At 52.8% G+C, this 284,696-nt stretch overlaps 3 protein-coding genes and 1 long non-coding RNA gene across 12 annotated transcripts; 3 read left to right on the top strand and 1 right to left on the bottom strand.

The window, feature by feature from the left end:
* Positions 1–16,370: 16,370 nt before the first annotated feature.
* On the top strand, positions 16,371–48,686 carry GOLGA5 (golgin A5). Of its 2 annotated transcripts, XM_082733341.1 has the most exons (13): positions 16,371–16,642; positions 18,579–19,152; positions 25,361–25,588; positions 26,940–27,159; positions 27,830–27,953; positions 30,737–30,940; positions 34,637–34,807; positions 37,439–37,567; positions 40,219–40,317; positions 42,069–42,294; positions 45,171–45,276; positions 46,852–46,915; positions 48,208–48,686. In XM_082733341.1, exons 2-13 carry the CDS (start codon positions 18,609–18,611, stop codon positions 48,286–48,288), a joined length of 2,196 nt encoding a protein of 731 aa, XP_082589467.1. In that variant the 5' UTR covers positions 16,371–16,642; positions 18,579–18,608; the 3' UTR covers positions 48,289–48,686. The 2 variants fall into 2 exon arrangements, with proteins under 2 accessions (XP_082589467.1, XP_082589468.1); XM_082733342.1 differs by lacking the exon at positions 18,579–19,152 and having other exon boundaries at positions 16,402–16,642.
* A 51,546-nt stretch (positions 48,687–100,232) lies between these two features.
* Positions 100,233–112,785, top strand: CHGA (chromogranin A). 2 transcript variants are annotated; one of them, XM_082736428.1, is made up of 8 exons: positions 100,233–100,469; positions 101,282–101,328; positions 103,690–103,783; positions 104,627–104,695; positions 106,897–106,992; positions 108,540–108,965; positions 109,663–110,147; positions 112,272–112,785. In XM_082736428.1, the coding sequence occupies exons 1-8, from the start codon at positions 100,424–100,426 to the stop codon at positions 112,353–112,355; spliced, it is 1,347 nt and encodes a 448-aa protein (XP_082592554.1). In that variant the 5' UTR covers positions 100,233–100,423; the 3' UTR covers positions 112,356–112,785. The 2 variants fall into 2 exon arrangements, with proteins under 2 accessions (XP_082592554.1, XP_082592553.1); XM_082736427.1 differs by having other exon boundaries at positions 108,537–108,965.
* Positions 112,786–115,845: 3,060 nt separating this feature from the next.
* ITPK1 (inositol-tetrakisphosphate 1-kinase) lies at positions 115,846–283,651 on the bottom strand. 7 transcript variants are annotated; one of them, XM_082733333.1, is made up of 12 exons: positions 283,494–283,651; positions 282,814–283,044; positions 244,375–244,399; positions 183,695–183,820; positions 160,749–160,866; positions 134,388–134,486; positions 133,987–134,027; positions 130,366–130,531; positions 126,015–126,140; positions 124,700–124,767; positions 120,363–120,525; positions 115,846–118,070 (listed from the first exon to the last, which is right to left on the bottom strand). In XM_082733333.1, exons 2-12 carry the CDS (start codon positions 282,906–282,908, stop codon positions 117,712–117,714), a joined length of 1,386 nt encoding a protein of 461 aa, XP_082589459.1. In that variant the 5' UTR covers positions 282,909–283,044; positions 283,494–283,651; the 3' UTR covers positions 115,846–117,711. The 7 variants fall into 7 exon arrangements, with proteins under 7 accessions (XP_082589459.1, XP_082589458.1, XP_082589461.1 ...); XM_082733332.1 differs by lacking the exons at positions 282,814–283,044; positions 283,494–283,651 and adding exons at positions 245,790–245,848; positions 245,957–246,016; XM_082733335.1 differs by lacking the exon at positions 126,015–126,140.
* Positions 191,603–192,434, top strand: LOC309867409. Its single transcript, XR_014313157.1, has 2 exons — positions 191,603–192,059; positions 192,373–192,434. It is a non-coding gene; the product is annotated as an uncharacterized lncRNA (long non-coding RNA).
* Positions 283,652–284,696: the final 1,045 nt, after the last annotated feature.

Genomic DNA, 284,696 nt, shown 5'->3' with positions numbered 1-284,696 from the left:
CCACCCCCAGGAACAAAAAGACCTACCACGAAGGGTCTGCTCAGGCCAATTTGCATTTCTGGAGATCCTCTGGAGCTAGAAGGCCCCCAGTGCCCCCGGGGGTCATGGGTCAGGCAGAGCTCACACCCTGAGGCTGCCCTGTTGGAGCCTTTGACCAGCCTCTTCCTCCACGAGACACTCCCTACCCCCTCACGACTCCAGCCTGCTTCTTGGAACTCCCAATCCCTTTCGGACCCCATTGTTCCCTTTTCCCATCCCTGCCGTCAGAGTACGTTGAACTACTTACTGTTCTGTCATTTACATGTTTTTTGTCATGTTTGCTCTGAAACGATATCTTGCATCATCTACCCTGATGTAGAATCCCTTGTCGCATTGCTTGACTTCTCTGTGCCCTCACAGTGTCATGGGGCTAGAGTCCTGGGCAAGGTCCTCACTAAGCCAGCTCAGCAGGTGCAGTGAAGACCTGCCCCAGGCACTGCTATTTTTGTGCAAGTCAGGCAGCACAGCCAAAACCTTGGTTTGGGTTCAGGATGGCTCATGTGCCCCTCAGCCACATCAGATGGTCTGGGGGCACACCCTGAAGTCACGGGCTAGTCCATTGTTGCCCTGGGGAATCTCCGTGGAAGAGCCTTTGTGTCCTATGGGGGACCCCATAGGAGCCGGTCAATGGGAGTCTGAACTCCTGAGATAGAATCCATCCCGGAGACTGCCCGGAACTTTCCAGGACTTCATTCCACCGTCTTGCGAGAATCAATTCAGCCGAAACCATTTCCTCCCCTTAGAAAGCATGAGTCTTAAGCTCCAATGAAGGGACTCTCCTAGGTCATCTTGGAAATCAGCGGAAGAGCCAGACAGAGATGGGAGATGGCCTCCAGCAGGGTATCCCAGAGTGGCTTCATCTAGAGCCGAAACCACCCATGGATTTTTCCTGGGCTCCCAGACTCTCCTGAGACACTACCTGGGGCATATTCTGGGAACAAAAGGTCACGGCAGGGCCCCAGAAACCTCTGACACTGGTTATAATGAGACTCTGGGATGTCAGTGGAGTCCCAAGGCATGGGCCGTCTCAGAGTTTGTCTGCAAAGTCATGGTTGGTGGGAAACCCAAATGCTGACAGAAGGTAGAGGAAGATGGAAAAAGCTAGGCTTCTCCATCATGACGGCACAAGTGGCCTAGGCCAGGCCCAGGCCAGTGCCACACAGGGTCCAGGGAGCCAGGTGCTGCATAACATTGCTGAGGGCTGAATCAGACTCATCTGGAATTGATGTCGATTTGGGCAGAAAGCTCGTGAGAACTGGCCAGAAAGCCCAGATGAACTCGCTTCCGGCAGCAGAGGCCTTCAGGGGAGTCTCCTGTGCCCAGGCCGGGGCAGGTGGGGCCTGCCATGCCCCTAGGCCAGAACCCTAACACAGGGTTCGAGCCCCGCATCAGGCTCTCTGCTCAGCAGGGAATCTGCTTCTCCCTCTCATTTTCCCTCTATGTTCTCTCTCTCTCTCTCTCTAATAAATAAAATCTAAAAAAAAAAAAAAAAATAGATGTCAAGATACAGAACTATCTCATCAACACAAAAAAAATCTTTTGAAAACTTAATCTTCAGGCGCCAAGGTGGCTTAGTCGGTTGAGTATTAATTCTTGGTTTTGGCTCAGGTCCTGATCTCAGGGCTGTGGGATCCAGCCCCACGTCAGGCTCCACACAGAGGGCTGAGTGTGCAGCCTGCTGAAGGTTGGCTCTCTCTTCTCCTTTCCTTAGCTGCCCCTCCCCGACCCCCACTCACACTCTCTCTCTCTCTAAAGAAAAAATTGAAAGCATAATCTGAGTACTATTCTCACCCTAAATAAATCATTCCTCACTATCACCAAATCCAGCCATTGTTCAAATTTCCAATTATTTCTTTTTGTTTACATTTGTTTGAAACAATATCCAGTGGGTACCTGGGTGGCTCAGACGGTTAAGCGTCTGCCTTGGGCTCAGGTCACAAACCCCGGGTCCTGGGGTTAAGTCCTGCATCAGGCTCTCCACTAGTGGGGAGCCTGTGTCTTCCTCTCCCTCTGCCTGCTGCTTTGCCTGCTTTGCCTGCTTGTGCTTGCGCGCTCTCTCTCTCTGTCAAATAAATAAAATCTTAAAAAAGAAATATCCAAGTAAGATCTATACATAGACCCATATGAATCTATAGGTCTCTCTGTCTCTTTTCTCTTTCTCTAGCTTCTGGCTTTTATTTTCAAATGTGTTCATTGAGGAAAGCAATTTGCCCTGTAGAGTTTCTCTCATTTTGGATTTTCTGATAATATCTTCATGGTGTTGACATGTTCCTCCCTGAAGGCTTAATAACATTCAGATTCTAATTTTTGATGAGAATGTTTCTTCAGGAAGCACCCCGTGCCTAGTTACCTCTCTCTCTCTCTTTTTTAAGTAACAGCTTTACTGAAATACAATTCACATACAATAAATTCACTCTTTGAAATGTAACAATTCATATTCACAGAGTTGTGTGGCCAACACTCCACTATTTAATTCTGGAATTAGATAAAATTCCATCACCCCAGAAAGAAATCCCAGACCCCTTGGCAGTCACTCCCCATCCCTCCACCTCCACCCCTGCTAACACTAATCTACTTCCTGTCACTATGTTTGCCTACTCTGTGTGTTTCAAATATGGGTGACCCTTGAATAATGCAGAGTTTAGCAGTGCTGACCCCCCCATGCAGTAGAAACTCCGTGTATAAGTTGTAACTCCCCCCAAACATAACTACTAATAGCCTTCTATGGACTGGAATTCCTCACTGATAACAGAGTCAAATCAATATTTTGTATGTTACATGTATTATGTGTTATAGTCTTATAATAAAGCTAGAAAAAAAAGAAAATGTTATTAAGAAAATACAGGGCAGAGAAAATATATTTATAGGAATATATATGTATATATCTGTATCAGTGGACCTTCGCCAGTCAAACCTGTGGGGATCAAGGCTCAGCTCTAAGGGAATCATGTAGTATGTGTTCCTTTGTGTCTGGATTTTTAAAAAAATTACTGATTTATTTGAGAGAGAGAGAGTGACAGCAGGAGGAGGAACAGAAAGAGAGGGAGAAGCAGACTTCATGCTGAGCGTGGAGCCCAACACAAGGCTCAATCCCACAACCCCAAGATCACGATCTGCGCTGAAACCAAGAGTCAGATGCCCAACCAACTAAGCCACCAGGTGCCCCTTGTGTCTGGATTTTTTAAGTACTTAGCGGAATGTTTTCAAGGTTCATCTGCATTGTAGCTGGTATCAATACTTCTTTCCTTGTTATCGCTGAATAATATTCCATTGTATGGGTAGGCCACATTTTAAAAGTCTGTTTATTTATTTATTTATTTATTTGGCACAGAGAAACAGGGGGAGAGAGCACAAGCAGGAGGAGCAGGAGAGGGAGCGCAGGCTCCCCAATGAGCCAAGAACCCAACCCGGGACTCAATCCCAGGACCCTGGGATCATGACCTGAGCCAAAGGCAGATACTTAACCAACCAAGCCACCCAGATGCCCCGATATGCCACATTTTTAATCCATTCAAAAGTCGATGGATATTCTGGTTGTTTCTCCTTGTTTTTTATGAAGTGCTGCCGTAAACAGTTGTGTACAAATTCTTGTGTGGACATATTTTTTCAGAATTCTTGTGTATGCACTAAGGAGTAGAATTTCTGGGTCATTACTTAAATCTGTTTAAGTTTTCTTGCAGCTCTTTTTGTTCTTAGGATACATATCTATGAGAAGGTGCAGTCAAATTGTCTTGTTTTAAAGTCACTTGAAATAGTTTCTGTTTCTGTGGTCATGCCACAGCTCAATACACAGATGTTATTTTATTTTTTATTTTGACTTGAAGGATTTCTTTTTTAAATTTAATTTGTCTTATGTTTATGTGAGATATTTGCACGGGCTCTCCGTGTTCCTTCTCTGCTCCATTCCCTAATAATCCAGCTGAAAAGTGATTGGGCAGGTCCAGACAAGGAAGACAAACCGATCTGGAGGTACCCAGCAAGTCAGCGACCTGGCAGTTGGGGCCTCAGAAAGGAAGGTGGCCAAGTTGGCCAGCGACACAGCCGAGCTGGGAGGTTAGTTACATGAAGGCGGATTGAGCAAATACAAAACTATTTTGAGGATAATGGGTAATGGGAGGCAGGTTTCTCAATGTCAGGAGGGAGAGTTCCAAATCTTTTATTTTTTAAGATTTTATTTATTTATTAGACAGACAGAGAGAGAGAGAGAGAGAGAGAGAGAGAGAGATTGAGCACAAGCAGGGGGAGCAGTGGGCAGAGGGAGAGGGAAAAGCAAGCTCCCTGAGGAGCGGGGATCGTGACCTGAGCAGAAAGCAGACACTTAACCAGCAGAGCCACCCAGGTGCCTGAGAGCTCCAGATCTTATAAAGGAGAAATCTAGAACAAACCTTTGGTGTTGGATTGGCGTTGGAGGTATTGCTGAACTCAGTTCCTCAAAATAAAAGATAGCTATGGAAATAGACGGCAAGGAACAATGACAGCACTCAGATCTTGGATTCTAAATGCCATTTTTTTCCCCTAGCCAAATGAACAAGGGACACTTAGAGAAGTTACTGATTCTGGGAGTGGGGCACAGGAAGTATACAATAAACCTGAAACATGCTGGTATCAGAAAGCAAGGAGGTGCTCTCATGAAAGCGACCTGCCAACAGGACAAAGAAGCCAGATTCTAGGACACTTTGAACATCACCACAGCGGGAGAGACAGGTGGTGCTCCATTGAATGACACAGGAATCCATGAATCTATACACTGATGTCCGCAAATGAACGGATGAGTGAAGAGAAGGAAAAGCACTTCCTAGGGCGCCTGGGTGGCTCAGTGGGTTAAAACCTCTGTCTTCAGCTCAGGTCATGATCTCAGGGTCCTGGGATCGAGTCCCGCATCAGGCTCATTGCTCAACGGGGAGCCTGCTTCTCCCCCTCTCTCTCTGCCTGCCTCTCTGCCTACTTGTGATCTCTCTCTCTCTCTGTCCAATAAACAAATAAAATTAAAAAAAAAAAAAGAGAGAGAGAGAGAGAAGAGAAGAGAAGCACTTCCTGCAGTGGAGTGTTACCTAATAAGTGTGGGAGGAGTGGTGGGACCGTAAAACCATCATTTGGCAGTCATTGATTCGGGCACAAAACATCAATGGATGCTAAATTCAGAGGGTGAACCTTGGAAGAGAAAGAAGGATGGCGGGCTTCTCATTGTGTTCCCACCCGGCGGGGAGGGGAGAGCTCTCTGGAAACTTTTCCTAAAAGGGGACTAATCCTATTTAACAGGGCCCCACTCTTATGACTTCACTTAACTACCTTCCTCCAGGTTCTGTCGGTCTCCAAATACGGTCACATCGGAGGTCGGGGCTGCAATATATGAACTCATGGGGGGCACACGATTCCGTCCTGTCGGGGAGCAAGAATTCTTGCCTCCTACAGGGTCCTTCTAACTAGGCTAAGAATCCACTGGACATGAGAAATTGACCAGAGAAACCAAATTTAATTTCATATGTATGGGGAAAGCCACACAGACGTGGGAATTCCAAAGATGGTCAGGCAAAATGAGGTACCTACGTCCAGCCTGAAGGAGGGAGAAGAGGCAGGGGTCTGGGGCTTCAAGGGAAGGAACGCACCTCACGAGGCAGTAAAAAAGCAGATGTTAGGTAACTAGATGTTTGCCCTACTATAGGTCACCCCAAGAACATATATTTCTGGCAATCACCCTTATTCTTGCAAAGGCCTTTAATTTAGATTCTTCTACTTAACTGAGTGGGGGGGAGAAAGTTTCTCCTGAGCGCACCGAATCCCAGCGTCTCAGAGCTGGAAGGGACCAAGGACACATTTAACACATTTAATTCCTTCGGGATTCCTCTGAGCTCTCTCTTGATGGGGCATGGGGAATGACTGGGTGAGGCTCTGCTTACCCTCTTCACACTCCTCAATCAGGACTGCTCCACTGTGACACATTTTATATATGGGGCATAGACCTAGGATTTCCTTTAAAAAGTTTTATGCATAACGATCACTGCAGATGAGGAAACTGAGGAAGTCCTGAGAGTTCAAGGGAGCTGTCCACAATGCCAAAGCACGGCACAAAACACTGCTTGTTGATGCCCAGGCATGGGCTGTTCCCAGGACAACACATAGCCTCTTCTCCACCCAGCCTTGCTGCTAATATAGGACATTATGGGGGTTGGGGACCTCTCAGCAGGAACAAAGGCAGTCTAAGAAGTGGCATAGATGGGGGCCTAGGAGGTTTCATCAGGGGCTCAGGGCAGCTAAGCATTCGGATGACATGGAAAACACAGAATTGGCCTGCCCCATCTGGAGGAACTTCCAGACAAGTACGGGATTATGAAGTTTCTATTCATCATTCAGGGTCAGCTCATGGAAAGATTACATGCTGTGCTCTATAAATGAAAGGATACAGCAGCACCTCTTTTGCCTGTCAAGCCAGATAGAATATACACACAGACAAACATACATATGTATATTGTAAGTACTCAGTGCCTCCTAATGCTGGAAGATAAAAATGCACAAGTTTCATTCTTCAGATCTGTTTAACCAGGAAGTATAACCACAGAACCCAGGAGCTGAAGGAACATGGAATCTTCAAATGAGGGTCACAAAATCCCTAAGGGATGCCTGCACCCGCGGGACAGGTAATGGAAATGAGGAATATCATTTGATCCCAAGAGGCAAGACCACAGGACATGGGGAATACATTTAGCTTCCTTGGGTTTTCAAAGTTAAAAAATAATGAATGTTATTTATTATCGAAATAGAATAGATTCTCATGGTACAGAGGGCAAAGGGCACAGCAGAAGAGAATTCATTGAAGAATAAACCTTCCTCTCATCCCTGACATCCAGTCAACTTTCCTCCCAGGAGACAAAGAAAGTGCTCCTCAAGAGATAAACCCCACCCATAAAAGATGTTTTACACATATGATAGCATATATGAACACAATTTTTTCCCCTTTTTATTTATTTAATTTTTTAGCCTAACATACATTGTTCAGATCTTGGAGCTCATTTCCTATCTCTACGTTAGCGCTTCTGTGGTGTTTTTAAACAACTGTATAACATTCCATTGGTTGACTATACCCGGATTTTTCTTTCTTTCTTAATTTCAATTTATTTTTTTTTATTTTTTATGTTTCATAAACATATATTTTTATCCCCAGGGGTACAGGTCTGTGAATCACCAGGTTTACACACTTCACAGCACTCACCAAAGCACATACCCTTCCCAATGTCCATAACCCCACCCCCTCCCCCCAATTTATTTTTAAAAGATTTTTATTGTGTTATGTTAGTCACCATAAAATACATCATTAATTTTTTGTTGGTTTTTTGTTTGTTTGTTTGTTTGTTTGTATTAGACAGAGCTCACTAGTAGAGAGGCAGACAGAGAGGAAGGGAAGCAGGCTCCCTGCTGAGCAGAGAGCCCGATGTGGGACTCAGCCCCAGGGCCCTGGGATCATGACCTGGGCTGAAGGTAGAGGCTTTAACCCAGTGAGCCACCCAGGCTCCCCACATCATTAGTTTTTGATGCAGTGTTCCAAGATTCATTGTTTATGTACAACACCCAGTGCTCCATGCAATCCGTGCCCTCCTTAATACTCACCACCAGGTTCACCCATCCCTGCACCCTCTCCCTTCCAGAACCCTCAGTTTGTTTCTCAGAGTCCACAGTCTCTCATGGTTTATCTCCCCCTCTCTGAAATCCCCCAATTCACTCTTCCTTTCCTTCTCCTAATGTCCTCCATGTTATTCCTTATGTTCTGCAAGTTAGTGAAACCATATGAAAATTGACTTCCTTTCCTTGGCTTATTTTACTCAGCATAATCTCTTCCAGTCTCATCCACGTTGATGCAAAAATTGGGTGTTCATCCTTTCTGATGGCTGAGTAATAGTCCATTGTATATATGGACCACATCTTTATCCATTCGTCTGTTGAAGGGCATCTCAGCTCTTTCTGCTGTTTGGCTATTGTGGACATTGCTGCTATGAACATTGGGGTCCATATAGCCCTTCTTTTCACTGCATCTGTATCTTTGGGGTAAATACCCAGTAGTGCAATTGCCAGGTCATAGGGTAGCTCTATTTTTAATATTTTGAGGAATCTCCAAACTGTTTTCCAAAGTGGCTACACCAACTTGCATTCCCACCAACAGCAGAAGAGAGTTCCCCTTTCTCCACATCCTCTCTAACACTTGTTGTTTCCTGTCTTGTTTATCTCTGCAATTCTAACTGGTGTAAGGTGGTATCTCAATGTGGTTTTGATTTGAATCTCCCTGATGGATAACGATGATGAACATTTTTTCATGTGTCTGCTAGTTATTTGTAGGTCTTCTTTGGAGAACACCATACACAAAGATAAACTCAAAATGGATGAAAGACCTCAATGTGAGACAAGAATCCATCAACATCCTAGAGGAAAACATAGACAGTAACCTCTTGGACATCGGCCACAGCTACTTCTTTCAAAACACATTTCCAAAGGCAAAGGAAACAAGAGCGAAAATGAACTTTTGGGACTTCAACAAGATAAAAAGCTTCTGCACAGCAAAGGAAACAGTCAACAAAACAAAGAGGCAACCCGTGGAATGGGAGAAGATATTGGCAAATGACACTACAGACAAAGGGCTGATATCTAAGATCTATAAAGAACTCCTCAAATTCAACACCCAAAAAAAACAGATAATCATGTCAAAAAATGGGCAGAAGACATGAATGTGCCAAGATTTTTCAAATAAAGTAACATTGAACTCATTTCCAGTATTTGTTATTATATAGACAATGTTGTAGTTAATAACTTTGTATATGTCATTTTGCCTATGTGTAAGCAAGTCTGTAGTATAACTTCCCGAATGTGTAATTGCCTTCTAAAAGAGAGTGTGTGTTAGGGGTGCCTGGGTGGCTCAATGAGTGAAATCTGCCTTCAGCTCAGGTCATGATCCCAGAGTCCTGGGATCGAGCCCCACATCAGGCTCCCTGCTCAGCAGAGAGCCTGCTTCTCCTTCTCCCTCTGCCTACTGCTCTATTTGTGCTATCTCTGTGTCAAATAAATAAATAAAATCTAAAAAAAAAAAAAAAAAGGAGAGAGAGAGAGAGAGTGTGTGTGTATTCTTAATTGTTTTAATTGAGATGTAACATAGATAAAAAAAAAACTAACCAATGTTAAATATAGCACTTAAGGAACTTTTACATATGTATCCACACCTCCTATCAACAGCAAAGTCAAGATGTAGAACATTATGAGCACCGTAGAAGCCTCCATTGTGACCACTTCCAGTGAACCACTAGACTTCTAGTCAATATCTGCTCCCCTCCTCTAAGGTAACTACGATTACTTAACTTCTATAATCATAGGGTAGCTTGGCCTGCCCTTCATCTTCATGTAAATGGGATGATCAGTCTGCTTTTGAACCGGCTTCTTTGAACTGGACACTCTACATTTAACCCCACTGGGTCTGACTCATCCATGTTGTTACAAGGAGTTACAGTCTCTTCGTTTTCATTGCATGTGCTTTTTGCCCAGTTACAGACCAGACCTGGAACCGAACCAAAGTGAGTTTGTTTCTTGGAGAGTTCCAGATACACCAGGTGGACTTGTCGCACAAAGGGAACTTTATTTGCAGCAAATAAGGAGATCCCAGGCAGTAGCTTCCAAAGTCATGACTCCCATGGAGAAGGTGAATGGATACCTTTTGTTTACGATTAGGATGAATTTTTAGATAGGGAAGCCTTATCATCATATTTAGAGCTGAGCTTAAGGTTGTATGCATGGGCCTTAAGAAAACCTGCCTATATAGGCATTGCATGTAAATGGGCCCAAGGCTCCTCCTTGGATAGAGATTTTGGTTCTATAATGAGGTAAAGGTAATTGTAGGTCATTCCAGGGGGTCACACCATGGTCCATCCACATAGGTGTGAGTGAGTCAGTGGTTTAGCTCGAAAGCTCTGGGTCGTCTGGGCCAGCTGGAGGTCTTGTCAAATAATCTCTATCACTGACGAGTGTGTTTCAGGTTTCACTGCCCATTTAGAGGTAAGCTGGAAAGAAGAGCTTAAGGAAAAATCTAAGACAAAAGGAAGTGAGTACAAGCAGGCGGGCAGTAGAGCTCAGGTCTCGAGGGCTAGCTGATGTTTAGTATTAATAGACAGAGCCCGATTTTCCAAAGTGGTTCTACCACTTACACTCTTGTTAGAAATGCCTGCATGTTCTAGAAGGTCCATGAATTCATCAGTACTTGGTATTTTCTTTTTCCTTTTTTTTTTTTTAAGATTTTATTTATTTATTTGAGATAAAGCAAGAGAGAGCGAGCATGGGTGGTGGAGGGCGGGGGAAGGTTGGGGGGAAGAAAGAAGCAGACTCCCCGCTGAGCAGAGTCTAAAGCTGAGAATGTGGAACTTGATCCCAGGACCCTTGGATCATGATCTGAACCCAAGGCAGACACTTAACTTACTGAGCCACCCAGGTGCCTAACCATCCTTTTACACTTCAACCATTCTGGCGGATGTACAAAGATATTTCATTGTGATTTTAATTTGCGTTTCTCTGATGACTATTAGCTTTTTCCTGTACCTTTGGCCAATTATGTATTTTCACTTGCGGAGTGCTTATTTATTAGTCCATTTTTGTTAGGCTGATTGCCCTTCCTCATTGATTTGTCAAAGTGCTTTACCTACCTTGGGTACAAATCCTTTTCAAATATATGTATTGTAAATATCTCCTCCCAAGCTTTGGCTATTTTTTCACTCTCAGCTTGTTTGCTTTTTTTTTTTTTTAATGGAAAGCAGTCCTTAATTTTAACAAAGTCCAAATTATTAATCTTTCCTTTCATAGTTAATATTTTGTGTGTGTCTTTTAAAAGAGTTTTTTTTTTTTTTTTGGTCTACCTCAAGCTCATAAAGATGTTCTCATTTACTTGTAGAAGCCTTATTTTCCATTTTACACTTTGATCTGTAATCCTTTAGGAACTGACTTTATGTACAGTGTAAAGTAGGAGTATTTTAGTCCATTTGGGCTGCTATAACAAAAATACTATAGATTGGGTGGTTTATAAATAACAGAAATTGGGGTGCCTGGGTGGTTCAGTCTGTTAAGCATCTGCCTTTGGCTCTGTTTGTGATCTCAGGGTCCTAGTTTTGAGCCCTACACCGAGCTCCCTGCTCAGTGGGGATTCTGCTTCTCCCTTACCCCCAAATAACAGAAATTTATTCCTGATGGTACTGAAGGCTGGGAAGTCTAAGATCAGGGCACTAGCAGATTCAAAATCTGGTGAGAACCTGCTCCTGCTTCATAGACAGCTATCTTCTCATTATAACCTTAGTGGTGGGAAGCGCAAGGGAGCTCTCTGGGAACTGTTTTATAAGGTTAATAATCCCATTTATGTGGGCTCTGCTCTCAAGGTCATAATCGCTTCTCAAATACTCCATCTTTAAATACCATCACATTAGGGATTAGAATTTCAACATATGAATTTTAGGGGTGCCCCTTCAGTCTATAGCAAAGGGATAAGATTCATTTTTATCACATGTGGATATCGAACTCAGCAAGGAGCTTGTACATTTTAAAATTTTGATGTACATTACTACATTTTAAAGATTTTATTTACTTGAGGTAGAAAGAGAGAGAGAGAGAGAGAACATGAGATGGGGAGGGTGAGAGGGAGAAGCAGACTCCCCGCTGAGCGGGGAGACTATTGTGGGACTCCATCCTGGGATTACAGGATCATGACCTGAGCTGAAGGCAAACAGACACATAACAAGCTGAGATACCCAGGCGCCCTGATTTCTCTCCACTCTTGCCAACACAATATGAGTGTATGCTTGTGGGTTTTTAAAATTAAACATTTGGCTGTGGCCAAAACAAAACAAAAGCAACTAATTGAGATTGCAAATTTAACAACCACTAAATCTGGTTCAATTATTCATGGAAAGTGGGGCATTTTGCTCAAGTTCACACAGCTAGGAACTAGAACTATGATCAGAACCAAGGTTTTCTTACTTTCAGCCTAAATATATTCTAGTTCATTATAATCTTTTTTTTTTTTTTTGGTCTGATAAAATTGAGGGCCAGAGAGATTAAGGCACTTGAAACTAACTGGCAGCCAAATAAGAATCCCAATTTCTGCCTTCTTACCATGCTGTCTCAGTTCATTGTACATTATTAGTCATTCATTATGCAATATGTCAGAGCATCTACCCGTGCCTTGTACTTTCCTAAGCCCTGTTAATAGAGCCACAGACAACAACCATAGTCCCCGCCCTTCTTCACATAATCACACTTGTGTAAATGCTATGAAGAAGAAGCATAAGCTGGAAGAAAGAGTATAGCAGCTGTGTGATGCCGGTCAACTGGGAGTCACTCCCTACATCGATCTTATATTTTTACTGCTGGTGGAGGCAAACACTCTGAGTTGTTAACGTAACCGGTTTATTAGGAAGTCCCAACTCACTGGGGACACCGGCAGGAAGTAATTCCATTTCTTCCATTCCTTCTCTTCGACTATACTTTTGATTTGTAGGAGATCCCATTTTTTCCTCTGAACGATAGCTTCCTTGAGATGATCTTGCCAGATTCTATAACTTTCCGCTACTTTCAGTCATTAGAACAGACTTGCCCTGGTATTTAACATACAGTTCTGTTTACTTCTTCACTATGATTCGAGTTACCACCTGGTATCATTCCCTTCGGGTTGCAAGATTTCCTTTAGTATTTATTATACATTACGGTTATTTAATTATATATTATTTACTTATTATATATTATTCATACAATTATATTACTATTACTATTTATTTCTCATAAGGCAGATCTTTTAGCCACAAATTCTCTCAGTGTTTGTTTGTGTGGGAGTGTCTTTATCTTGACTTTGTTTTTGAAGGATCATTCTATTAGAGAATTCTTGTCTGACAGCTTTTTTCTCCCTCAGTGCTTTCAACATGCCATTCCACTGCCTTCTCTCTTCCACTGACTTCTCCATTGCTCCTGATGTGACATCAGCTTTTATTCTTGTGCTGTGTATGTGATGAGTCATTTGAAAGTCAGGCTGTTTACAAGACTGCCCTGCCTTTTATTCTGCTGGGTTTTCTAGTGTCTCCTCCATATCTATGTAAGGCTTCATGCTGAGGAAGGGTGAGTAGAAAACTAGGGCCATCTCAAGAGTCTTCAGAGCTTACACAGCCTTGCACACAGCCTCCCAGACCGCCAGTGCATGTGGGAGCTTATAAAGTCCATTATAACCATCTCTGGTTATACTAAACTGCTAAACTTCTAGGAAGCCTTCTTGTTGGTTGTTGGACCAAACAATATGGCAACGGCAGGCAGTTGCAATGCTGGCATTCCAAACGAGGCTTCCCCTTTGTCATGAGGCTTTTCTGGCTCCACTCCAAATCAAGCTGCCTTCTTTGGCTGCAAAGCTGCTCGTTTCCCTAGTTTCCCAGCCTTTGAAGGACAATCTCGATCGAACTGGAGGGCAAGACTGGGAATTGCTCTGGGCTAAAATGTCATACACTCTCACTCTTCCTACCCAAAGCTTAGCAGCTTTACTTGAATAAATGTTCCTTAATTTGTGCTATGCCTGGGATTGATTTTCAGGGAGTTGAAAAAAAATTTTTTTTTAATCGCAGTTTTGTCCAGTCCCATCATTGCTATTTGGAGAGAGAATTTGGTGAGTTCTTCACTCCACCATTCCAAAAGTCACAATATAATTTGTTTATAATTTTATTCTTTTTTTAAAAAAGATTTTATTTATTTGTCAGATTGAGAGAGAGAGAGAGAGCACACAAGCATGGGGAGTGGCAAGCAGAGGGAAGAAGCAGGCTCCCTGGGTTCATTACCTGAGCCGGAAGCAGATGCTTAACTGACTGAATCACTCAGGCATCCCTAAAACTTTATTCTTAAGCTCTATTCAAATTTATCCTCCCTGGTCCCTGGAGCAGACCAGCTTGACTGCACTAGAGATTTAGAGCAGAAGCTGGGGTCTCCATCTGGTCTTCACATGCCTTGTCACCTCTCTTTTTCAAGGAGTAAGCTCCTCTGGTCCATGAGGACAGGGAGGGCGGGAAAAGAAAAAAGCAAATTTTCTTACCTACTGGAAAAAGTTGTAACCTCTTTCTCTTAGTTGTGCTGTTTCTGTGGCTAAGCTAGCCTGGCCCCAATGACTTCAGAGTGGCAGATTTCTATATGCTGACTGTCTTAGGAAGTACATGTAAAAATTCTGGAAACATTCTTTCGGAGTTTTCCAGAATGGTGGAATATGCTAATTCCTGCCAATTATATTTGACTGCTGATATATTTACCACTTCTAATACATTTGACATGGAGATTTGGCTCTGCTTCAACTTCTTTCATCCTCACCTTTTCAATGGTAAGAGCATCATCTGCAGCCATACTAAGCTGGTTTGAATCCCAGATGCACGACTCACATGCTGCATGCCTGAGCAGCTGCACCCTAGCTTAGAGTCAGCGAGGGTGGCTGATAGTCTGGTGAGGTCAAAGAGCCAGAGACAGTGATTGAGACGTAGGTTTACTGGGGTAACTCACGGGGAGTCCAGGAGCAGCCAACTGGACAAACTATCCGCTGCTGGGATCTACATGCAGCAAGTTTTATATTAAAGCAACTTAACTTAGCAATTATCAGGGGCCTTCCCTTGTTTGCATGGCCAGCGTTTCTGAGGTGATCAAGGCCTGCTAGCTGGACACTCTTCGTTGCAAGGGAGACACTCTGGGTTGGCCACCCCAGAGCCCCGACCTTGACATTCTGCTGCACATTTTCCTTGACAGGAATATAGACAGAGGACAAGATCTCCACATTTTCAAGATAGTGATTAACATGGACATTCAGAGTATGTTTGCACCACCTAGCTATCCCACATGTACCATACAGTGACCATGGGAAAGGAACTAAACCTCTCTGAATCTCAGCGTCTTCATCTGTGAAATGGGACTATGTATTAATCATATTTCATTCGGTAAGTCTGTGTAGGATACAGCCCCAAATTCCAGTGGCATCTAAAAAGCAAAGGTTTATTTTTCACTCCTATGACCTGTTAGAAGTGGGCTGCTTTAGCGTGTCTTTTTCCTTCCAGGACCCAGTGGGTGGTAGCAGCTCTATCTGAACTAGCCATTCTCATGAGAGAGGAAGAAAGTCAAGAGAGCTGATGGAAATACAGAACGGCTCTTAACACTTTGGCTCAGATGTGGCAGAAGGCCTTCCGTTCCCATTCCACTGGCCAAAGCAAGTCACATGATCAAGCTTGACATCAGTGAGGCTGGTGAGGTCACTCTAATAGGAGGCATTGCGATCCTCTGGCAACAAGTAGTGATGTATAATCCTTAATAGGAAGAGCTATTTAATAGTTGGGGGGAAAGGCCACCTATCACAGGATAATAACAGCATCTCCTTTATAGTGGTTGTGAGAATGAAATGAGCTGAAGCACGTCCAGTGTGGGACAGTGTTCTGCACTTAATAAGAGCTCAAGAACTGTTATATAGTATTATTATTCCTGCTGCTGCTAAGTTTTCCCATTCACTAGACGGGGCTAAGCCGAACTGAGAAGAGAAAAGGGAGTTGTAATCACTCCCAATATTCAACTGGAGAAAATAAAACACTGAGTCTAAAGGCACAGGCTTTGGAGTAATGTGGACTCCTCATGATCTTAGACAAGTTACTTTACTCTCCCCGAGCTTTAATTTCATCAATCTGAACATGGGGATCCCTGGGACTATATTGTGGGCTAGTCATTAGGGGCAAATTAGCCTAAGCCTGAGCACTATAGTGGGAGCTGAGTATTTAATTATTGAATGTGGATTTTAGGCTAATTTCAAATGCTCAATCAACTGTATGCATAACATAACTACAACATGGCTAGACAGAAAGACCCTTTGCAGGTCTTTTCCATCTTTTGGGTCTTGGCTCAAATGTCACCTCTTCGGAGAGACTTGCTCTGATCACACCATTTAAAGTGTTTCCCGACCGCTTAAAATCGTCCCGTTCCATCATTGGTTTATTTAATATCTGTCTCTGCCACTAAAAAGGAAGCTCCGTGAAACCAGGGAAACTGTTCTGTATTCTCATCTCCTCCCCTGGGTCCTCAGCATCCTCCTCCGTAAAACCCGCAGGCAAAGGAGGAAGAGGAAAAGGAGAAGGCTGTCTCGCCCACCTGGGTCTCACGGCCCGCCCAACTCAGGCCTCAAATTCTTTGCGGGCGGGGCACCGCGTGGGTCACCCCCGCGCGCGGCAGCGGTCCCGCCCCCATGGTGGGCGTGGCCGACAATGTTCTGCCAGCCGCGAGCGGGCCTCTCCACGAGAAGAGAGCTACGTCACACCCTCCAGGCGGAAGAAGGGCGTGGCCAGGAGCGAGGACCCCGCAGCCGCCGGCGCCGCCGCCTGAGTCGCTTTCAGGTGGCTGCTGTCGGCCCGGGCCGCTCAGGCAGCTCGGAAGTCACTCTGTTTTGGGGTCCTCGCCGCCCTTCCACGTCTCCCGGAAGAGTAGCCGGGCCGCCGCTTGGCCGGGACCAGGTTTACTCTGCCGGGCCCTCTTGCCGCCCGCTCCTGAGTTGGGGGGCGGCCCGGGAGGGCGACGAGGCAGCGTGCACCCCCTCCGCGGTACTGAGGTGAGGCGGCAGCGTGAGCCCTGCTGGCCGGACGGGTCCGCCTGAGGCGTTAACGGCCTTAGGCGCGGGGCTGGCCTCCCCTCAGCGGAGACTCTGGTCTCTCCGCTTTGAGGGGGGTTAAGAGAGGGGACAGGAGAACCCCCTGGGCCCCAGCTGGGGTGGTTTAGTGCCCTCCCCTCTTCTTCCTCTCCCGCCCCAGCCTGGTTGGACCGCTGCTCTCGCTCCAGGGGCTCTGCGAGCGGGGTGGGGAGCGAAGTGGGGGTCTGTAACTCCTCTAGGGTCCACTGATGACAAATCCCTAGGACGCACCGGCTGACCCCAGCCTCCCTTCCTCTGTGTTGACATCTGGCCTTCGAAGCAAGTCCTGCCACTGCTGTCCGTGGACCCCTCCCCATGCCACCACTGTCACCCGCTCTTCGCCTCCGTGTGGACCATTTCTTGGGGGCAGTGTTGAGAAATTACTTGAGGGCACTGCACCTCTAAAGTCCGCTGTGGTTTGTTTGTCACTGGGGCAAGCGCCTGGGGCCCATGTTTGTATTTAAGTTGGGTAATCAATATTAAGCCACGGGTTTTTGTTTTAAAACCCTATTAACTATAAAATGGGAGGCGACATATTAATAAGAATTAATAATAAGAGTGTTTAATTGCCTCATTAGTAAGGACCGCTTGTTGCCCAGTCACCACCACTGTCTACTTGAGAGTAATACTTTACATCTGTAGGGAGTTTTACATACCTCCATTTGATGACACATAAAGGGAAATACTCAAGCATGTAATCGTCCCCTTTTGTACAGAGCAGGTTTAGAAAGTTAATTTCTTCTTGAGGTTATTCAGATCCTGAGAGGCAGGAGTTCAAAAAAAGTGGTTTTGGCTGACTTAGATTTGAGTACCCCAGGTGCCATCTACTCCCCATTTGTGGAAAAAAGGATGTTGTTACCGACCACATAATGTGGTTGTGAAAATGATGTGTGATGAAGATAATGTGACAAGAGAATATCAATAAACCGTGAAGGGCTGTGAGGGAAAAGCATAGCATATGAACAGAGAATGATACGACCTAATCTAGATGGAAGGAAAGAAAAGAGCTGTGTTTTGGAGCCAAAGACTTTCAAGTGGAGACTAAGAACAAGAAAGAGTTAACAATCAAAAAGCATTCCAGGCAAAAGAAACAATGTGCACATTCAAGAAATGGATGTTGATTTTTTTATATAGTACACTTCTGTGTCTACAGGACTAATTACTTTATCATTCTGATTCATTCTGGCACACTATAAGCTCTCAGGTCTATTTATCAAATAAATGGCTATGCAGCCTTTTTTTTTTTTTAACTTCTGAACTTAGCCAGTGTGTACATAGTGGGTACTGAGTATTTAAATTATTGTAGGTGCAGTTTACACAGGTTATGTAAACCTAAATTATCCGTAATAGTGCTGCATTTTAACATGAAGACGGATTTAGTATCAGGAGTTTCTTCAGGTTTTAGCACCTTAAAGCAAACTAAAGAGAATTGTTTTTATTTGGCTGTACTGCCATTTTGCCATATTCATGATTTTCTATTTGAATGCTTTTTGCTATATTAACATTTGCCTTTTGTTGAAATAGGAGTTGTAATGGTAGTGATAGGTGTAATGATTATGATAGAAGAGCAACTTCTAAAATGATGTCTGCCATGTGTCAGGCGTTTTGCAAAGTTGTTTTTGTTTGTTTTTTTTTTTTTTACATAATTTCATCTTAAAACTGTCCTATAATGTAAGTACATTTAGTTTCCTCGTTTTCTATATAAAGCAGCTCACTTTCAGTGAAGTCATTTGCTCAAGGTTACATAGTAAGAGGCAAGGTTCGCCTTTCCGTCCACGACTGTGTGACTCGAGAGTCTGGTCTTAACTGCTGTGCTCTGCTCTTAGGCCATACTGATGCCATTATGTCCTCTTTATAGGTTCACCAGTAGGATTTTTCTGCTCCCATCATGTCTTGGTTTGCGGATCTTGCTGGAAAGGCAGAAGATCTTTTAAATCGGGTTGACCAGGGGGCCGCCACAGCTCTCAGCAGAAAAGAGAACAGTGGCAACAGCACCTACAACAAAAATGCTGACTATCCTGAACTTCCGCAGAATACGGATTTGACTTACCAGACTGGACCCAAAGCTGCATATATTTCCTCAGCAGCTGATAACATTAGAAATCAGAAAGCCACTCTCTTAGCTGGCACTGCGAATGTAAAAGTCGGATCGAGGACATCCACGGAGGCTTCCCATCCTGTTGAAAACACATCTCTTCCTAGGCCTTCATCCCAGTTCGTTCGAAGAAAAAAGTCAGAACCCGATGATGAGCTGCTGTTTGACTTTCTTAATAGTTCACAGAAGGAGCCTGCTGGGAGGGTGGAAATCAAAAAAGAAAGGAGCCGGACACCTGTTCCTCCGAGTTCTCGGACAGCGAGCGCCAGCTCTGTGACCACCAGCATAACCGCCGTTAAAGCCACGGAGGAAAATCCTTCTGGGAGCCAAAGCGATGGTAGTTAATTGGCCCTCTGTTTCTTTTAGAGTTAAGCAAATTGGATGTGTCACCCTAGTCTAAGACGTTTTGGTAGTGTTTCTCATCCTCTGTTTTGTTACCTTTCCCCACTGGTGTAAAGGCAGTCTCTGAAGCATGCTATAAACTAGGGAGACCACTTGGCGTGCTACTAGTCAGCACAGGTCAGGTCACGACCTGTATAATAGGGACCTTTAAATGCTGTTGGGTAACTTTACAAGAATTTTTGTCCAGAATGATTTTACAAGATATTTTGAAACACAGAAAGAACAGTTTTAAAATGTGAAAGAAAACATCATTTTGGATTTGGGACGGTCTCATATCATTTCTTTCTGGGATTATAAAAGAGGAGGCTGTACTTCACATATATTCTGGATTGTGAGAATTTTTTGTGTGTGTTTTTCTTTCCCCCTTGCATCCCTGAGATGTAAAGCTGAGAGGCTGAACTTCAAGTTGAAGGGTTGAAGGCATTGACCTGGTAGTGAAGTAACAGTTTAGACTTCTGGTATTCAGTTGTTTAATTTGCTGTGAAATTACTCTACGCGTGTATCTTCTCACCTGCAGAAATGGGGTTAACATGGTAATGTGGCTAATTCATAATTCAAGTACCTACTAACCATTTTAAAGGTTTTATTTATTTGTTGGTCAGAGAGAGAGAGAGAGAGAGCATGAGCAGGGGGAGCCGCAGGCAGATGAAGAAGCAGGCTCCCTGCTGAGTAAGGAGCCTGATGCGGGACTTGATCCCAGGACCCTAGGATCATGACCAGGGCTGAAGGCAGACACTTAACCAACTGAGCCACCTAGGCATCCCCTTCCCATTTTAAAATAGCCATGTACATGACCGGTTTTTGCAGAGATTCTTTGTATAAAGTGGATGAATGGAAGCTTGCTATTTTCTTAAATGTTACAATGTCTCCCACAGTCTAGGCTGCTGGTGAATAAAAATTGGTCTTGTATCTTTGAGGTTAAAGTGGTGAAGAGGCAAGTGTTCAAGGCATTCAAGACCAGATCATGCAGTAGCTGTTGACTAATTATGTACACCCACACGGCTAAATTTCTCCCAGCAGGGTCTGATGGGTTGGACAGACATGTAAACAGATAATTTACATATATATTAGTATATAGGATAGTAAGTATAGCGGTTGTGATATGGTTAGAGTATTGTGGAGGCACTAAGGAAAGTAGCTAATTGTCTGAGGTATTTAGGGAAGGATTCACAGAGGTCTATAATTTGAGCTGGGTCTTGAAGAATGAGTAGAAATTTTTCAGCTGAAAAGAAGAGGGGTTGGAAATCTGTTATCTCGGCATCTAGCATCATTCATTGAAAATATTTCCTTTCCCTTTCAATCTGCAATATCACCCCAGGCATATTATCAAGCATCCATCTATACATCACTCTGTTTCTGGGCACTTAATTCTGTTTCATTGGGTTGTCTGTTTTTGTGCCAATGCCACGCTATCTTTTTTTTTTAAGAGTTTATTTATTTATTTGACACAGAGAAAGAGACAGCGAGAGAGAGAACACAAGCGGGCCATGAGCGGGCGGAGTAGAAGAGGAAGAAGCAGGCTTCCTGCTAAGCAGGGAGCCCGATGTAGGGTTCAGTCCTAGGACCCTGGGATCATGACCTGAGCCGAAGGCAGCCAGACGTCAACTGAGCCACCGAGGCGCCCCGACCCATGCCACACTTTCTTAATTAATGCAGTTTTATAGTGTTTTGATACCTCCTAGAGGAATTTCTCCCACCGGGTCCTTCAAGAATGTTTTGGCTATTCTTGGATTTTTTTTTGTACATCCATATTCATTTTCGAATTTGCCAAGTTTCACAAAACTTCTGTTGGTCTTTTTATTGGGAGTCCATTGCTTCTATGTGGACGGTTAGTTGAGGGAGAATCAGTGTCTTTACAGTACTGAGGTTTTTCACCCATTATAACGTGATATAATCTCAATTCTGTTCTTAAGTGTCTTTCACTAAGATTTTATTGTTTTCTCCATGAGGGTCTTGCAATACTTTTTGTCGAATTTAGTCTTTGAAACTTTTAGGTGATATCTTTTTAAAATTTTTGCTTTTTGTGTGCCTTTGACACACAGTAACCTACACAGCTCTTAATCTTCATATTTTTCTGTACATTCATTTAGATTTTCAGCAGTACAGTATCTGAATAATGACAGTTTGGTTTCTTAACCTGTTTATCTTAAAAATCTTTTCCTTGCCTCACTGCATTGGCTTATGAAAACCAGTTTTTTATCTTTGTCGTCAACAGAAGGCTTTGGCTGTTTCACCAAATATAATGTTTGTGTAAGGTTTTTCATAGGTACTTTTTATCAGTGAAGAATGTTTCTATATATCTAGTTTGAGTTTTTCTGTTAAATTTTAGTAACTTTTTTTTCCTGGATATAATGAGGTAACTATGATTTTTTAAAAACTTTTGTTCTTTAATATTGATACGGTATACAAATCAATTGATTTTTTATAACTTAAAACCAAACTTAACTTTCAGTTTGCTAATACTGTGGTTAGGATTTCTGCATTTATTTCATAAGCAAAATTGACTGGTAGTATTGTTAGGTTTTGGTATTCTGCTTATGTTAGCCCTATAAAATGATTTGCAAAGTGCTCTCTCCTTTTCTGTTGTCCTAATTATTTGATGTAAGATTATTTATTCCCTGATTGTTTGCTAGAACTCAGTGGTAAAACCATCAGGGCCTGGGCTATTCTTTTTTTTTTTTTTTTAAGATTTTATTTATTTATTTGAGAGAGCATGAGCAAGAGAGAGCACCAACGGGGACGAGGGTGAGGAGAAGGGGAGAGGCAGAGGGAAAGGGACAGGCAGAATCCCCGCTGAGCAGGGAGTCCAAAGTGGGGCTAGATGCCAGGACTCTGGGATCATGAGCTGAGCTGAAGGCAAATGCCCGACTGACTGAGCCACCCCAGGGCCCCTGGGGTATTTTTAATGGAAGATTTTAACTACTGATTGCATTGGCTTTCCATTTCCTCTGTTTTTGGTGAGTTACATCTTTTCCTAAGAATTTGTCTATTTTATATACATTTAGGGGGATTATATTTATTTTAATTTCAGGAAAATAAAGTATCACAGCCAAAAAAAAACCCATTTGTACATTAATTATTCATATTAACCCTGCAGAAACCAAAGCTTGATCACAGATACTCACAGAAAAATAATAGCTGGCACTGTGCTAAATGCCTTTTTTTCAAATAGTGTTAATGAAGTGTAACTGACAGATAATAAATTATACATACTTAAGTATATAATTTATAATTTATAGTATATAATTTATAATTTATATAATTTGGTAGGTTTCAACATAGTATACATTTAAAAATTTATTGGCATATTGTTTATGATATATCCCTCAGAAGACCATTTTAATTCTCTCTAGCAAGTTTCTTTTCTATTTTATTAGTTTCTGGTCTTTATTGTTAATTTCTGCTTTGAGGTTTATTCTGCTGTTATTATAGCCTTTAAGGTGGATAGAAAACTCATTGATTTTCTTTCTTTTCATTTTTAATGTAAATATTAAAAACTATAGATGTCCTTTTATTTTTTTTATTTTTATTTTTTTTTAAAGATTTTATTTATTTATTTGACAGACAGAGATCACAAGTAGGCAGAGAGGCAGGCAGAGAGAGAGAGAGGAGGAAGCAGGCTCTCTGCAGAGCAGACAGCCCGATGTAGAGCTCGATCCCAGGACACTGGGATCATGACCCGAGCCGAAGGCAGAGGCTTTAAACCCACTGAGCCACCCAGGCGCCCCTAGATGTCCTTTTAAATACTAGTTTGGATGTATCCCATAAGTTCGGATATACAACTTTATTTCTTTCGAAAAATTTTTATTTTGGAAATTTCAAACATACCAAAGTAGATTTTGATGACTCCCTCCAATATTACGTATTGTCTGGCTATATTAATCAACATGGCCATTCTTTTTCTATTTATACCTCCCACTTTCCATCGCTTTTTTACCTCTACTGTCCACAGAATTATTTTGCAGCAAATTACAGATCTCATATCATTTCATCTAGAAATAATTCGTTTTATTACCCTAAAAAAATGCTAACTTTATTTTTTTTTTAAGATTTTACTTATTTGAGAGAGAGACAGGGAGCGTACAAGCAAGGGAAGGAGTAGAGGGAGAGGGACTGGCAGACCCCCCGCTAAGCAGGGAGTCCAAGCTTGATCCCAGGAGCCTGAGACCATGACCTGAGCCAAAGTCAGATGCTTAACCCACTAAGCCACCCAGGTGACCCAGAATGCAAACTTTAGAAACAAACATCCACACCATCATCACCCTGAAAATGTAATAATTCCTTGATATGATCTAGTGCCTAGTCATTATTCAAATTTCCATTCCTCATAATTTTTTCTGTATGTTGAAATGCACAGATCTTAGCTATACAGATAAACGGCTATACCTATGTAACCCACACTTTTGTGATAACGCTTTGCTCCCTTCCCTCATGTCCCTTTCAGTGAATCTTTCCATCCCACTTCCCCAACTACCACTGATCTGATTTTTTTAACCTTAGTTTTTGTCCTAAAGTTTCATATAAATGGAATCATGTAGGATATACACCCTCTTCTCTGACTTCTTTTGCTCATCATGTTAGTAAGATTCATCCGTGTTATTGGGTATATCAATAGTTTGTTCTTTTTTATTTTGTAGTATTCTACTGGAGATATACCATAGTTTATCTCTTTTATGTACAATGGATTGTTTCCAGTTTGGGGTTATTGTGAATAAAACTGCTATGAACATTTTTGTATTTGTCTATTTGTGGGAAAATGTTTTCATTTTCAAGCCTGGCAGGGGAGTCACTGGGCAAAATGTCACCGGGAGTATTTAATTTCATAAGAAACTGCAAAACCTTTTCCCACAGTGGTTTATACCATTTCGTACTCCCACCAATAATCTGAGTTCTGACTGCTCCACGTCTTTGTCAACATTTGGTGTTGTCTTTTTAATTTTAGCCCTTCTAGCAGATGTGTACTGGTTCTCACTGTGGTTTTAATTTGCATTTCCTTGATCACTGAAGATGTTGAGAGCTTTTTCATAAGATTATTGATCATTTGTTTATCTTCCTTTGTGAAGTGTCACCTCTTTTGTCCATAGTTATTTAGTCCATTTTATCGAGATACAGTTCACTTTTTAGCACAAATATAATTTTTTTTAGAGTGAGTAAAAATGCATTTGGACAGGCACCTGGGTGGCTCAGTTGGTTAAGTGTCTGCCTTCAGCTCATCAGGTCATCAGGTCGGGCTCTCTGCTCAGCAGGAGCCTGCTTTTCCCCCCTTCCCTCTGCCTGCTGCTCCCCCTGCTTGTGCGCTCTCGGGTGCTCGCTCTCTGCCAAATGGATAAATAAAATCTTCTTAAAAATGCATTTGGGGGGCGCCTGGGTGGCTCAGTGGTTAAGCCGCTGCCTTCGGCTCAGGTCATGATCTCAGAGTCCTGGGATCGAGTCCCGCATCGGGCTCTCTGCTCGGCAGAGAGCCTGCTTCCCTCTCTCTCTCTCTGGCTGCCTCTCTGTCTACTTGTGATTTCTCTCTGTCAAATTAATAAATAAAATCTTTTAAAAAAAATGCATTTGGATCACGTTTAGTCCAAAACAAGATGAATCTGAATTTATGAGTCTCTGTCTCTTTGTATAAGGCCTTTTAGATTCCAGTTTGGTATGTAACAAATTGGCTCTGACCTATGATTACTGTCTTTTGCCTTGAAACCCACAGCTCTTCTTTTGTGCTTTTCTAGTATTTTCACTATTGAGACCTTCCTCTTGTTTTAGAAAATGCTTTAGAGATGGAGACTGAAACCCTTTTTTCCTAATCCCAACCGTTTAGATGATCTCTTGATTTTCTTCTTTCCGGAACTATATTCTTGTGTCTGTTGTTTATCACCATTTATTCAGTATATCCAAAATTTGAGATCCTTAGAGATCTATAGCCTCCATGGAGGTGAATAAAATTTCATCAGAAGGAAATCTTTTAAGAAAATAAGTTTGGAAAAAAAAAAAGAATATTTTTTCTTTTTTCTTTTTTCTTTTTTTTTAATTTTAGCTACAGCAGTCAGCTTGAGCCAAAAGGCATTCTACCAAAGTAAGCTACTAATGTGTATGTGGTGAGTGTTCCAATATAATAAAAGTGGATTCTTTTTTTCTTTTTTTTTTTTTTTCAGTAACCTCTAATAATTCAGAGTCTGGCCATGAAGTTCAAGAGGATTCTTCAAAGGAAAATGTATCATCAGGTGCTGTCCCTGCTGACCACAGCCCAGCAACTAGTCACGATGGCAAATCACATGAACTGTCTAATCTTCGATTGGAGAATCAGCTGTTGAGGAATGAAGTTCAGTCTTTAAATCAAGAAATGGCCTCATTACTTCAAAGATCCAAGGAAACTCAAGAAGGTAGAGCCTTAATTAAATTGTGGAGGGTTAGGAATTTAACATTTCAAAAATAAACTGAAAACCTGATTACATCGAAACTCAGCAATATTTCACATTAGACTTACAAAACCCAGTTTTCATAGAAATATAGGGCCCAGATTTAGAAATAGAACCAGTCATCCTCCTCCTAATCTGAAACAGAATGTTGCCTTTGTGTGGCCATTCCTTAGGAGTCATGAAATTTAAGAACTGGGGCGGTTAATAATTATCTGGTTCATTTGATCTCTTCTGAACCTTTAGGGGAGCCGTTGTTGAACCAGAGGTGGGATTAAACACAGGAGTGGATACTAGTAGACAAGGTCACAGTATTGTACTGCTCCGGGGGATGTAAAGTGGGCATGGAATTCAGTTTGAATGATACCCTCTGGAAATACGCAATGAAGTGGCCCTAGAGTAGAAAACTCTTGGATTCCTCAGAAATGGGTAATTTAAAAGTAAATAATCTCATGAATGAGGTGACGGGGGTGGACTGTGTTAGTCTTAATACAAGTGTGGCTGAGGGAAAACAAAAGGAAGAAGCGAAGAGGTCTCTGCCTTTGTTCCTGGCAGCAATTAGAAAGGAGTGTGGGGACAGTAGGAAAAGTTTTGCCAAGACATGCATGGAGGCCCGGAAAGTTTAGGGCTTGTTGGACTGACTTCAGAAAAAGCTTCACTTTACCAGACTAATAAAAACCTAGAAATAGAGCTTTTCCTGAGACCCTGTAGAGTTTGCTTCAATATAAAAAAATTTTTTTTTTGCTTGCAAACTGGTATTATAAATGTGTGAGTGTGGAAATCTGCACCACATTGCTCTTCTGGCACCAGTGACCTAGATATTTTTTTTTAAATACAGTCTTTTTGCTACAGTAATCAAGAGAAACACATTCTCTCCTGTCTTTTATCTTCAGGTTTTGATTTTGTTTGTTTTGGTCTTACTGTGGGGTTCGCTCTGTGCCCTTGATTTGTATTTGCATTCTTCCTGTCACTAGCAGAACTCAGCAAATTCACCGACTGGGCTGCTCTTCTGAATGCTGCCGTATACTGGTTTGGATTCCCAAATGCTTTAGGATATGTCTCAGAAAGATTGGTTTTGTAGAAAAGCAGCTACTGTTGTGCCCTTTCCAACCTATTAACTGTGATACAGGTGGGAACATTGGCCTTGAGAAGTGGGTATCCCATTTGAAGCAAATAATTTGAAGATACTTGTAAGCTCTTGATTTTGGTAGTAAGCACTACAGGGACACAGAGGAGAGTCTGTGTGCTCTGAGAAAAGTGTGTCTGCTTGAAGAGAGAAATCTCTTTCATTATTATTACTATTTTTTTTTTTTTAAAGAATTAACCAAAGCAAGAGCAAGAGTTGAGAAGTGGAATGATGACCATTCAAAGAGTGATCGAATAACCCGAGAGCTCCGCGCCCAGGTCGATGACCTGACTGAAGCCGTGGCTGCCAAGGACTCGCAGCTGGCCGTGCTGAAAGTGAGGCTGCAGGAGGCCGACCAGCTCCTGGCCACGCGCTCGGAAGCCCTGGAAGCCTTGCAGATGGAGAAATCACGGTAGCTCATCCTGGTGATAGTGACAAAGGGACTAGAAAGATTTTTCCCCATGCAAGTAATGATGAACACTGTAGTGTAGATTGTTTTATGAAAACTTAGCTTTCGAAATTTAGGGAGGGATAATTTAGCTTTTGGTAATGTTGTAAATGTGCATGATTACAAGTTGATTTATTACTTTATTACTTGCAATTGAGATGCATTGTTAGCAAATTCTGAATTTAAAAATATTTGAAGAATATAGTGTGCTTAACTTTTTTTGGCACATAATGATATGTGGTCTGTGCTTCTATTTGGATGCCTAAAAATATAGGTTACATTTCATTAAAAGGCAAAAAGATTTCTTTAAGAATATTTTAGCCAAATGATCTTTTTTTTAATTTTTTTTTTTTTTTAATTTTAGGGAGAGAGGGGTGGGGGAAGGGGCAGCAGAGGGAGATGGGGAGAGAGATTCTCAAGCAGACTCCATGCTGAACATGGAGCCCAACACGAGGCTCAGTATCATGACCCTGAGATCGTCACCAGGAGTCAGATGCCCAGCCCACCACGCCACCTCGGCGCCCCAGTCAAATCATCTCTTTTGTGCCATCAAGGTGATGCCTTGAAAGTTATTGCACCTTCTCACTTGGGCACAGTGGCAATAAGTCCTTTCAAGTGATGCCTTTTCTTGTAGAATAATGCAGGATCACAGCGAAGGCAGCAGCTTGCAGAACCAAGCCCTGCAGACCCTTCAGGAGAGACTGCACGAGGCAGACGCCGCCCGGAAGAGAGAGCAGGAGAGCTGCAAACAGATGCAGGTTAGAAAGGAGCGATGCCTTTCTGCTGTCTTAGGACACAGGCTGTGATAAAATCCTGCGGCGCGTTCTCAGAAAAATCTGTTTCTGTGACAACAACTAAGTATTTGAAAAGTTAGCCTAATAATTTGCTAAATTTACTTAACCTTATGTATTGGATTACAGTGAAAATAAATTTCGACATCCTCTATGATCCATCAACAAGGCATTGACAGGAAGCGTGGGCACTTTTCTTCTGAGACGGTCTTTGACGGGGTGGTGCACAGGTTGGGCAGTGGTCCTAGAGCAGCCCCTCAGCACCCCTTTAAGAAAGGAATACACTTAAAATAGTTTATATTCAGTAGAGATAGATTTTTTTTTTCACTTTATTTTGTTGTGCAGCCAACATTACCATTATTTGATGAAAAACTGATTTGGGGGGCACCTGGGTGGCTCAGTGGGTTAAGCCTCTGCCTTTGGCTCAGGTCATGATCTCAGGGTCCTGGGACGGAGCCCCTCATCGGGCTCTCTGACCAGCAGGGAGCCTGCTTCCTCCTCTCTCTCTGTCTGCCTTTCTATTTGTGATCGCTCTCTTGCTGTCAGATAAAGAAAGAAAATCTTTTAAAAAAAAAAAAAAGCTGATATGGGCCCTCTTTTTTTTTTTTTCAAGATTTTATTTATTTGTTTGACAGAGACAGAGATCACAAGTAGGCAAAGCAGCGATGAGAGGGAACACAGGGGGAGCAGGAGGAGAGGGAGAAGCAGGCTTCCTGTCAAGCAGGGAGCCCAATATGAGCCTCAATCCCAGGACTCTGGGATCATGACCTGTGCCGAAGGCAGCCACTTAACAACTGAGCCACCTAGGCGCCCAGTCATACATTTTCTTACATAATACTTGGTCTATATTTAGATTTCATAAATTTGATAGGTAAAAAAGTAATTCCCATGCCCAGTTGTTCTAAACAGAAGTGTTTTCCACTAACAGTGCCTCAGAATTTAGGCATAGAGTACACCATATGGTGTAGCAGTTCTGTCCTAGGTGTGTACCCAAGAGAATTGAAAATATCTGTCCACACAGAAAATTGTACACAGATATTCACAGCAGCATTATTCACAATAGCCCCAGACTGGAAATATTACACATATCCTTCAGTTGCTGAATGGGTAAACAAAGTGTGCTATATGCATACAAGGAGCCATAAAAAGGAAAGAAGTCCTGATTCATGCTACAACATGGACGAACCTGTAAGTCGTTAAGTGAAAGAAGGCAGACACCGAAGGCCACGTATTAGATGATTTCACTTATATGAAGTGTCCGTAATAGATCTACAGAGAAAATAGATTCATCATTGCCAGGGGCTAGAAGGAACAGAGAAGTGGTTAGAAGATCTCCCTTTGGGGTGAAAATATTAGGTAGTGGTAATGGGTGTATAATTAACTCTGAATACAAGCAAACCACTGAACTGTACACTGTAGAAGGGTGAATTCTATGGGGTGTGAATTATATCCCAATGAACATATTATTAATTGAACTAAGTTTTTATGTTTAATTAAAGTGAATTAACAAAAATTAAAGTTAATAAACAAAAATTCCATTCTTAGTTGCATTAAGCACATTTCACGTGTTTAGTAGAGATTAGCTTAGTCCTCTTGCTCTATTTATTTAAAACAGGAGTTAATATTGGATCAAAGGTTTGTGGCTTTAGCTATTGGTGTGTGAACTGTAAATGCTTTCAGACTTCTGCCTCACCTGAGTGTTCTGGTGATGAGAACTTTGGAGAACAAAAGTAAAATAAAATCTCAGAACTAGATAGGCTAGTAAGTGATGTAAATTTATGAAATCTAAATATAGACCAAGTATTATGTAAGAAAATGTATGACTGGCTAGTAAGTGAGGCATGTGTTTTTCTAGAATGTGCTTTGGAAGTTTCTTAAGCTAAAATAATTATATTTAATAGTTAATTAGAAAATTTGAAATAGAAGGAAAATGTTAACATGCTATTAAAAAAAGATGTAGCTGTTTACTTAACTCTTCGGTTTGCTTTTTTTTTTTTTTTAAGATTTATTCTATTTATTTGAGAGTGAGAGACTTAAGCAGACTGCGAGCTGAGCGCAGTGCCTGATATGGGGCTTGAACTCCTGACCCTGAGATTGTGACCTGAGCTGAAACCACGAGTCAGATGCTTAACCAACTGAGCCATCCAGGTGCCCCTTTATTTGCTTTCTAATAGACTTTCTGTTTTATTGATTGATCAGCTTGTATCAGGCTCACCAGATTCACCTTGGAAATATCTTAAACAGATTTCCATTTCCTAGCATCATCTTGGAAATTCCAAGTCAGTAAGCCTAGGGAAGGCTTTGGGTGGTGGCTATTTGTTTAAAACTCCTTAATTGGGGCATCTGCCTGGCTCAGTCAGTTAATTGTCTGCCTTTGGCTCAGGTCATGCTCCCAGGGTCCTGGGATCGAGCCCTACATTAGGCTCCCTGCTCAGCAGGGAGTCTGCTTTTCCTTATCCGTCTCCCTCTGTGCTGTCACTCAAAATAAATAAATAAAATCTTTTAAAAAAAGAAAAAAATAAATATAACCCTCTAATCGATTCTGATGCATTGCCGTGTTTGGGAGCCAACAGCCTTCGAGTCCCTAGTCTTCAGTTCCTAAAAAATGAGGTGTTTTGTTTTATTTTTTAACCTCCCTGTTATGTTGTTGGGCTGAACTAAAAAAAAATCCTATAAGCCATCTGATTGGATGGTTGGTAAGATGTATTTCAGAGGACATGATCTAAAGATGATATAAAAATTTGTCACAGAGTGAGTTTGCAGCGCGCCTAAATAAGATGGAAGTGGAACGTCAGAATTTGGCCGAAGCAGTCACTCTGGCAGAAAGAAAATGCGCGGAGGAGAAGAAGAGGGTTGAGGAGCTGCAGCAGCAAGTCAAAGTGTGCAAGGCCGGCTTGGAGTCCTCCAAGCAGGAGCTAACTGACTACAAGCAAAAAGCTACTAGAATCCTCCAGGTAGGCAGGAAATGTCTTGGATGTTAAGATCTGCCAAGTTGGTGACGCTTTCGGACTCCGTCTAGGTCTGCGAGAGGATTCATTCATGTTTGCCCGGGTTGGCTCACTTCAGGTGACTTCCTGCACCAAAATGGCCCTTGTTCCTACTGCCTTTCTTTCTTTTTATTCACAATTCATTCTGCCACGGCCTGGCGCAGGTCTTCACCTGTCACCTTAAACATGGCAATATCGACGTTTGTCATTAGGCAGCCATTTTACTCTTCCTGGTGGATCCCCCATTGAGTTTTTCAGAGCTAGTGGTCTTGGCCTCACGCAGCTTCCCCCGTGTCACCTCCTGTAGTCCTTGGCTTCTCCGTCCTTTGCCTCCTGAGGGGAAGGTATCCATTCATCTTTCTCTAGGAGGGTTTTCTAGCCTGTGCGCTGGTTCCTATTCTGCTGTATGGAAGCTCTCCTCCTAAGTCTGTCCTGTCTCCGTTTCTTTTTTTCTGCCACCATTTTCTGGCTCAGCTTACTCAAGAGCATACGGTTGCTTGGTGGAAGATCAAAGACTAGGTCCTGGAACTCCTGCTTAAGGAGAAAACAACCCTTTGTCTTTTTTGACTGCTTGGATCCATTTCCCTGTTGTTTTCTTCAGTATCAGACTTACTAGAATTTCCGTAAATATGCCATCTTTATTTTAGAGCTGTTAACTCTAACTCCTTCGTGTAATTTCTGTCCCTGATACATTTCTGAAACTGTCTTTCCAGATATCTTTAATGACCTGAATACATATTTTCTTTCTTTTCTTAATTTCCATCCACTTTGATTGGGATAGAGCACTGGACACCGTTAGTCCTGCCTTCTTAAACTCCTGCCTCTGGTCCCACTCGAGCTGCCTTCTCTCCCTGCTCCTGAGTCTCCAGAGACCAAAGAGTCCTTTCAATATCAGGCCCCACCCCCCTCACTGCTTCTTAGGTGATGTTATCCTGTACTCACTCTGTTTCTGTCTGTCACCTCGATGTCACTTAAGTGTGTCTCCCAGCCTCACTTCCTGACCCTGGTTTCTGAATGCCTACCAGGCTTCTCTGTGTGGGATGCGCCCCTCTCCCCCCAGCTTCTTGTTCATTCTCCAGTTTCCGTAAATATGACTCCTTCTTCCCAGGCAGTAGAGCTCGAGCCGTGATACCGTTTCGATTCCACATCCATGAGCCAGCACGTCCATTCCTCCAGACTGTTCTTTCCGATTGCTTCTGCCGTGTCACTCTGATTTATCATCGAGCACCTAACTATCCATGAGGCATTATGATGCTGGGGTGTGTTTTCTTTCTGTAAGGAGCGTTCAGTTAGCAGAGGGACACTGAGGTACTCGATGTGACAAAGTTCTTGATGCAGTAAGCCCTTAAAATCTGCAAGGGGACGTCAGAGATGACCGGATGACGCGGTGTCAAAAGGAACTTGAAGCATGGGTGGGAAGGCTCGTGGTAGGGAAGAGACTTCAGACAGAACGGCTGTCCCAGAGCAAGGGGTGTCTGAGGGAGCATGACTTCTTTACTGGACGCCAGCTGGCTCCTCTGCTGGAGCGTGCAGGCTTAGGGATCAAGTGGGGGCCGGGGGGAGGGGGGCGGTGGTGGTAGAAAACGCAGTGAGGGGCAGAAGCCAGACCATGGAGGGCCTCACATCCTGTGCAGAGGAGATTTTTATCTCCTAGGCAGCGGTAGGGGGGAGAGGAGAGAGACTGAGCAGGGGGAGAGTTGGCACAGGGCGGGGCCCTCGGGAGGTGCTGGTAAGTCTCTATGGACATTGTCGGGTGGGGATGGAGTGGTGAGAGGGGCATGGTACAGAGGAGCGTATCGGAATTAATGGTGAGAAGTGACAAAGACAGGGTCTAGTTTGTGGCTGTGAGGGTGGCAGATGGGATAGGTCAGAGGTGGGGTGTGTGCGACTTCGGGATTCACCTGGAGGAAGGGGAACTGCAAGTGGAGGAAGGGAAAGGAGACCTTAGGAGGACTCATTTCCCAAGCACAGGAGCGATAGGCCCCACGTGGTGCAGCAGAGACCAGGAAGATGAACAGGCTCGTGCCGATGAGCGTTAGGACAAGTGACAATGAGTTTGCAGGACTGTGCACTTTGCAGGATGTAACACCGAGGTGGAAGTTTCAGGAAGGCAATCAGAAGTAAAGGCCTGAAGCTCATCACAGGGGTCTGGGCCTTTACTATATTAGGGGGCAGAGAGAGAAAATTATGTGTGTTATAGAAAATAACACACATAATTATAGAATTATGTTATAGAAAATATGAAAAATACAGAGAATTTTGAAGAAGTCACCCACAATTATACCACATGAAAAGAAAAACTATTTTTGATGGAGGAGAGCGCCTCAGGTCGTCATGTTGAAGGCGGAAGAGCTGATGGCCCTTCCTGCTGGCCTAGAATTGTAATTACAGCGCTTCTTAAACTGGTCCTCTACATCGAATCTTTTCTTCTAACTCATCCTTTCTACCAGTGCTCAGCAAACTTTTTCTGTAAAGGGCCAAATAGTATATGTTATAGGCTTTGCAGGTTCTATGTGGTCTTCATCGTATACTCTTTGTCTTTTTTTTTTTTTTTTAATCCTCCTCTAAACATGTAAAAATCATGCTTAGCTGGTGGGCTATACACAGAGAGGCCACAGGCCAGATCTGGCCCATCAGCCATAGTTTGTGAACCTCTGCTTAAAACCACCGCCAAAGTAACCCTCCTAAAATGATCTCTGGTCATGTCACTTCCCTGTCTACTTTTTAGTTGTTTGTTTTAGCCCACCAGATAAACGGCAAACATTTCAGCCTGGCATCTGGAGCCCCCCAGGTTGACCCTAACGTTCTATCCGAGCGCATCTCAACAATACTTTCTTGTACGCCCTAATGCTTTTGCATTATTATGCTTTGTCCTGTTCTCTCCACCCCTGTTAAAATCCTAGCCATTGGGGTGCCTGGGTGGCTCAGTGGGTTAAGGCCTCTGCCTTCAGCTCGGGTCATGATTCCAGGGTCCTGGCATCGAGCCCCGCACCGGGCTCTCTGCTCGGCGGGGAGCCTGCTTCCCCCTCTCTCTGTGCCTGCCTCTGTGCCTATTTGTGATCTCTCTCTGTCAAATAAATAAATAAAATCTTTTTTAAAAAAGGTAATAAAAAAATAAAATCCTAGCCATTTTTCAGGATCAGCGTAACTGCTGCTTTCAAGTAAAGCCTTCTCTTCCCCAGTAAGTGGTTTCTCCTTGGAACCTGCAAGTACTCTTAACAGATACACCTCTCAACTTTTTATTGCCTTCTACTGGACACTTGTAACTTCCTTTTTAGTTTGTAAGGCAGAGGGTACCATCCCAAATGAGAGACCTCTGCATTGCATGGGACTCTGAGCAGAGTGCCAGACCCATTGTAGGTGCTCTGTAAATATTTGCTGAGTAGCATGTGATGGAGATAAAAAGCACAAGAAGGGATGAGAAGAAAGTACGAGGGAAATCTTGTTAATGACAAGTTTTCAACAGTAGCATGGTCCTGGGGACTAAAATCCAAGGACGGTGTACAGCAAGGCCCTGCTGAGTTCTTATCTCAATGTGGGCTTTCTTTGATGGAGAACGTAATTGGACTATTTCCGTAGTGGCTTAGTTGGTGTAATATTGATGGTATTCTGTATACAAGCTAATGTCTGTTTTGCTTAAAGATACTTCTTTTTTTATAATAGTCTAAAGAAAAATTGATTAACAGCTTAAAGGAAGGATCTGGATTTGAAGGCCTCGACAGCAGTACTGCTAACAGCATGGAGCTGGAAGAACTTCGGCACGAAAAGGAGATGCAGAAGGAGGAAATACAGAAGCTGATGGGCCAGATACATCAGCTGAGAGCCGAATTGCAGGTAAGATCGAGTACGGCTCCGCGGCACGGACAGCCGCTGACCCCAGCGATCTGCAGGTGAGCGGCGGTGGTCTGTATTTTGGGAGCAGTGTGTTAGTGAGAGGGTGTGTGGAACTGGTGTGGGAATAGTGGTCGCCGCGTAGTAATGCATCTAAGGCGATCAGTTTCCTGTCCATCGAGGGACAGTGAGGTCTGGGAATAACACACAGAGGTAACGAGATGAGATCGTTAGATTCTAACCTTATGTGCACCGTATGCCAGGCATCTTGTGGGCTCGGGGTTACAACAAGGATCCAGACAGTCTTCAGATTTATCGATCTGACAATCTAGTGGTTAAAAAACAATTGAGATCTGGATTTGTCTATAAAACTGGGACATTTTCTGATACTGGAATGGACACAGGGACAGTCCCTTAATTATAGTTTCATGAGAAATTTTATGATTTGTAGTTTATGGGTAATTGCTGTTTTTAATCCAAAAGTAAGTTGGACCTTTTGTTTAGATTAAACATGGAGCCTCTGACATAAATATTATAGGAGGAGCCTCTGAGAAGGAGCGAGGACAAGGTGTGGGCTGATAAGCCTTCTTCAAAAGAAAAAGATTTTGCGAAGAATATTCATCCACGCATTAACTCAGCAAATTATTGGTTCATAAGATGGGCGGGACCTACAAGAGGAAAGTGTGGACGTTGTAAGGCCAGGGTTTCTTACCTAGAGTGTGGGCTTGAATACCAGATTTGGATAGAGGTGTCCCGTCTTTGGCACTTAGTAGATCTGTTACATGCATGAGACGAGCCTTAGTTTTCTCATCCATAAAGTGGAGATAAACACAGGTTCTCCTGTGGATAAAGGTACGTGTCAGAAGGCCAAGCATTGTTCCTGACACGCATCAGGCCCTCAACAAATAGCAGCTAGTGTCACTTCTGGACTTCTTATTGGCAGAGTACAAGAGCTGATCAAGGCTTATCCTTATAGTCTGTATGTATGGCTGGATTTTTTTTTTCCCTTAATTAATTTTGAATTCCAAAGACTTCAGTCCTGTGAACCTAGAAACTGAGTACATGCTAATCCTGTTTGTATTTTGTCTTATTTATTATATTTGCATTTGGGTGAAATTATAAATATGACTCGTTTTTTTTTTTTTTTTTTTTTTTAGATTTTATTTATTTTTGACAGAAATCACAAGTACACTGAGAGGCAGGTAGAGAGAGAGAGAAGGAAGCAGGCTCCCTCCTGAGCAGAGAGCCCGATGCGGGACTCAATCCCAGGACCCTGAGATCATGACCCGAGCCGAAGGCAGCGGCTTAACCCACTGAGCCACCCAGGCGCCCCATTATGACTCGTTTTATTTAATATCCTTACCCCAGCATCGTTGAGGACATTGAGCATTTCTCAAGAAGTTGATAAAATCTACAGTAAGGATTATGGTATATCTAGCAAAATGGGAGAATTGTTAATGCCTGTAATAGCTAAGAACTTTCTGGACAGGCATTGCACTAACCTCTCAGCGTCCGCCGTCCATTGATTCCGTGCTGTAATCCCCCAAGGGAGATGGTATATTTTCATTTTACAGTTTGAAGAAATTCAGTCACAGAGAAGGAAAGTCGCTTCCTATAACTAGTAAAGTAACAGGATTAGAACCATAGTCTGTCTGATTCCAGAACACCTGTTTTGTTTTGTATTTTCCAGAATATGTGTTACTACCCACTGCTCATACTATCTGCCTCTCAGAGTTCATCTGTTTAAGTCAACTTGATGACAAAGATTAGAGAACCTGCTACTAACCCCAAAAACTCAAGGAGAGGGGGAAATAATTGTACTTCTTGCTGCTTTCCTTTAAATCCACAAGGCTATGTAACTAGAGTAGCACGCTGGTGTTCTTATCTGGGTGTGTCATTAATCCCCTGTTCTTTCAAACAGTACCTGAAGTGCCAGAGTTTGCATAGATGAATATAAAAAGACTGTGCCAAAAGATAACAAGCAAATTAAGATGCTGATTTTAATCTCTTGTAGCACTGTATGGACAGACGCTTGGTTAACCTGTACAGGGGGTAACTATAGAAATCTAGAGTCATGTTCTTTGCCACTAGTAGATTCCACAGGAAATCTAGAAGGTGGTTTTTGAGTTTGAAGAAGAGAGAATAATGACGCTAAGTGAAGAAGTAAGAAATAGAGAAAGATGAAAGAACAGATAATGGTAATAAAGCTAAACCATGAAAAAAGAGGCTAACCTCAGGCGAGATGAGAGAGAAGTTCCATTGCTACTGGACCCCCACGCGTACAAACTATAACCTGCAAGTCCAGGGGCCATCTTACGGATGTTAGGTTTCTGTTCCTTTGGAAATTGTTAGCTTTTGGTGAGAGCTGTACTGTCCAGCGGCTGCTGACATCCTCATCCAGCCCTGGGCTTCCCGCGCTGTGGCGGCTCTAGGGTCCGTCCGTTGCTCTCACTGTGGGCTGTGGCGTACAGTGATGTGTCTGCCTGTGTACCCCCTTCGGGCGGAGACCATGTCTCACTTGTCCCCATCCCTCTAGTGCCTCCTGAGCCCAGTTCATGGCACAGCGGGAGTACTTGAAAGATGTCGAAATGAACAGTTGATTACTGCTCTCACATGTGCGGCTCGTCGTTTCAGGATGTGGAGGCACAGCAGGTTAGCGAAGCAGAATCAGCAAGAGAACAGTTACAGGAGCTGCAAGACCAAATAGCTGGGCAGAAAGCCTCGAAACAGGAGCTGGAGGCCGAACTAGAGCGACAGAAGCAGGTAGCGATACTGTTTGTCTGTTTGTTTGTTTGTTTTTAAAGGTTTTATTTATTTACTTGCGAGAGAGCGAGCATGCACCCCAGTGAGAGAGCGTGAGTGGGGAGAGGGGCCGAGGGAGAAGCAGACTCCCCACTGAGCAGGGAGCCCAGCGTGGGGTTCCATCTCAGGATGCGGGGACCATGATGCTTAACCGACTGAGCCACCCAGGCGCCCTGCAGGTAAGGATTTTAGTTGGACAGTTACCAAGGAAGACGCTTTGCTGGGGGTTCTCTGAGGAGACTCCGGTGAAGCAACTTACTGAAGTTCTTGCAGAACGGGTATGGAGTGGCAATGGTAAAGGGGACCTTCTAGACCTCTACTGTCTTGTTACCACCCACCCCCTCACTGTTTAATTCACAGGAAAGAAAAAGACCCACAGAATGGTTATGGGACTTGCCTAATCTCACACAGTAAACCAGAGAATAGACTAGAACCCAGAAGGCCTGTCCCAGACTTCTTGCTGCTACCTTGTCTGTGTTTTATTATATCTCCTTGTCACAGTGTGTATGTATGGAAAACTTAAAAACATCTGTTGATTTTCACATTTTACTACATTTGTACTTTCTAAGAACAACAGTAATATTATCTAATAGAAATATAAATACAACATTAGTGTGGTAATTTGATCTTTCTATTGAGAAGAAATATTTATAGACTGTTCTCACAAATCATGTTTATTTATTTATTTATTTATTTTTTAAAGATTTTATTTATTTATTTGACAGAGAGAAATCACAAGTAGATGGAGAGGCAGGCAGAGAGAGAGGGAAGCAGGCTCCCCGCTGAGCAGAGAGCCCGATGTGGGACTCGATCTCAGGACCCCGAGATCATGACCTGAGCCGAAGGCAGCGGCTTAACCCACTGAGCCACCCAGGCGCCCCTCACAAATCATGTTTAAAATTACATTTCTTTGTTCAGTTAGCAGTTGTCTGCTCCCCAACTTGTTTTTCTTAGTATACTTACATAATAGTTTCCTTATTAAAACAGTTAAATATGCTTACATCCACATTTTCAGATCAAGATGTTATATCTAATGTTAGTAACATTTATAACTTACTGAATAACCACACTGTAAGACACTTAGTATACATGATCTTATTTTACCCTCACAATAAAATCTGTTTTCTCTTCATTTTGCAGAAAACTATTGTTATAATGATCAGTGCCTCACTTAAACAACATTTTCAGCTTTGTGTGTTTATATTCTTTAGATCTTTTTTATTAGGATTTATCATTTCTGAAACGGGTTCTATTATGAGAAATGTTTGTTTTTATTACAAAGGTCCCACTTGTATCTGTTTCCTGAGTGGTAAGAAAAATGACCGAGTAGCCACCTGCAGAGTACATTATAGGCTGCCCTAGATAATTTAGTTATAAAATTGTCCTTTCAGAAATTGCATTTTAATTTATTCAAGGAGCTATTATATATTGAAAGGCAAAAATTTGATGTTCTTGATGGTTAGTGAGATAATTTTCATTTTATTATGGCAGATGGTCTTCTCACATCCACTGCCGGGGCCTGTTTTTAAAATGATAGAGTCCAGCAGAAGCGAGTGCAGCTGAATGTAGCTCTAGGCTATTTATTTAATCATCAGATGTTCTAGGTGCAAGTGCTTAATCTTGGGATTAAATAGTCCTCTAGCGCTCTTTATTAATTTTAAGTAATTTCAACCTTAAATTTTGTGCTAGCCTAGAGCTTTAAATGAAATCATGCAGACCTTCCTATAAATTGCAGTTCTCATTTCCTAATTACTGCCTCATCTTCTCTGCTCTCACTTATCTCAGTTTCTTTCATCTGGGAAGTGAGCAGGTTGAACTAGATGTTCTCAAGGAGTCTAGCAGTTTGATCCTGTCTTGTCTCTACTTCTTCATATGGCTCCCTTTACTTACTTCGTCTGCAGTTAAGCATAATGCTTTTGAAGATTCTTAGCTAATTGTTCTTTCTTCCCTGACATGCGCTGTGCTCTTAAATTCCAACTGACACCGACTCATCATATCCATTGTACAAACCAGCAGCACATTTGTGTAGTTGTTAGTGAATCAGAGGTCTTTATTTTTTCCTTGTTTATCCATAATAGAACAAAACAGGTTCTAACACTGCGTGATAGAAATAAGCACATGAAGAGCTGCTCAGCACCGTTAAGTGTTAGAGAAATGCACACTGGAACCACAGCACGATACTAGGTTGTCCCTAGTGAATAGTTACACTTAACCAAGACTGACAATACCAAATGTTGGGAAGGATATGGAAGAACTGGGCCTCTCCCATATTGCCGTGAGGCTGCAAAATGCCGCATGGATTTTGAAACCAGTTCAGAAAACAGTTGGGTGAGTTCTTTCCCTGTAAGTTAGACATAACACTTATGTGATCCAGCGGGGCTATCCCTACATATCTACCCAAGAAAAGTGGAGACCTGTGACCATGGAAAGACTTGATACATCCTGCTGGAGTCGTGTTCATCAGACCCTTCCAACGGCCCTCATTTGTTCATTCTGCGTAGACGTGGCACACGTTGGCTGAGTGCCTCCTATGTGTCAGGAATGTTTCAGATACTGGGGATGACATCGGGAGCACTGATTTCGCTTCTGTGTATTCATGTCTCACTTTGTAGGAATTCCACTACATAGAAGAAGATCTGTATCGAACAAAGAACACCTTGCAAAGCAGGATTAAAGATCGAGAAGAAGAAATTCAAAAACTTAGGAATCAGGTATGAATGAGTGTTCACTTCTTGGGAAAAGATAACATCGCAAAACTAATTTTTTTTTTCAAGGGATATAGAGAGACCTTCTTTTTTCATATTTTCAGCGGCATTCTGCTGTTGGAACAATGAGGTGTTATTTTCAGTCTGATACAGAATTTTCATCTAAAGCCATTTTAATCTGTGTTTGCTGTATTCTGTGACTTCTTCATCTGGAAGTGTCTTGTAGCCACAGCCATCCGAGGACACGGGACTTACCCCAAAATTTCGTATCTTGTAACTTCAGTGGTGGTTGTGCTGACTGCCAGTTTAATAATTACTGTTTCTCTTTCCTGCGAAAAATCCAGTGATACCTTCCTGTTAACAACTGATGGGTCTTTTGTAAAGTCACCAAGACCTCTTTTAAACTCTGAAAATGTAAAATTTAGGAAATAACATGTGCCCACCGCCCACATTTACCAGCACTTATCATTAACTGTGACAAAATCATGCATCCACTTATCCTGTAACTCTGCTGTTTCCTTTTCTCCCTTATGTTCATTTTGTTTTTTATCCCTTATATTTATTGACTTAATAAATAATGAAGTCATTGATCATTTAAATAATTTACATAAAGATTGATTCTTCTCTTTTTAGTTAGCTGATGATGTAGTTTGAACATTAAAAAGGCAAATAATTTCAGTTTTTAAGTTGTCAGACTTTGTAACAGTCCATGATTTAAACTATTTTAAAATATTTTAGTTTTTCTAAGAGGAGCATCTGATTTCAGTGTTCCATTCTTCCCTCACCTACTTTTGTGAAGTGCTTACAAGTGGTAACATGACTTGTTAGCAGAAAGTCAAAAGAAAGGACCATAAACCACCAGTTGGTTTAATCCTTAAACATTCCTGTATTTATTAAATGTTTTTTGAGTGCTTCCTAAGCCTAAGATTCTGTCCTGTTTTTGTTAATTAAGAATTAATCTTAGGGGGTTAGCTCGTAAAGTTTTTTTTTTATCTAAGTAGAACAGAGGAAATTCTTTGTCTCATAACAGGAAGTTGATTTTTACAATTTTAAAAAGAGATCAGCATCTTCATATATTGTCCAAACAAACAAACCAACAACCCATAAACGAGTGACCAAATACGCACATAAGTAAGTGCTCAAAACCATCCATCATCAGGGGAGTGCACATTAAAAGTGTAGTGGGTTGTACCACTACACTGATACTCGCTAGAATGACATAGTATCCCTAAATATCATGTACAGAGAGATGTAGCAATTTGTCTAATGTCAGACAGCTAGAAAATTGCAAAGCAGAGGTGAAAACCTAAAACCTCAGTTTGCGGTCTTTGCACTGCACCACAACTGCTGAGTTATGGAGGGTTTTGATTCCCGGCCAAGAAGTTCAGACTGTCCTTTGGATCAATGCTTTCAGATGTCTTTGATCATGACGCCACAGTGAGAAGTAAAGTATACCTTGTGTCCCAATAACTCAGATGTACTTAGAAGTATAATACTAAAACAGAAGTTTCACAAAACAATGCTCTCATATACTATATGCTGTGTACTCTCTGTCCCATTCTTGGCCATTACTATTTTAAAATCTGGTTGTGACCCACCAAATTGGTTTTGTAGCCCATTAATACAATTTGAAAATCTCTTCCATAGATAGTGAGTTTTGAGAAATTGAATAATGCTACACTTTACATGTGGGAATGTAGGTTCTGTGTTGTAAGACTTACTTTATGTACTAATTTTATGAACACTTTGCCTTTCAGCTTACTAATAAAACTTTGAGCAACAGCAGTCAGTCTGAGTTAGAAAACCGACTCCATCAGCTGACAGAGACTCTCATCCAGAAGCAGACGATGCTGGAGAGTCTTAGCACAGAGAAGAACTCTCTGGTCTTCCAGCTGGAGCGCCTTGAGCAGCAGGTGAACTCCGCCAGTGGAAGTAGCAACAGTGGGTCTTCTATTAATATGTCTGGAGTTGACAATGGCGAAGGTAACAAAAAAGGAATTTCAAAAGAACATTGCATTGCCTTTATTTCCAACCTTGCTAATTGAGGCGTGACTTTGAGAAGTTACAGAAAGATCTTTTTTTTTTTTTTATAAGAAGGTCCATCCAGCAAAGCACTGCTTTTCTCCTGATGTGAGGCCTGAGCCGTGCACTGTTTGACATGATCTTTAGCAAACAGGACAGTGGGCTATGAATATGCCGCTCCTTAGTATGGGACTTGGAGAAGGGAGACTTGAGGAACGGTGATCATGTTGAAATACATAGGACATTCTACAAGATATTGATGACAAGGTAGATAATTTGGCAGTAAGGGGTTTTCAGGAAACTTGAAGATTTGCTGTAAAAATCTTCCAGTCTGTAATTATGAATATTAAAGTTAATAGTCCTGTAAGTATATCCATGCTTTATAATTTCAATAGAGAAATCTGTAGATTCCCAAAGTAATAATCAAGAAGAATGTTAAAGATTTCAGTATAAGCTTCAGCAGATCTGGTTTTTAATCTTAGAGCTTCATAAAGCCTACAAAGTAGTCATTCAGTAAATTTCTCAGTTCTTAGGCTATCAACTAAATTTTTTTAAGGGGCGCCTGGGTGGCTCAGTCAGCTAAGCATCTGCCTTTAGCTCAGGTCATGATCCAGAGTCCTGGGATCAAGCCCCACGTTGGGCTCCCTTCTTAGCAGGAAGCCTGCTTCTCCCTCTCCCTCTGCCATTCCCCCTACTTGTGCACTCTCTCTCTGTGTCAGATAAATAAAATCCTTTTAAAAAGTAAATAAAAGTTTTTTTAAGTTTTTTTTTTTTCAGCGTGACAGTATTCATTGTTTTTTCACCACACCCAGTGCTCCATGCAATCTGCCCTCTATAATACCCACCACCTGGTTCCCCCAACCTCCTACCCACCCCCTCTTCGAAACCCTCAGATTGCTTTTCAGAGTCCATAGTCTCTCATGGTTCACCTCCCCTTCCAATTTCCCCCAACTCCCTTCTCCTCTCTAACACCCCTTGTCCTCCATGCTATTTGTTATGCTCCACAAACAAATGAAACCATATGATAATTGACTCTCTCTGCTTGACTTATTTCACTCAGCATAATCTCTTCCAGTCCCGTCCATGTTGCTACAAAAGTTGGGTATTCGTCCTTTCTGATGGAGGCATAATACTCCATAATGTATATGGAACTTGTTTTACATGTTTGTTTTTTAATAACATGGTTGCTATGAAAAGAAATCTCCAAAAAAAGGATATTAAAATCATCCAAATAATCCATTCCCCTCAGATAACATTTTGGAATATCTCCTTCCAGATTTTTTTTGCTGTATATGTTTATATTATCTATTTTATTGGTTTTTAACTTTTCCATATAAATCAATTTATTTTTAAGATTTACTTATTCATTAGAGGGAGAGAGAAAGAGGGAGGGAGGGAAAGAAGGAATTTCCAGCAGGCTCCCTGCTGAGCGCAGAGCCCGATGCACGGCTTGATCTAACCATGAGATCATGACCTGAGCTGAAATCAAGAGTCACACACTTAACTGACTGAGCCACCCAGGGGCCCCTAGAGCTTACTTTAAAAAACAAAAACAAAAAAATTCTAATCTGTGACAAAATAGCCCAGGAGAAGATCCTAATTAATACATAAGAATTAAATATAATCTGTCAGAATTGTGGTTCTAGACTAGCTGGTGAGCTGGGGGGAATTTGTTTAAAGTTAAATCTTCATTTCATTTGCACACAGAATTAATCCCTGTTAGAGTGAAGAATCAAGTATTAAAACCTGGAAAAACTAGAAGAAAATTATGGTATTTTTGGTTAGAAAAGTGTTCAGTCTCACTAGTAATTACACATACCAAAGAAGGCAAATTAAAGCACTTTATTGAAGTCCCAAAGGAGGTAAGGTGATGGTTGACTCGAGGGAGGTCTGCAGGAAGAGTTTCCAGGCAAAGAGAAGAGCAGGTGCAAAGGCCCAGAAGTAGGGGCAGTGCCGGCATGTTGTAGGAACAGAAAGGAGGCCAGTGCAGCTGGAGAAGACTGAGTGAGGGGGGAGAGTAGTCAAAGGGGAATTCAGAGAACTTTGAAGAATCTTGAGAGGGGTGACTGACTGCATTTTGGCAAGATGCCTCTGGCAGCTATGTCCAGAGTAGATTACAGAGAGCTGAGTGGAGGCGGGGGACCAGAGAGGAACCATCACATTAATCTGTGTGAGGGAGGTTGGCAGTTCAAACCAGAGTGAGATCTTGAGGGGGTTATCGTAAAGGTGAGTGGGCAGGTTGGATGTGGAGTTCAAGAGAAGGGAGTCAAGGGTTTTGGCCTGAGATGATGGCACAATGGTGTGATGTACTCAGATGGGGAAAATGGCAGGGTGAGTAGGTTGGCAGGGAGGGCAGAAAGTCAGAATCGTGGTTTTGGCCATGCTGAGCTTGAGATGCTGTTCGACATCCAGATGGAAACAAAACAGATGAGTAGATGAGTCTGGAGTTGGTGGTCCAGGCTGAGGATACCAATCTGGAAGTCATCAGCATTGTAGAAAGGGTGTCTGGCCTCACTCTTGCTAGCGTAGGAAGAAAGTGCTCATTAATATTGACTCCTGGCAACATTTGGTATTTGTAAACTTCAGTTTTTACTAATTTCATGAGGAAATAATTGTTTTAGTTTTTACATTTTTATTTTTATGGATATAGAAATTTAAATATTTTATATGATCAAATTTATCTGTCTTTATGGTTTCACCTTCTTTGTGTAATGCTTAGAAAGTTGGCCTTTGAGAATTTCTTTCATTTCTAATACAGTAATATATTCAACTATAATTTTGTTAGGACATTGCTTTTGGTATTTGTACACTGATTCACTATTTTCTTGCTTAAACAGGCACACGGCTCCGAAATGTTCCTGTTCTTTTTAATGATACAGAAACAAATCTGGCAGGAATGTACGGAAAAGTCCGAAAAGCTGCTAGTTCAATTGACCAGTTTAGGTAAGCAAGGGCAGTAATGATTGAGTGATGGATTGTCAGCTGCTCTTGTATCCTTTTCTGGTGGCTTCAGTCACAGTGAGTCCCCTCAGGCAGAGCTGATAATTTAGAGCAGTATTTCCCTGCTTCCTGTCACGGTATTTTGATCTCATGAGATGGCTTCATGTGGTGGGCCAGTGCCTGTGTTTTACTGAAGATGATTAACCCTGATCATTTCTCTTCTTTCTGTAGTAAACTCATATTAAAGTTCATTGAGAAAATGTTCATGTCATGTAAATGCATCTTTTGAAATGTTTTTTTTCATTACTTTATCATATGATGAGAATAAAAGATGCCACTATGTTTAAGTGAACAGTATTCATGTTAACATATACTTTACATATATTACATCAGCAACATATCATCTGTATACATGTTTTTGTATATTTGTAACTTCTTTATACTAGCAAACATGTACCTTATAAAGAAAATGTTTTAACGGTGTATGTTTGCCTTGATAAATGTCATGTTTAAATAATCCATTAAACTCTTTGGCCTCTTGGTGTTTATAATTAAACACAATTATAATGACTTATTGCAAAATAGAGCAATCTCTTACATTTTTGTGTAAGAATAGAGCTGTGGTGTTTAAAATCAAGAGAATGATTTGCTAAGGTTCTCGAGGCCATGGGGCCAACAATGCCATAGTTGTTACATTCAGATTATTAAGCACATTTATTTCAATTCTTTATTTATTCAACATATGTAATAATTTTTAGACAAATTAGATACGAGGCACCATGCTGATGGCAGTGAAAGAAGCAGAAAGGCCTAGAAGAAAGGTGTATTTGCCTTGTAGGTGTATCCATCTTGACAGGGAAAAATGTTGCAAAGAGGTGGGAGTAGTAAGATCTGGGCTTCATAGTCTTCCCATATTTCCTTTAGTTAATTGGTTAGTTGCCTTTCTGTAGTTCTAAGCCTTTTAGAAGCATGTGTTGGGGGAGGGTATGTGCTATGGTGAGTGCTGTGCAATGTGTAAGCCTGATGATTCACAGATCTGCACCCCTGGGGCAAATAATGCATCATATGCTAATAAAAATAATTTAAATAAATAAGGAAAAAAAAAGAAAAAGGAGAAAAAGAGGAAAGGAAGAAAGAAGTGAGGAAGGAGGGAAGGAAGGAGCATGTGTCCATGCGCCAACTTCGGGTTAGCTGTGCAGGTGTTCGCCGGCCGGACTCTTTCTCCTGTGCATGTGTTGATGCTCGCCTTGTCTCTTCCATGTAACTTCTTTGGTCTCTAAAAGAAGAATTATTTAGAGAGTTTTCCCCTATAGTTGTAGCTGAAGACTTAAGAGAACTAGACTGTATTTAAATCAAGCCACAAAGAATAGAGAAAGTATTTGTTTACTGTGATGATTCTGTATGGTTATTTCAAGTAATCACTTAATAGTCTACCGTAAAATGATTTTTCTTTTCCGGTGGTCACCTTAATAATTTATCCAAGAAATCCTAAAAAACATCATTAGCTGTTGCCCCAGGAATTTGTGCTTTGAGTGTAACTGTGTCCTCTCCCCCCCGCCCCCCCCCCCGTTGGCACAGCATCCGCCTGGGAATTTTTCTCCGAAGATACCCCATAGCACGAGTGTTTGTAATTATATATATGGTAAGTATATTTGAAAAACTTATTTGAAAAAATAACGCTAAACTTGATTTTTAGCAGTTTTTTTTAGTTGCTGATCATTTTGGGTAAAAGTCCAATAATTAGTTTTGAAAGAAAATAGAACTGATTGTTGGCCATGAAAACTTTTTTTCTCAAGGATGCAAGTAGAGTTACAGTTCACTCTGTCTAAAACATAAATTGCTCAAAGCCTTGTCCTACAGTAAAACGACCTATAATGCAGTTCGTTACCTCCACTTCTGAGCCCCTCTAGTGACAAAAATGGGGTGCAAAACAGTTGATTTCATTTTTATGTCGATGTAAAGTTTCTTTGATTATTTTCCTGTGTTTAGCTTTGCATTCTGAAAGGACCTCAAGGTTGATTTTCATCCTTCCATGTTTCTTAGCCCTAATACAATGGTCGCCAGGGTTTGCAATACTGTTTCATGTGTCCTTTGCCCATAAAAAGCCCTCTAACTGTTCCGAGTGAGGACATCTAGTTGAGTTCAATTAAGACAAGCAGTCTTCCTGAAAAAGAAAAAGCTTACGTAGAAATTTCTCTGTGATCCACTAGAGGGAAGAATTACTCCTTTGAATAAAAAGTTTTTAAGAAACTGTGGGATGGAGAGAAGAAAAGAAAAAAATTGAACAGCATCAAGGATTTAGAATAGGAGCACACAGGTGGATTCCGGTGTCGGGGCTGATAAGGAACACCTGCGCCAGGTGTCTGTCCTGCTGTCAGCGCTGCCAGGAGGGAGCTGGGGGAAGTGCTCCCTGTAGGTCCTGTGTTCGACCTTAAATCAGCCTCTGAAGCCTGACCCATCATTCCCATCGGGAATGTCTTCCCGGCTCCTCTTCACCAAATCACGGCTCACCCCTTTTGCAAAACGCCAACCATACAACCATGACTCTGTTCTAAAAAGCCTTTGCAAGCAACTTCATGTGTATCTAGCAGTTTCAATCCTGGCCTCTACTCCGAGTTATAATCCCCTGATGGCTTATTTATGTGTACCCGTATGTGTTATGAAAGCGCTAACAACTCTGATCATTCTCAGCCGAGGATTGTGTAGGTTTCAAAACCGGTCCCCTCCCTTGCACTTCGCCTGTCTGTTTCCATGTTTATTTCTTCATTACTTATTCAGTAAACAGGTAGCCAGGCACTTGCAAGGTTGCAGACCCAGTGCTAGCCTCAGGACTGCAAAGATAAGACGTGGTTCCCGCCCTCAGGGTAGACACAGCGAACCTTTGGTGAAGATTGATGTATTGGTTAATCTATAAATTGTTTGCTCTTTCTTCAGGCTTTGCTTCACCTCTGGGTCATGATCGTTCTGTTGACTTACACACCAGAAATGCACCATGACCAACCCCATGGCAAATGAACTGAGCCCAGTCACCTCAGTGATTGGTTGTCTTTTTTTGGACTTGGGATCTGCAGAAGGACCAGTCGCCTAAAACCGCTGAGAAAGGTGCACAAGGTTATTTCATCACTACAGGCTTTTAACTCGTTAAGTTATTATACAAGTGCTCTGCTACCTAAATCTTCCTCTCATTTCCTTCAAATGGTAAGAGTTTCTAAAACAGGCAGACAGTAATTTAATAAGCTCAGCTCTGCTTTTTCTGAAGTCAGAGGTTCACTGTATAATCATATACACAGAGACCGGCTGGGTTTGTTCGCCTCCGTACGGACCATCCTATTTTAGGTGACACGCATTATGGGTTATAATCAGGGAGACTAATTGTATTTAGTGATACAAATAAAATGTTTTCTTTTTGATAATTCCGTCTGCTTTTGTATTTTCGTATATTTAGCTTTGCAAATATGGATTTACTTCTTACATGCTAAAGACTGGATTGGTGTAAGTTTTTGTATAAACACATAAATAAAATTTACCGTGCGTTTTTCTTTTTTAAAATAATAGTTTTTCATCCCCATTGAATAGGACCTTCCCAAACCAGCCGGCGTGAGGAGAGCAGAAAGCAGCAGTGGTGTCTCCCCGTGGGTGATTCCTGGTGCTTTGCCCCCGCGCCGCCGTGCGCACCTCTCCCTCCTGTCCCCACCGTGCCGGCCGCCTCTGCTTGTCACGCACTCAGTCACTGTCCTCCTCTCTCCCTTTTCTCGAGCCTGGGCCCTGGGTTAGCTCAGGACATCCCTGCTCTTAGCTTTTAGGAATTAAATCTGTTTCGTCAACCTTTGTACTTTTAAAACATTCCAATGCAAAAATGTTACAGCGTTTCTGAAAAGAGACATTTCTTTTACCTTAAGTTCATTGTCTCTCTTGGCTTTCCTTTCCCTCCACATGTCTGAATTCTTAAGTCTTCTGGTCCCTGGTGGTCTGTCTTCACGTGTGATTAATACATGTAGATCTGGGGCAGGATGGGGGGCAGGTCTTCCTGTCAGGAATGTTGTTGAAGACGTCTGCCGGTGCCAACTGAAAACCTGACCGGTTTCTGTTAATGACATCTGTACCATGATTTTAATTGGCTATTAATTCTCCCGAAGTTTTGATACCCTAGGAAATGTTTCTTATTTTTCATGAGAAAATGAAGTTTTGAAGGTTATCTGATGCATGCTTGAGCTTTTTCTCAGCTTAGCGTGAATGAAGAAGGCAGAAGCGCCGCATCAGCTGAAAGCGGAGATGAGAGATGGGGGGTGGAGACTGCGGGTTGGGGGGGCTGTCAGCGTGGAGCTGGGAGGCCGGCTTTGAGCTCACATGGGATAAAGGACAAGTGTGGTTCTTGCTGCTCTCTTCGAAAGGTGGTTTTTCCTCTCTTCTAGTTTGGAAAAATTTCTGAAAAATGATTAAAACCAGGTTACATAACTTAAATGGAAAACAGCACATGCTTCCCTGTCGTGTCCTGCCAGACTTCCCGTCTCCGTGCGTCCTCCTGCCTCTAAATCTTCCTTCAGTCTTTGCACTTTCTTGGCTTTGGAAATAGTTTGACAAAGTGTTTCCAAGATTTTTTTTTTTTTTTTTTTTTTTTTAGTTTTAATTTTAATTGAGTTTCAGTTTCAATATTCTTAGCCACTAACAACTGGGGAATTTTTTTAAAGTGTTCCCTTTCATTTATCCTCAGATAACACGAAACCTTGACCTAATTAAAAGGATTGCATGAGAGCCAGTTGTTTTCCTTTTTTATCCAGTGTATTTATTTAAAGACATTATACATACGTAGAGTCTGTATAATACATATACGTTACAGATATGTATGTATACAGATAATCTCAGAACTCTGTACTGCTTTCTATTTATAGCTATCAATTGGAAAATAAGATTGTTTTACTATTAGAAGATTATTTCTCTTTATGTAAACTTTGTGCATATCAGAGGCTACCATTTCTGTTGCTACAGAACAAAACCATCGAAGGAAAAGCGTGGGTTTGTAAACACATGTTTACCAGCCTGTCTGTCTGGGGAGGAAGGGATTGGCTCTCTGGGCCTGGGCTGTCCAGCCTCAGCTTGAGAAGCCTGAAGAATCCAACTCCCCCTGTGGGGGCAAAAACCCCGACTACTCAGATATGCCTCACTGGGTGCTCACTCTCTATGGCAAGAGGCCATATTGGAAAAGGCCCTGTATTGGAAAAGGCCGTATGGGCATCTTGGTAGGATGGAAGTAGAAGGAAAGAATTGTTAAAGAGCATAGTCAGGGACTGACAGCCTAAGGCAGCTCTTCTGGCTGAGACTGGTCAGAAGAAAGAAATGATTGAGAAAAAAAAAGTCTTAGTGGTCATGCTGAACATGTTTAACTAGTGTTCCTATGAACCCTTTCCTGAGTGAGAAGAACACAGAAGTTCATGCTTCTAAGACTCAAACATACACCTCAAGATAAGATTTTCTCTTTTAAAGGAACATTCGAACCTCAAGTTCAAAGCCTTATTCTTAGAAGATGCCTCAAAGAAAAAAGCGAGTGGTCAAGTTTTATTTCAAGCTCTAATAAGGCTCCAAAGTCATTCAATGTGTGAATGCCCTGCGTGCTGGTACCTTCTACGAACTGGGAGTAGCAGGGAGCGGAAGTCTCTGTGCTGGTGAGGCTTAATGTTTAAGTGGGAGGGCAGACGAAATGTGCAGAACGTGAGCCTTGGTATTAAATGCTGGGAAGATCAATGTGAAGGAAGAGAGAAGTAGGGGGGGGGGGGAGTCCTCTGCAGAAATGACCCTGGCACGGGGCCTGAGCACTGGGGTAGGCCGTGCAAAACCCGGCCGGCTTCCTGGGCAGGAGCTGACAGGAGGCCAAAGCGTCTGGAATAGGCGCAGGCTCCGTGAGGAAAGACAGAGTGGTGGGCAGCGTGGTAGCGACCTCTAGCCCGAGGGGAGGACTTGGAATGTGAAATCCTTTCTTTTCTCCTTAGTAACCTCCTCCGACCTTGAACCACCAATTCCTTTAAATTGCTTTTCTGAATTTTAAAACTTAAAAATCTGTACTTCAGAAACCCCAGGCTACAATGGCTCCAGACGCCAACGATGCATAGTGTCGATTTCTCGTTGTTGCCGTGAAGACAGGCCGAACCCACAGCCGGCGACTTGTGTTTCCCTGTGTAGCTGCAGGGACAGCGCGTCAATGCACTTGCGTGTTCCGCCTTAACTTCTTGGTCTCCACATTCACTGTTAACTCTTCCTGTTTGTTCAAGTGAAGAACAAACAAAAATGAAATGAAATCCAAGAGGACAGCTGAAGACCAACATGTCCCGTGTTTGTCCAAGCATGGCATGACTCACCGCCTACCACCACCGCTGTCGCACACCATGGGACCTCAGAAACCCCAACATATTGGGACATCTCTGATCCCCAGAGGCGAGGACCATCTTTCTTTTTCCACTGTTGTATCCTCGGTGCCCAGACCAATGCCTGGCCCGCGATGGGCCTTCCACTGCTGCTCCCCGAACTTCGCCGGCTGCACCAGGCAGAGTACCAAGCGGCACAGTCCCTCTGTGCTCTGAGTCCGTCGCTCAGCCTCTGTCCGTTCGTGCAGCACGTCTGGTTCCCAAGACCAGGCCAAAGAAGAGCAGCCACCTGGCCAGGTACGTTGACCGTGCTGAGGACTCCGACTGGGCTGCTTGCCAGAATCTCCCCAGAAAGAGAAAGGCCGTAAGTATCTAAAATACAAAACGAAAAGGTGGCCCGAGGATCCTGCCGGTCCTGGCTGCGCACAAACAAGAGCTTTACTCATCGGGGAAGTTCAGTCGTGCTTAATGGACTTTTCCCAAAAGACAGTGGAGAAGATTCCTGAAAGCAGAAAGATACTCAGGTTCAATTTTTAGAAGTTCTGCAAAGCAACGCCTGCATATAATTAGGTTCTTTCCTCATACCAAATTTCCCTCTCTTCCCCGCTGGACCTCCCCCCTCTAGGAGGGCTGCTTAGGCGGAGTTTACATAAAGTGGTAAGATTTGCATGTGCACACTTTTCAGCCACTAGCAATTTGCTTGAACTCACAAATACGCTGTAAGTCAATTGAATTCAAGAATCAATTAAAACCTTAAATGGAATCCTGGCTAGAACATGCTTTCTAATGGGCTGATGTCACAGCAAGGGCGTAAAAATTGGTTTTCGGGAGGACAGAAGTACTGTTTGTCTATATAAAGCCCAGGTGTGCGTGCCATGCGTACCAGGCAACCTGGCACAGATTTCGTGGCAGTGACTGAAAAGGCTGGGCGACACTGGGCTAGAGTGTAAGGCAGAGACCCAGCTCCCGCCCTCATGGAACCTGCACCCCAACAAGGGAAACTGATGCACATCGGAGCCAGGCATGGTCTGGTCCTCACCGCCTCTGAGCTTTCAACCCCCTCACACATCTCAGTCTGCTCTCTGGTCTCTTGAGTCATTCCAGTCCTATCCTCCCCAATTACTCACGGCCTCTTCCTGTGGAAGCATTTCACATCCTGTCCACCTTGGCCTTATAAACTGACTTCTTTGGCTAGTGAAATACGAGTCATCCCCAAGCAGGAGCTTGTTCCTCTGCCGTGAGCCCAGCATGGCCCAGAGAGGCGCTGCTCTTTCAGCCTCGGTCCTGGAAGGCTGACGTGGGACACAGTCAGAACATGGGGCATGTTCGCAGTGGACGTGTAGCTTAAATGAGCAGTTAACTCTTGGCTTCTGTGGGACCCTGAGACTTGGGAGGTTGGTTGCTGGGGAACGTAACCTAGTGATGGCTGACTAATGCGCCCCCCAGTGCCTGATTACTTCCTCTCCGCCTCCAGACCTCCCCTCTGCTTACAACTCTCCCCGCCTGCCATCAGCTTAAATGCCACTTTCTCTACAAAGTCAAAACACCTCCTTCCTTACCCCTCCAAAAAAAGAGAAGAGATGCTAGGCTGGGTGCCGATAGTGGGCGGGCTAATGGCCCTCCAAAGATGTCCATGTGCTAGTCTCCAGAACCTGTGAATACGTTGTGGCAAAAGGGACACCACACACGCAAGCAAGTTAAGGATCGTGACGCAGGGAGGTTATCCTAAATTATCCAGTAGTCCTACATTGGTCCTCAGAAGATGGAAGCAGAAGGCAGAAGAGCCAGAAGGAGATGTGGTGGCAGAAGCGGAAGTCAGAGGGGTTCAGTTGCTGCCTTTGCAGATGGGGAAGGGGCCGTGAGCTGAGGAAGGCAAGTGACCCCTCCAAGCCGGAGACAACAAGGAAAACCGAGTGTCCCCTCGGCCTCCGCAGAGCAACACGGCTCTGCCAAGGCCTTGATACGAGCCCAGTGAGACCCAGTTCAGACTTCTGATCTCCAGAACTGTAAAAAGTCATTTGTATTGTCTTAAGCCACTGTGTGGTAATTTGTTACAGTGGCAGCAGACACCCATAGTGTCCCTCCCTGGTTATGAGCTCCCGACGCACACCACAGCCCCTACGCGTCACAGAGCTGCCTCTTCTCTTTCCATCAGTCCAGCTGGACTCCACGCTTGATGCACCCGTCTCGTCTCCGTGCTGTCCTCGGAGCCGAGGAGGGCGCATGGCCGATTTCCAGAATGGGTGCAACTCCAGAAACTAGGACAAAGGAGGAATAGTGGTGTGTGACAACGAAGAGATATGAAGCTGAGAACTGGCTGCTGCTACTTTCCGGCTGGCTTCCCTAGCTACGGCCAAGCCCCTAAACATCTCTACTTCTCATCTTGAAGAATGGAGAAACGGGAAAGAAAGACAAAGAATTCCCCCATAGGTAAAAAGAGCATTTTCTAAGTTGAAGATGTATTCAAATGTTAGGTTTTGTTGTTGTTGGGTAGTGTGTTTATTTTAACGTTGGAGTGGACCGAGAAAGTGGAAAAGAACCTTACAGACAACCAGTTGTCCATGTTCCCTAGAGCAAGATGGTGACAAGGCCAGCTCAAAAATGACTACACCTCCCCTCCTCTGACAAGCACTGCTGCTCTCTGAGCCATTGCTGCTGTACCTCGGAGGATAAAACCCCATTTTAACTCCCCTTCTAGACACTTACTGCTGAGATACTCAGTCACAGAATTGCCCCTGCTTCTTGAAACCGCCCAACCCAGAACTTCTCCGATTCTTTCATGCCCTCACCATCATCCCACACAAGCCCACGCCCTTGAGAAGCCCCTCTCATCTCCACTATGGACGTGCTCCGGACCCACATTCTCCCTTGCTGCAGCAAGCTTAGCCCGGATGTTGGGTGTTTGTGTTTTATTGGTTTTGACCACAGCAGTGGTCTGGTCAGTGGGCTCTGACAGGAGGTCCTCCATAGTCAGTTTCCTCATTCTGCCTGCAAGCAGATGAGTTCAGAGACCCATCAAGGTCCTCCCAACTGGTTACAAACACGAGCTCAAATAGATCTTTTGCTTGTTTGTTTTCTTATAGTCATGAGGTTAAACTCCTTGGTCGCTGAACATGTCCCCTTACCAAAACTGTCTGGTACCGAGTCTTCCACTTCCCATCTTGACCAGAACCTTCCAGGAGCTTTTAGTCGCTGGAGAAAACCTGCTATATTTTTTCAAATAACACTTAGTCCTGGGGCAAAGCCAGATATGTTCTGATGAGAGTTAATTGTTCTTTATCAGCATGAGAGGAAGCAGGTGTGTGTTCCCTGCTGCCATCTGATTTATTTCTCCGAGCTCTAGGAGCAGACACTCCATCAGCCACCCAAGCAGGAAATTGCCTTTCTGCAGAAGGTAAACAAAGAAGGTTTGCATTATTTTTAACTGTAAAACTGAACCTAAAAAAACATCCAGATCACTTGGGCTTTTTCCCCTGGTTGTTAGAATAATATCCCTTAATTGTAAGAAATAGAGAAGTATAAAGAAGAAAGTATCATTCATGCATCGGCCCACCACTCCAAATTAGTGAGTCTTCACGTTTTGGCCTGTTTTCTACCAATCTTCCCCCCCTCCTTTGTGTATATGCAGAAAGATCTAGAAATGGAGAAAAAGCAGGTATTGTTGAAATCATAGCTTTCAATGAATCCATGCTCATTGCAAAAAATCCAAACACCAATGTATACAGAACATTCTAGTGTCCTTTCAGCACCTCCTCATCCAGCCCCTTTCCAGTGACAACCACCATGGAATTAGGAAGAGATAGGTTAATACACATGATGCTTTAGTGCTCAGAAGTAGTAAATAAGTGTTTAGTGGTGTGTGGCACTTGTTAAGTGAATTGTCCTCATCTCCTTTGGGGCAGACAGACTGTAAGCTGACCTCCAGTGATTTCTCACCTCCTGCCATCTCTGATTTTGGGTAATCCCTTCCTCATGAGTGCAGGTGGGACCCATGACTTGCTTCTAACCAAGAGAATATGGCAAAGGTGATGGGATGTCACTCTCTTGATTTGGTTACATTACATGGCAAAGGACTCTCTTGATTTGGTTACATTACATGGCAAAGGCAGTAGGGCGTCAGCCTTGTGATTACATTACATTATATAAGATGCTGTCATAGCAGACTGGATTCTCCTTGTTGGTGATGGAATGAGTGGCCGTGTTGAGGAAGCCCCCGTGTCAAGGGACTGTGGGCAGTGTCCAGCCAACAGCCAGCAGAAACCCCAGGCCCTCAGTCATACAACCACAAGGAAATGAATTCTGACAACAAGTAAATTCTTCCCCCAGGCAAGCCTCCAGATGAGACCACAGCCCTGGCCAACATCTTCACTGTAACTTTGTAAGACCCAGAACAGAGCACCCCACTAAACTGTACCCAGACTCCTAACCCACAGAAATAATGAGATAATGAGCGTGTGTTGTTTTGAGACACTAGACTTGTGGTAATTGGTTATATTGTGATAGAAAGCTAGTACACTTTTCTATGCATTTCCATACTGTAGTGGTTGGGCGCCTTGGGTACAAGCAACAAACACCAGCTCAAACTGGTAGAAGCAACAAGGAAATTGGCAGGTTCTCCTGACTTCAGGCACATTTAAATCCAGGTACTCAGACACTGTATACTGGTATCTTTTTCCTTCCTTCTTAGTTCTCCTTCAGTGTCAGCTTGATTCATAAGAAGCTATTCCCCAAAGATGACTATACTGCTTCAGTTCATATCCCATCAGCTGGACAGCCTCCATGAAAAAGAGTACTCCTTTTACCCCGTAGGTCCAGCAAAAGCCCTGGGGTTGATATCCATTGGTTCTGGTTGGACTAACTGAAGACATGTGCCCACTGATCCCCAGGGACAGATGGATGTGGTTCATATACCCACATCCAGACCTCATGAACCAAGACAAGGAGTGGGCTCCAAAAGTGAATGAGGTCCAAGCAGGTGGGATAGAAGCTGAATGAGTGAAGTAATGACCAGGGGTGCCTGGGTGGCTCAGTCAGTTGGTCGGCTGCCTTTGGCTCAGGTCATAATCCCGGGATCTTGGAATTGAGCCCCGCATCAGGCTCCTTGTTTGGTAGGAGAGCCTGCTTCTCCCTCACTCTTTGCTGGCTGCTCTGCCTACTTGCGCTCTCTCTCTCTTTATCTTTCTGTCAAATAAATAAATAAAATATTTTAAAAAAAAAAAGTAACGACCATCCAGCATGGGTACCTGCATATTTGTATACGCACGTGTCTATGCAATACTTAGATGACACAACAGGATCTACCAATATTGTCATAAATGCCTCCTGTGCAATTTTTGCCAATGTTGATAAAAAATGAGCACAAAAAATGTTAAATTCATAGGTAAGTTGAAGAAATAACACAATGAAAGCCACATGCCTGTCACGAGATCCCCTCACTGTTAACATTTTGCCCCACCTGTTTTCTGTTTTTGTTCTGAATGACAAAGTAAATTGCAGACCTCATGACTCTTCATTCCGGGATATCTCAGCTGGGATCTGGGAAGAAAGTGTCCTATTTAACAATACCATTAACACATCCAAGAAACTTAACATTGTGCAAGGTCATTCCCTAGTATCCCAAGTTCCTGTTCACATTTTTCTCAGAGTCCAAAAAATGTTCTTTGTATGCTATTTTGTAAGTTTTTTTTGATCTGGGATCTAATCCAAGATCACACTGGATTAACCTCTCTCTTCAATCTCTTTATTCTAAAATAGCTCCCCCTTTCCCTTCATTTGTCCTTTGTGCACTGATGTGTGTGTGTGTGTGTGTGTGTGTGTGTGTGTGTGTGTGTGCGCGTGCGCACCCTGATATTTTGAAGAGTACGGGCCAGCTACCTTTAATATGGATTTGTCTGTCCTCATGATTGGATTCAAGTTTAATATTTTGGGGACGAATACTCTGCAGGTGGTGTTAGGTCATTCAGGAGACATGCAATGTCAGTAATGCTCTATTTTATCACTTGGTTAAAACAGTTTCTCTCCATCATAAAGGCATATTTCCCCCTTTTTTGTGAATAAATGTTCTGTGGGGGGATACCTTGAGACCATGGAAATGTCCTGTTCCCCAACAGTGGTTTTTAAACGCTCTGACAATCCTTGCCTGAATTTTTATATCAATAATTGCAAAATAGTGACGTTTTTCAATCATCCTTTTTTCTACCATTTTCCCCTCTCCACTCCTCTTTTTTAATTTGATCACTAGGTACTTAAATTCTTTTTGTTTTTCATTCAATGTGCTAAAATTCATTCTCATCACTATACCTGTTGATATTTAAATTGTCCCAGATTTGGCTAGTGGGAGCCCCTGTAATTCTGGAGCACTTCTTTGCTTTCTGGCACACCACGATATGCCAGTCTAACCTGGCACTTTCCCTGCCCTGGATCTGGACTCTGCCATTTCTACAAAAAGCCCCTTGGTCTCTTTTCAATAGATAGTATTTAGAAACAACAATCTCCATGTTAGAATATCTCATAACAATTTTTAAAAATTGCTAACCACCATCTTAAATTGCTTCATAATGTGTCCACTGGGTGGTTGGACTACAACTTAACCATTCTATTCATTCTGGGTATTTTGGAGACAATCTTTTCACCATTCAAAATAATGCAGCAATGGAAAGGTGTGTGTGTGTGTGTGTGTGTGTGTGTGTGTATGTGTGTGTGTGCGTGTTCCAACTCAAATGGATAGATATAGATATAGATATAGACATAGATATAGATAGATATAGATATATCTATATCTATATATATGCACAAGAGGAACTAAGGCATCACTGTGGATGTTCCTGTCACAGTGCAAAAGGCAGGGAAGGGAATCACGAATCCCTGCGCCGAGTTTTTACAATCAAAGTGGCTTTGAAGGAAAAGCGACGAGCTAGTGAGGTGTGGCTCTAACAGAAGGCTGAGGACACAGTGACAGCTCCCAGGCAACATGCTCTGTGCTAAGGGATGTATGTGAGTATCATTTGGTCCTTAGAACCACCCAACGGTTAACCTGACCAAGGTCTCAGAGTGCTAGTAACGGAGCTGGGACCAGAACCAGGGCGACCCTGTCACCCACCACTCCATTGCCTTCCTGCTGTGACACTTTCTGTGGGTTTCAGGTGCTTTAGCTTTTTGTTTTGTTTATTTTTTTTATAATTTTTTATTTTTTATAAACATATATTTTTATCCCCAGGGGTACAGGTCTGTGAATCACCAGGTTTACACACTTCACAGCACTCACCAAAGCACATACCCTCCCCAATGTCCATAATCCCACCCCCTTCTCCCAAACCCCCTCCTCCCAGCAACCCTCAGTTTGTTTTGTGAGATTAAGAGTCACTTATGGTTTGTCTCCCTCCCAATCCCATTTTCTTTCATTTATTCTTCTCGTACCCACTTAAGCCCCCATGTTGCATCACCACTTCCTCATATCAGGGAGATCATATGATAGTTGTCTTTCTCTGCTTGACTTATTTAGCTAAGCATGATACGCTCTAGTTCCATCCATGTTTTGTTTATTTTTTAAAAAGATCTTTGAGTATATGAGAAAGAGAGAGACTGTGAGGGAGAGCATACGAACAGAGGGAGGGGAGAGGGAGAGGCAGAAGCAGGCTTCCCACGGAGCAGGGAGCCCTAAGCTGGGCTCGACCCCAGGACCCTGAGATCATGACCTGAGCCAAAGGCAGACTCTTAACCCACTGAGCTGCCCAGGCGCCCCCCACCTTTTGTTTTCTTTCAAATGTGAACTGAGATGAAATCATGCTTGGGATTACTTCGGAGAAAGAAAAAACACGAGACAAGTTCAAGGTTAGAATAAAATATGATCGAGACCATTCCTCCAGCGAGTCGTGGAAATGGATGAGCCTGCAACTCAGACCTGGCTCTGCCAATTGCCCGGCAAGTCCCTGGGCCTCTCTGAACCTCTGTCTCCTCATCCATCAAGTGGAGCCCAGCTTCCACGGTGACAGCAGGGATCAGATGCGATGGGCGCGCATCGGCGTCTGGTTCGGCCTGGCGTGCAGCCAGCACCGGGTAAATGCGAGCTCCCGTTCTTGGTCTCTGCCTGTTCACTGGGAAAATCCCGGAGGTGTGGAAGGAAGACTCGGAGCAGCGTTGCCAGGCCACCTGAGGGGAAGAGGGCATCTCTGCGAGCTCCTTTCCCCGCTCATCCTGTGTGGATCGCTGTTCCCTGCCAAGGCTTAATTAAATCCTGGAGCAGCGAGCACTGATAATTAACGGTGAGGCTCGTTAGGCGTGACTTTGGTTAATGTCTATGACTGTGGAAGATTCTAGTCATGGGCAATTAGTATTAACGTGTAATTAGGATGCTCAGTTGGCAGGAAGTGGGTGAGCGGCTTGCCTGCTTGGGCAGCAGATGGAGGGCTGGAGCTTGCCCGGGCGTCGTGGGCCGGATGTAGGCCAGACAGGGACAAGAGTCCTGCGAGGGGGTGGCCCAGCTGCCCTGGGAGTGTGGAGGCCACTGGGCCGCTCGAGCCCTGAGCAGCTCCGCCTGCAGCCGGCACCTTCCGGCTCAGAGAGTCAACATCTGACGCCTGGATGGGGCATATTTGAACTTCGAATTACAATAAAATGGAAAAGCAGACTATTACAATTTTTACGTTGTATTTATTTAAATTCTAAATAGGGAATACATTCATGTGGTCCTACCAGCAAAATGCATGAAAAGACGAACTGGAAGTCTTCCTTCCCCTGCCTCCCCCTACCTCACTCCCTTCTGCCCGGTCCCCGACCTGTCCCCGCTCCCCCCGCCCCCACCAAGGGTGAGCCAGGGAACTGCTAATACCAGCTTCTGTGGGTCCCTTCCAGAAGCTGTGTTCTGCACATGCAAGCAAATCCAAACACACACTCTGTCTCCCACTTTAAATAAATAAATAAATAAATGACACAATCGTTAGCACATACATGTTGACCTTTGAGCAACATGGGTTCAAACGGGGCGGGGCCACTCATATGTGGCATTTTTTCGGTAAGTACAGCGCTGCGAATGTGTTTTATGATTTTCTAAACATTTTTTCCTCTAGCTTACTTCTTTATAAGAATACAGTAGATGACCCATGGGGCATCCGAAATATGTGTTCATCGACTATTCGTCGTCAGTAAGGCTCTGGTTAACAGTACGCTACCCGTAGTCAGGTGTGGTTTTGTTTGTTTTGTTTTCTTACTTTTTCTTTTTAAATTTTTATTTATTCATTTGGGATCGGAGTCGTCGTGCCCGCTGACTGCGGGAAACGTGTCTAGCAGGAAGCGTACCCAGGAAGAAGAGGGCACGGAAGTGGGAAGACAGCCGGCAGTCGGTTCCCGGGGAAACCTCCAGACCTGGGTAGAGATGAGAAAAGAGTGAACTCTTGGGAAAGTGTGTTTGAGAGACAAACATTTCTTGAATCGTGAGCTCAAATGAAGGTCTGACCTCGGACGTATGGGTGGCTCAGTCGATTAGGCAGCTGCCTGCGGCTCAGGTCATGATCCCAGGGTCCTGGAATCGAGTCCTGTGTTAGGCTCCTTGCTCAGCGGGGAGCCTGCTTCTCCCTCTGCCTGCTGCTCCCCCTGCTTGTGCCTGTGCGCTCTCTCTTTCTCTCTGACAAATAAATAAATAAATAAAATTGGAAAAAAAAAAAAGAAAAAGTTGTGACCTTTGGGAACCACTGACCAGATGATCCCTCTGAGCTTTTAAAAGAAATTTAAGACGAAAACAGAAGAAAGCAAGTGTTGACGAGGATGTGGAGAAATCAGGACAATCAATAACACAGTTCATAGAAATGTCACCGGTGTGAAAACTATGGCAAACGGGATGGAGTTTCCTCCAGAAATTAAAAATATGATCCAGCAGCCCCTCCTCGAGGCATGGTCCCGGAAGAAGTCAAAGCAGGGACTGAGACAGAAATTGTTCACATACTCATTGCTCTATATTCCTAGCAGCGTTATTCACAACAGCTGAAAGGTGGAGGCCACCCAAATGTACATCGTCAAATGAATGGACCAACGAAACACGGTGTCTCCGTACAAGGGAATATCATCCAGCCTTAAAAAGGAACAACATGGGGACGCCTGGGTAGCTCAGTGGTAGCTCTGCTTTCGACTCGGGTCATGATTCCAGGGTCCTGGGCTCGAGCCCCGCATCGGGCTCTCTGCTCAGCACGGAGCCTGCTCCCCTTCCTCTCTCTCTGCCTGCCTCTCTGTCTGCTTGTGATCTCTGTCTGTCAAATAAATAAATAAAATCTTAAAAAAAAAAAAAGGAACAACATGAATGAACCTTGAGGACATGAGGCTTAGCGAAATGAGCCAGGCACAAAATGACAAATACTGTGATTCCACGTCTATGTGGCATCTAAGGTAATCAAACTCGCAGACACGTGGAGTGGGGTGGCAGCTGCGGGGGGTTGGGGGGCAGGAGGAACGGGGAACAGGGAACGGGTTTCAGCGGTAGAATTCTAGATCCGCAAGAGGAAAAGATCTGCAAGAGGAAAATCTGGAGATTTTCTCACAGCATTGAACATATACTTAACATTATCAAGCCGTATGCTTAAAAATCAAGATGATAATTCTTTTTAAGATTTTATTTTTAAGTAATCTCTACACCCAACATGGGGCTCGAACTTTCAACCTCGATTTCAGGAGTCACACGCTCCAGGATGGAGCCAACCAGGTGTCCCCCAATTTTTTAAAAAGATTTTATTTATTTATTTGACAAAGAGAGATAGAAGGAGAGGGAACACAAGCAGGGTCAGTGGGAGAGGGCGAAGCAGGCTTTGCACTGAGCAGGGAGCCCTATGCAGGGCTTGATCCCAGGACCCTGGGATCATGCCCTGAGCCAACTGAGTCACCCAGGCACCCCAGGCGCCCCAAATTTTATGTGTTTTCTAACCCACTGAGCCACCCAGGGGTCCCTTATGTGTTTTTTAATCACAATTAAAATACATTTTAAAAAAGAAGGAAATCAGGACGCCTGGGTAGCTCAGTTAAGCCTTGGGCTCCCTGCTCAGTGGGAAGCCTGCTTCTTCCTCTCCCTCTGCTGCTCTGCCTCCTTGTGCTCTCTCGCTTTCTCTGTCAAATAAATAAATCAAATCTTTAAAAAAATAAAGAAGGAAATCTCTGGGATGTCTTTAAGATATTTGAACTCTCTGACTTAGCAACTCCACTTCTTAGCAAGTGGCAGGGGTACCTATACAATTATTTAAGCACCAACAGCTCAAGATATACTTATTAACATCAGCCTACAGTTGAAAACTCTCCCAGGGTTGAGAAACAGAGGCACGATTAAGAAACTGGGGCATCCCCAGTCGAGGGAAAATACTAGAGTCACTTCAAGCCATGCCCAAGAAAAGACGCTTATAGACAGCTTGCAACATGAAGAGAGCTAAGTTATAAGTAACAGGAAAAGAGAAGAAAAATGCTACGTACCACGCTATCTTAAACCCCAAAGCATGTCCGCACACGCGCGCACACGCACGGGCACGGACAGAGGAATGCGAACAGCGTGGCTTCCAGGCACAGGATGACCTGGGGATCGTGGGTCTTCCTCCTCTCTTGGTTTGTCCCCATTTCTAAAAGTCAGCATACAATTTTTTTTTTTAATCATGAAAAAGTCCTCATTTGGGGATGAACAGACTGGGGCGCATCCAGACAACAGAATAGAATTCGAGGCTGAAGACAAATGAGCTGTCGAGCCAGCAGATCCCTTAAATGCGTGAGCTGAGTGCCGGAAGTCACCCTGGAAAAGTGACGCACTGTGTGATGGTGACTACAGGCTATTCTGGAAAAGGCAAAATTCTAGGGATGGTAAAAAGACCCTCCGTTGCCAGGGATTAGGGGAGATTAGGGGGATGACCAGGTGAGGCCCAGGCGAGGTTTAGGGTGGGGAAACTCTACTCTGTGACGGGTCACGGTGGAGACAGGTCTTTCCACGTTTGTCCAAACGCACGGGATGCGTGTGAACCCCAGGAAGCATTCACCAGCAGACTCGAGCCCTCTGGGGGCCGGGGATGGAGGGAGCGGCCACTGCTCGGTGGGCACAGAGTTTCAGCCTGGGAGATGATGGTGGTGGTCAGGGGCGGGGCAGCAGCGTGAGAAGTCCTTTACGCCCCTTCGCTGCGCATTTAAAAACGGTTAAAATGGTAAATTCTAGGTGACGTGTGTTTTACCACCACGACCAGAGAAGAAACTATAAACTGTGGGCTTCGGGTACAAATAAGGTCACAACAGTGGCTCGTGGACCGTACCAAATGGGCCGCCCTGATGTGAGACGTTACCAGGGGAGGCTCTGGGGGAGGGTGGGAGCCCCTGTTCGGTCTGCTCAGTTCTCTACAAATTAAAACGGCTCTAAAGAATGAAGTGTTAACTCGTTTTTTAAAAAGGCCTCACTTTGCTTTTCATGAAAACCAGAGCCTGGGGTTGATCAACAACCATCTTGAGAGCTGCAAAGTCCACGGGCTGTGTGTCTTCGCAGCAGATCTGGGCAGGCTCTCGCGCTGGGGGAGAGGTCAGCTCTGACTCATGCTTTGGTGCAGAGAGGTGACAAGCCTCGGCCAGTTCAGAGCAGCCGTGTATCCTTCTGCGGGGGGCGGTCGGCTCTCTCTAGGGATGCCCGGGGTCAGGGAACGCTGGAGAGTCTTGCTTTCCCCCCAGGGCAGGTCCAGTAGGCAGGGTGAGAGCAGGGCTCAGGAGCGTTCCTGGCTGTCAGGCACGGTGGGGTAGGTGCAGGTGCAATGAAAGCCAGCCCCCCTGCACCTCGGACTCAAGCTTCTGGACCTCAGGCTCCGCATCTTCAAGGGGGCAATAATCTTCATCTCCCCAGGGTCCACAGCAGACATGGAGGGGCGCTGACCCCATCACTCTGTGCTACACACCACACACACACACCCTCTCCTGCCCCACAGGGGAGGCCTGATCTTTCACAAGCAGACCCTGGCCTGGAAAAGGGGTGACCCGCTGCCTCCTGGCTCCTCCCGGACCCCGTCTCCCCCCTGCCTCCGATCAGCCTTTTGGCCAGGGTTTTGAAATAGTGCAGCTGTCTGATCCGAGCGAGGACACCCATCCATCCTTTCAAAGTCTGGGGAGAACGAACGTGATTCCTGTTTGAGTTTCAGTCTGACATTTCCTGCGGGATCTGACCCCCCGCCAGCTCCGGCTCTGTTTCCGAGAGGCCACCTGCTGAGTGTCAGTGGCCCCACGGGGGCTGTTGACCAGTGCCTGCTGCGGTGGGTTCCTGCCATCCAAGGCCAGTCCTTGTCCCCAGAGAACCCGGGGAGTGGGGGTGGGAGGGGGTTGGCCGCAATGGAAAGCCCCCAGGGCATGCTGCTGGGTCGGACCCACACTGGGCTTCTCCCAGCTAACCTGACGAGCCCCCAGGCCGCAGCCAAGACTGTTTCCACGCTGGAGAGCCAGCAACTAACAAGTCTCAGAGCCGCCGAGGAAACCACAGCCAATGCCCCCGCGGCATTGACCCCTCGTGTCATTTTGTGGATTTTATCCATCAGTCCTCACTCTTCTGTGCACTCATAAAAATGAAACTGTAGGAAAAAGAAATATTCTTCTTCAATATTCAAGGTCTGCCTCTAAATCACATTTTTTTTTCTTCTCTCGGGTCTTAATTTTTCCTAATGAGGGAAAATTGAAATACATAAAGTTAGAGGAAATAGGATAATGAATCCCTGCGTAGTTATTGTCGTGTCTGGGCTCCCCACACCCCTCCCAGATTAGTAGAGACTTCAGGCATCCTACAGCTTCCTCTGTAAACACGTCAGTCTGTGTCTGCAGAAGACGAGGTCCCTTTGTTTTTCACATCGTCTTAATATCACACCTAAAATATAACAATGATCTCGTAATATCATGAAAATGTCTAGCTAATGTTTAAAGGCTCTTTTTTTCTATAGCTGGCTGGTTCACATCAGGACCCAAAGGTCGGCGGGGGACACTTTGCATTTGGTCAATGTATTTGTGGGTTTTTTGTTTTTAAGATTTTATTTATTTGATAGAGAGACAGCAAGAGAGGGAACACAAGCAGGGGGAGGGGGAGAGGGAGAAGCAGGCTTCCCGCCAAGTAAGGAGCCCAGTGCGGGGCTCGATCTCAGGACCCTGAGATCATGACCTGAGCCAAAGGCAGATGCTTAACTACTGAGCCACCCAGGCATCCCAGGTTGTTGTGTCTTTAAATCCCTGTATTAGGTGTCCCTCTTTCTCCCCCTGCAATTCATTTGGGGAAGAAACTGGGTCATGTCCTGCAGAGCTTCCGCGTTATGCATCTATCTGACGGCATTTTTGGTCTGTCTTCTGTGTTCCTCCATCCCCTGTGTTTCCAGCAACCTGATGGTTAGACGGAAAGGTGTTTGACAATCAAAGACAGGCTGTTTCCAAGATGCCTCTCTCAGTCCCTATGAATTGCCCTAAAGAGGGTTTAGAAAGGGTTAGAAATGATGAAAGGGATTGGGACAATACAGCCCCAACTCTGTTCCTGACCGGCTGCCGCCAGGTAAGCAGTCTGGGGTGGAACCCGGACCTCTCTGGGCTTCAGTAGGGGAGCCCGACCTAGGATCTCAGGCCTTCTCTGTGGTGCTGACTTTCTGGAATCAGGCCTCGAGGGGGCATCTCTGGTTGGCAGTGAGGAGCTGGGCCCTTTCTCTGACCTGGGAACTGAAGGCAGCTGGTTCCCCTGGTACTGGGACACCCCTGCTCCCCAAGCAGCGCTGTCAGACCCTGCACGGGACGCCCAGGGGTGGGGGCCGGGCAGCTGGCCGGTTCAGTTTGCAGATTTCCAACAGTGATGAGATCCGCCTGCCTTGGGGTGACCTCAGCTGGAACGTTTGCTCCCAAGGCCCCCCGGGGCACGCTGGCTGCTTGCTTTGATGACTTCAGAGACGATGCCAGCAGATCTCCTCCTGCACGTTCCTGGCTCCTCCTTAGACTGATAATGGTTTTATTCCTTTCTTCTGTCTGCCTGCCTCCTCCCGGCTCTCTTTGTTCTTTGCCCCCTCCTCCTTAATAATCAGCCTAGCGCAATACCCCATCTCAGTGCACTAGAGGGAGCTGCTCTTTAACAGAAGCTGCCAGAGGGCCAGCGCCGGGGAGAGCCGCCCCAGGCCCTTAGGGAAGGGCTGGGTTATGGCAGAGCCTTAAACACAGCTGGGGCTCCAGAGGTCTGGGTTCGAGCCCTGCTCAGCCACCACCGGCTGCAGACCGAGCTCCTTCTCTGCACGTGGTCCTGAATCCCCACCCTGGCTCTTAGTTTTGGGGAAAGGAGCAAATTCCCCTCCCTCTGGGAGCTTCCCTCCCCAGCAGAACAACACAGACAGTCCCTACCTGCAGGCTTAAGTAAGCACTTAGCGCAGAGCCCAGTGCATAGTCAGCACTCGATGGGATTATTATTTATCAATACGAGTTCGGCCCAGGAAACTGCGCTATCCCCTCTCAGGGCTGAGAGGTTGCAGAAGAAACCTTCATCAGATAAATTGGTAAACACGGTCACGTGCAAACAAATAACTCACCCTTGGAAATGACTGTGGAAATTACTGGATTTTGGGGTTTTTTTTTTAAGATTTTATTCCTTTATTTGACAGAGAGAGAGAGATCACAAGTAGGCAGAGAGGCAGGCAGAGAGAGAGGAGGAAGCAGGCTCCCCGCTGAGCAGAGAGCCCGATGCAGGACCCTGAGATCATGACTGAGCTGAAGGCAGAGGCTTTAACCCACTGAGCCACCCAGGCGCCCTGAGAGTACTGGTTTTATGGAAAAATGCATTTTGCGGCTATGATGAAGCTGAAGATTCTGAGATGGGGAGATCAACTGGGGTTATTGGGATGGGCCGAGTGTAATCACCAGGTCCTTAGAAGGGGAAGAAGAAGGCCAGGGAGTCAGGGTGAGAAAAGCAATGTGAACACACCGATGGGAATGATGCGGCCAAGAGCCAAGGAACCCGGGCGGCTTCTGGACGCTGGAAAGGGCAGGAGAGAAACACGAGAACACGGCCCCAGATCAGCAGACGCCTTGATTTTAGCCCAGTGAGACTCCCGAGTACTCCTGACCCCCCAGCTGGTCCGATAATACCTTCTCGTTGACTGGAGCCAGGAAGCTTGTGCCGATCTGTTATAGCCGCAAGAGGAAAATAATACAGACCTAGGATGGAGGGGAAACACGGCGATGGTGGGGGAAAAAGACGAAACTCTGTGCCCTGATGACAAGGGGGTTCCGCTGAATTCCCTATGTCCAGATTTTTATTGCCTAAGAGGGAAATTTCTCTCTCATTTAAGACATTATTTTTCCACCCACTTTAATTCGTAAGCTTCATACTTGATACAGCGACAGAGATCACTTCATTTTAATCTTGATTTTCATGGGAATTCCTTTCGTGTTCCATCATAAAATGTGATACGAGCATAGAAGCTGAGACACCTACTCCTGTCGTGTTAAGGCAATCTCCTTATCGTCCTAAAACAAAGGCTTGAATTTCACTGAAGGCTTTTGGAGTATCTCCTGAGACAATTGTATGCTTTTGCTCACATGATTTATATAATGCTTGCTAACTTTATTGGAACACTTCCATCATTAGGATAAATCCCACTTGGTTATGTCAGATTACTCTCTTAATATTCAGTTGAGTCCTAACTGCTGAGAACGGTAGAGATTTATTCCAGACATGGATGTCTGGAACTCAAAATCAGGTCTCTATTACAAAGGGAGGGACCATGCATGAGTACAGCTCTCTGTATTCATGAGCTGTCTATAGATTTTGCTCTACCTCAGATGTTATCCAGGATTTTGTTGGCTTTGTAAAATAAATTAGGTAGCTTTCTACATTTTTCTATGTCCCCCAGAAGAATATATAGGTTCTTGGGATTATTCGCCCTTTGACAGCTTGAAAGAATTCATCCATAAAAACCTCTGAGATGAAAACCTTTCTGTTATCTTTGCCAGTTCCTTTCTTGGCCATCGGTTCACGCGGTCTTTGATTTCTTGAGTGGAAAGAGTTGGGCTGGGGTGCCTGGGTGGCTCAGTGGGTTGAAGCCTCTGCCTTCGGCTCAGGTCATGATCCCAGGGTCCTGGTATCAGGCCCCGCGTCGGGCTCTCTGCTCAGCAGGGAGCCTGCTTCTCTCTCTCTCTCTCTCTCTCTCTCTCTCTGCCTGCCTCTCTGCCTCCCTTTGATCTCTGTCTGTCAAATAAATAAATAAAATATTCAAAAGAAAGAAAGAAAGAATTGAAAGAAAGGAAGAAAGAAAGGAAGAAAGTTTTGGGCTTAGAGCCCTGAACTTGGGTTTTGTCACTTCCTGGCTGTGTCTGTTCATTCATTCATCCATTACTCATCCATCCACTCCCGAACTGCCTGTTACCACGAACTAATGCCAATCACTGCGCCGAGCCCTGGAGATAAAACGGTGGGCAAATCAGACGGTCCCTGTCTTCCAGGCCCTCCCATCCTCCAGGAGGAGAGAGACTGCAAACGAGCAAAGAAACAAGAAAATGAGACGCAGGCGGTGTTCTGTAGGGAGGAAAGACAGAAGAGCTGAGACTGTGGAGATGGGGAGAGACTCCCTCCGATGGCTGGTTGAGGGTGGCTCCTGGGGCAGACGTTGTGCCCAGATGCCCTCAGCTCCCACTATGTGGTTCTGTGGTCGGTCCTCCAACTCTACTCTCCTTCTCAGACTTCACGCACACAGCCCTTCCCAGAAGTTTCTAGAGAAACTTCCCTTGGGCCACTGCAGTAGGAAGTGTCTGGGTTTTAGACCCCCCCACTCTCCCACCCAGGGGCTGGGGAATCCTGGCCACTGACTGAAGTGCAGGGGTACAAAAGCCAGACCCCTTGCTTGGAGTCAAAGTAAACTCCAAGCTGCGATTTACTCTCCAGGACCCCCGGCTGAGAGGTTAGGGGGATCAGACCAGAGCCCGCCCCCTCGGCCTAGCCTGCTTTCCCGACCCCCTTCAGCCTTGTTTCCCCAGGCCAGCACTTCCTTAATCAATCCCTCACCCGTGTCTCCCCACTCAGGGTTTGGCTTTGCATGAAGCTGACCTAGGACAGCCTCTATGAGGGGATAATCCTGAAGCTGACACCTAAAATGGGAGAAGTGGCCAGTTATGAGAAGAGCTAGAGAGAGGGCCGGGGCAAGGGGCTCAGTTTGGGGGAAGAGGGAAGAAGAGCATAGGCAAAGGCCCTGAGGTAGAAAGACGTTTGAAAGTGCATATTTTGTTTGGGAAATGGTGAGCGGGTCTTTCAGATGGGAAGGAAAACAAGGCAGGATGGAACAGGAAAGGGTTTTGAATGTTCTATCAATGTCCTTCTATCAATGCTGCGGAGAGAGTGTGGCGAGGAAAGACTGTGCAGAGGAGAGGCAGGGTGAGGGCTGTGCGCTAGGCTGTGAACCAAGGAGGTGAGTTCTAGAGTAAATCTGCCAGAAAGACAGATTTGGTGCCTCCCTGGTCCCTGACGCTTCTCCACCATCCGAAGCCCCGGGAAAGGGCTCCAGGACTGCGCTGGCTGATGGGAGCCATTGTGCTTTTCAAGCAGAGAAGAGATTTGGCCAGATGGGTTCTCTAGAAAGACTTCTCGGGCAGTGATGTGACGGTGAAATAGAGGACATCAAGATTGGGGACTGAGCGATCATAGGGGTGGGACGGGGCCACAGTGATCCGGGCACGGACTTATGCGGGCTTGAACTTAGTGGCTGTGGGGTCGGGGGTGGTGGGGGGAGCCAGCGGCAGAGATTAGAAGATAAAATAGAAAAACACTCAGGAGGCTGAGTACTCTAATGGAAAAATTTTTAATTCACCAAAGCAATCTGCGAAGATAACGATTATGAAGAAATGATTCGAGTTTAGGACTTGAACCCCGGTGAGGGAGTCCACCTGTCTGGGCGGTGAGTTCAGTCTGTGGGATGAGGTGTGCCTGGGCCCACGAGACCCTTGGGAGGAAGAGATTAGGAACAAGACTTGCCCAAGTTTCCACTCTCTCTTCTCTTTAAGATGAAAGGGCTGACCCAGGGAGATTCTCAGAGCTGCCTTTCAGAGCCAGGGACATTCTGCAGTTCATGTCACCCTACAGACCCGGGCGCGGAGAGCCGCAAAGCCATGCGTCTGAAGAAGTGTGCTTTCCAAGTAAGCAGAGCGGGTTGCAGGCGAAGGCGTTAAGTGGTTTCTGAATGGCTGCAGCGTGATTAAATCCACCACTTAAGCAAATTGCTTTCTATTGCTTGATTGGATGCAATTGCAGGGAGATAAAGGGGCTTAATGTGAAAAGCTTGGCTGGTCTGTATGACTAATAAATTATCTGTTCCCTCCCTCTGTGGAGCCCCTTGCTTCCTGGCCCCCAGCCTGCTGTCCTGCCCCCTGACTCTTCCTTGGGCGGAGTTACTGGTGTCACAGGTCTCCATGAAGACGGCCAGCGTGATGTCCTCACTGCATGAGGTCTTGGCCCTGGCATTTCCCCCTTGGCATTTTCTCCCTACAGTGAACGATGGTCCGTCTAGTCTCAGGAAAGAGATAGCATTGGGGTCGTGAAAAGAACAGTCACTCAAATCTTGGGTTCTGCGGCCAGCTCCCCCATTTACCAGTGAGAGGGCTCTAGCAAGATATTCATCGACAGAGCTCCAGATCCTACGTACTGATGTGCACCAAGCGCTGCGTGCTTTCCCACACTCTCCCTACCCCCCCCCCCTTCCTCAAGGCTGTCAGCAGCTCCAGGAGAAGAGATGTCTTGTTGATCTCTGGGACCCCAACTGCAAGCCCAGGGCCTAGAATATAGCGGCCCCCAGGAGACGATCTGTGCAGAATGATGGATGTATAGAAGGATGAACAGTTGGGCAACAGTTGGAAAAATGATTTGGGAAGTGGATGAATAAAAGGACGGGGGATAAGTAGATTCAGAGAAGGAGGGAAGAGTTGGCAGATGGAAAGAAGAAAGGACAAACGGATTCAAAATGAAAGGATGGTGGATAATGGTTAGAAAGATGAGTGAAGGTTGGTTGGAAGGAAGAATGGATGGAAGGAAGAATGGATGGATGGATAGAAGGAAGGATAAATGCACAGAAGGATGAGTGATGGTTATGAGGATGGGGGGGTGGATGGATCCATGGAGGAGCGGAAGGATGCAGGGACTGAAAGACGGCTGGATGCCTTGCTGACTGCTCCTTCCAGGGAGGTGCCAGTGTCTGAAAGGTTGGTCCAAACTGTTTTGTCCAAGCCCATCCAGTTTGAGCCTAGAAGTGACTTGGGATTCCAAAACATAAGTATCTCTTATCTTTACCTGTAAAGCAATGAGTTAGACTAGCTGATCTCAGTGATCTTCATTTTAGTTCCTGCCCTTTGGGATATTAATTCTTTTTTTTTTTTTTTTTAAGAAAGAGAGAGCATGTGCAATCATAAAGGGCTGGCGGGTGGTGTGGAAGGGTAGAGCGAGAGGGAGAAAGAATCCTAAGCAGGCTCCACACCCAGAGCCCCACACAGGGCTCAATCTCATGACCCTGAGATCATGACTTGAGCCAAAATCGAGAGTCAGACACTTAAATGACTGAGCCACCCAGGCGCCCCAGGATATTAATTCTTAAGAGAGAGGGGGAAAATGACAATCATCAACATTTATAGTTTAGAGAACATTCACTCACAAACATTATTTCATACGATCATGCCGGACTGGAGTGACCACTGATGAGCTCTTGGTACTTCTGCTTCCTCATCCAAAAGACTATTCATTCAATCACATTTATAAGGAGCCTACTGTGCGCAGAGTCCAGTTCTAGGCACCGAAGATGCAGAAAGGAACAAAAACTCCAAACTTTTATTATCGTGAAGTTAGTACTCTAATAAAGGGAGACAACAATATATCAACAGACGAGTAAGTTATAAAGTGTGACAGCTGTGGTCAGTGCTATTGGGAACAATGATGCAGGGAAGGGGCAGGGAGGGCTGTCAGTGGGTCTGGAGCTTCAGTTTTAAGGGTGACCAGGAAAGACCTCACTAAGAAAGTGACATTTGAGTCAAGACCTAAAGAGGTGAAGGAATGAGCATGGTGGGTATCTAGGAACATGGCATTCCAGGCAGAAGGAACAGTTTAAGTGTAAATTCTGTGATCAGAAGTGAACCTGGCATGTCCCGGGAGTTGTATGGAGGCAGCAAGGAAAATCTAGAAGGATGAGGTCAGAAACGTAATGGGGTGGGGAAGGCACAGATTACACGGGGCCTTGAGGGCCATTGTGAGGACCGCAGTTTTGAACGAGGTAAGAGGTCACTGGAAGGTTTTGTACAGAGAAATGACAGGATCTGATTTAGGCTTTAAGAGAATCACTTGGGCTGTTGGGTTGAGAATAGGCAGGAAGGGTTAAGGTCTAGAGTGCGAGGAACGGTCACAAGGCCAGGGCCAGGGATGGCTTGAGTCAGAGTGGCTGTGGAGAAGGTAAGACATTGTGTCTGGATTCCAAATGCATTCTGAAGGTAGACCCAATGGGTTCTAGCAAGTTGGATGTAGGTGAGAGAAGAGGAGAGAAAGAAATCAAGGTGGATGGGCAGAGGATGGGATTAAGGAGGGTTTTGTCTGGGTTTTTTTTTTTTTTGAGGTTTCATTTTCAAGATGGAAGAAATTACCCAGCCATCCACCACCAACCATCCAGCCACCCACTCATCCATCAGTCCATCCACTGACCTACCCATTCATCCACCCAACCATCCATCCACCCTTAAATCCATTCATCCATCCATCCAACCATCCATCCAACCATCCATCCATCCATCCATCCATCCATCCAACCATCCATCCAACCATCCATCCATCCATCCATCCGTCCGTCCACCCATCCATCCTCCTCTTCACCCTTGCACCAACTTGTCTACCCCACCAACACTTCCTGAGGGTCCCCATAAACTGACCCAGAGCTGAGACCTGGAACAGAAAAGCCATCTGATCTCAAGTGCCCACAAGCTAATAATAGGACCCAGACAAGTCAATATCAGTAATGATGGGGTGGAACGAGTGCTGTGACTGGGAATGTACAAACAAGTATGGGAGCAAACAATATGGAATGCCGACAGAATCTAGGAAGACTTCCTAGGGGACTTCAGTATCTGGGATGGGTCTTAAAGGAAAAATAGGAGTCTGCCTTGTAGACAAAGGAAGAGTGGCACATGGCAAGGGAGGGAGGGATCTCAGGCAAAGGCAAAGATGCATGGGAGTGGGGAGAGCTTGGACTGGAACCAGGTTTATAGGATCTGCATCCCTTCTTTGCAGATGGGAGGAAGCCAGGGAAAGCTTTTGGCAAGAGGGTGACATGATCAAGCATAGCTTTTAGGAAGGGGTGGCCTGGAAGAGGGGTTCAGGTGTGCAAGGAGAGCATGGTCTGTGTCCAGGAGGTGCGGAATCATGGGTATAAATGAGAACATCCAGAAGAGTATAGAGTGTGACGCTAAGAGGGAGCCTGAGAAGACACCAGCCTGGAGGGAGGGTGAAAAAGAGGAGGGGTCCCAGGAGGTGGGTCCTTCTGCTGCCCCTGCCCCTGGTCCAGCTGGTCCCAGCCTGATGTTCCATGCTCTGCCTCTCCCTTCTTCACAGTGAGCTGACACAATCTTCCCCACCTCCCAGAACCTAGAAGTCCCCTTGTCCAGCCACCCCCCCACAGGGGGTCCCCTCCTCAGCATCCAGCATCCGCCTGAACAGCCCCAGAGATCAGAGGGGAGCTCACTACTCGGGAGGACTCTCGTGGCCCCTAGGGAAGTGCAGGTCTCCTTCCTTCCTCCTGCTCTCCTTCTGGGCCCCCGCCTGGCCCCAGATCCCAGACTTGGAATTCTCCATTTGGAAAAGGAAATGATCTCCATGTTTTTGCAAATTGAAAAAGTAACCCACGCTGGTTTTATTTTTTAAATCAAATAATATAGAAAGATAAAAAGAAAATTAAAATGACTTACAATCCCATTCCCCAGAGAAAATCATCCTGTACATTTTGCTCTGCCTCATTCCAGAATGCTTTCGTGGATGGGCACATGTGTGTGCCCACACGCACTTTTTCGTTCAATAAAAATGACAACGCACCACACACTATTCTGGAACCAGCTCACTGTTTCTCCCTTCCATTGTGAGAATGTTTCCCTGTTGGTGCACCAAGAGCCCCGTCACTGTTTTTTATTAGCTGAGGAATATTCTGGGGTGAGAAGGGGCCTTAATTGAATCACACCCTCTGACAGACGTTGAGGTTAACCCCCCCCCAAACGCTTTTCTTATTATAAATGATGCTCTGTGTGCATTCCGTATTCATAAATCTCCAGGCAATAAAATCGGAATGTTTGAACTTGTGGGTTAATATGGCCCTCTGGCTCACGTCATGAAGGAAATTGATTTTTATTTCCAAAGTCAATGGCGATGAAATGAACAATGGTTGCCAGGCAACCTCTGAGCGGGGGAATCAGAGTGGGGGCCAGAGCAGACAGCAGCCTCCACCCCTACCCCAAGAACCCAGAGCCGCTGCTGCTCTGGGTCTAGCTATTGAGCACCACCCCACCCCCACCCGAGCTGCCCCCAAAGACCCTAGCCCAAGCAACAGACCCCATCCTAACCTGTTCTGAGGATAGAGGCTCCCTGGTTTCCTCCAGCCCAGCCTCCTGCCCTGAGTGCCCAAAAAATGGAATCCAAGGACTCAGCCTTTCTAGGATTCCCTTCCAAAGCTACTCCATGTTGTCAGCAAGAATTTGCTGGAAAGGTCCCCTGTGTCAGGCTACAGTGAGCGGGGTAGCAGGGGTGCACAGAGTAGCCCACATCCTGGCCCGAGATGAGTCTTACGCATTCTTGAGCAAGACGCTTAGGAATTTGGGAGTGTTACCCTGTAGAGTGTATCTATAATGTATATGGGACCCGTTCCAACTAGTACTAGTGTATCAAGTCAGAAGGTCGGAATCTCTGAAGGGCCAGTAGGGTTTGAAAAGGGTCCCGCCCTGCCCTCCTCCATCCTGCACCTTGGGAATCTGGTACAGCTTCCCGGGGGAGGGGCTTGCCCTCCACCAGGAGGAGTCATTGAAGGATTTTGAGCTGAAGAAAACAGAAAAAAAAAATCTATAATTTAGCACTTTTCCCTCCACAGAGTGGAAGGACTGTTGATCGGCCAGGAGCCCTGGCACCTGTCACAAAGAGGGACTCAGGGCCTGCATGGGCACTGGAGGGGCGTAGGAAAGAGCAGAGTGAGCCAGGAGCCAGCAGGGATGGAGTGGCCAGCACACGGTGGGATGGGGGCACTGAGGGAAGACACAAGGACCCCCCCAATCCTGCAACCCCTGGGTGTGTGCAGGACAGGAGAGGAAGCCCGTCAGCAGAACCCCCTCACTGAGTTCCCGTCTGCCTCCCTGCTATGCAGGGTTCTAATTCCCTGTCCTGTTCTCATGGACATAAGCTTAACCACCATCTGTCCAAGGAAGTCACCTCGGTGTCAGGTGTGTGCGGGGACTTTCACACTCATCTTCTCATTTAATTACTCTCCCCATTTTACAGATGCAGAAACTGAGGATCCGAATACGCGTTTCGGCTAACCACGCACATCCACTAGTGTCCGAGCCAAGGTGGGAGCCTGTTCGCTCCACAGTCCCCTTTCCCTCCTACACCTCGTTTTTAAAACGAGATTTTAAAAACAGCCCTGGGTCCTGCACCTTTGCTAATTAGGCGTAGCTCTGGGTTAGAAGGAGTAACTTTGGCCCGTGTCCCATCGCATGTGACTCCAACCCCACTCCTCTGGTCTGACACCTGTCATCACTCAGGACACCTCTGCGAGAGAAGAAAAGCGAAGAACTCACCACAGTTACCCCAGCAAGCCTTCTGCTCTCCAGGGAGGCAGAAGAGAAGCAGATGAGCCCATCGCCATGGTGTGGCTTGGGCTGGTGGGCCGAGGGCATCTCCTCTCAGGGTCCTGCTGGCCCCTCACTCGGGGCGAAGAGTTGAGGCAGCCCCGTCATGGCACTGGGAGAGATGGCGTTACCTCCCTCTGAATGAGACTGATTCATGCAGCGTAGCGGGGATGAGCCTTTCTCTCCTGGATGGCAGGCCTGCTAGGAAGAGGCCTTAGGACCAGCCACAGGTGGCCCAGGTGTGCACCCTTCAAGGTAGCCTCCCAAACCCTTGTCCCCCAGCATTCACACCCTTGTGTAGCCCTCCCTGCGCTACATGAGGCTGACATGGGTGGCCTATAGGATATTGCAGAAGTGACAGTGAGTAAATTCTGAGGTCAGATCATAAAAGATATAATTTCGACCTGGCACGGTGTTGGATCGTTCCCTCTGGGGGAAGCCAGCAGCTGTGTCGTGAGGACACTCACACAGCCCTGTGGAGAAGCCCATGGAGTAAGCCCATGGCAAGGCTGAGGCCCCTTGCCAACAGCCAGCACCAATTTTCCACGAGAGTGAGCGAGCCACCTTGGAGGGGAACCATCCATGCCCCTCGAGCCTTTGGAGGAGGCTGTGGCCCCGGTCGCGTCCGGCCTGCCCGCTCCCAAGACCGCCTGAGCCAAAACTATGAAGCTTCCATCCAGACCTCCTCACTCTCAGGAACCGTAAGATAATAAACGTCTGTGGTTGTTTTAAGCCTCTGCGTTTAAGGTAATTCGTTACCCAGTTACAAATAACTAATACTAACAGAATGCCCCCCGGGAAGGCTCGGGTAGCTTGAGGACTATTAGTGCCGGAGTGATTGTGGAAGAATCTTTAAGACCAACAAAGCTCTCACATTATGACTCAAGAACGACACCCCAAGAGACATCAGCCTTAGGGAATGTATTAGTGAGAATTCTGTTATGAAAGACAGAAACTCAACTCGTGAGCTGAAGCCAATGAAAAAAAATCTAAGGGAGGACTTAGTCTATGATTAGGTCATGTGACTTGGAAAGAGGGGGCGGAGTTGGCTGTTGGCATGGGACGGATGATTGGGGTTTGCCTAATCCCAGGCCCCCAAAGTGCAAAATCATGAGTCGGCGGCGGGGGGCAGGGGGGACGGGTGGTGCGCTGGGGAGAGGAGCCGAAGTTCAGCAGGACACGGTTCCTCTGCATCCCCTGGACTCTGCATAGGAAGGGATGATGGTGCCAGAGACGCATCTGTGGGGTCAGGAGAGCAGAGGGGCCCAGCATAGCTGTGGCCCGTCCTCCGCCTGTCCCTCATACCTCAGTGTCCTCCAGCTTCCATCCCTCACCCCCTCACTCGCCTTTAGCATCAACATCTCGTGAGAGCTGGTCCCACCCCCCTGGACAGCTCCACATGGCCCCGGCCGTGACCAGCACTGCCCTCACTGACCCCAAGCCTCGACTGCAGCAATAAGACGGCACCATCCCGTCGGTCTCCTGAGTCTGAATCCTTACTTCATCCCCCAACCCTCCGTACTCCACCCTCCCCCAACAATCCTCTCCACACACTGCCCTCCAGCAAGCTCCCAGATCGGCTACAACTCTCCGTTCCACCACCCCCACCTTGTACCCTCTCCAGATTACGGTAATGGGCTCCCGAGTGATCTGCCTGTTACCAGTTTTCCCTCCTCCGCCTCTCCCCTCTGCCTGGCACCCAGCATTCTGCCACCATCTCCTGCTTCTGCTCTGCTGCTGGGCTGGGGCTGTGCGCTCTGACAGAAGTTGAACTCCCTTGTAGACTTGAGAGTTCTGCAAGCATCACCTCCTCCATGAAGTCCTCCTGGATGCTCCAGAGCTAGTAACTCCCTCCTTGGTGCTTCGCTGAATCGTCCACACACAGATTTGCAGTGCAGCTATAAATACGGTCTCCTGAGTCAGCAATGGGATCCCAGCCCCACCGCTCACCAGCTGTAGGATCTAAGGAAAGCAGAACTTCACTCTATGCATCTACAAAATACAAATAATTCCTACCTCAGTGCTAGTGGGAGGGTCCAATGAGATTAAGCCTGTGGACATAATGAATTCCATCCTGACCCAGGGCCCAGCTTATGGATGGGTCCTTCAAGGCCATTCTGTGGAGGACAGCCCGGGCAGGGGCACAGGTAAGACCAGCAGTCAGGAAAAGCCCTGGAAATGGGGAAAAAAACAGAGCTCCCGCTTCAGGCAAAGCAGAGGGAGAAGTGCAGGCAGGCTGTGGGTGGGGAGTGAGGCTGGCACAGAGTGGTGGGGTTGGCGGGGTTGGGGGGGGGCAACGGACATTTGTGGAGCAAACGCCAGGCACTGGGCTAGACTCTTCATCTGTAGTACCCGCACTTAATCTTTGCAACAAGAGCTAAGTATGACTGGCAGCATTTTCACACATTTCGGAAGTAAAATTCAGGAAATGTCAGTTATGGGGGACAGAGGCGCTATCCGAACACCATGTTTCCCCGACGGCAAAGCCTTTCAGCTCCGCGACACTGATTCTTTGCAGATCCAGCCGGAAGGTCCTGGACTTGGGACCAGATCACCAGTCCCCAAAAGAGGGGAATAAAGCAAGGGCTTGGTCAGCCCGACCCATCATGGACTATCCCCTCCCTGTGTTGCATAATAGACTTCTAGTAATATAACCATCGATGGCTGTGGCTTTGGAGTTTTCTCTTCCCAGTTGTGGAATCAGTCCAGTATTGCTTACCTCCAGGTCAAAGCAGGGAAACCTTCGGCTACCCTGAGAGCACCCTCTGTGTCATACCTTGAATTTATCGACTGCAGCGAGCCCTAATTAGCCCCTCCCTCCTGCTGGTGCGACAGAAGGATTGCCGCAGCCAGCAGCTCAGAGCGCCTCGTGCTGGATGAAGGGAATGGAAGGGGATGGGGGTGTTGTTCCCTTTCTGGGGATGAATTCCTTTTGTTTCTCTGCTCAGCCCAGTTCAGCAACCACCCACTTCCACCTCCCTGGCTAATTAATCACCCACTTTCCGTCAGCCCTGATTAGATGCATCTAAGCTGCCACCCTCAGCAGCAGGAAGTCTGACTTGGACTCCAATTAGAGAGGAAGTGGCTGATTTGGGGCGGTGAAGGGGGTATAGGGCAGAGGAGGGAGGGAGGAACAGAGCTGCTGGCCATGGGGCGGCAGAGAAGAATCAGGGGCCTCCCTAGAGCTTTCAGCCCTTGGAAGCCATACCGGACAAGTTCAGTCATTCGGTAAACGTCAGTCATTCGGTGAACATGAACGTACCACTTCTGCTCTCTCTGTGGCAGTGAACAAGATGGACAATGTATCCACCTGTCCGTACGGGGGTGACATTCTGGATGAGCAGTTAGACAGCACGGTACTGTAACGGTAATGGCCACGGTGGAAACTGACCCTGCCAGAGTCTCACGGAGTTTTGAAGTCAGCTCTGACTTTTTCCCTGCGGGCACAAGCCCCATCCTTCCCTCTTCCACCCTCCCGAGGCACATTCTTGATCTTGGCTTTCCACCTGCTTAGCACAGTGCTGGCCCGGCTCTCAACTGCTGGCTATTTTCTTTTACAGAAAAGGAAACCGAGTCACTCCATGAGAGGGTGATGGAACGGGGGATAGAAACCAGGTCTCCAGACCCCTGGTCCCAGAGCTCTAGACGCTGCAAGTGGTGAGGGGGTGCACTAAGCGCCCAACGCGAGGCTCTATGCTTGGCTCACCCACCAGGAGCCACGCAGGGCTCTGGTCGCTCACACACCCTGAGCACACAGGCTGAGTCCACAGAAACTGTCTTCCTTGTACTGTCTGCACAGGAGAGCTAAGCATTTATGGCATGGCTGGGAATCAGGGATGAGGGCCTTGGGATTTCTCTTTTGGGCAGTTGGGCGGCAATGGACAAATTCAGACGTCTGCAGATGGAATGCCCTCATCTGGAAGTCAAGGGCCATCCAGCCCGGCATTTACCAAATTGCTACCAATGGATCCTTTCTGATGTGAAAACCTCAAGGGCACAACAGATGTGATGGGAGCTGTTCTGTCTAAAGGAGGGAAACAGGGAGCGCCGGCCCCAGCCCCAGCCCCAACTCTCGACATTTCTGCGGGCGCAGGGGCTCGGCGGGGGAGCTCCTGAGCCGCTGACCTCGTCCCACCTCTTCTCAGTATAAACGGGGAACCCCGAGGCCAGGTGGCGGATGAGGGACAGAACCTTTAAGGGGCTCACTTGAGACTGGCCAAGGGGAAGGGAATGGAAATGACCACTGCTTTGGCCGCACCGCCTTGCTTCCTGATGTGAGGGAACGAGCAGAGCCTCTCCTGGGAACAAGAGTTGGCTGCACTGAGAGGGAGTGCCTGTGCTCCAGCCCCCCACCCCCCCACCCATCCCCACCCCCGCCTTCAATGCCCTTGGGGCTTGGCTGTGTCAGTCCGGATGAGCTAGGTCACACTGCAGTAACAAGCATCCTCAAAATCTCTGGCTCAAAACAACCAAAGTTTATTTCACAAACAGAAACACACACACACACACACAGAGTCACCTCCTGAGGGGCAGTGACCCTGGAGGTATCCAGACCGGAAATAGATAGAGAGATAGATAGATAGATAGATAGATGGAGATATCTATAGATATATATAGATATACACAGAAACACACACACACTATATAGACAGATATCTATAGAGATATATGGAGATATCAGTCATCTCCTGAGGGGCAGTGACCCTGTGTGTATCTATCTATATATCTCCATAGAGATATCTCCATATATCTCTATAGAGATGTCCCTATATATCCATCTCCATATATCTCTATAGAGATATCTCTATATCTATATAGATACCTATCTATATAGTGTGTGTGTGTTTCTGTTTGTGGATAGATAGATAGATAGATAGATAGATAGATATCTCTCTCTCTCTATCTATCTATCTATTTCCGATCTGGATACCTCCAGGGTCACTGCCCCTCAGGAGGTGACTGTGTGTGTGTGTGTGTGTGTGTGTGTGTGTGTTTCTGTGTGTGTATATAGATATAGATATAGATATCTATCTATCTATCTATCTATCTATTTCCAATCTGGATACCTCCAGGGTCACTGACCCTCAGGAGGTGACTCCATAGTCAAGTTGCTTGAATCTTCCAGCACCCTCTTCCCAACACATGGCTTCAGGCTCAGCCCGAGCAGGGAAAGAAACAGGGACTCCCTGGCTCTGAGCGGCTTTCATCCAGAGGTGAAACACATCATCTCTGCTCACGTTTCATTGACCAAACAAAGTCACACGGTCCCACTCAATCCAAGAGTGAGGCTAGTGTCATCAGAGGACAACAGTGTATATCCAGACACTGGTGTGCCCTAAAAATGCCAACCATAGTTCCAAATCAGCAAAGTAGTCAGAGTGATACCCTCTTTATTCCTTCACTCCTTCATTTATGTGTTCAACCCACTAGCAGTGATGTAGGATCAGAACTCGGGTCTCCCGGCTCCTAAGCCAAGGCTTGCCCCACTTCTCATGCCCTCCACCAGCCTGGCTTACATTTTGGTCTCAGTTTGGCTTCTCCCTCAAGCAGAGCCAGAGACAAGGACTTGGGTGCAGAAGGTTTACGTGGAGGTGAGACCAAGAGGCCACAGTGAGGGAGCAAGAGAGCAAGACAAGGAAGCCAGGAATGCCAACCAGATGTGCATTAGTGAGTCAGTCACCAACATGAGCAACTGCGGCTCCATATCACCAGGGAACCCCTGAGGAATGGTGTCAAATGCACCCCAGACTGTCCTGCTTGATGGGAGGTTAGAGCATGTAGCCACCAACCACTGTCCCCCGCTGATAGAGAAGTGAGTTTCCCACAGTTCACCAGGGTCAGGGCTGCAGCTGCTGTCTGATAGGGACAGAGGGACTGAGGACACCAGAAGCATCCACCACCGAGCTGAAGGAAGAGCCACGTCCGTCACGCAGCCATATGGAAACCCAGCACAAACAGCCGTGCATTGGCCCAACAACGGAGGCGAGAGCGTCTCGGGACGGCTGCTGAGCTATTTTCTCCTAACCTCCTTTCCCGATCTGGAAGGAGGTAACTCCCCCACAGGGAAACAATGAGGGAAAACAGCAGCACTGTGGTGCCAACTGACACAGGCGCAGGAACAGGGTGGCGGGCAGCCACAGGTGCTGGGAGGTGGGCTCCTCACTGGCAGGGGAAGGCTGGAAAGGGTGACACAGAAACATGTCTGTTAGAGCAGCGCCTGTGGTCAGCCTGTCCAGGCCTTTCAGGAGACAGAAGCACCACCCCTGTCTTTAAAGCCTCTGGTCTCTCCAGGAACATTCCATGGCACAAAGGGTAGGGTCCCAGCCTTGGAAGCAGATGCCCTGAGTTCAAGTCTTGGCACCGCCATTCCTTGTACATCGGCCAAGGCTGATACGGAGACAAGAATGCTGTGGGCACTGTGGCCTGTTCCGAGTGGCCGTGGGGTTATCAGTGACCCTCACCTCGCCAGAGCATCTACGCTGCAACCACTGCATCTAAACTCAGAGGTAAGTTCTTGGTCTTGCCTTGCAAAGCACCAGACCCCAGACTTCGAGCAGGCCTCTCCTAGTCCAAGTTCCTCTGATCCCACATTTCTGGAAGAAAGCTGAAAGCAGCTCTCCAGCTGGGGACCCCCATAGAAAGACCTTTACTCTCTCAGTATGGCCCCATGAGGATATGAAGGGACAGGATAAAGGCAGGCAGGTGGTGTGACCACATGACCAGGCCGTGGCAGTGCAGAAGGCTCACAGGGCATCCGAAGGAGCCAGGGAGTGAAGGTCACGGCCAAAGGGCCCTTGGGCTGATCTTGGTTTTCCCATCAAGGTGATCTGTAGGGCTCCCTTGGTGTCTGTGACATTATGGCCAAGGTCTGAGAGCTCAGTGAAGGCTGGAGAGTCAGGTAAGGCTTTGGAAGGGAGATGACCCCTGGGGCTGGACAGGTGGCAGGGAACCTGCCTGTCCCAGGGCGTAGTGGAACTGGAACAAATGGATCTAGTCCCCCCTTACTCCAGCAGTGAGGACCTTCCTGCTCCAGCCCCGATTCTCCACTACTTCGTGGCTCCCTGTCCTGCTCAAATCCCATGACATGCCCCCATGTGGCCCAGCTCTTACCTTCCATATGCAGGAAGGGGTGTGTTGGGTGTAGGAAGAGTCCAGAGTGGGGGAAAGAGTCCCATGTCCACCTCCGAAGTTTCTCAGAGACCTCCTCCTGTCTGAAGAGCCAGGGGGCAGGGCCCACACACCTCGAATCAGAGTGCTTAGTTCTGCTAGCCTGGGCCTCAGAGGCAGCCTATGGGCTGTGCTCATGTTCATGGAGCCGCATATAAAAGGCACAAGGATGTGAATATTGATGCTAGGATTCAGGACCTCGGGAGAAGAAAGAAGAAGAAGCAGAAGCAGCAGCCTGCCCTGGGGGAGGGTCTTAACTCTCAGATCTGGCCAGAGTCAGCTCCCCCAGAAATCCTACAATGATGTATCTGCCCAGTGCCCTTCTTACTGGGCAAAACCCCTACCCTCTCTGTCTGTCTCCTCATCTTATACAAGGGATTGTAACACTACCTTCCTCATCGGGCTGCTGTGGGGGAAATGAATTAATACATAGGAAGTGCTGAAACTAATATGACACTAACTATAATGGAATTACAATAAAATAAAATACATTATCACGTTCTCATCTCCAATGGAAAAAAATACACATGAAGTACTTAGGATGGTGGCCAGCACGTGATAAAGGCTGAGTGCTAGGGATTCGGGGCGACGGTTGCTGTGATTATCATTAACTCATTCGTTCAGGCATAGAGCCTTACAGGTGTTCGGTTAGTGCTGAATGAATGACTGAAATCAATGCAAGTGGATACAAGGTTGGAAGGGGATGACATCAAAGATTGAAATAGACACTCGATTTGCACTTGATTTGGTCTAATTAGTTATTATGATCCGGTGTCCATGGAAACTGCTGAATGGCAAAGCTCAGACAAGGCAGTTTTCCTCTGCACTGAGTACAGCAAGGTCCACGTGGGGCTTGTGCACTTTGCAACCCACGAAGAGGGCAGGTTCCTCTCCCCGCCCCCCCCCCCGGCTCATCTCCCTCCTCACCAGGCAGTGAGCTCTTCCAAGCAGGGCCCATGACATGCGGGCACTCAGAGACCAACATCAATGCGGTTGCTGGGACATACAAGCTCACGCGTTTGGCTAAAGGAACAGATGAGTGAATGTCATCTGATTGGCTTGGGAAATGGCAGGACTGGGCTTTTATTCAAGGACCTCAGAGCCTCCCAGCAGGGCTGGGGAAAGCAGGGGTTAATAATCCCCTCTGAGGTCAGACTGGATTAGATGCTAGAATGATTAACACCGTCACTGAAACAGAATTGGGCCCTGTTCAAATTCAAGTTCAAAGTGATGAAGAGCTTAGGTCTGCGGGTCCATCAAACCCGGGGGAAGATATCGGCCCAGCCACTCACTAGCTCTATGAACTTAGGCAAGTTATTTAACTTCTTTGGAACTCAGTTTCAGCATCTGTTAATTGAGCCTAATGATACTCACTTTGAAGGGCTGTTGTACAGTAGAAGTGATCCAATATGTATAAAGTCATTTGACCCTAGGAAAGGAGCCACGCCATCTCATCAAAGATGCTAGGGAGTGTGTATGATAGCAGCCCTCTCCTCTCCAGGGGTGTCAGAACCACTAATGATCTAAGTAATGGGAGAGTCTGTAAACTGTAGTGTGCGCTGCCCATACTCCAGGTCATGAAGACAGACAGAGAGCACCAGAACCTGGAACGTTGCCAGGGCCACTCCCCTAGCCTCCTCCGGTCCCAGGAGGGCAGAAGTCAGAAAAGGAAAGACCCCAGAAACCCAGTAAGGGACTTCATCCACGAGGCCCTAAACTTGGGAGTCAGACAGCTCGAGGCCCACAGATGCCCCTTTCTACTTTCTGTGACCTTGGGCAAGGGAGAATCTAGAGAGGCCTGGATGTCCTTGTTGGTGATGTGGTGTGACAGTAAATATTTCACGGCTCATTGTGGGGATTAAATGGGATCAAGCCTGTGAGGTGCTCAGGCCAGGGCCTGGGACACAGTAAGCACTCTGCAAACATGTCCTCTCAAATTTCTCTACAACCTCAGTCTCCCACTCTCAAGGGCCAGCAACTCCTCCTTTCCCGGCTATCATATCTTTGTTGTGCACAGTATGAGGAGAAATAAACCAGAAGGACAGAAGGGGGGTTAAGCAGGGTGACCCAGCCTTATGGACAGGCCGCTACTGCATGAGGCAGGGACCACTGCTACCCCCATTTCCCAGGTGGGATTACTGAGGCTCGGCAGACACCAGGCTTTGCGTCCATGCACAAAGCTGATGCTATTTCAGCTCTTCCAGGATCCCTCTGACCCCAAGTAGTGTGTGGCTCCCCGGGGCCAGGGGAGAAGCCAGGAACAAAAACCAAATGGGTGCTCGGCCCAGCCTGGCACCCCCATCCCAACCTCCACCCCTGATGCCTGCTTAACCCTATCCCTTCCACCCCCTAACTATGACCCCTTGCCCTGGGGCCCTCTCCTGGGCTGGGTGGCCCTGTCAGCCTCTCCAGGATGCTGGAGCAGTGGCAAGAATCACCAACCTGGTCTGTGTCCTTCTCATCCACCGATAACAGCATCATTAACTAACTGCATTTGTCCCTTATCTCACACTCCTCTTTATTACTTCCCTGGGGAGATGCTGTAACCATGGCCTCTCTCTGCAAATTAAGCCAGTTTCCTGGCTACGAGCGCAAGCCAAGCCAAGGGACGGCTATCAGGGGAGGAGTGTGGTGGGGAGGGGAGATTACATCTTCAGGTGGCAGGGACACCCTGTCCCTCGGCTCAGAGCGTGCTAAGCCGGGAGCACAGTCAGTGCCCCGCAGAAAAAGCACTGGATCTGGAAGAGGAAATGTGGGTCTTGCCATGGCCTCCACCCTGGACTGGCCGCACAACCTCAGTCCCAGCATTTAACCTCTCTGTGTCGGAGGCTCTTCATGGGGCTCCTCTGTCCAGTGGGGACAATAATTCCTGCCCCCAGTGAAAATCAAGCTGGCTTGGGACTGGAAGTCATCCGCCACTCCATGCATTCTCTATGGGCTCTGCATTCTCATGCCAGCTTCTTTTTTAAAAACAGCTCTATTGACATACATTTGCACATATTTAGAATGTATGATCTGGTGAGCTTTGACATATACATACACCCATGCATCATCAGCCCCATGAAGACAGTGACCACATCCATCCCCTCCCCAAATTTTCTCTTGGCCCTTTCTGATCCATCCTCCCCTTCATCCCCTTCATGCTCCCTCCTCCCCATCCCAGGCAACCACTAATGTGCCTTCTGTCACTATAGATTCATTTGCATGCCCTAGAATTTTATATAATTGGGATTATATAGCATGTACTCTTTTTGTCTCACTTCTATTTTGAGATTCATCCATCCATATTGTTGGTATGATAATGGTTTATTTCTTTTTATTGCTAGGTCACAGCCCTTTTTGTGGATACAGTACAACTCTTCTATTCATTTATCCGTTGGTAGATATTTGGGTTGTTTCCAGTTTAGGGCTATTACAAATAAAGCTGCCATGAATATTCACGTACAAGTGTTGAATGCTTTCACTTCTCTCGAGTAAATACCTAGAAGTGGATTGACTGGATCATATGGTAAGTTTTATGTTTAATTTTTGAAGAAACTGACAAGTTGTTTCCAAAAGTAATTGTATCATTTTATATTCCTAGCAGCAATGTATGAGTTCGAGTTCCTCCACCTTGTCACAAACACTTGGTATGATTAGTCTTTCTAATTTTAGACATTCTAGTAGGTGTGTGGTGATATCTTGTTGCATAGTGAGCTCTGCTCAGAGAAGTACCCAGCCCCAGGGTTTCTTTCTGAGTTAGGAGGCAAGGCAGGGCTTGGAGACCCCTGAAGTTCTCTGTGTGCAACTTTTGTTCTCCCTTTTTGCTATTAGTGATGTTGTGGGAGACGCAAGGTAACTTCCCCAGGACACTTGCAGCCTGTGGTTCTGAGACAAATACATTTGAGCTTCAGCTATCATCTCTGGCAAACATTCTCTAGCTTCTCAGTATCATTGTTCTGTGTCCACTTTGGCATTTAATATTTATTAGCATTCAATGCCTCAAGAATAAGATCTCTCACTGGGATCCTGGGATTAGGTGGTTGAGTAGTCTAGCGACGGGCCTGACCTGAGAGAGCATCGTGTAACCGCTGTCCTGAACCACTTCTCCTGGAGATGGGAGCCAAGAGGACTAGGGGAAGACGTGCTGTGGCTTCTTCAGAGTGCCCTTACCCAGGGTATGACAGCAGCCAAAGTCCTCTGAGACCCTTGTTCCAAGCTGGGAGCATATCTGGTTCTGAGGCCAAATAAGTAGGCTTTTTTTGTCTCTAAAACCTCCTGTGTAGGCACAGATCTTCTCTGGAAGAGCTGGCAGGCACAGAATAAAGTGCATCATTTACATTAGGGTCCAAATCCTCCTCAACACATGACTTCCACCAGAGGAAGCTGAGACACTGTTAAAGTCACCTCAATATAGAAAAGAAGACTGGGTGTTTTGGATGTCCTTCTAAGATGGCTGTGGGTATCATGGGCAGAGCCCTCATCTTATTCTTAGCAATGGGAAGTGAAGCCACCTACAAAAAACTGTCTTTGGGGTTTGATGTGGGAAATGTACTGGATCTTCTTGTTTATTTTAAAGGGCTTGAGGGGCGCCTGGGGGGCTCAGTTGTTAAGTATCAGCCTTCAGCTCAGGTCATGATCCCAGGATCCTGGGATTGAGCCTCACATCGGGGTGCCTCCTCAACGGGAAGCCTGCTTCTCCCTCTCCCACTCCCCCTGCCTGTGTTCCCTCTCTCACTTTCTGTAAATAAATAAATAAATATCTTTTTAAAAAAATAAATAAATAAATAATAAAGGGCTTGAGAAGGGTTCCTGGAGATGTGAGAGACCAGCCCAGTGACTCAGGAGCCATCATTTCAACAAAGAAAGGTATCTCTCCTATAATCAACTGCAAACCCCTCATCACATCAACTATTTGTAAAGGAAAAAAATTGAGGTCCAGATGGGTGAACTGACTTGCCCAAGATCAGTCAGTATGAAGTAGAGCTGAAACAATGTCTCTAAAAGGAAGCAAAAAGGTGGGAGAGCATTAGTTCCCATGAAGTTATGAGGGTCCTTAATCTTAAAAATATGATTTTGAGGGACTTGGTGGAGTAGACACATGACTCCCTTGCCCTCCATCTTCTTAGACGTAGAAAGCATCTAACCCTTAGAAATAAGGTAAAATGCCATGAGGTAAATCAACTTCATCGACTGATAAACATAACTACTATTCCAATTACTTTTTAGTGATATAAAAAGGTTAAATAAGCTTGAAAAAAAAATAAGATCTTTCAGCTATGACTCCAAGGACATGTTGCACAAGATCCCTCTCGAGCATCCTGGGATTTCTGGTGGGTGATGCTTCAGAACCATGGACAGCGGCACTTGGGCTTCTCGTCTGTGCCTCTGGGCTTGGTTGGCACTGACTCCCGTCCACAGCGGCCAAGTAAACCAGAGACTTTGTGGAGCGTCATTTGAATTCACTTGCCTGTAAGTGAGGATCCAAGGTGAATACTATTCACACACAGACATGGGGTCCAGGAAGCACCTAGCTCCCCAAATATCTCCCCAGCCAGCCTTCTACTTTGTCAGAAATCGTGCCAAATTTCCAGCGCTTAAGTGAAGATATTTTCACCTCCATGAAAAAACATAGATCTTGTTCCTATGAATGCGGGATTGGGGATGGTTTTAAGCAATATTATTCCCCCTCAAAAGCCTTGAAATCTAGTTGAGCAGACAGAATAGTTGCATCAAGGTTAAACCCCAGGATAATAGTCTGATAATGGCCAAACATTGGTGCTGATAGTCTTGGCTAAACGATCTCTGCGGATGGCAATCTGGGCATGTGGGGCTGGTCTAAAACACTTCCTGGGTGAAAGGCATAGAGTGGAGCTGATCTGAGCCTGAAAGGCTGAGGAATACAAAGAGGCAAGAAAAGGCATTCTTGGAAAGGGGATGTATAAAACACGTGTGTTTTATAGGAAGTACTGAGCACGACACCTGCATATGACACAGGGGAGGTGGGGCGAGTGTCAGGACTGGTGTGGCTAAAGCAGTCACCAGTGTGGGGAGGGGAGGGGAATAAGAGAGAAAAATCAAAGAAAAATGAAGGGGCCATTCTGAGAGTATGAATTCCTCACTTTTCTGGAAGGTAAAGCTGTGGCAGAACCTCCATTTTTTTTTCATAGTTCCTTTTCCCCCTGAGAAATACCTCATTTCTGTGCTTGCTTGGTACCTGTCACTCTACTGACATGGATCCTCTCCCCAACTGTACTGCAGAGTAAATGACTAAGAAAGTCCAATGTCTGGCACCTCCTGCTGGGGGTGAAGGTGGGGAAAGCAGGGCTTTGACCACAAGGATGGAATTCAGATGGAGAAGCACGAGGAGTCTCCTTGTGCAGGTGAATGAAGCTGAGGAGACCAGCCAGCACCTGGAGCACCTCAGGTCTTGGTAAGGAGGAAGGTCCATGATTAAGCCCCACATGGCCCAGGATTCCCTGCCAGCTCCCGCAAGGTGGAAAGGCATGAGGAGAAAGAGTTCTGTTCTGTCTCTGAGCTGGGGAAGAGAACAGCCTGTTCTCTAGGGGAGAAGGTTGCTCAGCCAACTGAGCCATGTATTTGGAGAAGGTAAGAAACTCATGTGCTGCCTTGCAGGCCCCACATGCTTTGAAGCTCCCTGTGCATCCCTTTAGGCCAGAGCTCCCCCAAAGACACCTTAGTCTGTGCCCCCGACCATCAGCTGGACTGGCTAGGGAAGGGCAAGGTCGGGGTGCGGGGGGGATCAGCTCACCACCTGCCCCCCCTGCCCCATACAAGCAGAATCAGCATGCCCTCAGGTCTCCAGGGCACCCCCACACGCATCACAATATCCCCTCTCCAGGGTTCAACTTTGTAGGATGCTACACACAGCTGTGGGGAGCTCCACTGTCTAGGACATTAGAGACACACAATCACCTGAAGGAAAATCACATCCTGAATTTTCTTTGATAATGGGTAGGTGTGGACATTGACTTGGCATTTACTTTAGACCAGGCCCCGTGTGAAAATGCCTGACAGAGAAACTCCGTGAACCCTCACAAGAGCCCTAGGAAGTAGCCCAGCTCTCCTCAGTGTGAAGGGGAGCTCCTCTTACCAGCTTAAGCTGCTTCTCCCAGCTGGCGAGGAGCTCTGGGAACAAGGATCACCCAGAAGTTCCCTGAAGACTCTTCCCTGAAAGCCCTCAAATGCCAGGTTTTGGGGGTTGGGAGATTGCCTGGGCAAGGGCTCCTCTCTCCCTCAAGGTCCTGGCTACCTGGTCCCATCCTAGAAGCCCCACTATGTTGCTCTGACCCTGTTCTTAGAACAGGGGCGCCTTCCACCTCCCTGTTTTCCCCAATGTCTTGGCCAGACCAGCCCCTGTCCTTTTCTCTGCCTGGGCCTTACCCTCACCCTTCTATCCCCGCCAGAGCCTAGTGTCCACTGCTCTGGTCTTCTTGGCATGGCTTTGGAGCTTGCACACTGCTAAGTAATTCTTGCCCAGCACCTTCTCCGTGGAGCCCCTGCAGACCCACCCCTTGCTGGTGGTCCCCTTGGATACAGTAGATTCTGACCCTGGGCTATCTCCCTAGAAGACATCCTGCTCGGGATTGAGGCACTCCTGTGAGATTCTTGTGGCAAGATAGCCCCGGGAAGGAGGTGGAGCACAGGGAGGACCTCTTGCATCTGAGTTTGGCCAGGCCTGGTCCTTCTTTCCATCCTGCTGTGCCTTGTGCTCCTAGTGAGCTAGCCTCGACTTCCAGGGCTTGACGCCCACATGCTCTCCCCCACCTCTCCTACCACCTCCCGGGACAGGGCCCACTGAGGCCTTCGTCCACACATTGAGGCCTGTAAACCGCTTTATTAGATTAAAATAAACATCTGCCAAAGAAGAAAAGCAATACCTTAATTGGAGGCTGCTGGGGATGTTTGCAGAGACAGATGGGAGAGGGTCTAATGAAATCACCTCGTACTGGCCTCTGTGCAGACCTTGCAGATAAAACAACATTGCCCAGCAACAGGGCTTTGCCACCTGGAGGCCCGATAAGAGGCTTGGAGGAGCTGTGTGTTTGGAAAATATGATTTTGTAAGCTGGGCCAAGGGTGTGTTGACTCTACTGTCCATTGCCCCAGCGCCCTTCCCCCACCATCAGATAAGCAGCTGCCACTTTCCCTGGGGTACAGACAGAAAGTTGCTCCCAAGGGCCCCCTGCCAGGGACTTCCCAAATAGAGATGGCCTGAGCCCTAGCCAGAGGAGAAACTGGTCCCTCTCGGGGATCTGGAGCTCATCAACAGGGACATCTGGCCACCATGGGCAAGTGATGGCAATGGCTTTGTCTTCCCTCTCCCTGACGCCTGACTCCGAAGCATCTCTGCAGGGCCCCTGGGATGGAGTGGGGCGTTGGGGATGCTGGAAGCTAGCTAGGTCTCATGCACACAACCATATAATGCCCCTGAGCATCCTACCACCTCCTATCCTCTCTCAGAAACTCCTGTTTTCCTCAAAGTCAAGGCTAAAGTCTTCACCAAGGCCCATGAGGCCCTGTATCATCTGGCCCAGTATTGTCTCATTCCCTCATTCCCTCTACCCTCTGCTGACTCACTCTCTTTCAGCAACCTTGGCCTTCTGATCTGCCTCAAACCTGTCAAGTATACTCCTGCCCCAGGGCCTTTGCGCTGGCTCTTCATTCACCTGGAATGTTCTTCTCCCAGATATTCGATGGCTCTCTCCCTCGACTCCTTCAAATCCTGACTCAAGTTACTGTGTCAGTGAGGCCTACCCCAACCATCTGTTCGCTGAGGCCACCCCCTCCCACCCTACTCTTCCCAAGCCCCTGACCCTGCTCTGTTCCTCCTTTTCTCCCACCGCATCAGCACCTCCTAACCTACTATATAATGTACTTGTTGATTATGGCTTATTGTTTGCTGCTCCCGAGCCTAGAGCACAAGCTCCAAGAAGGCAGAGGTCTTGCCTGTTTTCTTCCCTAGCATATTCTGAGCATTGACAACAAACTTGGAATATAGTAGGCACTCAATAATGGAGTTTTATACTCAATAATAATTGAATGGAGGAATGTTTTACCTTCCCAACGCCTCCCCCTGACAAGTGTGGTGGAGCTAATGGGAAAGAGGCTGGGTCCAGAGAGGGCAGATGTGCGTGCATGCGGTAACTGAGCCCCCTGCCCCCGGAAAGCCCCCGGGTAACCATCCCCACAGTCCCACTACAGGGGGACCACCAGAGGAAAGCAGCCTTGTCCAAGAACCCAAGGCTGGGTACCAGGAGAGCTTGGCTCCCATCACAGCCCTCCTGTGCGACTCGGGATGAGCCACTGTTCATCTCAGAGTCTCAAATTACTCTTTGGTCAGCCAATATTAGTATTTACTCTTTTCATCTAAAATCAATAAACTGCCACATTATGGATTTTCACATGATAGCCTGAGGTCAGATTCTGACTCTGCCATTGAACAGGCTGTGTGGTGTTGGGCAGTTTAGGCAGCCTCTCTGAACCTCTGTCTCCTAATCTATGAATGAGGATAATGATAGCAGCCGTGTCACACGTGTGTGAAGAGTAAAACAGTCAACACCTGCCGAAGGGTCAGTTACTCTGGTTCAGAGTTCATTTATATTCTTTGAGCACAGCTGTGTCCTGTGTCCTCAGAGCCAGGTTTCGGGTGGGGACCCTGAGGCCCAGAGTAGGAAAGTGGCTAGTCAGGGTCACTGAGCAAGTCAGTGGTAGCTCCAGGGAGCACCCTATGTCTCCTTGACCCCAGAGCCCAGGGCTCTCTGTACCTCCTCATTCCATTGCTGCAGCGGATTTCCCCAACCCCGTGGATTTGGCCTTGGCCCATCCTCCCCCTTTGGGCCTTGCTTGGTCAGAGACCCTGACGTGGCCTAGCACTTGCCAAGACACTTCCCAACTAGGACAGGGGTCTAAAGAGCCAAACCCCAAATTAATGCAAAGAACGGTCAAGCCCGAGAACCAAGCATGGAGGGAAATCTATCAAGGCCCAGGAAGGGGCAAGGCTTGGAAGACACCGAGCTCCATGCAGCTCAGGACCAAGGCGCGCGATCTGGATGCTGTCAAACCACCCACACCCCAGACAGAGCCGGCAGGGGCCAGGGTCTTGGCTTGGGTTCCCTGAGTCAAGGATGTGAGTATACTTGGTTTATCAGGAATCCCTAGTGGGGGTGGGGATGGGGGGTGGGGAAGGAAGACAGGATGGAAGGAGGGGAGAGGAGAAAAGATGAAGTCAATCAAGTGTGCAATGCAAGATTAAGCCAGACACCGCTATGAGAACGGAGCTGAATTCTCAGGGAGCCACAGGGAAATGATACCAGGATCCTGTCCTTAGGATCCCACCCAGGGATGAGGAAATGGGGGTATTTCTGAATGAACATCTGATGCTGGCTGGCAGAGGGCAAGCCCCTGAGCTTTTGGCTTCTGGTCAATGTGAGCAGAGAAGCCTTCCGGGTTTCTGTTAAAAGGCTTTGGGCACTGAGGGCAGATCCTGGCAGCGAGAGGTGTGGGAGGTGGGCCAGGACCATGAAAGGTCCCTGAGACATCAGCAAAACTCGGGCTGGGCCTCCTAGTTGGAGGCGGCTAGCTTGGGAAGCAGCCAGGGGCTCTGGCCAGCCCTGAGCCTGCAGCTCCCAGTGGGCACAGACGGAGCCTCCTCTGGGGTCTCTCTTGGTAGGAGCAATCTGGGGAGCCACATATCTGTGGGAACCACCTTTAGCATCCTGGGAGACCAGCTCTGTGGGAGGCTCTGGTGTGCCTCCCTGGCATGCACCCCCAGTGGGACACCTACTGTCCCGGCTTCATGCCTGGAGTGCTCCCATGTATGCCAGCTGGGTGGATAGCCTCTGTCCCATAGCAAGACTGGGACACTGTTCTGTCCCTTGGTCTCCACCCTTCGGGCTAGCAGACAGCCTTCTGCAGCCAACACAATCACACATTAGTGGGCAGAGAGTGCTTTTTTAAAAAAATGTACATAACGTAAATTTACCATTTTAAGCATTTTAAGTGTACAGTCCAGAGGCATTAAATACATTGTTGTGCAAAGATCACCACCATCCATCCCTAGAAGCTTTTCATCTTCCCCAGCAGAAATGTTGGTCCCATGAAGCAGTGACTCCCCATCCATCCCTCCCCACTGCTCCTGGAAACCATTCTGTTTTCTGTCTCTATGCATTTGGCTAGAGTGATTTTTTTTTTTAAGCATTGACAAACACCAGGTGTTTTATGCAAGTGATATGTGAGAGAACTCTACATCTGAAACTAATGTTGGCTAGCTGAATTTACATGTAAAAAGTAAAAAAAAAAAAAATTAAGAATCTTGAGCACAGTTCACACTATGTAAGTCTACCTTCTCTTCTCTTCCCTCTCCGCCCCTACCCCCAGGTTGGCCCTCGGACTCTGGAATCTGGGTAATATTTTGGCGGCCGGTCCTATACCTCTGACATCATTTCTTCATTCCTTTGGCATTCACTGCAGCAGTGGAAAGATTCGGTTAGAATCAGAGAACGGATTTTGGCTCTTACAACTTGCTGTGTGGCCTGGGGTAAGTCCCTTGCCATCTCTGAACCTCAGGAATAGGACTAGATTCTTGGCCACACCAATGTCATTCACGGAGTTTAAACAGTTATTCAGACAACTCCCCATTAACCAGGAGATTTTTACCCCCATGATGAAACCCTAAAGGCTGGTATCCTTTATAAAGTCTGTAGTTTGAATGAATTTATAGGGGTTTTGTTTTTTGTTTTTTAAAGATTTAACTAATTTTTATACACACACACACAGAGAGAGAGAGAGAGAAAGAGGGTGCAAGTGGGGGAGGGGCATAGGTATAGAGAATCCCAAGCAGACTCCATGCTGAGTGTGGAGCCTGACCTGGGCTTGATCTCATGACCCCTAGAGCATGACCTGAGTCGAAATCAAGAGTCAGATGCCACCCAAGCATCCCAGTTTGAATGAATCTGAACAGTGCTGTCTAGGGTTTGGAAATAAATATGTGCCTTGCATTGACCAGTCCTTCTCCCTTGACATAGAGAAGAGGGTCTGAAAACACACCCACCCTGGTCACCTGACCACGCTCACCCCGGTGTTGCTGTTTGTTGTCAGAACTGCTCACTGCCCTCACAGGACATTCCTGTTTCAGTTGGGGTTCAGCTGCAGTGAACAGAACGCTAAAATGGCTTACGCAGTGATTGGGAGGACTGGAGAAGTTGATCATACTGTATCAAGTTTTGTCAGCTGTTTCCAGAAAGAGCTTGCAAAGTCACACCTCAGAACTGAGCTGCCACTGGTACTGCAGCCCCTGCTGGGATCAGGGACTGACCTGCCTGCCAAGTAGGGGCGCTGTCACCAGAGCCACCCACCTCTGCCGTGTCCACACTGGCAACATGATTGCTCTGCACCTTCTCTCTCTACACTTGACTCCAACTCCAGTTCCTCTGATTGGTGGAAACAAAATCATTTCCAGGTCCTTAGCTGCAAGACAGTCTGGGAAATGTAGTTTTTCCCCTTCCTACTTTCCCCTTCCTACTTCTTCCCACCAGGGTTGGGAGGGAGGTTGAGCAATCTAATCCACAGTGTCTTCAAAAAGCAAAGACTTCTTGACTCTATTCTGCCCCTCACTTCCTCCTCTCTGAGCTACATCTCCCCCCATCCACAGCACAATGCTGCATCCGACATACAAAACCAAGACAGTACACAGACAATCTTGTTTTATTGTGCTCTGCATTATTGTACTTTTGCAGATACTGCATTTTTTACAAACTGAAGTTTTGTGGCAAATCTACAGTGTCAAACAAGTCTACTGGCACAATTTTTTGACATTTGCTCACCTCATGTCTCAGTGCCGCATTTTGGTAATTCTTGCAATAGTTCAAGTTTTCCTATTACTATTATGTTTGTTATCTGTGATCAGTGACCTTTGGTATTAGCACAGTAATTGTTTTGGGGCACCACAAACCACACCCACATAAGAGTCAACTGGATACATAAATGCTGTGTGTGTTCTGACGGCTCCACTGGCCAGCCATTCCACCATCTCTCTCCCTCTCCTCAGGCCTCCCTATTCTTCATAATGCACAATATTGAAATTAATTACTAACCAATAGTCAGTTACTAACCCTACAATGGCCTCTAAGTGTTCAAGTGAAAGGAAGAGTCGCACGTCACTCACTTTAAATCTAAAGGGAGAAATGATTAAGCTCAGTGAGGAAGTCATATCAAAAGCTGAGATAGACCAAAGCTAGGTCTCTTATGCCAAACAGCCAAGTTAGGAATGCAAAGGAAAAGTTGTTGGAGGAAATTAAACGTGCTACTTGGTGAACACATGAATGATGAGACAGCAAGATCAGTCTATTGTTGATATGGAGAAAGTTTTAGTGGCCTGGACAGAAGATCAAAACAGCCACAACATTCCCCTAAGCCAAAGCCTAATCCAGGGCAAGGCTATAACTTCCTTTGATTCTAGGAAGTCTCAGAGAGGTAAGGAAGCTACAGAAGAAAAGTCTGGAGCTAGCAGAGGTTGGTTCATGAGGTTGAAGGGATGAAGTCATCCCTAAAACATGAAAGTACAAGGTAAGGCAGCCAAGTGCTAATTGAGAAGCTGCAGCAAGTTCTTCAGAAGATCAAGCTGTAATAATTAATGACAGTGGCTACACTAAACGACAGATTTTTCAGTATAGATGAAACAGCCTTTATTGGAAGAAGATGCCATCTGGGGCTTTCATAGCTAGATAAGAGAAGTCAATGGTTGGCTTCAAGGCTTCAAAAGACAGGCTGACTCTTGTTAGGGGCTAATGCAACAGATGACTGTAATTTGAAGCCAATGTGTACTTGCCATTCCAAAAATCATAGGGTCCTTAAAAATCATGCTAAATCTGTCTATGCTTTATAAATGAAACAGCAAAGCCTAGGAGACAGCATATCTCTTTACAACAAGGTGTTACTGAATATTTTGAGCCTATTGTTGAGACGTACTGCTCAAGGAGGAAAAAAAGTTTTGTTTTGTTTCAAAATATTACTGCTCATTGACAATGCATCTGGTCACCCACAGGTCTGATGGAGGTGTGCAATTAGATGAATGCTGTTTTCATGGCTGTTAACATAACATCCATTTTGTAGCCCATGGTTCAAGGAGTAATTTTGATTTTAAGTCTTATTATTTAAGAAATACATGACAGAAATGCTAGAGTTGCCATAGATCGGGGTTCCTCTGATGAATCTGGGAAAATTAACCTGAAAACCTTCCAGATAGGATTTACCATTTGAGATGCCATTAAGAACATTCATGATCAGGGTGGCTGGGTGGCTCAGTAAGTTAAACTTAAGTTAGACTCCTTGCTCAGGCTGCTTCTCCCTCTTCCTCTGTCTCCCACTCCCCAGCTTGTGCTCTGTCTCTCCCTCTCTCTGTCAAATAAATAAATAAATAAATAAATAAATAAATAAAATCTTAAAAAAAAAAAAAGAAGAGCATTCATGATTCACCAGGAAAGGTCAAAATATCAACATTCTCAAGAGTTTGGAAGAAGTGGATTCCAACCCTCATGGATGATTTTGAGGGGTTCAAAATCTCATGAGAGGAAGAAACTGTAGGTGGGGCAGAAAAAGCAAGAGAATTAGAGTTTAAAATGGAGTTTGACTTGTTTCAATCTCATGATAAAACAGAAACAACAAACAAACCAGGAAATCTATCTGTACATTAGTCAAAACAACTGTGGCACACAATAAATTTTGGTGGGCTGCTATGCTCAGGACACAGGTAAGTCTGTAGGCTAGGACTCCGGAGAGGAATCTGCAGCCCAGTCAGGGGGACCCCACATCAGACAGGCTTGGTGCATGTAATCTGTCAGGGCTCAGCTGAGGTCTTTCACTGGAAACTCTGCTTTATGAAAGGAGCTGCCTCAATAAAGACTATAGAATGCTGTATATACTTAAAAATTATTGATGCCTATCTCTGGGTGGTGTCCGTATGGTGTTTTCCTGCATTTCTGTGCATTTTCCAAGTTTTTGAGATGGATTGTGTGTTACTATTCAGCTGTATTTCCCAGGTCACTTTCGCTTTATCTCCTTGTTATTCCTGGAATGTCAGATACATTCCACTAGACATTTGCACTTGCCATTCCTTCTACCTGGAGCCCCCTGTCCCTGGACACATGCAACCTCCTTCCTCCTCACCTTCAGATCTTTGCTGAAACAAACCTCTTGGTCAACCAAGATCTCTCAGACCCACCCCTTTTAAAACATAGCCTCCTCCCCCCACCCAACACACCCATCCCCCTTCCCTGCTTCATTTTTGTCCATAACACTTGTCCCCACCTGACAGCTCTGTATTTCACCTCTTTACTTATTCATTGCCTGTCTTTACCCTTTAGAATGTAAACTTCATAAGAATCAGACCTTTGTCTCTTTGTTCACTGCTGTATCCTCAGCACCTAGAATAGCTGAGTGCCATTCTAGGGTGTTCAAAGCACACAGTAGGTGCTAAACAAATAGTGGTTGAATGAAAGAATAAATTCATGAAAAGGATCATTTCAGTGTCCTTTGGGCTCCTGCCAGGTCTTCCTTCCCAGGAGTGGGCACCAGTGGGGCAGGAAGTAGGGAATAACAGAATCAGATGTGGGGAGAGCCTCGCAAGAAGGAGACTCTAGACAATGCCAACTGATGCCAAACCCTAGCCCAGTTACCAAGTTCACCGTGGCACTGGGCTCAGCTGGCAAAGGGCTTCCAGTGTGTCATCTAGGTTGGGAGTAGCAATGTGGCCCCAGGGCAGAAGGACACAAACCAAGAAACCAACCTAACACACGAAACACCCAGATGTTGAGAACACTCAAAGAGACATGAGACACAGTCGGTTACCAGCAGCAAGAAGGTCATCCTAGGGCTAACGAGTCCATGTTACAGCTCTTTTTTGGTTTGATACCAAGAGCTGTCCCCTGTTCCTGCCCCGCCACCCCACACGAGAGCTATCCAACAACAGCCAGAGCCCAGGATTCACTCATTCATCCCTGGCTTGACCTTTCTTTCCAACGGTAGGTTCAACAATTATCTATTAAATGCATTAACTCTGTGCCAGCTGCCCCCTCAGCGCTGTGGAAGCAATGGTGACCAAACATTTTCAAATTAATACATATATACACTATGACAAATTGTGAAAGCACAAAACTGGGTTGTCAGAGAGAGAGAAGCCTCTCTCTAGGACTCCTGAGATATCTGAGGGAGCCCTGAGTGGTGAGCCAGCCTCCAGACTCTATCAGGGCAGGGGTGTCCCCACAGAGAGAACTCAGGAGCATGGTAGGTGCTCTAGAGCTTGTAGGGACATTGAAGGAACACACGGCCCAGAGACTGGGAGTATCTGCCCACGGACACAGCAACTCGGGGAAACTTCGAAGAGTGCAGGGTTAGCCAAGGCCCCTTGTCACCTCCTGGAAGCCAGATAACCGCCTCGAAGCCAGACCCAAGGCAGGTGAGCGGCTGACACCAGAAGCGAGAGGCCTGAGGCTGAGGGCGGAGCGAGCTGCGGCCGGACCCCCAGAGGGGTGGGAAAAGGGGTTAGGGGCGGTCCCGATGACGTCATTTCCGGGGTCGGGGTATATAAATGCCTGCAGCCCCAGAGCCCAGTGGAGAGAGGCTGGTGGGTGGACCGACCGACCGACAGACAGACACAGACTGGGAAGCTGAGCCCTCTGCCCCCAATCCGCGCCAGCGCCGCCACAACCCGCTCCCAGGTCGCCCGTCCAGCCAGCCCTCGCCAGGGTTCCTGCCGTGCCCAGCCCCAGACCTCCGGCTCCTCGGCGCCTCGGCTTCGCCATGCGCTCCGCTGCTGTCCTGGCGCTTCTGTTCTGCGCCGGGCAAGGTGAGCTAGCGCGGGGTCTCGTGGGAGAGGGTCCTCGGCGCCCCTGCCTGCCCTGAGGTCCAGGCACAGCGCGCCCCTCGTCCCTCCCCTCCGGCGCGGCGAGTGTTCAGCACCGCGGACAGCGCCCCCGGCTCCCAGCTGCCCCGGCATAGTGGCCTCGGCGCCAAACCCGCAGACCGGACAATCTGGGCCTGACTCCTGACCCTGCAGGACAAGACCCCCTGGCGCCCCGACCCCGTATCTGGGCTCGACGTCTCGACTGCACCTGGGCCAGTTCTGGCTCCGTGCCATGGCTGGCCAAGGTCATTAGGGGAGCTGGGAGAGCTGTGGCCGGCTCCCACTCTGGCCTCTTTCTCTTCCTTGCTCCTGCTCCCCCCCTTTTTCTGCCCTTGGCTTCTGTCTCCCTATCATCTCTCACAATCCTCCCTCTCCTCGTCTCTTCCCCCACACCTCTGGGGTCTCTCCTCCTCTCTCCACTTCCTTCTCCACCCCAATCCCACTCAGCTGCTGGCCTTGTTTTCATAGCACTAGCCTTCAGCTCCCCCCATCCCCACCCCACCCCCGGGCCCCAGAGCGGGAGCTTTCCCAAAGGGAAGCGTTAGGGAGCTCAGTGCAGCCTCTGGGGACCATCCCCATGGGGGCAGCAGCCAGGGAAGGGAAACAAAATCAACCCTAGCATCTCACTGGGTAGGGGCAGTTTTGAGAGGGAGCACTGGGGTGAATGGGCCCCCTATAAACCCAGTTAGGAAGGACTGGGCTCTCCCCTCAGAGCAGAAGAGTCACCCCAGCTCTCTCTTTTTTTTCCCCCCCAGTCATTGCCTTTCCTGTGAACAGCCCTATGAATAAAGGGGACACCGAGGTAAGAAGGGGTATGGGGATGCCCTGTGATGGTGGGTAGGAGGCTCCAGTGGACACCTCACAGCCAGGTTTTGGGCAGCTAGCTGCAGGAAGGAGTATGACATAAATCCAAGAGGCAGCACTGCGGCTGCTAAGCCTGGGGACAGCTTGCAAAAGAAGATATCAAAGACTGCTAGATTCCCCTGCCGTCCTGCTGTGGGGACTTCCCCAGCTTCCTCTGAGCTGGGTACACTGCCGATGGGGCCTGTGCCTTAGCTACAGGGCCAAGGTGCCAGACCTATAGCTTTGAACCCTCCAAATCTGGCAATGCCCAGCCTGAGCTGCTGGGGGGCGCTTTTTGTGGTTCTGGGTTGTGGCTGTCCCCAGACCTGCAGGGATGGTCTTCACGTCTCTGCTTCTGGCCTCCCTCTTTGATCTTCCCCTCCTCCCAAGACTCTGCTAGCAACCCCCACCCCCACCGTATAGGCACTCCAGCCCTGGATCTCCCAAAGGGCCCCAATGGAAACACTCTTGATCATGGCTTCTACACTCAGGGTCCTGGCCGTTTGGGGCAGCCGGGGGAGGTCACCCAGGAAAGGGCCTTAGGAGATACTAGCTGGGGGGCTCTGCAGCCTGCGAGACACTCTCTGTTGTGTGGCACAATTGAAATTCATTCATGTCTGGGCTGGGGCTGTTTTTGCAGTCTCTGGTGCTCACAGACACCCCACCTGTGACCCAGGGACATTTCTACCCTTCACTTCTCAGGAGCTGTTTCCTTTCATTCTGGAGAGGCTATGGTTCAACCCAGAACATCAAAGCAATTCCAATCTCTGTTTGCTCAATTATATTTCCTGTGTTTTACTTGCAGACAGGCCTGTATATGCCTCTTCCACTCTTCTACTGTGTGGTCTTGGTAAAATCCCTTAACTTCTCTGAAGAGGATTCCACTTTTCCTATCTATAGTATTTCCCTTGAGGGAAGTTGTGAGCGATGGAATCCTAGATGGGGGGCACCTGGCGAAAAGTAGGCCCTCGGTTAATGGGCACCTGGAGTTTCCCTTCAGAGCTCCTTATTATTCTTGGGAACCATACCCAATTCCTCTTTCCCTAAGTCTGTCCTCGTGGCCTGGTGGTTATCTGACATTCCCAGTGTAAGGTCCCTGGTTGCAGGACGATGCAGGGTACAGGCTGCAAGGTCCTTCCTACCAGATCCTCTATGGGAGACACTTTGGTCCCCATATACTACCCAGCAGCCTGGGGTCAGGAGCACCGTATCCACTGGTGAAGACCTAACTATTCCATCCTACGATGCTATGACTACTCGAGAGACTGTTTGAGGGTTTGCCATCCTGAATTTTTGGATGGGTTGCTTTGGCATCCCATAGACCCAGCCTGCCACCCCCTCACTCCCCACCAGCACCGCCTGATGCATGTCTGACACTTTCTGCTTTCCTGCCCGGCTCTCGGCAGCTGAAGCAGGTTCAACGTTACGAATCCTTCCCTTGGTGTGTGTGGCTCATCACGCCTTGTAGAGTGTTTTCCCTTCTGTTTCTGATCGCCCTGGGAGGGAAGCTGGGAAAGTCTCATCATACAAATGAGAAAATCGAGGCTCGGAGAGGTCAAGTCCTGTGTCCAAGATCACTCAGCTAGGATACCGCACTGCAGTTGGCCCTACATTCAAATAAGCATTTATCAGCTGCCTGGTTAGCCAGCCACAGCACCTTGCTGGCCGCTGCATAGAACCTTCAGAGATCTGGCTGCTGGGATGAGCACCCAGATGTAGCTGCTGTGCCTGGCAGCTGTGCCCTCGTCCAGCCACAGGATTCATCCCATGGGGGAACACAGAGCCAGACCGTGAGGCTGTCACTCGCTGCATGTAACATCATCATGGGTTTTAGGAGACAGGGATCCCAGTCCTGTTTCCAGGCAGGGTAGAGCCAGGGAAGGTCTTTGGTCTCTGGGCAGTCCAGAAATACTCCCTGGAGAGAGTTGACTTTGTCGCCATCTGCAAGACTAAAGTACTTCTACAAGACATACCTTAATGCCCAGCAGCAACTTCCCCATCTAGAGAAACATTTGCTATTGGGTACTGGGTACCCACACCCACCATGTCCCACAGGAGAGGGCCAGCTGCTGGCCAGATGATCAGGTGCCTGGCGCATGGTAAGCACCATATAAAGGGTTTCTATTATTGCTATTATTGTCTGGCTAAAAACACAGATTATCTTGGGCACAGGCATCCATGGACTCCTGAAGACAAAAACAAATGCCCTCATATTCTTATTTAGAAATCTGCCCTCAGGGCACATTGAGCCTCGGGGTGGGGTGGGGGCAGTGAGCCCCATACACAGACCAGTCCCAGCCCGCCCCCACTCTCTTCCTAGGTGATGAAGTGCATCGTTGAGGTCATCTCTGACACGCTCTCCAAGCCCAGCCCCATGCCTGTCAGCCAGGAGTGTTTCGAGACACTCAGAGGAGGTATGGGCAAAGGCTGGGGATGGGAGGGGCTGGGCCCGTGTGGCTGGGGAGTAAGGATATGGGTGTGTGACTTTGGGCAGAACCCAGTGATTTAATTCAGCAGTCACTGATCAAGTGCCTGGCCTGGCCTGTGCTAGTGAGGGAGAGGTCTAGAGAGATGAGAGGGTCACAGCCCAGTGCTCCCGGAGCTTACAGATGAGCAGACAGAACAGAGAGGAGCACAATCAACTAGAATTCCAGGCAGAATGAAACCAGGGTCAGAACAGCAAGTCACCTTGTCCACCCTGTGGACAGAGATGTTGTGTTGCTATGTCCCCAGAGCCCTGAACAGCCACTGGCACCCGGCAGACAATCTGTAGGTTTGTGATGAGTAAAGGACTGTCGTAGGTTGGGCAGGGCAAGTCCAAAGTGTTTCTAGCTGAGCGGTCAAGTTTTACCCAGCTGTTGGAGGGCTCCACCATTCACATTGGGGTTGGACTTTCAGAGAAAGTTAGAAATCAGTAGAAAAATCAAGAAAGGTTAGTCCAGGTGGAGTAAACCCTCGAGCAGACACGGAGATGGGAACACATGGGGCAGGACACCCCTACCTCCCCTGCGGGGCTGGCGTCTCCTGGGTGATGTCTGGGGGCCGGGCCAGCAGCTGACCTTCCTGAGGCCAAAGGATGTGCTGGCTGCTTGGGAAGGAGGCCACCTCCAGTGCTATCTCAAGACCCGATCTTGCGGCCACCACGCAGGTTTGGAGTCTCCAAAATAAATTCCTTGTGCTCAGCTGAAAATGTTGATGGTAATCTCTTTCTCTGCTCTCCTCTGGAGACCACCCATAACGACTCTCCTTCATTGCAGATGAGCGGATCCTCTCAATCCTGCGACATCAGAATTTGCTGAAAGAGCTCCAAGACCTTGCTCTCCAAGGTATTTTCCAGTCCCTGCTTAGGAATCTGGGTAAATTCCAGTAATTGAGAGAAAACCAGGGTGGAAGTTTGAGCGAGGTCCTAGTTCTTTCTGATTCGGTTATTGCCCTGCAATTACAGAAAGGTAATCCTCTCCAATCTGGCATGGATACAGTTAAAGAGATTAAGGCCCAGAGAGGTTGCGTGACTTGTCCAAGGTCACACGGTAAGTAAAGGACATGCCAAGACCAGATGAAGCTCACCTAATACCCCGCCATCTCTGGGGATCAGTCATTTCAGTGGGGGACACATTTAAGACTACGTCGCAGAGAGGACCCCTTTAACTGAAGAGCAAATTGGTTTCCAGGAGAGAAGAGGGACCCCTTTCCCCTAGTGAGCTTCTGCTCAAAGGGTAGATGGGGACAGCAAAGGTCTTGCTTGCCCCCCAAACTCAGACCAGACTTTCAGCATGTTTTAGAGTAAATTATGTCTTTCTCTAAAAGGTTAAGAAAATCCACTGACACTCTTGGGACTGGAGTGACTTTGTGAGGTAGTGAGCTCCCTGTCACTGAGGGTATTTAAGCAGAGCCTAGAGAGTTAGACTGTTGTCAGATGCCCACCCACAGAGTCCTTCGTGGGTTCACGGGAAACACAGACTCCCTGGCAAGCTGGGGAAAAAATGGGTTCTGGCCCTGCCTCTGCCCCACGCTGATACTCTGTGGGGAGCGGCTGCTTATCAGGGGCAGGCCCCTGGCCCCGTACCTCTACCCCAGCATGGGCCCTTGAGGGGAATTTCGCATCAGTTTCCAAAGGAAGTAAGGTTCCATCCTCAGGGCTGGGCTTTGGTCTCGGGTGAGGTGGGAGGCACGAAAGCTGCTCCAGCTCTGGGAAGCCCCCCTCAGAGACCCTTGTGACAGAACAGGCCACCTGTGAGAATGGGTGCCGGGCGTCTGGGTGAGGGCCCAGCATGGAGCAGGTGCTGGCTAGAGCCATGGCTCTTCCTTGCTTCCCACTTCATCTCCATTGACCCTGGTGGGATTTGTTTTTAGCTAAATGTTAAATATTTTATTGCAATATGATAATTTCAAAATTAAATATTGAATGACTAATGTATTACATTTAAATAATTAAAGATAGTGTCAACAGAGACTGTTCTAGGAGGAGGTGTCCTGAAATGTCTATGTACACACAGATGTGTGTGTATCCAATATGAGCCATTTTCAAGACGTGTCCCTATTACTGTTTTCTGTTAAAAGAGTACAGGATGTAGCTAGGTGTCTGCCTGTCCATCCACCTACCCAGCCACCCGTCCACTCCCTCTTCTACACTCTCAAAGCGACTTCCGAGTACCTCTGTCTTAGGGCTTCCCAAGTGGCAGCCCCGTCCTGTAGGTGAGCACCTGCTGCTCGGAAAGCTCCACTTACCCCAGATCACAGAGTGAGGAGTGACTATGCAGAGGTCTGCCCGGGGTCAAATCTAGGCAGACTCCCTGGCCTGCAGCCGCTGTGACAGGTGCATCTGCTCCCATCCCCGCGATTCCCAGCGTGGGGAAATCGCAGCAGCATCTGCAGAGTTGGCCTGGCTGAGAGACCCCATCATCTGGAACTGGGCACAGATGGGGATAGTCAGAGGAAGTAGCAGCAGCAGCCCGGGGCCAACACAGGGAGAGGGATGTGTGGATATCAGCAGGTGGCAGCCCGGGGCTGGAGCTCAGGCACCTGCTTGGCCTTCTCCCAAGGACCTGGATTTACGGGGTACAGGGGAGCAGCGATTGCCTGGTTCAAGATTGTCCATGAGGGGACTAGCAGTCACTGCAACTCCTGCTGCAGGGTCCCCCTAACTACCAGGAGCAGAGGGACCCCCCACTCTTTCTTCCCATCCCTGGGACCCTCTGGTCTGTCTGAGTCTTTATGGTTGTCCAAGGTAGCAGACAATGCTTGTTCTCACTCCCCAGGGGAGAAACGTGAGTGTGGAGAGGTGCTGTGGCAGCCTGATGGTCCCAGCTGGGAAGCTGGGAGAGGGCAGAGGCAGCCAGCACCCCCCGCCCCCAACCTGGAGCTCTTGCCCCCTCAGTGTCCCGTTAGGCAGGCTTGCAACTGACCTGCCGTTTACAGATAAGGAAATGGAAGCCTTCACACTCACAAAAATGCCAAGGCTGGGCGTGGCTAAATGGAACTTTTTTTCTCCTTTTCTTTCTTTCCCCCTCCCCTTTTCTCATACCAGGTGCCAAGGAGAGGGCACATCAGAAGAAACACAGCAGTTTCGAGGATGGACTCTCAGAGGCTCTGGAGAAACAGAATGACCAGGCTGAGCTGAAAGGTCAGAGCCGGCCGGCTGGTCTAGCCAGAGGCTGGAGAGGGAGGAGGGTGGGAGATAAGAACAGTCGTTACAAGATCAAAGATTCCTAGGGGTCAAGGACCTCCTCCTTTAGGCGCTATAAAGTACCTAGCTATCATTTTGATCTTCCCTGTACAAATGGGGAAACTGAGGCCCAGAGAGGTTTCAGTACCTTGTCCAAGGTAAGCAGCGTAACTAGAGATGGGAATCTGGGTCTACTTCACTCCAGAGTCCCAGGTCAGTCCCGTCTGCCTGCCATAGGGGCTCACACTCAGGGCAGGAAGTCTCTGGCCTGGCAGGAGGGCAGGCTCGATGCTGGATTCTCCCAGAGTCCATTGCAGCAGAACCCACTCCCCCACACCCCCCACCACCACGCAGCACCTGTCCACCCGGCACTTGGTCATGCCGAGGGAGAGTACTGTTGTAGGTCTCAAACACTGAATGAAACTGGGTCATTTTTCTTGGAGCCAGAGAGCTTCTAAAGGTCAAAGAGATCACGGGCTAGATCAAGGGGATGCCCCAGTACTCATCCTCCTGCCTGGAAACAGTCATCAACGGCCTCCTCGGGGCCTGCTGTTAGCATGTGGGAGGTGGGTGGATCGGCCAGGTTCTAGAACCAGGGATCTCAGTGGACATCTACTATCCGGGCCACCTGGAAGCTACAAGGTACTGAAACCTCTCTGGGCCTCAGTTTCCCCATTTGTACAGGGAAGATCAAAATGATAGCTAGGTACTTTATAGCGCCTAAAGGAGGGGGTCCTTGACCCCTAGCAATCTTTGATCTTGTAACTACTGTTCTTATCTCCTTATCTTCGTGGGGGAGGCAGCTGTGTGTCGGCGCAAAGAGCACCCTGTAATTGACATTTGGAGACTTGGATCCAAGGCCCTGCTGCTTATGGGGTGTGAGCTTGGAGAAGTCATGTGACTTGTCTGAGAGTCGGGGAGAGAGCTTCTGTAGAAGGGATGGGAACACCATCACCGCAGGTCCCTGGCAAACGGTGGAATGCACTTGGTAGTGTTTGGTCCAACAGTAATTGTTCTAGAGCTGGGAGGGACTTTTACTGGTGAAAAGGCAGCCACCAGAAAAATGCCTTTTAATGAAACTGTACAAATAGGAATGGGGCGCTTCCACAGGACACTCCAGCCTCGCGTGGAAGGGAGAACGAAGTTGCAGTAATGGTGTCTTGTCCACAGAGAGGTTACGATATTTGCCCAAGGTCACACAGCAATTAAGCTGATGTCCTAATTTTCAATTCTGGGGTTATTTTCAAGGTGGTAGTTGTTTTGTTTTGTTTTGTTTTGTTTAATCACTTCCTACTTTAAGAAGTAGAATTCCAAAGAAAGAAGCATCTCCCAATTGTGCTCAGATCAAACCCAGACACGGAGCAGGCAAGGCTAATCTGGCGTGAGTGTCTTGGGCCGCACTTGACGGAAACCAAAAGATACAAGGACTAGGTTGTGAAATCGGGCTCTCGGGAGCCCGCGCGTGCAGCCTGGTCGTCAGGGCCTGACTGTTGTTTCTGCAGAAGCAATGGGAGAAGTGTCCTCCAAGGATGCTACGGAGAAAAGAGAAGATCCTAAAGAGACAGAGAATGGTGGAGACACGGATGGAGCCAGGCCCCAGGCCTCCCCGGAGCCCGGCCAGGGGTCCAAGTTCGAGGAGGACAGTCAGGCCCTGGGGGAGCAGGAGGCCGCCAACCCTGATCCCCGAGACAAACTTCCCAGCCAGAAACACCCAGACCCACTGGCTGAGGAAGACAGCCAGAGCCACCCCCAGGGCCTGGTGGACAGAGAGAAGGTCGTGGATGCAGAGAAAGGGCAGCAGACCAAGCGAGAAGAGGAAGAGGAGGAGGGCGCAGAGGCTGGAGAGAAGGCTGTCCCTGAAGAAGAAGGCCCCACCGAGGCATTTAACCCCCACCCAAGCCTCAGCTACAAGGAGACCCAGAGGGGCGAGAGTATGTATGATGTCTGAGACCGAACAAGTGTGTCAGGGAGAGGGGGAGGGTGGGAAGAAGGACCACATCTACGATCGCATTCCACCTTCACAACAACCCGGAAAGGTAGGTAGTATCTCCATTTCCCAGATGGAAAAGTGAGGCTCAGAGAGGTTAAGTAATTTGCCCAAGGTCACACAGCTAATTTGCAGTAGAAGCTGAGATTCCAACCCAAGTTTGTCTGACTCCAAAACCCTGCATCTCCCACTGTTCCACAAAGCCCCTCCCCTCTGAGCCAGGAGACCAGAGGGGCTCTGCAGGCTGGGTGGGTGGGTGAGCTTCGGGAACAGAGGGACAGCATGACAGGTGAAAACAGGCTGGTCTAGGGACAGTGTCAGCTTCACCCAGGGTTTATGTGAGCTCCTGGCAACTCATGAGGGCCTTCTCAGGGCCTTTCCTCCCTCCACAGCTGGGTGGCCCCGGATCAGGGCTTCCTGGAGGAGAGGGTGCACAGAAGAGGCAGCCTCCTGCCAGCCCACTCCTCAGAGCTTTGAGAGGGTCTTGCAAAGTGCTCTATCAAGATGGTTTTTCCTCCAAGTGGAATCACGGACCCTGAGTGCAGTCTGCAGTCACAGCAATGGCCAGAGAGGCGGCAGGGAGTGGCGGGGACCAGGGGAAGTGGTGGTCCCTCATTCAATCTCCTGCTCTTGTCCACCAGCTGCTCCAGGTTGGTCCGAGGCTCTGGCCATCGATGGAGCCAGGAAGTCTGGGGCTGAGGAGGCTCAGCGCCCCCAGGGGAAGGGGGAACGGGCGCACTCCCGGCAGGAGGAGGAGATGGCAGAGGCACCTCAAGGCCCCTTCCCGGGCGGGAAGAACAGGGAGCTGGAGCGGGAACAGGAGGAGGAGCAGCTCTCCAAGAAGTGGGAGGACGCCAAGGAATGGAGCAAGATGGACCAGCTGGCCAAGGAGCTGACGGCCAAGAAGCGGCTGGAGGGGGAGGACGAGGAGGATGACCCTGACCGCGCCATGAAGCTCTCCTTCCGGGCCCGGGCCTACAACTTCAGGGGCCCTGAGCTGCAGCTGCGTCGAGGCTGGAGGCCGTCCTCCCAGGAGGACAGCGTGGAGGCGGGCCTGCCCCTCCAGGTGCGCAGCTACCCGGAGGAGAAGAAGGAGGAGGAGGGCAGCGCCAACCGCAGACCAGAGGTTGGTACGGGGCGGGTGCCGGCCCCGGGCCAGGCCTCCGGAGTGTGGGCCCAGCTAGACATGCAGCCCCCTGCCCCACGGAGGGAGCACAGTCCCCATGGGTCTGAGAAGAGAGAGGCATGTAGGTGGCAGGGGTGAGGGGGAGGGGGGCTTGAGGGAGCTGGGCAGCGCTGGGGCGGCGCTGGGGGGGGGGGCGGCGAGTGCCGCAGGCAGGAGAGGGAAATGCTCAGATCACGGGGCAGGAGAGGGTGGGGAAGCCCATCCCTGGGGCACTGAGTAGGTCTCAGCTCTGGAGGTCAGTGACAGAGGGGCTCTGCGGGTTTGAGAGTGGAGCTGTCGACACAGGAAGCTTGGAAAGGCCAGGACCTGGCAGGGTCTGGTCTGGGGTGGGGTGGGGGGAGCCCATTGGCCCCAAGAGAGCCAGGGGGCCTGGGAGGAGGGGTCGTGAAAGAACAGGTGGCATCCTGGGAAGCTCCTGAGGGTGGGCTGATCCAGCAACAACCTCTCCTGGCCTCCAGGCAGCCCAGGCACACCCCCTTCCTAGGTTCAGACCCTGCCTCTGTCCCCTGGGGCAGCACCAGGGCCAGTGGGACCTCAGCACCTGGTGGTGAGTGGGGGAGGGGGGCACAGATGCTCCAGAAGGCCCGGGTTCTGCCTCTTCCTAGCTGTGTGACTTTGGGTGGGTTGCTGCCCTTCTCTGAGCCTCTATGGTTCCCCCATTTGAGAAATGAGGGTAAGGAGTCCTTTCTACTTACTTCATTATTATGGTCAGGACACACACGTGCTTTCAAAACCTGGCCGTGTCCAGGGATCCTTGGTTAGCTCACTGGGGTGCTGGGACATAGCCCCCCCCGGAGGTGAGGAGGTGCGAGCTGGGGTCTGTGGTCCAGGCTCAGTGCCCAGGTAGGAATCAGGGCCCCACGGGGTCTGGGACCTCTCTGTGGCCCCAGTGCTCACTGCCCCTCCAGATTAGGGTGCAGTCCCTTCCCCGGGCGCCAACCCTCTCTCTCTGTGGGGACCAGGTTCTTTGCAGCCTGAAAGAACATTCCCGGGCAGCTGGAGCTAGGAGAGGTCATCTGTCAATGTCCTTGGGAGACTGCCCTCCACCCCTAGCTCTGGACCAGGACAAGCGAGGGCACCTCTGACCACCCCCTTCCTCACCCACAGAAGCTGGAGAGAGCAGGGTGCCGTGAAGTGCCTGCTAGCCTGCCTTCTCCACAGGCAGAGGGAGCTTGGACTCAGGGTGGGGAAGTGGGGACCCCAGGGCCATGTGGACAGAACAAAGGCAGGGTCCCCTCCATACCGCCCAAGGGTCTTCCTACAAATGCTCCAGCCATCACCAAATTCATGCCCCCGGGGCTACTCCAAGACAGAAGTCTCCAGGGTCCCTATTTCCATGACAACCACTGTCCATCTGTTCCAAGCGGCCCCAGGGGCTGTCCTCAACAGCCTGGTACCCAGCAGGTCAAGACTGGGTGTGGGGGCATGGCCCTCCGAGACTCCTGCTCCGAGTCCCGGGGTATGGGCTTGTGGGCATCAGTCTGGGCTCAGGGGGTCCTAGAATCTTCCTGAGGCTGAGGCACAGAGCAGGGCTCCCAAAAGTGTCCTCTGCCCTGAACCACCCTGGCAGCCAGAGCTGGGGGCCTCAGTGATGGGGACCAAAGATCCACGCCACCCTCAGCAGGTAGAGGACAGCTCTCATCCCCTCGAGCTTGTGCCAAAGGTCCACGGTCCTTCCCTCAGGGAAGCCTGGCCTTGCCCTTGGGGTCACTGGGCCCTGGGGTGGGGGGCCTGGGAGGAGCACTGGAGGGCAAGGAGGCCTCGTTTTCCACGTCTGCCCAGAGCCATTCAGGAAGAGGCTGGTCTGGATCTGAAGCCACCAGGGACTGTGTGGGGTCAGGGCCCCTGTTCCCTCCCTCTCCATTTCTTGTGCACAGTAACCCTCAGTAATCCCAGCAGGACAGCATCCCCCATCCCCATGGTATGAATGCAGGCCCTAAGGCTCAGAGAGGCAAAGCTGCCTGTCTGAGGTCACACAGCTGGCCAGCGGCACAGCCCATCTGGCAGACTGCGCCACCCACCAGCTGGCCCAGTCCTTGCCGGAGCCGTGGTGTTCTCTCCTAGGACCAGGAGCTGGAGAGCCTGGCAGCCATCGAGGCGGAGCTGGAGAAGGTGACCCACCAGCTGCAGGCGCTGCTGCGGGGCTGACGCCCCACCCGCCACCCCCCGGCCCAGCCAGGGCCCCGAGGCAGCCAGTAGTCCCTGGCTCTGTTGTCCCCTTTGCAGGTCCTGGCCAGACGGCCCGGGTGCTGCTTCTGGTAGAGAGGCTGCTCCCAGCCTGCCCAAGCCCAGGCTACCCCGTTGCCCCCCTCACTCCTTTCTTCCAGCTCTTGACTCCCGCCCCAGTGCGCCCTCTGCAGGGCAGACCCCCTCTCCACCCCCCGACGCCCCCGCCACGACGTTAAATGGTGATCTTTTCTCTCTGGACACAGGCAGCTTTCTAGAAGTTTCCTTTCCACCGTCAGAGCCATTGGGCACAACTGCAATAACTTCTGACCTTTTGGTGAAAGCTGACACCTCCTAACTGTAATATATTCTGTACAAAATTTATCTAAGGAAAAATAAATCTGCTCTGGGCTTTCTGGTTTCTGTGGACGTTTCCCCCGTTGACAGTAACGGGGGTGGGGGTGGGGGGTGGATTTGGGCAAAGGGACAAGTGGAGGTTTACTTCTGCTGGAGCAACTCCTTTCTGGGCTACTTTTTAGCCATGGGACTCTGGGCAAGTGACTTTGTAGCTCTGGACATCGGTTTCTTTGGCTGTAAAATGGAGAGAACACATATAATTTCCTCTTCAGATGTGAGGAGGGTTCCAAGGGCCCGGGCAGCCTGGACCATAAACCCACGATGATGATGAAACAAGGTCTCTGAACAAAGGGTCCTGGCAGGTCTAGGCGTCGCCTGTGAGGCCGGTGAGGGGCTGCCCACTGTTGCCACCGACCATCCCAAGGCAGAGATGGACACCCTCTGAGGCTGGAGCTCTAAGCTGTTTATTTCTTCACACGTTTCAAGGGTGCACTCCACCCCCAACAGTTCGAGAAATAACACACGCAACACCACACTGTATTCCACGAGGCGGTCGGATACCAAAACATCCGTTACCACAACCTATTAGAACACGGGGTCGCCTGGTCCCTGAAATAACCCATCCCAAAGATGGCCACCTGTGTTGTCATCACGTGGACACAGGGGCGCCGGGGGGCTCAGTCGGTTGAGTGTCTGCCTTTGGCTCAGGTCATGATCCCAGTGTCCTGGGATCAGGTCTGGCATCAGGCTCTCAGCTCAGTGGGGAACCCACTTCTCCCTCTCCCTCTGCCTACCTCTCCCCCTGCTTGTGCTGTCTCGCTCTCTCTGACAAATTAAAAAAAAAAAAAAAAAATTCACACAGGACACAGAGCCCCATCAAAAGAGCTGGAGGACCTTTCCTGGCTTTTCCAGAAGCAGCAATCTTATGTACAGTCCATCTATGCACAGAAACAGTGTATGTACACAATCAAGCACAAGGCAGCTTGGGGTTCCGGTCAACGCTGCTGGTTGCTTGTGGGAACAGGATCGGAGCATTAGCGCTGGTGGCAGAGCACAGGGGTCCCTACAACTGGAACCGCCAGATTTGGGGTGAAGCCACTATGGGAGAAGACTTTTGAGAGAAAACAGATGACCCCACAGACAGCCCTGGAGGAAGAGGTCAGCCAGGCTGTGGGGAAGGGACAGCCCCTCCAAGCCACCGGTCATGGATCAGTCTGGAAGTAAAGGAGAAATGCAACCGTTCCTGGAAAAGGCTCCAGGGGGGCGGGGCGGGGCCTGTGGTCGGAACCAGAAGTAGGAGTGCCCAGGTCTGACCACCTGCGAACGGTCTGTGTTGGAGGCTGGGGGTGGAGATCACACGGGCCACGCTGCGCAGTGACAAGGGGCAGAGGCACAGGCCCTTCCTCGCGGAAGGCAGGACCTGCGAGACCATCACGGGTCTGGAGTCTCAGCCACATCACGTCAGGCTGGGGCTCCGGCAGAGAAGGGCGGGGTGGGCGGAGCAGGGCAGGGAAGGGCAGGGCCCAGCCAGGCTGGCTGAGGGAGGGAGCCGCTTCGTCACGGATCAGCGCCCGTGGCCTTCAGGACAGCCAGTGCACAGCTCCAGGTCTCTGCAGCTCCGGGCCAGGCCCGTGGAGGGCGAGGGGCTGTCGGGGACCCCGCCGGGCGAATGATCACTTCTACAGCACAGAGGAAAAGCCTATGCAGACCCCAGGGACGCGAGTGAAGCCATTGGTCTGCTGCATGGCCGATGGCCAGTGGGAGTGCCCGAGCCGACAAGCTTCCAGAATAGGATGAGGACACGGTCTCCTTTGGTCTCAGAGTAGCCACACGGCAGGCAACTGCTGGCTGGAAAGCTCGTTTCTGGCTGTGGGCCTTCCACCTTCCACGAGGCCCATGGGCAGGCTTCTGGGTAGGGAGGAACTCGTTTTCACAGCTGTTCTCTCCAGCACTGACGGAGGGCCACTGAGAGGCTGCACCGTGGGACTCCCCAGGGTTCCAGCTGTGTCCACCTCCATGTTACGCAGAGCGGTTCCGGCCCACATGCCCACCAGGCCCCTCCGTGAATGTAAGGACGCCACACCGGAGACTCCACGCAGCCCTTGGGAAGAGGTTAGATACCAAGAGCCAGCCCTTGGTTGGGGCCTGATGTCTGTGGGGTCACATCATTTTAGAATCAAAGCACCTGTAAGCAGAACTTAACCCCAGACCCTGGCTCCAGGTTGCCCAGGGCAGAGACCTTGCACGTGACCCTCTGGACCTACCCAGGGCCTCAGCCAAAATTCGGCTCTGGCAGTTGCTCCTGGAGCCACTGACATCAGGAGAGCCTCCAGCAGCCCCGGCCACTGAGACCCCCACCACGCCCACCCCCCTGGCACCACCCAGATGCTTGGCAATGAGAGTTGTAACTGCCCTTGGGGTTCTGGCCGGGTGGGCTCCAAGTGATACACACGCACACCACAGCAGACCACTCCCAGCAGCCCTGACTCAGGGGCAGCACCAGCAAGCCTCCGAGAAAAAGGCTGCCAAGGCCAGGTGCATGTCAGTGGCTCCTTCCCTGACGCAGAAACTGCCAGGCCTGAGGGGCAATGAATTCTGTGGAGAGTGTCCCAGGACCCAAAACCATCAGTGCACCTACCTGACACTCCTCCCCACCGCCGGCCCCTCCCCTCGTCTCTGATCGCGAAGCCCTTGATCAGAGACGGTGTTTGCCGGATGGTGGTCACCAGCCCAGGCAGGAGCGGCCCGCTTGCTCTCACAGGGGGCCTTCCCTCTGCCGCCACCTGCTGCTCCCAGGTCTTTATGAAGGGGAACCCCACCCCTCAGTTTCCGCCCCCAGAAGCGGCGGTCACCCTGCTTGCCACGGGCATCGAGGCCAGCGGGTGACGGCTACTGGATCTGTGGGCCCTGGAGCTGAGCGTGCGTGACCCTGGGGTGGGGGGGGGGTAGACCTAAGTTACACAGGAACACGACCTGGCCAGGGGCCCCAACCTGGCATTGGGGGTTACGCCACACCACCCCGCACCTGTTCTTGAGGCAGACAGGGACTGGAATTTCAAGAACAGACCAGGAGAATGGCATAAACTTTCAGCAATATCTGTAAACACGTGTGAAATGCAGTTTGATTTCAGTAGTTTATTTTGGAGACAAAGCAGTGCAAGAGGCCAGTTGCGCTTTCCTGCTTCCCCGGGGCTCAGGGTTGGGCTAGGAAAGGCACCGTACAGACATTATAATCGGGGTTCAACACTCAAGTCGTGTAAACGCAGTTAGTTGGTGGGCCCTCGGGTTCCAAGCCAGCCGGGCAGCTCTGACGGCACCAGCTCTCCCCCTAGGCCCAGCCCCGGCTCGGTGGCGGCCACCACCCAGCCCTTCCTTTCCTGAAGGTGGGTGACTCCCATGCCCCTGCTGAGCCAGGCCTGAAGGTACCTCCAAATGCCCAGGCCAACAGCCTCTCTGAGACCATCCTCATCAGACCATGCAGGACAGCCCAGAGGCTTTCCAACTTGCTCAAAGTGAAGGGACATCTGAAGACATGAGATCATGCTCAGAGGGTCCTATGCATCTCACCCAGGTTCACCCTGATCCAGGCTGACAAAGCCCATGGCTAGCCCTCTTCTCTGTGGAGGGGCGGGTGGCCTGCCCACTGCACCATGGAAGCTGAGCGGCCCACGGGATCTGCTGCCATCGGGGGCCGGGCTGAGGCTCATGGAGGAGGGAGTACCAGTTTCCTACTCTCTGGGGCTGCAGCTCCCTTCACACTCAGCTGGCTTCGTGCTTAGGGCTTACAGTGAGTATGGGAAGGGTGGGCAGGCCCGCTGGGCGGGTGTGAAAAGATGTGATGCATACAGGCAGCTTCCCCCGAACACCTTGAGGCCAAGGGGAGGTGCATCAGGCTGACTTCTCAGAGAAGCAGGCTGCCCCGTCGGGGGCTGGGGCCTCATGCCTGCCCTTCCGAGTTCTCTGGGCTCAAATGCTCATCAGACATAAGGACACAGAGGCCCGGCAACTCCTGGGGTGATCTGTCCAAAGTCACGGCCCAAATCCTTGGCACAGGCAGGATCAGCCCGGGGGCTCCCAACCAGGCAGTCTTGTCCTGGGTCCTGGGGAGCAGTGCCTGGCCAGGGCAGGAGGCCCCCCTGCAGGGCTGCACGGAACCCTGCATGGTCCACCAGGGCCTGGTGGACCCCAGGAAGCTGGACGTGGAGAGAAGCCAACTCAAGGCCTTGGCCTTGCCTGGGAAGCTTCCTTCTCCTTCCCTTTTGGGAGCAAGCAGCAGGCAGACCACAGCCCAGACCCCCTGCATGGAAACCCCCAAGGAAACAGCAGGTGTGCCTCTCACTTGCTCTTGGGAGGGACAGCTGCACACCTGGCCGGGGCTCTAGGCCCTGCTCTTCACAAGGCTGCAGAGGCGGCCAGTCGGAGGGGGACAGCTAGAGGGCCTGGCCTGGGTGCAGAGGGCTTGGAGAAAAGAGAGAGAGAAGGAACCCCTCACTCACTCTGCTCAGCCACTAAAAGCCTGCTCCCCTCCGGGGTCCCCGAGGCCTGATCCACAGCAGCCATCGAGACGAACAGACGTGGATGGACACACACACACACGTTCACACGCACGCGTGCACACGCACACACACAGACACACACACACCCCACCTTACACTCAGACCTAGTGTTGAAGACACAGCAAGTGTAAACCCAGTGAAGACATCTGCACAGCAGGCGTCCGGCGGGACGTCCGTCTCCCCCGAGGCTGGACCACTTGGGGTTCTTTGCCATCTCCCCCCTCCACCACCCCTTATTTCGATCATGACATCAGAAAATCAGGTTAAAAATTTAAAAAAAAAAAAAAAAAAAGGGAAGAAGAAGAGGAAGAGGAAGAAGAATCAGATCGCTGGGAATTCTCAGTCGGAGCATCACCGCCGGGAGCTGCCGGCCCAGCAGGTGCACTCTGCGGCCCGCGCCGCCCTCTGGGTCCTGGGCTCCACGGCTACTGGGAGGAGGCCTTGGTGGCCAGCGAGGCCACGCAGTGCTGCTGGAAGCTGGGGGACACGGCAGCGGTGCAGCCGAGTCTCTGGTGCGGGAGCTTGGCGGTGCCTCCCTGGCCCACGCCGCCCGCGTCGGCCTCTGCCGTCCAGGGAGGGTCCGGGCCCATCAAGTTGCTGCAGCAGCCGGGGCCCGCGCTGCACGTCCGCTCGCCGGCCAGGCCACCCGCCTGCTCCGCTAGGAGCCTGCTGTGCCTCAGCGGGGCCGCGTCCCCCGCCGCCGCCGTGGCTGCGCTCTGGCCCTGCAGGACGGTGGCCACATGGTTCAGGAGGTCTGTGAAGAACTCGCTGACGCCCTCGTAGCCTGCGGGTGGGACAGACGTAACAGGCGCTGGGCCAGGCTGCGGCAGACACAGGTCCGGGCGCAGGGCAGAGCGGGCGCGGGGCGCACAGGGCTCCCAGAACTCAAGGTAGCACGCTCGGGATGTACAGGAAACCAAGGCTCAGTAACTGAGGGGACACATTAGAGCCACCAAGCTGAGACTCGAAGTTGGGTGTGGGCGGCCCCCAAGGGCTAGTCCTTGAATTCAGCTGTCCCCAGGGCATGAGAAGCTGTCACGCTCGAGTGGACAGGCAGGCGCCCTGTGCCTGGCCCCTCTGAAGCACGGTGTCGGGGTCTCGCGGACTCACCCACCCGGTGTGCTAAGACACATGGGCAAGAGGAATGGCGGGACATGGCAGGACCAAAGGCCCGCTCCTCACACTCCATCACCAACCGCCCTCTGCTTCTCACCGTCCAGCCTCAGAGGGCGCCGGGACCCTCGCCCGTCCTCCAGGATGGCCCTCGCAGCCGCCAGCACAGCCCGGACACTCTCCTGTCACAGGAGAGCCCGCCCGGGGCCAGGCAGCAGGGGTGGCCTCCACTGTCCACAATCTCACTTGCCCAGAAAATAACATGCCTCATGTCGTCCAGCCCAAACCGCACAGGCTGGTGGGGCCGGCTCGGGACCTTGCACGGAGCCAAAGCGCACGCAGAGAGCTCCATGCTCTCACCACCTCCCAACTCCACCCTTCTAGAACTTCCACCCTGACAGCCCTGCATCACCCCCCTCCCCTGTCCCACCAATCCATGGCCACCTCTAGCCCTCACGGTCCTCACCCTCATGTCCTTCCTGCTTTAGAGCCTAGATTCCCGTGGTCTCTCTCATTCCATCCCTTACTCATCAAAACCCCACCTCTACCAACACCCAGGCCTCCGTGCAGGGCGCACCCAGTGTGACTGGAGAAACACAGGCCATTGTCCCAACACGGGCCTCGGTGACTCACTCCCACCTACCTCGGAGTGAAACCCTACGCTCTCAACATGCCACAGGGCAGGGCTCATCTCTGGCCTCCGTGTCCCAGGCCCTCCCGGAACCCTTAGGGGATAGCTCCTTCCCTTCCCGCCAGGCTCTGCTCTACCATGTCAAGAAGGAACCCCCGGGTGCCCCTGTCCTCTGACGTCAGGGCTCTAGCAGCCGCGGTCACACTGCACCTGTGCCCAGATCAGCTTGATCTGGGAAAGAGCCAGTGGTGTCCTGCCAGCCTTGGTCTCCTGGGCAGAGACTTGCGATGGTGGCTGGGCCTGGCTGCACGCTGAGTCAGGGGACACACATCAGGCATGCAGCCCAGGAGCCGCTCAGCCTGGGTCATGTGCCACACCCCACGCGAGAGGCCTTACTACCCTGCATACCCCCCCACCCCGAGCACTCCCCACAGGCCACGCTTGGGCTCTCCTCCGAGACACTAACTCCCTGAAGGTAAAGAATCATTCGTGAAAGTTTTCATACGCACTGGGCGGTGACACTGACTTAACCTCCACGCGGCTACTTAATGAAAGGGGACAGTCCGAGCCAGCTGGGAGGGCAGACGGGCCAGCCACGGGTGCGCCCGTGCCAAGAGGGCTCATTCCGGGAACACCAACGAGGGACATCACGGCCATCACCCCTGCAGGCTAACGGTTCGCTGAGGGTTCGCTGGGGGCTCTCCCACTGAGCCCCCTTGCTGCGTCGGGACGAGGGGAGCGCGGCAGAGCCAGGCCACGACAGCAGCCCGTAGGGGCCTGAGACAGGCCTCCCGCTCAGGGCTCTGGCAGGGAGCAGGCGCCGAAGCCACGGGGAGCTGGCCGGCTCCGCATCCCCAGAACCACGGCTCAGGTCCCAGGCAGGCGCACGGCCACACCACCACCGTGTCCTGTGACCTGGGACCAGTCCTCCCTCCCTGGGACACTCGGTTCCCCGCAGGTAAACCGTGGAGAGTCCTCCCTCTGGGACCCTTTCAGCTCATTAAATCTAGAAGTACTCAGCAGATGAGCTGCAGTCCGGCCAACAAAGGCTAATGCCGACAGCACGGCGCCAGGGGAGGAAGGTGAATGGCGTTTGGTGCTGTGCCCAGTAAGTGCCCTGAGCTCCCTCGGCTGGAGGCACCGACCTCGTCTGCCAACTTCACCACATGCTACAAACCCATTCCGCACGTGGGCTGAGGCCTAGCGGGACCGTGCTGACCCCAGGCCCCACTGACGGGGAGGGAGGGACTGGTCAACCTGACCCGCGTGTGCCAGCATCTGAGGACACGGGTCTACAGACTGACGAAGGCGGTTCCTGGCTCCGCCGCTCACCTGGGAAGGCATTGATGTCGATGACCGCGTGCTGCCCCGTCTGGTTGTTGATGATGATGTCAATCCCGAAGAGTGACACACCCAGCGCCTGCCGAAGGGCCCGGGACAGCTCCCGGATGACCTCGTCGCTCGGCCTCTCGAACACGCCCTCGATCTTGTCCAGCTGTGCGCACACACACGCACACAAACACACACACAGAAGTCAAGTCAGGCCACAGGTGGGGTGGTGCAACACCATACCACACACAGAGACCCCACTCAGGTGCCCCAAATCCTGGCCTTCCCCTCTGGAAGGGGGCAGGACAGACCCCTGGTGAGCAGCACTCCCACGGCCACTCCCCGAGTCCCACAGACAACTGGGCAGGTATTAAGTGTCTAGTATGCATTACCCCTTTAGTTACTGTAACAACCCAGACGGACGGCCCCACAAGGCTGGTCTGCTCTAGTTCCAGCCAGCCAGGGACAGACACATGGATTTTCATAGGCTCCAGCTTGGCCCCTGGAAGGGCCACCTTGGAAAGGGTTTGGGATCAGGAGGACAGGGATTTGAAGCCCTAGCCCTGGGGTCCCAGGGAAAAGTACTCGGCCTCACCGTGCCTCAGTTTGCTCATGTGCAAATGGGACCAAAAAGGCCTCTTTCCTCTGCTGGTCGCTGATGTGGTGGGAGCAGTATGGGCCTGGCCATGGGGGGGTGCACACCTGCATTTTAATGGGCAAGTCCGTCAGCGGAAGGTTACAGGAGATGCCCCATAAATACCAGAGTCCTGAGTCCTGGCGGCTGTGGGGCTCAGGGGCCAGAGGGGAAGAAGGGTGGCAGGCTCATCAGACTCAAAGTGAAGCTGGGTCAGACCCTGACACAGAATTACCAGGTGACCAGCAGTGCCTCTCCTGCGTACGCACCCACCAACCTGAGGACGGGCACTCGTGTCTGCCAGCGTCACAGCGCTGTTCACGACAGCTAAAGGTGGAAACCATCCAAGTGTCCATCAACGCAAGGACAGACACACAATCTGGTTTCCACATGACGGAACATTATTCAGCTACACAATGGCACAGCATGGGCGAACCCTGAAAACGTCAGGCCAAGCGGAAAAAGCCAAATACCATCGGTCACACATTGTATGACCCTGTTATGAAAGGTCCGGAATAGGCAAGTTCATTGAGATGAAAAACAGATTCGTGGCTGCCAGGGGTCGGGAGGAAGAGGGAAGGCGGGGTGAGTGCTGAATGGATAGAGAGTTTTCTTCGGAGGTGGTGAAAATGTTTTAGAACACGGTAGAAGGAGAGGACTACACAACACGGTGAATGACTAAATGTCCCTGGACTGTTCCCTTGAAAATGACTACATTGCGGGGTGCCTGGGTGGCTCAGTGGGTTAAGCCTCTGCCTTCGGCTCAGGTCAGAATCCCAGGGTCCTGGGATTGAGCCCCGCATCGGGCTCTCTGCTCAGCAGGGAGCCTGCTTCCTCCTTGCTCTCTCTGCCTGCCTCTCTGCCTACTTGTGATCTCTGTCAAATAAATAAATAAAAATCTTTAGAAAAAAAAAGAGAAAAAAGAAAATGGCTACATTGTATGTTATGTGAATTTCACTCCATTAAAAAATAATAATAATAAGCTGAGTCAGGAGGGCTGAGGACAGACCCTGGCACAGATGGTCCTTCCCCCAGCACAAGTAGCTAGAATGGCTGATAGGGAACTTCCAGACACACACAGAGCAAGGAGCCTACACCAGGGCACCATCAGTGGTCCCCCGTGAAAGCCACAGCCACCAGCTCTGCACAATCTGCAGGGCCCCCGGGCCCATGACCCTGCTGCCTCGGTGTCCTAGCAGAGGAAACACCTCCTAAGGGGCAGTGCCAGCCTGGCTGTGACAAGCCCTTGTCACTGAGCCCCTGCCCAAGCCAGGACCCACCTCGAGGTCACTCCTGCCAGCCAGCGGCTTAGCCCAGTCCTGCAGCTCGGCCACTGGATCAGTGGCACAGGGTCCTCCCCAAGTCAGAGAGAGTCAGACAGACGCCTCAGCACCACCCATATCCCTCTGCAGGCTCTGAGCTGTCCTGTACCCTTCAGAGTCTGGTTTTCTCGCCCCAAGAAATGGGGTAATAGAATCACAGGCACCGGGGACGCGGGAGCCAAGAGCCGGCACCCAGGCGGGCCAGCGAGGGGCTCTGCTGCCCTCTATCACGTCTCCTAACACATTGCTCAGAAAAGCACTTTCTCAGCTCAGCTAAGGCATCTCAGAAATCCTTCCGAGGCTGTTTGATGATCTTAAACTCAACAGCCACCCTAGGACAAGACAAAGGCACAGAGATCCCGGGTTGTCATCGCAAAGGCGACGATGACCCTCTGGGAAATGGGGAGGCGACGGAGGTCACCGTCCTCTGCGTCCACAACTCCCCGCATCCCCTGACCACCCTGCAGGGCAGGAGGGGGAGACAGGCTCAGCAAGGCAACAGGCCTCCCGGGCCACACGTCTGAAACCCCGTGGAGTCCATCTCACCAGGGTCTGCGCTCTTGACCCGTCCCCTAGACGCTGGTGTGTGGGGGCCCGCCTGTTAGGTGTGGGTGGGGTTCAGCTTCAGCAGCCTCCACAGGAGGAGGGAGGCTTCAAGGCTAGGCCACGGCCCCCTGCACGAGGCCCTGATGGGGACTAGAGGGACTCCGGCTGGGAGGGAGGAAGGCAGGAGGGGCTCTCATCTCCCACAGAAAGGGTATAAGTGTGTGCCCTTGTCTTGTTTCATGTGATGTCGGTCCTGGGGGCCTCCCGCAGGGGAAGGAGGAGGTGGGGGCACATCCTATAGGTAGAGAGGAGGCCCCGAAGTCTCCCTAAGCTTTCCCATTTCACAGATGAAGAAACGGGCCGAGCAGCAGGCAGGTAATTATCTAAGAACGTTACCTGGGACCCTTGGGCATCAGTGAGCAGCCCCCGGGGCCGCCAGAGCCACACGGGACAGGTAGGGATCGCGTCCCGGGAAGTCTGTGGAATGCCATCCCCCTCCCCAACCGCGAGTCCCTGGCCACTCAAGGACTGAGAGCCTCTCAGGGAAGAAGCCCCGCGGACTGGGTCAGTCTAGAGTCTCTGAAGGTTAGACGACTGGCAAAGCTTTTCTGGCACAAAACAGCTTCTTACGTCTTACAGTGCACACAGCCAGGCACCAAGAGGTTCTGTTTAAAATCTGACTCTTCTCCAAGCTTCCTTGACCATGGCACTTGTTCCTGGCCCAGGAACATCTATCAACATCTTGAGGGACACTGGTGCTCCCTCCAGGTCCCCGTCCACGCCTGTGCTCCGTCAAACCCTCAGCACACGGCTGGCTCCTCAGAGGAACCAGACACAAACAAGAAATGAACAGGCGGCCTGGGCTGGGGGGAGGGGCTGGGGGGAGGCAAGATGGAATGGGCCCGTGCGCGCCCCCCGCACAGGAAGGAGGGGAGTAGGCCCGGGGCAGGGGCCGACTGTGGATGCTGCTGGTGAGAACAGCCTAGGACAAGGAGGAAGACCCAGGCAAATCCTCCCAGATTAGCCAGCACGCCCATGACTCAGGAGACCCAGCCCAGGGCTCTAAGGTCAGGGGCAAGGGGCAGCGGAGACTGCCAGCCCGCTGGACTTGAGAGGGATGGAAGCAGCTGCCCCAGGACAAATTTCTAACTCTGGCTGCAGGTACAGTGAGGGAATAAGTCCTAAATTCCCAAGACACCCAGCTTCGGAACAGACCACTCTGGGGTCGTAAGCCAGTGTGGCCCCTGAAGGAACAGCCCTCTGAGTTTGGAGAAGCCACTCAACCCTCCTGATCACGAGCCTCCCCACTTCAGAAAACAGAGCTGTCTGCCCGGCTCCCGCGAGGCTGTGGCGAGGCCCGGCTGTGACGCCGTGGGGCACCTCGGACAGTGCCTGACCCGCCACAATGTTCACGGAACTCGCCCAAGTTCTGCCAGGGGGGAACTGCCACCCCCGCCCCCACCGAGGTACTAGCAGGCCCTTAACAAACGCTTACTGGATTCACGTGGACAAGGAAAGAGAAAGGAAAACGGGTGTGATGCTGCCTCCTACCCCCTTTTATAAATCAGGAAAAAAAGATTAGAAAACAAGGCTTCAAATTCCCCGTGACTTGGGAGGTGGGTCGGGAGATCCTCACTCTGGGAGAAAAGTTAGAAAATCTTCCCTCGGGAGTAGCCCAGAAGTCCGCGGGTGTGGCTGTGATGGCCCGCAGCAAGCCAAGAAAGGGGCTCTCTGGTCCCCACTCCCTGCTCTGCTGGAGCTCAGCCCTCAGCCCCACTGCCAGGGGCACCCCCCACCCCATGTTAGGAGGGAAGGCCGCCACAGCGGAAGGAACATACCGCGGTCAGGACCGACGAGGACTCCGGCTTGGACACATTGTGACTGTTGAAGAAGATGGACTCCCGGTCTGAAAAAGCAAAGACAAGAAGGAGCAGGCGTTAGCTCAAGGCGGGGACGTGACTCCAGCACCTGACAGCAGGGGGCAGCACCACCCCAGCCACAGTCTCGGGTGGCCTCAGCAGCAGCCAACCTGGGGCCCCCGTGAGCCGGGCACCCCCATGCCAAGGAGACAGGGCACCATGACCGGAAACACGTCCACGCAGGGCTCCCGTTCCCCATACAAAAATAATTGTCTTAGCGAGCCTACCTCGGCTACCACCTTACTGTATCCTGTCCTCGTTTCCCAACACCTACGGCCCTGCCCATTCCAGAGTGTGTCTAGTGTGTCTTATGGACAGGGCACTAGAAAGGGGGCTTAGGGGATGGTGTGGGGGCTGAGCGAGCGGGAAACGCAGTGTACCGGGAGCATCAAAGGCCTGAAGTCAAGAGGTTCAGTAAATGCCATTTAATCCCGTAGTCCCAGCCCCTCCCGGTATCCGCCCATGGGACTCTTTCTCAGCGCAGCATTTGAGAAATACGCCCACGCAGCCGCTTGCACATGCGTGTTTAGAACATAAAGGTTCTGCTTCCCGACTACACACGGGGCAGCGGGAAATCAGAACATGGGCTTCTGAAGGGTCCATCCAAGGAAAGTACACAGAACGATTACTGTTTGGCTTTGGAAGCTTTGGAAGCTGGCACAGACCCCTGAAATACCCTCCTCCTCCTCCCACACCATACTTCCTGGTCCACCTCTGCCTCCCAGCACACCCTCAGTCCCACCGGGGCACCCAGGTGGGCACACCGATCCCAAGAGTGATGAGTGCAATAAGCAGTTGGTTAGTCTATCCATCCCGTGGAGTGAGGCTGGTCGGTCACACGTTCTCGAGCACTTAGAAGCATGGGCACAGGAATGCAAGAATCACAAAACCGCGAGCTTCACCACCCCATGCCCCCCCACCAAGAATGACATGGGGATGTCCTGGGCCATGAGCCCCTACAGGGCCCCGGCGGCCTCTGCTTCAGTCCCTCCATGATGGGGCGTGGTGACTCCCGTCCCCAGGACACATTGATCACCCCTGGGACCCAGGGCCCTAAGCGCAAGACAGGAAGGGCCTTGGTTGAGCACCACAGTGCGGGGGGACCAGGCCGCAGGGGGCACCTGCTCTGATCGCCAAGGACCCCCCGCCCCAGCTCCAGGATTACGACGCCGTAACAATCATGCATGAGAAAGTGATTCGGGCGGAGGCCAAGCAGGCAGGCGCTGAGATGTACCTGGCATCCTTCCCGCTAGTGAGGCACACAGGCCCCTTGCCGCCCCGGTGTACCCGACAGTCCTCCCGCCGCTCCGACCAGAGCCAGTCCAGACGGGGGGCACGAGAGATGGTCCTGGGGAAGAGCCTGGGGAAAATAAACACCCTGCAGGACTTGCGCCAGGTAACCCCACTGATCTCTACTTCTGGGCGCTGCCAGCCAAGAAGAGTGAGCCCTGAGCGGTGGCAAGGCCTGTGGGCCAGGGGACAGAGTGCGGCTCGGGCAACTGGAGTGGGGGTCCAGGCCTTCTGCAGGCACGGCTCACCTATTTACCCTGCAGCCCAGCGGGCCCAACCCTACAAAACTCAGGGAGCCTCCCACCCACCCCAAGGGCCCCCAGGGGTGGCAGACCAAGCCTGGGTGTGGGGGGCGTGGGAAAGGGTCACACAGAGCAGGCAGACATAGCCAAGTTCAGGGAGGCCAGGAAGCTACCGGAGCCACAAGGGATCACCACGAGTGTTTATGCTGGGAAGGCAAGAAGCTGGACACTCAGAAGGGTGGAGCCAGCAGCTGCTGAACTGGACAGGCCGTGCCACCCAACGGCTCCTTGTGGCAGGAGGACCGACCACACATGTGCATCATTTCACAGGAGACTGCTTCTCCCCTTAGCTACCTCCTACCTGAGGGCTCAGGCCAGACAACTGTTCAGGACTGGTACGGGGGGCATCCTCTGCTCACTTCCTACCTGTGCCCGGCCCAAACAGGGGCCACAGGGCATGTGGGCAGCCTCTGGCCACTCCCTGACCCCGGAGACCAGGAGGCCAAGATGGGTCAGACTGGGTCACACATCCTTTGACGTGGGGAGCTTTAAGAGACCCAGGTCCTTCTAAGGATGAAGCTGCCTAAGCCCAGGCATGCCGGTCACAGGGGCACTCTGCATCTGGGGCCCCAGGCACTGCCTATGTCCACAGCAGTCCTGAGACACACAGGGGTGGAGAGACAGTGAGGGGAAAAGGAGTGCCGTGGCCCCCAATTTACAGATGAGAAGAAAAGGTTCAAAAGAAGAGAGTAAATGGCCAGCTCACTCCCCCAGTGCTCCAGTAACCCGGCCATCGGGGGCAGCGGCCACATGCTCTTCCGCTCTGCCTCATCTTCATGCGTGTCTCTGGGCCGGGGGAACGGGTCACAGCGCTGCAGGGAGGCTGGGGGCGGGGGCAGATGTTCTTCAGGGTCCCATCCACGTTTCCGCTGCACAGAGGGACCCGCCCTGGCTGCCCTGTCCCAGGAGCTCCCCAATCCAGTGGCGGCCCAGGACCCCAGTGCTTCCTCTGGAGCCTTGCATCTGTGCCATGATGACTCTTTTCATTCTTTCTTTCCACATGCGTGTTCTCTCCCGCCAGAATATGAGCCCATCGGGGCAGCACGCTTGGCTGACTGTCTCGGGCTCTCGTGCTCAGCACCTGGCAACGGGGCTGGGCACAAGGCAGATTCAAGGCAATACGGCATCTACGGAGAGGCTCGAGCGGACAGGTCAGTGAACCAGAGCCCGGCAGCCTGCCTCTGTAAGTACAGTTTGTGGGGCCGCAGCCATGCCCAGAGGTTTCTGTCTTGTCTGCAGCCATGTTCCTGCTCCAAGGGCAGCAGGACATAATTACAACAGAGCTGGACGAACTTACTACCTGGCGCTTTGCAGAAAAAGTCTGCTGAGCCCAGCAATACGTGCTAAGCGATGCCATTCTTTTATGGACCCCATGGGGGAAAAGGCCCAGGAAGGACAGCAGAATAAAGGTGCCAGTCCACACACAGTCAAGAAATAGGAGTAAACCTACCACGCAAAAGGGAGAGCAGAGAAACGTGCCCATCTGGATCCGGGCCCTAGATGGAGAGGGGGAGCAACTGCCCCAACGGTGAACCACAGGCAGAGAATGCGTCTGGGGCAGGCCAACATCAACCGTCTCAGCAAGAACCTGACTGCCATTTCAGCCGAGGCAAGTGCCAAGATGCCACCAGCCCTAAGACACACCTGACTTCAGAGAGGTCATCCGGTAAAAACCAAGATCTGAGAATCAACAGAGCACGGTCATTATGGAGGGAAGGCTAGTGTCCCTAGCTCCCTCGGTGTCCTGAAGAATCCCACTCAAGATGTCCCCAGCCCCGTGTGTGGACCGAGGAAGCTGCAGGCCTGATGTACTGGACGAGAACCAGAAAGCCTGGATGGGGGAATGGAAGGAGGCCAGAGCCCCAGAGCCCCCCTGCTCCACTGGTCCAGCCTGAGGGCTCCTGCTGAGTTATGCTTCTGATCCAGGAAGAAAACACGCATCAAGAGGACAAAGCCCACACCAGCTCCCTGGCACAAAGCTGCAAAGGCTGCAGACAGGAGACCCGCTCTGGGCATGGACAGACAGACACGCTGGAAGTTACTCAGCTTGTCTGAGCACAATAATCATTTTGGCATCAGCTCTGTGTGCTTATCTACTCATTGACTTAGCCCCAGCCGACATTTTTGGAAAACTGGCAAGCTGGGAATGGTCAGGAGGAGACTCACAGACTTGGAGCCCGTCGCCTGCTGCTAAGGGCTCCTGGGGCTGAGACAGAAGCTCGCCCAGCACTTTGCAACCAGGAGGAAAGGAGGGAACAAAAGGGATACTTTTTGTCTGCACGGGAAGGGATTTTCGTAAGGAAAAAAATACAAAGAGAAAGAAAGAAAGAAAAAAGAAAGGAAGCTACATAAGGTATACCACTCTAAATTTAATATATTTTCCACAGACTCCAAACACACATTTTTTTTTAAATGAGGAAAATAATAGAGGATTTTTAAAAACTAGTTTCTTGGGGAGTCTGGGTGGCTCAGTTGTTTAAGCATCCGACTCTCGATCTCAAGGTCTTCATCACAAGGTTATGAGTTCAAGGCCCAAGTTGGGCTCCAAGCTGGGCATAGAGCCTACTTAAAAAAAAAGAAGTCTCTTCCAGCCCATAATTTATAAGAATGCCTCTTCCTGGTACATAATCACACGCAAAAAGACGTCCCCAGACCATGGTGCTCTCACCTCCAGGTCATTCTATCATCCCAGTGTGTAGGGACCGGGACCAGCGTGACAATGGGATGTCCCAAACCCGGACAATGCAGCCTTGAGTCCTGGGGCCCCACACCGGAAGGGGAAGCTGCCTGCACTCAGAAGGAAGTGAAAAATCACACATTTACCAAGTATCTGCTCTCTGTGTTGTGTTACTAGGAAGAAAGAAGCTGTCTGGGGAAGAACAGCGGAGAAGGGAAGACGAGCACAGCTGAACTTCACTCAAAAGGAGGGGCTTAAAGCCACCAGGAGAGGGTGGTGACAGGCAGTCCCAGCAGGAGAGACTTTAAGAAGACACAGCTGTTGGCTCAGACGAAGACGGAACAGCCCGGTGTTTCAGCACACCTGGCGATGGCGGGTCTCCCTCGCAAAGACGGATGCACGGCGTGCTGGAGCAAGCCACATGAGGACAGTCAAACGTCCTCCGAGGGGTCCTCTTAGAAGGCTCTGCTTATTTCCAAGACGCTGTCCCTCTGTTCCAAAGCTTTCTACAACTTGCCTTAGAGATGCCTCAGGGCCCCCAGAACATTCTTTTGAGTAGCCCCAGCACCAGCAAATCCCTATCTTAGTGTCTGTTTTTGAAAGGGCCAAAGGTCACCTGGTGTCAGGAGAACAGATAAAAAAAGGCCCAGCTCGTGGCGCCCTCGGCCTGCAGTGATGGCAGCACCCCACGGACACTGCCGCCTTGGGACACCCGAGGGACATCCAGGACCCGGAACCCTCAGACTCGATCCTTACCCCTGCAAGGTGGGGCCCGGTGGGGGTGACTGTGCCCACCCGTGCTCACGGGAGGTCCCACAGTGAGGAGCGCCGCAGGACTCCTTAGGGTGCACGCAGTCACTTCAGCGGCCGCAGAAGCGGCTAGGAGCTCGGTGTTTCCCCACTTGGAGAAAGGGGACCTGATAAAGGAGTCAGCACTCTGGCCCTCAAAATACGAGGGGCCCCTTCCCAAGCCCTCACTTCCCTGAGGGGCCCATCATCCATTCCAGCATGTTCCTCGTGACTCTCCTTACTGCGTGGGGCCCCAGGAAGCACCCTGGGCGCAGGAAGCTTTCAGACGCTTCCGGGAACTGCCTACAGTGGTTCGCATGGGTGGAGCCCCTACAACGACCTGGTAGGATGGGGTTTCACCTGTTCTCCAGGACCTCCTCACCCAATGCACGCGACTCCAACCTTCAGATTGGCCCATCCCCGCCCCCGACCTCCAAAATAACACAGGGTAGCAGAGGGGAGTGCTGTGAGACAGACGGCTGATGCCTGTCCCAGATGGGCCCCGAGACAGCGGGAAGCCTGGTTACCTGACATGCCCGCAGAGAAGTTCTTCAGCGAGGGCCTCTGGACCACGGTGTAGGACTCGCCCACCACAAACACCTTATACAGGACAGCATTGTGGTTGATGAAGTTCTGGACCACACAGGGCGGCTGGATGGCACTCAGGCCCTCCTGGTTGAACACGATGGCCATCTGTGGAGACAGGGGCCAAGGGCTCTGTCAGAGTCCACCACCTATTCAGTCTTAGACACAGGGGCATGTCACCGGTCCAGAGCTCTGCCACCAAGGACCATCCCTGTGAACCGAGGACTCTGGGAAGAATCTCAAGCCAGGACGAATGGAGTGAGAGTCAAGAACACCTGGGAATCAATTCACTCCTACTGTGGCGGTCTGGAAACCCTGCACCATCAGGCTCTCCCTGTACAGCTGAGCGGACAGTGTACTGCACAACTCCACTTTTCACACTGTAATCCAGGGAATGACATCCGAATTGTATATTACTCAATCTTTATGACCTCCTTAGAGGTTCCTCCACAAAGATCCAGGTGAGGCAGGAAGAGGAAGGCCATGGATGGGGAGTTGGGAGGCTCTGAGTCAAAATCTGTACGTCAACAAGGGCTGCCTTTGGTTGAGCACTCACGACACGCCCAGCCCTGTTCTGACTGCTTTGTGTGAGTCACCTGGTGCTGTCCTGACAATGCACCTCTGAGGGGGGTACTATTCTCGTGCACCTTTTACAGATGAGGAAACTGGGGCCCTAAGAAACTCAGTGGCTTGTTGGAAAGCGACAGAGCCCGGTATGGGACAGGGTCTGCCCAGCACGCAGCCTTGGCCTCTGACACCCGGAGTAAGCTACACGGATACTTGAGGAATGAGAATATGCTGCTCCCAGTCCCTGACTCTCTGGGGACAAAGGTGCCGCCCTGGAAGGATCTGGTAGGCCGCTAAAGTAGGGAGAGCAGAGGGGTAGCTGGAGAAAACTCTCTGCGTTGGCTGTCAGCTGCCGGGGCTGGGGCCACGGCTAATCCCTCGCAGCCCACAGGCCCCAGGAAGGAGCCACCAGATGCCCAGGACTCAGGGCAGGAATGACAGAGCCTGGACAGCTGGCTGCCTGCACTGGCTGCTGCCCCTGACGTCCATGGTCCCCGAGCACCACCCCAACATTCCTGGGGCTTAGCTGCATGGGGCAGAAGTAGAGATCCTGGTCACATGGGGAAATGGAACGTGTGCGCACTGTGTGTGTGTGTGTGTGTGTGTGTACGCACATGCGTGCGCCCCAGGGGCCGAGGAAGGGAAAGAACGCAGGGGCTCTGGTGGGGAACCTGCTGCATGCTCCGTCTTCCCCACTTGTAAACCAGCAGCAGTAACTACCACGGGACCGCTTCAGGGGCGCTCTGGCTTCCGGCTCAGTGGTTTAACAGAACAGGGAAGCGGTGGTAATTCTACTCTGAGCACATCAGTGTGCTTGCAGTGGCTTAAAAACGAAACAAAACAGACAGCTCTGTGAATGTACAATGAAAAGAGAGTAGTTTGCCCAAACCAGTTGGTTTTCATTGAGCTTGGGTCTGGGGGACTCAGAGGCAGGGCTCAGGGAGACCATGGTACAGGCAAGGACCTTAATCAGAAAGTCTCACTTTCCTATTTCAAGCCAACCACGTCCACAGAGCTGTCCCCTCCATCCTCGCTGCACTCATCCCCAGGCACCCTTGCAACAGGTGAGGAGCCTTGTCCCCCAGCCTCCGGACTCATGCACCTGAGGGGGCAGCCCTCTGACAGAAAGCCTCCCGAGAGGCGGGCGGCCCGTGGCACATACAAACTCCCTGGGGGCCTCCAGATTCCAATCCCGAAGGCCCCATTCCCAACCCCTCACTCAGGAGAAGAGGAGCCCCCCCGAAGCAGCCCACTGTGGGTCGGGGGAGACAGGGAGGCACACGTGTACATTTTGGAGCCAGACTCTGACAGCTAGACTAACAGAGGAAGGCCTCGCCGGAACGCACTGACCCCATACATGAGGGCTGAGACTTCTGCCACGGAGGGGCTCACTTGGATCTGGATCCCCCATCATTCTGCAGTGACCTGGCGGTCACTCCGGACCTAGTTCCCTCCCAGTGCACCCAAGGCACTCTGCTCCGTGCCAAGGCCCATGGCAGCGCATGCTGCAAGCCTGTCCTCCACAGCCGCCCTCACAAGTGCAGACAGACACGCAGAGAGGCTGGGGATCTGCTTAACATCACACAGCTGGCCATGCGCAGAGCCAGACCTGCTTCCAAGGTCTACATGATTCCAGAACTCTCTCAGGAAGAGAGAAGCGGTTCATCTCCTGCCGGCTGGGCTCTTCTGCATCAGCGCGGTCCGACCACGCTAAGAGGGACGACGGCCACCCTTCCATTCAGAAAACCGCAAGGCGCTGACCCACAGAGGGACCAGCTAGTGACAGGGGCAGGTGGAACGTTGGCTGGTGCCAGCGAAGGAACGTGGGCTCTGGCGACAGGACGCTGGCTGCTCTCGAGCATTCCTGCTCCCTCCCAGCGCTTGGCAGGGAGGACATCGCTGGCCCCGAGCCCAGGCGGGCCCAGACAGAGACGGCTCCGCAACCCCAGGAGACAGCTGGCCTTTGCAGCAGGCCGTGAATCCCAGCCGACGCCCCGCACGCCTGCCCCGAGAGGAGGCGCGCCCCCGCCCCGCAGCTCCCATCACACGGCCGGCTGCTCATGGACGCCTCCCCACAAACGCCGGCTGCGGACAAAGAGCGCCCCGGGAATCTATAGGGCACCGCCATGGAACTGCCCATGTTTTGTCCTAAGGTTTTAGAGACGATGTCTGACTGGGAGGTGGCCCAAGGGCAGGCTTTCCCCACAGGGCCCTCCAGGGGGGTGACGTGTCTGCTGCCCAGAGCACCCTCCCAAGTGCCTAACAAGGAGGCCCCAAGGCCAGGCTGTGTCCATGAGGGCACGAAAAACACATGGCAGGGGTGAGAGCGGGGGTGGGGAGCCCTGAGGGCATGTCCTGGCTGTGGTTCCAAGGACAGCAAGGGCGACCAAGACCCGACGGCATCCTTGCCCGGCCATCTGGTCCTCTTACCCCAGCAGGCTGCCTCTGCTTACGGTTCGGCACATCTCACTGGGGCTGCGCATCTCGGGGACTCGGGCTCTACCACTGAGGCAGAACACCATGTTGTGCATTCGTGCCCTGGCACTGGGGGAGCTGGGAACGTGCCGGGGGCATAAAGAACGCCCGAGAGGGCGGAGGAGTCGCCACATACGAGCATGTGCAGTGCCCGTGCCTCTCCCGCCCTCCTACAGCCGGGCCAGCTGGTCCGTGGGGGCGGTGAGAGCCTCCTTCCAGTTCACAGCACGCAGAGGGGCCTGGCACAGGGCGGGCACCCAGGCAGCGAGTGACACTGACAAGCCAGAGGTCGCAAACCTGGACAGATCCACAAGGGCTCAGGGGTGGCAGGCAGACCCCTGGCACACGCCTTCCACCCTTGGGGACAGGACAGGCACGGGGCAGAAGCTGGTGACAATGTATGAAGCCACAGCAGGACAGGAGCAGCAGGGGTGCAGGCTCCCAGGGAGAGCTGGAAGGAGGAGCGGGGCAGGGGTGGGGAGGGAGAAATGCGGGGAGAGGGCAGTCAGAGCTCCACTTACCTCATGAGAGTTGGTGCCATGCGCCACTCTGGTTTTGCAAACTACAGAGCAGGGAGAGAAAAGCAGAGAGAAATCAGTGAGGTGATTTCTCCACAAAGCCTGACCTGGCAGACACGGGGTGAAATTCTCGAAACCCCTGCAGCCCGTGGGGATAAAGGGCAGGGGGAGCTGGGGAGACACGCCGGCTCAACGGCGGCCAGCATCTGCACTCAGGGTGGCCCAGACAGCCCATGCCGCCTGCGCACCCCTCTCCCCTGTGTAGGCGGGACGCGGGGCTCAGCCCTTCCTGGCAGCCAAGGCCCTCGTGCATCCCGGGGAGCCACGGACAGCCCCCACCCAGTCCACGGCCCACCGAGTCTGCCCAGGGGTGCCCAGGGCAGGGGTTGGGGGGGGACACGCACTGAAGGGGAAGGCCAGGCCGTTCTGCTCCAGGAGCCTCATGGTGTCGTCTCCACTCAGGCTCGTGAGCTCCATGAAGGGCGGCGAGCAGATCCTGTCATCTGCGGACAGAGAAGAAGCCCACGTCAGCAGGCCCCCCACGAGCCCCCCGGCCCGCTCCCTGTGACAGACCCACCTCCCTGGGGACACCCTCTCCCCGTTCTCCCGAGCAGACACCCCCAACTCCGCAGTGAAGGCACGCACACGCGCGTGCGCGCACACACACATGCTGACAGTAACAGCGGCGTGTTAATTAGGTTTTCTGTTAACATTTCCGTACGTACGGTGAGTATCAAACCCGAAGACCAAAGAAAAGAACCACGTGTACCCAGAGACGGGGCTGTTCCCGGGGCCAAGCCTTCACGAGCACAGGACTTCACCACCGGATGCTGTTCGGCTGCCCAAACCCTCACGCAATGAACTATGACCGTTTTCTGGTTTGGTGAAGGCTTCTCCTACCACAGGCCTTCTGGGCTCCACGGTGACCGCAGGAGGGCCGCCGCGGGCTTGGCTCCCACCAGGTCTGGCGCTGTGCTGTTGCCTGGGCGTGCACCTGCTCTCAGGTCTGCAGAACCCTGGGAGGAGCCAGCCGAGGCGTGTGCTCCCGGCTACATGAGCATTCCTGAGCCTGGGGACACAGGACCCTTGCCCTCTGGCTACCTTCAGGGACACTCTCATCCGCCGCTGCCTGCTGGGTCTGGCCGGCAGACTCCTTCCTTCCTTCCCTCCCTTTCTCTCAAGCGCGCTCAGGGCCTTCTCCAGCCTCCTCCAGACACACTCCAGCCCCAGCCCTGCCCCGTTGCCAACACCTTCTCACACCCTGGCTTCCCCGAGGCCCCGGTCTCATGGGGCGCCCCTCCAGTGGGTTCTCAGCACGACTGGTTTTTCTGAAAAGCTCTGGGAGTGGAGTCTGCTCTGGCTATCGGGATGCTCCCGGCGCCACGCACCGAGTTAGGGCCAAAGAGGTGATTTGCGGAATAACCAAATGTATTCTGATGTTCCCTCCCGCCGGCGAGCTCACATTACTGGTTTGTTATCACTGCTCCTTGTTTTGGCCCCTTCTCAGATCAGACCGACAGCTCCTCAGGAGGGGGGACTGCCCTGTACTTCTGAGCACAGGGGCCAGGAAAGGCCGAGGGTTAGTGAGAGGCCCTCCTCCCCTAAACCTTGGAAAACAAACCGTAAGAAGCGCTGTGGCTTGTCTCCAGGAACTTTGAGCTACTTGGCTGGCTTGAAGGTCAGTACATTAAACCAAGGTAAGATCCAGCCTCGTATAGCTCATAAAAACGAATGCCAAGAATTACACAGGGCAGGTTGAAAATGTTTCTCTCTCCCCCCACACCCACCTGTAAAACCCAAACTCCATAATACAGACGCAGAAGGGCTTGCAGACGTCGGGGCTGTGGGGCTTCTGGGAGACTACGGGAGGGTGGTCGGGGGCGGTGTCTGCTGATCCCCAGCAGACCCTCCAACAGAGCCTTCGTTCAATCCTCAAACTGCTGTGCCAGCATCTCTGTGGACAGAGACCTCAACAGGCCCCGACCGGCGGTCTGCCCCAAGTCACAAGGACGGTCAACGACAGAGGCAGGACGAGGGGCCAGGTTGAAGGGCAGGCCAGGAAAAGAGAAGTCAGGGAAATCGGGGTGGGGAGGCAGGGCTGCGTGCCGGCTCTCAGCGGTAGCCACTACCTACCCAAGGCCCATTTCCACACCCCCAGCTGGACGCGGGGCCCGGGTAGGGAAGGTTGCTGCTGCGGACGCTTGGCCCCGACAGAACCTGACAGGCAACGCCTGCACACACTGGAGGCTTCTGCAGCCGACCTGCACTCACCTGGGCCTCATCCACGGCCCATCCCCTCCCGCGGCAAGGCTCAGAGCCCAGTGGAGCCCAGCGAGCCACCTCCGGTGAGAACTTCCAGACTCCCCACCAGCGGACTTGTCAGAGCGCGGGCATCAGTCGGGCCTTAGATTATCAGCCTTGCACTGCCCCCAGCGGTGCCCCCGCCCACCCGAGCCCATCCACACTTTCACACGTCACCCATCACAGCCGCGCGCTCTTCACACGTGCCAGACAAGCCCGTCTACAGAGCAACTCAAGGCCCCTCATAGGAACCCCATGAGAGAACAGCCACCCCCAGTTTACATACCAAGTCCCCCACTCAGAGTTACACGCTGAGTATGCGGTGTACCTGGGGAGGCTCAGACCTGGGCAGCTGCTCCCTGGGAGGTAAAAGGGCCCACTTCGTATTAACACAATAAAGGACAAAGCTTTTACTGAGAGGATCATCTCTACAGACTCAGAAAAAGCATCTGACAAATTCAGTGCCCTTCGGAATAAAAGCACGCCACAAACCAGAAATACAAGGAAATCTCTTCAATCTGATGAAGCAGCATCCACGGAAACATGGTGCAGTGGGGTGAAAGACTGGACGCCTTCCCCCGAGATCGGAACAAGATAAGGATGTCTGTTCTTGCCACTCGTACTCAACACCGCCCCGGAGGTCCTAGCCAGGGTCACTAGGAGGGAGAATGAAATAAAAAGCATTCAGGCTGGAAAGAGAAGTAAAACTGCCTCCACGTGCAGGGACATGGTCCTGCACACAGAAAATCCCAAGGAAGCCACACACCCAAAAACCCAAAACCTATTAAGATGAGTAAGTTCAGTAAGACTGCAAAAGAGAAGATCAATACACACACACACACACACACACACACACACACACACAAAATCATATTTCTATAAGCTAGCCATGAATAATTTGAATATGAAATTAAGAAAATAATTCTATTTACAGTAGTCTTAAAAAAATAAAAACACAAGAAGTAAATTTAACAAAGACCTAAATGTTGAAAACCACAAAAGACTGCTGAAACACATTCAAGAAGATCTCAATAGACAGAAAGACACTCCATGCTCACGAATAAGACAATATAGTTGGCAACATTCCCACACTGATCTTTAGAATCAATGCAATCCCCATAAAATCCCAGCTTTCTTCTAGTGGGAACTGACAAGTTAATCCTTGAATTCATATAAAACTGCAAGGATCCAGGATGGCCAATCTTGAAATACTGAAAAAGAACACAGTTGGAAGACTCACACTTCCCAGTGTGAGCAATCATGCAGTATGGTATTGGTACAGAACAGACGTACAGCTCAGTGGGTTAGAATGGAGGGACCAGAAACAAACCCATCCATCTGGGGTCAACTGACTGTCCCCTATGTGCCAATACAATTTAAGGGGGGAATGACAGTCTTTTCAACAAATGGTTATAGGAAAACTGGATATCCACATGCAAAAGAATGAAGCTGGAACCCTACCTCACACCATACACAAGAATTGATTCAAAATGGATCGTGATCTAATTATAAGATCTAAAAGAGTAAAATGCTTAGAGGAGAACACAGATGCAAATCCTCATGACCTCGGGTCAGGTAACGGTTTCTTAGCCACTAAAAGCATAAACTACCAAACTAAAAATAGATAAATCTGATATCATCAAAATTAAAAACTTTTGTGCTTCAGGGGACACTGTTGTCAAGAAAGTGAAAAGACAACCCACAGAATGGGGGGAAATATTTGCTAATCATACATCTGATAAGGGTTTAGTATCCAAAACATATAAAGAACTATTAACAGACAATAAAAAGACAAACCAAATTTTAAAATGGGCAAACGATTTGGGTTTTCTGTGGTTTTGTTTTAAAGATTTTATTTAATTACTTGTCAGAGAGAGAGCCTGAATGCACAAAAGGGGGAGCAGCAGGCAGAGGGAGAAACAGGCTCCCTGCCGATGCAGGACTCAATCTCAGGACCCTGGGATCATGACCTGAGCTGAAGGCAGATGCTTAACCTGACCGGGCCACCCAGGCGTCCCTGGGCAAAGGATTTGAATAGACAGTTCTCAAAGTAAGACCTACAAATGGCCCAAGTGCACGTGAAAAGATGCTCAACGTCACTAGCCACCAGGAAAAAGCGTATCAAAACCACAATGAGATATTATTTCATATCTACTGAGAATGGCTATGAGCAAAAGGACACAAAGGAACAAGTGCGGACACTGCTGGCGACAAAGTAAAAGGGTGCCCTGCTTTGGGAAACAGTCTGGCAGCTCCTCAAACAGTTAAGCACAGAGTTACAGTCATGGTCATTCCCTCCTGGTTCTACAATCAAAGGAATGGAAACATACGTCCACACAAAAACCTGCCCAGGAGTGTCCGTGGCAGCATCATTCGTAAGAGCCGAAAGGGGCAACAATCCAAGTGTCCATCCCCTGACGAGTGAATAAATGAAATGTGATGTGCCTGTTCAACAGAGCATCCTTCAGCCAGAAAAAGGAATGACATACGCTACAAAGTGACCTTGAAAACAGCATGCTGAGAGAAGGGAAGGAAGCCAGTCACAAACGCCATATGACTTCACTCATACGAGATGTCCAGAATCGGCAAATCCAGAGAAACAGAAAGGAGACTGGTTACCAGGGGCAGGGGCATGGGCATGGGGGGACAGGGCAGGAGTGGGCGTGGGGGGGCGGGACGGACTACAGATGGGGACATTTCTTTATGGGGTGATGAAAATGTTCTGGACTTAGTGGTGTTGGTTGTGCAATTTTGGGAGTAGAGTCAAAGCTACTGAACTGTATGTGTACTTCAAAAAGGTGGATTTTATGGCATGTGGATTACATCAACTTTTTGAAAAAGAAAGAGGGCGGGTCGTAGCAACCAGAGCAGTGACTGTAGCAACGGCCAGAATGGCAAAAGCAAGAACAATCAAAGAAGCTCTAGCCAGATGGGAAGAGAAAACCAGTCAGAAGCCAAAGAGATTAAGCTTTATGCTCAGATTCCCCCTATAGAGAAGATGGATGCCTCCTTGTCCACACTTTCTAATTGCGAGAAGCTTTCACTGCCTACAAACTGCATTGAAAAAATTGCCAACCTCAATGGCTTAAAAAACTTGAGGATATTGTCTTGAGGAAGAAACAACATAAAGAACTTAAATGGACTGTCTAGCTTGTGCTTCCTAAGAACCAGCAGGGATGAATCTACAGTGCTTCTCGACAATAACCTCACCAAACCAGACAGGCTGAAGTGGCCGTCCCCTTGTTGCAGAGGCCACTATAATACCTGAACAGGAGTCCGTGTTCAGAGTTGTGATTTTGGAATTACCTTGAAATGTCTTTACTCACCCACATGAAGTGTTACCAATAAACTTACAAAATATTTGGAAATTCTTAGAGATTACATTCTGGAGTTAAATAAAAGAAGTTTTCTCTCCAAAAAAAAAAAAAAAAGAAGAAAAAAGAAAGAAAAAAAATCCCCCAGCAGCCACAGCTGTCTTCCCCCAAGTACTGGCTCTCTGCAGGCACTGGGCTGAGCAAACGCTCCCTGTACAGCGTCTCCTTCAAGCCCTGCAGAGTCCCGCCCCTCGCCCCACGCCCGGCCAAGGTGCAAGAGGACCGCTCCCCGTGGGAAACCCGCAACATCGCCTGCAGCGAGTGCTTCCCCCCAGAGACGCTCGGGGTCCCAGTGAGAAGCAGAGATGAGACATTTCCAGTGAATGGACCACATCTAGCAATTGGCCAGACATCCCCACCTTTCTGAAATCCCAGGCTTTGGTTGAGGCCGGGCCCAACACAGAGCCATGGCGGCAAAGAGCCAAGCGCGCCAAGGAAGAGGGGCAGGCGCACGCGGTCACCGTCTTGCTCCTTCCTCTTTGCCCAGAGCCTGCTGACCACACCGCAAGCAGCAGGCACTACCAGCTGTCTCCCCCACTCTCCGGGGAGGGGACCGGGATGGGGACTGGCCCCAGCACCCTGCCAGGAAGGACCCGCAGCTGAAGCTCAGCTCCCCCCAAGAGGCCAGCCGTGGGCGAAGGCAGTCCCAAGCCTGCACAGCAGAGGCGGGAAGGGACCCCGGTCCCTCAGGAGACCACGGCTGCTCCGTGCCCCAGGCTGCCCCACTCTGGCCTCGGGGCCAGTGGACCATGAGTGTCTTAATTTCCTGAACAACTTTCTGGCTACTTGGAACCAAAACCATCCTGCATGTCTGTGAAATCACAGTAAATTAGAAACAACTGCTTTTGGTTTCAATAACCATTCACCACCAATGGCAAAAAAAAAAAGGTTAAGGCTCGACTAAATGCTAGGAGCCAAAGATACAGCAGCTGACCCAGACACAGCCTGCCCTCACGGAGCTCGCGTTCCCAACAGCACACCCCTGGCAAGTAAAACGCACAGCTGGAAAGTGCTGGTGGGCACCACAAAGTAGGGAGGGAGGGCAGGGAGCATCTTGCTGAACAAAGACAAGGCAAAATGGGGGGCAGGGGGCAGAGGCGACACAGGTGGGGTCCACGTGCTCCCAGCAGAGGGGACAGCCCATGCCAAGGCTCTGCTTAGGGCCGTGCTGCTGCCTCTGTGCAACCTGGCCCCAGCCCGAGAGGAGGATGCGGACAGCCGTCTAGCTCTCAGACACCAAGGCCGCCAGGGTCCCCACACATCAGAGCCAGTGCCTCGGTGGCAGCCGACACACTGGCCCGGCCGCAGGAGCGACGACCGCAGGGGCTCGCCGTGGGAAACCCGCAACATCGCCTGCAGCTCGTTGCCCCAGAGACAGACAGAAGGAAGACTTGCTCCAAGTCAGCACTGGGAGCCCGGGAAGCTATTTCTGGTTCCCAGGAAAAGGCCACTGTTGCTTATTTATCTACCGTCTTTATTTCTGGATGGGAGTTGGAAAGAGGCTTTTTTTAGTTGGATGGTGGGTTGTGTTCTGTGAAGAGCTGAAATCTTAGCCCCTGGGAAACTGGAACTCTGCCCCCGTCTTTCCTCTCTGCCTGCCCCCATCACGGAACAGGAAGCTGGGGGCCCTCGGAGATGCACAAGTCCCCACCGCACCACGCGTCCACCACGCGTCCACACATCCAAAGAAAGATGCAGAAGAGTTCACGGCCACATACCAGTTAGGCCAAGGCGGAGAACCCAGGCGTCTCGAGCCACACCCCACCCCACTCTGCCAGGTGGCCACGCCCTTACCTGGCTGGAGGCAGCTGCTGGAGAGCTCCCCAGAAGACAAAAAGCCAAAGACAAACAGGTGGAGACAAGGGAAAAGCTAGGGGTGGGGGACAGAGAGAGAGCACTCTGGAGCCTGACTCTGAACTGGGGGTAAATTACCTATCAGCTGTAATCTTTGGCAAGTGACCAAATTCTGCTGGGCCTTAATTTCCCCATCTGGAAAATGGGAGCGGTGTCTCCCTGGAGGGTGGTTGGGGGGCCGTGCAGCGGCCAGGCCGGCTGGGGACACCCGCGGGAGGACAGGCAGATGCTGCATAGTAGCTACTGGTCACATCCAGCTTCCTGGAGCGTCTCAGGTGCTGCACTTGCTTTCCCGTGCTCCCCATGTGGTGCCGGCAGAGCAAGAGCAGGCCGTCCTCGAGTGGCTGAGAGGGGCCCCAGCAGGGTACTTGAGGGGGGTGGGCAGCGAAGGCTGGAACAGCTGAGGGACCCTGCCTCAGCTCCCATTCTCTTGATCAGGTTTAATTTCTTCACCCAGATGGTATCTCCCAAAAAAAAGACCCAGGGGCAGCAGCAGTCCCTGGGGGACACAGGGGCTGCAATGGTCTGAAGCCTCTGCAATGGGCAGGGTCCCGGGAGTGAACAACACCCAGGAGTCAGGGCCGGGCAGAGGGGAGAAGCAGGAGACAGACCAGGGAGGGGACCCAGGTGGCCAGGAGCCTGCTGCGTGGTCCTGAGCAGCGAGACACCACCACGGGAATGTGCCAAGAGACACGCGTGTTACATCGCTGGCTTGGCTTGTCTCCCTTTCTAGAACGTCAGTTCCAAGCAGGCAGGCGGGAGATTCTGGGTTTGGTCCGCAGCTGCAGGCCGGTGCCGAGAACACTGCCTGGCACACAGTAGGTCTGCAACAAAACCCTGCTGAGCGCACAACCTGGGCCGCTGAGGGAGGGGCCCATGGTGCCTAACGCACAAGGCTGGCTCCTCGGTCATCCGGCCCCATCTGGACAGATGCAGGGCACGTGGTCAGCATGTCTGGGCACAAAGAACCACGTACCAGGTCTCCCCTACCACCAGGCCTCACACCACCCCATGGACACACCCCTGCACCCTGGGCTCGTCCCACTCGGAAACAAGAAAGCAATCACATACATCCCTGCTCGGCCTGGCCTTTCCTCTCTGAAGCGCTTCGCCTGCACAGGCATCCTCTTGGCCTACTTTGCTATGATTGTGACCAGACTCGCCACTTGAACCTCACGTTACTGGACACCTGCCGGCGGTATCTTCCCGAGATCCTGCGTTATCATGCACACTGGACCTATGACGTTTTCCCTGGAGTCACGGATTTACATGTGTGCCAATTCTTCTCTACCAGACCGGGCTTTGATGAGAGCCCCTCATCATGCGTAAGGTTTTGTGTTTGCAGCAAATCACGTCCACGGGCCAAATTCCCAGAAGTGACTCTGGGGGTCTGTGGGAATCGCCGTTTCGGGGCTCCTGCCGCGCGGTGCCACACTGTCTCCTGAAAGGACTACGGGACGTTGCTGTGGCGCCTGCACTGGGCCGTCTTAACCGCGCCGTCTCAGCCCTGGGTAGTCCCATGTTCAGAAACCCGGGCAGTCCTTTCAGGAAGGAGGACCATGGGTGACCTGGGGAACAACCCCATCACCACACATCCAGTCACTCTGGGGCCAGCGGCCCACCCGGAACAGTGAGGGAGGCATGAAGACAGTGAGGCTGGCGTGGGGAGTCACTACCAGCAGAAGCCCTGGACAGGGGGGCCTGGAGAGCAGCCCTGGGCCTTGGGCTCCTGGCCAGCAGAATGGGAGTCCTCAAGCCAGCCCTGTCTACATGCTGGGACCAAGGACAAGGGCAAAGGACCTGCACAAGGCCAGATAATGAAGTCAGCCCTTCAGGAGTGGCAGGGCCTAGTGCTGCCGTCCGTTCACACCCTCCTCACTCAGGGAGGGAGCCTCTAGGCCCCGGGGTCACCACAAGCCAGACAGGGACACGGAGCCCTTGGCCACCCCCTACTCCAGACAGGGACAGAAGCAGCGGCCACAGGAGCATCCCTACCCCATGCGTGCTAGAGGCAAGGCCGGCAGAGACCGTTGTGACTCTGAGGACCAGCCAGCGGACCGGGCCTCCCCAGCCCTAGGCGCTAAGAAGCATGTGGTTCCGGAGGGCCAGCTTCTAGCTGCACCCTGGGAAGACTGGAAGGGCTCCACGGGAGGAGGCCATGCCAGTGAACCCTGGGGAAGGCAGGAAGTTTCCACCTGTACACACCCTCTCACCTTAGCCCGTGTAGCTGCACAGATGTGGGTCCGCCTTTCAGGCAGAACGCAGGCTCCGTGAGGGCAGGGAGCTTCTCTACCGCGTTCATGGCCCAAGCCCCAAGAGACGCGTGGATGAGGGAAAAGCAGACACTGGCCTGGGCTCCCATTGCCCCCGGCCCAAGAGAAGCGGCCTCTATCAAAACACAGTTCCCAAGGGGCCGGCATCATCTCAGACATGGACCCTGCACAACAGTCCTAGATGCGGCTTCGCAGAGCTGGGCTCTGTCCTGCCTTCCTGGGCCATACTCCACCCCCAGGAGCCCCCTGTCCCAGAGCAGGAAATGGTGTGACGCAGGAGTGTCAGGGACAGAGCCAGCACAGGACAAGACACGGGGCCGCAGGATTCAGTCCTCTGATTGCTGAGGGAAAACGAATGCCCTGAGGGTGCAGGCCGGGAGCCTCGCGCATGCTGATCTCTTGGCCAGCGGACCCCTTCCTTCTAGCCCCTTCTTGGGCTGTCATCCAGGCCCCGTCAAGCCACCTTCCTGCTCTGGAGCGCTCCACGGAACACCCCTTCCCATGCATCGAGGAACAGGTCCCTTCTGCTGGCTCGCCTCATCTGGGTGGCTCGTGACGTGTCGACCTCTGCCGAGACTGGGCACCCCGCAGGTTCTGCAGGGGACGCCAGCTACCTGGGATTGAACCCCAGCTCCACCTCATATGAGCTGTGTGCCTCTGGCCAAGCAACCTTACCTCTCTGCCTCAGTGTCCTCACTGGAAAGTGAGAACAACAGTACCTACCTCGTAGGGCTGTCCCCTACCCCCCCATTCAGAAAACACACTGTAAGTCAGGAAATGGTCCAATCCCAGATCACCAAGTGTAGGTAGAAGAAGTGGGGGTGCTGGCGAAGAGGAGGCCCGTCAATTGCCAAATACATACCCCAACCGTGTCCATTGGGACACAAGATGAGTCACGTTAGACTGCGTGGAGGTGGCAGTCACCGCAAATCGTGGCCCAGAAAGCAAAATGCAGCCACGAGAATGAGCATCAACTCTGCAGCCGAGAGCCAGACCAGTCCCTGCAAACTGTGCCCCCTGGGCCAGGCCACTGATCCTCTCTGGTCCTTTCTTTCATCTGTAAAATGGGACAGCAATGCTGTCCACTTCCTGGAGCAATTACAGAGACTCGGTGAGGCCATACGCATGAAGGGCATTTGGAGACACCTTGCGAACCGGTTAGCCCTGTTTCTGTGGACACACCACCCTCCCGGGGCACCTGTGCAAGCCCTATCCCTCTGGGAGGGGAGGCCCCACCATCCACCCACCAGCCAGCAGCTCCGCCCCAGGGTCTGGGCAGCTGCAGCGGCCTCAGCCGGCCCTCCTGGGACCCTGACCGAACAAGTGCCCTGGCCCAGCAGCGGGGCTTCTCCCAGCTGCTTGACGACACGCTCCTGGAGTCTGGGAATCCAGGCACCTCCTTCTCGGCACCCTATCCCATAACCATTTTCTCCCACAGCATCTGCTCTACCCACAGACCACGGATTTCTGGTGTCTTGCTCACCTTTTTCAGCGTCTGACCCAAACCACACATCGGTTTTAGATCCTGAGTTGTCTTCCCAAAATGCCCACCTACAAGTGAGGCTGCTCTCGGCTCAAGAACTCTGTGGCTGACTCAAGGCCGAGTCCAAAGCCCTTCCAGGCTTCTGCAACCTGATCCTGCTCACCTTTGCCTGCCTGTTACAGGCTGGACTGTGTTCCTCCCAAATTCACATGCCGAAGTCCCACCCCCACAACATGCCGGGTTGGGACTTCGGCATGTGAATTTCGGAGGATGTGACTCTGGAGACAGGGCCTTTAAAGAGGTGAACAGGTTAAAATGAGGTCCTTTGGTCAGTCCCTTATCCAATCTGACCCGTGTCCTTCTAAGAAGACACTAGGACCCAGACACGCACAGAGGCAGGAGCAGCTGACTCACCTCTCCCCGCAGCCCGAGGGCCCCTTGGATTTGTTGGGGGGATTTGTGCTGGGCTTCAAAGGAATGGAAACAACCAAACAGCTGTGACATCATCGTGTGTGTCTTCAGACCCATTCACAGCCTCAGAAGAGATGAAACGGAAACAGTATGTTTTAAGACCATCACAGGCTTTGAGGCCCTCAAAGCCGTAGTGCCCTGGGGAATTGGGGATGGGGAGCCTGACTCATGGAAACCACCTGGGACTCTGCCAGGGCTTCGGGTTGGCCCCAGGAGAAGCGCTTCCTTATCCTCACGGCTCCTCAGAGGCTCTGGGTATAGACAGTCATGGGCCAAGTGCCTGAGTTCCAATCCTAGGGCCGCTGTCTCAATCCAGGCCACTTCTCTGTGCCTCAGTTTCCACATCTGCAAGATGGGGACAACCACCAGCAGCGACCACACACAAGTGAGGACTGATTAAGCCGTCGAGAGTCATTGCGCTGGGACCATGGGCGGCACACATGAGACGAATGAGATACGGCTTCGAGGTACCACCAGTCACTCACTGAGGTCCAGCCAATACCCCAGGCCCATGATGAACCTACGATGGGGCTGAGGGCTCCTCGGGAGCTGGGACCGTCTCTGACTCTTCAGCATAGGACACAGGTGTCCTTTTCGTCCCCTCTGGGATGAGAGAGCCACTCACATGGCTCTGGCCCTGAGGAGCTCAAACAGAGCCAGAGGGTCAAGGCTGAGAGGGAGCGGCCCATAGGAAACCAGGTTCCTGAAAGGCAGCCTGGGGCAAGCCCTCCCCAGATCATCCGCGCACTTCACCCCGAGCAGCTGAGGCCAAGACGGCCTGACACCTCAAAGGGCCGGTGAGGACAGTGGCTGTGAGGGAAGGCCGGCCAGGGCTCCTTCTACCCGGGTCCCCAACCACACAGACGAGGCAGGGACCTGGAGGGCAATGGGCACAGGGCCGGGCTGGGATGGTATTCCTCCCCAGAATGCCGCTGAGGGGAGAGGAGAGGAGGGGAGGGGAGAAACAGCACATCCTGAGAGTGGATGGGCCTCACGTGGTCTCCTGACTGCTCCCACAGAGCACAGGTGAGGCGTGGGGGGAGGGAGGCTAGGCAGGTGGAGGTCCCCATCCCCCACTCCCAAACCCTGGGCTCACACCCCAACACCACTGGCACCCAGTTGCCCCTGACGGGACCAGGGACCGCTCCTCGCCTCAGGGCCTGTCCCAGAGCTGAGAACACTGCAGGCCCGCACGGGCGATATGCTGTAGAAAGATGTGCAGGTTGACAACACGGCGCCTTCCACAAACAGGGGGACCCGGCGGGCACACAGAGTCCTGTGCCAGGACTACCGCAGACACCCGCAGGGCTCACTCACAGGACTCTTCTAGCAACGTTACGGGTAGATTCCTACTGTCCCCTTTGTTGTGCGTGGAAGGACTGAGGCCCTGGGAAGTGAAGCCCGAAGCGGGGAGAGCGGGCTTGCCCAGGCCTTCACGACGAGCCTCTGAGGTGATACCTCACAACAGCCTCTGAGGTGATACCTCTCTCCCCTCCTCTCCTCAGGCCCGCTGAAGGACTCTGGGCCCCGCTGAAGGACTTCTGGAAAAAGGTTCCTACTCCCATCTTAGGGACCAGGAGACAAGAGGACTCAAGCTGCCTGTGCCTCCCCACCATGTGGCCAGACACACCAGGCTGCCTGGGTACGTGTGACCTGGAGAAAGTTCCCTCACCTCTCTGTGCCTTAGTTTCCTGGTCTATAAAATGAGGATAAGAACAGTCTTCAGTCCTGTCCATGGAGCTGCTGCATCAAATGAGTTAATACACAAAACAATTAAGGGGGCGCCTGGGTGGCTCAGTGGGTTAAAGACTCTGCCTTCAGCTCGGGTCATGATCTCAGGGTCCTGGGATCGAGCCCCGCCCGCATGGGGCTCTCTGCTCAGCACAGAGCCTGCTTCTCTCCCTCTCTGCCATTCTGCCTACTTGTCATCTCTGTCTGTCAAATAAATAAATAAATAACATCTTGAGGAAAAAAAAATACACAGAACACTTAAAACAGAAACTGGTCCATAGTAGGTACTAAGTGGCAGGTCCCACCGTCCCCTCCACCACTGTTAACAGCCCAGTTATTTGAAGGTCTACCATTTTAAAGAGTCCAAGATCACCTTCATGAGCCCAGCACCACTCTGCATGGTCTGACAAGGCCCCCGGGGTGGGGTGGGGGGGAACAGGAAGAAAAGAGAGCAGACATGGAAGAGTGACATGCTTGCCTTTTCCTGCTCAGAGATAGTGCCCTTGACGTCAAGCACTGAAGAACACAGAGCCTTCTTGTCCATCTGTCCCCCGGGACAGAACTGGGACTCTTCCGGCAGCTGAGAGCCATCACCCGGGCCGTCCCCCAGAGGGCCCCGCTCCCCTCTCAGCAGAGCGCACGACCCGAGGCAGCAACCTCATGCTCAGAACGCAAGGTCAGATCTGAGCTGTCGGTCCCCGGCAGGGCCAGGGAATCAGTGATGTCAGCCACGGGCTGAGGAAATGTGACAGAGACAAAACATTCGCAGGCCTGACGGCATTCTCAGTCACGGTCAGAGCCCTCTGAGGCCGCCGCACGGGGAAAACTCCCTTGGCAGAGTTTTCTTCCAAAGGCAGGGGGCAGGGGGCCGTGGCCCTGACAGGGGTCCCTGACTTGACCGTGTCCCTTGACTTGTCTCCGTGTCTCACTGGAGACAGGGCGGAGGGCACATTCCACTGGCGGCTGCAGCCCCTACCCTGCTCCTGGAGGCTCCGAGGGGCATGATGGCCTTTGCTGCAGCTGCCAGTGCCCTGCCATGACCAGTCCTCGGACTCTCTGGCTATAGGTGGGGTGTCAAGGTGGGGGTGGGGGAACACAACACTGGAAGATGTGGAATCAGCCCGAATTTGAGGCAGGAGGTTGCTTGTGGGCAGGGCCAGAGGGAAAGAAAGGCCACAGATCGGGACGCCTGGGTGGCTCAGTTGGTTAAACAGCTGCCTTCGGCTCAGGTCATGATCCCAGCGTCCTGGGATCGAGTCCCACATCAGGCTCCTTGCTCCGCAGGGAGCCTGCTTCTCCCTCTGACTCTGCCTTCCACTCTGTCTGCCTGTGCTCGCTCTTGCTCGCTCTCTCTCTCTGACAAATAAATAAATAAAATCTTCAAAAAAAAAAAAAAAGAAAGGCCACAGATCTGACATTTCCTGCTCTGAAGCTGCGCTGGCTGGCCAGGTGACCATTTCCTCCCGCTGGACTTCACGAATGATCTGTTTCATCTCCAGGACCCAGAACGCCATTTGCACCTGGGTGTTCCAAAAGACCAGGAACAGTGGAGCCAAACACGGGCCCGGGCAGCGACACAGACATTCCTGAGCCCCGTTCCTGCTGATGAAAACGGCTGCTGGAGACGTGGATTAGCTTCATGGCAGCTGGGTCCAACGATTTATGGCGCCTTCCGGACCAAGGCAGACACTCACTGTCCCCGCTCAGCCCCAACTTCCCAAATTTCACAGCCTTTTTTTTGTTTTTAAGACGTTTCAAAAATAATGTTTAAAGTGCTCTCTCTGGCAGGACATATTCTAAAAGCAGAACAGAAAATGTCAGCTTGGCTCCGGTGCAAATATGAAGGCTTCCACCGATGAAACACAGTTGGTATTTTTTTTTTTTAAGATTTTATTTATTTCTGGGGTGCCTGGGTGGCTCAGTGGGTTAAAGCCTCTGCCTTTGGCTCAGGTCATGATCTCAGGGTCCTGGGATCGAGCCCCACATTGGGCTCTCTGCTAAGCAGGGAGCCTGCTTCCTCCTTTCTCTCTTTCTGCCTGCCTCTCTGCCAACTTATGATCTCTGTCAAATAAATATATAAAATCTTAAAAAAAAAAGATTTTATTTATTTATTTGTCAGAGAGAATGTGTCACACGAGCAGGGGGAATGGGAGAGGGAGAAGCCAACTTCCCACCGAGCAGGGAGCCTGACGCATGGATCAATCCCAGGACCCTGGGATCATGACTTGAGCCGAAGGCAGATGCTTAGAGACTGAGCCACCCAGGCACCCTCCACCCCGGCAGTCTGTATTTTAAACAAGGAGACAAGTTCCTTAATCCAAAAAGGGCTCTCACCAATCGATAACAAAAAGACTAACAACCCAGTAGAAAAGTGGGCAAATGACAGGAAGAGATTCACACACAGAAGAAATGCAAAGGGGAAATTAGCTAATGAAGAAATGCTCCATCTGGTCGAGGATGGAAACCGTGCAAATTAACGTAGGTATCATTTCCCTGGCAGACGGGCACGGAAGACTGAAATCCGCTCAGACTTTCTGAAGAACAATCCAGTAGTATCTGCCCGTGAAGGGAAATTTATAAGAATCTCTGAGGGGCACCTGGGTGGCTCAGTTAGTTACGTGTCTCCCAGGGTCCTGGGATCAAGGCCCGCATCACGCTCCCTGCTCAGCGGAGAGTCTGCTTCTCCCTCTGCCCCTCCCACTCTCTCTCTCTCTGTCAAATAAAAACAATAAAATCTTAAAAAAAAAAAAAAAAAAAGAATCTTGGGGCCCCTGGGTGGCTCAGTGGGTTAAAGCCTCTGCCTTCAGCTCAGGTCATGATCCCAGGTCCTGGGATGGAGCCCCGCATCGGGCTCTCTGCTCAGCGGGGAGCCTGCTTCCTCCTCTCTCTCTGCCTGCCTCTCTGCCTACTTGTGATTTCTGTCTGTCAAATAAATAAATAAAATCTTAAAAAAAAAAAAATCTCTGAGAAAGTCTACTTCTAAGGATTAATTTGACAGAAATATGCAAAGATCTACACTTACCACAGCCCAGTTAACAAAAACAATTAAAACAAAATGACCTTATGACCTCGACGTGATGGAGTAAATGGTGATTCTTTCAATCACATGCTGAAATGTTAAGCCGCCACCAAAAAGAGCCACGCGGACCCATCTCCCTCTTCTTTTATGGGCCATGGAAAGAAGGCAAGATAGATACAAAAGTTGGGGAAAAGACAAGTTTATGAGAACACGTGTAATATGATGCTGCTTCTACTTTTAAGTACATAAATCTGTATTTGTACATGTACGAGAAGGGTCTAGAAAGATGGATTCCACACTGCTCAAAGCAGCAGCCACTGGGACGTGAGTCACCAACAATCAGGGAATCCTGAATTCCTAGGTCTGGGAATTCCTAAAGTGTGTTGGGTGCAGCAAGGCTCTCACAGAAGCCCTACTAAGAGGAAGCAGAGGACCTATGACCGATAACGTGGAAGACATCAAATAGGGCCATATCCACCGATTCGAAGACATGCGGTTTCTCATTTTCTATCTCTGAGTTAAGATGCATATCATTACTGACCGCGTATCACAATGTAATTAGCACTTCCCCCATTATTAGTGGGATATAAACTAGCAGGGTGTCTTACTTCAGTGGTAAAACTCAGTATACCACCCTCTAGAAGACTCAAGATTCTCAATCACATGCTAAAGGCTCTGAGAAGTTCTGTAGCAAAGAAGCTTCTCCAACACAATCCCCCTTTCTTCTTCCTTCTTAATTCTCATCTTTGCCTTTCCCTTTACTTGCAAATGAGATGATGCTAGGGCTCGGCGAAGTGTCTCCTATGAACGTCTGCAAAAGTCCGCGTTGGAAGAGAGGCACGCTGTCTACGGCCATACCACCCTGAACGCGCCTGATCTCGTCTGATCTCGGAAGCTAAGCAGGGTCGGGCCTGGTTAGTACTTGGATGGAAGAGAGGCATGCTGACTTTCTAAAATTCAATATAACAACCATTTGGCAAATACCACTGCAGCAACTCCTGTCATCAAAAACCATCAATGGATGCTAAAACACCAGGCAAAGTATGACAAGAAACAGGACATCTGCTAAGGGTCTCCTTAAAAGACCACTGCCAATGACAAAGAGAAAAACAGAAAAGAACAGAGGAGACATGGGGACAGCATTCCGACCAAATGACTGGTTGACCAGATGGGCCCCACATCAAGCTCATGCCCTCCTGACAGACAGGAGGGGCAAAAGAGGGAGAGGCATCGCTGGCGTGGCGTTCCTGCCCAAAATGCAGAACGTCAACCAAATCCGGCAACACCGGGGAACGTCCCAGAAGTCCAGGCCAAAGCTGGGCCCTTCCGAGTGTCGTGGTCGTGAGAGACAAACAGCCTGAGACCCTGGCCTGGAAGCGAGGAGGCCACAGAGGACAACCAGAAGAAGGGTCACAGCGGGGCAGCTGGGGACACGGTTCATGACAGGACCGCTGCTGATGTGACGTCCCTGGGTCAGAGAACTGTATCGCGGTCACGGGAAGTGCGACCTCAAGATGCAGCCATGGGAAGGGCATACTGAGGGTCTATGAAAACTCTGCGGGCTGGTTTTCCAACATTTTCGGTAAATGTAAAATTACTTAAAAATAAATAACTAAATAATAAAAATAAAAATAAAATAAAAATAAATCAATAAATAACTACACTAAAATAATAAGGGGAACTTCACTACTAATAAGCTACTACAGGCGATACACCCGGAATGTACGTCAAGAAGCCAGGAAGACAGGATGAGAGCCCTGCGGGGGCTACAGGATCGGTCACCCTGCAGACTCTCCTTTAGGGAAAGAAACCCAGGGGACGAATTTACGAGCGTGGGGCTGAGTGTTCGGGTAGGATGGACGGGGGTGGGGAGCACTGCCCTGGAGGGGCCTGGATCCCGTTGGGGTCACAGGGCCCACAATTCAGAAGGTCAGCACAAATCCAGCGCTGACCGGAAGTGCAAGAACCCACGACTAGTAAGGTCACAACACACAAGGTGGGGTCTGACACCCAGAGCGCGGGGTCACCTGGGAGAATGACCGTCTTCAGGGTATTTATGCCTTAAATGCACATTTAATCCTTACAACGACCCTATGAGGAAGGTGCTACTGTCATTATCCCTCCTCTCGGAGAGGAAAACTGAGGCTCAGTACAGTGAAATAACTTGCCTCAATCAGTGAGGGGTCAGGACAGCACCTGAACCCAGGCGGTGTGACCTGGAATGCTTCTGGGAAGATTGCAGCAGAGGGACAGGTCCTCTGGAGAGGGCACTGAACTGCAAAAGGCAGGCATCAGTGGGTTCTGGGACAGTCCTACAGCCTCTCTGGGCCCCTTTTCTCATCTCTAAAGATATGGAAAAGCTTCAGAGGCACTGAGAGCTCAAGACCTCTTTCAGCTGGAAAGACACTAAGTTGGCCTTAAATTCACACTAACGTGTAAATGACTGGTCTGTGACACTTTCTGATCAACGTGACCAACACAAGTATGTTTTGAGTCTCCCTGCCCTACTCTGTCCCAGGAAGAGCCGTTGAGAATTTTTACATGGGACCTGGGAGACTCTGAGTGTGATGGGGAAGCAGGGGACGGACTCCTGGGAGTCTCCAGTCTGGAGGCACTGGTCATCACAAGAGTGAAGAAACTGCAGAAAGGGGAGCTAGGGTCTCAAAGAGAACCAGCGTCAGCTCTCCGACTGGCCCAGGGCCCTGCATTTACAGGGAAGAAAAGACTGGCCTGCAGGAGCCACCAGAGCCTGGTGGGGTCCCTCAGGAGGTGTGGAGGGGTGAGTCTGTGGGTCAGGAAGAAACAGGGCTTCCCAGCAGATGAGCAAGGAGCCGGGTAGCTCATGCAGAGACATCATGCGGAGCTAGAAGCAGCTAAGGGGAGGCACCTGTGCTGAAGGCCCCCGTCTCGCTGCTATAGTCCCAACGGCTGGGAAGGCCCAGTGAGAAGCTTGGAGCACAAACAGGAAAGTTCTTTCCAAGAATGGGCCTGGTCTCCTCCAGAGGGGTTGTGGGGGGGGGGGGGGGTGCTGCGACCAGGCACCATGAGAGCTCACTTCGTTCTCTCCATCTCTCCTCGCAGTCTCCAGTCCTGTGTCCTGTGGCGTGGCAGAGGAAGTGAGGAATGTGGCGGAGGACCACCAGCGCGGCATGGAGGGGGCACCCCCATCGGACACACCACAGCCGCCTGAAGGAACAGAGGGGAGTGGGGAGCCGGGGGCCAGCCTGCGGTCGTTTGGTCAGAACATCCCAGCTTTGGGATGCTGGCTTCTGGTAGAAATCTAGAAAATTTCTAAAAATTTCTAGGGGACACTTGCATCCTCCCCTTGGAGGGAGTCACTGCTCCCTCTGGCCTGGCAGGACTAGCCGGTGGGCCTCAGCACCAGAACGCCCGCACCCGAAGAACTCTTAAGGCAGAAGCTGAGTCTGCGTCTCCGGGGAAGAGGGGCCACTGCCCTCTGGGCCCCACCTCGGCCTTCTGGAATGCAGGAGTGCGGCAAGACGGCGGCTGCTGAAGAGTGAGCTGGGGTCTGCTCGTTCCCCAAGGTACGGTTCTACCCCCTGAAGCAGGCAGGCCAGGGCGGCAAGGGGATGCCAAGGAAACAGCTCTCTGGCCGGAAGAGAATGAGCAGGCCTGGGCCTGTGGGGGCAGGTGAGGGACCGGCGGCGAGCAGACGTGAGCCTGTGGGGTGTCCTCCCTGTGCTCTGGGCTCTTCAGTCTGTACTGGGAGTCAGGCCCACAGGGCCGAACACTCTCGGGATTCGTGGGTCCCTTTGGGGGCGACACACAGCCTCACCTTAGGAGGGGACGTCTGAGAGCTGAGGAGGAGTGGGTAGGGAGGTGGAGGGAGAAGGGAGAGACCCAGAGTCCCTCCAGGGCAGGACGCCTGCACGGTGGCAGGGGGAGCCCTGGTCCCAGGCCCATGCAGCCGGCGTGGCCTCCGACCTGGATGGAGCCAGGGACAGGAGCAGACCCCGCACAGGGTCAGCAGAGGGCACAGGGATGGGTGGCATCTGGAGAATCTGCTGCAGACGCATCTGGTGTAGGAAGGAGGCTCAGCTTTGGGATCAACTCAGAGCTCGACGTGAAGACTTGGCAAACCGTTGCCTTTCTCGAGCTCCACTCTCTCACCCCCAAGGGGAAGAGCCCAGCTGCGCTAGGAGGGTTCGCGCGACAAGGAGAGGAGGAGCTGCCCACCCAGAGCCAGGCCTGGTCCCGAGGATTATCCCCTCAGGCCCCTGGGGAAGGGCATGACCTCCTCTTGGCAGGTGACAAAAGGAAGATTCACCAGGGCAGAGCTAGGGCTCAGGCCAAGCCGCCAGGAACGTGCTTCCCTCAGCCTGGCCTGCAGAGGACGCTCAACCCACTGTCCTGCTCCGCAGACCCCTCCAGCCCCCGCCGCACATGGGGTCTCTGGAAACCTGGATGGTGTTTCTCCCCCAGGCTCCAAAGTCCAAGAGGAAAACCAGGAGCCGAGCACTTACCCGAAGTCCCCATCCCCAGCGCAGCTTGTAGAGGCTGTGCCACTCGCACAGCCACCTGCTCTGGGAATCGGTCCCGGCCTGGCCTGGCCCCATCCCCTTGGCCTCAGCACGGTGGGCTGGGCCCGCTGACACTCCAGCGAGACACAGGCAGGCAGCCGAGGCCTCCCAAGTAGTTCACTCAATAGGTATGAAGCATTTTCGTGGAGGGCTTATCCAAAACTCTGGCCTCCTGCACAAAATCAGGCTGGCGGCTGGCTGACTTGGGAGCAACAGTCCTTGGGGTGCGTTCCCTCCCCTCCTCCTTGTCCTTCATGACTCCAGGCCCCCCACCCCCTCCCAGCTTCTACCACACGCCTCCCACCTAGAACCCAGGCACCCAGCAGGTGTGATTCTGACACCGCATCCTGGGCCACACCCGCTGCCATGAATAGGGCCAGACCTGCGGTACCACCCCCCACGGAGGTGACAGTAGCCCCCCACCCCGGGGACAGGTGCACAGACGACTCAGAGAGGTCCACGTCAAATGAGGAGCGCTGAGGCCAGGTCTGTCAGTGCCAAGGTCTGTTCTTTTCCACGACTGTGTGTGGCTGCTCTGAAAGGGAACCGACTGGATTCCCAGCTCCGATTACTCCTAGGGGACAGGGACTCTGATCCTCTCTCTGTCAAGCAAACCCGACCTTCTCTGGGCCATGTCATCTCCTGAACACCAGAGGGCGCCCCACAGTGCCACTGGCTGGCAGTGGAAGTGCACCTGTCCCCAGGCAGCAGAGCCCCACTGGACAACCATCCGGGCTTCAGCTTTGACCTCCGCTGGTCCCTGCTGTCAGGGACAGTGGGGTTGGAGGCCGCAGTACGCCCACAGGTTCAGGAACCACCAGCTAAGAGCACAGACGGACAGAACTGTTCAAATCCCAGCTCTGGCCTGAAGGGACACGCACTTCGGTTTGGAACCTTTCTCACTGGCTACACTGCGGATGCGATCAGCTGGGGCGTGCTGTGCTCCCAGCAGCGCCGGACATGCGGCAGGTGCTCCCCCAGGACCTACCACATGCTGACAGAGAAAACTCAGACAGGAAAGTGACCTGCGCAGGCCACACGACGCAGGGGACACGGGCAGTCTGAGGCCCAAGCCTTGACTCCAGGGCCCCTCCCCGGCCTCTCCTTTCCCACCCACAGGCCTCTGCCCCGCCCCCAGCTCCATCACGGCCCTCCCACCCCACAGTCCTCGCCCAACAGAGGCTCTGGGGGCAGTGAGTCCTCCAGGCTCGGAGGCATGTTCCTTCCTCTTCACTTGCTGTCTAGATCACTCCGTTTTTCAATCCAGCGCCCCAGCAGGGCTCCAAAATGAGCCCTGATTAAATTCCCATAAAACCACAGGCAGAAATGCTCCCATCCGTGCTGTGTACCTCCCTCCCCAGGGAGGCCTGGTGTCCCGAAGGCCATCTGTCACCTCCAGAGCACATGTCACCCGTCACCCACCACTGTCACCAGCTCTGAAGGGTCTCTCGAGCCCTCTGTCCTGTGGCCTAATGCCCTCCATCAGCCACGGTCCACCGCCACCCCCCAGGGCTGAGAACACCAGCTTGTGTCCTCCAACCACAGCACAGCTTTCTCTCGGATCACTTTGGCCAGTTCAGGAGGCAGCTAGAGCCTTGCCCATAATCGCTCGACCTGCGGTGGCAGAGCCAGGCCCTGGTCTCGAGGCTTCCATCTCAAACTCTTGGCCTTATGTAGCAAAATAGGTAGCAAGGAGAGAAGAGCCCTGCAGATGCGTGCTCGGCAATCATGACTTGTTGACCCAGCCTCCCCCGCCCTCCCCCATGCCTGTGCCAGGCAATGTTCCGTTTCTGGGAGGTTCCTTCCCTTGGTTTGAACTGGATCCAGGTTCCGTGCCATCTGTGCCTCTGGCTAAGGGGCGGGGGTGCAGCCCCGCCCACAAACAGTCACTCAATTAGAGAACCCTGTGGCCCAAATGCTCTGGGGTGGGTCACTCTGCAAGCCTAGGGACCTCACGCTGCTTTGAGCTGCTGTGTGGAAGGAATTTACTGCTAGGGTCACAGGCTGAGGCCACTGCCTCCCCGGCCAGCCGGAGGAGGAATGGTCTCATTCCAAGAGTCATTCACCCCTGGGTTCCCCAGGTAGCAGCCCACTTCTCGGAAGGTGAGGGGACAGACAACTTGCCGTCCCTCGGACCTCGGTCTCCCCCTTCTCCACAGTGGCAAAGCTCCCAACTTCAGCTGAGCACATGGGGGCCCAGAATAAAACCCACATTTCCCAACTCCTCTGCAGCCCCGTGTGGGACTCAGTCCTGGCCAGTGACGTGTGGACCCAGCACTGTGTCGTGGCTGTCAGAGCCTTTCCTTAAAACGATAACCACCACTATCTCCCCTTGATTCCTTCCTCTGTCCCTCCCAACCCGCAGGTCGAGATCCTGGACATGATGGCTGGAGTTTCGGCAGCACCACTGTGGACCAGCAGGCTCGAATCACAGAACAGTCAGCTGGACGAAGTCTGGGTCCTTCCTCTGGGCTGCTCCATGAGAGAGAAATGAGGCTCTATCTCACTTAAGCCACCGTTATTTCAGGTCTCTGTTGCTATGGCAACTTTAGGGCTAAGCAAATGGGCAGGTTTGAGACTGATGGGTCTGAGGCACCAGAAGAACCCCACCTCCCCTCTGGGCTCTGAACTAGAAGAGGATGGACCGTGGGAGCAAGGAATCAAGCTGGCGCCCAGATACTCAGACTGGGAGCTGGGGGCTCCGGGCAGCAGGCCTCCCCTGTCTCCACAGCTGATGCTCTGCGGGGACCCAGAGCGTGGACCCCCGCTCCAAGTGCTCCGCCCCCTACCGGGGAGGCCGCCACCCCCACTGCAGAGCAGGGAGCTCTGGGCACCTCTCCGCGGCAGCCTCCCCCGGCCTTACTGTGCAGCTGCTCTGGCTCTCTGAGGCAGGCACAGCCACCCTGGCATGAAGAACGGTAACACCCCCAGGAGGTCTCCAGCAAGCCCCTTCTTCCAGTGCTACAGCAGTGTCACTTGGGCTGCTCTAACTGTCTGCGGAACTTACAAGGTAATTATGGCCATTTGCAGTGCGCTTAACTGGGCTGCCTCCAGGAATAGCAGGAGCGGGGCGGGGGAGTGCTGGGGATATGCCTCCTGGAGAAGGTTCTCTGCATCTGCGGGGAGGAGCCCCGGCTCTGGGAGGCTGGCAGGCGAGAGCCAGCACTGCTTCCATAAGAACGGCCGTGGGGGTGCGGAGGGGGTCAGGAAAAGGCTCCAGGAAATCCCAGCTCCTGCCCACCCTCCTGGAAGAGTGCCAACCCGGCTCAGTGCACGATAAAGAAAATCCAGGGTACAGCAGTCACGGCCCACCCACAAAACAATTCCTGCTGGCCTAGGACCAAGCCTGCCTTAGGGTTCGGTCAACACGTTCCTGCCCAGCATGGAGGGGGCTTCCCCGCCGCCCTGCAGGCAGCTCCTGGACTGAGGACCCCGGGTTTGAGGTTCCTTGGACCCAGCAGAGTGGAGGCTCATTCTCTCCCCACAGGGGGTCGGTCGCCAGCCCGACACACGTGTGGCTCTGTGTGAGTCACCTTTACACCAGGATATAGGTAATGGCCACTGGAACCTGTCTCCAGGCCATGTCTGCACTGATCTAAAATGTACGCTCATGTCCTCGCTCACCAACCCAAACGCCTTCCGTGGGTGCCCATGAACGACGTCCCCAACTGCACGAGGCACTCCACGAACCTGACACTGACTCAACGTCTGTGAGGCACGCACAAGCACAACCCATCACTGGTCCCCTGCCCCCTGCCTGTGCACAGTCCCACTCCGGGCCCAGACTCACCCTTGACCCCAGCCCTGATTCTCTGCCCATGAAAACTGAGAGACTCCAAGCTCAGCCCCTTCCAACAGAATGGGCACTGTGCCAGCTGCGGACATTCCCAGGTGGTACCATGTGCCAGGACCCATGCTAAGTGCTCACCAGACGTCATCCCAGTTATCTCAACCGCAGACCCTGAGGACAAACCACTTCTTATCAACATCTTAACAGGAAACAGGCCTAAGCTAGGTAAAAGGACTTGGCCAAGGGCACAACAGCAGCAACATCCCAGATTCAGATATGACCTCAGCCTGTCTCCCCGCAAAACCTGTGCTCTTTGCTCTGAAAAAAACCTTCTCAGCGGTGACTTCCCTGACCCCACTGGTACACATCACTCTTCTCATGGACTTGAGGACAGGAGATGTGGCCACTGACCCACGACTCCTCCCACTCACTAAGCAGCCCTTCTCATCAGGATCGGATTCATCTCCTGTCCCTTCACACACAGCTGGTGTCGAACACGCACAGCTCCTGGGATTTCCTTTCCAGAACTGAAATTTAGCCGGAACATCCCTACAGATTGTTCTCGTCTGAGAGTTCTAGTCGGACCCAGGGAAGGAAGGCAAAGCAAAGGGAAGCTGACATCATCATTGACCACTCTACACCCAAGGGGAAAAGGGTGTCGGCGTGCTGAAAAGACGCTGCTCAGGGGCCGGGCTTTATGGCACCTGCCGAACACCAGGCACCCTCAGGAAGAGGCCCTGAGACCCCCTCCAGGACAGCCAGTCCAACACCCAGCTCTTCCACAAGGCATGCTCCCTAGAGAAGCAAGGACTTGCCAACTCTCATGGCCAAAGTCCTTGAGGACAGGTGCTTGCTAGATCCACGGCCATCTGGCCATGGACACATAAGTTAAGCTTAGGGGCTTCAAGCTGACAGCCTGAGTTGGGGGAACCTGGCGGGATGCTGACTCCACCACACACAGGCTGTGTGATGCGGGCCCGTCTGCTATGCTCTCGGTCTCCACTACCGTCCGCAAAATGGGGGGGGGGGGGGGTGACCGCCCCCACTTTCAGGAGTGTGGAAAAACAGAGCACAAGGAGAAGGCTGAGCCCTGGTCCGGCCAGCCAAACTCTTCCTGCCGGTCCCACTGTCACACGAAACAAGAGCTGGCCAAGTCACCACCCAGGTCAGGGCCAGGCGGGCCACCGTCATGGTCTGGATGGCAGGAGTGGGGGCTGCCTTTCCTCAAAATTAAACGAAAACTCTCAGCAGGGAGTGCAGGGCCAGGCAAAGAGAGCTACATCACTGTTAACAGGACTCTTTCCAAAAAAGCCCTTCTCACAAAAACAAACACCTTGGGAAGGCCATCCAACCTCTCCAGAGTGGCCAGGCCCAGGAAGGTGGGGAGAAAGAGTCCTCAGGGACGAGAGGATGTTGCTGGCAAAAAAAGCTCCCACAGCTAAGCAGGAGGCTCCTGCGTCAAGAACAGAGCGTACCCCGTGAGGTCCAGCCGCCACATGACACAGCTCCACAGCTTTGATTAAAGGCCCTTCAATCTCTCTGTTTGTCTCCATTGCCCGATTACACAACTTCCCTTCCTGGCCCGCTGCTCTGCTATTCTACACACAGCCCTGCTCTCTAACCACTGTGTTATCGGGACACTTCATCACCACTCTGTGGGTTCAAGACAACAAAACAAAACCGTCTTGAAGTGGCTGCAGCCGCTCTCTTTCCCGAAGAGCACCCTGAGGCTTTTATTTCCTAATTCTGGTCAGAGGAGGGGCGAGGCCCTCCCAAGAACGTGTGCCCCTGGGGAATTCAACTCCTTCCTGCCCCAAAGGGCTTAAAAAAGATCAGACACCCCCCTCCTCCCACCCCCATGCAACGACCACCCTGTCACTGCAGGGGTGGGCCACGTGCGATATGGGACAAGTCACGTGTGTCCCTACCTTTCATGTAGGCCTCGATCTTCCGGATGAGCTCATAGGACTTGGAGCGGTCGAGGAGGGTCCTGATGGCAGGAAGGGGGTCCAGGACAATGGTCTCAGGGTGCGCATCAATGTACTCCTGAAAGGAAAACACACCTCTTCTGGTTGGAGGCTGGAGGCCGAGTTAGAAATGAGTTTTCCACAACATTCCATCCGACATGCCCTCACGGCATCCATCCTCCTTCTCCTCCCCCCGCTGCCCCCCATCCCTGACTTCACACTGTTTGGGGAGGATGCCTTCATGCTCCTGGCCCCATTGGGATCACATGATGCTGGTTAGACCAATCAGCACCTTCCACCCTGGCCATAGGCTCCAGAACAGGGCACGTGACCCAAGTCGGCCCAATCAGACGCAGGCTCAGTGCTCTCGCTAGGAATGCTGGGACAAGACCATTCTCTCCCACATCGAGGGGACCAGGCAGCTGGGAGCAGTCATCCTGAAATCTGAGGGAGAGGCGCGGCAAAGCCAGAACTGAGAACGAGAGGCCAGCCTGAGAGAACAGAGCCAAGAAAAGGAGCACAAGCAGGCTCCGGTCAACTCGTTTGGCTCCTGGATAAAGCCTCACCTGAAACCAGCTCTGCTGCCCTTGTGGAGGACACTCGAGAAGGGCCCAAAGCTCTGCATGGATAAGGATTCTGGGGCAGGGCCGGCGAGAGCAGAATGAACGCTGGGATTCAGGTGAGGATCGGTGTGGAAGGCAGGATGACAAACCCACCCCAGGGCGGCCCCCGACCCTCAGGTACCCACTACAACATTCTTCTTCTCTACCCACCAGCTTCAGGGTAGACTGCGAACACGCAAGCAAAACTGTGACCAAATCAGCCTTTAAGGAATTTAGGGTCTCCCTGGAGAAATAACAGTTAGGCACCTGGGAGACGAGAAACTACCATCTCTGACAAAATTCAACAAGAGACTGGCCAAAAGGTGTCTGGGAAAGGAACACAAGGATCCCAGCCCTGCCCCTCGGCACCTCTGTGACCACAGGAGCCCAAGCCACATCCGTGGGCCATGACAGCTCAGCAGGCTGAGACCATCCGCCTGGCCCCAGAACATGGAGTCCAAGTACAAAAATATGGAATGCTGGAGGAACAAGAGAGGGGCTAAGAGGAAAGGCTGGGTGGAAGGGAGGCCATTCGCCAGCTGTTGTTATTGTGAGCTGAATTGTGTCCTCAACAGATCTGTTGAGTCCTAAGCCCTGGTGCTTGTGAGTGTGACCTTATTTGGAAATAGTGTCTCTACAGATAGAAGCAAACTAAAATGAGGCCACAGAGGATTAGGATGGACCCTAATCCATTGACTGGTGTCTTTAAGATGGGCAGTCTGGAAAGAGACACACAAGGAGAAGGCCATCTGAAGACGGAGACAGTGACTGATGTCGTGCCTGCCAAGGACCACTGGCCACTGCAGGAAGGCAGGACAGCAGCATGGGACAGATTCTCTCTCAGCGCCTCCAGAAGGAACCAACCCTGCAGACACCTTGACTTCAGACTTCGAGCCTCCTTAACTGTGAGAGGAAAAAGTCCCCGTTGTTTTACACCACCCAGTCTGTGGTACTTTGTCAAGGCCACCCCAGGGAATGAACACACCAGCTTAATTCATTCCCCTGCCCACCCAGTCAACAAAATCAGTCTGCGAGGTCAAAAGAGGCCAAGGAGAAAGCCACAATGCTTCTTTTCAAGTCAGCCTTATCAACAAAAAAGAAAGCGCCATTTGGAATTACTCTTTTTTTCAGTGAACCTATTTTGGTTCCTAGTAACCATTTTTAAGAGCTCTCAACACAAAGCCAGAGATTTCTATCTCCGTCTCCTCTGAAATCTGCTCCCAACCTTGGGTTTCATACCAGAGTATCTGCTTATGGGCACATTTGTATCTTTTTCTTTGAAAATTTAAAAAAACTTCTCTGTTCCTGCAGGGTGCCCGGTACGTGCTGGTGGGGAGCCCGTCTTCCACCCTCCCACCCAGCACGCTCTCGGCACCTCTCCCCACATACCCATGCTACAGACACAAACACAGAAGACAAGCCACCTTCCCCCTCCTCCCGAGAGACAGGCAGCCGTCAGCGAGTCACCCCAGTTCCTGGCCCACTTCCCTGCTTATACAGAACAGGACTGTCAGCTGATGTGGGCGAGTCCACATCTGCCACCCACCGGGGCCACAAAGACAAGCTGAGAAGTGTCCTCATGGAAGGAATATCCAGAGCTGCCTTCAGGCCGGGGGCCATGCCTAGACCTCCTCTCTCTAGCCTCAGCCTCGCCTAGGTGTCTGCATCTCCCCACGGCAGGCTCCCCATCAGCACGTACCCGCTGTCAACACCGTTCCGTTGGCCCAGGTCTACATTGCCATAAGACAATGTCATTCACGAGACACCAAGGTCACTGCATACATATAAAATTGCATTACTCTCTTCATGTTAAAAGGTCATCCACACGACAAAGTGCATATCACTCACGGTGCCCTGGGCATCGTGCAGAGTACTAAAGACACACGGATGAATGAAAGCCTCTGGGCTTCCCCTTATAATCGTGGCCAACGAGTTCACGTTCCAGGTTACAACCTAAACGCACTGAACTGTCCCCACAACCCCTCCTCCTCTCCTACCCCAACACGCCAGGAAGCAACCTGGTGCAGAGGAAAAAGTGAGGGCCCAGGACTCAAGAAACCCAGGCTCCCTCGGTTAATCACCTTCCAGGGTCGCCCTGGGCAGGCCACTTGGCTTCTCTAGGCCTCAGTTCCCTCATCTGCGACTTAAAAGCCTACCCTGGAAAAAACCGGAGGACCGGGGGCGCCTGGGTGGCTCAGTGGGTTAAAGCCTCTGCCTTTGGCTCAGGTCATGACCCCAGGGTCCTGGGATCAAGCTCCGCATTGGGCTCTCTGCTCGGCGGGGAGCCTGCTTCCTCCTCTCTCTCTGCCTGCTCTCTGCCTACTTGTGATCTCTCTCTGTCAAATAAATAAATAAAATCTTAAAAAAAAAAACAAAAAAATAAAATAAAAAACGAAGGACTGGTGCTTATGGAGGCAGACTTCAGGGCCGCACACAAGGGCTGCTTTAGAAGCCACGTGCTGGAGGCCTTATGGACGATGCTGGCTGCCTGCCTTCAGCAACGGGCTGGTATCAGAGGTGTTCGCCTCAGTGGGCTGGCCCAGGTCTCCCTACCAACTGAGTCCCCTGAAGTCCACACAGGCTCCTTCCTCCCCCTCGAAAATCCACACCCCCACCCCCAGTCCCAAGAAGAGTATCCGAGTAGTTGCTGGATCTGGTTGCACTTTTCTGCATTAGGGCAGCAACCTTTAAAGAGAGAGAACTCTGAATCATCAAGACATGAATTTAAGCCAAACTCACGAGGGAAAGAAGTTAGGAGAAACGAAAGGGGAAAATATCTGACAAGCAGGCGCCAACAAGCTTTTGACCCGGGATGAATGCATCGGTATTAACAGAAGAGTTATTCCTAAACACGATCTCTTTGGGGATGAGGACAGAGAGGGCAAAGAAAGAGTTTTTCCAATCGCCCCGCTATCCACAAGTGGATTTCCTTCCAAGCCTTTCAGCTTATCTATTGTACTACAGGCCTCATGCATTTTTCACAAGACTCTTAGAATTACCAAACAAATTGCTGGAAGGGTGAGCGCCCTGTACCATTTTATCACCACTCAGAAGAAGAAAGGCCCAAACGGTCTCCATGGCAAATGGTAAACACATGCTCCTTTAGAGCGTCCGCCGCAGAACACCTACAAAGGGAGCCTGGACATGACCAAGGGCCAGCCCGGCTCGAGGCCGACTGACAAGTGGGGAAAGCAGACACAGCCCCCGTCAGGGGCCAGGAGGAGAGCTAGAGAGCGCAGACTGTTTGTGGAGGGGACAAAGGGGCAGAGGCCGGCCAGGTGTCCCCGGCCCCCCGCCCCCAGGCCCGAGGGATGATGGTGCCAGGAGGGACCTGGAGCCCTCTCTGCTGGGCTGGAGGAAGTCGACGCTTCCCCACTGCAAGAGTGAGCCCAATGAAAGGATCAGGGGTGCCACAGATGCCATTTCCTCTGTGGTTTCATGTACGACAGGAAACAAGCTGGCAGATGCAAGGGTTTGCTCTTATCCGACAGAAAATGCAGGCAGAAGCCCCAAGTTCAAATCCTGCCTCTCGCACTTACCCTATATCTGTGAAAGAGAAACTGCAGTTTATCTCTGAGATTCTGTTTCCTGGTGTGCCAAATGGGCATTTTTATTCCCAAAGACTCGCCTATCTATTAGAGAGTGAGCGCACACACCTACACACACGGGAGGGACAGAGGGTGAGGGAGAGAGAGAATCTCAAACACACACACACAGACACCCCGCCCCACCCTGAGTGTGAAGCCTGACCTGGGGCTCCATCTCCTGACCCTGAGATCATGACCTGAGCCAAACTCTAGAATTGGGACACTTAACCAAATGAGCCACCCAGGTGCCCCTGCATTTTAAATAAAACCCATCTCAGGGAGCTACTCTGGGCAACAAGACCGGGACTGGAAAAAAGAGGATTCTTGCGGCTGGACAGCACGTGGGCTCTTAGCACCATACCTGGCCCAAGGTCTCTGAGCTCAGCCAGCCATGCCCCATGCAGCCGACTGTGGGGCAGGCCAGCCCTGCACCTGGGGAGAACGACAGGGCTCTTCCGGATGGGGTCAACCCTCCCACTGACGCCCGAAGCACCACACAATCCCCTGGCCTACGGCAGCCCAGGCTGCAGGGCACATCCCTCTGCAGACAGGTCCTGGCAGAGCCCACCATGCCAGTGGCACCCGGCCAGCCGGTCCCTTACGGGGGCGTGGAGAGAAGCACCCGTGCCCAGTTCCCGCCCCCTCAGTTCTCAGACATAGGGGACTTTCTGCCCCCCCCCCCACCCCCCAACCACTGCAGGCCCCTTTTTAGAAAGCGGTGATTCATTTTTTTGGGATACATACTGAAATTATTTACAGATTAGATACGATGCCTAGAATCTGCTTCAAAGTAACCAGGCATGGCGGATGGTGAGAGACGTAGGTAAGGCAGAGGAAACAAGAGTGGTCGCACGGGCTACTTCGTGAAGCTGGGTGGCGGGACGGGGGAGGGCGCTGCAGCCTCTTCTCCAGTATTTTTAAACTTTGTGTAACAAAAAAACTGGGGACAGAATGGAAGGGAGGGGTGAAGTAACCAGGTCCTCCCTTTCTTCAAGCCCACACACCCCTATAGTTGTGCCAGAGACCGATTCAAACACCAACACTATCTTTCCCGAAGGAGCAGGAGGCAGCCAGCCAGATGGGAAATGCAGTGAGAGATTATGGAAAAGATAATAAATAAAAATAATCATCACCATAATTTTTAAATAACAGCAGCCACCATTTACCTAGGACTGGCTGGTGACGTGCGCATTGCTGGGAAAATACTCTTTTTTAAGCACGGTGTCTTTTAATATAAAAATACGATGAGGTAAGAGCTCAAACTATAGAACTCGTAGAAGAATGTATGGGTTTACCTCTTCGTAGCCTTGAATCAGAGAGCCATTTCTTAAGATACGGTACCAAAAGTAGCAAAGAAGAAATAAACAGTATGTTCGCAACATCAGGAGCTTGTGCGAGTCAAGGACACCACTCACGTGAGACCTGGCAGAGCCTCACCTCGTAGTGCTCGCGACCCAGCCACTGAAAGGCCATCAGCCAGCACAGCCTAACCGTTAACCTCCGTGGCAGGACTGGGCAACTCAGGCCCAGTAGACTGTTCCAGTAGGGTCGGGGGAGCTGGGATAGAAGCAGCAGCACCACACAGAGCCCTGGAAGCCCCTTCTCCTCTCTAGGCCTCTGGCACCTCTGTAAGGTGAAGGCCAGTCCTGTGCAGAGGGGACATGCATTGGAGCCAGAGGCAGTGAGAACTGGGGCAGAATCCTGCCTTCCCCGCCTGTGACTCTGCCTCCAAAAGCCTCGGTCGTCATCTGTAACATGGGGACCAGAACAGCTCCTACCTCACAGTATGTTTAAAAAAAAAAAACAAAAACAAAAAAAAAAGGGGGGGGTTTATTGAGATAGATTTCAAATACCATGAGATTTACCCACTTACAGATTATAGTCCAGGGATTTTAATACGTCGACAGAGCTGTGCAACCATCTGCACGGTTAATTTTAGGACATTTTCATCACTTCAAAAGAAAAAAAATAATCCGTATGTTTGAGCTCTCCGTTTCAATTCACGCATTCCCCTCCAGCCCCTGGAAACCATTTCTGTCTCTACAGACTTGTCTATTCTGGACATTTCATACGAATGGAATCAAGTGTGGTCTTTTGGGACTGGCTTCTTCCACTGAGCGTAATGTTTTCAGGGTTCATCCCCGCTGTGACACAGGTCTGAACAACGCTCCACCGTGTGGAAATACCAGGTCTGTTCGTGCGTCCATCAGGGGACGGGTCTCTGGCTTGTTTTCACCTTGGCGTTACTACGTGTAGCGCTACTATGAACATCTGGACACAGGTTTCTGTGTGGACTAATGTTTTCATCTCCCTTGGATTACACAGCGGATATTCTTGGGGTAAGAATGCAAAAGATCACAAAACTTCTCAGCCGCTCAAGCACAGAGGTTCTAAAGGTAGCAATCACAGAAACCTACCACGGTACACAAAAGAAACCAATTTTCTGATTTTCCAAAGCTGCAGTCACACAAAATAAACGCCAGATTTGATTCTCAAAGCAATCTCTGTGACCTGTAGCATAAACAACTGTATTTTTATTCCCATTTTATAGATGAAAAAGCTGAGTCTCTGACCGAGGCAAAGTGACCGGCTCAAGGTCACATAACCAGCTGGGGCTCTGCCAGGATTCGAAACCTCCCGTTACAAGGTCAACCCCACAGCTTCTGCAGTGCAACCCTGTCACCTACCCCAACAAGTTATGTGGCTAAAGTGCTTTTTAATTCCCACAAAGCCTAAGGACCATTTTTGAACCTAAGTGCTGGATAACCTGTGCACAATTCCATCGGACAGGTCTAGAACAGGAAAGAGAGGACCAAAGCCTGGGGCCAGCAAGGGGTAGGGGGTGATGGTTGAGAGGAAAGAGGCTGAGAGCTGTCCAGACCTCCCGTGGACGGAGCAGCCTCTACCGGGTCTCTGGGGGAGGCTGGCTATCTGAACAAGAGCTTCCTGAGTATTTGCACTTACAGAACAAATCTTATGCAAGCACTGCAGCAAGAGTGAGCCCCGCCTATGTTCCAGAACTCTCCATCTCCAGCGATGTGGGACAGAAAGCTGCACAGGGAAGGCTAAAAAAGGAGTCACATGTAGGGCTGGGCAAGCTAAGTGCCAGGTTCCCCTGCCAAGCATTCTGCACGTTAACCTGAAGGCTGGAGGGAGAGGAGGAGGTGGTTTCTAGGAGGAGAATTAGAGGACTGAAACCCTGCCGGCCAGGAGCAGTGTGGGAGGACCAGGCTGGAAGCCACTGATGGAACAGGGATTTGAGAGCATTAACTTGTTGGAGAAAGTTCATCTCCAGCCTCCTTCCTTCCAGAGTCCCTATTCCCCACCCCCCAGGAAGAGGTCTTATGAAGAGGACAGCAGGACAGCAGTGTGGTCTTTTGGGACTGGCTTCCCAGAGAATGCAAAGAGAAAGAAGGGGCAGGGCAGGTCGGGAAAAGGCAGGGAAGGAGTGGGGAGCCCATGAGCGGCTCTAGGGAGCAGCTCTGCGCTGTTGTTTGATCTGGTCATGGATAGGCGGTGTATCTGGTTTGCAAACTCCGTGAAGCTGCTCACTTATCTGTACAGCTTTCTGTGTGTATTATCTTCGACGCATTAAAAAAAAAAAAAAAAAAAAAGATAAAGAATGAACCAAAGCACCAGACTATTCAAACAGCAAGGACCTGCTCCAGTCCCCGCTCTGCTGTGTGGCCTGCCTTACACTTACACTCTCTGGGACTCCAGCCCCCCGTGCGGGGTAGATCAAGGATGGAAAAGGGGGGCACCCACCCACCATACCTCCCTGGGGCTGCGGCAGCCATCACCACCAACTGAGGCAATGATCACTTGGGGACCACAACAGCCTTCTGCACTAACCCCAATGGGATTCAGAATCCTGATCATCACTCAGTTCCAGAAGTCAGACAAGCATGGGCACCCAAGACGAACCCCACACGCCATGCACAGAACAAACGCTCCAGGCTGATTCCTTAAGACCCCATGAGTCAGAGTTTGTGTGTTTCCGTGAGCGCTCAGTCACCAAAGAGATGCTGGGGAAGACCTGACGTTCTTCCCTGTGGCTGTTAAAAATTACTCACCAGGCTTTTATGGGAAAAGAGGTAACCTTGGGCTTACTCAGCATAATCTCACTCCTTCTGACTCTTCCTGAGAGCACAGCCCCAGCCCAGACCTTCCAGCTGATGGCCACAAAGGCTGGCCTTTGAACTCACTCCTTCCACACCAAGTGGTGGATGAAAGACAGGAAACATCCAGTTCCTAAAGTCTTACCACTGTGATAGAGGTCCTGGCAAGAAGTCAGAAGGAATTATTATTAATAATTACAGTAATAATGGTAATGATAGCAGCTAACTTTTCCAGAATGCTCACCAAGTACCAGACTGCTGTACACACTTTCAGAACAACCCTAGGCAGTAGGTCCCATTAGCAGCCCCATTTGACAGGTAGAGAAACTAAGGTTCTGAGCCCCTCGGTACCTGGCCCAGGCTCTCCCAGGATCCAGGCCATCTGGTTCCAGAGCCCTCTAGCTGGCAAGACAAGGCATAGGGGGCCCTGGCTAAAGGAGAGGCATCTCAATTTTAGCTACAACTAGAATTTCTCATGTGCATTCTTTTAAAATTTATGTTGAAGAAAGAAAACTAAGTCTTTCTCACAGTCAGCCAACTCAAGCCTAGGCTGCGAAGCACCCCAGCAAAAATGGCAACAGAGCTCCCAAGTTCCTTTCCCAGAAGCAGAGTCACAGATGGTCAGACCTTGTGAGACCTAAGGTCCCTTAGTCCAGCCATTCTTTTCAGAAAGAAGAAAGAAGCAGAAACTAGCCAGAGGTCACATGGGGAAGGGGCAGAGATGAGACCATGACCGCATGTGCTCCTTCTACTACCCCAGGGTCCTCCCTGGCTCAGTCTGTCCCAAACGTCCCAAGGAGCGACCACAGTGGGCTAGAGTCTCTGCTTCCGTTCCCAACCCTGGATCACAGACAAACTAACAACCACCAGAAGACAGCCACTCTTAGGAGAGTACAAAAATGACATGACCAGACGCTAGAGCCCACAACAGCCTCTGGGATGAAGATCCACGTGGCACTGAGGGAAGATACATGTAGGATTTGAACGCACAGAATGCCTGCAGCGGACACCTGCCGAGTGGAGTAGGACCAGCGGGAGGAAGACTAATAGATGAAATGGTGTCCTGGGCAATCATACCTTCAAAGGCATGGTACTCTTCTGCAGAAAGTGAAACACGTTCCTGGGAGATCAGCTCCGCATGATGAGGTCATGACCCATGCTGAGCAAAGACTGCTGGGCAGGACCGCTAACGAACGCTCTGGGCAGACTACTGAAGCCATGAAATCAACATGATTTCATGTTCATGGACATGAAATCAACTGAAGCCAGGGCCAAATGTCCCCCAGGCAAAGCCTTCCTGGCACCACCCAGAATACCTGTCTGTTCATTACACCCTACAGAAAACCGCAGAGAGCCTGAGGAATCCACGCTAGACCTAGGTGTCTTGGTGCAACACAATGTGCCAGGCAGCCAACCTCGGCCCTGGCTAAACCAAAGCACCCATGGCTATTCAAGAATCATGGGCCAGGCGTCTGAAGAGGTAGCCAGGTCTGGCATAGGGCTGGGGCTAGAGATTCATGCAGCTAACCTGTGGGCCAAGAGAAGGCTGTGACTGCATCCAGTACATACCAGGGGCAGGATTGCCAAGTCCAGACACACAGGATGACATTCACGTAGTCTGCCACTGAGCTGTGCAGTACACAACCTATGTAACAGTCCCTGACCATCAGCCAAGGCTTAAGCCTTCCAATCACTGGCTGAGCACCTCTTTCCACCCAGCACCACCTGGCTGATCCCAATTCTAGCACACGGACCCTAAAACACTGCAAAAGTTAAGGCAAAGGCCGTCAAGAAGTTTCGGTTCAGGGCTCCTGGGTGGCTCAGTGGGTTAAAGCCTCTGCCTTCAGCTCAGGTCATGATCCCAGGGTCCTGGGATCGAGCCCCACGTCAGGTTCTCTGCTCAGCAGGAAGCCTGCTTCCTCCTCTCTCTCTGCCTGCCTCTCTGCCTACTTGTGATCTCTCTCTGTCAAATAAATAAATAAAGTCTTTAAAAAAAAAAAAAGAAGTTTCGGTTCAAGTCTTAACACTGACATTAACTTTATGCGTCCTGAAAACCACTTAAATCATTTGTACCTCAGTTTTCCCTCCTATAAAACAAGTAGGCTGGAATAATGCATTTTTATAATATCCTTTCTGACTCTGAAGTCCTAGGATTCTTGGATGCTGTGAAGAGATAAATGAATGAAAAAACCTCTCAGGGCCCTGGAGTCTAGGACCTGCGTCCCTCGGGCACACACAGTGCAGTGACTGAGCAGAACCCAGTCTCGTTAGGACAGTGACACGCATGCCCATGACAGCGGAGGGAAGAGAGTGAGCAGGACAGGCACATGAATGACAGACGGCCAATGGCTCTGCATCAGGGACAGACATCAGTTCCCCAGCTCAAGCAAGACCACACATACCCAGACCGCCTTTTAGAGCAGCCGCTAAGAGGACTCCCCAGTTCTCATGGACTCAGCCCTGGCATGGGGAAGGTACCTCCTCCCCTGCCACGTCTCTAACTTTTCTAAAATGGCTCCTTGAAGAGAGCGGGGCTGCCATGTCCTCAGCCACCTTGATCTTAACCCTGATCCTATTCTGGAGGTCGCCAGTGTCTGAGCACTCAGCCTGAGGCCTCCCAGAGAGCAAGAAGCCAGGAAGGGAGGGAGCCCCTATGTGTGCACGCTCGTGTGTGTGTGCGTGTGCGTGCATGTGCACACCAGAGCCGGGGTACCTCTGCAAGCTCAGGGAGGCTGCATTCCCCCCAGCCTCACCAGGAGCTCCTAAGTGCAGAGAGATGCAGGGAACGATCCTGTCACCACATGGGATGCACAAGGGTATGGGTCAGGGCACTAATCTAGCCGTAGGCGGAGGGAAGCAGAGTGGAAGCAGAAGGGCAAGAGAGAGGGTTTCCGGAGGCCAGGGCGGCTGAACCACCAAGGGTCACCGGCATGGACCACGAGGAGAACAGGCATTCCAGGCAGAGGGGACAGCACAAGGAAAGGCGTGGGTGGAGGGAACCCCTCATGACTGGGGAGACGAGGTCTCAAAGAGGAGTTTACGTAAGGCAGAAAGCAGGACAGACAGCGGGAGACACAGCAGCCAGGGCGTCTGGACATGATCCTAAAGCAACAGGGTCTCCAGCCGAGGAGAGGCGGGGCTGGCTTTGACCTCTGCAGTGACCTGTCTGTTGGCATACGAGGCCCAGGGGCTGAACTTGGAAGGGACAGGCCTGAGCAGCGTGTCTGACACAGAGCTGGCATTAGAGGCATGGGTGCCAGCCTTTGCCATTCCAGAAGGACCGAGACACTGCCTGACCTCTGGCATGATTTGTCAGAGCCAGAGAAAGGAAAATGATGTGCTCTGCCCCTCGGCCTGGTTGCTCTTCAGACCTGTTATTTAAACCCATGAACCCAGGCTGGGGTGGTCAGGCCCCCACAGCACGGGGAGCTCAGAAGAGAAGGCAAGGTGTGAACACGTGAGTGCCAGACAGAAGCGAGGTGGCCTGGGGTCAAGGTCCAGACAGGCTGCATGAGGCTGGCACAGACGCTGCCCTCGCCAGGGCCCTGAGCGCCAGCAGCAAACACTACAGAATGGGGAACCAGCTAGGGGTGCAGCCCCCTATTTTCCAGAACTCATGGCCAAATTCAACTGATGAGAAGAAACATGTCCAAAAGTGGAGGATGACGGACCAGCTCTAGGTTGGTAGGAGTGTAACCGGCTCGACTCTATGGGAAGAAACCGGACACCAGCAAAATCAAGAACACATGAACTCGGCATCTCTACTTCCAGGTATCTATCCCACAGAACTCCCTGCGTGTGCACACGGACACAGGTACTAGGGCATTTCATCACCAAGGCACGTTCCAGAAACATCAGTAGAAAGCTGATTAAGGGAAGGATTTAAGACCAGTTAATGGTATATCATGCAGCCATTAAACAGAATGAGGCAGCCCGAAGGGCTGATGCAAAATCATTTCCCAGATCTACTGTGGGAACAACGCCTTTGTGTGGGGAAAGGAAGACCATCTTTGTTCGCACACAAAAAGGCTCAAGGTCCCGGGGAACCGACGGCTGCACCAAGATGGGAAGTGGCTGGCTGGGCAGCAGAGGTGGTGGGGGAAGACCCTGACATTACCAAGACCAGTCCGTCAGGACTGGTGAGAGCCACCCACCGACGACACAGGGAAAGCCACGCCTAAGGAATGCACCAGAATCATAGTCCACGAGATGATGGCGATTTGCTGTCCCAGACGGGGCATGAGGTGGGAGAAACACTGGAACATTCATGAAGGGCACAGCAGGCTTCCACGGAGCAGAGCACCAGCAATAACCACCCCCACACCCGTCCCCGCCAATGGACAGAACAGTCACAGAAAAAGGGGCTCAGAGGGGACAAGAAGCCAGAGCCCCAGGCCCCAGACTCCAGAATGAGCTGTACAGACTCATACCACTGACAGGGCCCAGGGGAGCCCCTTTCTGGATGAGGGAAGGTGCTTAGACAGTGCTGTGTAGAGCAGGGCTGGGCCTGAGCACCCCTAAGAGCAGGTTCTCCTGGGCGTGCGACTCTGCATGCCCGCTTCAGTGTCCCTAACGGGCACCCCCATCCCAGAGCCGGCTGCCCCCCACGGCTGACTGTCCACCTGGGTCACCCCCAGACAGTCTCACATCACGTGCCTTGCTCAGTCACCGGCGAGCACCCTGAGCCCGACAGTGTGGTCCTGACAGGTGAGAAACTTGTTCACAGAGGGGACAGAAAAGTCCACGCATGAGCTCCCGCCAAAACATATCCCCAAATGCTGAGGAAGAAAGAGCTGGAAGTAAACAGGCTGCTCCATTATCTAAGATGGCAAATGCCTTCTCCTTGCCCTTCCCAGCACCCCCCAAAACCGTGGAAGACAGTCCCTCCCTCTCTGTCCCCAGACTGCAGCACCAAACCTGTAAGTGGGCTCTCCGTCTTCCCTCAGCAGGAGGCTGGCACAGGGCCGGGCTGGACTGTCCACCCGACGAATGTCCCATGCCCTGTTGCAGCGCCATGGCCCTACTCAGGTCCTCTGGAGCCGGGGAAAGGACCCCCAGGGCTGGGTGCTGGTCAGAACGCGTCCCCTCACAGGCCAACACTAAACCAGGACAGACTAGCACCTCCATTCAGGGATCCCTGTGGGGGACCGGACGGGGTCCCAGCAGTCCCGGGGCCCACCCGTCAGAGCCAGCAGCTGGGCAATGTCAGGACCAGACAGAGGCAGCGGCTGCTTGGGCCCCGTGCTCCTTAAGCACCTGTGTTAACACCCCTCTGCATCCCTGCCACACACGGCCCCCACGAGCACACCCCCTCCATGCCCACATCCCCCTACAGGCACCCCCCAGGTGGCTCCAGTGAGCTGTGGAGCCGCCCGTGCCCTTGGGCCACGGGCCACTTCCCAGGACAAGGCCACAGGACTGCTCAGCGGCCCCACCCACCCACCCGCACCCAGCCCTCCAGCCAGACTTGAACTCTCAGTTCCCAGAACCAACGGAGGCCTCCCCAAGGCCCACAGGCTCCCCAGGGCTCTGCTGGGTGTGCAAGTGTTACTCACAGAACTCAGGGTGCCCAGCCTGCTGTCAGCAGGGCGGGGGCGTGGGGGGAGTCATCGGGGAGCAGGGCAGAGTCTGCGAGTGCTGCTGAACTCGGAGAAAACCAGGGGCAGCTCTACCCAAACATGCCTTGGCCGCTCAACTCCATACTCGGTGCCCCCAGCCGCACCCCCCAGGCTTCCTAGCTTCCAGGAGGAAGGCTCAGCTGCCCCACCACACAAGCACCACACGCCCGTTACACATCCCCCCTCCTCCCCAGCAGGAACCCTGGTTCAGAAGGTGACAGACTCCCCTCGGCACCCTGCAGCCTCCCTCTAACCCGCAGCCGTCAGGCTCACTAGGTTCCTCCAATCCACCCACCCGGCCCCCCACCGCCTTCTTCAGGGTCCTCAGACCTCTGGGCCTGTCCGGCCAAAGGACGCTGTCCCCTGGCTTGCTCCCCACCAACAGACCTTTCAGGCCTCAGCTCAAACGTCAACTCCTGAGAGAGGCTGCAGGACCAGGTGGTAAGAACTTCCCTGACATCTACCACAAGCCCCAATTTTTCTTACTCCCAGAACTTTCTGTAACTGGAGACCGTGTTACTTTTTTCTCTGCTTGCTTGTATTTTGTGTGCATTCCCTCCCTCCCACCCCACCCCCACACACCCAAATACAATTGTGTGGGGGCAGGGGCTGAGTCCGCCTGATGTGATATATTGATTACTGTATCTGCCGTCTTTGAAGAATTCTGGCACACAGTAAGTGCTCAATTAAGACTTGGCTGAATGAATGAGATAATAGCTCTGCCATGACTGATCTTGGAGATCAATGAACAGACTGAGAGACACGGGCCAGGTCAGGGGCTGGAAACCGGGGGGTGCGAGAGAACGGAGACAGTAGGCAGGGACCCCAGCAGCAAGGGGCTCAGGGAGGTCCTCGTGCCTCAGAGGACCGAGGTCAGCAGAGGCCAGCTTGGCTGGTGAGCAGCTTTGTGACTGACCGCAGGAAGGCGAAGGAAACCGCAATGGCTTTATCGTGAGGACGCAGCCCACACGAGAAACACGGAAGCAAGTCAGGAAGTCATGGCCCCAAAACAGGCCAAGAGGAGAGTGGCAGAAGGTGACCTTTCTGTTGCAGGTGTTGTTGAAATAAGAGCCCATGAGACTTCAGTCCCCTGGTCTGAGATCCCAATCTCCAAGATCCAGCGAGGCCTCCGTATCCACGCTTTTAAAACAAGAGTGGCTCCACTTATGGGTGGAAGCCGTCAGAGCCGCTGCGCTCTGAGAAAGGCCTCAGGGGTCTCAACCAGGCGCAAATTTGCCCCCCGCCCCCTAGAAGCCATTCAGCAACAGGCATTTTTGGTTGTCACGATTGAGGGTGGTGGAGGCCAGGGATGTCGCTGAACATTGTACCATGCACAGGACAGCCCCACAATATAGAATCGTTCAGCCCAACACGTCACAGTGTCAGAGCTAAGGAACCCTGAAATCACATGCATAAGTTCTTTCTTCAACCTTGGATAACTTTACTATTAATAAACGTTAATATTTCTAAAACCCAGCATACCTTAAACCCTGTGCCATAAACCGCAGACGGCCCACACGCCGCTGTGAGCTGGGTCAGAGCTCAGGCTTCCGGGGCAGCTGGCCAGCTCGGTGGGGAGGGGCTGGAAACAGGGTCATGAAGTCGTGGACCTGCCTGGGGGACCGGTCTTCCGCTCTCCGCAGGAAAGGCCCCGCAGACAGCCGATGGCACTCGACAGCACCAACCCCACGGGGACCAAGAATGACTCACTACCCCCGCCTGATCTGGGCCCACAATGGGCAGATTGTGCGGCCATCTCCACCACTGGGGGAGTGGCCTTGTCACCCGGGGCAGGAGTCCTGAAGAGCCTGACCTCATGGCCACCCCAGGCCAGGACCTGTCCTCTAAGGCCAGGGCCACCGCCAAGGCCCAGTCCTGACTTCCCTGGTGTCTGCTGGCTGCTGTCCGTCACCGCGTGGCCCCAGCTGTGTCAGAGGCAATCCCAGACGGTGACCTCTTCCCTCAGGTGACCCTGAGTCGCTGCCCCCCCCCCCCAAGCTGCTGGCCAAGGCTGCTCTGAGGCCTACTTGGAAGAACTGTGAGCAAGAGACAATCCAGCCTCGGTGGTGCTCTAGCTGAGCAACCGTAGGCGAGTGTCTTAACTTCCTTGGGCCTGTTTCCTCACCTGAAAAAGGAGGAAGTAAAAATTCCATTCTCCCAGGGACTGACCTCTGCACAAAATGAGATAAGAGATGCGGAGTGCCCAGAGCACAGGAGGCCCAGCTGGGACCTGCTCGGGAAGCGTGGCCTCTCACGGGCCTCCACGGAGACTGCGCGAATCCATCGCCGGCACCTCCAGCCGGGAAGCCCACATGCCACTAAGCTCTGCTCCCAAAGAGAAACTCACTTGATTTTTGTCGGGTTTAGATGTTACCTCCCGAATCAGGTTAGAAGGCCCAGAACCACAAGATCATGCTGCTCCTGCTTCCACTCCATCCTCCCGCGTGCGGCACCGAGCCCCAGGCTGGCGGCCGCCCAGTGAACAACTAGAGTGGACAACTAGAGCCGGTGCAGCTGTGAAATCGTTTCTGACCCCCAGGGGTCAGGGGCAGAGCGGAGCCATGGTCCCGGGGGTGATCACTGCCGCTCACGACCACCGCCTTTTGGGTGGGGACGCTGCAGCAATCAAGGTCCTATCCCACACTGTCATCCTGGCACGTGCCCAGGGAGGCAGGCAGGGCCCCCGAGGCCCTGGTAGGTAGACTGGTGAGAGGCAGAGCTGGGCATAGTACCGAAGTCCCTTGACCTCCACTCAGCCCTGCCTCCAGTCACTGCCCATCTCTGGTCCCGGCACAGAGGACACCTGTCATCTGGGACATTTTCAGAACCACCACGTTGCTGACGAGTAGTGCTGATCACAGACACTCTTAAGAGCCAGGGTGTGCTTCGCGGGGTTCTCCTCCTCCTGCCACGACGACCTGTCTGCAGCCGCTCTGTCGCTCTGTCGCCCTGGCACCCCGGCTCCCGCCCATGCAGTGGGGCCCAGTCGACCCTCCGATGATGGCGTCGCAGGCAGAAATGAGCCTGAGCCGGGCTGGGGGAGCCGCTTGTTACTGCTGCGAGCCAGTCCTCATACCCTGTCACAGGAAGGACCTCAAAAGCCATCCCCTCCGCCCTGCCCCAGTGTCAGAGGAAACTGGAGTCTACAGCCAGCCTGGGAGGCAGGGGCAAGTCACACACCGGCCAAGGCCCACAGAGGCCCCTCCTGAGCTCCAGGACCGACAAGCAGCCGGCACAGTTAGCACACGCGGGTCTCCGGCAGCCCCGGGAGGCAGGGACGCCGCCTGCCCCTATTTTAGAGATAAAGGAACGGAAACACAGGAGAAATGAGAAGACATTCCCAACGCCAGCGGGGAGAAGTGTTGGGGGGTACCTCTGGACCCAGGCTACAGGCTCTGACATCAGTGTGCCTAACCACTGTGCCCTGGGGGGACGAGAGCCCGAAGGAGGAAAGCGGCCAATTCGCGGACTCCAGACAGCGACACGCGAGACAGAAGCAGGGCTGCGGGGAAGACCCCCAGGTGACCAAGAAGCACGTGGAGAGATGCCCGCCATCGTCAGCCATCAGGGAAATTTAAACCAAAACTCCAAGGTGCTCCCTCACACCCACTAGGATCACTAAACTCAACATGAGATTAAGTGCTGGCGACGAAGTGGAGATGCTGAAACCTTTATGCACTGCTGGCGGGGATGGAAAACAGTGCCGCACGAGGAAAACCAGGCTGGGGGTTCCCCAACCTCGGAAAACGCCCCCACATGACCCAGCAGTGCCCCACCCCCCACATGTATTCCCACAAGAAAGGAGAACATGTATAGAAGAGCTTACAGCAGTGGGTTTTTTTGTTTTTGTTTTTTGAAGAGAGAGAGGGACGCCTGGGTGGTTCAGTCACTTGAGGGTCTGCCTTCACCTCAGGTCATGATCTGAGGTCCGGGGATCGAGTCCTACATGGGGCTGTCTGCTCAGCAGGGAGTCTGTTTCTCCCTCTCTCTCTGCCCCTCCCCCTGCTCACGCTCTCCCTTTGTCTCTGAAATATGTAAAATCTTTAAAAAAAAAAAAAAAGAGAGAGAGAGAGAAAGGCAAAGAGAGAGAATCTTAAGCAGACTCCAGGCCCAGCACAGAGCCTGACATGGGGCTCGATCTCACAACCATAAGGTCATGACCCGAGTGGAAATCAAGAGTCAGACGCTTCACCAACCGAGCCGCCCAGGTGCCCCAGCAGTGCCATTCCTGAGAGTCAGAACATGGAAACAACCCGTCAGCTGATGACGAACACACAGTGTGTGTCTCCAAATGGAATGTTACTCAGCCATCGGAAGGACAGAAGTGACGATTCATACTATGACATGCGACGGGGCTGGCAGGGTGGGGGGTGCCTGGAAAGTCTTATGCTAAGTGACAGAAGGAAGTCACAGCAGCCAAGTATTCTAGGACTCCATTCACATTAAAGTCCAGAATAGGGAAAGCTATAGAGACAGAAAGTGGGGGCTGTCTAGGGCCAGCAAGGGAGGTGATAGCAAAAGATTTGGGGTTTGGGGGGGAAATGACGAAAATGTCCTAAAATGGACTGCACAGATCTACGAATACACTGAAACCCATCAGACCGTACACTTCAAGTGCGTGAGTGGTGCGGTATGTGAGTTACGGCTCAATAAGCCTGTTTTTCAAGCGACAGGGGAGGGGAGGGGGAGCGGGGCTACTGAAGGTTTATTCTAAAAGCTGCTTCCTTTCAGGTAAAACCGACGTGCAAAGTGTGCGTTCCCTGCCTGCATCCACGAGGTGAGGAAGGAGCATCCTTCCTAGATGCATGTCACAAGTCCGAGAGCCAGCTGGGACCCAAGAGGTGAGTGGGGCGTTGCCACACACGGGCCTATCGGTGCCAGCCTGTCACAGCCCAGGGATCCCCAGGGGCACCGGGATGAGGATGGGGGCACTGCTGAGCCTCCAGGGCATGAGCTCTCTCTTTATTGCAGAAACTGTCAGGCCCCGATGACTATGGTGTCCTCGCTCCTCAGAGTTCATCTTGCCTTGGCAATGGCCTCCTCCTAAGCAGGGCCTCTCTCATGCCAGGGAAATCTGATCTTATCGCCCTCACCCCTGGCCTGCAGGATAAAGTCCAAGCTCCACAGCCTGGCAGGAAAAAGCCCTCTCCCTCCAACCTGTTCACCCTGCAGTCCCCCCCACCCCCACCAGAGGCATCCCCACATGTACTCAACGGGCAGCACCATCTGCCTCATGAACCCTCCTTGGGCCCTTCTTCCAGCTGAAGCCATGTGCTCCCTCCTCTGACCCACCAGGGCGCGAAGCACTGAGCCAGCACCGCCAGCCCCTGTCCCTTCACAAACACACGAACACAATTCCTACATGGCAGGAATCATGTGTGGCAGTGGGGATCCCAGTGAGCTCAACATGGGTGCGATCTCTGCCCCTGTGCGGCTGACCCCCCGATGGACAGACAGACCGTAGCAACCACTAGAGCATCAGGCACTTCCCAATGAGGAAAGGAAAAGCAGAACCTTATGAGGGCGCCTAGGGTGGTGGGTGTGTCCTTAGAAAGGTCACCAGGGAGGCCTTCCTAAGGGAGGAACACCTGAGCTGAGAGCTAGGGAAGAAGGAGGAATCCCAAGCACGAGGACGGCTTAGGCAAAGGCACTGAGGTGGGCAAGAGTGCAGAGCTGGAGGGCCGAGGTGGGCCAAGGTGAGGATGCCAGGGGGAGGCCACGGGCAGATCACGCAGGCCTCAGGGGCCCGGTTCAAGACTGAATGAAGTCTTCATTATCACTGGGAAGAGAAGGCACAGAACGGTCTGACGCCAGGAAATGTAGTAACCAAGTCTGTGTGTGCCCTAACTCATCACTCTGGGGGCCTTGGGGGCAGTTCCTGGTTTCCCCATCAGCCTCGCCTCCGGGCTAGGTCCTCATCTAGTGCTCACGAAGCACTTACCAATCTTCTAGCTGATCAAGGTGGGGAAGAGCTGTCAGATTAGACTCAGACCCGCCCCCCTTCCTAGCTCCTTCAGGGAAAACCCCAGGAAGATCCACCTAGACAGCCCCACATGCCCCACAGAACATAACCACTGTGACCCTTCTGGGCGATTCTGGGGCTGGAAGGGGCTGCAGGAGGACCACCCCCCAGCCCCTCCTCCCAGGTTGCCTTGGCTGTCACAGTGAGAAGAAGGTTCTCCATGCCCCCCAGAGGAAACAGATCAAGAGGGCAGAGCACCCTTGAGCATTGGGATGGGGACCCTCCCACCACCCCAACCCCACTGGCCTACATGGGCAGCCCCCCCCCCCCCAGGTCTGTTCAGTAACAGCTGACCCTTGGGCAGAGCCGCAGCGGCACCAGGCTGCTGGCTCCACATGAACCCTCGGGCAGAAAAACAACTGAATCATCCTGATGATTCTCCAAGCAAAGCTCTCTCGGGGCCAATATTTAAAAAAAAAAAAAAAAAAGCTTGGGGAGGTGGTTTCTATGGCAACCTGTTTTAGTGATCTGCAATGAACCCCAGGCCCACACCCTCCAACCTGTCCTCAAAGGCAGCCAGGAAAAAAGCATTAACCTCTGAGCTCAGAGAATTCCTTTCCATCGCAAGCTGGAGGCTTCATGGAAGCATCCCAGGGGCAGAAAGCTTTAGGGCTGTCAGGAAGACCTCAGAAACACCTCTTCCTCCGCTCACTTCTCCTGGGACCAGAATACGGCGTCTGGAGAAGGCCCTTGAAGATGAGCCCCTTCTGGGCCAAAATATTTCTCTGTTTCCTTAATCACACCAAAGGCAGAAAGGCCAGCTTTGCAAACCCAAGCCCTGGGCTTGGCTTCTCTGCCACGGACCCTGTGCTCCCTACCCACCCCAGACAACAGCCTCTTGTTAAAGTCTTGCATGAATATTAAAACAAGAACCTGAAAACAAGAGGCATGACCAAGGTCACGTGCCAGTTTATCTGGTCTGGCTCTGAACCCTACAGGTCAACTCGGTCAGTGACTTCGTGGCAGGAGAGAGGCCGGGTGCAGCCGAGCGGGCCTCTCCCCTGGCCCTCACCCGGAGTCCCTCTGTCCCCCTCTTCACCAGCCCCCGCTGTCTGCTCTCTTCCCTAGGCCTCTGGAAAGCTCAGCCTATCACCCTTTTCCCCAAAGGATTGTTCCCTTCACAAAGGAGGAAACGTCCCGGCCTTATCAGATATCCGGCTTCATGCTCGAGCACAGAGTGCAGTGAAAATTTATCCCAAAAATACCAAGGCTGGAAGGTTACACTGAGGTCACCTCAGTCGTCTGAAGGCTGGCTGAGTTATGTGTGCCCAGGCTGGGACAGACTCCAGGGACCCAGTCCAAGGCTTCCCGGGGAAATGCACGCAGTGGCTGAAACCCTGAAGCCCCATGTCCCCGCACCCCCAGCCCCGCCACGTTCTCCTGTAACCTTGTCTTCCACCCAGACCAGAACTCGGGGACCCAGTTCTCCTTCACTATTTGGCCACCGCCTGCCCGGGGCTGTGGGCACATGTGTGGTCACGGGACGTGAAGGATGGGAGCCCCTGCTCCTCGGGGCAGTCGCTCCCAAACTCCCAGGGGCTGCCTGGGGCTGCCTGGGGGCTACCGCCCTTGATGCTGGTGAACAGAGCAACATAAGTAATAGCTGCAGCCGCCTGGAAGTCCCGGCTGCAGGAGCAGAATGCCTGCACGCTCAGCAAACATTAGGCACCTCTACATACACAGACATTCACTTCGCATGGCAACCAGGACTAGAAACTATCGGCATCCCCATTTTACAGAAAAGGAAACTAAGGCTCACGGAGGTCACATGATCAAAGTGGCCTTGAGCAGTATAAGAACCACTTCACAGGCTTGGCGTCGTGTGCTCTGACCAACGCTGGAGGAGGTTTTCCTGGTCCTGATACCATCTCACAAATAGGAAAACCGGAGTGTAGCGAGGTCAGGGAGGAGCGTTGGGTGCGCCTTGCCCATGGCCCCCAGCCCTATGAAAGCATGAGGGACTTTGGGCCATGGAGAAGACGCTGGAGGAGCATCCGCCCCCCACCCGCCCCGCAGGCAGGGGGCCACCAGCAGGGCCACGAGCAGGGCACAGCTGCTTCTGGGCTGCTTGCACACGGGAAGTGGGAATCCGTGGCAGACCCGGCCAAGAGAGGGGAGAGCCATGGGGAAGCAAACAAGGGAGGCTGAGGTCCCGACCGCGGACACAGGCGGGAAAGAAAATGCTTCAGCAGGAGGGCTACTGTGTGACCAAGGAGGCTAAGGAGAGTCCCCTTGGTGTGGCTACAGAAGGACAGGACATCCAATCTCCAATTATCACACACTGAAAACCCGCTCAAGCATCCCTCCCAGTAGGGAGGCCCTCCACGTTCGCTGTACTTCACTGACTCTGTTTTTTAAGGGGACAAATCATGGTCTTGCCTCCAACAGAGAAAACACAGGACAAGTCAGTGGGGACAAAGGTAGCACCTCCCAAGGTGGGGGATGGGTCACTGAGGGCTCAAGGCCGTGGGGGGATGGGGGACGAAGGCAGGGAGGAGGGAACAGCTGCCATGCTCAGAGACCAGCACACAGGGGTCCAAGCAGTGAGCATGGGGGGCGGGGGGGGGCGCTGTTCTCCACCAAGGCAGAACCCGGGGAGCTGGGCAGTCTGTTCTACCTCAACAGCCCCCAGGGGTCCCTTTCTCAACACGAGGCAGGAGGGTCCCAGCCCCGGTGCCAACCACGGACCGTGACTGTGTGCTGCGCGGGCAGAGGCCACATCTGGACAGTAATGCTCATCTACCCCGGCAGAGCGCAGAGGGTGAGCTGACCACACCCTGGCTGGATCCTCTCTGACACCCAAGGAGACAGAGGCCCCGGCAGGGAGGTGCCCACCCACAAGCACACATGCTGGGAGCAGCAGGACCACGACCCCCGGACTAGACGGCAAGACGGCCGTTGAAGTTCTAGAAGCACACAGGGCCATTCTGGGGCCGTCCCTCCTCACTGTCCTCGCTCACCTGGAACCTGTGCACCAGCTCCAGGGACTGGCTGTCGTTCTGGTCGGCTTCGAGGATGACATCAGTCAGCTTGTGGATGATGACGTCCAGGGGACCCTGCTCCTCAATCGGCCGGCTAAGGTTCAGCTGCCAGGGAAAGGCGGGGAGAACACAGAGAAAAAGAACAACTTCAGCACCTGAACCACTGCCCAGCTGTCTCCCCCCAACCCACCCCTGCCCGTCGCTGCAGCCCTGGAAGAGCGGGCAGGAGGAAGGCCGGCGCTCACGGGAAATACAAGCAGGACAAAAGGCGCAAACCCATTAAGCTTCTAGAACTCCCCCACGGCAGGCCCTGTGTGTGCATTTCTGTCTCCGAGCCCCCACAGCACCTTGGATACCCAAGACACACATGTGGAACCAAGGCATCTACGGGTTAAGCGACCGTCACCGTGCCGTCGCTATACAGAGAAAACATCTACCGGACACGCACAATCTGCTCAATGACCCCGATGTTTCAGGTCGGAAAACCAGGGCTCTGCGAGGCGAAGCCAAATGACTGAAGTCACATGGCCAGGTCTAAAGTGAGATCCAGGCAGGTACTCTTCCCACGGAACGACGGCCTCAGCAGAGCTGCGATCCCCACACCCAAGAGGCACCACCCCGAGAGACGGGCAGACGGGCAGTTCGAGCTTCACCTTGAAATCCAGGCTCGTCCCAGACACCGTGAGGGACTGTGGGGTGGCCCTGCTGGCCCTGCTCCACAGGGGGCTCTGTTTGTTTTTTCAAGAACGCTGGGTTAGGGAGATCAAATCGGCTGACAGAGCATCAGTGTCACCTGACCCCAGAGCCGGAGCACCTGCCAACAACGGGGCAGCCCGACAGCACGCTCCCTGACCCGCCAGATGTCTGCCGCCCGGCACGCAGCCACCACCAGCTGCAAGACCAGGCCCCTGGAGGCAGCGGCGCCAGCCCGGCACCTGGCTGACCCCCCCGGATGGTCTCCGCAGAGGCCAGAGAATGTCACCAGCCCCACCCCCACTCATCCCCCCACCCCCACCCCGCCCCGCAAGCAGAGCTCCCTCCAGGATTCCAGGCTGTTTCCAAGTTGCTAGTGAAGAAATCACAGTGTCCGCTCTGGGTAGGCATCGCACTAGAAACGGTTTTTATTTTCCAACCACGTGATGAAAGGTGATTTCACAAATGAGGAGAGTGGGGAACACGGACTTTTGGAATCCCAGCCCCCCTCACCCCAGGGTCTGACAGCAAGAAAGTGGAGGTGCTCAGATGCAGATCTGAAGCCTGGAGCGAGCTTGCCGTCCAGCGCAAGCCCTAGCCCCAAGCCCACTCTGGGTCCGGGGAGGCTGGGCTCTACAGCCACGGGCCGCGGGCCGCCCTGTCCTCTGGCTTCTTGCCCAGCGGCCAACGGAGGCACATGAGAATATGGGGGAGGGGGAGAGAGATGTCCGGGTGTCTGCTTCCACCGTCCTCACACCCTCGCCGCGTTTCTGGCACCAGACACCCCTGCGAGCAGGCAGCTCCTCTCCCAAGCCCTCCACTGTCCCCTCAAGCCTGGGGTGGTGACAGTTCACCCCACTGTGGCAGCCGCGCCACATCTCGCTGGTGGCTCTGACCCAGCCCCCACCTTGTTATCCTCTCTTCGTTAAACTCTTGTCTCATCAAACCTTCCGAGAATACCAGCTAAGTACCAATACTTAGCTTTCTTAGGTCTTCTGAAAGTACCGGTATCTTAACTTTTTTTTTTTTTGGCCTAACAGAAAGAGATTTTCCCTACTTAAATAAATAAATACATAAATAAATAATCCCACGGACCTCAAAATAATACTGAAGGAGCCTCTTCCCACCACAGGGTGACCAGCCTCGATACAATCCAGGACAAGTCCGACTAGCTGAGAAGCTGGCCATTCCTCCAAGGGCTCCCGGATGGAGAAGGGAAGCAGCGCCCGCGGTCCTCACACTCCCACTGTCACAGACCAGGACACCAAGAGGCCAGGGAAGAAAAGTCATGGGGCAAGGCCTGGTGGGGGGCGGGGGCTGGATGGAGGCCCAACAGCAACACCTGCAGGCTGAGTGTGCAGCACTCAGCACTCACACCTGTGCACCAGCCTGGCTCCTCATTCCCTACCACCACCGGGCCTCAGTTTCCCCACCGGGCCTCAGTTTCCCCTCCAATATACACAGACTTGGGAGGATCCTTCTGCTTCTGCCCGTGGAGGCGGGATTACGTTCCCATCCAAACCCACTTCCCGGGGAAAACAAGCCAAAACAAGGAACAGAATTGGAAGGAAGGGGAGCAAAGCCAGTGGGAAGTGGTACCCTGAGCAGAGAAGCGCAAATTCTCAGAAGACGCCACGGACGCAAACCTACTTTGGCTGTACCCGCAGCTCCACCATGACGGGTACCACAAATGAGAAGCCAATCTTTTCAGACCGAGGCAGCTAGAAACAGCAACGAACTGGGTCACACGGGTGAAGCCCCACCCCCACCAGCTTTCACCTCTCCAGGGAGGAGCTTCTGGGTCTCCTGTATGGCAGGAGGGGACAGAAATGTGTCCCAGTGGGTTTGGGGAAAGGAGATGCCCCTGGCCCGTCCCGGCCTGGCACCAGCCTCGGGCCTGCAGACCCGACAAGCAGGGGCTGTTTGGAAAATAAGCTCTCCGCATTCTCGGCCATTCCACGGAAGGTAAACAGTTGAGTTCTGGAAGCCGGCCACCTCCCTTTGTATATTTTCCAAGCATTTTTATGCCAGTAAAACCATTTCATGAGAACAGCAACTTGGGACACACATCAGGCCTGGTTTGGTCCTGGCTTGGCCGTCTGTCACTGCAGCATCTCTGCGGAGACCTGCCTGGAGTGGCCGCTGACTCCAGAAGGTTCTCCAGCCCAGCTTCTCCTAAAGCAGCCAGATAAGCCACATTTGCCCTGAAGGGTCTATTCTCCTGCAAAGACCTCAAGGAGATTTGAGTCTCTCCCTGCCGGCTGGGAAGGAGAAGGTGGGCCCTCTGGGGCTGCCACTCAGGAGGGGGGCTCAGGCAGGGTCCAGGCACACCACGGGAGAGCAGGCCTGCTCCCAAGGACCCAAGACACTGCAGAGGAGCAGACCCTGGTGGCCCAGACTTCATTTCACAGATGGGGTGGGGAGGGGAGCTCAGACAGAAGGAAACTCGTTTCAACATTTCATTTTGCTTTTCTGACCACACTCTGCCCCCAGAAAAAGGGAACTTTCCCAGGGACTTGTTGTGGTCTGCGGAAGGGGTCTGATCTGTCCCTCAGCCAGTAACAAGGAGGTCTCAACGAAAGGGCCGCCCACTGTGGCCAGAGGAGGCCTGTGGGTACCATGCTTGCAAGTCACGCCACCCTGTGAGGCCAAGGCTGGACGCTGTTCCGCACAGAGCTCAGAGCTCAGGCTTCGGAGCGAACAAGGGACCACTGTTCCCCCTCAGAGACTATGACAGGAGGCTGGCTGACGGTCGGGGAGGGCGGGAGGAGTTGGGACAAAGGCCTACAAAGCCCAGTGGCTGGAATGTGACCTCTGACTTCCGCAGCAAGCAACCCAGTCACGCCCAGCCCAGGATCCCAGGTAAGCTAGTGTCTGACTGCCCCATGAGCCCCAGCAGCGGCTCAGAGGGGAGGAAGATGGGCACGGCAGACGCCGGGAAACCCCATCGCAGCTCGGCTGCCCCGGGGCTGGGCAGGTGATGTAACGTCTCCATGCCTCAGTTTCCCCATCCATAAAACGAAGGTGCTTCTACTCCTGACACTTCGTGGGCTGTTTGGGTGGGTTAGAACATTGCATTTGCAGATGTGGCACAGGGCTGATGCAGAGCGGATGCAGTGGTAACACCGCGGAGTGCTCAGACAACGTCCCGCCGCAGCTCGCTTGCTCATTCATTCGACAAGCATTCTCTGCTTGTCCTGGGTGCCAGACACAGACAGCCCCCACGCTCCCTTCAGGGGGCTATCCGTCAGTAAGAGGACTGTCCGGCGCACTGTGGCAGCAGAACCAAGATACAGCCGCGTGCTGCTCTAGGTCCTGCCTGGGAGACGAGCTCCTTCTCCCCAGAATGTCCCCCGGCCCCACACCCCTTTGTCCACACAGGAACCTCGCACTCATTTTCCAAGTCTCAGCTCCACAGTTCAAACTTTTTCCAGACTTCTCAATTCAGTGAACCCCAAACAAGACGATGTGACGGCTCTCTGGTCTCACCCAGAGCCCCAGGACCCTTTGCCTCTCCCTCCACAACTGCAACCTCACTGCCCAAGATAAAGTCATTGCTCTAACTGACCCTGCCACACCAGATCCTGAGATCCCCAACAACCAGCGCTGAGCCTGGCCTCCCCAGGACCTAAACAGTGTCTTGAGGTAAGAGGAGCTTGCCGAATGTATGCTAAATGCCACTGATGTTTCAAAGAACAAAGTGAACACTGCAGACCAACTAGAAGGCACATTCCACGAAGCGGGGGATTCCTTCCAGCCATGGGGGTTAGAAAGAGCCTCCTGGAGAAGGAGGGGAAATGGAGCAAGGAAGGTATAACGCAGGCAGCGGGCATCATCTGCATTTGATTCTCCACTTGCACTTGGGCAACTGCAAATGCCTGGGGGGTCACAGGCTACCGTGTCCGCATAAAGAGCTAGTCCCACCTATAGCACGGACCCTGGGCTGGCGCCCTGGGAGGGGAGGCCTAGGACCACCCCTCTTGTGCTGCATCCACAGATTGGAAATGGGATCCTAGAGGACCAGGCACGACTGGAATTGTGCTATAGTGTGAACACCTAATAAATCCTGAGTGTGTTAAGGTAAAATATGGAGGTTGTAGGCTTGAAGAGTTAGCCCGCCCTAATACAGCCCCCCGAGGAGAGAGCGTGTATGCAGTGGAGGACAAGGATACCCCAACAGAAGCTTCCAGATGTCCCCAAACTTCCACACGTGCTTCCCTGATGGGATCAATAAGCAGCCAGATAGGAAAGAAATGTAAAACCATCTCTGGGGTGCATCAGGGAGGCAGAGGGCCTGGGAGAACGGGCTCCCCGCCCCTGGTGCTGGGGCTGCGCATCCTTTCTGGACGCAAGATGCAAGATGTTCTATGACTGCAGAAGTCTGGGCAGCCGAAAACAACCCATCCCTCTCTGAATGGCCAGCCAGGCTGAGCAGGAACCAGCTGGGTGACAGAACCACCCTCCCGCAGCCCCAGCCTCTAGGCAAGAAGACCCGTTGCCCTGTGGCTAGGGTGTAGCTATTGCACACTCACCCAGAGTCAGGCCCTGTCCTTTTTTTTTTTCTTCTTTTTTTAAGATTTATTTTTGAGGGAGGGAGCGGGAGAGGCAGGAGGGGCAGAGGGGAGGGAGAATCTGAAGCAGACTCCCCACGCAGCGCGAAGCCTGACCGGGCCCTGTTCTAAGCACCTGACGTGCACTCGCTCATGCAGTTCTTCCAACGGCCTGGGATCGGGACCCACAAGAGGCAGAGCGGTCAAGTAACACGCCGCAGATCTCGCGGCTTGTGCCGAATCTTCACTGTTCCCAGGCAGCAGCACGGCCGTGGAATCAGCCCGAGGAACGCCCTGGCTGTGGGCACCGTGTCCTGTTCTACTGAGGACAGCTCGGTGGGCGTCCAGATGGGAGCTGGTCACCAGGAAGGCCAGGCCACGAGCTTTCAGCCCTATCTCCTGTCCGCCAGCGAGGGGAGAGGGACTCGAAAACTGAGTTAATGCTCAAGCATGCCAACGTGATGAAGATGCCGTAAAAATCCCGGAGGTGCAGAGCGCGGGGAGGTGTTGAAGCATGGCGCGCTCCAAGGGAACAGGGAGCTCGGCATCCTTTCCCACAGACCCTGCCCTGTGCCTCCCTTCCAGCTGGATGTCCAACCAGACCCTTCATCACAGCTTTTTATAATTAGCCAGCAAGCAGGAAGTAAATTGTTCCTAAGTTCCATGAGCTGCTCTAACAAATTAATGAAACCCGAGAAGGGGGTCCTGGGACCCTCCAACTGAGAGCCGCCTGGCTGGTCAGGAGCACGGGTGACAAGATGGACTTGAGAGTGGCATCTGGGGGCGGGGGGGCGGTAGTCTTGTGGGACCAAACCTTTCGCCTGTGGGACCTAACACTGTCTCCAGGCAGAGGCAGTCAGAACTGGGTTACAGCCACAGACACCCTGCTAGGGTTACAAGACGGCCCGGTCAGGGGTGAAGACTCCCACACGGCCGGTGTTGGAAGTGTTCTGGGCGTGTAGTAAGCTGACAGTAAAGGACATGGGCAGGAGGTGTGTTTTTCTTACTCAATAGTGCACGCCATAAATGTCAGCTATTATCTTTCCTGTTCCTATGGTTCACATTATTACTGACCAGTGGAAATTTCCCTGACTCTCTATCAAGCAAGGGACAATCACAAGCCAGAATTTGAATTTCACAAAGCTACGTCCCTTGTACTGACTCACAGAGACTCCTCAAAGCGTCTGCTGCCACCGTGAAATTTACTGTCGTTGTTAGTAATGGTCAACAATTATCAAGTCCCTACTCTGGGCCACAGACTATGCTCACAGGAGCTTACTACACGAGGTGCAGCTGAGGACACTGAGGCACAGAGAGGTTAAGTCACCGGTCCAGGCTCACAGAGTTACAGCTGCCTGGGACCCGGGTCTCCCTCCTGCCCAAGCCAGACAACTAACCTCTAAGCCAAAAGGTGCCCCGGGTGCCTGCTGTTTTCCTTCCATCCCCTTCCCCCCTAATTCACTCCTGCAGCAAATGCTTTCATGTGGTATGTTTTCAGCAGTGACTTCAAATGGAAGTTACTAGATGAAAAGTTTGGTCTCAGCCAGGGTCCAGACAAAATAGTCTGCATGAAAAGTGAGTGGGCGCAACTCGGCTGGATTCCCCTGTGCTCTCCACGGAGCTGGGTATCTGGGACAGAACGAGCACATCTCCCACGTTTAAAGCCTCACTATGCAGGAGCAGGTGTCTGCTGAAGAAGTCAGGTCTGGCACCTCATGAGCAGACTTCCGAAGGGAGCCGAGCCTTGGAGGGTGCAGCACCGGCCACATCTTTTCAGCAAGGCTGGTTTCAAAAGACAACTCGGGGACAGCAGACTGAAGGCTTTTCCCCAGCAAGAGCAACTCTCACTCCCCAAGGAGCCCAAAGGGGCCCTCAGAGAGGACAGGAGCTGGAGGCCACCTGCAGCTGGCCACCAAGATCGGCAGGCTGGGCTGAAGACAGAGCCGGTCACCGCGGGAGCCCCTGGCCCAGGATGGGGAGCGGGACTGTCACCAACACTCTCTGACCCAATTCCCCGATTTCTTAGTAACTGGTTTCCAGTTACTGGGTAATAACAAACAATGATCTGGTTAAGGCCAAAGAGTGAACAACCTTTTTCCCCCAGAAGATGAGGGGCCAAGCTGATGAAATGATACCAGGACAGACGGACCTTAGAGTTCCAAAGTTCCGGGCACTTGCAAGCTGACTATTTCAAAGAGCCAAAAAGCTTACACCCACTCAGCAAGCATGGCTCCTTGAGAAAAGGGCTGACCCCAGGTTCTTAGGAGCTAAGAAAAGCCTGGCCCTTGTCCAGTGCTAGGGAGCCAGGTTCAAGAGTAGATTGAAAAGAGAAATGCAACCATACCCTTTGACCCAGTAAGCCAACTTCTGGGATGCTGGTTAAGAAAAAAAATCAACAGGTGAAAAAAGTCCCTCTGGCCCATGAAGATTCGCTGAGGCTATATCAACAAAAGAGAGAACACAGAATACATGTCCCCAAAAGGGGGCCTGGCTAGGTAACAACAGACATACCCACACCAGAAGATATTAAAGAATTACTGGGCAAACGGGTCCTAGTGGAAACAAGTGTGTGTGGGGGGTGATGGGGGGGGGGGTGTCCCAACCACATGAACCCACGAAGCTGGAAAGGAAACACACACCCGAATGAGAGAGGAGCCTGGGCACAGGGGACCCAGCATGGGAAGAGCAGCCCATTGGGACACATGGCAGGATGCATTTCCTAGTTTCCTTGCCACTGTGAGGTCACGTGACTGGTTCTGGCCAATGAGCCAAGAGCCGGTGAACCCTGGCCTCCTGGCACAGGGTTCCCCTGCAAGTGCCAGGGCCTCCTGCGCGATCTCCACGCTGGCACAGGACTGGCAACGTTCAAAGCGGAGCCTTGGATCTCTGAGCACTTGTGAACCGAGGCCCCAGCTGACCCCCACAGACACGTGGCAGGAGTGAGCCACAACAACCCCATTAAAGATTTGGGGTTTCTTTACACAGCACACGCTAGTCCTAACGGTGTGCCCCACAGGTTTCTCTTTTCTCATTTGTTTGAATAAAAGGAGCATGGAAGGGAAGCGGAGGGAAAGCTAATGAAAGCAAATGGTAAATTCCAGGTAACTATTGTTTTTTTTTTTTTTTTAAAGATATAATTCAGTATTTCGATGAAATATGACAACAGGGATTTATCCTGTAAGGGGGAAGATTAAATGTCCAATCCCCTCAGACTGGAAGACAGAAACCTTGCGTGGAGCCATGCCGTGACATGGCTGTCCGCCAGCACCCCCAGAAGAGCCCCAAAATTGGCCCGATGAGTCCCTTGAGCCTGTGTGGCTCAACTAAGTGGGCTGCTTCCAGCATGCGACGGCTCTCCGCGGCAGCTGCTGGCAGGAGTCAGGGCAGTGGAAACCAACCCCCCCACCCCGTTAGGTGCTAGGCACCAACCTGGTCCTGTCCTGAGGGGAACACGCAAACCACAAGCTGGTCAAAAAGAAAGAAAACAGCATGAAAGGGACTGGCAGATATGGGCCCATGGGAAGAAGAGTCAAAGTTCATGCTAACAAAGGCTGACTGCAGAGAGGGAGAGTCGGGATGGGGGGCGGTGCCCCCACTTAATTCCCTGTCCCCATGCCACAGGGGGAACCCAGAGCCCTTCCGCCCTTAACTCACCCTGCTCCACTGCGGGCCAATTCTCTCCCTGAGCCCCCACAGGCCCAGAGGTGCTGTGCTAAGCACACACACCCCTTACCCATTTCATCTAACTCCTAAGATGTCCCTAGGACACAGGGGAGGCTGTTACCACTGGACAGAGGAGAAAAGGAACACTCTAGGGGACAACACAGCCCAACAGAGGCTGTATAAGCAGTAATTAAGTGGGGGAGATAGTCTCTGTCCCCCAGTCCCTGTGGCTCTGGGACAGGTGTTCCTAAGCCCTCTACTTTCCTTAGGAAATGGACAGGCTGGAGAAACCTTGTTCCTCAAGGTGACAGCAGGGGGCTGGGGTGGCCACCACGCACTCTAAGACATGGTCTGCAGGGCTGCTCCCGCCCACCAGGACTGGGGACAGGACTGTCCACCTGGGGTCATGACAGGCACAGGGCCCCCCACATGGGGTCTGGCCCACAGCTCCAAAAAGGGCAAGATTAATATGGGAATTCATATATAAGAACAGTGGCATCTGAAAACAGGGGATAAAAGATGGATGATTAGTAAACATCACTGGCATGATTTAGTATCCACCTGGGAAAAAAATACGTATACGGAGACACACACCTTCCTGTCTTCCACCAAGACAAATTCTAAGTGGAACAAAGATGTAATGATAAAAACCGAGAAGAGAAATACTTGGAGGAACCACGAGCTATTTTGAAAAATAATTTAGGGCATGAAGAACCAAAAAAAGAAAGTAACATTCTGAATCGTAGAAAACTAGATATTGCTTTTGGGGCAAAAACCACCTCCAGTCAAGTTCAGAGGGCGACAGAGTGAGGACATTAAGCAGGTGTCAGCGGCGCCCCCAGTGGGGGGCCTTCATGCCTGCCAGGTGGGGGTGCTGGCCTCAGGCCCCTTGGCTTGGAGCCTCTGTTGAGCGGACAGTGGCACACCATGTTGGCAGCAGTCAGGACGGAAAACTCCAGAATCCAGACCCCCGACACGCTCAACGGTGCCTCCACTCTTTTCCTACGTTAACCCCACACTTCCTTTGCCCACTTCGGATTCTCCATTAAGTGTGCGGTCTCAGACCAACACCGCATCGGTCTGGCTTTCTTTTTGTCCTCCCTCACATTATTTTAATTACAGTAGCTGTACAATACGGTTTTATACCTAGAAAAGCTAGTTCCCCCTCTTCAGTCTTCTTTTTTCAGTTTTCATTTTTCTTGAAGATTTTATTTATTAAAAAAAAAAAAGATTTTATTTATTCACTTGAGGGAGAGAGAGAGACAGAGAGAGCACTAGCAGGGGGAGAGGCAGAGGCTGAGGGAGAAGCAGGTTCCCTGCTGAGCCAGAAGCTGGACATGGGGCTTGATCCCAGGACCTGGAGATAGATCATGACCTGAGCTGAAGGCAGACGCTTAACGGTCTGAGGCACCCAGATGCCCCTCATTTATTTTTTTCTGCATGTCTTCTAGAACAGAACTGGGACTAGGGGAAAGTCACACTGATGGGCAACTTAGGGGAAACCCATGGTTTGAGGTTGAGCCTTCCTACTGAGAACATGGTATCCCGCCGTATTTGCCAACTCACATCACAAATGAGCTCCAACAAATTGCTAAGAAGGAAACAACACCACAGAAATGAAAATGAACAAAGAAATGTTCAGACTGGAGTACAGACTGGAGTACAGAGAAGTAAATAAAACAGTTCCAAACTGCATACATGTGAGAAAATGCTAAATAAACATCGCACAGGAGAGCAAAGCAAATCGTAACTGCACTAAGATACCACGTTCTGCCCACCAGATTGGCTAAAAGTCTGAGAAACTGGTAATACACCCTGTTGACTGGGGTGTGGGGAAATAGGGACTCAAACCCAAGGTGGGGGGATGCAAATCTGAATCATCGCCACAGGAAGTAAGTTGGAAGTATCGGTCTCAACTGAAAGTCACACACTCTCTGGTCAGCAGGTTCGCTTCTAGGAACTCAGCCCAAGTGAGTCAGGCATTGCTACTTTATGTGCTATGCCTGGCTGCACTGTGGGGGGGGTGGGGAGGCTGGAGGGACGGAGGAGGGGAGGAGGAAGGAGGAAGAGGAGGTAGGAAGAGGGAGAGGGAGACAACAGTCCATCAGGAGGGACGGACTGAGGCACCTACAATACCATAACGAAGAATGAGGACTGTCTTCTGCACTGAGGAGAGATTTCTAAGAAGGTACAGATCACAAGGACAGAGCAATACGTATGGGGGGGGAGAAAAGACTGACATGCGCGCTGCTTGTACATGAGGGCACGTCTCAGGAAGGTCACAAGGAGCCGGTCAAAGTGGCAGCCTCCAGAGAGAAGGACCAGGGGACCCGCGGGGACCAGCGCGGGCTCTTTTGCATTTCCCACCAGTGAGACGTCTTACTTAACATAATTTTTTTTAATTACCAGGTAAGCAGTACATACAAAAATTTGTTTACATTTGGGGTCAGACCCGAATCTAAACCCAACTGGTATGTAACATACACTGAGCGCCTACTGTGTGCCAGACATTGCTGTAAGCCCGGGAATCAGCCCCGCAACCACCCGGGAGGCGAGACAATCTTACTCGCATTACACAGATGAGGACCCCAAGGCTTGGAAAAGGTGGACAATGTGCCCCGTTCACACAGCTAATGAGGGCGGGGTGCACTCCCAGGGCCAAAGATGAGGGAGATAACTGGACAACAAGACTCCAGTGACTAAAGCTCCAAACGCCTGGGACACGGACACTTCAAGGACGCACGCGGGGACACCCACAGGCACACGCACTCTCGTTACTAGTTCCCTGGGTCTTGGAGCCACTCAGGAAGCATCGGGATCGCCAACTGTGAAGGGCAATGGGTTCCCCTACTGTCCTCCTGGTCCCAGCCCCAACTCCTACACAGAAATCGCTCATTCTCAGTCCACTAACCAGCCTGGTTTGGCTGGTTTGGTCAAGAGCAGCAAGAGGTTCACTGGAAAATTCTCCCAGCTCACAGTGTAGGTGTCAAAGCCACAAGGAATCCTGGCCTTCTTCTCAACCACGGGCTAGAGATGCCAGTGCTCTGTTCCCAGAGAGAAGTGGAGAAGGAGGAGGAGCTGTTCTGGGCTTTCCACAATCAGAGCACATTAATGGGAAACTGCAGCCCTATGGGCCCAGGCACCCAGGCGAAGACAGTTCAAATCTCTGACTTGAGCCACACTGCCAGAGACAAGCTCTCCGGGAGGTGATAAGAAGAACCCAGAGTCCCAGGCTACAGCCTGGAAAAACCATCAGGAAGTGACACAACAAGAAACAGAACCTTCGCTGTGTTAAACCTCTGAGCTATCGGGGATGTTCATTATAGTGGCTTAGCTTAATCTATGCTGACAAACATCCAGGCACGAAAATCTCTGCCCCAGGTGTCAATCACCATGTGTCCAACGCCAGCTCTCTGGTCCTGGGAAAAAATGGAAGCAGGCAGGCAGCTGTGGACAGAATCTAGGCCTTCAGTCAGTGACCGTCAACCCCTCTGAGCCTCTGTTTCCTCAACTATAAAATGGAGCCAATGACATCTGCCCCCAGCATTGGACAAGACAGTGCTGGTGAAGCCTAGCACTATGCCAGGCCTATAGCAGGCCTTCGAGCAAGCAGGATCCCCAGGACCAGCTCTCCCCTCCTGGAGATTTCTCTACTCTTGGTGCCCCTAGACCCTCCTCAGTCAGTTTTGACCCGGCCCTCTCCCATTGATGCCAACCAGTAACTGCCATTCAGGTTCAGAATGGCCTTTCCCGAATGCTCTGGTTCCCAAGCATGGTGCTGACACCACCAGCGAGCTGCAGAAGAAGAGTTCTCCAAGGCCTTGCTCTGGTCCGGGTCTGTGTCCTGTTCCTCCCTGTGATCCCCACGTGGCCTGGTACAGGGCCTGGCTTTGCCAGGAGCCAAAAACATGCACTGAATTGAATCCCCGAGGCTGAAGGCTCCTAGCATCCATCCACACACCAGCCAGAGGCTCCTAGCATCCATCTATACACCAGTACGGGCTCCTAGCATCCACTTGCACACTGGCCAGAGGCTCCTAGCATTCATCCACACACCGGCCAGAGGCTCCTAGCATCCATGCACACACCAGCACAGGCTCCTAGCATTCATCCACATGCTGGCCGGAGGCTCCTAGCATCCATCCACACACCAGCGAGAATCCATCCACACACCGGCCAAAGGCTCCTAGCAGCCATCCACACACCTGGCCATTCACACGTTTACTGAGCACTTACAGAACCACTTCTCCAAGTACATGTTAGCTGCTTTCTCCACTAAGGTAATGAGACAGAAAGAGACCAGGTAACCTGTCCAAGGTCACTGCCAACAGGGGGCAGGCCCAAGGTATTTCTGATCACAAATTCACCCACCCCTTTCCCCAGGGCCACTGCACCTTCAGCGCACTGACTCTCCTTGGGCCTGCACCCCCCCAAGGCCTCTAAGCTTAGTAGCCCCCGTGGTGGGCTCAGGGGGTGCTCCATGAGAGTTTTTCAGACACTTCTCTGAGTCCCAAAGGGCTGCAGACACTCTGAGCATGGCAGGGCTAGAAAGCAAAGACAGCCTCTGAGTAATGGAGAAAGCAAAACCACACAAGCCCAGGGGAAGGACAAGGTGACGCAGACACCCCAGTCCCAGCCCAGGACCTGCACCATGCAAAGGGCTATGGCTTACGTGGAGTCTGGGGGCGGGAGGCTGTCGGTTTTACAGCAACTGTGTTCTTAGCCAAGCCAACAGGCCATGACGCTGGGGACTAGAGACAATGGGGCTCCAACCAGGGCACAAAGGAGCAGTGGGAGGAGCCGCATACCTTGGCTGCAACACGGCTTCCTATGCCTGAGTCTTGTCCTCCTGTGCAGACCACGAGGGTCTTAAGGGCCCCGTGTCTAGGTGTTGACAGCTAAGCAAGGTGCAGGATGGGAGAGTCACCGGACACTGACCCTCCGAGACCTACGAGGCACACAAGGAAAGGAGGCACAGGGACAGGGACGCGGTCCCACAGACGCTTCAGCTCACCTCATCTGGCTGTCCCCCAAAGCTAACAGCCTGAGGGGCCATGGGTCAGAGCTCCCAGCCAGATGAATTCAAATGCAGCCAGCAAACCCCTGCCAGCCTGTGGGCACCACCCCCCCCCCCGCCTCCCCACGCCTGCCACCCGCCACCCACCCGCGCTCTCCCTGCACTTCCTGCAGAGGATTTCCGACTGAGTAGGACTGACCGACCTGCATCCCTACCTCCGCCCCAGACAGTGAACTTGAGGTTGGTGTCCAGTGCCATGTGGCAACCTCCTGACCCTCCAAAGCCTCACATACACACAGTGTGCTCAGCGCCGGCGGGCCACCAGGGTGAGTACCTGCTTTCAGCAGAAATGATGGGGAAAAGCAAAAATACAGCGAGTCCCTTGACAAACACTTAAAAGATCAACAAAGCAGTAATAGCCACCCTTGTGGCTGCTCTTTCGGGTTTGAACAGAACAGAAACCGCTACCAGTTCACGAATCATACATAAAGGACTGTCCTTTGTTCGGTTCTTGTTTTCTCGAAACCTTGGTTTATATGGGCGGGGGTCCCACTTTATAGGCTGCATTTTCGTCCATGAAGTCGCGCATTCACCCGCGCATGCGTACGTTCATTCACTCCTGTGAGTTGGTCCTTGGTGCCTGGCGTGGCCCAAGCTCTGGAGACACAGTGGCAGACAAGCTGGCCAGAATCCTGGCCAATCCTGTTCTCAGGATTATATACTCTAGGTCACACACTCTGCAAACACACACACACACACACACACACACACACACGATAACCCCAGGTGTCCACCAAGCATTCCATCAATAAAAGCTATGTAAAGAGCACGATGGGAAGGTAGGGGTCCCAATCAGGGAAGGCCTGTTAAAGATTTGGTTGTGTTCCCCAGGAATGTTCTGCTCACACGCTATCCCCCAGTATCTCAGGACACGACCTTATTTGGCACGGGGTCACTGCAGATGCAACGGGTTAAGATGAGGGCGTCCTGGAATAGGGAGGGCCCCGCATCCACTGGGACTGGTGTCCTTACCCCAAGGGGAAAGGTGGACACCGATATGCACTCAAAGGAAATATCCTGTGAGGATGAAGCTGGAGGTCACAGCGATGTATCTACAGCCCACAGAAGGTGGACAAAACCACATGCTGGGTGGGGGAGGGGCATGAACCACGTTCGCCCTCACGGCCCCAGAAGGAACTGGCTGCCCACGCAGCCAGAAGGAACTGGCCCCAGCTCTGCCCACGCCTGGTCTCGGCTTCTTCTCGGCTTCTGCCAGAATGGTGAGACAACTCGCTGGTTGTGTAGGCCCCACGCTGTGGAAATGTTACAGCAGCCCAGGTAAGTCAGGCAAGGCTCCCTGAGGAAGCAGCACTGTCCGAGCAGAGACCCGAACAAGAAGAACCCTGGAAAGAGCCAAGGGAAGGGAGTTCCCAGGAAGGAGAAAACCAGTGTGCGACCCCAAGCAGAGGCTGCACTGAGTGGGTCTCGGGGCGAGGGTGGGCGAGGAGAGGGGGCCACTTGTAGAGAGCCTCCGAGGGCAAGATCAGGAGTTGGGAAAGTGTTTGGGGGCGGGGAGTGGTGATGTAGGGGGCCACTGGAGGGAGTTGGACAGGGAGCGGTGCTCTCGGCTCCCTTTGGAAAGAACACTCTGGAAATTAACACAAATGAGGTGTCCACACGTCACCCAGGACATGTTGTAAGCCCTAATATTCGGCACTAGGTGCTATCATTTTTACAGCTCCCACAGAATTAGGGGCTTATATGTAAGAACTTTGAACTCTGGGATGCTTCGAAGACAGTCCCTCATCTGTAACAGGGTCCCTCACCTGTAAGGGATGTGGGCCCAGTCTTTAACATGAGAGCCCCGGACCCCACTAGACCTCAGGTCTGGCTCCAAGAACTCCAGGCATGAAAAGAGCGGCCCAGCCCTCACTGGGAACCCCACTTCACGTCCCAAACCACGCTCCCTTCTTCCCCAACCAACCCTGGCTCATAGCCCAGGCTGTTTTTCTCGGCTGACAACGGAAAACACATCTCAATGTATCCTTTATCTCCACGTTCCTCCCAGAATGGCAACGGGCAGCTCAGGCCACCAACGGCTCAGCATTCTCTGAGCCAAAAATACATTCTCTCTGTGCACCCCTTCAACAATAAGGCAGGAAAACTCTGAGTCAAACTTCTACAAAGCCCGCACAGATAATATTTTAAGCCCCAAAGCAGTACTCTTTCTATATTCACTTAGTTCCAGTCCAAAAAGACCATTCCTTGAGGCAGTTTCCAAACAGGCATTTGATGTACTATTAATGGAGCTTTTAAAAAAAAAAAAAAAAAGAAAGAAAGAAAAGAAACATATTCCATGAAGAAGAAAAGTCCGGGACTCAACATCGCTTGAAAAGGTGCTGCCTTGGGTCAAGTTCAACAGGTGTCTTTAGCATAGCACTTCGTGGGTACTTAAAAATACTCGTATGTGCTAGAGAGCGACACCTCACCTGGGAGAATTCTCGAGAATAAGGCCACGTCACAGAAATTTAGAAACTTGACGGAATCACCACGGGAGCCCCTAGAAAATGCGGGGGACCCAGCCTGGCTCCGCAGTGGGCGGAAACCCCAGGGATCGCGCACACCCCGGCGGCGAGGGGGCAACCTGGTGCCTGTGACTTTTGCTTAATGACGTCCCCAAGATGGCCTCAGTGAGCAGCAAGGCCTCATGGAGGAAGACTGTGTACTACAGTGATGCACTCCACGGCTCTGAGCAGCTGCTCGGAAGCTCAGCATTTAAGCTCAGGTCAACAGGTGACAACAGCCAGGACAGCTCATACCCCTGTGTGCAGGGTGAGCCTGGGCCTTCTGCAAAGGGCCTCATGGGTCTCCTCTCATGGTGGCAACAGCTGCTTGGAGCCACGCAGGAGGCCAAGACACAGGGGTGCCCAGAAGAGACTCAGAGTGAAAGCAGAGACGTGAAAAGGCCCTCGGGTCACGTGAAAGGTACAGCTTCCTAGAGAGGGGTGGTGGGGCAAAACCGGGCACAGGCTTTTCCAGAGTCTACAGATTAAATCAGTAAATTCAGACGTGTCACAGATTCTGTCCCAAGGCCTGTATGACTACAGTCCTTTAGGCAAGGGGAGGACTTCTGGGTCATCGAATCCAAGTCTGGGGGATGGGGTATAGGGTCAAGAAATGTTTCCCAGCGTGGGTGATGTCAAGTTTTTTTAAACTGTGCATTAGGGACACCTGGGTGGCTCAGTCACAGTTACATGGCTGCCTTCAGCTCAGGTCACAATCCCAGGGTCCTGGGATGGGGCCCCACATTGGGCTCCAGCTCGGCAGGGAGCCTGCTTCTCCCTCTCCCTCTGCCTGCTGCTCCCCTACTTGTGCGCTCTCTCTCTGTGTCAAATAAATAAAATCTTTAAAAAACAAAACAAAACAAAACTCTGCATTAGCCTCAAATGGCTCAAAGGAACAGCCGTTGTATCAACCAGCAAGACTGTATCGCCCAACATAGTTCCTTCTTCCCACCTTCCCAGGAGCCTCACTAATGCCCGGTGTCAGCCGCAGACTCCCTCTGCCCCCCTCCCACAGCCCCCAGCACTTTCCCTGGGCCAGGCCCCATGCTGGGTCCAGACACAAGAACCAGGGCTTGCAAAGCGAGAAAACAGTATCCATGATCCATAACCAGGGACCACCAACCAGGGTGCCCAGGGCAGGAGTACGGGATGTGTAAGGGACTAGGGAGCCAGGGCAGGGGTGTCCCTCCTGCTGGGGAAATGGAAAGAGAGTAAGCTCTGTCAAGGAAAGAGGGCATGTCAGAACCCATTCCTGAGTATGGAGCGTTTGCTGGGGTCAGGTCAAAGGAGAGGCGGGAGCCTGCCAGGACAGAGAGCGGCTCCAAAGAGGGCCATGTCAATCCCCTGGGCCTCAGGAGCAACAGAGGGTTTGTGATGGGAGAGAAGAGCCCGGGGCGTGCGCAGCAGGGTAAGCCCGGAGCACAGGAGGGCTGCCAGGCAGCACACAGGGATAAACAGAAATCTCTAGAACCAGGGCAGTGATGAGCGGGTCAGGGAGGCAGGAATATACAGTGACTGAGTGGCCAGGACCAAGGAAGGGGGTGAGTACATACACAGGACAGAGCCGCACCAAGGGCTGGGGAGGGAGCGCTGGCCGGCAGCCTCTCCCCAAAGCCAAGAACGGGGAGAAAGGGCCTCTGATACCAAAGGGTCAGCCCCCTAAAGCACTCAAGTATTTTCCTGGCAGGTCCCTAACCCCCGACCCAGCACCTTCTTCCCAGGTGCCCCCCTCGGCATCCCACCCCAGCAGGCCCCCACAAGCCGAATGATTTAGGAAGCGGCTTCCCCCTCAGCCTACAGGGGCCTGCAGCAACCAGTGGTTCCCATGGCAACCACCCCTCCCTCTCTGCAGAAGAGGAAGAAATGGGAAAGCCCACACCAACCAAGGGCAAAGCCACTGGGTTTACTGGAATGCGAAGAGGCTCCTGAGCTCCTTGTTTCTGACGCAGATAACTCTTCTTCCCTCTGGGGATCCCACAGGCCTCCTCTACCTAGTTACACCTCTACTCATTTGTGTGCTTTTCCAGAACCTTCCACCAGAAAAGGAACTAGGAGGTGGGCTCCACCACAGCTCCAACCATCCTGGGTCGGGATGATCTCTCTGCTACACGGCCCTCCTCGGAGGGCAGGACCTGTCCCAGTCACCTGGGTACTCCTGAGACCTGGAACCCATATGAGGTGGGGACATGGCAAGTGTCTGCGGTTGGCCGAAGGGAGGCCCAGTGACCCACCAAGCAAGGGTCAAGCCGGGAACTCAGACGAGAACCACAGGAGCGAAGTCACTGAGGGAGGAGCGGACGTGTCATGCCTACAGCCAAGACAGTGACACGTCTCCTGTGTGTCTTCATTGTAGGGGCCCAGGCTTCCATGGTTTCTTCCACTTCCATGCACCAGCCCTCCTGCCCTCCCGGCCCCCCTCGGGCTACAGCGCCTCCACAGGCCTCCCCCGCTTCCCCACACCACCCCAGGCCGCGCTGATGTGTCCTGGGCACCCACGCCACGGTGAGCACACCCCTCTCTGGGTCCTCGCTCTCTTCCCAGGGCTCTGCCGTCTCCCAGGATGGGGCCTCGCTCTCCCCTGCTCACCATCCCCTCCAAAACAAACACCACCACCCGGCTGCCGAGGGCCTCGGGGACCCTGGTCACACACCTTCACGGTCTTTCACGCAACGCATGCAAACTAAGCACTCCTGGCGTCCCCAGCCCAGGCAGGCGCAGACACGGCCACTAAGTCATGGCTCACTGGGGCGGTGAGACAAAAAAGGATGGGATCAATCGAAAAGAACAGAGCAGGGGCTCAAAGGAAAGCACGCGGTGATTCAAGTGGGGGTCTGGATGTGGACTTAGAGGCGGAGGCTGGTGAGCTGAGCTGAGAGGACCGTGGGCCGCTGCCTTCGTGTGTCACCTGCCAGCAGACGCCAAGCAGGACCACAGCAGTGCCACAGACGACAGTGCCATGGAAAGTGCGTATCTCAAAGTGGGGGGGAACGGGAGGTCAGCAAATGGCCAAACAGGCAGCAGTGCCCTGGAAACGAGGTAGAGAGAACAGGCCAGTCGGGAGCAGGGGTGGGGACTCGGGCCAGGAGAAATGAGCATAGCTGTTCCTGACAGAGGGGAAACGGGAAGCAGCAGTCTGCTGGGCACTGCCGACGTCATCCGGGGTAGCAGGAACGTCGGGCTGGCTGATAACAGGGGCCCCGGCAGCACTCGCCACATCCATCCAACCCTCCTTGGTACAAGGAGACAGCACAGCCAGGATTCAACCAAGCCCAGGTCAGCCTGGGAACCAAAGGCGTGGACCCTGGGCATCCACAAAGGTCTACAAAGGTTCTAGGTCTGTGGCCGTAGACAGTGGGCCTGGGTATTCCAGACAAAACTTGGTGGGAAGGGGTATGCGGTTCCTGGTGTCCCCACCCCCGTTCCCAGCCCGGACCTGAGCGCTCTGATGAGTAATTGATGAGTTTCTTACTCCCAAGGAGCATCCTTGGAGAGGACAGAAACTGGTGCGGAGCGGTGTTCACCAAGGCCAAGAAACAGGTGTGGTCAGTGAAACTCCTCCCCAAGCCTGCAACAAAAAGCAGGGTCCCGGGATGCCCGCACAGGGACAGGGAACAGAAACATCCAAAGGGCACATGGTCAAGGCCACAATGGACAGCCTCTCTGTGACAGGGTGAGAAAATCTGCAAATGTCTCCTTGAGGCGGAAGATAAAATCAAAGACACCAAGAAAACGAACGGAAACGTGACAAGCACCTCACTATGCACGACCTCCCCTAAGACAGCGGCGGGGCAGGTAGCCTCTCGGACCCGCAGGCCCTTGCTGTTTGCAGGCAGCAGGGTCCCCGCGACCCGCCCTGCTGCCCAAGCCTGGCCAGCTTTCTGCACCGCCACCTGCCTGGAGAGGGAGGCACGGGGCTCTCCCAGCCAGCTCCGATAATTGCTTCCCTTTCCCGAGGCCCTGGAACACTGACCCTATTCTCTGGGCTCCGGGATCACGACCAAAAACCACGTGCTGCCCTCTCCCCCATCATCTCAGTTCCCGGGGCAGGGGGAGGACATGGCTCGAGAACTGGGAAATGCTACCCAAACTCTCCGCAGCACAGGGAGGGCAGATGGGAAGGCGCAGCTCTACAGGGAGGAGGAGGGCCCTACCCGCCAGGGAGCGCAGCCCTCGCTGCTGGGGAGCTGGGAAAACCACAGCGCCCAGGCTCTTGCCCGCCATGACCCCGCTGTCCTCCCCACCCCCACCCTCTCAACACTGCTCCTTTGTTCCTGGGCAGTGACCCCACTTGCCAGGACTGGTTCACCAACAAGGCCACCCCTGAGGGCTGTTCCCCTACACCCTGGGTGGCTCCCTACCCGGTAGCATAGGCCAGTCAAATCAGTCCCCCATCCCTGGGGGCCCCCGGGAACCCCCTGACCAGAGCAAACCTTCCTGCCAAAACCCTGACCCCAACTAAGGCAAAGCCCCCTCGGCATCCCCTGTATGGTTGGCAGCACAGGGAGGACAGAATGGAGCTTCCACACTCTGAGGTCAAATCCCACCTGTGTGTTTTATAACGTGGGGGTGGGGGTGGGGGTCCCTGCCTTCCTTCCAAAGACATGACCAAGGGTCAAATTCATACCAACATCTAACAAAAATTCAAATTTTGGTAAGGACGGTATTAAAAGTATTTTGAGGGGGCACCTGGGTGATTAAGTCAGTTAAGCGTCTGCCTTTGGCTCAGGTCCTGACCTCAGGGTCCTGGGATGGAGCCCCACACCAGGCTCCCAGCTCAGTGGGGAGTCTTCTTCTCTCTCTCCTTCTGCTGCTCTCTCTCTCTATGTCAAAGGAATTAAATTATGTGTGTGTGTGTGTGTGTGTGTGTGTGTGTGTTTTAGGGTATCTCAAGAGGCACCTGGGTGGTGCAGTTGGTTAAGTGTCTGACTGCTGATTTTGGCTCAGGTCCTGATCACAGGGTTGGCGATATCAAACCCTGAGTCAGGCTCCACAATGGACATGGAGCCTGCTTAAGATTCTCTCCGCCTCTCCCTCTGCCTCTCCCTACTGTGTGCAGGGGTGAGCTGCTCGGCTCAGGTCATGATCCCAGGGTCCTGGGATCGAGTCCCCCATTGGGCTCTCTGCTCGGCAGGGAGCCTGCTTCCTCCTCTCTCTCTCTGCCTGCCTCTCTGCCTACTTGTAATCTCTGTCTGTCAAATAAAATAATAAGATCTTTTTAAAAAAAATTTAAATTAAATTAAATTAAGTTAAACAAATAAAGGCATTTCGAGAAACCCCAAGGTCGGGTCTCACTGTCAGAAGGAAGTGGTAGGCCCAGCTGAAGGCCCCTCCAGGCCTCGAGCTCCAGACTTCCAGACCAGGACAACGCAGCCCAGACGGCAGAGCACCCACCCCTTCTGTCCCCACTTCACAAAGGGAGCCAGGCCTGGGACCCAAACAGACCCAGTAAGAGATCACGGATTTGAGACAAAAATCTGGATTACAAAAGGTGAGGTCTAAGAGCCCCTCACAGAGCAATGCCACTGGGCACCCCAGAAAACCCCAAATGGAACACGGAGCTCACCAGGAGCTCAGATTCTAGAGTGTCCCCAACTGGAGACGGCAGAAACCTGGCAGGGTAGAAAGACACCAATGAGGCTATGACGTAATGCAGCTTTAAAAAAAAAAAAAAAAGGCCTGATCCAATTAACAAAGGCTGATTGTAAGAGATGTTTAAGTTCCAAGTTACTCATTCACAGGAGACAATTCTTCCTCCATCTCCGAGATAACCGACAGTAGTTTGCTATACCTCCTCCAATTTTAGATATACTGTGCCCCAAACTGGATCATCACACATAAAAAGATTTAGATCTGACTTTTTAATTAAACATGCTATAAAGAACATTCACCTGTGAGATGACATATTCTTCTAACACAGTATCATTTAAAGATCTATACAAAATTAAACATTAAGAGATCAGTAGAGCATAATTTATTTCAGTACCTCCTACCGTTTACCACGTGGTTGTTCCTAACTGCACGATGAGAAACGACAGCAGAAAAGGATCAAATTGCACCCCAAACTCCTCTTTTCAACAAGAGTGGGGATACATGTGTAAACCTGAGCGACCATTTTTCTGAAAACAAATAGGTCAGCTCCAAGCAACCACCTAAAAAATGCATTTATGGGAAAACCGTACCTCCTAGTCATGCTGGAAAATAAGATGGTCAATAACAATGCCTGAAACCCGGGACCTTTTTCTTGCTCAGTTCTCTGAAGCTGCGTTACTACCCCTGATCCGCAGACACCCCCAGCCACTGTGGTGTCTTCCTGCAGCCGGTGCTTGAGGGGGCGCTGCGGAATCAAAGCCCGCCACCGGCGCCCCTTGACCTGCCTGTGCCCGGCCACACAGCCGGATCTGGCCCCAGCCTGCCTTGGGCTCCCCTCCCCCCACTTCACTCCATGCACCTGCCAGCCAAGCAGGATGCGGCTCCCTGCTTCCCAGAAACGCCCTGTATCCCCCTGCCCCCGCCTCCTTGTTTCAAACAGGCCTTCCTGGATTGACTTCTATGGGCATCTCCCTCCCCCAGTTCTATGCCTGGGCCTCTCTGAAGCCAAGGTATATGAGTCAGACCCACAGACCCTGAATGGTCACTGAACCCTGCTCTGGGCAAGAGGAGGCACCAACCCTCCAAGGGTCACTATGCCGTCCCTCCTGACAGAGGGCAGCCTCCGCAGTACCCGGCGCGCCCTCCCAGCTTGGCCCCTGGTGCGCGGGCCAGCAATGCCAGGCCTGCACGGACTGGGCTACTGTACTTCCCCCAGATCGGGCGGTGGCCATGTGCTCCGGGGTGGGATTGGGGTGGGGAGTGACACTGGGCACTTTCAGTTCCCCTTTAGGACCCCCCCCCCCCCCGCAGGGACTCTTCCTCCAGGGCCTGCTCTGTAGCCTGCCCTCTCTCCCTCCACTCCCTGGATGAGGTACACCCCAAGCCCAACCATGCTGGAAGGAACCTCACCCCATGGCAAGCCAATGACAAACACCCAGTACATCTTCTAGGTCCACACAACGTTCCTTTTGGGTAAAACTGTCTTGATTTTAAAACTTCCATATTCACATGTCCGGCAGGTTCTTCATCCTCACCCTCTCCCTGGGAGAAGACACGGGTGATGTCACGGCCATTCCACAGATCAGAGAATGAGGACTCCGAGGGCGTGGGTGAGGGCAGAGAGGGGCGGCCTGAGCCCACCCCAGGTGCTTCCCCAAACAAGGGTGGCCTCCCGCTGCAACAGCGGGGGCCTGGATGCGGGGTCCTCGGCCACGGCCCTGAGGCACAAGGATGTGGGGGAGGGGCAGGTCTTTGCTCACCATACCAAATCTCCCCTGTACCAACTCCCACCAATGGCAGAATGAGGTCCAAGTCCCTGACCGAGCACACAGGGTCCTCTGTCATACCGCTCTGCCCACAACTCTTGCCTGGGCACCCCCACAAACACGGTACAGGCCGGTCACCCCAAGTGCCGCTCCCCTCCAAGGCCAACTCTGGCTCAGGCCTCAGCAGCCCGTCCCCGCTTCTCCCTGGCCTACCTGGCGAGCGCCCAGGGCTCCTGGAAGGGACTATGCAAATGCTCTCGCCTCACGGAAGATGACCTGTGCCCAGGCCACCTGGGGCACTGCCATTCTCTCTCCCCCAAGCCCATGTCCACAAGGGATGTGGTCGTGTGCGGACATGGGACCTACTAGGGAGGCAGGAGGACCAGCTAGAAAGGCCCATCCCTCTGGCTGGATGGCCTTGGGAACAGGGTGAGTTACTAACCCTCACGAGGCCGGCTTCTCAGATCACACCTCCTTCACGGTGGGTCGTAGAGATTAAACAAGACATGGGAGTCCCCAAGCAGAAGCTCCTTAAACACACATCTTCTCCCCCGCCGCCCCGCCCCCCCGCCTCCTCCAGACAGAGCTGGGGTCTTGCAAGCCGCCACGATCCTGGCCCCGGGTGGGAATGAATGTTCTGTGCCCACCTTGGGTCTTCCTACCTCGCCGTCTGCAGGCCCCAGGGTGTGCCGTCCCTTCACCGACAATCGGAACCGAGTGTCGGCTGAGCCCGGCGCGCTCACTTTACCGAGAGATGACCGTGGGCTGGGCCCATCCTCAACCCTGCACGAAGACCCTATCAGGCAAGCATCACTGCCATTTACATTTTACCCACGAGAAAAGAGATGCAAAGAGGAACTAACAGAGCGACCCTGGTGACTGGATTTTGTTCTCTCATCGCATGCACTTTGCCCAAACCTCATCCACAACCTCCCCCCTCCAGGACTTTTATCCCACAAAGTGCCTTTCAAATGCCCCCTCCTCCAAGAAGTCATCCCTGACCTTCCCTGCAGGCAGAGGTGGCCATCCTCCTCTCCCTCCGTGCTCTCAGCATGTGTTATTCTGCGTCCCAAAGGCCAACGGGCTCTGTGAGCACAGAAGTGACCAGGGGCGGTGATGAGCAGAAAGGGCACTCGCTGAAAGGCCACTGTGAGACTCAGAAACCTGAGACCAGGAGAGCCCCTCCCAGAAATGGGACCCCAGCAGGGGGGCTGCACCCAGAAGCACCAGGCAAGTGGGTCCTGCAGCAGTCAACGAAGACTCGCCGCACAGCCCAAACCCAAGCACAGAGCACACGCCGTCCCAGCTGGCACCGACCACTACAAATGAGGCTCCCTGTCCCTGCCTCCCAAACGCTAAAGCCAGGCGTTATCTGGGGCAGGCAGGTTCCCAGGCACGTGCCCACATCCAGCACGTGCATGTGTCTACACACAGGACGGGAGGGAGCAAGGAAGTCCCTGTCGGCCTGGCCCCCCATGACCCATTCGGAAGAGAATTCCCCAGACGTCAACTGGGAGGAGGTTCAGATGCTGGGAAGCCCCAAAAGACAGCCAGCCTCTATGATGGTGTCGTGCTGACCTCTCAGACCAAGGGCTCTGAGTAGCAAAGACCCCATCTCACCCAGCCTGTACCCACCACAGCCCCCGATGACCACAGGCCACCTTACGCAATGACAGCAGCAGTGACTGTCCACCCCTGCCAGGCAAAGGCACCAGCGAATCTCGGCTCAACCTTCGGGACAGCCAGGTGCACCCAACTTCATCACTCTAGGGTAAGGAAATCAACCTCCTACAGCCCTGGATCCCACAGTCACAGGTCCACGGTTCAAGCACGGGTCTCACAAACTGGGAACACGTGTTTCTCCTACTCTGCCTCCTGAGAGTAGAATATTAAATTCCAACAAATGTCTACTGAAGGTACGATAGCCATCGATGAGAAGAACGGGTTGCTCAGAACAGACACAAGCCCGTCCCTTTCTCCGCAGCCCGGGAGCTTCGATCCCTGTGCTTGCGTGGGCCTTGGTGCTGGGGTTCTGGAACAACCTGATTCTTTCTCCAGGTCACCAAAACCCCCTTGACACAGAGCCATTTGGCAAAAAAGGTTTGTCTGAGACTGTTCTGAGGGTACTGCTGGAACAGCCTCACCAGGGCCAGGTCAAAGTGGGTCCTCACGGGGCCTTCAAAGAAAGTTCTGAAAGTCGGCCTGTGCACCGCCTGCCTTTCCAGGGGAACGGGGGCCTGTGGCGTGAGCCAGGGACATCTGCACAGTGCTGGAGGAGCTCGGGAACACAGGGGGTGCTAACGGAAAGAGAAAGGAAGGGGGCCTCAGGAGAGGAGCAGAAAATGAAAGTTCCGGCCCCATCCCTACAGCCTGACCGGAAGCCCAAAGCCCTGCCTCACATGGATACTGCCAGGATAAGAAAACCAGGCTGCCCAGCAAGGCCCACCCTCTAAGCAAAGTCTTAGAAACTCCCTGACGCTCGCCCAAAATGCTGACCCAGGTGGGTTCACGGCACACACAACGGTGCTGCTGAGCCTCAGCGATGTAAAATGACTTGCCCGAGGTCACACTGCTCGGGAGGCCAGGATTCAGAGCCACCCTGGCCTGCGAGGGGAGGCCGGGGAGAGGCCTGAGGGAGGCAGAGAACAAGGCGGGCCAGGCGGGTTTCTGCAGACAGGAACACCGGCAGAGGGCAAAAACCCCGCATGCTCTGTGGGGTCACCGCAAGAGAGGAACGCACGCAGGGTCAAGCCACAGACCATGCTTTCCTTCGGGGCTATTACCAACAGGAAATGCCATGGGGGGGGGGGCAACCTGGATCTCCGGTGGCCTGGCAGTCCCACCCCACCCAGCCCTACCTTCCCCGGAAGAACAAAGTGCACCCGTCGGGAATGTGCGCCCGGGCCTCGGCCAGCCCCCGCCTGGCTGGGAGGAGGCGAATTCTTCTCTGGGGCCTGATTAAAAAGCCAGGCCCGATTACGGGCATCTCTCAGCCCTGGGGCTGGAAGGGCTGTAATCAGGTGCCTGTTACTGTGGCCCATCACGGCTCTGGGGGTCAGGCCCCAACCATAGTCTCTTCCTGACTTGTCGGGGCAGGCCTGGCATCCTGCCCAAGGCCCCACAGGGAGCTGCCCCACCCCAGCCCCAGCCCTTCCCACACCACGCCCCCCATCCTCCCGCACCCCAGAGCAGCACTCACACCCTTCCTCAGCTCTGGCTTCCACTTCGTCCCTGAGACATTTACGGTCTCAAAGTCCACTCACCAGGTACCACTCCCACCGTGAGTTCTGAGCACCCGAAAACCCTGTCCTCATCCCCAGAGCCCTCCACTCCCACCATGCTGGACTCTGGCTCAGGATTGTCCATGGCAAGCCTCTCACCTCTGCCCCAGTAGCCGGGGAGGCCAGAGCCAGAGGCAGCAAGAAAATTCCAGGCGGGAGGGGCCAGGGGACTAAGGCAGTTGCCTGTGGGGTAACAGGCAGCCGAGGGACTGCGGAAAGTGGTTTAAACACGGGCCACCAATTCAAAGGAAAGGAGGTGAGAGTCCCGGGTGGGCCAAGCCAGTCCATCACCTGTAGGCCAGATACCATCCAAGTCACCCATCTGCGACCTGCTCTGTGCTGGTGGGGAAGCTGAGGCCCTGGCACAATGAAGGTGACCGTGACAAAAGTCACACTGGGAATTACTGAGCAAGGCCAAAACAGAATTTAGCCCAAAGCCCAGAGTGGTGCTAATTAACCACCTTCGCGCACCTGCCAAGCTGTGGCCCTGGTGAGTGACAGGGCAGTCGGGAACTCTGAGATGGTGGTAACCCACAGGGTCCTCCAGACAGAGGACCTGAGGGCTGGGACTGATTCACACAGGACAAATAACCAATGCTGACCATCCCCCAACCCCACGGGGATGTCAGATCCCACAGGAGGGAGGGACGGTGGCCCAGGGGACATCAGCACCAAGGGGTGGTAAGAGCTCTATTGGGGGGCGTGGGGACCGCCTCAAGCACCCATGCTAAGGAGAAAGCAGCAAGAAAATCCAATGACAGCGGCACCTGGGTGGCTCAGATGGTGGAGTGTCTGCCTTCAGCTCAGGTCATGATCTCCAGGTCCTGGAATCAAGCCCCACATCCGGCTTCCTGCTCAGTGGGGAGTCTGCTTCTCCCTCTGCCATTCCCCCTGCTTGTGCTCTGTCTCTCTCTCTCTCTCTCTCAAATGAACAAATAAAAATCTTAAAAAAAAAAAATCCGGGGCACCTGGGTGGCTCAGCAGGTTAAAGCCTCTGCCTTCGGCTCAGGTCATGGTCCCAGGGTCCTAGGATTAGGCCCCGCATCGGGCTCTCTGCTCAGCAAGGATCCTGCTTCCCCCTCTCTCTCTCTGCCTGATTATGATCTCTGTCAAGTAAATAAATAAAATCTTTAAAGAAAAAAAAAAAATCCGGGGCACCTGGGTGGCTCAGTGGGTTAAGCAGCTGCCTTCAGCTCAGGTCATGATCTCAGGGTCCTGAGATCGAGAGTCCCGCATGGGCTCTCTGCTCAGCAGGGAGCCTGCTCCCCCCTCCCTCTCTGCCTGCCTCTGCATCTACTTGTGATCTCTCTCTCTCTTTCAAATAAATAAATAAATAATCTTTAAAAAAAAAAAAATCCAATGATGCTGTGACCCGCTGAGTCCAACTCCAGGGACCCCGACCAGGGAAGACACCAGAGCTCCAGGGCCAAGACCCATCTGGCTGCGGAGCCAGGGAGGTCTAAGGAAGGGGCACTGAATGGCTCCTACCCTAAGACACACCATAAAAAACCACAACCCTGACTTCACAGCCCAGGCCACATGGCCTCTCAGACAACCGAAGTCTGCACTGCAGCCCCAGGTCTAGAGGTCGCACATTCGCAGTGTTCCTGAACCAAATCACGCCTTTCAGCCTGGCCTCTCAGAAATAACCAGGCACGCAGGTTCCTCTCTGGGCAGACCCTCAGGTTCCTCTGTCCTTGCCTGCTGGGACCCACCTGCCACACAGTTCCTCAAGGGGCCGGCCACTCAGCCGGCGGACAACCAGGGGCCAGGCCACTGCAGTCTTCTAACTCAGCTCCTCAAGGCCCCCCGGGAGCACACCCACAGGCTGGAGGCCGGAAATCCTCCATGCCTCCAGGGAGCAAAGGCCTTTCGGAGGAAGGCCCAAGTGGGGTGGGGGGTAGGGGGGCGCAGAGGGAAGGAGGCTGGGTGCCTAGCTGAAAGGTACCACAGCTCTTACAAGCCAATTAAAGACCCTGGTTTACATGCAAATCAGACAACTGATTAGCAAGGATCAGATATTAAAATTAAACTGTCTTTTTACCATCTTAAACGCTCTAATCCAGAACCTGTACTGCTACAGAAGTAATTTCAGAGTCCGGTCTCTAACCTGAGCGAGCCCTAATCCTACAACCTGCGCAGGAAGGGCCACAGCACTCATCCTGAAACTGCTCCCCCCCACCCTCCCCACCCCCGCCTCAAACAGGTTCCGTGGCTCCCCACTGCCCCCAGACAAGGACCTACCCTCTCAGCTCTGCTCTGGTTGGACAGGTCTGCCCACGGTCCTTGAAACCGGACCCAAGCCCTCGGCCCGCACACACAGAGCCCTCTTGGACCCCCTTCCCACCCTCTCTTGGGCTGTGAACACTCGTGTGTGGTCTGCAGCCAGCCCTGTTCCTGCATCTCCGAGCAGAGCATCGTGACCTCCCCTTCAGGGCCAACCCGGGGCTCCGCGTGAAGGCTTTTTTGTGGCCTATGCTCAGAGTCTCAGATACGCACAAGCCTGCTGGCAGGAAACTGCTCGCAGGAAAGCCGCAGCCAGCAAGCGGACCAGGGCCCAGTCTCGTTTTCTGTTTCGTAGAGGAGGAAACGGAGCCTCGGGGAAATGCACTAACCCAGGGCCCCAGGCTGATGGCTCTGCCCGGCTCCCACTCCCCCTCCCACGTGTCCCCTCATGTGCTCCCGATAAAAGGAAACTCTGAACTGTGTCCCTGTCATAAAAGAGATAAGGCCAACCTACAGGAAGTGGGGAAACGGCTGGACACAATGTAGTGCCGGGGGCTCCCAGTGCTCTGGGGCTTGGGGACCTTCAGGGAAGGGCGCGGGCAGGGGGGCCAACAGCCTGCGGGGAAAGAGCACAGACAAATCTACCTCCAAACAACTGGTCAGCTAGAAGGCAAGGGGCAGGAGGGCAAAATGGGGATTTTTCCATTTCTCCAGGGACCAAACACTCCAGCCACCCTCTTCCTGCCCCTGTGACACGGCCGCCACCTCCCACAGTGGCTGCCGGACTCCTTAAACAAAACCAGCAAATGCCGTTCACCATAGGCCAGGCTCAGTGTCCAAGTACCCAACCTGGGCTCCCGTCAGGGGCTGCCTGAAGGATAGACGGCGAGGGCGCTGGGTGCCCTGCTGTCGGCCCCTCGTGAGCCTCGGCCCCCCAGGAGCTGGGAGGATGTAAACCACAGAGGCTTCTGGGCTGTCGCTCTGCTTTCTCACCCCCTCCAGCCCCCAAGGGAACGAACCGCACCCTCCCTGATGTCCAGGAACAGAAGTGGGGGGGGGGGGCTGAGGTGGGAGAGAAGCATCAGACCCATGAACCCCCCCGCTGAGTCTGAAACACCTGGGCCCCCACGCAAGCTGCCAACAAACAACCACTCCTGTCTCTGCCAGCCTTGCGTCTATCTGCAGCCTGCCCCGAGCTGGTCCCCTTGGAGAACCTTCTGCTCCCACATTTCAGCCACGTAATGCTAGAAGGTAGACCCCTACTCACTTCCGGGCTGGACATGTAACTCAGGACAGGGCAATGAGGACATTATGTCAGCCAAACCAAAGTGACTGGTTGGAAGACAGGTGATGGGGGTTGAACTGTGTCCCCCTCCCCTAGACAGGCTGAGGTCCCTCCCCCCACACCTGTGACTGTGACCTTATTTGAAATAACAGTCCTTGCACAAGTTGTCAAGTTGAGATGAGCCCATTAGGGAGGGCCCTGAACCAACTAGACTGTTCTTCTAGGATGAGGAAACCACCTGGGGAAGACCAGGACACACAGGGAGAGCAAAGTCATGGGAAGATGGGGGCAGAGCCCGGAAGGAAACTGTCACAACTCAAGGAACGCCTAGAGCCACCAGAAGCCGGGAGACGCAAGGAAGGATCAGTAGGAACATGGCGCTCCCAACCCTTGAGTTCCAACTCCTAGCCTCCAGAGTGGAGAATAAATTTCTGTTCTTTCCGTTTGTTATGGCAGCGCCCCCCTGGAGGGAACTAATAGGAGAGACACAAAACTCAAACCAGACCAGTCAGAACCAACAGCACCAGCCAGCCCCGGGACTTTGGCTGGACCTCGGGGCAAGAGGAGAGCATCCCTGCGGTTGCCGAGCTGATGAGACGGAGCTGCCCACAATCATTTTCTCACAACTTGGCTAACCGGCCCCCGTACAACCTACACAGGCAGGCTAGAAGTGAAACAATATTCCTGGTGACATAAATTTGAGTCCCATTTTGTTTTTAACATTAAGTCCAAATGAACATGGCTCCCAAGAGCCTCCGTGGATGCCTACACTTCCAACATGTGTGGTAACATCACTCGGGCACTAGGGTCCTTGTCTTTGGCACACAGCTTCAGCCTTCAGAGTTTTGTTTTGTGATGGCTGGTCCTTATAACAAAGGCACACTTGATTTTTTTTTTCCTTAAGATTTTATTTATTTGTCAGAAAGAGAGAGAGAAAGCACACAAGCAGGCAGAGAGAGAGGCAGGCACCCCGCCGAGCAAGGAGCCTGAAGCGGGACTCGATCCCAGGACCCCGGGGTCATAACCTGAGCCAAAGGCAGCAGCTTAACCCACTGAGCCACTCAGGTGTCCCAGACACACTTGGTTTTTGATAACAAGAAGCCAATCAGCCAAACTCAGAATAATCAGTGAAGATGTGTCTGATCTTAAGAAATATGACTAAAAATGGCTTACATCGTAAGGACAGGTGGGTGTCCAGGGTCTCGATGGCTCACAGTCAGCAAGAACCCATGCTCTTTTCAAGTTTTCATTCTGCCATCCTCACTGTGGTAGATTTCTGTCCTCAATACTATCACCTCGTGGTCACAAAACAGCTGCCAGAGCTCCAGGTACCCTATCCCCAGAGGGTATCTGGAAGGCAGGGAAATGGGGACAAGAGCCAAATAGCTGCCCTTCTGGAGAAGAAATACTATTGTTTCTCCTTACATCTGACGGGTCAGAACTGAAAGACACGGGTGCCTCTGGGATCCAAGTCCCTGGAAAAGGCAACTGTGTGTCCGTGATAGACCTAGGTCAAGCACCAATGCCACCAGGATTAAAACACGGACTGTGTGCAAGATGGAGAGTGAGAAGTGCTGAGAGGGCAACTCCCCAGACAGTAAAGCTAAGAAATGAGGGAGTCCCTGTGTGTCTCTGCAAAGTCCTTAAAAAAAAAAGACATACCTGTGGCTTTTAATTTGACCTTGCGACAAAGTCAACCAATACCTAAGAATCATTGATCAAGGGCTCCCCACAGGCCAAGTTCCTTGCTGAGTATCCCTTCCTTGCCCTCGAGGGCCTCACAGGTTAAGAGCAAAAGAGAGCCATCGCCCAGGAGCCTGGGGCCAGGGCAGAGGCAGCCCTAAGAGGGAGGAGCCCAAGGAGGAGTCCGGAATGCTTCCGCCTGCAAAGACACCTGACTGGGTGTGCCAAGGCAGGTCACAACGGGCATGTGTGCAGAGGCACAGAGATGGGGGCAGCTGGGGGTTCACTGGTGTTTGACTTGGGGAGTGGCAGGCAGCGAGGTGGCCAGGTTGGCGGCACACAGCCGGGAAGAGCACAGGGCTTGGACTTTCACCTAAAGACAAGGGAACGCAGGGGAGGGGAGCGGCTATTCTCCACAAAAGACTATTCCACAAGGCAAGGGGTGGGCCAAGAGGCAGGGACACCAGGGCGTCTGGCAATCCCAGGGAAGGGGGGCGGGGACAGGGGACCTAGGACAGGAAACTGATGAGCTGTGGATGACGGGGGGGGGGGGGGGGGGGGGGGGGGGGCATCTGGGCAGGCTGCCTAGGTGGGAGGCGGAACCTTCATCATGACCCAAGAAAGCAGGGGAGGATGTGGGTTTAGAAAGGAAAATAAGTCAAATTATAGACCATGGTGGGTCCACACTGGGGTGTTTCCCAAAGACTGCAGGCCTGCTGGGGGTGAGTGGAAGGTGAAGCCTCCCTCCCCGCTGGGAAGGGCACCCCCTGCTCGGCCTCATCTGAGTGCAAAAGGCCCTTCGAGGAACAGCCTTCCTAGGGCAGAGCAAGGCCAGGGGGCAGCAGGCTGTGGAAGAGCTTCTGACTGCCTTCAATAGAAGCCCCGTGCTCTGGCTGGCCCGCAGGAGCTGACCGGAGGAGGCTGGGCTGCAGTCAGGGCCCGCTCGAGGCACACTTGAAAGAAAGCCCAGGGGTTACGCTGGTTCTCCCGCCCACGCGTGCTGCCAGCCTGTAAAATGAGAACTCAGCTCGCACCGGTAAAAGCCTTGTCTTCCAAGAGCCCCAAGTGGGCAGGACAGCAGCCCTCTGATCCGGACCACATCCGTGCAGCGGGGGTGGGAGGCAAGTACTTCCGCTCGCGCTTGCCCTACAAACCACCAGGTCCCCGTCCTGTACAAGGAAGCCCTTCACTCTTGCGCACCATGCATTCTGGACAGTGCTCCGGGAGCCCCGAAAAGCAACCTGGGCCCTGTGCACCACGATGGAAAGGAACAAAGCTGACACCAGGGGTCAAGGTGGCAAGTGACTCTCTCCTACGGCTGGCCGTTGACAGCGCCCCAGCCGTGATGGAAGATCAAACCTGGCCCCCGCTTCTCTTCGCACAAGTAACATTTCCTCCTCCACCACCCAGCAGAGAGGTGGCAAATCAAAGCCCTTGTGGTGAGAAGTATGGCAAGCAGGAACTCCTGAAAGATGGGGTCAGGTGAGGGCCGGTTAAGACCCCGGAGCCACCAGAGCCAGCGGCCAGAGCCCGCTATGACTGGCACGGTCCAGTAGGTGGCGCTGCCTCGAGGTCTTGAGAGGAAGTGAGCGAGGCTGACCGGCCTGCCGACCTGTCTGCAGAAATGGGACCCACGGCAGGTCTCCTTACATCTCTGCAGCTTACAACACTGCCCTCTTTGAGGATAGTGCCCAGAAGGTGCTGGAAGAGAGTCAAAGCCCACCAAAGCCAGAATCCGTCTTCCTACCCCAAAGCTCCCCAAGGACTGGGGCAATTTTGTTCTCAACGACATCCCCCCTCCACCATCCCCCCACGCCCAGCACAGGCCCAGCCGGCCCAGCACACAAACGAATGAAGAAGGCCTGATGAGCAGTCCAGGAATCGGCCCGGCCAGTGGCGGCCAGCCTCCACTCCCAAGGGTTTCCAACAGCCCCACAGCACTCTGCATACACATCACCTCCATGACCCAGGCCCCGGTTCCAGGGCTCCGGCTGCTGCCTCCTCCTCCTGGCTCTGTCCCCCACACACCAACAGTTTCCAAACACCCCTGAACCCCAACATCCTGCCTGAAATCTAACACAGAGAACCCCAAACCAAAAACAGATTAAACAGATTAGACAGATTAAAGTCTCGGGTATAACCGAAGGGATCAGCAACAGCTCCCTGGAAAAGCAGGCATGCCCCCGCACCCCACAAGGAACCCCTGGGTTCCTCAGAGAGCCCAGTTTGGAAACTGCTGTGGTATCCCCCTTGCCAACTCTAATCCAATGAGCTTGAAAAGCCCTGGGCCCCCCAACTCCTAGCCTGGGAAACAGGAGACGCGGCAGGAGCATCCGCGGCCAAAAGTCGAGTACCTCCCCAGTCCCTGCCACATCACAGATCAGCGGGGGGGGGGTGTCACCGCCACACCATTCAGGAGCAACGCCAAGAACTAGCACTCTTCTCAAGAACAACTCTGTCGTCAGGAATTCGAGCACATTCCACCGCTGAAAGCATCAGCGTCTTCCACTTTGGAAGCCAGAGCTTGCTGGGGAGGAGTATTCATCCCCATCTGGGGCCTTACCTGGAGGCAAGCAGAGGGCTGGGGAGCAGAATGCCCCCAGGGCTCGAATCCCAGCCCTGCCCTGCCTACGAGCAGCCCGGTGACCCGACAGTGTCCACATCTAAAAGGCAGGACAACTAGTCATCCCCATAGCTCATGGGACAGTCTGGGTAATTTAGATGAGAGATTTTCTTTCAAGGGCTTTACAGACCACTCCCAAATGTTACCTGTATCGTTGTGATCTTATTATCAGGATACCGGAGGCTCTAGCAGAGCACACTGACTTCTACTGAAGGTTTTCTCTACTCAGTCCTGGACTGAGTCTTGATGCCAGGCCTGGCTGACAGTCCCACCCAGGGAGGCTGGTCTGGACTGTCCTTGTTGCGGGGGGGGGGGGTCTGTCCTGCTGGGAATGCTACTGGGCCCCCAGAGATGGCACAATTGGCACTGTGGGCTCCCCGCTGGTGACCAACCCACCCTGCTCACCTGGGCCCCGCTGCATTCAGTGTAATACACCCCAGTAGCACCACCCTCCCCTCAAACCTAGGATCCCCAAGGAGCCGGTGGCCGGAGCACGTGGGCTTGGGCACAGAGGAAACGCACGCCACCTGCCGTCCCAGATTCCGTCGCTACTCTGAGGGCGGACAGCGCATCTGGGAAGAGCACCCAGGCAGACTCCCCCGGATGACCCAGAGGACTCAGAGCGAGCTTCGGAGGTTTTCCAGGTGAGGCACACCTTGTCCCCACATCTTTCACCACGACGGCTTAAAGCCAGGGGCTCCAAGATGAGGGTCCCCAGACGAGCGGCCGCAACCTTCCCAGGAAACTTGACACTGATACAGTCTCCGTCCCCTCAGCCTCACTGGTTCAGGGCCTCCAGGGAGGCCACCAGCTGGCTGAAGACGCCCTCCCGAGGATTCTGGGGCCACTCCGGGCTTGCATCCGATGGGCCGCTCCTGGTCGTGTATCACCGGGAGCTTTCCATCTGCCGACACTTGGGACTCACACCGGAGACTTGGATTCGACGAACGCTGCCCCAGCAGTGATTTTAAGTATTTAAAAAACACCAGAGGACTTGCAGGGCAGTGAAGCCAGACGGGACCATATGGCCTATGGTATTAGGGTGAGATACACTAAGGGGTACGCGTCATCACACATTTGCTAAAACTCACAGGAATGGACGCCACCAAGAGCAAACCCCCATGACAAGTGCGGACTCTGGGGGATTATGATGTGGCAGGTTTATCCCTCCGGCGGGGCGGGGCGCTGGTTGTGGGGAAGCCCGTGGGGCTGGAGGACTGATCATACCCAGCCCCACAAGCTCCCAGGCGGCCGTTATACCCCCTCGTCAGTGGAACCCGGGCTGATGCTCGGAAGGGAGGCAGGAAAGCCAGGCTTCAGAGTCGGCAGGTAAGACCACACAGGTCGTCAGCCAGCAGAGAGGATGCCAGAAGGAGGGGAAGCCATACTCATGAATGTAGGAGGGCGCGGAGTGCGGAAGAAAGTGAGGAATGGCTCATTCTTTCCAACTTTGCTTTTAATATCTTGCTTCCCGGCATCGGCCTTAACCCCTCCCTCTGGGGTAGTCAGTGCGTCAAAGGCTGGTCTCAGAGTCACCCGACCACCTGGAGTCAACCGAAACCCCCATTTGCTGGCAGGGGAAACTGGGCCTGGCACCCGCGTGTCCCGCTTTAACCTCAGTCTCCGCATCTGTAATGGACTCGTGAAGGTGCGAGGGGGGGATACAGGGCCTGGCACACAGTAAAAACAGGTCGCTGTAAGCTGGCCGGTACGACCTGGAGCCATGCCGACTCCACAGGAAAGAGCAATCAGACGGTGTTCTCACCTCCTGCCCGCACCCCCTCTCTGGCTAGGAGGCCAGAGTTAGAGAACAGAAGAGGGTGTCCTCTCTCTCCACGACTACGTTACCACACACAGGCCGGACGCACTGTAAAAGAAACCCCCTTCATTCCACAAATGCTCCCAGAGCGGCTGCTCCGGGCCAGAGGCAGGGACAGGCCACAACCTGCACTCCTCTGAACAGTGGGAGACGACCCGGAAAGAGCGAGGACAACTTTGCTGAGGCTACTGGCTTCCTGTCATGGGAGCCTCCATCGTCAGCAGCAAGGGGACCATCTTCTCCCAAAGGGAGCCTCGGGAGGAAGGACCCTCAGTCCTGCTGCCTGAGAACCTATGTTCGAGAAAGAACCCAAGGGTACGTATTACGGAAAATGGCACACCTGGGGCGCCTGGGTGGCTCAGTGGGTTAAGCCTCTGCCTTCGGCTCAGGTTGTGATCTCAGGGTCCTGGGATCGAGCCCCGCATTGGGGCTCTCTGCTCGGCAGAGAGCCTGCTTCTCCCTCTCCTTCTGCCCTTCCCCCCACTTGTGCATGCTATTTCTCTCTCTAATAAATAAGATCTTTAAAAAAAAAAAAAAAAACAAATTTCACATGCCCTGCCTACTGTAGCTTTTTTTGTCTTTTATGTTTTATAAGCATTTTATTCCTGTCCAACATATGATAAATAAGAAGGCATGTACCATGAGGGAGCAGCTTGAATATTCAAAATGATCCCCAAGATCAAGGCTGGGAAGAGAACCCTGCAGGCCCCAGTAGGATCTGCCGTGTCTCCCACCCACCCAGGACCCTGTCACCAGAGGTGACCACAAGCCTGCAGACTAGCTCTCGTGTTCAAGAACTTCACTGAGGCAGCATCACGTGCCCAGCGCCCGTCCGGGTCAGCTTCTCCAGGTGCACGCTCTGTCCACGGGATCAGCCGCGGTGTACGTGTGGCGGCTGCTGGCTCGTTCTCGCTGAGCGAGAGAATTACATCACCCGCACGGAACACACCGAGCATGTCTGTTCTACAGCTGATGGACACGTCCACTTGGAGGTTCCCATGCCTACCGCGGCTCTGAACATTCCGTGTCTGTCTCTTGGTGGACACAGAGCTCCTTTCACTTGGGAAAACACACCCAGGGCAGAACGGTGGCGTCAAAGTTAGCACGTGGTCTGCTCCGACGCTCCAGACAAAGCCCCTACCAACCCCTCACCTGGCTTCATTTCTTTCCCTGTCCCTGTCCACCATCACACGCTTCACACCCTGTCCACCCGTTTTTGGTGCCTCACCCTTCGGGACGGGGTGCGCTTGGACAACAGGGGTTTTGTGTGTTCTATGCACCGCAGACCCCCCCAAGTCCCTACTCTGCTGGCCGAGAGCAGATGCTTAAAAAACACCTGCAGGCCAACAAAGCTTCTGCATTCTCTCCAGCACGCAGGAGCTCGGGGGAACCTCTCAGCTGGCCCCTTGGCCCCTTCTTCCTCCCGGGGGCCTGTCCACAGCCCAAGACTCCCCTCCATCATCCCCATCCAGTCCCTAGCCCCAGCAGCCAATTAAACCTTGACCAGAGACTCCCCTGACCCCAATTCTTGCTGCACAATGTCCCTTTCCTGGGACGGAATGTAAAGGCTCCTGGGAAAAGCCCAGGCTCAAATCTTGGCTCTGCGAGAGCCGGCTGATGCAGCAGCATTCTGGGCAGCCCGCTGCAGGCCAAGCCCCCAGAAGACAGGCTGGGTTGGCGGAGCACCAGCCAGCTCACGGTCAGGGGAGAGGGCTGGGGCCACACGGCAAGCAGGCCCATGAGGCTGGGGCAGGGGAGGCCTCTGGGCGCAGGGCAGCTCCAGCAAAGCAGGGCCAAGCAGAGAGGGCCTCACAGAGAGACATCTCGGCAGCTGTCTCTTGTTGAGGTGATGCCTCTACTTCCCCAGGGAGAGAAGGCTGGGGCAGGCAGCACAAGCAGAGAAGGACTCGGGCAGAGCAGAGGGGTGGGCTGAGTGTGGAGCCTCGGATGCCGGGTCCTGGCAGGACAGAGAGGAGCAAGGGAGAGAGGTCAGAAAGATCGTGGGGTAGAATGGGGGCGGGGACATAGGACCGCCAGGCCTCTGGGCTCTGTGATGGAGGGCCGGAGGTGTTACAGACAGGTCTCCTGCCATCTCCCCACACGGCAGATCCGGTGGCATGTGCACACCCCTGCGGCGCAGTTCCCACCGGTTCCCAGACACGCTTGGAGCAGCAAGGGTGGGGGGGGGGGCAGAAAGGGAGACCAAAGCCGTGCACTCCCCTCCCCCACCCCAAGGGAAGAGGGACCAACCTCTAGGGATGAGGTAAAGGTGGGATGGAACCCAGAGTCTTAAACACCTTGCCTGGCCCGAGGCTGGCCCTCAGTGTGGCAGCCACAGCTCTCCCTCGCACCGCCAGCCCATTCCAGAACCTTCCATGCTGCTTCAGAACAGGGCTTCTCCTCCAGAGCCTCAGACCCCAGCATCCCCATGGCAACAACCACAAACACAGGAGCCCAAGCCTCCATGCCATAAACAACCCTGACAGGTTCAATAAATATAGATGTACTAGAGCAATTTGTGGGGAATTTATGAGAAATTAAAAATTCAGCTTGGACAGTAAACAACCCATTTCAGAATTTGCCCCACTTAAAGTTAAATAAACCGCCTGCGAGCATTTTTTAAGCGTGATGTTTCAAGACTGAAATCTGGGCCTTGCCAGGAACACTTCCTGAGGCTCCAGAGCTGGGTGCTGCTGCAGAGAGCACATCGCACATCTGCTGACCTCAGAAGGCACCTTACAGTTTACAAAGCAGCGGCCTTCACCCCCCTGCTGCCTGGTGAGACAGTGGGGCAAGTTCGAGTAACACCACCATGATAATGAGCTTTGAAGCCGTCGAAGAGCCTCAAGCACCACCATGACTTGCTCAAGGTCACTCACTCTGGTCAAGGTCAGAGACAGGACACAAACTCAGGCCAGTCCAAGTCCAAAAACAATGCATGTATAGCCAGTCACGTGTGCATTTACTTACTACAACACACTAATGCACCCGAGCGAGGTCTGATGTGGGGAGCTGGCCAAGTTCTCTAGAAATCTGCCCGATTTAAACAGCATCAAAGGGGGCTGCTTCAAACAAATCAACAAATTCTCACAGGCACACACCACCCAGGGGGCAGGCGGGCCCAGATCCACTGTCTTCAAGATGAAAGACTCAGAAATAAGCAGACAGAGATGGAGAGAGCGTACCCTGGCTTCCTGCAAAGACAGAGATTCACACGAGGGGAGAGTGAGACAGGAGGCCAGAGATCCCATCAGGAGTCTCAGCCTGTTTCACGGAGAAGGAACCAGAACCCGGCCCAGCTGCATGACAGGCAGTGAGCCCAGGGATCCTGCTGCCTGGGTCCTGGGACCCCAGGAGCCAGCCACCCTGACTGAACGCCCTCCCCCACCGTGAGCGACACACATCCTGGGAGCACCTGCAGGTACCCCCTGGTCACTCTCCCAGGCTTGAGGGCTCTGTGACCTGAGTTTCTAGTTCAGCAATACACGAATCACCTCAAGATCAAACAGGCGGGGGAGACTCGCCAGCCCTGGGCACGCTGTGCTGACAGGAGCCTTCCCATCTCCCGCTCCCAGGTCGGGTAGAGGCCCCGTGTCCTGCTCCTCTGATGCGGCCCTCGGGTTGTCTGCCCTTGGTAGGGGGTTGGAGACGGGGCTATCTCGGTGGTCCCAGGGGGCATCACAGGGCATGCTGCAGGGGCCTGAGTGAACCCCCAGGAATGGAAGGCATGGAGGGGTGAGCCCCTAGTCCCAGTCCTCCAAGCGTCCGCCCTCTCGATCACAACCGACAGGACCAGAGAAAACGGGCCTGTACCCTAACAGCCACAGAGCACGGGGGAGAGTCAGACAGGACCCTCAGAGCAAGGGCATCACGCTAGATCCTGGCAACGACTAAGGACCCCGAGTTCCCCTCCCAACAGCCCAGGGATGGCACCTCTGCCCTGAGGTCCCCCAAATCACACAGCAGGGGAGAGGGGGGCGTGGGCCCTCCTGGCTGATCCTGCTCGCGCTCCCCTTGCTCCAGGCCTGGAGGCTGACTTCCGGGGACCACCGAGCCCCTGCATTTCCAGCCAGATCCAAGGGCAGGCTGACAGCGGGGCTGGGGGAGTTCGCCCTCCACTCGAGGCTGGGGCAGGGGCTTCAACTTCGCAGGACCACAGCCTCCCTGGGACAGGCCCTCGCCCCACAGGCCCTAGGAGCACATACAGCACCCCACAGCTAGGTTCCAGAATCCTCTCCAGTGAAGTCCCTTTACCGGGGCTCCGCAGAGGGAGTTCAACAGGGACATGGCTGGATCATCGGCTCCGCAGAGGGAGTTCAACAGGGACATGGCTGGATCATCAAACATCACGGCGTCAGAGCCACGGGAACAAATCCGGGTCAGAGAGACAACGTGCAACTGTTGCACAGAGCGGGCAGGGTATGAACCTTCTCACTGGCCGTGAGCGCAGGCTGGAGGGGTCGGAGGCTGGAACAGGCAAGCATCGGCATGTGGGGCCGGGGGCAGAGCTCGGGAATGGGGTGACCCTGCTCTGCTGCAAAAGCCCTCGCAAGATAGTGAGGGATGGGTCCAGGGCCGCAGTGGAAAATTCAGTAAGGGCACTGTAGGGTTTTATGGGAAACCTGGGGGGCTGGGTCAGCACGAGGGCAGGGGTGGGGAGGGTGGTGGGAGAGAGAGCTCAGGCCGTGGGGATCGAGCCCACCTGGGTTCAGACAGCAGTTAGCACTTGCTTGCTGGCTCTGTAACCTCAGACGCGTCCTTAAGCAAGTGACACAGCTGAACCTCAGTTTCCCCATCTGAATAAAGAGATCCCACCTCATAGACTGAGTCTGAGAACTCACCAGATAAAGTAAAATCATCCAAGAAAGACAGAGGAACCCAGGTTCGGCAATGATAAGGGATTAGCTCAACATCCTGTGGTCAGAATCCTCTGGGACAGGGACCCATATATCCACCCTGGAAATTCTCCTCCAGGGTCTGGGCTGGGCCTGTTCCATCAGGGACGCATGAGCGGGATTAAGTCAGGGCTGCATCCCACTGCCCCATCCCCCAGGGAAGCAGACAGGGAAGCGGGTTTGATAGTCTTTTCAAAAGTTCCCTCTGCAATCCCCAGTTCCCCGAATACGAACCGGCAGCTAGTCAGGGATCACTGGACATGGATTTTGTGCCAAGCTCCGGAGTAAGTGCTTTGACACTCTATCTCAATTAGTCTTCTCCGCCTTAGGGTAGGTGATGGACAACTCCTCCAGGAGAGGACGCTAAGGCCGAGGGCTACATAACCAGCCCCCAGACACCTATAATTGAGTGGAAAAGGCTGGCCCTGGACCACTGTGCGATGCTTGCTGCCTCTGATGGAAGCGGCACTGGGGGTGTAGGGGAGCGCCCCCGGCTCTCGGCTATGTGCTACAGTTAGAACTTCGACGGAGCGAGCAAGTGAAAACTGTGTGCAAAGAAGAGGAAAGCACCTGTGAGCGAGGGGTCCCAGAGGGGGACGGAAGGGGAACAGCCTGCAGCCCCGCTGTGTGGGAAGAAGCAGGACTGGGGACCACCCAGGGGCCCGCCACCTCCCACCAGCACAGACTCTCTCCCTCTCCCTGGGTCAAGAAGTACACGAGGGGAACCTCCACGGATGGGCAGGGCTGCAGGCGGCCCCAGCTCCCAGCCACAGCCGCGATGGGCGGGGTGGCAGGGTGGGGGGTGCTGAATGAGAAAGAAAGGCGTGGGGGGATGCCTGGGTGCAATTGGTTAAGTGGCAGAGTCTTGGTTTCAGTGCAGGTCCTGATCTCAAGGTCGTGAGATCAAGCCCCACCTGGGGATCCATGCTCAGCAGTGAAGGAAGGAGGGAGGAGGAGGAAGAAAGAGAGGGAGGGAGGGAGGGAGGGAGGTGGGGGGAGGGGAGAGTATACGCGGGAAAGAAACAGACGCTGCCGGAGTACCTGGGAACATTCAAGAATTCAGAAGAACAAACTCCAAAACAATGATGTCTTGCCATGGTTCTCTCCAACGGTTGGGTTTTTTCCCCCCAGAAGTACCCATTACTTTAATAAACTGCAAGAACAATAAATAAAATGTGATTTATTACTCATATAGCCCAGGAAATAATTGCAGGCTTGGCCCAGTGATATCGGAACCAGATACTCACGACGACGCTGTCACAGGGACAAGCCACAACCCCCACCAACACTCACGGAGGGAACTCACCAACTCTGGTTCCAGGAGAGTATCATGCAGCCACTAAGAAAACAAGCCTAAGTAGAACATTTTACAAAAGGAGAAACACTAACAATAGGGTGAGTGTGTTTGTGGGGAGCAGATTCCAAAAGGACAACAATTTTGTTTAAAATATGTAAATACATCTTCCGCACCTACATACAGAGAAAAAACTCAAAAGATGTTCATGAAGCAGGGATGACGGTCATCCCTGGACCACTGGCTGCCCCCAAGGCCCTTCTGCACCTTCCTGAAGGACATCTGCAAACCCCTTCTGAAGGGTCAGACAATCCACGGGCCGGAGGGGGACAGAGTGGCAGCTCAGGCAGGCAGCCCCCTCACGGAGCCCCACGCTGTCTGGGCAGCAGGATGGCCAAAGAACGGCCCAGCCGAATCCTCTGGGCTGTGTCATGGACGGACCAGCTCACGGTCAAGGCCAAGGTCTGCCCTCATCACACCCCATAACCGCGTCCCCCTCTCCTGAGGCTATGCTGGCTGGGAGGCCCTCGTTCCCCGCCAACAAATGATAGCACTGAAGCCTCAGACCGCAAAGTAAGGAGGCTGAGGCCCCGAGCTGGACTGGGGACACCTGGGTCCGATAAAAGTATGAGCCTGAAACTAGTCAGCCAGGAACAGCCAATGAGCACGAACCTCAATCCGGCCCTGGGCTCAGGGCAGGACCAGGTGGGCCTCACGCCCGTTATTAAGTTGGATCAAGTGTGCCCCTACCCCCCACTGTGCGGCTCTCCTCTCTCCCCCAGGCCAGGCTCCCCTTCCCCCTGGCCACACTCCTAGGCCATTAGCTCAGTCCCAAAGGCATCCTTTCCCATCCAGGCTTCTGATGATCCTGTCAAAACACTGTAAATAACTTATTTCCACTTGGCAGGGCTTGCAGCAAAAATACCATCCAGGCAGGGAGAAGCCAGGGAGCCAAGGGCTGCCCCCATGCCAGGAAACCCACACTCCCCCTGCCCAGGGGTCCACAAGCCCTCACCCGCCGAGCATGGGAGACTCAGGGTTGGGGCCAAACTCCTGTCCAATTCGATGGCGGGGGTGGGGGGATGGACTTCCTAAGAGCCCAGGGGTCATCTCAGGAACCCAAAAACCACGGAGCTGCTGAACGGTCGTCACTACTCCACAACCCCACACACCCAGGCCCCCTCTGCTATCCTCAAGCCACTCACACACCCCCTAAGGAGGGCCTTCTCCCCTACCGTCGCCCCATCTCCTTCACCAGTCTTGTCACCCTCTGCGAGAGGAGCTTCAGAGAAGTTGTGCCACTTGCCCTGAGCTGCACGCCACAGAGGGGCAGAGCCGGAGCCAGGGCCGCCTCCGGCCGACTCAGTCCAGGCAGGGAGCCTCCTGAGCACGAGACCCGCTGGCTTTGCCACAGCCGCCCCTGGAAGCTCACCCCACCAGCCCTGCTGCTCACTAGCGAGGCAAAGACACTCCCCATGTGGGAACCGCGCTCTCCCCGCCGGCCAGTGGGAGCACTGATGGTGGCACCCAGGAGGAAGGCACCAACAGGGGTCACTGCGGCCACCTGTGCTGCTGGCAAGAAGCCCAGCCCAAGGACACCAGAGCATTTTGAAATAATTGTGTGGGCCTCTCAGAGCTCTGAAGCGACCTTACTAGGGGATTACGGCCCAGAGGCCTGGGACCCCCCCATGTGCCCCCAGGACACCTGATCAAAGCCCCCCACCACCCCCCACACTGGACCGCTGAGCGCCTCCCAGGCGGCTCCTGCGGAGTGATGAGTGTGCCCTGCTGCACCGCCAAGTCCTGGGATCTCCTTATAGGGTGTGCTCCAGGGCCATCACAGAAAGTTCAGGAAGAGAAACACCGGCATTCCTGTTGCAAAACAGGCCTGTGTAGACGGGAAGCAAGGAGCCCAGAGCAACCAGGTCCCTGAAAGGGCTACCCGCCTGCCCCTTGTACAGGACATCAGAGACCTGGCAGGGAGGGGTAAGATGGGGCTGTGGTGATGCCCCTGGGGAGTTCTCCAGGTGGGGGTGGGGGGCTCAAGGGAAGAGAGAAAGAGCCAAGTCACAGCTCCGGATTCGCAAAAAATGTGGGGAAAACCCGTGACACCTCAGCTGTGCACAGTACTCCGGGGACCTCCCTGCAAGGCAAGGCTGATCTAGCACACCCAGGAAGGGGGGCAGGGGCCTTATGCAGCCAGGGTGGGGGGCTGAGCACTGTCAGAGGTGGCGCCTTCACCCCATGGTGGCTGGACTCAGAGAGGCAGAAGAGGAAAGAGGTCAATGAGCCTGGGCCCTTGAATGCACCGCAGGCAGGGCCAACTCTGCTCTGCCCCCCAATGATACCCCCAACCAGGCCGCCCATGCTCCCGCACAGGAAAAGGGCCACAGGCCACCAGAGCCAGGAGGAGATCTGTGAGCTGGGACGCCGCTGGCCCACAGCAGAACACCATCCCTGTAGGCCCTTCTCTAAGCGAATCGAGTGGGCCTAACCCACACGGTAACGTTTCTGGCTGCTTTTCTTGGGATAAAAATCAAGCAAGGAAGATCCTTTTATTCTGGCTCATCTACCTATCCAATCACCCAATGAATTTAGACTCATGCTGATTTCCACAGGCCCCGAAGGACCTTATCCCTGTCACAACCCCGAGGCTGGCCCCATTATTACTGCCAGCTTGTAAATGACGCAACTGAGGCTCACAGGGGGTCGGTGCCAGGCCTAAGTGTGCTGGACATGGCTGGCTGCAGCCCAACATCCATTCTCCTCTTCAGTAACAGAATCCCAGGTTCATGTGAGGGGACAGACAGCGTGCCCAGCAGAAAGACCATACTTCCCAGCCTACAGGCCATCAGGCATTAAAAAGCTTGACTCCAACCAAGGCCGGCATAGGCAGCAACATAACAAGGGATTTCTAAGGAGGTCACCTAATAAGAACAGACTCAGATGCGAGGTGGGGTGCCCTACTCCCTTACTGCCTTCCTATGACCTGGGATGTAATCACAATGGCTGGAGCTCCAGCAGCCACTTTCAGCAAGGAGGCCAGCTTCAGCCCAAAAGACAGTGTAGCACAGAGGAAAAAAGAATTCTTTACTATTCTATGGAGCCCCCCACCTGCCCGAGGTTAGCCTGCATCCAGCTTCTGCAGCACGGAGAGAAGTAAAGATTTTATTTAGGCTGCTGTTATTGCCAATCTGCTACTGGCAACTGAATGCCAATCCTGATGGCTCCATAAGGAAGCTGCAGGTAGACGGGTGTGGGGAGAATGGGAGCTGGCCAGGCAGAGATCCCCACCCCAAAACAATATCCTTGCATAAGACTCACAGAGAATGTGCACAGGCCACCACCTTCCTGCTCGTCTTACAATTCTCTATCTTCATCCACATCAAGACGATGAGTTCCTACTTGTGATGCTGACAAGGTGCTTCAGTAGGAAGGAAGGTTCAATCCTCCCCATGGCTCTTCCTCCTTCTCCTGAGGAGGTCAGATTTCTTCTCTGGGGCAGTGAATCCCACTTCCCTGCAAGCACCAGCCCCCGGAGGCTCAGAACGACCCTGGTGAGCACTCACAGCCACAGGCCCAACAAGAGACACTACAGCCCCCCTCTGCTCCTCGCCTTGATTTACTTCTTCTGTGGTACTAACTCTTCCTTTGGGGAGAAAGAGAACACAAAGCACATAGAACACTAAAAGGGAGGAACGTCCTAAACTATAAAATTAACGAAAGCAGCTCGTTCTTCCTTGAGAGAAGCTAAAATGGCAAATTATCTCATAAGTGAGCACTTCATAGGAACAAGAAAAACTCTTCCAGCTCACGTACGCTTTCTGACCTTTCAAAACGGGACTCCATGAGGGGCGCCTGGCCGACTCCACAGGAAGAGCACTCGACTCCTGATCTCTCTAGGTGGTGAGTTTGCGCCCCATGCTGGGTCTGGCCATTATGTAAATAAATAACTAAGTAAACTTGCAAAACAAAATGGTGCTACATGGCACATCTTCCTGTTGCTGAACAAGAAATGCCAAGATCCCTCAGCCGGCCTCTGCCTTTATATATCATCAGGCACAGATTAAGAAGCTTCCACAATACACGAACACATCCTTACTGTATTTCCTTGGTTCAAGGGTACCATCAGTCAGAACCATCACATTAAATATTCGTTAAAAGGTTTCTAAGCAGGTACTAGAGATCCAAAAGACAAAAAAAGGGTATGTTAGTACAGACATACAAAACCAATGGAGAAGCTCATGCTGATTATTTCTAGAGAAGAAGATGATAGGAAACTTTGCCAATTCATTTATTTCTGTAATATTTAATTATTTTTCCACTGATGTCCAAAGAGTTTTTGATAACGTGCACCTGTAAGCCGAACACCAGGGGGACAGATACCCCAGAAGAACAAGGTGTGATCCATGGCCCTAAGGAGGTTCCAGAGAAGGGGGAAAGGCCCCCATGGTCCGTGATTACACCATGACGTGGGAGCTGTGGCGCCCAGGAGGTGGGCTCATGGGGTATGTGGGGGCCCATGGGAGGGAGGGACTCTCTAGGCTTTGTGGAGCTAGTGGCCGTGAGCTTGCTCAGACAAACCAGCAAGCGCTGGCCAGATGGACCAGGAAGAGGAGCGTGGTGGGCTACCCAAGGAGGGTGCGGGGGAACCAGGCCTCGCCACAGGGACACTGGGACGCTGCTTGGGGTACTTTGGGTGTCTCTGAGGAAGTGGCCCGGGCTGAGTTCCCTGGACTGGGCAGCAAGTCTCAAGGGCTTCATGGACCCCCCTCAAGGAACGGGTCATCAGCCTGCCCCCTGGGGCTGCAGCCGAGCTGGGACAAGACGGGGCTTGTCAGAAAGAGCGTTCCGGCAGCTCAAACAGCAGACAGACAGGCGGGCGGGCCCAGGAGAGAGCTCTAGACACTGCAAGAAAGTTGCTCCCAGGAAGCGCTGGTTTCAGAACGATGCAGAACCCGGAGCGGGACGCAGGAGGTCACACGTGGACTGTGTGTGACACAAGTCGGCTGGGTTTTCTCTGCCTGTGCTAGCTGAGGGACTAGGGCGAGCCCTTTCTGACTCAGTTTCCTCATTTGTAAAGCGGGGATAACAAAAGTTTATCTGTTCAATCGTGCTAATAACAGTACTGACAGTTCCTCACTGGTACAGGGGTGAGATGAGTTAACACGGGAAAGTGCTCACAGAAGTTCCTGAACCCCAGCAAGCCTGTGCTCACATCTGCCTTGATCCCCTCCCCCACCCCTTCTCAGGGGCCAAGGAGCCTCAAGGACCTGCCCCAGCATGGTCCTCCCCCCACCTCCAGGGAGCCAGAGACTAGTACAGCACAGGGGGCAGTCATGGTAACCTCGAGGCAGTGTGGCAAGTCCATCCCTGGGTCCCCCCGACCCAGACTTCTAGCGGGGACCCAGGCAAGGCATTTACAATGCAGTAAACAACCGAGTCTGCGCTGAGCCTCAGTCTCCAAACCACGGGGCTCCGCACGCCAGGAGATCTTGATGCCTTACACTCAGGAACGCCACGTCAAAGACAGAACCCGGGATGTGACCGACACCCACAGTAGCACTGTTCGGAGCCCCAGACCAGAAACCACGAGAGCCTGAGGCCCTGGGACGGAAAAATGGGTTACAGACACGGGACGGCGTGACCGCGGAAAACAGATACCACCCCCGGAACGGTCAGTTCCAAGGTGACAAACAGCCCAAGCACATGCTCGTCCATCCCCCAGACGACACAGAAACGTCCCACCCAGATGCACATGGTAAGTAACAAATAGCGTATTTTAGGTAACGGTATGAGAAGAGACTAAAATAACTTTTCGATGATTATCTCGGAGGTGTTATTTTTTTTAAAGCTATATACAGAAGAAGGAAACTGGACCATTCTCTCACAGCATACACAAAGATAAACTCGAAATAGACGAAAGACCTCAACGTGAGGCAGGAATCCATCAGAATCCTAGAGGAGAACTTAGGCAGTAAAACCTCTTCAACGTTGGCAACAGCAATTTCTTTCAAGACGTGCCTCCAAAGGCAAAGGAAACAAAAGTGAAAAAAAAACTTTTGTGACTTCATCAAGATCAAAAACTTCTGCACAGCAAAGGAAACAACAGCAAAAGTCAACAAAACGAAGAGGCAACCCACGGAATGGGAGAAGATATTTGCAAATGACACTGCAGAAAAAGGGCTGATATCCAAGATCTGTAAAGAACTTCTCAAACTCAACACACACAGAACAGATAATCACGTCAAAAAATGGGCAGAAGACATGAACAGACACTTCTCCAAAGAAGACATACGAATGGCTAACAGACACATGAAACAATGTTCAGCATCAGTAGCCATCAGGGAGATTCAAATCAAAACCACGTGGAGATACTTAGTACCTTACAGCAGTTAGAATCGCCAAAAATTAACAAGGCAAGAAACAACAAGCGTTAGCAAGGATGTGGAGAAAAGGGAACCCTCTTACACTGTTAGTGGGAATGCAAATTCATACAGTCTCTTTGGAAAACAGTATGGAGGGCGCCTGGGTGGCTCCGTCGTTAAGCATCTGCCTTCGGCTCAGGTCATGATTCCAGAGTCCTAGGACTGAGGCCCATGTCAGGTTCCCTGCTCCACTGGAAGCCTGCTCTCCCTCTCCCCTACTTATGTTCCCTCTCTCTCTGTCAGACAGATAAATAAAATCTTATAGAAAAGAAAAGGAAAACAGCACAGAGGTTGCTCAAAAAGTTATAGGTAGAGCTGCCCGATGACCCAGCAAGTGCACTACTGGGGATTCCCCCTAAAGACACAGATGTAGTGAAAAAAGGGGCATGTGCACCTCAATGTTCACAGCTGCAATGTCCACAATAGCCAAACTATAGAAGGAGCTGAGATGCCCTTCAAAACACAAACGGATGGGGCGCCTGGGTGGCTCAGTGGGTTAAGCCTCTGCCCTCGGCTCAGGTCATGATCCCAGGGTTCTGGGATTGACTCCGCATGGGGCTCTCTGCTCAGTGGGGAGCCTGCTTCCCTCTCTCTCTCCTGCCTCTCTGCCTACTTGTGATCTCGGTCTGTCAAATAAATAAATAAAATCTTAAAAAAACACACACAAATGGATAAAGAAGATATGGTCCATATATACAATGGAGTATTATGCCTCCATCAGAAAGGATGAATAGCCAACTTTTCTATCAACATGGACAGGACTGGAAGAGATTATGCTGAGTGAAATAAGTCAAGCAGAGAGAGTCAATTATCATATGGTTTTGCTTATTTGCGGAGCGTCAGGAATAACACAGAGAACAGTGGGTGAAGGAGAGAAGTGAGTTGGGGGAAATCAGAGGGGGATACGAACCATGAGAGACTCTGAGAAACAGACTGAGGGTTTCAGAGTCGAGGGGGTGGGGTGACGGGTGAGCCCGGTGGTGGGTATTAAGGAGGGCACGGATTGCATGGAGCACTGGGTGTTATACACAAACAATGAATCACACAATACTCCATCAAAAACTAATGATGTACTGTATGGTGACTAACACAACATGATTTAAAAAATAAATAAATATTTATGAGAGCGAACATGAGTGGGGGAGGGGCAGGAGAGAGAGAGAGAGAGATTGAGAAAGAGAGAGATTGAGAAAGATTCTCCATCAGATTCTGCATTGAGTGTAGAGCCTGCCGCAGGACTTGATCTCACTGAGGTCACCGCCTGAGCTGAAACCAAGAGTCGGACACTTCGTCGACTGCACCACCCAGATGTCCCCAGCCTTTCGTTTTTAAGCCTGTCTTTCCTTCCCAAGATTTCAAAAACGAGCACGTATTACTTAAAAAGTAAAAGAATAATCAAGAATTTTTTTATCTGTGGTTCGTTTTTAACAGACACAGACACTCAGGGCCTGCCCTGTCCTGTGTGGACAGCTCAGTCCTTAATCCGATCACCCGGTAGACGGAGCACACAGCGGAGCCAGGCCCTGCGCTCCCCAGAGTCAAGAAAGTTCTGGTCCAGAAGGAGCCCTCAACTCACAGCTCCAGCTGGGCACGGCGGGGGGTGGGGGGGTGGGGGGGGGTCTGCTGGGAGAGCAGGAAGGTGTCACAGGCAAGGTGACACCTGGGCACGTCTAGCAGCACAAATGAAAACACGGCAGCGGGGAGGGCAGTGCCAGCTTGTCAGCCCATGAGTCAAGCCTCCCGGTGGCCTGTGAGGCGGAGTGGACGGCAGAAGCGGCTCCTCTCGGTGCTGGCTGTGCCCTCCCGTCGGTCCCCCTCTCACCACGGGGTGGTGAGTCACGGTCCCCCCTACAGGGATCCCCCAACTGCGCCGGCATGCCGCACCCGGCTGCATGGGGTGGAGTGGGGGGTTTCCAGCAGCTCTGGGCCGGGCACTCTGACCAGCCCCGGACCACGTGCCCCCGGCCAGCGAACCCCACTTTGGGCAGCAACACCCCAGGCGACCTCACCTCCCAGCAGCCTTGAATTGGGCGGCAACTTTCAAGGCAGAATCTTTGCTTCTGGCTCTCAGGGTTTTCCTTTCTGTCCCTCCCTATTCCCCCCCGCTGCCCCCGCACATCTCTTTGCTCATATGTGGAAGTACTGGGGGGAGGGAGGCGGGGGGGGGGGGGGGGGGGGCAGGGCGGAGGGACCAGGAAGCCCCAGGACACACCGGCACCGGCTTCCCCAGCAGGGGCGCTTTCTGGGTTAAGGACAAGCTCAAGTTGAGTCAGCGAGTCGAAGGCCGGCGAGAGAACACCCCAGCACGGAGGCTCCCAGGCCTCTGAAGCCGCACAGGACTGCCCCGACCCCAGAGACAGTTTCTATTTGCGACAGCGAGCCTAAAAACTCAAGAATAAAAATAGACCTGACTGAACGGAAACCAGTCGGCAGAGACAGAGGCAGCAAGCGGCATCTCCTGAGCATTTTCCCACGTTGTTCTCCCAGAGGCCACCGCTCCTGAATGGCTCCTAAAAGCACCCGAGGGGAGCAGACCCAGACGGACAGAAGGCTCCCCCCGCCCCGTGGTGACATTATTGGAAAAAATAGTCACATACATTTGTCTAACACTGTTACACATAGTACCCTAAATAAAAGTGAATGAAGATAATTTTCAAAGTCTTAAAAAAAAAAAAAATGCAAACACCTACATTCAAAAGTTAAGAAAAAAACAAAAAACAAAGTCTCTCTTTAAAAAGCAACTAGGGGGGCACCTGGGTGGCTCAGTGGGTTGAAGCCTCTGCTTTCGGCTCAGGTCATGATCCCAGAGTCCTGGGATGGAGCCCCGCATCAGGCTCTCTGCTCAGCGGGGAGCCTGCTTCCTCCTCTCTCTCTGTCTGCCTCTCTGCCTACTTGTGATCTCTGTCTGTCAAATAAATAAATAAATCTTTAAAAAAAATAAAAAATAAAAAGCAATTAGGGGGGCACCTGGGTCAGGGGAACAGCTGACTCATGACCTCAGCTCAGGTCTCCATCTCGGGGTCGTCCATTCAAGCCCCGTATTGTGCTCCATACTGGGCATGGAGCCTACTTTTTAAAAAATTAATGAATAAAAAATAAATTAAAAAGGACTTCAGCTCAAATCCACAATAGTTAGAAACACCAAGGTGTTACTTGGATGGGGTGCTGTGGGGTGGGGCAAACATATCACATTTTTTTTAAGATTTTTATTTATTTGTTTGATAGAGATCACAAGTAGGCAGAGGCAGGCAGAGAGAGATCAGAGAGCAGAGAGCCCGATGCAGGACTCAATCCCAGGACCCTGAGCTCATGACCTGAGTTGAAACAGAGAGTCGGAGGCTTAACTGACTGAGCCACCCAGGTGCCCCCAGACCACGTTCTTCACACCAGGCGACGTATTTTTCTAAGCAGCACTGCTCACCTACAGCTGTACCCCACCTCCCCCCAAAACCACGCTGTTCATACAAAGGATGAGTGACAAGAAACCCATATCCCTTAAGCTTCTGTCAGGCGTCTTCAGTCTTGTGTGGTCAGTGTCCTCTCCTCTTAAAGACGGTGGAAGTGGGATCGCACACAGTCAGAAAACGGGCTTAATGGGAACTCAAACCCAGGTCTCTGGGCTCCATGGGGTAAGGGTCAAGCACAGCCAGGAACAGCCTGCATCCCAGCAATGGAACCCAGTGACCACGGAAATGTTCTGCACAGAGTCCATTTCCCAATCCCATGGCCACCCTGCCTCAGGTGCTGGGGGTCTGCTGTCAGAGGTCAGGGTCAGAGCCACACTCTGGAGCCTTCAGAAGCCCCCACCCACCAGGAGGGGGCTGGAGAGTTGCCGTGGGCAAGAAGGTCAGGCCCCAGGAAACACCAAAGCAGCTCACATTCCCACAGCCCCTGACACTTGGCTCCAAAGCACCAGGGGTCCACCCCTCCGGGGCCGCGATCACCTGGAAATACAGTCTATGGAGGTCACCGAGACAGGCTGGTGGCAGAGGGGACCCAGCTGGGGAGTGATCATTAGATGCCTTTAACTGTGTACCTTTTAAAATTATTTCTGAACCACTGAAAATATTACCCAAGTAACACATTTTTGAAAAGTACATTTTTCAAAGCCCAACAGAGAACTGAGCACCTGTGAGCCCTGGAAAGAAGCACACGGCTTGGCCAGCGGGCTCTCCCTCTGGCCTGAGTGAGGAAGCCCGCTCACTCCTGAACTCACGTTGCCTGGATTCAACAAACCTGCGCGAACCAGCCCTCCCTCCCCGGCCACTCCCCTTCCCGCAGCACCCCCACCCTCACTCCAGTGCCCCCGCTGTGTGGCCGAAATAAGTGAGAAACCGGGAGCGTGACCCTTCCCTCCCCCCTCCCCGGCCACATCCACCCCCACCTTACCACCTGTCACCCCAGGCTCCACCAGGGAACTAATTCTAGCCAGACCTCATCAGGGCCACCACCACCACCCCAGGCCACGGCCCCAGGCTCCTTCCAGAAGACCCAGCACTCCACCCTCTGGTCCTGTGCCCTCCTGGGAGATCTTCTGCCGTGGCCTCTAACTGCGGCACACCCCTCTCCCACACAGAAGCCCTTCGATGCCCTCCGAACCAACGCCCCGTGAATAGCTCATGGGCTCTCTTTAGGTCTGGTCCTGCCGCCCTCTCCAATCTGGCCACTTGCCAACTCCTTCAGGGCCAAGGCCCCAGTGCTTCCAAACCCCTCACCGTCAACAGACCCTCTTGCCCACCTTCTGGGTCCTTGCTCACCTGTGCTCCCTGCCTGCGATGACATTCAAGTCCCTTACTCCCCATCCGCACCTGGGCCTGGTGTATCCAGTATCAAAAAGCATCAAGTTCCCAACATGGCCTTCCTCACCCTTTGCCCACCCCCTCCCTTTAACTGTCCCCTCCTGTGTCCTCACGGGCCGCCAGCACAGAACAGACAAGCCTCAGAGCACCCCAGAGCTCGCCCATGAGCTCGGGGACAGTCCCCGTGGCAGCCCCCACCCAGAGGCGCAGCACACAGTCTCCAGCTCTGGCCATCCTTCCGTCTCTTTCTCCGTCTTGCCCTTTCTGCCTGACAGTCTCACCCAACCTCCTTTCCCAGATGGCGTGCCCGGAAGCAGAGAAAATGCATGCACAAGGCACTCAGCATCCCAAACACGTGACACTCTGGAGAAACCCGGAGCGAAGGCCTGCTGCCTGCCCTTGGCTCTCCGGCAATCCGGGGACCCTCAGTCCCATCCTGGTTCCCTGAGAAACGACGGCGGCTCCAGAGATGGGCTTTGGCCAGGTCAGAATTCTCAAGGAATTTGGAAGGGGACAGTGAACTCCGCCAGGTAGCTGGCTGTACTTCCCACACTTCCAGTTTGCTCCTCTGCATTTTAAAATACAACTCCATCTCCCTCCCCCACAACCGGTCCTCTGCTTCTCCCCCTGCGCTCTACAAACACCTGGTGGAAAGCCCCAGAGGCAGGGGGAAGGATGCAAAAAAACTTCCCAAGGATGTGGAGGCTGGAGGCAGCGGGCAACAGCATGTGCTGTTCTGTCTTGGTCTTCTTCCATCAGATTCAGGGCTGCCCTAGCAAGGGGCAGGGGGGTTCAGGGACAGAGAACCTCCCAGGCTTCCGTCCCAAGCCTCCCCGCAGATGGATCAGGTCAGAGAGGAAAATGCTCCCCAGGTGACAGCTTCCTGCTTGGCCCTCAGCAGAGCCCCAGGCCCATGCCCCACACCCACCCCCCCAGGCCACAGATGACCCAAGTGGCCAAGACAGGTTTGCTCCCAACAAAGCCTCCCTGGGTGGTTGGCACTTGGGTGTTTCTAGCAACCTCTGTGTTGCAGAAGCAGGAGGAGAATAGCCTGGGGGCAGGCGAAGCCCTGGTCGGGACCGTGGGCTTGAACCCGCCTCTCAGCCTGGTTCTGTGAGGCGGACGAGGCTTAGAGCCAACAGCCAGGCTCACCCTGCCTCCTCAGGGCAGCCTTCCTGACCCAACAATCTCTTCCAGACGGACGACAGCAGAAGGCACCAGGCTGTGACCTGTGTGAGTCCCCCACACCTGAGGCCCGGTACACAGCAGGTCCCCAGAAAGATCTGCTGCCAAAGGGAGAGCCTGGAGTTCCTAACCCACACCTGCTGGCCAGCAGGGGCCTCCTCTCAGTGGTCAAGAAAGGCCCGAAATGGTGAGTCAGAGGCGTGTGGGCCCAGCATCTTCCCTACAGTAACACGAAGGAAGAAACTGAGGAAATCGGCTACCTGCGACCATCAGTCACCACAGGCAGCCCCTCAGGACGAAGGGGATGGGGGCAACTTGTCCCAGATCGTGCTCAGCTCTCCCCTTGTCCTCCTGCCTGAGCCCCGACACGAAGCACGAGGCATGACTTCCACTCTCTGGCCCCCCTGAACTTGGTGCTTCTCATGCCGCATGAGCAGAGAGAACGGCAGGTTTTCCTTATCAGAGCATCTACCTGGCCTCACAGAGCCAGCCTGGGGGAGGCCGGTCCGCCTGCAGACAGACCCACAGCGAAGGCCTTTCTGTCTCCGTGGATGCTCGGGCGGTGGAGTGTGAGCGGCCCAGGCTGAGGGAGGCCTATGGACGGGCTGGGGGCCAGGCCACTGGCCCCTCCAAGCTGGTACCTGCCTCAGAGCCCACTTCTGAGAAGCCAGTGGGGTAATGTTCAAAAGCAATGGCCTTCACTTCGGAGCCTCCAGAATAAATGTTTAAAACTATGCGTCCATTTGTACATTTGCAAGCTGACATCGAAAATTTCTCATCTAAGTTTAAATACTTGTAGAGGATGTAATTTCCAACATATTGTAAATATTAACATTTCAAAATAAAACTGTTATTGTTTCTCTTTTAAATGGATCCAGTGGAATTTGAGACCCGCCGACATCCACCCTGCAGTTACCGCGTCCGCTCCTTCCCGAACCCTTGGAAATTTAGGAAAGTTCCTTTTGCCTCTTCAAATTCCAATTTCCAACCCACAGCCCTCAGTGTCTTTCGTGTTTAAAGGCTTTTTACTGAGAAGTCTATCTCACTATGAGGCAAAATAAATAATAATAACAATAAGGCTATAAATGCTTTAATTTTTTAATTTCATGTGACCATCAAGCCGTCAGAAATTTTCTTCTGGACTGAATTATTATTAGAATTACACTTAGTACATAATTGATCCCTGTGACAGAAACCCTACAAACTGTATATGGAATAAACATAAAACATTAAACCCTATTAGAAATGCATCTCACAAGAGAGATGAACAGGAATTTTTTTTTAATTTTATTTATTTATTTGGCAGGCAGAGATCACAAGTAGGCAGAGAAGCAGCAGAGAGAGAGGAAGGGAAGCAGGCTCCCTGCCCAGCAGAGAGCCTGATGCGGGGCTCGATCCCAGGACCCTGAGACCATGACCTGAGGCGAAGGCAGAGGCTTAACCGACTGAGCCACCCAGGCACCCCCAAACAGGAATTTTTAAGAAGTATTTCATGTATCCATGGATGAAGGCAGAGCTTACTGTCCATTGTATTTTTCAGTTTCTTACAGCTGCAAGTGCTGAAACCACTTCTTCAAGCAAATAAAAAGATGGAAGGAGATGTACACAGCAGGTTCTCTGAATTCCTTTAAAATGACGTGCCACGAATTACCATCATTGTTATCAAAAATCATTCCCAATGTTCTATCAGTGGACAACCAAATCAGATCCTCCTGCAATGCTGCTACAAGACAAGAAATGGAGAAACCTCATCTGTCCTGGGATCACAGTGACCAGCAGCCTCGAAGCCTCGGCGGCCTTGATGCCCCAGGGTCCCATCTGCTGGGGACAATGTAAAGAACAAGCTTCCCATGTGCCCACTGCTTTACCCAAATTAACTAAATTATGCCTCACGTGATCCCCAGGGACAGGCACAACTATTATCTCCATTTTACAGATGGGGAGACTGAGGCTCTGGGGGTTTAGGCGACTGGCCCACGATCACACAGCCACAAAGATGAGCCCAGGGCATCCTGACCGTCACTGCTAAGGGCACTGGCTCCACAGAGATGGGGGGAGGGCTGTGGGAAGGATGTAAGGAAGGAGTGTTTACAAGCACCTTCCCAAGCACATGGGCCGCGGGCACGAGCCCATGAAGGAGCTGAGGAGCTGCACAATTTGCTTTCTGAGATGTGCGCTCACCCACGGATGCTTCTGGCAAATCAGTGGCGTCGGTGTCCGGCATACCACCATCCGCAGTCAAGGTCAACACTCACTCGGTACTACCACCACTCACCATTCCAGAGAACTGTCCTCACGCGAGGACACCGCAGGGCCTTACCAGCACTTTACAGTCATGGCTCCTGACCCTGGGCCCCAATATTCTTTTTAATAGTAGCCAGAGACCAGAGGCGCCTGGATGGCTCAGTCATTAAGCATCTGCCTTCAGCTCAGGTCATGATCCCAGGGTCCTGGGATCAAGCTCCACATCTGGCCCCCTGCTCAGCGGGGAGTCTGCTTCTCCCTCTTCCGTCTGCCCCTCCCCCTGCTTGTGTTCCCGCTCCCTGTCTCTCTGTCAAATAAATAAATAAAATCTTTTAAAAAACAAATAGATACAGACATACAGACATACATAGTAGCCAGAGCCCAAAGGGAACTGGTTGCATGAGTCAGTTGGCTGAGTGTCTAACTTTTGGTTTAGGCTCAGGTCATAATCTCGGGGTCCTGAGACCAAGCCCTGCCTTGGACTCTGCACTCAGCAGGGGGTCTGCTTGAAGCTTCTCTCCCTCTGCCCCTCCTCTCCACCCCCCCAACTCTCTTGTGACCACACACTCTGTCTATCTAAAATAAGTAAGTCTTGAGGTGCCTGGATGGCTCAGTCGGTTGAGCGTCTGCCTTCGGCTCAGTCACGATCCTGGAGTCCAGGGATCGAACCCCATGTCAGGCTCCCCGCCCAGCGGGGAGCCTGCTTCTCCCTCTCTCTCTGCCTCTCCTCCAACTTGTGCGCTCTCACAATCTCAAAAAATAAACGAAATATTTTAAATAAATAAATAATAACTCTTGAAGAAAAAAAAGAGGGGCGCCTGGGTGGCTCAGCTGTCAAGCGTCCGCCTTCAGCTCAGGCCATGACCCCAGAGTCCTGGGATCGAGTCCCGCATCGGGTTCCCTGCTCCTCCCTCTACCAACCCCTCTGCTTGTGTTCCCTCTCTTGCTATCTCTATCAAATAAACAAATAATATATTAAGAAAAAAAATAGTCCCCAAACCCCAGGTAATAACAGGCCTGGAAACGTTTGGTAAGTGGAACATTTAGTAAAACTAACGTGCAAAGGAGCCCCGGTTAACAGAAAAACCATGGGCTCAGGAGACACGCGGGCCAAACTCCGAGACCACCACCACCAGCCAAGTTCCCCAAGAGACATCCTGAGCCTCTATTTCTTCAACTCTAAAATGGGTATGAAAACACTACTCCTGTCACTGAGTGGCTCACAAAAAGGGACAATGCCACTGAGGCAACGGACACAAGAAAACAAGAAACCCTGGGCGCTGGCTGACGGCATGCTCACTTTCCCCCACTTCAGTCACAGACCCCTCGGGTGCGGCAAGCACCCATTCCCGGCATCCGGGGGCCCACCAGCCCGGGCATCTGGCCCACAGAGGCTTGGCTGCTTCTGAAGAAACCAGCCAAGTAGTCTCAGCTTCCAAATTTTGCAAAGAGCCCTTCTCTGCATCTTGAAATTCCGAGTTCTCCAAACACTGGGGGGCGCCAGGAGGAGGTGCAGAGAGATACACCGCGGGGGTTCATTTTTAGATACGGGTGTGGGAAGCATCCACTTGGGGTTCTCTCTGGTCCCCAGTCACCACTTCCGCCCAAAGTGAACAACAGGCACATCAAGGAAGATCTTGCAACTCTTCTTCTGCCCGGTAAATTCTAGAACAATGGCTCCAAGCATCTGGTTCCACCCTGCACTAAGTGGATTAAAGGTTTTAGTCTAAATCTTCCCAAGAAGCCGGCGGACAGCAAACACGCTATAGCCCCAGGTTTCCTTCCATCCTGAAACTCCAGGGCCCTGTGCCCTCCCCACCCTCCCCTTCCTCCTGCGGCAGAGGGGAGGGGCACGGGGAGGAGCATCCCACCAGGTTTGTCAGGGGTCTTCCAGGACAGGAATCAGGTATTGGGGGAAAGGCACATTTCTTCCCTTTTTAAGTAACGTCTTGGTGAGCACATGAATTCACTTCCTCTAAAACGTGCCCCCCACAGAAATTTCTGCGTGAACCCTGACAAGCACTGTAGCTAACCTCAGGGATGATTTGGAACCCTGCCAACTGCCACTACCCATCAATCAGAAACAGCCCCGCAAGCACACGTCTTACCCCGTCCTGAATTCTGACTTCCCCCCTTTTAAGGTCTAAGAAATTAAGGTCCACAGAAACCCTCTGTGCAGATCACGCCACTCTGCAGAGCCAAAATAAGCCTGGATGAAAAATTGACTGACAGCCCATGAGGGGCTTCCAGAAACCACCTCCTCCCCCAAAACCAACCTCAGCCTCCAGGTCACAAGTTCAACCCGCTCCAAGGAGGGAAGCCAGAGGAAGAACTCATTCAGCAGCCCTCCACCGAACTCCCGCGGCTGCTGTCAGAGCGCACACTCCATCCATCCTTCCTTCTCCAGCCAACGAGCCCCGATCCAAGTCTGCCCCCAGGGGAGGCAGCCTGGGAGTCAGGAGCCACCTCGCTGACTCCAGCAACTCTCCAGGAGCCAGGGGCCCACAGGCAAGATCAGATGTGATTGCGCTGACAGCAGGGAGGGGGTGCTCCTGACCTAGGGGTGCAGGGGAGAAGGGCAGGGGAGCAAGCATCGTCTCAGAGATGATACCATTTACAAGACTGGTCGGAGAAAGGAGAGGGCTCACCCCCAGAGGGCCGAGCAGCCAAGGCAGGGGCCCAGGGTGGGGGGATGTGGGGGGCCTGTACTCCCTCGGCAGAGATGGAGTGCAGACACAGACAAACCGTGGGGGGCCACAGGACCCCAGAGGCTCACTGGGTGGCCATGCTCCTGCACCCTGCCTACCCCACCCCTACCCACAGCTGCACGTCTCCCCCTGCCAGCTCCATCCACCAATGAAGCAGCTGCAACTCCACAAACCCCTGAGACCACCGACCACAACCCACGTCCTGTCAGGGCAGAAACCAGAGGCTCCCCACAGGGAGAAGTTCAGGAAGGGATTCAAGCACCCGGACGCTTGTGGGAGAGGCGGAGAGGGGAGCCCTAAAAGGCCCACCCACAGGAGAAAATGGCGAGGGCGTGGTCTGTACTCACCTGCACCACTTCTATCCCTCGCTTCCTGTGGAGAGAAACAAAGAAAACAAAGGTTACTCCAGCAGGCAGGTAGCATCCTTCCAGAACATTCACTAAGGCCAGCTGAAGGCAGGAGGACGGGACAGCCTACGGCTGCATCCCTCAAGCGCAGTCCCCAGAACAGACCCATTAGCAACAGGAAGGTTTGTGAGCTCCTAGTCAGTCCTCAAGACCACCTCTTGGCAGAGAGAGAGAAAGAGTCATCTCTCAGGGGGACTTGCCTGTTGTTCTACAAAGACCCCAAGTTTGCCTGTTTTCCTCACAGCCGCTGTTTCCCTCTCCAATCTCAGGGTCAGCCCTTCAGGGGCACAGCTCCAACCTGGATCACCCCAGGACGCTCCCCTCCACCGCATTTACCACCGATGGTCTGACCCTCCCTCCTTGCCTCCAGCACCTCCCATGGCTCCCCGCTTCCTCTGCTATCTGGTCTAACACCTTGGCCCGGCCTCCCAGGCCTGCCTCAGTCCATCCGCTCTCCCATGCTGCAGGAGGCCCCAAAACCCTTCAACCCTCCTCGGCTTAGTTAACACAACACCAGCCATCTCTAGCCCCTACGGACACCCTACGCGTCCTCTGAGCCTGGTTCAACCACCACCACGGGCCTCGCCAATGTTGCTGCCAGCCTGGACCCTGCCTCCTCCACCCCACCCACAATCTCACGGCCACCCCAGCCCACTCCAGACAGGGTCCAGTTCTCCGACAGATGCACAAAGGGCCCCTGCAACTCACTCACTTTACCTCTCCCGCCCCATGCATCTGGGCACATGGGCTGTGTCCCTTCTCCAAGCCTTGGTCCATATTTTCCATCCCAGCATTTCAGATACGACTCAGACCGACGCTCTCCCAGGAGGCCTTCCCCTGACCCATGACACGCTCACCCGACCCACCTATCCAGAGCCAGAACAGTCCCAAGAACCAGGGAACACCACCATCCCGGCCCTTCGTTCCAGAGTCCTGATGGACTGTCTCTGGGCGCAGGGCACAGGCACAGGAACAGGGGTCTATAGGCTATGCTGACGGCACATGGCTATGCCCATGTGCATTTTCCTGGGAAGAAAGGCCAGGGTGCTCAGAGGAGGCTGTGCCCCGGCAAGGCTGGAAATCAGAGCAGGGACGATGGCAGGCCCAACAGCTGTGTGTACCGTGTGCCTACTGAGGGTGCCCGCCTGGCACCCAGGCACTCCCTAAACACTCAGCTCAGGTTCCGTGTGCAGCCTGGCCCCGCACTCAGGGGCCACACCAAACACTTAGGCCCTGGAGGGGTTCATGGTCTAGGGAAGGAGGTAGGCACCAAGGCCCCCGGGCACCGTGACCATCCCCTCACATGACACTGTGGCAGGGATGCCTACCAACCCTCCATTTGTTGGTTGGCTCACCCGAGTGTTTCCCGGCACCTCCTTGGAGCCGGCGCCGGCGGAACCTTGAAGGGAAGCCACTACCTGAGTCAGCAAGACAGAGGGACAGACTGGTTGGCGCTGCAGGATACACCAAGCCAGTCGTCCCTCAACCCGACACCCTGACATGCCGCCGGGCCCCGAGGAACCCAACCTGAAAACCAGTGGCTGATGCTTTCCAGGGTCCCCACCATCACTCAGCTTCTCCGCGGTTCCAGAACGAATGACGGCCAACACCCACTGGCTGCCATGACGTCATGAGGGGAGAGACTGGGCTCAGAGCACACCCCTGGGCCACCAGCACGCTCAGCGGGAAGCCCTCAGAGCCTTGGTCTCACTCCCAGACTGTCCTTCTCCACCTGAGCATTGGTGACATGACCAGTCCACGGCCGCTTGACTCGTGACTGGGACCAGCCAGGCTGGGCTCAGAGGGACTCCTCACTTTGCCCCTGGCCCCGATCCAGGACAAAAATCTCCAACAGCTGAGGGAACAGCTCCTTGGGAAGTCCCTAAGGACAAGACTTGGGGCCAACCACGGGAAGGACAGATGGCACCGAAGGGGACAGCAGGTGCATGCGTACGTGACCTGCACCAGGTGGAAAGGGCCTGTCCTGGGCTGCCTCCAGGCCCTGGGTTTTCCCTGTGAGTTAATCCTCATGGCATCCCGATTATCCCGGCGTGTGGCTCTCATCTCCTTCCGAGGCTGACTGCGGTCACTTCCAACCTGCCCTCATCTGACGCCGTCCCAGTCAGCTCGCCCGCCCCCAGACCCAAAAAACAAACAGGACTCCAACTCTGAAAACACAAGAGAACCGTAACATAAAAGAAACAACAAGAAGTCACCTTGTGCACAGGCAGGCGGAAAATCTTAAGTGGGACTGAGGTCCCAGGAGCCAGCCCAGCTCCTCTGTAGCTCAGAGCTCCAAGAATAGGATCTGGCTCGACTGGCCAGATCCTATTGTGGCTGGCCACGGGGACACATGGTGTCTCCCGTGTGGCCAACCCACGCCCCGGTGGTAAGCAGCAGGCACAGCAGAGCTGGCAGGGGAGGCACAGAGGAAGACCGGCCAGGTCTCTGAGCCCTGGGGTCTCAGTGTAAGCGGGGGAGTGAGGAAGGGAGGCAGGCAGGAAGCCACACGCCCCACGGTAGAGGGACCCCATGCACACCACTGCAGCCCACGGAGCAAAGGAGAACGTAAACCTGCCGGGGTCTCATTCCTTCTTCTGAAACTCCGGTGGGACCAAGAGGCCAACAACCCTCGCTTCCCAAGCAGCAGGCTCCTGAAATTGCCGAAGTCCAGAAACTGGTTTCTGACACCAAGGGGGAGGAGGGAGGGGACGATAAGCCAGAAAACCGGCTGCAAGCAATGAAAAGTTCCTCCTGAAAACCCCAGCGCCGCCAGCCCAACCCACAGACATCCTCACATGTGCGGTGTTTCAGGCTATTAACTGTGACAGCAAAAGACCGGCAGCAACTTAAAGACCCCAAGAGGGGCCATTAACAAACCACACGTGGTCAGAGATATACTGGGCAGTAATAAAAAGAACGAGGAAGCCCCCCACGCGCCCAGAAGGCTTCATCACCAAGACAACCCCCCATGTGAAAACGCGAGGTGCAAAGCTCTGTGCGCCGCCTGCCACGGCCTGGGCTCAGATCAGCCGGCACGAGAACTCAGGCTTGCAAACACACACAGAAGGAATCTGAGAGTACCACCAGAAAGAGTGAAAGAAAATGGTGGTGGGTGGCCTCTGGTCAAGGGCAAGGGCAGCAGTGGGGTGGGGTGAGACGACTTCTGTTTCACTGTACGCTCTCACGCTGGACCGTTGTGCCCCGTGCACCCAACAACACATTCTCAAACACTACAAGTGGTTTTTTTTTTAATTATCTTTTAAATAATTGGTAAAACTCCAGCTGCCTCCGTGCCCAGTGGTTGCATAAGGTAAATGCCTGATAAAGGCATGAATCAATTGTCAATCAGTAACACGAACTGGGGGGGGGGGCGCCTGGGGAGCTCAGCCCGTTAAGCGTCTGCCTTCCACTCAGGTCACAATCCTGGAGTCCTGGGATCGAGTCCCACATGGGACTCCCTGCTCAGTGGAGAGGCTGTGTCTCCTTCTTCCTCTGCCTGCCATTCCCCCTGCTTGTGCTCAGGTTCTCTCTGCTTCTCTGTCAAATAAGTAAATAAAATCTTTAAAAATATGTATACTTTTTAAAAATAACATGAAGTAGAGGAGTTCAGGATTTATCTAGAAAAGCTTCCAAGTCCTACTCAAAGAGGAGCTGAAACAGTGCCCTTCTGGGACCACAAGACTGCCCTGCTGGGAGCGTTTGGTCTGAGCACACTCACTTAACTATTCGACTGTCTGGCATGCAGACGGCGAGGGCGCGCACAGCCTGTCCACTATGGCCGCAGCAGGAAAGACATGGGTGGCTTTTTTCTTTTACATTTCCTTGTATTTTCTAGTTTTCTACAATAAACATAGAAACTACATCCGAAATGATAGAAAAAGTAACAATAAAAGTTAAAGAATTAAAGAAGTTTATTTAAAACCTGCACCTGGAGAAAACTTGTACAGACGCTGAAACTGTTGTTTTCTCGATAAATACTGATTAATAAGTTCTGGACAGAGAACTATGCCCAAGGCTCCTAATTATAAACCTGTTTTTCCAAAAGCTGAATTGCTATGAAGGGAAAATCTATCTTGTAAAAGGACTCCTCCTCGCTGGAAGTCAAAGGAGAGCACAGCCCTGAGGAATTTAAAATGCTCATTTAAGGAAACTATCCTTTCACAGCCCCTGGGGGAGCAATCAGAGACAGCTTCAGGGAGGAGGTGGTATAGACCCTATCAATGAAAGGAAACTACAGACAGACACTTGGGAAGAGAGGTCAAAGAGAAACAACAGGAGGAGCACCCCCTTCGGCAAAGGTGCCTGGGGATGTTGGTGGAGGGGGGGCGAGATCCACAGAAAGGGCTGGGCAGGGGCGATGAAAAGGGGCTGGAAGCCCCAGAGGCCCAGAATGTCACAGCACAGCCTGGCCCTTACCCTGTGCACCAGCAAATCCCAAATACCCCCAGTGGAACGTGTCCAAAACCTCTGCTCTGGTCCTGTGGACTCTGAGTGGGATCCGGGGAGGGATTCGGGCTTTGCCAAGGCCCCGGGGGGCCGCTCAGAGCAGCCAGGTCTGGGAACAAGGTGTAGCCTGGGCGTGAGGAGGAGCAGGACCAGACGGGGGTGGAAGGGCTCATCCAGGGGCAGCCCCTCCGGGTCCTGAGGACACGACAACCAGATGATGGGCACAGCAGGCCGAGGCGCAGGCCAGCACCAGCAGAGGACAGCACGCACGCCGCACAAAGGTGGCTAAACTCTTCTGTGTTCTGGCCTGTGGTCGTACCAGGAGGGGATCAGAAAAAGAGAACTGAGCTGAGCAGACAGTTCAGGGCTAGGAAAATATGATCGGGGAGACAGGTGAAAGCGGAAGGGGCAGGTGTGTCCCTAAGAGGAGACCCTGGAAGCAGACCCAACTGTACCTCATGCCTCGGTTTCCCCATCTGTCAAGTGAGGAGAATCCTGGCACCCACCCCACAGGGCTGTTGGGGCCCACGCTACGAATGTGGGGTTCTGTTACTTCACTCTGTACTGCCTTCCTGCCTTCCAGAACTGGCCAACTGAGGGGCTGTATCCTCTCCTGGAGTGACACGTGGCCTGGTACCTCACTTGGATGCAGGATGGGCAGGGGGCCCAAGGTCCTAGGGGACTATGCACAGCACAAAGAGCATGGCCAAGAGCGTTAGCGCTCCGTGGCCTCTCTGTGGCCAGACTGACAAGGAGGAGGCCACAGCAGGAGAAAAAGCCTGAGCACCGTCTTGTCGGAGCTCGAGCGCTCCATCCAGCCGGCCCGGAGCCTGTCCTCTCCGGCCCCGCACTTGCAGAATTGGCTGAAGCCCGTTTACACTGCGTTTCCGTCACCGACCACTGCCCCGCTGATGACAGCAGGTGCTCTGTAAGTGACAGCGGCTACCACTTCCTGAAGACGGCCCAGCGCCGGAGGACAGGAGATGACAAAGGAGTCAAATGAAGAGAATCAAAAGCAGGAGGAGCAGGAGGTCCCCGAAGTCAGGGAGGTAGAGCACCCGAGGGAGATATGTCCACGAGCCCATGCCACAAGAAGGCCACTGCGTGCATCATCAGGAGGGCCAACACGGGGCCTTCTGGAAGAACGACCCCCAACAAGAGGCAGGCCTGCCTGACCACAGAGCGGGGCCTGGCTCTCAGCTTCCCCATCTGATGACTAGGCGTGACCCTTCCAGCCCACCTTCCAGGGCAGATGTCAGAAATGAGGCCTGCAGACAAGTAAACCAAGGGGGAGAGGGTGACGCTCAGACTGAGAGGTCTCCTCTGACCACCGGGGAGAGAAGAGTCTGGTGGCAGCTGGGAGAATTGCAGGCCCTTGGACATAGCGGGGCGGCCATTAAAGCAGCTTGTCCAAAACGGGAGGCTCACGGGCCCATCAAGAACCGCTTTCCTGCAATCTGCAAGGCCACGGTCACTTGCCTCCTGCCCAGGCACAGCTGAGGGCTGGCCACAGGGGGCAGGCCGCCCCAGAAAGCGGGCCTGCAGGCTAACCCAGCTGCCAAGGGAGACTCAACAGAGTCGCAGCAGAGGGAATCAACCCGGAAACGCAAACTCCCTCCCGTCGAGAGGGGAGGGGAAAGGAGCTGCACCTGCACCCAGAACTGAAAACCACTTAGAGACGGGAAGTGTGTAATTATGCAAGTGGAAAGCCAGGCATGCGCTCGTCCAAGCCATTTGTAGCATGGTTTGGTGACTGGCCGACTTCAGGAGGCTGGAATAATAATGGCCTTTAGCACCCAAGAGACCTGCAGGCAGCCTCCCCACCTCCTGCCTCCTGCCCCTCCCCACCCTGCAGAGGGCCAGGCCCTGAGAGGGCCTCCCCGGGACTCCGATAAAGCCGCATCTGGACCTCCTCCCTCCCCCACGTGTGCGGACGGACACACTGCCCACTGCCCTGACTGCCACCCCAAGGTCACCACCTCACACTCGAGACCAGCTCCCCAGGAACCTCCCTTGGCTCCCAGCCTCCTCAGAGCCCCGGAGCCCCTGCACTGAGCACAGAGAGGCCACCTGGCTCCGTGTCGCCGCCCCCAACTAGGCTAAGAATGCTGTGGTGGACAATAGTAACGGTGGCCCCCAATCCTGGAAGCTCTGCTGGGCATTCCCCTGCCCCCCGCACACACACACACACACACACACACCCAGGTTCAGCAAGGCCCCACAACTTGCTTTGGCCAATGAAATGAGCAGAGAGTGACCCCAGGTCACTTCCAAGTTCAGGCTCTCAACTGCGAGCGTCCAGCTCCGCAGCCAGTCCTCCAGGACATCAGCCACTGCCGTGGGAGCATGAGGACACAGATGGCCCCCGGAGCTGGCCCAGACCCACTCCTGAAAAGAAATCGGGCAGGGCAGTCACAAAGCCAGGCCAGGAACCAGATGGATACCCGTTAAGAGGCCCTTCGGCTTGTGGGAGTTCTCAAACGGGGCACTTTTTGCTTCCAGGAGCCAGTGGGCAACACCTACAGATATCTTCACGTATCACCTGAGGGGAAGTGCTCCAGGCGTCCCAGGGTGAAGGCCCTACAAGAAACAAAAGGCTCTCTGACCTAAACTGGAGAAACGCCAGGGTGGGGAGACCAGGCCTGAGCCACAGGACTAGGGACAAGCTATAAATCAATCTGTTGCCGCAAACCTCCGGGGCTTGTTTGATTTTGCAGCCTTGCCTCCCTGATAGATGCCCCTCCAAGAAACAGGACCAGTGGCCTCTGTCCACGCCCCCAAGTTCTGAGCACAAGCCCTGGCCCATGGCACATGGGGGCACAGCATAAAGGTGTTGGGGGGAAGGTGGCACCAGCTCCTCCTCTCAGGAAACCTTCCCAGGAGGGACCCCATTTTCTAAAAACACCCGGGCCCGACCCACCTCTGTGCCTTGGCACAAACTATTCTCTCTGCCTGCCATGCCCTTCCTCCCCCCCCCCCCCCCGCAAACTCCTGCTCAAGCATCACGAACAGCTTGGACATCATGCCAGCTGAAGGCTGTTCCCCTGCCCCTTCCCCAGAGCACAAAGGATGGTTCTGTGGCCCCACAGCTGTCTGACACTGGAGACGGCTCATGCTGGGTTTTGGACCCTGGGCTCCCGAGGCCGGGGGCTGGGAGCTCAGCACCGCATGCCCACTGTGGATCCTGAACCTGGCAGATGCTCTGTGGGCCTCTTCCTGAATGAACGCCGCAGTCTCCCAGCACCAGGGGGCTCCCACCCTGAGCCATCCCTGTGCATCTGCAGCCTCGGAAGCCCACTTCACCTACTGATGGTTTCACAACTTGGGATTTCCCTCTTACTCACAACGCCAGAAACTGAAATGGCCCAATATAAAGGCAACATGCGAACAGAATTTTAAAGGCAATACAAACATTTGAGTTGTTTGGATAGCTCCAGGAAAGAACCAGATAAACTGGAAGCTGCCATATGGCCATACATCTTTGGGGGGGGTTCCCCTGAGTGGACCGTCACCAACTCTCATCACTGAAGACCTTCCCCCAGACCAGGTGCCCCACCTGGAGGAGGCGGGCAGCTCACAGGTTCCACACGGTGCAGACGCAGAAGCGTGAGTCAGCGTTTTCCTTCCGACCCAGAACAAGCCCCAGGGGTCCCTGAAAAGGGCTTTCCCTGGTGAACCCAGGAGGTGGGCAACAGGCAGGGCTGGTGACTCACCTCCCCAGCATCTCCTGCAGGAAAGGAGAGCAGCCAGGGCCACCAGGGGCCAAGGTATGTTTAAAACCTCCACCCCTCAACTTTCAGGGTAGGGAAACTGAGGCAGGGATGGGCTGGAGATTACCCCAGGGAGTGTCCTGCCACATCCAAAGTGTCACCATTTCAGACTGGAAATCACCGCAACTTTTCATCTGAAAACAAATACTGAGATTGCCTCAATGGCACTTGGCACACTCCCACTTTCTGAAATTAATAACTCTCCGAAATCCCTTGCAAATCTTTTACTACCTCCTTGCAGGTGCTGTAATTTTTCTTTCTCCTCCTCAGGGGTGGGCTGTAAACGGCTGGGGTGGGGTTGGGGGGTGTTGCTAGGAGACCCCAGGGGCTGCAGGAATGGCTGGTTCCAGCAAACCACCCCCCTCCCATTGTCAGCCTTGCCTGCCTCGGGGCTACCCTGTTCTCTTCACAGCAATTTCTCATTCCCAAGAAAGCACAGTCAGTTGAAAACCAGCCTAACGAACACAGTACTAAGCTTCAGCAGGACGAGAGACAGGCATTGCAGCGCTGACATTTTCCTCCTTGGGAGCCACTGGGGGAGCGAGAAGCCTGCCCAAGGAGGTCGGGATGTTTTTATCACCTATCCTCCAGGGACCACACACCCTTAAAATAGCCGCACAAACGTGTGTCCTGGGCCTGCACCGGGGAGGGTGACACTTAAGGGCTGCGTTCCAGGGGAGCTTAAACGTCTCTACCCGCCCAGATCCTGCTGCTAACACTCCCTTGTGCTTGAAAGCTCCCTTCCTGCCACGGCTGGATTCCAAGACCATGAGAGGGTTCTTTGAAGCCCTGCAGTTTGGGGGTGGGGGCAGGACGCTGCTGGGCGGCCCACTACTGGAGCACAGAGGTCCCCGTAGCACTGCCGTCAAACGTTTGCTGGGCTTTCTTTTTTCAGCCCTGGGCTAGCCTGGGAACAGAGGAGTCCCCCACGCCACAAGCCCTGCCCAGAGATGCTGGTGGCCACAGGGCCCCCCTGAATAGAGCAAACATTTGGTGGGGGCAGCAGGGGTTGCGGGAAGGCTACTAAAGATTGCTGGTTGAGCTGAGCCCGGAGGGTGACCAGGAGGGAGGCTGTCCAAGCCAAGGCTTCTGGGCGCGGGGCTTCCCCAGCCCCCTCCACCCCATCAAAGGGAAGGTGAGGTTCTCCCCACCCCCGATCTCAGAAAACTTCAACCACAAAGCACCTTATTTAAAAATGTCCCCAACCCCGGGGCTGTTTACAGGATGGTGGTGGTGTCCCTGGCCCAAGAGGTCAAGTAACAGCCTTATCCAGCGGCACGTGACAAAGGGTAGGGAGTCGAAGCCTGGCTCTGACCATGACCGGGTCCCTCCCGGAGACCAGCCTGGAGAGAAAGGCGGTGCGGACGAGCACTGTCCTCATTTCCTAAGACTGTTGTAACGGATCAACACAGACACAGCCCCTGTGCCGGACACGAGTGTCTGCGCAACGGCTCCAGGGATCAGGAACCTCAACTGCATCGGCAGGGCTGAGTTTTCCTTCTGGAGGCTCTAGGGAGAAAGCACGCCTTTGCCCTGGCCAGCTGCTGAGGCCGCCCGCACCCCTTGGCTTGTTGGGGCCCCAGAACTTGGAGCTCTGCTTTGCCGGCTCATCTCCTCCGGACCCTCCTGCCTCCCTATCGTAAGGACCAGCGTCGCTGCGCCGGCGCCCCCAAGCGTCCAGGGGGCTCTCCTCCGTCCAGGCCCTCACACACATCCACAAAGCCCCTCCGCCGGGTGAGGGAGCACCACCCCAGAAGACACCCGGCGGGGGCGGGGGACGTTAGTCCGTCTCCCCCAACACAAAGGCTCTTACGGCCCTGCCAACCCACGAGTCTCAGACACCCCCCTGAAGAGTCCACAGGTGGGCCAGGGACAAATCAGGAGCTTTGGCCCAAGCCTCCCCAGTCACCAAGGAGGAGGTCAGAGCTCAGCCCCATCGGGAATCCTTGAGGACCCCAAAGGGCAGAAGCAAACACCCACATGACGGGGAGAGGCATCCTGGGTCTGGGCCGTGGAGACCTGCGGCCCCAGACCTGGAAGCCTTGGCCCTAAGCTGGGGCGGGGAGTGTAATATTCCTGATCCTTGGGTCCACCGTAAGGCCCACGAGAGATGCCCCGCCCGGCCAGACCTTCCCACCACTCACTCCAAGGCCACCCGGCTCCACTGACGGCCCAGTCCCCCAGACCCTGCCAAGTGATTTGGAGCAGCGACAGACACTCCCTGACGAGAGGTATTTGCGGCCTGAGCCCAGCACAAGGCACGCTGAAGACCCCAGGGGCCTGCCGGGCCCCCATGTACAAGTCTGGGGCTCCCCACCTTTCCGGATGCACTGAACACCCAACTCCAGAAACAGGCAAAGCCTTCATCTGGCACTCTTGGGACCCTTAAATTTAAGGAAGACTGCAGAGCCCCGGCACAACCCGAACAAATGATCAACAACATCAGTCAGTCACTCCTGGGCCCCCTCACCCGCGCTCAGACCTGTTCTCCCTGAGCCAGGGAGAGAGGGCAAGGGAGGAGTCAGGGGCCAGAGGGGGGGTCATTTCAAAGGCCACGTTAGGGGGTGTGATGGTCCTGTTTCTTAAAGTGAGGAAATTCACAGAGAAACTCGTCCAAACTTGGACGGAGCAAGACCAATCCTGCTCGGTGTCACCTACCTGTGGAATCTAACAGGAAAAAAGTCCAGCTCGTGGGAACAGAGAGTCAAATGGTGGTCACCGGGGACTGGGGGGAGGGGCAGGAGGAAATGGGGGGGGGGCTGGCGAAAGGGACAAACGTTCAGTCCCAAGATGAGTCATGTCCAGGGATCTAATGTGTAACACAGGGACCACAGCTGACAAGGCTGTGTCGCGTGACCGAAGTCCACGGAGAGTGCGGCTGTTCCCGCCGCCAGCAGAAACAGGCGAATACGGGGGAACCGGCCGTGTCCACTAACTCCACCGGGACAGTCACTCCACGGATCACAGACACATCGAATCTTCACGTCCTCACGCTCTCAATGTAATTTTATTTTTCAGTTACATCTCAATAAAACTGGAAAAACTATACCTGTATCTGTAAACAAAGAAACCTGCCCCCAAACTCAAACCAAGTAAGCCACAGCGGAGCCACTGTCTAAAGTCGCACCTGTCGGCAAAAACCAGGCTCGGCCCGTGGCCTGGGGCGGGGGGTGGGGGTCCGGCGGGTCTGTGGGGTGAGGCTGCAGGGATTTCCGGAGGAGCAACTGGGCTGGACACAGCTGCCCCTTGGCCCCCCACCCAGCCAACCGTCCTGATCCTAGGCTGACATCCCTTGACCCCGGGGTGGCTGGGGGAGGCCTGTGGGGAAAGAGCCAGAAGGCATTTCTAGGGGCCCTGACGTCCCGAGACCACAGGGAACGGGGACCAGCCGGGTCCCAGATCACCTGTTTCTCCCTCCTCCACAGGGCTGACAGTTCCTGGGACTACGATGTCACTTGGAATCTACACCTTCCAATCAGGACCCCGGAAGCAGAGTTCAGCCCAGCAGCAGGGGAAGCTGCAGGCTCCCGGCAGCAGGCAGCGGGGGGAACCGGCCCGTGACCGCAGAGGCAAAATGCCCACCACCGCCGGCGGGGGGCGGAGACTGGTATGTGCGGGACATGGTGGGGCTCATGGCCTAAGAAGGTTCCAAATCCACCAGCAAGAGAGAACCGCCGGCCAGGTCGCTGGAGTCCAGAAAATCAAAGGCACCATAAAAACACAAGCCAGCCTGGCCTCAGGGGGCCCAGGGCCTGCCTGGGGGGACAGGCACATGCCTCCACCTCCTTCTTTGCTCAGACTCCCGTCGTCCAGGGCTCTGCAGCTGCAAGCCATGGCAACAGGCCCCGAGCATCGTAAGAAATCCCGTAGACACCCCCACAGGGCTGTCGCAGCAGCAGCAACCTAAAGCCAAGAGCGACCTAAAGCCAAGAACCGGGCCTTGGGCAGAAGTGAAAATGCCAAAAAAGAGGAAGCTCTGATTCCTCAGAAGGGAGAAGCCTGAGTACAGGCAAAGGGCAGACACCCCACCCTGAGAGACATCCAAGTCACTGCCCTGACTCAGACGCTTTTCTGCTGGACAGCTCTCCAGGAATGACCCTCACCGCCAGCATAAGAACCCAAGACAGAGAGGAATGAATCCAGTTAGCAGGGGGCACACAGAGGGGGCTTTTTTTTTTTTTTTTTAAGTTGCCAGGGGTTTTCTTAAACTAAATTCCTCCTGGTGACTTGCTTTCACAAAAACTACCTTTGTCTCCAAAGTCGTCTTTTATTCATTCACTTGTTTCACGCATATTTCCTGAGCACCTACTATGTGCCTGGGACAGTTTCACTACGGGGGACACAAGAGTAAAGAGAGCTGAGAGGATTCCTGTCATATAGGAACTCAGAGCATAAAGGGGAGCGTGAACAAGCAAACAAGTGAAATAAATATAACAACACGTGACATGCTCTGAGAAGAACATTCAAGGGGCTGAGGCAGAGAAGCTAGGTCTGTGCTGAGATCTAAAGGCCAAGAAGCCAGTGGTGTGATGAGGGTAGAAAAAGCCTGCGAGGAAGCAAGAACTGCATCGTGTGCAAAGGTCCTGAGGTAGGAAAGAGTTTCGAGCAGCTGAAGAACTGAGGAAAGATCACAGTGTGGAGAGAAAGAGAGGCAGGGGCAGGAGGCATGTCTTGGGGCCCGGAGGGACTATTCTTATACCATTTGGTAACCGGGACCCAGAAATTCCTTTTGCTTAAACTCATCTGAACTGGGTCTTCTGGCACTTGCACCGTAAGAATCCTGGCTTCCACAGTGTCCAAACCACAGCATCATACTCCATCACCTTCTCCACCAACCTGTGCCTCAGACTTGACAGCGAGCGCCACCACCCACCCTGCAGCCCCAGCCCGGCCTCACGCTCACCTCCCCTCTCCCTCGTCCCCCATCAGTCATCACGGAAAGCTTTCACGGGGGGCCTCCAGGCAGCCAAGGGCTGGGGGTCCCTCTCCCGGGGAGGTGGCCCGCTCCATGCTGGAAGGAGAGGCAGGAAGAGAAAAACAGATGGTCTCCTGGCTGAGGGAAAAAAGAACCCCCGATAACACTGGCTGATTGCATATAATTAGGAAGGAAAACGCTCTTTCAAATTAGCTTCTCAAATGTGGATATAATTTCAAGTGTCCCTCGCAGTGTGATTACAGCATCAGCCCCGACAAGTGTTTTACCGGCAGCTCAGATCATTCAGGCCCCTGCAGGCAAAAACGAACGAAGCCAACAAAGGCGCCAGCGCCAGCCAGCCTGCTCCCGGGGAAGCGCTCCCAGCTGCCCGGGCTTCCCGCACCCGCCCCCCGGGAGCCCAGCCCAGCCCCTCCACCTCCAGCGCAGGGCCCGCCCCAGGAAGGCAGGAGGCCCTTCTCTCTCCTCTTTCTTTCTGCACCTTCAGGGTCTGTGACGTTCGGACTCAAGTCCCGAGAGCATCCAGTTAATCCTAACGAGGACAGCTTCACCTGATGTATGCCTCCTAGAGCCAAGGGCGGCGCTCTGTGACTCAGTTTCCCCATCTGTAACTGGGCATGACAGTGGTAACTTATGACATGAGGAGTGAATGACACCCGGCACGCAGTGAGCCGCCCGTCAATGTCACCCTGACCCTTCGCTGCCTCCTCCCATTTAACCCTCATTAGAGCACGGACCAGTTCCGCACATGTGGACCAGAAGCTCAAAAAGCCACAGGCTCTGGCTGGGCGGCTGGCCTCCATTCCTCCTCTCTGCCACAGCGGGGGTAGGGGAGGACCTCATAACTTGGGGCCTCCACTGCAAAGGGGTCCCCCCATTTTATACACAACAGAACCAGGGCCAGGAAGAGGGACTTGAAGTCGTGGAAAAGTCAGGAGGAGGTCAACTGTCACCAGGCACTCGTGGACAAGCCCCACGCTAGCGTGGTGGCGGGAGGACACCACTCACAGTGTCGCCAGTCCGCACTGGCACCCAGCAAGAGAAACGGCTATCACAGCCCCATTCCAAAATGAGAGAGCCGAGGCTTGCGGCAGTTTGGACAGGTTCAGGGTCTCCAACAAGGGCGTGAGAGCCACGCTCCTCCATCCGGGCGTCCTTCCTGGCAGGCAGAGAACCAGCCACGCCGATCGACCACGAGTGCACCGCCACAGGGACTGGTCGGGTGTGTGGGAATTGGTGAGTGGCGACCAAAGCAGGTCAAACCTATGCCCGTGCCTGGGAAGCAACAAAGCCAGACTGGAAGCCAGATGCGAGCCCCGAGAGTGACTGCCCCGGGGAGACATCCAGTGATGCCTGGAGACGTTGCTGGTTGTCACAACTGGGGGAGGAATGGCACCCCAAGGCTGGAGACCCGGGTGGCCCATGGCAGGACTTGTACACTCTGCGAGGGGCCACGCCACGTAGTCAGGAGCCCGGCCCCCTGGCTCGGAACCCAGCTGCCCCACTGGGACGTCACTGCAGTCTGTAGGCTTCAGCGGGGGTGACGGCAGGCCCCCTCACTCGGCTGCTTGCGGGGGACAGGAGGTCCATGAATAGCACTGAGCACGAGGCGAGCACTTGAGGATAAAATGGTGGCATTTAAACCTGCTCCTTGAGGCTGAGTCTGGCTGACAGCCTCCTGCTGCCTTACCCACGGGGGTGACATGTGAAGCTGGGGGACAGATGTCCCCTCGGAGCTGTGGGCACAGATGAGTTTCCAGAGCAGACTTGGAGAGACACCGCCCTGCTTCTTGCTGACTCGCTGTCTCATTCTCAAGCGGCCCACAGAGCCGCTACCTTCCTGTATCTCCCCCAACTCCCTGCCCCGGTGGTCTCGTCCCGCCACGGGGCTGTTCCTGGCTGGAGGCAGGAGAGGACCCCGACATCCTTGGGTGTGCTCATCCTGCATCGAACGGATGAGGAGATCAGAGGTTGGATAGCCTCTGCTGGGCCCCTCAGGTAGAAGAACTGGGGTGCCCCCACCCTGGGCCCTCCCTCCGGCGGTCAGAGCCGGAAGGAGCAACCAGGAGCCAGGAAACGTTCAGTCTGTCTGGAGCCCGACATGGGGGATGAGGCCCGAGACAAGTCCGGGTGGCACAGAGTCCCGTTAGCCATCACTGGGCACCTGGGCCTTGTCTGGAAGGCTGTGGGAGCCGGAGCAGGCATGTGGGCAGGGCGGCCGGAGGCCGATGTGGAGCGGTGTGGAGCACAGACCGGAGCGGCCAGGACCGGGGCTGTGGGCTGCCGGGTGGGAGGCTGCTGGGGCTGACCCAGCGGGGAGGGACTGGACTGCGGCCAGCTGTGAGGACCTGCTGGAACCTCGCTTGTCAGGGTGTGGTCTGGGGTTGGTGGCCTTGGCCGGGAGGGAGCTTGTGAGCCTTGCAGTCTCCCCCACCCAGACCCACAGCTCAGGCTGCACTTGTGCACGGTCCGGGGAGGGGGGGTGTGCATTTGTACATTCACATCTGAGACGCCCTGGCTTGGAAAACCTGCTGCCCCGTGGGTGCGGGTCTGAGAGGAGGAGGGAGGGGTGAGGCCCAGGCCTCCCCATGGGGGAAGTGGGCCTGCGGATGGAGGTGCGGGTCGGCGGCAGGCGGGAGGTGGTCATACGGGATGTGGAATGGGCCTCCCTGGCATAAGGGGCCCCATCACGACCACCCAGGGTAGCATGGGGACTACAGAGGGGTTACTGATGAGGGCTGCAAGGGCTAGGCTCCGCAGGGGGGCCCATGGCACCTAGTTCTGCCCTTGGGGCTCTGGAACCGGGAGGTTCATCCTTGGTGAAGCTTCTCCGCAGATGTAAATGTGGCGTGTGGCCACCCCCACGGAGTCGGGTGATTAGCTGCCTGCTGGGTCGAGAGACGGGCACTGGGTCCAGACATGCCTGACTGTGGACCGTAGAAACAAAGACCTGGTTTTGGGGCGCCTGGGTGGCTCAGTGGGTTAAGCCGCTGCCTTCGGCTCAGGTCATGATCTCAGGGTCCTGGGATCGAGTCCCACATCGGGCTCTCTGCTCAGCAGGGAACCTGCTTCCTCCTCTCTCTCTGCCTGCCTCTCTGCCTACTTGGGATCTCTGTCTGTCAAATAAATAAATAAAATCTTTAAAAAAAAAAAAAAAAGACCTGGTTTTGAGTGAACGGTCGTCCTCGGGGTCGGAGGCAGACGCTGTGGAGTGTGCAAGGGTGAGAGCTGGGTGAGGGGAGGAGGGTCGTGGTAAGGACCAAACAAAGCAACTGCCAGAAAGGCTGGCAGGGTCGGGGAGCGCCTGGCAGGGGGTGGGAGGGCACAGTCGGTTAAGCCTCGACTCTTGGTTTCAGCTCAGGTCCTGATCTTGTGGCTCAAGCCCCACGTCGGGCTCCACGATTTAAGACTCTCTCCCTCTGGGCCCCTGGGTGGCTCAGTCGGTTGGGCATCCCACTCCTGCTTTTGGCTCAGCTTGTGATCTCAGGGTCCGAGGGTCAGGCCACGTGTTGGGCCCGTGCTCAGCGTGGAGTCTGTTTGAGATTCTCTCTGCTCCTGCGTGCAAACTGTCTCTCTCTCTCTCTCTCAAATAAATAAATCTTTAAAAAAAAACAGAAAAGGGCCAGCGGGGTGTCCACCAGGCCTTGCTGAGATGTTGCTTTGTGGGATGTGGTTTCCATGATGGGGGGCGGGTCTTGGGAGGCAGGTGTCCTTGGCGCAAGGAGAGGGTGACTTCGCGCCTGGGGCTTGGGAGCTCAGGGGAGGCAGGGTGAGCCGGCCCTTCCAGCCCTCCTCCTAGATTCCTGGCTCCCGGCCCCTCTGGAGTCTGCCGGTGCCGACGCTCAGCGGGGCCCAGGCCAGTGAGCACACGCTCCCTTCTGCTGGAGGCTGCTTGTAATGGGATGGGAATTTGGCTGGCCCGGTTGGCACAGGCCAGGACCACAGCATGCCCAGCTTGGGTTGGGTCACCCCATGGGCTCTGACATCAGCCCTGCCTAGGTCAGAGATGCCAGAGGCCCAGCTTTGTGGGGACAGGTGGGGGTGGGGGGACAGGACGTCTCTGGAGTTTGACTTTCTCCCTCTGTGGGCATCTGAGTCAAGGGTCTAGTTACAGTTGTCAGCAAGACGTTTTGGGGTGACTGACCTTGGGTTGTCCTGCTCTGGAGGCTTTCAGAACCGTGAGGCTGAGTGGTGGAGGGAGACTGCAGGAGGAGGGAAGGGTTGTTTTGTTAGTTTTGAGGGAATGTAAATACATTGGAGTACGGTTACATGATTCAAATGCAAAGGCAGGAAAGGATTTATGCTGGCAAGGGCCCTGTCCTAGCTGTGCCCCTTCTCCCCTAATTGCCCTGCCCTCCCCCCCAGCTGCTCCTTGTTTTCCAACCGTCCAGGTTATTCTGGCATATGTAGAGAAGTACATGTCATGTGTGCACCCGCATTTCTGTAGAAGCATCTCTGCACGCACACACAGGTATTTATTGGGAAGTTTTGGTTTTCTCAGCTGATTACACGTCCAGGCAGATCCCCGTGCTTGTCCACAGAGGACTGGGCTCCTCAGCTGGGGTCTCTTTGCACAGTGGGGCTAGATCCTTCTCTCTTGTTAGGGGCTGTCCTGGCCATCAGAGCACCCTGGTCTCCAGGCTCGGGGTGCCATTCCTCCCCCAGTTGTGACAACCAGCAATGGCTCCAGGCATCACCAGATGTCCCCCGGGGGCAGTCACTCTCAGGGCTCGCATCTGGCTTCCAGTCTGGCTTCGTTGCTCCCCGGGCACCGGCATAGGTTTAGACGCCGGCCTCATAGTGTCTCACCCTCCCACATGCCGGCTCACAACCTGAAGTTTAAACCCTCACCCCCCTGCCCAGGGAGCCCCTCCTGACCCCTAGCAACACCGTGGGGGGTGATGCCCCTGCCACCCACCCAGCTGAGCCCCCAGGGCATGGGGGTGTCTGTGTTCTACCACCCAGACCCACAGCACCACCGGAGGAACGCTCCCCCGCGACGATGCTGCCCTGCGACAATAAGACCAGACACCCACGCCCACCGCTTGCCACAGCTTTGCAAGGAGCTACAGGGGCTGCTTCGAATATTTATAAACAAACACACACAGAGGCAGTGAACCACAGGGCTTTACACTCACTCTTCCAACTGACACCCCAACTGCGAAGGTTAGGTCCGTGTATACCCCACAGATGTAGAAACTGAGGCACGGAGACCCTCGGTTAACCAGCCCAAACCACAGAGCCGGACGGTGCCAAGAGCAAGGTCCATCCCTCCACAGCTGCCCCAGGCACCCTTGCCTGGCCAGCGGCTGGAGGGGACCCAGCCCGGCGGCCCTGTGGGGACAGAGGTGTCCGCAAGCCCAGGACAACTGCTGGTTTCGGGCACAGTCACACCCACAGGCCATCACCCATCTGAGGACTGGGCACAGCAGCACGGACAGTGGGAGCACCACTTCCTTGTTTTCCAACCGTCCAGGTCTGGTAAGTCTGACACTTACCACCTGCCTGTGCGCCCGAGCACGGAGCTCCGGCCATCCACCCCACCGCCAGCGAATGCTGCCCAAAGCTCTTTTTTTTTTTTTAAGATTTTATTTATTTATTTGACAAACAAGTAGGCAGAGAGGCAGACAGAGACAGAGAGAGGAGGAAGCAGGCTCCCCGCTGAGGAGAGAACCCAAAGCGGGGCTCGATCCCAGGACCCTGGGATCATGACCTGAGCCTAAGGCAGCGGCTTTAACCCACTGAGCCACCCAGGCGCCCTGCCAAAGCTCTTTAAAGGATCACCGCATTCACAGTTTTTGCAGTCATCTGATGGGAGCCTTTGCCCTCATCCATCACATAGAATTTTATACATCTCGGCCTAAAAAGGCCCTTAAGAGTCTGGCCCCCCGGGCACCTGGGTGGCTCAGTGGGTTAAGCCGCTGCCTTCGGCTCAGGTCATGATCTCAGGGTCCTGGGATCGAGTCCCGCATCGGGCTCTCTGCTCAGCAGGGAGCCTGCTTCCCTCTCTCTCTCTGCCTGCCTCTCCGACTACTAAGATTTCTCTCTGTCAAATAAATAAATAAAATCAAAAAAAAAAAAAAGACTTTAAAAAAAATAAATAAATTTAAAAAAAAAAGAGTCTGACCCCCGCCCGCCCGCCTGCTGCTCCCTCCCTCCATCTCCAGCCTCGCCCTCCTCCCTGCTGCTCCACAAACACACAAAAGCCCTTGCTCAAAAGCACCCCAGGGCCTTTACACGTGCTGTTCCCCTCTACCTGAGAGGCTCTGGCCCCAGACTTTCAAATACCTGCTTTCTAACCAGTCAGGCCATAGCCCTGAGTGCCTCCTTTAGAAAGGCCTTCTGTGACCACCCTGAGGACTCACCCATGCTAAAATTACCCCCTTTAACTTACCGGCTGACATGTTTGTTACAGGCCCTCCCCCCTCTTTCCTCCTCAAAGACTAAAGCTGCAAGGACGTGTCCATTCTGGCCCCCACAGGTCTCTCACGAGGGCCAGTACACAGACACCACCAGCCATCTGTGCGCACACTCTCTCCCAGGGGATGCACGAGGTGTCCCCGTGGAAACACGGAGAAGCAGACCAACAACAGGAAACTGGGCCTGGAAGCACTGAGAAGTGCTACAGCACCCACCAGCTCAGGAGGGAGTGATGGCCAGATTCCTGCTAGTTTCCCCACTGAAAGCCCCGAGGGCTCTCCCAGTGAGAGCAGTCTGGGATCTGGGGGCTCCGTTGTTGATGTTCTCTTCTTCCAGCTAAAGGACATGAAGGTCAGCCAGGGAAGCAGCCACACAGGTAACATCAGGCTACAAATGGGGACCAACACTCACCACTGCACACACTGCGATCACACCTGCAACCCCCCCACCCCGCCCCGCCCCGCCCCCATCCGTGAGCCTCTCCTTAAATGGACACCAAATTCCTGGAGGCCCAGGCCAGGGAGCACCTGGCTGGAGCCGGGCGCAGAGTGGGGCACTCAGAAATGTTTTCTGAACAACGGATGGGCATTCATCCCTCATCACAGAGCCCACGCAAGAATGAGCACCCCGGGGTCTCCCGAGGTAGACCATGGCTTTTCCACCCACCGCACGCCCAGCACAGCACACTCTGAGCAACTGCCAGGGACCAAAGAAGGAGGGGTCTGCGGGGAGGCTGGCGGGTACACAGGGCCAGATCACACACACTCTCTTACATGCAGACATGTTCCCAATTCCTGACCCTGCTCCGTGCCGGTGCCCTCTGCAATGACATCACTGCCCCAGTCAAGAGGCGACATCTACTGTGCAAGCTAACTGCTGTGACGAGGAGTTAGTATCACGGTCCCACATTCACAGACGAGAACATGGAGGTTCTCAGAGCTAAGTTCTTTGCCAGAGGTCACAAAGCTAGTAAGTTGCAGACCAAGCGGTATCCGCCAGCATCTCCCAAAAAGTCTTCTCTGAGATGCTAAATCGGCCACACGTACCCCGCCAAGATAAACAGAGATAAAATGTGCTTTCAATCTCATGGGATGCATTGTCCCCAAACATACGCGACCACAGAACTCTTTAATGGATCACCTGGTAAGAAACCCTGTTCTGAAAAGGCTTGTATATTCTTTCCCAAAAACCTGTACCACAAGCATCAAACAAGAACATTTTCTCTGAGGTCCCTAGAACCCTGACTTCAGAAAATCCGTGGCATTCTTTATATCACAGCGTTAGGGGTATTTTCCTAGGAATACATTCTGCAGCTTTCGTCTGAATCTCAAAGGCAGCAAAGACCTCCAGGAAAGGAGAAGTAACCCTGACCTCCAGAAACAGGTGATTTATGTGAAGGGCTTTGTATTTCTGTCAACGAATTTCCAGTTACCTTTTTTTTACAGATTTATTTATTTATTTGTCTGAGAAAGAAAGAGAGACAGAGAGAGTACAAGCAGGGGCAGAGTGTGAGGGAGAAGCAGACTGACTCCTCACTGAGCTGGGAGCCGGACATGGGGCTCAATCCCAGGACCTAGAGATCATGACCTGAACCAAAGGCAGACGCTTAACCATCTGAGCCACCCAAGCACCCCTCCATTTATTACTTAAAAAAAAAAAAAAAAGAAAAAAAGAGGTGAAGTTCATTTTCATTTCTTGAGTTGGGGCTGGCCCTGTGACTTGCTTTGGCCAACAACTGTGGAGAAAAGATCTGGCCTCCAGGGGCCTGGACATGCCCACCGTGTCCTGGAACCCCGCCTCCTGGACCAGAACACGGCAAGGCAGCGTGCGGGAGGAAGGACACATGTGGCCGGGTCATCCCCACTGGCCCGGGCAGTCACAGGCCACTCCACAGAGGCGGAGACGCTGACTGACCTGCAGCTGACGGCAGGGAGCCCAGCCTGAACAGCTGGCCCACCGAAGGGTGAGCCAAACCAATGCATCCAGCTCAAAGCCACTACCTTCAGATGGTTTGTGCCTCTAGGGTGACTAATCCAACTCCCCTTACACACAACAGATCGGAAAGGGAAGGAAGATATTGATATTCGCAAAGATGGGGGGGCCTGAGTGTGGCTCAGTTCGTTAAGTGACTGACTCTTGTTTTTGGCTCAGGCTGTGATCTCAGGGTGATGAGATCGAGCCCCGTGTCAGGCTAGGTGCCTAGTACAGAGTCTGCTTGGGGTTCTCTCTCCCCTCTGCTTGCTCGTAATCTGTCTCTCTCTCTAAAATAAATAAATCAATCTTTAAAAAATATATATTCACAAAGATGTCCAAGGCAGCATTATCTACACCAGCAAGGGAAGCGAGAATAATCCAAGTATTTGATAACAAGAGGACAGCTCACTCCATTACACACGCATGTCCAACAGCAAGAACGGGTCCATCCTGACTGGAAAGGATCGTGCTCTGTCACTTTACTTCCAGGTGTGATAACGGCACTACATTTGTGTTTTAAAGGCCGTGCCGAAATATTTACATGTGAAGTCATACGTCTGGAGTTTGCTTCCAAATAATACGTGGGAAATAAAAAGCAAGATTAGCCATAAGTCCACGACGGTTAACACTTAATACTGAGATGGGGGAACTGTTCATTTCTTTTTCCCTTCTCTTGTACATGTTGGAAATTTTCGTAATAAAAGCTCCTAGGAACTACATTTAGGAAGATCATTCTGAAGACTGTAGAAACACGGAATCTGTTTACAGTGCTGTGGGCAGGATGCAAAAATGACGCTGAGGACACAGTGATTCCTACTCCGTGTTCCACACAAAACACAAAGCGGCAAAGACATAGTGTGGGGGGTAGAGGAGACATCTGTCTCTTCAAATTTTGTTCTCATGATGTCTTCAGCGCTCATGTCTTCATTCATGTCTCATGATGGTCTTCACAGAGAACAACTAGTTCCAGGGAAAGGGACGGCACACAGCTATCGCTTCCTTGAGCCGCGACCCCGCGTGAAGGGAGCGCTGGCTGGCGGGGGCCCCTCCCAGAAGTATGTGGGGCTGGGAAGGCGGGTGACTCTGCTGGAAACCACAGGAGGCAGCTGGGGAAGCTGTGGAGAGGACCCTCAGCCGCCCACAAGGGCCCTGGCCCCCCACCCCAGCTGGCCAGAAGGCAGGGAAGAGCACAGAGCTAGGGGCTATCAACCAAGACCTGTGCTTCCAGTTGAAGGAATCACAGCAGTAGCCCCTTCTTTTGACCAGTTTTAAGAGAAGAAACGACACTCAGGTCTCTAAAATTCATCTTGCAACAAAAGGAAAAAAAAAAAAAAAAAGATCTGGGGAAGAGGGTAAAGCACAATCAGATCGCCCGCTATGGGCTGGAAACCACCAGCAGCAAATCAGCCATCATCTCTCTGATTCCCCCAATCTGCCCCACGATCGGGTGATAATGTTCCCATTTTACAGATGAGGAACGGGAGACCCCTCACCTGCCCAAAGTCAGTCATGCCCCGGGCGCGGGGGCTGGGTTCAGAAGCCGGCTAGTGGCAGCACACCCATCACCTCCCTCCCAGGCAGCGCACGCTGAGCCACACGTAGGACGGGTAGGACGTAGAGGGACCAAACCGGCCTGAGGCCCCGCCCGGCCTTAGACAGACAGCAGCTGGTGCTGCACAACCCCCAGCAGGAGAGCCACTATGGACGAAACATCTGGGTCCCCCCCCCAAAATTCATGGGGCAGCCCGAAGCCCCAATGTAATGGTATCAGGAGTGGGGTCTTTGGGAGGGGAGGGGGGCTAGAGGAGCCTAGAAGGGGGTGAGTGCCCTTAGATGAGGGCTCTCTGCGTCTCTCCCCTCCAAGGCAGACACAGGGGGAAGGCGGCTGTCGATCAACTAGGAAGAAAAGCTCTCCCCGGGAACTGGCCAGCCAGCCTCCGGAACCACGAGGAATAAACGCCGGCCGTTCAAGCTTGTTTGTTACAGCGCCCTGAGAGGCCTAAGATAAGGAAGACGGTAAATGGCAAGCGCCGGGGGCAAGCCCAGAACCCCAAAGATGGGCTGCTGAGGGGCCCTGCAGCAGAGCGGGTGCCGCGTGGGGACAGAGGCATGTCTCCACTGCAGCACACGAAAAACAAAGTTGAAGGTAGGAGAGCAGAGGTAAGGTCATCACTGGTGTGGAAACGGAAGCGGAGGGCTGTGTGTGTGCCCGCACCCGTGTGCACACGCAAGTGTGCATGTGTACACGCACGTACACACTGGCGTGTCCGCTGAGCACACGCCCAGGAAGAGGCCACAACGTGGTACCATGGCTTCCAGGGATCAGGGTCAAATGTGTGGAAGCATAACAAGGATTTCACTTTTGATCAGGTAGGTCAGGCTTTAAGGAAAGGCTTTTTTTAGTGTTCACAAGTCAGATACGAATCTACCCGGGAGAAACTCAGCAATTTCATTTGCCGACAAGTCAGCAAACTTCTTGAACTTGATTTCAAGTGCTCTGTTTTTATCAGCAGATAAACTGAAATGACCCCTCCTTGTGGCCTCCCACGACAGACCCAAAGAACTTCCCTGTAGTTCTCCGCTGTCCAGCGTGACAGCTCGGGTCCAAACAGTGGTCCCCCAGCAGAGCCGCAGGCAGCGGGTTGCAAACTCACTTCCCAGGGCTCTGAGGAGGCCCTCACGTAAGGAGTCCGATGAATGCCCCATGACCAGACAGCAGAAGAACCAGACCTCAGCCCCCTGACCCGGGCTCCAGCCACCGGCACAGTCCCAAGAGGCTTCTGGGGGGCTAGCAAATATCAGGACAGCCACTGTTGGCTGTCCACAGTGGGCACAGCAAAACAGAGTGCCCAGGACCGCCCTCCCTTCCACTGCTTTCCCCCAGTACCACCTTTATCTCTCCACCTCAGGATGCCAGGGCACGGAAAAGAACCACTGGCCTCTGAAAGCTCTGGAACACCCAGGCAGAGGTACCTGCCAGGCAGGACAACAGCTCTGGGCTGCACAGCTCCTGGCTTCTCAACAGTCCCCACTTCCTCACTGGTTCCAGGAAGAAGCCAGGAGAGACCTCAAGCCCTACCTGGGCCCCATCATCCTGAGCCTTCTCCCAGCCTCCAGCCTGGCCCTTCAGCCAGGGGCCCTCAGGACTGGGGCCCAGAGGTGTGCAAGTCTGGGTGTGGACAGTCAACATTCACTTCGCTTCCAGAAGGAACTCATCCTGGGGCTTCCTCCCTCACCAGGCCTGCTCAGGAGCAGGAGGGCCAGGATGTCAGCTAAGGGCGCTGCACCCACGCTCCCCCGGCCCCCCAGGACAGAAGGAGGTCCCCTCTAGTTCCAGAGCCTCAATCAAAGAGTTCACAACTGTGACACGCTCCAGGCTCCTGGCCTGGGAAGGAAAGATGCCTTTTAAACATTTCCTCATGCACGGGACAAGGCCATCAGTAACAGTTTACATAACATGGGACTGTTTCACCCCAAAACACTGTCCAACACCAACATTCCGCACAGCATAGCGGGGCACAGAGGACGTCAGCCTTCACCCTGGACTACTGGCAGCCTTTCCCCAAAGCCCCATCGAGATCCATCCCTCAAGGCAAAATTACATAAGCCCTTTCTCCAGGACACCCAGTGTCAGAACCCTGGGCCCAGGGCCCCCAGAATCTACCTGAGTCCAGCTGGCCACGGGTTCGTTCTTCAGACGCAGCCAGCGGCCCAGCCTTCGGCTCTGACCTTGGGGGTGCTCTTTGTTCCTCTCTCAGGAGCAGTGCCCTGGACCAGGAGACGTGTGTGACCCCTCAGGCTGGCAGAAGGCAGCCCCTCACCCTAGCAGGCCCAGGAACCCAGAACCAGGGAGCACCCCTGCCCCCCACCCCGACTGCCCAGTGCCCATGAGAGTCTGCTCAGCAAGCAGTCCCCAACTTCCTGTGCGGGGTCCACCCAGGACCGTGGGGTAAGGAAAAGGATACTCACCGGCCCCCACGACGGGCTGGCTCAGGCTCACTGATCAGGGCCAATGAGAACTAATCCTGGGTCTCTTAGGACCTGCACCTGTGCTGGAGGGAGGCCCTGGAGCCAGTGTACCCAGGTCTGAATCCCAGCTCTGCCACCTGCTAGCTGTGCGACCCTGGCAAGTTCCCCAGCCCCTCTGCGCCCCCATGTCCCCTAACAGGAGACAGGAGTGGGCTTAGATCACACGAGAGCGCACACCAGAACTCAGCACATAGCCTGGCTCGGGATAAAGGTCGGTGTGAGGTCTCACCTGGAGCCACACAGCCTGGGCAGGGAGGCAGCACAAGAGAGGCCAGGTCCTGGGACATCGTCTGAGCCCCTGAAGCCAGAACTCTCCGAGGAGATCCCACTTACAGAGCCTCATCGTTACTGAGCCCGGCTGGCACTGAGGTTTCTGTAGGAACCAATACATCCCCGCGGCTTGTAGGAATCAGCCGTCTAACCGACCGTGCTCACCACGGACTTCATCCGGTCACTAGTGACCAAGAGAGGAGGGAGAGGACGGGAGTGCGCAGCCGCCAGGGAGGCCTCCAGCTACAGGGACAGATCTGCAGGCACCCGGCCGGCACAGGTCTCACTCTCCGGAGAGTCCCCGGTCCTCTGCTGGTACACAGGCACCCACAGAACTGCCCACATCCCACACGGCTGCCTCGGGGAAGGAGGGACCTGTCCACACCCCTACCCTTCCCAGTGGAGCTTCCGGAATCCAAAGAGCTGGCCTTCGGCACTGCCAGCAAGGCTGGAGGAAGACCACAGGGGAGGGAGGTGGTGGAGGGACCCCAGCCGTCCGGGACCAAGGACCAAAACAGCCCATTGTGCCTGGGGATGGCTGACCCAGATGGCCCAGAGCAGAACAGAGCCTGCCTCACCCTCGCACATGGTTCCCGGGAGGTCAAAGGCAGGGGGGTGGGGAGGGGGGCAAGTGTGGGCTCTGGAGGTGGCACCCCAGCCCAGCCCCCACGCGGCGGGTGCGCCAACCTGCCGGGCCAGCCGCTCTGAACCCTAAATCTTCATCTGCAAAGATACCTCGTAGCTCGGAGGTTCTGGAGAATTCCTCCTCCAAGATAGTGAACCTCTGTACCTCACCAGACAACCTTGACTCGGCTAACACTTGTAGGCAGACACTACAGGTGTGACTGCAGGTGAGGGGGCGAAGGACAGCCCCCTTTCTCCCTCGAAGACGGTTTCTGGCCCGGAGGAAGGAGGGAGAAAGAAGTCTGCCTGTCGAGAGCCTCCTGGGCACAGGCACAAGGCCAACTCCTAAAAAGAAGGAAATTCAGGCCCAGAGCAGTGCCGAAAGGCACCCAGGGCCACCCATCCAGTAAGAGGCCAAACCAGGGTTCAAATCCCACCACCAACCAAAACACACGTTGTCCCCGGACATCTCCCGGAACCACGGCCGGCCTCCCCAGCTGAGCGGCTGTCAACTGAGTCAGTGCCTAAGTTTCCTGCCTCTGGGCAAGCGGGATTTCAAAACGAAATTGAAAGGGAAAAGGAGAAAAGCTGATGACCCCGGGCACTGAGGATGAGGTGCTGGAAACCAGCACCGACCCAACGAAAGCCATCCTCCCGTCTTCTGGGTCCGCCTGCCGAAAGCAATGCCTAACACCTGGACTCGGGCAGAAGGCTGTTCAAATCCCACCCCGGCAGTGACCCTCTAGGAACCCCGAAAATGCTTCCAGACCCCTCCTCTGAGCCTCTGTTTCCGTACATGGACTGAGAGCCTTAAGGCAGCAGCTGGTACGTCAGGCCAGGCCGAGTAGCTGTTCCCTGACTCCGCGGTCTCCGGCAGAGGCCAGTGAGCACCTCTGGGAAGTGGGGACCCAACAGCGCCCCCCCACACCCTGGGCAGAAGCACCCTCCTCCCCACAGGGGCACTTCCCGATTTGCAGACAGCAGCGGCTCCAGCCGGGACCTTCCTCCCCAGCGCAGTGAGGAAGCAGGCCCTGGACCTCCCTCTGCACAGGCACCAGCGTGGCTGCGCCCAGGTCAAGGTGCGGGCAAGGGGACTGGGGCAGATTCCTCAGGAAGCACAACTCCTTCCCGCCCAGAGCTCCATTCCCCCCCAACCCAGCTGCTCACACAGAGGCAGGAACAGGCCCTCCAAGGGTACGGTCAGACCTCCCTTTCTTTTCAAGAACCCTGCAACAAATCTTTAGAAAAAGATTGAAGAATAAAATAAAATCTTTAAAAAAACAGAGCAGTAGGGGTGCCTGGGTGGCTCAGTGGCTTAAGCCTCTGCCTTCAGCTCAGGTCATGATCTCAGGGTCCCGGGATCAAGCCCCGCATGGGCTCTCTGCTCAGTGGCGAGCCTCCCTCCCCCTCTCTGTCTGCCTGCCTCTCTGCCTACTTGTGATCTCTGTCTGTCAAATAAATAAAATCTTTAAAAAAAAAAAAAAAAAAAGAATAGAACAGTAAAGAAAATAAACTTCAGTGTCAGCAAGGCCAAGTGCAAATCTAAGCTGGCCCTCCTATTCGCTCTACATCGCAGGGCTACATCTTCTTTCCAGGCCTTCATTTCCCTATCTACAAGATGGGTGCGGTGTAGGGGCGTCTGGGCGGCTCAGCCAATTAAGGATCTGTCTTTGGCTCAAGTCATGATCTCGGGGTCCTGGGATAGAGCCCCGCATCGGGCTCCCTGCTCAGAAGGTGTCTGCTTCTCCCTCTCCCTCTACCTGCCTCCCCGCTACTCATGCGCGAGAGCACTCGCGCTCGCTCGCTCTCTCTCTCTGGGTCAAATAAATAAATAAAATCTTGAAGAAAAAAAAAAAAAGGATGGGTGAGGTGCAAAGGGAAAATCCATCCAAAGTGAAACCAACGGGGCGGGGGGCTGGGGGCCAGGCCTGGCTGGCTCAGGCGGTAGAGCACAGGACTCTCGATCTCAGGGTCGTTGAGTTTAAGCCCCATGCTGGGTGCAGAGATTACTACTCAAAAAAATAAATAGAGTAAAAAATTTTTCAAATAAAAAATAAGAGCTCAGAGAGAAACCAACAGTCCCACAGCACTGAACATTCCTCACGAAGACACCCTGGATCCTGAGAGGGCGGGAGCCGGTCCTTCCAGGATGGGCACCTGGGACTCACACACACCCCCCCCATGCTGACGTGCTCCTTCTCTCCTCTCCTAGGGTCCTCACAGGGCCCCGGGAGAAGAGAAGAGAACCCCACGCAAGCTGCACCCCTGTACCTCCCTCCCCTCTTAGGGGCACAGCCCAGCAAATGTTCCCTAGGAGAACTGGGGCTGTCCCAGGGGCCAGAGTGGACTCCGCAGGGCTCTATGGGTCCCTACGACCCAGGGCTGGCCAGCATGCAGTAGGCACTCATTAAATACTGTCCTGCGGCTCCTGAGGGAATGAGCTGTTTAAACAGAAGACGGCTGGGCCCGCTGCAGACTCGGAGGCTGGGGGGCGGCCCGTATGCTTCCTTGCCTCCACGCCCTCGCCGTCCACCGCTGGATGCAAATAGGGCGGAGGGCAGAAATGAAAGCCGAACACCTCGGCGCCACCGATCACCCCCCCCCCAGCCCTCTCAGGAAGCAGCGAACAGGGAGGCGGGAGGTGTGTCCTGGTCACTGACCCTGCAGGACCCCCACACCAGAAAAGGATCAGGAGGGGAGGCTGTGGGGGCTGCCTGTCTGCCCCAGGCTGGGGGCTCCCGGAGATTCGTCAGAGGCCCCAGGCCCCAGGCTGGACAGGCAGGAGGGCCGGGGCAGCAGCCTCCTGGGGAGAAGGGGGAATGCCATCCTCCACGACGCACCTGACGCACCTGCCGTGCTCACTAGCCCGACAGGTGGTTGCGTCAGGCTCACCTGACAGCAGAGCGGAGGCTCGGGGAGGCCTGTCCAGTTACCTCCGGCCAGCTGGGCAAGTCTTGCTCTCCATGTCTACCATCGTCCACACCACCCACCACCCCTCTGGGCCCAGTACCTGTCCACAGGGAATGCTCAGAAAAAAACACCCTGGTTTGCCTCCGAGATGGTTATCAACCCAGCAGTACCTGGATGCGACTTTCACACTGGGGGCCAAGGCCCCCTGACAGGGCAGCCACGGCCCGCGCTGTTGCAGGAGTCAACTGGCCGCCAGCATCAACCTCAGCTCTGCCACTTGCAGCTGGGGGACCTGGCAGGTCACGGCGCCCCTCCCTAGGCCACAGCATTCCCATCTGGCATGGGGAGACACGCCCCCACCTGGGACGGCCGACTCCCCATCGGCAATAGTGCCTGAGCCACGGCAGGTTCTCGCTCCGCACTGGCGTGACCCACCAGTTTGGGGATTGGGGGGAAGGAGGGGCCGTCACGACAGCCTCCCAAAACGTGGAGGGTTGTATGGATGAGCCCCAGGTCCCAGCTTCATGGCTTGGGAGCCAAAGGCGTGCAGACCTCTGACTCGACCCCAACAGGCGTGCAAAGCAAAAGGCAAAGTGGGGACCCGCGGGCCAGGCCGCCACCCCCATCCCAGCCCTGGCCTGACAACCCCTGTGATACCCCCAGGACTGTCTCCTGTGCAAGAGCTCGTTCCCGTCCAGCCTCAGAACCCAACTGTCAGTAATTCCACTGCAAGCCAGCAGCCAGAGGGAAGCAAGGTTTAGAAGAGGAGAGAGGATTGCCCAAAAGGTAGCCAAGCGCTTGCTGAGCTCCCAGGACAGACAGGCCTGGAAACCTAATCGGATGCCCTCCTGGAGAGGCCTTGTCCTCAAGGGACCCCTTCTTACCTGTTTAACTCAGCATTAGACACGCCTGACAGCTTTGGGGGAGACCCTAGTAACACACTCGGTGAAAGGCCCGTTGGGGTTTCCCAGCAGAATCACCAGGGCACTGCTGCAGACAGAAGACTCCCAGACCCGTGCCCCGGAGACTGTGAAAGGGGACGGGTGGGCTGAGGGATGTGTAGTTTCCACCAGTGCCCCAGGTGATTCTTTTATTGGGCACTGAGCAAACACTGGCCTAGAGAAAGGTCAATGTGTGTTAAAGACAGCTAGCTGCCCTCACCTCCCTCCCCCATCCCAAGACCCCACCTTGAGGCCTCACTTGAGCTTTGAGAAAGGGCAAAGGTCAGCTGCCCTAGGGCTTACCCATCAGGGCTGTGGGATCCCCACCCTCCCCTCCCTTCCCTCACCCACAGGGCTCACCGCAGCTCCTTCCTGAACACAAAGGCTGGACCTGGCTGGACCAGGGGGGAAGCACGTAGCCTCAGGCCTCGGCTCCTAGGGACCTCAGAGCCTGGTTGCAGCCTCAAGTGGGAAAAAGGTCCCAGGGCCACCCACCCGGCCCCCCATCACACTGCCAGTGAACAAGGATACCAAGGACACTCTACTGCCTTCTTGGACCCCCTGTATGAAGTAGAAACCAGCTGCCCACGGTCCACACGGGACCCAGGGCTCTGAAAAAGGCAGCCGGGGGCACATGGCCTCTCAGCAGCAGACAACACCCACCCCGGAGCTCTCTCAGCTCCCAGAAGAAACCGCTCTCAGACTCTTTGGTTAAACATTACCCCCAGAGAGGCCTCCTCTGACCACAGGGTGCTAAAGTGGCTGCAGCTATCCCTGTCGCAGCTCTCCCATTCACAGGCAGCCCGGCACTAACGACACTGTGCTGCATGGAAGTGCATCTGTGCATCTGTGCACTGACTTCACCATCTCCCCTGCCTGAGGACAGGGACCAGCACGCAGCAAGGGGTGGCTGGGGCTGGGGCTGGCAGGGGGCCTGCTCAGGATATGCTAAATGGAAAGAAAGAATGAAGGAATGAAGCTCCTCCCTGGCATGGAAAAGGCTTCCAACACCCACCACTCAGTTCCTTCCTTCTCTAAGAGGTACTCTTCTCGGCTCCTACAATGTGTCCCGTCGGAGGCCCTGGGTTTCGGAAGCAGACACAACCGCAGGTCTCCGCTCTACAGAACGGCTCTCAAACGAGAAAGAACCCACTCTTCCGAGAGAGAGAGAGAGAGAGAGAGAGAGAGAGAGAGAGATCACACACAGGCCCCTCTCAGAAGCTGTGCTGGGGAGGGACCTCGCCTGACTGTGTGTCCAGATTCTCCCTCTGGGGGCAGCCGATGGCTTAGCAGTGGGCTCTGCCAGCGGGCCTGTCCCACATGGTGGGATGGCTTCCGGCCACCCAGGGCATGCCGGGGACATCCTCATAGGAGCGATCCTCAAGTCCCCACACACAGCGACAGAGCCAGCCTCTGAGCCCCAGAAGCGGGGTGGGGGGAGGGCACGACCGGGAGCTGTCACAGTCTGCGCCTGGCACCACGAAGGGCTACAGAAACCAGCCCGGGAGGCCCAGCTGGGGAAGTGCAGGCCGCAGGGCAGCCGGTCGCTGAGGGAGGCCTGCAGCAGGCAAGACAAAGCCCCGGGGCTGGATTCAAACAGCCCAAGGGTAATGGCCGGGCTGCTCCCCAAGGCACCTCCAGAGGCAGGGCTGTTACAAAAGGGACTTTGGCGGGGCGGTGGGGAGGGCATACTGGCCTTGGAGCCACAGCTCATGATGTGACCTTGGACAAGCCACCCCACCCTGCCAGGCCTGGGTCTCCCTCTTGGGAGTCTGTAGAGCGGCTCCTGAGTGATGATCTGCTTTCTGCGGTAAATCTTACTTTTTAAAAAGGAGGTACCAGAACATTCCCACAAAGAGCTAGCTTACCAGCTGAATTCACAACATGAGTGGGAACAGAAACCCTATTTACTTGCAACTGTTTAGGCAGTGCCCTCGTGAGGCACTTCACTTCAGCATTTACCCAGTGCCCGGAGCCTGCCAACCCACGCTGGGGACACGACCAGCGGTGCCCCAAGCCTGCCAACCCACGCGGGGACACACAGCGGAGGCACGATGGCCTCAGGGTGAGGAATGGAGGGGCCCAGCCTGGAGGCCCAGGGAGCCCAGCTCTGCCCCGAAGCCCGAGGCCCCACAACGTCAATCAGTCTCAATCAGTCTCAACAGCAAAGGAGAAATGCAAATTTACGGTCCCATGCCACCCGTGCATGTGGCCAAGATCCCAACCGTCCGCCGCGGGGGCTGCACTGGGGGGGGGGGGGGGGTGTAACAGGCTCTCCCCTTCGCTGTCACTTGGTAGCGGGCCCCCTCTTTGCCAGCAGCTTCAGAAAGCCCCAGAAAAAGTAAACTGCCTATGCCCTTTGACCCAACACTCCCTCATCGAGCCACGGACACCCACATGGCTGTCCCCCTGACTCTACCGGCGGAGGCCCCTCGGCAGGGGAGAGACATGGTCTGTCGTGAGGACAGCTGGACCACTCGGCCAGTGAAGAAACGAGGCAAGTGATACGGATCTGCCCCCGATGAAGCAGAGATGTGCTATTTCTCTAAGACACGGGGTTCCGTGAAATGAGCCTCGGCTAGAACACGCGTGTGTCCATCCACACAGCACACCTGGAGAGAGGGGCTGCCGGTGGCAGGGGTCCCCGAGGGACGGGAGCTCAGGAACAAGAAGGAAACGGACTTTGCAGCACGTACTTGCAGTCCTCTGCTATTTTTGTATCATATGCATGGGGTAATCATTCACAAAGATAAAGGAAACAATAGAAGTTACTAAAAATCGTAACACAATTGCTCCTTTAGACTCAGCATTTTCAGGAAACCCAGCACAAACTCCTCTGGAATGTGCAAACTTTGGAAAAGAAAAGGAAGGACCGTTGTGCTCCTGCGTTAAACAGGCAAGGGCAGCAGCCCTGCCTCCCGGCCCCTGTGAAAGGAGAACCGTCCCTGCACCTCAGCCGGGTCTGCCGTCCCCACAAACCCCACACCCAGCAGGGTGATCGGGCAGCAACCATAGAGGGACTCGGGGTCTCTCACAAACGGCCCAGACCGAGAACACCAAACCTACAAGTGCCAAAGATCCCGGAGTGGGGAGGCACGTGGGGGCTGAGGCGCGCTGACCCACTCACGGCCAGCCCAGCGCGCCGGGAGGACTAAGCACCGTGGACAGAGGCGCAGGCCCTCACCCTCCCTGGCCCTGCGTCCTGACTCCTCTCCTGCACACGACCCTGAGCTTTGTAACTGCGAACATCCTCACTTTGCCTAGGGGAAACTGAGGCACGGAGGGCCCAGTGTCACGTGGGTGGTCTGTTGTGGAATCAGGCTGGGGACCCACAGACGGCACTGTCCCGATGGACAGCTTCTCCCACAGGAAGTCCGGCTTCCCCCCTTGGAGGCAGGGAGAAAGCGTTTCTTGGCAAGACTGAGCTAGGCACTGGGGCAAAGGTCACACAGTCAGTCCCTCCTCCCACCCCTACACCCCCAAAATGGGGCACACCCAGACATTAAGACAGAGCAATACCGACCCCCAGACCAGCATCACTTCACCCCAGCAATGGGTTCCTTCCCCTCCCTAAGAATCTCCTGGAAGAATTCCGAGCCCAGAACGCTAAGCCATCCCAGCAGAAAGGGACCGTCAAGACACCCCCTTTTAAAGGAAGGAACGTAGGGGGAGGAGAAGGAAGGGCCTGATGGTACCCAAGCCCTTCCTGGCAGGCTTCCCAGGCCAGGTCACTGTGAACACCACACTCCCAGCTCCATGCGGGCAAGGGGCTCCACCCTGTAGCCCCGGGACCTGCTGCCTCTCAGGCCAAGCCTAAGCCTCAAAGGACGCTGGGCCCAGTTCCTTCTGAAGGAACTGGTGGGAAAGGCTGCGACAAGGTGGTCTGAGACTGCTCCCAAAACCCATTTCCTGCAGGCCTCGTCAGTCCTGCTGGCCTCCAAGGTTCTCTTGTTAGAGAGGTAGCTCGAGGTAGCCCCAGGCTAACCTGGGCAGAGAAGAGACATAACAAGGAAGCCATGTCATCCAGGGAAGAGGCCTCGGGACCAGGCCTCGGGACCAGGCCCCCGGGACGCTGCCGGGCTGGCTGTGCGGTCTCTTCCCCACCCTCCCCAGGCCTCAGCATCCCCACCCCTCGGCCCCGGGCCACTGGGGGCACCAACTGAGACCAAGTACCTGGAAGGGTCGCAAGACAAAGGCAGCAGACCTAACAGTAAAGACGGACAGAGGGCCACCCCCATCTCATACCAAGATGCTTCCGGAAGCCCGGGAAGCCCCGTGACTCTCCACCGCCTCCCCCAGCACAGGTTCAGCCGCAGGACAGAAAAGGGTGAGAAGCCAAAGACATGGAGAAGGAACACGGACGACATTGACAGAGGGAACACAGGGGTGCGGGCCAGCCAGCATCTCCACGCAAGACCCTGTAGATAACTTTAAAAAAATTAAAAATTAAAAACCTCCCCCACATTTCCAACTACCAACTTGTTTTCTCTGACTCCCCCAGGAAGTCCCCCCTGGGCATCCTGAAAAAGGCACAAGGAGAGGACGGGAGGGAAGCGCGAGGCTGCTCCGGCATTAGCAGCAGGGCGGGGAGGATGGTGGAAGGAGAGAGAACACAACCAAAGCCTCATCCACAGCCCTGTCCCCGAGGGGGGACAACACCGAGAGGGATGACAGGAACAAACAGTGCCACGAAAAACGAGCTGAGTCAAAGGCCCATCTGCTGACTAGTCAGAAAGGGCCATCCCATCAAGGTGCCCCAGGGGTGTGAAGGGTGGGCCCTTATGCCTACCAGACATACATCCTGGCAGGCCCAGGTGCCAACCCCCTACAGCCGCCAAAAACATGCAATGTCCTCTGGCAGAACAAGGCATTACATACTTGCTAAGGGCACGACTCAGCTTTGAAAGGAAAAGTGTCTCCAGGGGGCACCTGGGTGGCTCAGTCAGTTGAACATCCGCCTTTGGCCTGGGTCCTGATCCCAGGGTCCTGAGACTGAGCCCCCTGTAGCGCTCCCTGCTCAGCGGCAAGCCTGCTTCTCCCCCTCCCTCTGCCCCTCCCCGCCTCTCATGTTTGCACTCTCTCTCTTCCATGCTCGCTCCTGCTCGATCGCAAATAAATAAATAAAAATCCTTTAAATTTTTTTTTTAAAAAGAGGGGGGCCTGGGTGGCTCAGTGGGTTGGTCCTCTGCCTTTGAGTCAGGTCAGGATCTCGGGGTCCTGGGATCAAGCCCCGCATCAGGCTCTCTGCTCAGTGGGGAGCCTGCTTCCCCCTCCCTCTCTGTCTGCCTCTCTGCCTACTTGTGATCTCTCTGTCAGATAAATAAAGAAAATCTTTAAAAAAAAAAAAAAACTTTCAAAAAATCTTAAGAAAAAGAAAAATTTTAAAAGGAAAAAAGAAAGAAAAGTGTCTCCAGGACAACAGGGCAGCAGCTGGAGCCCTGTGAAGGTAAGAGGGTGCCCAAGTAGAAAGGGCTTTCTGTGGGGTCTCCAGGTCCTCAGGCTGGGCCGGTTCTAGAAGTTCAACAAAAGGAAGAGAAGTTTGGAATTTGCCCCTCTCATGCCTGTCTCCCCATCTGGACAACAAAGGAGCTGGATGACATGATCCCCAACATCCCTTCCTGTTCTAAGAGTTTTACAAGGCCTGACATTCAACTAAACAACCCATCTGGTCCGCTCAGGCCCTCCTCTCTGGCGCGGACTGCCCTAAACATTCAAGCAGAGCTTCAAATCATTTTCAAACATTTCTGGACTTTCTCATCATGAGAAAGTCATGGGCAATTCATCATCCATCAAAACAGGAGCGTTGCACTCCCAGGTTGTGAAGGTCAAAAAAAGGACAATGTCTCCTCTTGGGCCACTAAAAATCACACCAGCATTCATACCAAACACAACAGCAGCAAAGGGCTCTGATCAACCTAAAGGGAGCTTCCTGCACCCGGTCTAGAAATGTGGCCACCAGGGGGCGCCTCCCAGAAAGTAATAAAAGAAGGAAAAGTCTTTCTTGGGTGTTTTCTTTTCCTTCTTAAGCTTAAGTGATAAATATCTAGAGCTGCTCTAATGAAAACCCAAGCGGGGCTTCTTGAGGTTCTAGAATGGCCTAGATGCTTTCTGTCTTCTCTCTGAAGCCAATATTCTGGCCAGTAGTAGGCATCCAGACTCCGAGGGCCACAACCTTCTCCGAGAAATTAACCCTCCACGCTGGATTTCCCCCAGAATGGTTGACTTCAGGGCTTGCCTTGCACGCCCCTCCGGCAGCACTTAAAGGCCGGGGGAGTCCGAGTGGAGGGAGAGGCCATCTGCAAGTCCAGCCGCAAGACCCAGCCCCGAGTCTGGGCTGGAAGTGTTTTGCAAGAGGCTCCTAATTAACGAGCAAAACATACCAGCCAGATGACAAGCCTCGTGCTCTAGCTGCAGACACAGGATGACACAAATACAGACAGACCTCCAGAGAAAAGGGTGCAAGGTATTAGCTGGGATTTCCCAAGACTCAGATGACTGCAGGAGGAGCTCGGGGACCTCACACCAGCATGGGGCTTCAAAGATATGTCAAAGGGACTTCTCCACGTCTCCTATGTCTCGGGGACTTTTTCCATAAGTCTGTGTGTGTGTGTGTGTCTGTGGTGCCATGTTCAAGCGTTCTTTTTTAATGTTCCGAAGTCCTAGGACCCATTTCAAAGTTCTAGCTCCAAGTTCCTCCTGATTTCCTGATTTCCTCCTGAATTCCCGGGCTGCTTGGCATGCCCCACCACCCATGAAAAGCTTGCTTTCTCCTGAGGAAGCCAGCCTGAGAAATGGCAGCCAAACTCCATCCCCAGGCCAAAGGATGGAGAGCCAGGAGCTGTTTCATAGGAGCTGTGCCCAGGGCAAAGGAGCAACAGGCCCTAGGGACGGGCAGGAGGGTCACGGAGGTGCCACAGGCTGGCAAGTGACCGGCTCAAACCTGCCACTTGCTCTGCAGACCAGGAGATAAGGAAACCCAATTGTTCGATTCTGCGACACATCTGGGGACCCAACGGGGGGGGGGGGGGGGCAAAAGTGCAAATAGAACACACTTTCAACAATCAAATCCACCAAGAGGAGACACTGCAAAACAAAAGGATCCCACCTACACTTTGCAAAAGGGTTGGGGAGCCAGAGTCTCTTGGGATTTACCTAACAGCTTCCCAGCGGTAAAGCCACGGCTGTAGAGCAAGGTGAGGTGTACCTGACCCAAGACTGGAAGCTTCTGTAATAGACTAGAAATGTGATCTTCTTAAAACACCATGAATCCCCACCATTGATCACCAGCATGGGGGACAGGGGGGGAGAGGGGGCGTCAGACAGAGGAAGGCCATTCTACATCACATACATTTATCCCACCTCCTCTGCACCAGCCACTCCCTAGCTCTAGGACCCCAGGCGGACAGGCGAGACGGGGGACCCCACCTTTCTGCAGATCAGCAGTTCTCAGACACGTGGCCCAGAGTCACCACCCTGGTCAATTCTCAGGGCCGGTGCGAGGCTCTAATGAGACAGCAAATCACCACATACATGCCAAGTATTGCTACTCGCCGCACACAGGCTCAACCCGGTGACATGCAATGACAGCGTCGAGGGCTGCACACGCGGGGCACACAGTAGGTGATCCGCAAATGTACAAACAGCGGTGCCCTTCTCCACGAAAGGAACGAAGGAAGAAAAACACTCCGATCCAAAAGTAACCTCCAGCCACAGGCAGACAGCGTGGACTCCCGATTGCCCATATCCCTCTGCCACCTTTAGAGGCGCCGCCGACGCGCTCTGGGCAGCTGGGGTTTTCCCCCCCGGGGGGGGGGGGGGCTGGTCACCGGGCACCTGAGAGCCCGGGTCCCGGCCACACCGCCCATCCTGGCCGCCGCTTCCCTCGAGCACAGCCGGCAGCCACCACAGCCACCTGGCCGCTCGGACTCAGTATCCCCGCGCACCGCTCCTTCCCGAGCGCTCCAGCTTCCCGAAACAGCCGCTGAGGCTGAGCCGGGCTCGGGTCGGGGGTCCCCGGGCGCCGGGGGTCCCCGGGCGCTCGAGCCCCGTCCCTCCTTACCTGCACAGCTCGGCGAAGGCCTGGAAATTCAGCTTCTTGATTTTCTTCTCGCTCAGCCAGTAGCCAACTCTCTTCCCTTTCAGAAAGGTCTGCATCTTCCTCCTCGGGCGGGGAGCTCGGGTCCGGAGGAAATCGCCCACAGGCCGAGTGTGGCGGCCCGGCGCGCGCCGCGAGCGTGCGGGCACCTCCTCCGGCGGCGGGGACGCGGAACGGGGCTCGGGGCGCGCAGTCCTGCCGGGAGGGGCGGGCCGGGGCGGGCGCCCGGGCGGAGGGAGCGGCGCTCAGCGCGGCGTGCCACTGGCTGCCGCCGCCGCCGCCCACGCCCCCGCCGCCCGCGGGGCTCGCCGGCGCGCCAGATCGCCAGCGCCCGGCCGGGGCCGCAGCGGGCCCCCGGAGCCCAGGGACCCCCCGGGCCGCACGCCCCCCGGCGGCCGCGGCGGCGCGGGCCCGGCCCCCACCCCCACCCCCCCGCGCCCCTCGAGGCTCCTCCTCCCCGCCCTCCCGCCCGCGCCCGCGGGCCCCGACCCCGAGCCCCGGGCGGCGCGATCCGCTGCCGCGAGCCGGGCGCGTGCCCTTCCCGGCGCGCTCGGACCCCGGCGGGGCGCACGCGGCCGCCCGCGTCCTACCCCCACCCCCACCCCCCCGGCCCGGCCCGGCCCGGCGCGGCCCGCCATCCTCACCCGCCTCCGCCGCCGCCTCCTCCTAGTTCTCGTCCCCGCGCGCAGCCCGTCCACCCGCCGAACCCGGCCCCGCCGCCCTCGCCGCCGCCGCCGCCGCGCTGACCCGGCCGGCCGGCCCGCTGGACCCCGCCGGGGCGGAGGAAGCGCCGCAGCTCCGGCCGCTAGGGGGCAGCGTCGCTCGCCGCCTCTTAAAGGCGCCGCGCTCTCCCGGCCTGGCTGTTTGCGGCGTGTTTGCGTCCGGGCTCAGGCCGGTGAGCTTCGGGACGAAGGGCGCGGGACTGGGTGTAGGGCGGCCATTGCCCAGGGGTCGTTGCTTGTTAAAGGGGCAACAGGCGTCATGCCGTGGGCGTTTTCTGCCTGACCCGTGGGAGTTTCTTAAATCAAAAGCACCTCTGTACCCCCAGCAGTGTTCAACGCCCCCCCCACCCTGAGTAATTCTGTAGAATTGCTGTTGCGGGGTGGGCGGATACGGACCTTCAATGAGGTCATCTCATTGAGGAGACAGACCCCTGCCCAGGGCGGCGGAGGGGTGGGGGGAGGAGGAGGACTGCCTAGGGTGGTGACCTGAACACCCAGGGTCTTCTCAGACTTAGGAGGCTGATTGCCTCCTCGGGTCCCCTTCAACTCTGTGGGGACGGGGCGGGAGCTAGAAGCATGTAAGATGAGGCTGGAACACTTCCAGGAGACCCACTGCTTTCGGAGTGCAAGTCAGCGGTAGCCTCAGTGCCTTTAACCCTGCCTCGCCCGGCCCCGCCCGGCCCCGCCCGGCCCCGCCCTGCCCACGCCCTGTGAGGCAGGGGAGCTTCCAGCCTTCTTGAGGCCTTAAAAGAGCTTCGGGTTTGGGGGGAGAAGACCTCTCAGGCTCAGGAAGGAAAAATAATTGGGGGGGGGGGCGAGGCTCAAAGTTTCAGGGGGAGACATTTCAGCTGGCCTGGGAAAATAAGGAAGATTTTGGTAGGCCTGAGAAGGGAGAATAGCTAAAACCGAGGTAGAGAGAAAGAACCAAGTTGTTAGGAATGACACCCTCCTTGACCAAACCTGAGCTCATGCTTTTAAGGCCCAGACCTAGGGGCCTGTCTTCTTCCCCTAATTACAACCTCCCCAACCCCTCTTCCTGCTGGTCTTCCAAGTTGCAACTAGGAGAGGCTCGTCTGCACTGGGACTTGGGGAGTGATCACACGTGACCACTTCCTGCACCTCTGA

The sequence above is a fragment of the Mustela nivalis genome (genome assembly GCF_964662115.1).
Source record: "Mustela nivalis genome assembly, chromosome: 6".
Taxonomy (NCBI): Eukaryota; Metazoa; Chordata; class Mammalia; order Carnivora; family Mustelidae; genus Mustela; species Mustela nivalis.
This window is presented reverse-complemented; position numbering and strand designations above follow the sequence as displayed.

Bases quoted from the DNA above. Each gene is read 5' to 3' on its own strand.
- CHGA (XM_082736427.1), top strand. From the start codon at position 100,424: ATGCGCTCCGCTGCTGTCCTGGCGCTTCTGTTCTGCGCCGGGCAAG. The intron at 101,329-103,689 runs GTAAGAAGGGGT...CTCTCTTCCTAG, and splicing joins TGAATAAAGGGGACACCGAG to GTGATGAAGTGCATCGTTGA. The intron at 103,784-104,626 runs GTATGGGCAAAG...CCTTCATTGCAG, and splicing joins TTTCGAGACACTCAGAGGAG to ATGAGCGGATCCTCTCAATC.
- GOLGA5 (XM_082733341.1), top strand. From the start codon at position 18,609: ATGTCTTGGTTTGCGGATCTTGCTGGAAAGGCAGAAGATCTTTTAAAT. The intron at 27,160-27,829 runs GTAGCTCATCCT...CTTTTCTTGTAG, and splicing joins TTGCAGATGGAGAAATCACG to AATAATGCAGGATCACAGCG. The intron at 30,941-34,636 runs GTAGGCAGGAAA...TTTTTATAATAG, and splicing joins AAGCTACTAGAATCCTCCAG to TCTAAAGAAAAATTGATTAA.
- ITPK1 (XM_082733332.1), bottom strand. From the start codon at position 246,001: ATGGTGGGGACCCTGGAAAGCATCAGCCACTGGTTTTCAGGTTGG. The intron at 160,867-183,694 runs GTGAGCGAGGAC...TTTTCCTTTCAG, and splicing joins AGCTGGTGCACAGGTTCCAG to GAGTACATTGATGCGCACCC. The intron at 124,768-126,014 runs GTACATCTCAGC...TTGCTTTTTCAG, and splicing joins ACTAGCGGGAAGGATGCCAG to ACCGGGAGTCCATCTTCTTC.